Here is a 288,358-nt window from a genome sequence, read left to right as displayed (position 1 = left end):
AAAAATGTAACAGTTCAAAAATAGCCCTATATATAGGCCTTAGACATTTGATTACACTGTAAATGCAGTGGGATATAGGCTTGTCATAACTTAAGCTGTAGGTATACCAGCATTCCATCTGCTGTGTACAGATGGTTGTGACAAACATTGTGGGCTTTTATGGTGCTCTGTTGCCAAATCTGTTTATTAAATTATGGCTCTTTCTCACAATCCAAATTAGACAAGAGAGTCGGCAACATTTGAAAATAAACAACTTTTCCTGCCTCAAAAGAACATTGATCAATGTCAGATTGCGTTACGAATATTGAATAAATATGCTGTTGGAAGAAAAATAGGAATTTTCTCAAGAAACTAACAGTCTCAGACATTAAAAGAATCTGCCTTACAACTTCTTCTAGGATTGCTACAATGTTAGAGATACAAAATATGATGTCCTGAATAAAATTAATAGTTTATAGCACGTTTCAAAGAAAAAAACTGACCCAAAACTCTCACTTACAATTATTGAATAAACAGAATGTTCTATCAGAATAAACAATAAGTTTTTAACATTACAGGCCCAAAAACACAAAACTTAAAGTATTAAATTTACCTTACATTTTATTTCTTTATGTACGCCTTGCCTCAGTGACTGCATGCTCACATTTAAGTGAGCAGATCTTGGCTACAAATCCCAATCCACAGATTTGAACAGTAGGCTAACATCTAGTTCAGTACTGAAAGAGTTACTGTCATAGTCAGTTCTGTTATAATGCAGTAGTTCCATTCTCATGCAATCCCATGTTATAAGAAAATCATGTAATATCAGCACCGTTTAAATGAATGGGGCCAGAATCGTGTTATAACTAATACACAAACTTCATGCTTCAGAAACACTGTCCCCAATTCATCAATCATGTTATAGCGAATTAGTGTTAACGAAACACACTTGTGACAACAGAACGACCTGTATTTAGAGGAGATGGCAAACCAAGGCTCAACCTGCTCTATCCAGTTCTAAATGCTTCCCCTTTATGTATGCCTTAACCAGGTAGGATTCGGAGCTGATGGACAAAAATGATACACCACAGCAGTAAAATTTTAAATATCAGGAGCATACAATTTAGATTAAAAATAAATTTGTTATATTAAAATTGCTTTTAGCTATACACCATATGCCACTGAATAGGATGGCATGTGTTATAATTAAATAACCTTATCGGGATGCTTATATTAAGGAAGCATCATTATGGGGAATTAGTTAGTACCAAATACCAAATCATCCAATAGTGATTCTAATATTAAGTCCATTAATTGTATAGGTCGTTGTAGGCAAAATAACTTTTGGACTTGGCACATAAAATTAATGTACATACGTGTCTGCTGTTTCAATACACCTGTGAACATAATTAGTTATGTTACAAAGCTCAACATTACAACAGTGGTTACAACAGGTCACCTATATGTAGCATTATTTAGATTAAAATATTCAAACACAAGGTGAAGTTTTGACTTTTCAGGCGTATTCTAGGTCAAATTCTGCTGTTACAATAGTGTGCACGTTACAGAATTAGAGATTTTTTTTCAGACACATCTTAGCTCTTTTAAAACTTTCAGCCAATCGGAAATGCGACTGAGAGTTACTGTAATAGATATTTGATTAACTATCAAATTCTTTACCCTGAACGTCTGTCTCTCTCTCTCATTAGAAATAGCAAACATGCTTATTGCATTGTCTACTGAGAAGACCTGTCGAATTAGTTTCCAAATGATTTATTTGACTAATTTGGGGGATTGTATCTTGTATAAGCTTAAGAGTGCATAGTCTCACTACTGGACCAGAAGTGCACATTCACTGCCTTCTTTACTTTGGCTGAGATGATTTTCCAAGCTGCATTCCAGTTTGGCTGCTCATTGGGCTAAATGTCTGGGATCAGACTGTAGTTCAACTACAATACTACAATGATTTTGATTCATGGGTTATTCAGTGATTACAGATAAGGAAATGGAAAATGTTAACCTTGAAAGCACGGACCATGTATGCACTAACAATTTTGTAACAGAAACCATACAAAGATTTATTTATTCCTCATTATACAAATACTGCAAAATGATAAACAATGGCTAAAATGAAAGGTCACTGAGAACAGGCAGAACAGCAAAAGACAAAATGTGACTTAATATTTATCAATTGGCTGAAAGGGGGATGGAAGTGTCATTTATCAAGTAAATATTTGATCTGACTTGCAAGATGAGCATCTGCAAATATATCTTGCAAAAAGATAACATACATTGCAAGTTAAATAATATATTTTGTGCTTCAACAAAGTTTACATTATGAGTTGTGCTTAAACATATTTGCACATGGCACTGCTATAATTGACAGACATATGCGAATTATTAATATTGAGTAATTGCTGGAGCTAAGTGGCTTGACTACAAAATAAAAGTTAATAATGTACAAAGAACAAAGAAAATTTACAACCCAGAAACAGGCCCTTCGGCTCTACAAGCCTGAACCGATCCAAATGTACTGTCTAAACCTGTCGGTCAATTCCTAAGCATTTATATCCCTCTGCTCCCCACCTACTCATGCACCCAGATGCATCTTAAATGAATCTACCGTGCCTGTCTCTACCACCTCTGCTGGCAACACGTTCCAAATGCCTACCATCCTCTGTGTGAAGTACTTGTCGCATGTATCCCCCTTAAACTTTCCACCTCTCACCTTGAAAGCATGACCTCTGGTTGGGAAAAAGCTTGTCTCTATCCACCCTGTCTACAGCCTTCATGATTTTGTAAACCTCAAAATGGTCCCCCCTCCATCTCCTTTTTCCTAGTGAAAATAAACCTAACCTACTCAACCTCTCTTCATAGCTAGCACCTTCCATACCAGGCAACATCCTCGTAAACCTTCTCTGCACACTCTCCAAAGCGTCCACATCCTTTTGGTAATGTGGCGACCAAAACTGTCCACAATATTCTAAATGCGGCTGAACCAATGTCTTGTACAATTTTAACATGACTTGCCAGCTTTTATACTCAACACCCCATCCAATGAAGACAAGCATACTATATGCCTCCTTGACCACTCTATCCACCTGTGCAGCAAACTTCAGGGTACCAATGGACCTGCACTCCCAGATCTCAATGCCCATCAACTTTTCCCAAGGGTCTTTCATTCATTGTATAATTCGCTCTAGAATTAGACTTGCCTAAATACATCATCTCACATTTGTCTGGATTGAAAGCCATCTGCCACTTTTCCGCCCAACTCTCCAGTCTATCTATATCCTCCTGTATTCTCTGATAGTCCCTTATGCTTTCTGCTACTCCACCAATCTTTGTGTCATCTGCAAACTTGATGATCATGCCAACAGTGCCCTCTTCTAGATCATTTATGTATATTACAAACAACAGTGGCCCTAATACTGACCCCTGTGGAACACCACTGGTAACCTTTCTTCATTTTGAGAAACTCTCTTCAACTACTATTCTCTGTCTCCTGTTGCTCAACCAGTTCTTTATCCACCTAGCTAGAACACCCTGCACACCATGTGACTTCACTTTCTCCATTAGTCTACAATGGGGAACCTTATCAAACGCCTTACTAAAGTCCATGTATATGACATCAACATTCCTTCCTTCATCTACCAACTTGGTCACTTCCTCGAAAACTCTATTAAGTTGGTAAGGCATGATCTCCCCTGCACAAAACCATATTGCCTATCACTGATAGGCCCATTCTTTTCTAAATATAAATAGATCCTATCCCTCAGTACCCTCTCCAGCAACTACCCCACCACTGATGTCAGGCTCACTGGTCTGTAGTTACCCGGAATATCCCTACTACCCTTCTTGTACCGGGGGACAACATGAGCAACCTTCCAATCCTCCGGCACCTCACCCGAATTTAAGGTTGCCACAAAGATATCTGTCAGAGCCCCAGTTATTTCCTCTCTCGCCTCCCTCAGCAACCTGAGATAGATCCCATCCGGTCCTGGGGATTTGTCCACCTTAATAACCTCTAGCATACTCAACACATCTTCCCTATTTATGCCAACGTGATCCAGACTAATCAAACTTCTATCTCTAATCTCAAGATTCATCATGTTCCTCTCCTCAGTGATCACTGATGTAAAGTAATCATTCAGAATCTCACCCATTCTCTCAGGTTCGGCACACAGCCTTCCTTCGTTATCTTTTTGTGGACCAATCCTTTCTCTAGTTACCTGCTTGCCTCTTATATAAGAATAAAATGCTTTGGGATTTTCCTTAATTCTGCTTGCTAAAGCTATTTCATGACCCCTTTTAGCCCGCTTGATTCCTTGTTTAAGACTTGTCCTCCTCTTCCGATATTCCTCAAGGGCCCGTTCTGTTCTTAGCTGCCTAGATCTTATGTATGCTTCCCTTTTCCTCTTGGCTAGTCGTACAATTTCTCCTGTCGTCCATGGTTCACGAATCTTGCCTTTCCTACCCTTTGCCTTCAACAGGACATGCCTATCCTGCACTACCGTTAACCTATCTTTGAAAGCCTCCCACATCTCAAATGTGGACTTTCCTTCAAATAGCTGTGTCCAATCCACATTTCCCAGCTTCTGCCTAATTTTGATATAATTAGCTTTGGCCCAGTTTAGTACTTTTCCCTGAGGACCACTCTCTTCTTTATCTACGAGTATTCTAAAACTTACAGAATTGTGGTCACTGTTCCCAAAGAAATTCCCCACCGCAACTTCTACCACTTGTCCTTGCTCGTTCCCCAATACCAGGTCCAATTATGGCCCCTTCTCTCGTCGGGCTATTGACATATGCTCTAGAAAACTTTCCTGGACGCTTCGTACAAATTCTACTCCATCCAGACCTCTGACGCTAAGTGTATCCCAGTCAATGTTGGGAAAATTAAAATCCCCCATCACCACTACCCTATTGCCTCTACATCTATTCATAATCTGTTTACCTATTTGTTCTTCTACCTCACGCTCACTGTTGGGAGGTCTGTAATACAGCCCCAACAATGTAACTGCACCCTTCTTATTTCTCAGCTCCACCCATAATGCCTCACTACCCAATACCACCATAGTGTCCTCCTTTAGCACAGCCGTGATATCATCCCTGACCAGCAATGCAACTCCATCCCCTCTTTTACACCCTCCCTGTCCTATCTGAAGCATCTATATCCTGGAACATTTAGTTGCCAATCATCATGCCCTTTCTTCAACCAAGTCTCTGTGATGGCAATAATGTCATTACTCCCAGGCACCAATGCAAGCCCTAAGTTCATCTGCCTTACACACTATACTCCTTGCATTAAAGTAGATGCATTTCAGGCCACCAGTTCTTTTGCACTTACCTGCTCTCTGCCTATACTTCCCTTTATTAATGCTATCTTCATAATTCTTACAGTCTCCAGTCTCCACCTCGCTCCCTACTTGTTTTCTCTTCTGCCTTCGCAGTCCCCTGCCACATTAGTTTAAAACCTCCCCAACAGGAGTAGCAAAAACTCCCCCAAGGACATTGATCCCGGTCTGGTTCAGATGTAGACTGTCCCTTTTGTAATAGTCCCACCTTCCCCAGAACCGGTCCCAATGTCCAATAAATCTGAACCCCTCCCTCATACACCATCTCTCAATCCACGTGTTCATCCTGCCTATTTTTTCATTTCTATACTGGCTAGCACGTGGCACTGGTAGTAATCCAGAGATCACTACCTTTGAGGTCCTCCCCTTTAACTTCTCTCCTAGCTCCCTAGTACTGTTTAATTACATATCTGTTTGAATCAGTTTAAAATCACAGAGGTCATTTTTTATTTTTGGGTAGGGTTTCCAGATTGGATTAGATTAACAGTCCCATTCAGGGAATTCATATTTCATGAGATCCACCCGGCTGATCTTGTTACAATTACTATATCCCTCTCTCTGAGTCCGAGGACATAGGCCAGTTCTTTTCTTTTGTAGCTCCGACTGGGGCACTCACTGCTAGCTTTTAACTCTCTTAAAAGCTATAGTTCACCCATATCTTCATAACACTTGCCAAATGGCAAACCAGCTTGAAGGGAGGCAGATACGAGAGAGGCAGTTTTGTTGATACCTGAAAGTATGTATCAGAAGCAGCTGAGTCACATTGTGCTCCAACCATCAAAAGTTGTACTAAGAATGTAAGCAGGCAAAGTGGTCCCTTGAAGAGTTGTATCGATGTGAGTGTTCAGTTATAGGGTCAGTCTGTAGATTTATCCTTAAACGTGGTCAAAGAAAAGTTTTAAGCCGTATTGGGAAGAACATAATTGGGGAATATTAAGCTCAACCGGGCTGAAGTAAATCACTTATCAGATTCTGAGACTGATCTATCACAAATTCTAAAGAAACATGTAGGTTTTGTGAGGGGGTTGATATTCTCCAACCATGTTCTTCTCAATAAAGCAGAAAATTTTTCTTTGACTGCGTAAGGATAAATCTCCAGACTGACCCTATAACTGAACATTTACATTGATACATTAGCAATCCATTCTTAAGATAATAGCACTCTGGAACTCTTTCAACCCGTACTTCAGTGTGAGCTAACTATATTAATTTACTTAATCCAGAACCAGCTTCTTGTGCTATAATTAGGGACATCATAGCAAACACTCCACCTGGTTTATCTTCACCCTTTTGGAAAGTTTCAGCTATGTTTTCACTTGCTTTTGGTGTCACATCAACCCTTTTTGATGGATTTTGTTTAACCACTGCCCAGGTTAATAACATGAAATAAAGAAATCAGGAACTTGTTCCTATAATTGTTCCATTTCTTGTACTTTCTCTGGGCATTCTGTAATTATGGATGAAGCTACTACCTTTAGTCCTCGCAAATCATTAGCCAGAAGTAAGTATACTCCCTCAATAGACTTTTTTAACTGCTCCAACAATTACTTCTCCTGAATCAGTATATAATCTCCACCAATGCCATTTATTAATAACTTACCTCCCATCAAACTTGCTGGAGAGAAAAACAAGTCTTTCTCCAGTAAACATCAATGTGTTACCCCTCTCTCTTAATATAGTTGTGGATTCAGCTACCTCACCTGAAGAAAAAGGAGGCACTTTCCCTTTCAACAAAAATTCTGCATACTTCTCATCTACCTCACACATATTTCTTTACTAATGATAGAATTCACTTCCGGCCTTATCAATGTAGTTAGAACAAAACCTAATCTGTGACAACATCTGTTCCCTTCTCTGATTATTTTTACTATCGTAAATAAGTCTCATGGGCCTATCTTACAAATTCCAATATTCCAATATTTATTACAACAGAAACATTTAAGCTTCACCTCTGTCCTCAGGAAATTACTCCTTAATCTGAGAAGGAGTTCTTGGAACATTCACTATGTCCATTCTCTACTCTGATTACTTGTCTTACTTTCACTCTTCCATTTTTTATTCTTCTCAAATTTCTAGGCATGAGGGATCAAAGGTTCATGGATCAGTTCATAATCATCAGCCATTAAAGCTGCTTGTCTTGCTGTTTCTATCTATTGGTCTTCTATAAATTCTGATTACAGAAGGTAGGAAAATTTTTAATTCTTCAAAAAGAATAACTTTTCTGGGAGCATCTTAGCCTATAAGGTTCTTAGCATCTTAAGAATTCTCAGCCTATAAGGCTTTTAACACCTGTTAATATTATTTTGTTTAACTCTCTCAAACGCAGTATAGATATGTCCAGGCTGTTTCCATAAATTCCAAAACCTCTGCTTGTCTGTTTCTGTGACTAAATCACATGCACTTAGAATAGCCCTTTTCACCTCATCATAATCCCTTGAATTTGACAGGAATTCTTAAATCTATTGTACTTCGCCAGTTAATTTAGATGGACAAGGTCCAATCTGATTTTGCTCACCTCATTTGTCTTGCTTTCTTCTCAAAACAATATGAAAAATGCTTTGACCTCCTTTTCAATTTAGGCAAAGCCTGCTTAACATGAAACATGTCCTGACTGAACGATGGTTTATGACTAGAAATTTCCTCTTCCAAGTTTTCCTAGTTTAACGTCTAGTTAAACTTCCAATTTTCTAATTTCCATTTGCCTAAACTGCAGCTCAAGATTGACTTATGCATCTGATATACTACCTGTACTACCTTGCCTCTCTCTTTCCACTGAACTCAACTATTTTGTTATTAAATCTATAATGTCTGACTTCTTAACTTGCTCTGGCAACTTTACTTCTAGTCTGCTGGCTAACTCTGCTGGTTTAGCTATAGTCATACTCTGCAACCATACCAGAGAAACTTCTGACACTTTCAAAAGCTCTTTAACAATTTCCAGTGTCATTTTATGTCTGAATACAAATCTGGTGTCTGGTTGCCTACTCCAAAATCCAATTCTAGACTTATTGTCTGCATTTCCAGATCCCAGACTCAAGCCCCCACTTATTTTACAATGCAGAGACAGGCAGCCATACCAAATCAGCCTTTCCACCTCTGTAATCAAAACACAGTCAAATTAAAACCTTCAAAGATGCTCAAAACTTACCCAAAATGTTCCCAACCAGACTTTTTGAATAACTAATTCTAAACTCTGGGAATAATCAATTTTTAACACTGGGTCTATAGCTTAAACAAAAGACTAAGCAATTTATTAACTATACAATAACTTCAATAGAGCAAAATTAAGTAACAAAGTAATCTAAAAACCTTTGTTTACAGTCCCATTCACACAAAAGACTAACAAACACACACACTTACGTGATACATAAAAGAAAATAATAAAACTGACCAGATTATTTTAGTGATTTTTTTTATGATGCCTTGTTCCACAGGTTTGGATGATGGTTTCTTGGCTGATTTTTTTAAAAAATGTCAATCAGGGTCACCTTTTCAGTTTACTCAGATAAAAACAATAATACTTAGTTGGTATAAAACTTGGTTCTCTCCTCTCAGAGCTTTCAAGAGCTGCCATGGGAGGTAAGGCAGGGAGCCTTCAGATCTTTATGTTGTAGCATCAACAGCCAGATTCCTTTTTCATAGAAAACACAGTCCAAACCTCAATTCAAACATTTACCACTCCCTGAGAGACTGGCAGACTCCTCCACTCAGTCCCAATTACCATTCAGCATTTGCCATCTGCTTGAGCATAGTCTTTTCCAGACTTGCTGGAACCAATACCCATGTCCTGACCTTGTCAATAGCCATTTGCTATCTGTTCAAACATAATGCTGTTCTCTGTCATGAAGTTTCTCCAGAACCCTTTAACGGGAACTATCCTGCAATTAACCTCTAGAGCTGGCCTCACAAATAAGCATAAAGTTACTTGGTATGTTTTTGCCCACAGTCCAAAAGTTATCTTTAGCTCATAGTTCCCAGTTCACAGCTCCAAACGACAATTGATAAAAGAATCAATCAAAAATAATGAAAAATCAGTGAGGACTCTAATAAAGGGCAAGTGTTTTTCTTGTACATGTACATACTAAATGACCTGAAGTTGTCATCATGAAGCCAACATCTTTAGAGATTTTAGAGAAAACTATTGAAAGACTAGGGGAGAACTTTATGAGGGTTTCATGGAAAGAGACCCTTCGGTCCAACTCATCCATGCCGACCAGACACCTTAATTGATTACTCCCATTTGCCAGTATTTGGCCCATATCCCTGTAAACCATTCCTATTCATATACCCATCCAGATGCCTTCTATATGTTGTAATTGTACCAGCCTCCACCACTTCCTCAGGTAGCTCATTACTTACATGCAAAACCCTCTATATGAAAATGTTGCCTCTTAGGTTCCTTTTAAATCTTTCCCTCTCACCTTAAACTGGACTGCCCTATCCTGGGGAAAAGACCTTGACTATTCACCCTACCCTCATGATTTCATAAACCTCTACAAGGTCACCCATCAGCCTCTGATGCTCCAGGGAAAACAGCCCCAGTCTATTTAGCATCCTCCTATAGCTCAAACCTTCCAACCTTGGCAACATCCTCCTCAATCTTATATGAACCCTTTCAGGTTTAACAACCTTCCTATTGTAGGGAGACCAGAATTGAACGTAGTATTCCAAAAGTGGCTAACCAATGTTCTATACAGCCACAACATGACCTCTCAACTTCTGTACTCAATGCACTTACCAATAAAGGCAAGTGTATCAAATGCCTTCTTCACTACCCTGTCTACCTGTGACTCCAAATTCAAGGAACTATGAATCTGAAATCCAAGGTCTCTTTGTTTGGCAACACTCCCAGGACGTTACCTTAAAGTGTATAAGTCCTGCTTATTAGTTTTGCTCTACCAAAATGTAGCACCTCACATTTATTTAAATTAAACTCCACTGCCACACCTCGGCCAATTGGCCCATCTAATTAAGGTCCCATGTATTCTGAGGCAATCTTCTTTGTGTCCACTACACCACCAATTTTGGTGTCATCTGCAAATTTATTAATCATACCGCCTATATTCACATCCAAATAATTTATTAAATGACAAAAAGCAGTGGACCTAGCACCAATCCCTGTGGCACATCACTGGTGACAGGCCTCCAGTCCAAAAAAGCAACCTTCCACCAATGCCCTCTGTCTTCTACTTTCTAGCTAATTTTGATTCCAGATGGCTAGTTCTCCCTTATTCCATGTGATCTAACCTTATTAATCAGTCAACCTTATTGAACACTTTACTGAAGTCCATATAGAAAATATATACTGCTCTTACTTCATCAATCCTCTTTATCACTTCTTCAAAAAATTCAATCAAGTTAGTGAGACATAATTTCCCATGTACAAAGCCATGTTGACTATCTCTAATCAGTCCTTGCTTTTCCAAATACATGTAAATCCTGTTCCTCAGAATGCCCTCACTGGTCGATAGTTCCCTACCACCTTTCTTCAATAATGGCATCACATTAGCCAACCTCCAGTCTTCTGCCACCTCACCTGTGGTTATTGAGGTTACAAATACATCAACAAGGGGCCCAGAAATCACTTCCCTAGCTTCCCATAAAGTTCTAGGGTACATCTGATCTGGTAGAAAGTGAGAACTGCAGATGATGGAGATCAGAGTCGAGAGTGTGGTGCTGAAAAAGCATAGCAGGTCAGGCAGCATCCAAGGAACAGGAGAATCGACGTTTAAGGCATAAGTCCTGATGAAGGGCTTCTACATCTTATCTGGTCCTGGGAATTTGTTCACCTTTATGCATTTTAAGACATCCAGCACCTCTTCCTCTGTAATATAGGCACTTTTTAAGATATCACTATTTATTTCCCCAAGTCCTCTAGCTTCCATATCCTTCTTCACAGTAAACATGATGCAAACTCATTTTGTATCTCCCTGATCTCCCGTCATTCCACACATAGGCGGCCTTGTTGATCATTAAGGGGTCCTAATCTCTCCCTAGTTAGTCTTTTGTCCTTAACGTATTTATAGAAAATGTTTGGATTCTCCTTCATCCCAATTTGCCAAAGCTATCTCATGTCCCCTTTTTTCCTTCCTGATTCACCTCTTAACCCTACTCCTATGACTCGGCAAAGTGGCGGTGATTCCGTAGAACTGCTGTGGACCACTCTGCCTAACAGCCAAGGCATACTGGTGTCTTTTGCCATCCCTGGTCAACTTATGTGGTGGAATTATTAGTTTAAAACCTTACAGAACACATATTTGTTAATATTTGGGAGTGGGAAGGATGCCAAAGGGAAAAGGAGTGAGCAAACAGCAGCAGGGAGGACACTCCCCTGCAGCAACTACCACACCAGAGACTGCAGCAGCAGCAGCCTCTCCTGAACCCCCTGGGGACCTGACAGACTCACAGGAATTGGGTGCAGCGATGGAGACTTACCTTGAAAGTTGGGGCAGCGATTGAGGAGATCCGTGGGGAGATTCGTGTCCAGGTCCAACCTATTGCATCCATGCTGCAAAAGCATGAGCAGGAGATCCAGGGCCTCAGGGAGAGGCTGGAGGAGGTGGAGGGTCGAACTTAGGCCTCGGAAGCTGCAATGGAGTCCTCATCCAGTCGGATCCAGGTGCTGGAGTGAGAAGTGCGGACCTTGCGAAACCATATCAACGACCTCGAAAATCGAGGTCGGAGGGTAAATCTCCGAATTGTCGGGCTCCCTGAAGGTGATCAACCAGTCAACTTCTGTGAAAACTGGCTACCGAAGTTTTTGGGCCTTCAAATTGAGTCGATCAGGTTGCAGATTGAAAGGGCTTATCGGGTTACAGCGGAGGTCAGGCCCATTGCAGCGCCCCACTCGGTCCTAGTGCACTTCCACTCATATAAGGACAAGCAAAAAGTCATAGAAGCTTCCTGGGAAAAGATCCGCAGGCACTGCTGTACAGGGGGTCAAAAATCATGTTTTTCCAGGATTTCTCTGCAGCTGTAATTCGAAAGAGGAAGTCCTTCGATGAAGTTAAAAAGAGGCTGAGGAACCTGGACATCCAGTACTCCATGAGATACCCCACAGTGCTCCATTTCAGCCACGACGACTCAGTTTATGCATTGACTCAGTGAATAAAGCTAAGAACTTTGTAGACACTTTAAAATAGACGGATTGGCCTGAAGAATATGGTTAATGTTTGTTCTCTTTTCTATCTTTCCCCATGTTTTCCCTTCCTTTTTATTTATTCCTTTCTTTCTCCCTAATAATTTTCTTTTTGGACAGGGGGAAAAGACCTTGGAATAAGTTGTTCCTATTTTTTGAATAACTGGATTTTCTGATGGGACATTTTGTGGATGTTCTTTGTTGTCTTTCCCCCTTTTTCTGTTTGTTCTGTTTCTCTTTTAGTCACAAGTAGGGGTGACATGAAGCCAGGGATGGGTGGAGTGCTTATCCTGACTTTGTCTTTTTTCTGTTGACTTAAGGATCATCTCCTTGTTTTATTTTCTGGCCTAAGGCTGGGACACAGTCCAGGTTTGAAGGAGCTGTGAAGGAGGGGATGGGTAGGGTGAGTGCCCCCTATGGGCAGGGGGAAGAGTCTTCCAATCAAGGTTTAATGATTGGTTTTCTTTGTAGTTTTTTGGTAGTAATAGTTGTTTATAGTTATGATAGAGTAGTTTTTGTATATATAGCTCTTCGACTCTGAGTTTTTATTTACTTATGCTCAGCGCTTTGTAAGCAGGGTTCTCCCTCTGAGGGGTTCAAGGGCCTCTGAAAGGGAATATGGCTAAGTGTCTTATTAAATGGTGCACCTGGAACATTAAGGGAAGTCATTTGCCTGTTAAAAGGAAAAACGTGCTTTCCAGCCTTAAGAGGGAAAGGGTTGATATCGCTTTATTGCAGGAAACCCATCTTGATGATGGGGAACACGTTAAATTACAACAAGGGTGTTATGACCAGGTATTCTTTTCATCCTTTACTACTAAAAGTAGGGGAGTGGTGGTACATTTCCAGAAAAATCTTCCGTTCACATTATTCGAGCAGGTGAAAGATGATCAGGGACAGTTTGTAATACTTGGGAGGAATATGGCATTTTAAATGTCTACTGTCCTCCAGGGCATCCCCTCAAATTTTTGATTAGTGCTTTCTTAAGTTGAGTGCTTTTGGAACACAGCATATTATTATTGGGGGGGATTTTAATTGTCTTTTGGATCTGACAGTGGATAGGATGCCTTGTGGGCCCCCAACTATTTCTTCGTAGGCCAAGCAGGTGGTTGACTTATGTGAGGAGTTGGGGTTGGTGGATATTTGGAAATGTCTTCACCCTACTGGCAGGACTTCACCATTTTTTCAAACCTACATAAATGTCACACGAGAATTGACCTCTTTCTGGATCCCTTGGCCCTTCTGGATTAGATTATGGGATGTAAAATTGGGAATATAGCTATCTCTGATCATGCAGCAGTATATTTGGAGGTTAAGGCCAAGAGTGAAGGGCTAGGTTTGCGGCACTGGCGTTTGGACCCCTTTCTCCTTAAGGATTCCAAATTTGTGGAATACCTTTTGAAGGAGTTTCAGAAATTGTTGACTATCAACTCTGTCACGGCTAATAATCCATCTATGCTATGGGAGACTGCAATGGCCTTTGCTAGGGGATTAGCTATTTCCTATTCAGTGAGCCGGAAATGACAGAAGGAGGAACAGCAGCGTCTACTTGAGATGCAGTTGAAAGCTGCCGTGGCAGCACATTTTGTGCGACCTTTGGTGACTAAGCCACAGCGGATCATGGACCTCTGGGCTGCCTTGACTTCAACACTGACACAAAATGCAAAAAAAGAACTTGCTTTTGCTAGACAAAGGCTGTTCGAATATGGGGATAGGCCAGGGAAGTATTTAGTGTACCTGACTAGGAAAAAGCGTGTTCCCCAATCCATTACTGCAATCAGGGACATGCTAAAAAGATTAATGAGGCTTTTCAGCTTTTACACTGAATTGTATCGGTCTGAAAGTTGCGAGGACAGGAGGGCTAAAGTGGAGACCTTTTTTTAAGAACTTGGACCTCCCAGGGGTAACCTTGGAACAGGCCTCTCTCCTTAATGCACCCTTGACAGTTCAGGAAATACAGGAGGCAGTTAGGCAACTTCAGAATGGGAAAGCACCTGGCCCTGATGGTCTTCCGGGTGAGTTTTATAAGGAGTTTATAGGGATTCTGTCAGGGCCAATGTTGGAGATGTACAATCACTCCTATATGTATGAATGCATACCACCGTCTTTGAGAGAAGCTAATATTTCCCTAATTCTTAAGAAGGGGAAGGTTCCTGAGGATTATGCCTCATACAGGCCCATCTCTCTATTAAATTCAGATTTCAAGATTCTGTCCAAGATCCTGGCGCTGAGATTGGAAAGGATGTTGCCCCATATTATTAAAGAGGACCAGATAGGCTTAATAAGGGGCCGTAGGTCCTCTAATAATATTAGAAGGTTGCTGAATGTGGTCCAAGTTTGTCAGCAATGGTCGATTCAGGGGTTGGCGATTTCTTTGGATGCAGAGAAAGCATTTGAGAGGATGGAATGGCCATATCTCTTTTATGTCTGAGAACAGTTTGGGTTGGGTGCAGTCTTTGCTAGGTGGGCAGAGGTTTTATATTGCCAGCCTTCTGGCCGCGGTCATCACCAACATGGTGAAGTCTGGGAATTTTAGCGCTGCCCCTCTCACTGTTTTTGTTTACGTTGATGATAGAGCCGCTGGCAGAGGCCATTCGTCAGAACGTCCACATAACTGCTCCGGAAGTGGGATTGAGGGCACACAAGATTACATTGTATGCGGATGATGTCCTTCTGTTTTTATTGGACCCAATGACCTCTGTACCCCAGTTGATACAATGTATCAATTCATTTGGGGCTATTTCTGGATATAAAATTAACTTTGCAAAATCGGAGGCTATGCTTTTGGGGAACCTTAAGGATATGCCAGAAGTTGAAGGTGGCCCTAAGTTCCCTTTTAAGTGGTCACGGACAGGGTTCCAAGACCTAGGCATTTTTATTACCCCCAAGTTTGATCTGTTATTTCGGATTAACTTTGCTCACTTTCTCGACAATATTAGGCAAGATCTCCAGAGATGAGAGGCTCTTCCAATTTCATGGCTGGGCCAAATACCTGCCATTAAGATGAATGTTCTTCCTCGTTTGCTTTATCCCATGTGTATGCTCCCTATAATGTTTCCCAGGTCAATACTGCGGAAGCTTATGCAGTGGTTTGGTTTCTTTGTCTGGCATCGTGAGTGGCCCCTCATCAAACTTACTAAATTGCAGTTGCCTCAAGGAAGGGGAGGAGTTGATTTCCCAGATACCAGGAGGTATCAATTGAGTTCCCTGCTGTCCTTTGTGATTGGATTGGTAACGATCCAAACTCCATCTGGTTGGATATTGAGGCCTCCCAGGCAAAGTGCCCTCTTATTAACCTGTTCATGGATAAGACAGTTATGGACCATTGCCAGAACCCCATTGTCATTAGTACAGTCAAGGCATGGAGGGTGATGCGTCAGAGTGAGGGTTGTTCATACAAGAGTTCGCCACTTACGCCTATAGTTGGCATGCCAGGGTTCCGACCAGGGATGATGGACTCAGGGTTCAAACTATGGGCAGCAAGAGGGGTTTCTAGTTTGGGAGACTTGTTTGAGGGGGAGGTTATGATGTCTTTTGAGCAACTGAGCTGCAAATACGGGTTGCCCAGCAGAGATATTTTCCGTTTTTTTCAGGTTAGGGATTTCATCCAGAAGAAGACTACACTTCTCACTAAGCCCTATAAGCCCAATACAGAGAGGTTGTTGCTACATTCCACAAGCACCCTTTCGGTTAGTGCCCTCGATCGCTTTCTGGGTGGCAGGGCCTGGCTGGATCTTAACGGTTATGTGAGGTCTGGGAGCAAGAGTTAGGAGTGGAGATCTCTTCTGAAACATTGGAGAACATATGGGAGATCTCAATCTGTAATAGGACATGCACTACGCAGTTAAAAGTTCTGCAAAGGGCTCATCTGGCACCAAACCGTCTGGCAAAGTTTATAAAAGGGGCATTTTCAGTGTGCCCCAAATGTAAAATAAGTGTTGGTACTCTTACCCATTGCTTCTGAGTATGCCACAGGCTCCGTGTTTATTGGAGCGCTGTGGCGGGAGAGATAGGGAGGATATTGAGGACTGAAGTCAAAGTAGACCCGATATCTCTCCTCTTAGGTCTACCAAATTTACCATCTTTAGATGGGCATGGGAAGAAATTATTTAATATTCTTGCATACTGTGCACAGAAGAATATTCTGATTAATTGGGTGTCTGAGAACCCACCGGGCTTGCTGGGATGGCAGAAATTAATTATAGGACATAGAACATAGAACATAGAACATTACAGTGCAGTACAGGCCCTTCAGCCCTCGATGTTGCGCTGACCTGTCATACCAATCTGAAGCCCATCTAACCTACACTATTCCATGTACGTCCATATGCCTGTCCAATGACGACTTAAATGTACTTAAAGTTGGTGAATCTACTACCGTTGCAGGCAAAGCATTCCATACCCTTACTACTCTCTGAGTAAAGCAACTACCTCTCACATCTGTCCTATATCTATCACCCCTCAATTTAAAGCTATGCCCCCTCGTGCTCGCCGTCACCATACTTGGAAAAAGGCTCTCCCTGTCCACCCTATCTAACCCTCTGATTATCTTATATGTCTCTATTAAGTCACCTTTCAATCTTCTTCTCCCTAATGAAAACAGCCCCGAGTCCCTCAGCCTTTCCTCATAAGACCTTCCCTCCATACCAGGCAACATCCTCATAAATCTCCTCTGCACCCTTTCCAAAGCTTCCACATCCTTCTTATAATGCGGTGACCAGAACTGTACACAATACTCCAAGTGCAGCTGCAGCAGAGTTTTGTACAGCTGTAGCATAACCTCATGGTTCCGGAACTCGATCCCTCTGTTAATAAAAGCTAAAACACTGTATGCCTTCTTAACAACCCTGCAAACCTGGGTGGCAACTTTCAAGGATCTGTGTACCTGGACACCGAGATCTTTCTGCTCATCTACATTACCAAGAATCTTACCATTAGTCCAAAGTGAATCACCTCACACTTCTCCTCATTAAACTCCATTTGCCACCTCTCAGCACAGCTCTGCAGCTTATCTATGTCTCTCTGTAACTTACAACATCCTTCGTCACTATCCACAACTCCACCAACCTTAGTGTCATTCGCCAATTTACTAACCCACCCTTCTACGCCCTCATCCAGGTCGTTTATAAAAATGACGAACAGCAGTGGACCCAACACCGACCTTTGTGGTACACCACTAGTAACTGGACTCCAGGATGAACATTTCCCATCAACCACCACCCTCTGTCTTGTTTCAGCAAGCCAATTACTGATCCAAACTGCTATATCTCCCACAATCCCATCCTTCCGCATTTTGTACAATAGCCTACTGTGGGGAACCTTATCGAACACCTTGCTGAAATCCATATACACCACATCAACCGGTATACTCTCATCTACCTGTTTGGTCACCTTCTCAAAGAACTCAGTAAGGTTTGGGAGGCACGACCTACCCTTCACAAAACTGTGCTGACTATCCCTAATTAAGTTATTCTTTTCTATATGATTATAAATCCTATCTCTTATAACCTTTCCCAACACTTTACCAACAACTGAATTAAGGCTCACTGGTCTATAATTACCAGGATTGTCTCTACTCCCCTTCTTGAACAGGGGAACCACATTTGCTATCCTCCAGTCTTCTGGCACTATTCCTGTAGACAATGATGATTTAAAGATCAATGCCGAAGGCTCGGCAATCTCCTCCTTGGCTTCCCAGAGGATCCTAGGATAATCCCATCTGGCCCAGGGGACTTATCTATTTTCACACATTCTTGGATAATTGGGGCTCTTTCTGGGGTAGGTTAGACCTCTACAAGCACGATTGTCTTCATCTGAACCAGAGGGGTACCAATATCCTGGGGGGGGGGAATTCGCTAAGGCTATTGGGGTGGGTTTAAACTAATCCAGCAGGGGGATGGGAAACAAAATTGTAGTTCGAGTATAGAAAAGGTTGAGAGTAGGGAGGTCCGAAATCAAGTTTCAGGGACGCAAGATGGCACCGGCAAGCAAGAAGTTGGTTTGAAGAGTGTCTACGTCAACGCCAGGAGCATTTGGAATAAGGTGGGTGAACTTGCAGCATGGGTTGGTACCTGGGACTTCGATATTGTGGCCATTTCGGAGACATGGATAGAGCAGGGACAGGAATAGTTGTTGCAGGTTCCAGGATTTAGATGTTTCAGTAAGAACAGAGAAGATGGTAAAAGAGGGGAAGGTGTGGCATTGTTGGTCAAGGTCAGTATTACAGTTGCAGAAAGAATGTTTGGGGACTCGTCAACTGAGGTAGTATGGGCTGAGGTTAGAAACAGGAAAGGAAAGGTCACCCTGTTGGGAGTTTTCTATATTGTTGGGAGCCTTCGAATAGTTCTGAAGATGTAGAGGGAAGGATAGCAAAGATGATTCTCGATAGGAGTGTGAGAGACAGGGTAGTTGTCATGGGGGACTTCAACTTTCCAAATATTGACTGGGAACACTATAGTATGAGTACTATAGATGGGTCAGTTTTTGTCCAGTGTGTGCAGGAGGGCTTCCTGACACAGTATGTAGACAGGCCAACAAGGGGTAAAGCCACATTAGATTTGGTACTGGTGTTAGACTTGGAAGTAGGTGAGCACTTTGGTGATAGCGATCACAATTCTATTATGTTTACTTTAGTGATAGAAAGGGATAGATGTATACCACTGGGCAAGAGTTACAGCTGGGGGAAAGGCAATTGCGATGCGATTAGGCAAGATTTAGGAAGCATAGGATGGGGAAGGAAACTGCAGGGGATGGGCGCATTAGAAATGTGGAGCTTATTCAAGGAAAAGCTCCTGAGTGTCCTAGATAAGTATGCACCTGTCAGGCAGCAAGGAAGCTGTAGAGTGCGGGAGCCATGGTTTATGAAGGAAGTGGAATCTCTGGTCAAGAGGAAGAAGAAGGCTTATGTTAGGATGAGATGTGAAGGCTCAGTTAGGGCGCTTGACGGTTACAAGGTAGCCAGGAAAGCCCTAAAGAGAGAGCTCAGAAGAGCCAGGAGGAGACATGAGAGGTTGTTGGCGGATAGGATCAGGGTAAACCCTAAGGCTTTCTATAGGTATTTAAGGAATAAAAGAATGACGAGGGTAAGATTAAGGCCAATCAAGGATAGTAGTGGGAAATTGTGTGTGGAGTCAGACGAGATAGGGGAAGCACTAAATGAATATTTTTCGACAGTATTCACTCTAGAAAACGACAATGTTGACGAGGAGATTACAGAGATACAGGCTACTAGACTAGGTGGGATTGAGGTTCACAAGGAGGAGGTGTTAGAAATCCTGCTGAGTGTGAAAATAGATAAGTCCCCTGGGCCGGATGGGATTTATGCTAGGATCCTCTGGGAAGCCTTGAAAGTTGCCACCCAGGCTGACAGGGTTGTTAAGAAGGCATACAGTGTTTTAGCTTTTATTAACAGAGGGATCGAGTTCCGGAACCATGAGGTTATGCTACAGCTGTACAAAACTCTGCTGCGGCCGCACTTGGAGTATTGTGTACAGTTCTGGTCACCGCATTATAAGAAGGATATGGAAGCTTTGGAAAGGGTGCAGACGAGATTTACGAGGATGTTGCCTGGTATGGAGGGAAGGTCTTATGAGGACTCGGGGCTGTTTTCGTTAGAGAGAAGAAGATTGAGAGGTGACTTAATAGAGACATATAAGATAATCAGAGGGTTAGATAAGGTGGACAGGGAGAGCCTTTTTCTAAGTATGGTGACAGTGAGCACGAGGGGGCATAGCTTTAAATTGAGGGGTGATAGATATAGGACAGATGTCAGAGGTAGTTTCTTTACTCAGAGAGTAGTAAGGGTATGGAATGCTTTGCCTGCAACGGTAGTAGATTCACCAACTTTAAGTACATTTAAGTCGTCATTGGACAGGCATATGGACATACATGGAATAGTGTAGGTTAGATGGGCTTCAGATTGGTATGACAGGTCAGCGCAACATCGAGGGGCGAAGGGCCTGTACTGCACTGTAATGTTCTATGCTCTATGTTCTATAATCCAAAACCCTCCCTCCTGCACCATCCCTGTAGCCATGTGTTCAACTCCTCTCTCTCCCTATTCCTCACTTCACTAGCACGTGGCATGGGCAACAAACCAGAGACAACAACTCTTTTCGTCCTAGCTCTAAGCTTCCATCCTAGCTCCCTGAATTTCTGCCTTAAATCCCCATCTCTCTTCCTACCTATGTCATTGGTGCCTATGTGGACCACGACTTGGGGCCGCTCCCCCTCCCCCTCCCCCTTAAGGATCCCAAAAACATGATCAGAGACATCACAAGCCTTGGCACATTGGAGGCAACACACCAATCGTGAGTCTCTCTCGTCCCCACAGAACTTCCTTGTCTCCCCAACTATGGAGTCCCCAATGACTACTGCTCTGGTCTTATTCCCCCTTCCCTTCTGAGCAGCAGAGACAGACTCTGTGCCAGAGCCCTGTGCTTTCCCCTGGTAAGTCATCCACCCCAACAGTATCCAAAACGGTATACTTATTGTTGAGGGAAATGGCCACAGGGGATCCCTGCATTGCCTGCCGGTTCCCTTTCCATCCCCTGACTAACCCATCTGCCTTTTATTGTACCTGAGGAGTGACTACCTCATGGAACTCCTCTCAATAACCCCCTCTGCCTCCCAAATGATCCAAAGTTCATCCAGCTCTAGCTCCAGTTCCCTAATGCAGTTTTCGAGGAGCTGGAGTCGGGTGCACTTCCCACAGATGTAGTCAGCAGAGACACTAGTGGTGACCCTTACCTCCCACAATCTGCAGGAAGAACATTCAACTGCCCTAACCTCCATTCCCACTATTCTAAATTCCCAAAGAGACTGTTGAAAAATAAGGAATAAAAAATAAACTCGTTACCTTACCAATCTGGCGCACAGAACCTTTTGTTTTGTTAGAGGAGGAGGATGGGTGGGAGATACTAACCGAGTAGTGTTTCGGGTAACGCAACCACACAAATATATGACTTCCCAGAAGTCCTTCGCTCCTCCCTCGGACCTCTCAGCAAATGGAGGCCTGACTCCTGAGGTAAGTCCCTTTTAATGTGGGAAAACTCACCCTTCCCGGCAGCCCTCGCTTCACCACTCCTCCTCTCCTCGCCACTCTGGCAAAATTATGGAGCACATTCCTATGGACTTTTTAACAAACATGGTGCACCAGACAACAGATAATTTTTATAAGACATGGCAGCCCTACTTGAGTTATTTGGATATAGATTTGTCAGTTATCTTAACTGCGGCATTTGTTTAACCAGGATGGTTAGATTTGTCAAGCCCTGGGCCCTGGAGGAGGTCTCCCGAGTTAATATGAGTATATATACAATGCTCCCGTTCCTTTGTTTGAGAGCTTTGTGCAGAGCATCGCTGTTCTGTATTTTGTGGGTTTTTTTTGTTTTTTTGCTTTTCTTCCTTTTTTGGTGTTGCTTTGCACAGTGTTAGGGTTTGTTTTGTATTATAGGGTAGGTTAGTAGTTAGTAGACAGTAGTTTTATTGTAACTTGAGTTTTTTTTTATTATACTGATATTTGTTATTGATTGTATTTTTCAATAATTTTATATGTTTGTAAAGTTAAAAAAATTGCTAATAAATATATTTACAAAAAAAAATACTCCTACTGTCTTGGTACACCTTTAAGGATTCTCTTGATCCCTGCTATCTGTACCTGACATATGCTTCCTTCTTTTTCTTGACCGTAATTTTTTTAGTCATTCAGCATTCCCCACATCTACCAGCCTTGCTCTTCACACTAACAGGGACCTACTGTCCCTGAACTCTTGTTATCTCATTTTTGAAGGTTTCCTCCTTTCCAGCCATCCCTTTATCTGCAAATTGTTTGTGATAATGTTCATAAAGAATTTATGAACTATCTAGAGCAGAATGGAATTTAATATATCTGATCAACTCCTTTCCACCCAGTCAAAATGGTTTGGCAGAAAGGTTTGTTCAGACAATGAAACATTCCTTACAGGCAATTCAAGAACAAAAGTCAATATCCAAAAATCTAGGCCAATTCTTATTGCCGTACTGGAACACAACTGACTTGACAACTGAAATTGCTTTGACATTGCTCATGGTAAAATGTCGGTTGTGCACACTCCAATGAGAGAACAAGGCCAAGCACCACATTTTCCAAACAGGCCAAGATGAGTTGGTAAGGAGTTACAATGCTTATGACAAGTGGGTACCACCTCAGACTGGACTACGATCCTATAATGCGCAGACAAGTAACAATATAGAAGACAACTCTTGACAACCAAATGAATGTGTCAAGGACAACGTTAATTGAAGACCCACAAATTACTGTGCCAACTAGTAACCTGAATATAGCTGAGCACACAACAGCAACTGTAGCATCTGAGGGAGACAATGCCTTAGTGGAGAATACCACAACATTGTGCAAGCTTCCGAACATTCAGTTGTTTCAAGAAAAGACAATGAAGTAACATTTCTTGCACAGCTAAAGCAGCAAAGCACATCAACTGTTCTTCTACCATGAGACTTTCTTTTTCATATGTTATAAATTAATATTTTCCTTTTTGCTATTTCTAGTGTAATTACTTACTATTAGTACTTAGCTTTAGTATTTACTTGTTTGTGAACTAAACTCTGTTATATGCCTTTTCTGAACTCTAATTTATCTTTGTTAGAATTGTCCCTTACTGAGCCATCACACCCAATTAAAAACCTAGTCACAGTGGATTAGCACATCTGTTATTCCCAACCCACCAAAAATTATTTGTACGCTCATGGACTTTATCAGCTCCTCCTTTGCATTTATTACCTGAGTTTAGTGTTATTAGATCTCACTCTAAGTATTATTTGCCACGTTATATAATAGTATAAATGGCAAGGAATTCAGAGTGACATTTTGTAAAACTTCATATCTAACCTTCATGCCCTTTTTGCTGATAAAACTTGAAAACTCAATCAACATTCTTCAAATTGCGATTGACCAGAAACTTATTTTGACAAGCCCAATAATTACTGCTAATATAAGAGCAGATCAGAAGTTGCAATGAATAATGCATCCCTGTCTACAAGGCAGAAGTCTGATGGAATTCTGTACACTTGCTTGGTTGAATGTAGTCCAAAAAATATTGAAGACATTCAACAACATAAATGACAAAGTACTTGAATAGCATGTTGTCTGCGCCTTATACCTTTATTTCCTCCACTACTTGTGCACCGTTGCTGCAATGTGTACCATCAGCAAAATGCACTGCATAAGCTACCAATTGTTCTTTGACAGCACCTTCCAAACATGCAACCTGTATCAGCTAGAAGGACAAAGGCAGTAGAATACGTCACCCGCATGTTCCCCTTCAACTCAAAAAAAACCCTGAATTGCAAATATACTATTGTTCCTTCACTGCCACTGAGTTGAAACCTTTTAACACCTTTCCTAACAGTACTGAGAGTGGGCTTAGCCTCAAGGACTGCAACAGTTCAAGAAGACAGCTCATCATCTCCTCCAGCAGTGCAATTAGAGTTAGAGAGTAAATGTTGGCCTTCATCAGTACCCACATCCTACAAACTAACTTAACAAAGTGGAAAGAATAAAATGTCTGTACTCTCTCAACTTAGTAAGTTGCGGCAGTCTGAACTAATTTTAATTATTCTAAAAGTCCAGTATATAGTGTCATAGAGTCATAGAATCATACAGCACAGAAACAGATCCAACTCACCCATGCCGACCAGACGTCCAAATCTGGCCTAGTCCCACTAAACCCTTCTTATTCATATAGCCATGCAGATGCCTTTTCAATTTTGTAATTGTACCCACCTCCACCACTTCCTCTGGCAGCTCATTCCAAACACGCACCACCCTTTGCATGAAAAAGCTATCCCACAGGTCCTTTCCAAATCTTTCCCTTCTCACTTTAAACCTGCGCCCTCTAGTTTTAGACCCACCCATCCTAGGAAAAAGACCTTAGCTATTCACTCTGTCCATGCCCCTCATAATTTATAAACTTCTATCAGGTTATCCCTCAGCCTCCAACGCTCCATGGAAAAAAGCCCCAGCCTATTCAGCCTCTCCCTATAACTCAACCCCTCCAGTCCTGGTAACAGTCTTGTAAATCTTTTCTACACTCTCTCTAGTTTAACAACATTCTTCCAATAGAAGGATGACCAGAATTGTACTCAGTATTCTAAAAGTGGCCTCACTAATGTTTTGTACAGCTGCAATGTAACTTTCTAACTCTGTACTCAATGGTTTGACTAGTGAAGGCATGTCAAATGCCTTCTTCACCACTCTGTCTACTGTGACTCCATTTTCAAGGAACTATGCACCTCTATCTATAATGCTCTCCAGGTCCCTACCATTAATTATATAAGTCCTGCCCTGGTTTGCCTTACCAAAATGCAACACTTTATATTTATCTAAATTAAACACAATCTGCCACTGCTCAGCCCGATAGCCCATCTGATCAAGGTCCCATCGTGTTCTAAGAAACTTTTCTTCACTGTGCTCTACACCACCAATTTTGGTGTCATCTGTAAACTTACTAATCATGCCTCCTAAATTCTCATCCACGTCATTCATTTGAATGATGAAAAGCAGTGGTACCTGTACCAATCCTTATGGCACACTGCTGGTCGCAGACATCCAGTTCTAAAAGCAACCCTCTACCACCACCCTCTTTTTGTTCATTAGGGTCATAGAGATGTACAGCATGGAAACAGGTCCTGTCTCCTACTGTTAAAGTGGAGATTTGAGACGGCCCAGGGAATCCCTTATGGACTCAGACCTGTAAGCCTCTCTCTTGGTTTGTCCCAGAGATCGTAATCTTTGGAAATCTGGAATAAAAACCTCTTACAGACAGAATAGTTTAATTTTAGTCATCCCCTTCATTCACTAATAGCATCACTGTTACAATGTAACACTGATACCTATAAGCTAAACTAACTAGATTCTAATAACCTAAGACAATAGGGTACCAGCTCTTCAAGTGTCCCAGCAGGCTACTCCGGTGTACTGATACAAAGTGACTTCCTTTATACAAAAGTTTACAAAAACATTGCATGTTCTTAATTAGACAGACAACAGTGAAAGACCATAATTGGTAAGGAAGAAAAGTTAATTGACAGGTCTGTGTATGCTAGACTAATCACTCCTACATGCCCTAAGCCATTCATCAGGTGAGAAAAACATACCCAGCCGAGTTAGGTGCCTCTAGCGAGATAAACTTCTATCATAAAGAGGCATCAGTCTGAGCAAATTGAAGAGTTCATAAGGTAATCTTGCACAACTCACATGTCTGGTACAATTATATTACTAAATAGCTTTTTTTTGGTAAATATATTTATTAGCAATTTTTTTAAACTTTACAAACATATAAAATTATTGAAAAATACAATCAATAACAAATATCAGTATAATAAAAAGAAAAAAAACACAAATTACAATAAAACTACTGTCTACTAACTACTAACCTACCCTATAATACAAAACAAACCCTAACACTGTGCAAGGCAATACCAAAAAAAAAGAAAAGCAAAGAAAAACACAAAATTCAGAACAGCTATGCTCTGCACAAAGCTCCCAAACAAAGGAACGGAAACATTGTATATATACCCGTATTAACTCTGGAGACCCCCTCCAGGGCCCAGGGCTTGACAAATCTAACCATCCTGGTTAAACAAACGCCCTAGTTAAGATAACTGACAAATCTATATCCAAATAACTCAAGTAGGGCTGCCATGTCTTATAAAAATTGTCTGTTGTGTGCTGCACCATGTTTGTAAAAAAAGTCCAAGGGAATGTGCTCCATAATTAATTTCTGCCATCCCAGCAAGCCCAGCAGGTTCTCAGACACCCAATTCGTCAAAATAGTCTTCCGTGCACAATGTGCAAGAATATTAAATAGTTTCTTCCCATGCCTGTCTAAAGATGGTAAATTCGGTAGACCTAAGAGGAGAGATATCGGGTCTACTTTGACTTCAGTCCTCAATACCCTCCCTATCTCTTCCGCCACACAGCGCTCCAATAAACACGGAGCCTGTGGCATGTCCAGAAGCAATGGGTAAGAGTACCTAGTCTTATTTTACATTTGGGGCACACTGAAGATGCCCCTTTTTTAAAATTTCGCCAGACAGTCTGGTGCCAGATGAGCCCTTTGCAGAACTTTTAACTGCTTAGCACATGTCCTATTACAGATTGAGATCTTTCACGTATTCTCCCATATATTCTCCCATGCTTCAGAAGAAATCTCCACTCCCAGCTCTTGCTCCCAGACCTCACATAACCGGTTAATATCCTGCCAGCCCTGCTACCCAGCAGGCGCTGGAGGGCACTAACCGAGAAGGTGCTTGTGGAACATAGCAACAACCTCTCTGTATTGGGCTTATAGGGTTTAGTGAGAAGCGTAGTCTTCTTCTGGATAAAATCCCTAACCTGAAAAAAACCGAAAAGATCTCAGCTGAGCAACCCGTATTTGCAGCTCAGTTGCTCAAAAGACATCATAACCTCCCCCTCAAACAAGTCTCCCAAACTAGAAACTCCTCTTGCTGCCCATAGTTTAAATCCTGAGTCCATCATCCCTGGTCGGAACCCTGGCATGTCAATTATAAGTGTAAGTGGCGAAGCCTTGTATGAACAACCCTCACTCTGACGCATCGCCCTCCATGCCTTGACTGTACTAATGAGGAAAAAGTGAGGTCTGCAGATGCTGGAGATCAAAGTTGAAACTTTATTGCTGGAACAGCACAGCAGGTCAGGCAGCATCCAGGGAACAGGAGATTCGACGTTTCGGGCACAGGCCCTTCTTCAGGAACTAATGACAATGGGGTTCCGGCAATGGTCCATAACTGTCCTCACCTTATCCATGAACAACAGGTTAATAAGAGGGCACTTTGCCTGGGAGGCCTCAATATCCAGCAATATTGAGTTTGGATAATTACCTACCCAATCACAGACAAAGGACAGTAGGGAACTCAATTGATACCTCCTGATGTCTGGGAAATCAACTTCTCCCTTTCCTTGAGGCAACTGCAATTTAGTAAGCTTGATGAGGGGCCACTCACAATGCCAGACAAAGGAACCAAACCACCCCAGAAGCTTCCGCAGTCTTGACCTGGGAAACATTATAGGGAGCATACGCATGGGATAAAATAAACAAGGAAGAACATTCATCTTAATGAGAGATATTCGGTCCAGCCATGAAATTGGAAGAGCCTCCCATCTCTGGATATCTCGCCTAATATTGTCGAGGAAGTGAGCAAAGTTAGTCCGAAATAACAGATCAAATTTGGGGGTAATAAAAATGCCTAAGTCTCGGAACCCTGTTCCGTGACCACTTAAAAGGGAACTTAGGGCCACCTTCAACTTCTGGCATATCCTTAAGGTTCCCCAAAAGCATAGCCTCCGATTTTGCAAAGTTAATCTTATATCCTGAAATAGCCCCAAATGAATTGATACATTGTATCAACTGGGGTATGGAGGTCATTGGGTTCGATAAAAACAGAAGGACATCATCCGCATACAGTGTAATCTTGTGTGCCCTCAATCCCACTTCCGGAGCAGTTATGTGGACGTTCTGACGAATGGCTTCTGCCAGAGGCTCTATCACCAACGTAAACAACAACAGTGAGAGGGGGCAGCCTTACCGACTACCCCTACCAATCCTCAAATTCCCAGACTTCACCCCATTGGTGGTAACCATGGCCAAAGGGTGGCGATTTAAAACCTCTACCCACCTAGCAAAGACTCTACCCAACCCAAACTGTTCTAAGACATAAAAAAGATATGGCCATTCCACCCTGTCAAATGCTTTCTCTGCATCTAAGGAAATCGCCAACCCCTGAATTGATCGTTGCTGACAAACGTGGACCACATTCAGCAACCTTCTAATATTATTAGAGGACCTACTGCCCCATATAAAGCCTGTCTGGTCCTTTTTAATAATATGGGGCAACACCCTTTCTAATCTCAGCGCCAGGATCTTGGACAGAATCTTGAAATCTGAATTTAATAGTGAGATGAGTCTGTCTGAGGCACAATCCTCAGGAACCTTCCCCTTCTTAAGAATTAGGGAAATATTAGCTTCTCTCAAAGATGGTGGTAAGCATTCACGCATAGGGAGTGATTGTACGTCTCCAACATTGGCTCTGACAGAATCCCTATAAACTCCTTATAAAACTCGCCCGGAAGACCATCAGGGCCAGGCGCTTTCCCATTCTGAAGTTGCCTAGCTGTCTCCTGTATTTCCTGAACTGTCAAGGGGGCATTAAGGAGAGAGTCCTGTTCCAAGATTACCCCTGGGAGGTCCAGGTTCTTAAAAAAGGTCTCCATTTTAGCCCTCCTGTCCTCACAGCCTTCAGACCAATACAATTCAGAGTAAAAGCTCTGAAAAGCTTCATTAATCTTTTTAGCATCGTGTGTAAGGATCCCGGCGCTGTCTCTGATTGCAGTAATGGATTGGGGAGCACGCTTTTTCCTAGTCAGGTACGCTAAATACTTCCCTGGCCTACCCCCATATTCGAACAGCCTTTGTCTAGCAAAAGCAAGTTCTTTTTTTGCGTTTTGTGTCAGTGTTGAAGTCAACCTGGAGGGCCGTGATCCGCTGTGGCTTAGTCACCAAAGGCCGCGCAAAATGTGTCGCCTCGTGCGGCTTTCAACCGCATCTCAAGTAGACGCTGCTGTTCCTCCTTCTGTCGTTTCCAGCTAGCTGAATAGGAAATAGCTAATCCCCTAGCAAAGGCCTTCGCAGTCTCCCATACCATAGATGGACTATTAGCCGTGACAGAGTTGATAGTCAACAATTCCTGAAACTCCTTCAAAAGGTATTCCACAAATTTGGAATCCTTAAGGAGAAAGGGGTCCAAACGCCAGTGCCGCAAACCTAGCTCTTCACTCTTGGCCTTAACCTCCAAACACACTGCTGCATGATCAGAGATATCTACATTCCCAATATTCCATCCCATAATCTAATCCAGAAGGGCTGATGGATCCAGAAAGAGGTCAATCCTCGTGTGACATTTATGTTGGTTTGAAGAAAAGGTGAAGTCCCTGCCGGTAGGGTGAATACATTTCCAAATATCCACCAACCCCAACTCCTCACATAAGTCAACCACCTGCTTGGCCTACGAAGAAATAGTTGGGGGTCCACAAGGCATCCTGTCCACTGTCGGATCCAAAAGAAAATTAAAATCCCACCCTATAATAACGTGCCATGACAAAATGGCTTTTTAACAAGGAGGGCAAACTTTTGACCATAAAATGGCTTCCTGACACGTTGTGGGAGAATCTCTTCAATGTTAGGCTTAGAATAATTTTTAAGCTAGGAGCAGACTCCTGCTTTTTAAGCACTGTACCTAAGATGTTACCATAAGGTTGCATTTAAACTGACTCATTTGTCTTTGAATTAATATGCTTTCTTTTCAGGATTGTGCTTCAAATTCAAATAAGACATAAGATCTGATTAGTTAGAATTTACGGTGGGGCAGTCTGTAAGCTGTGTAGAATGGTCAGCAAGAACAGCAAGTAAGTTAAGGCTTCATCAATATTACCTTTTACACAGTTTGTATTTAATAACCAGTAATGACTACTCAATATCATCATCAAGTCCCAAAATGCAATTAAATTCAATCCATAGCAGATAAGCACTAAGAGCTAATTTTCTGCTGGCTCCGACAGCCTTAGCAGTAAAATGGTCTCTCTCACTAGTGTCCTTTTGAACACTCAGGTCAGCAAAGATTTTTTTTCTCTCTGTGTCTGCCCCACTTGCAAGGGTTAAAAAGAATCCATTATAATTGGCAGCATCTGACCGTTAATTACAAAGCTTTTGATAGTACCGAGTTTCGTTTCAGGGTCAGAATTAAACACTGTCATTAATTTCAGAAGGGAACGGCTGTGAATGTTATCACTTGGTGTCCTGTTCACACAGATTCACCGATGCTCAGGCAAATGTTCTTAATTGCCTTACAGCATCCTGTTATCACTTGGTGAGCCCAGATGTCCCTATCTTCTGCATTCCTCGAATTCCCCCCTTTTTCTGAGCCTTCCTGCCTGTCTGTTTTCCAGTGCAGTAAAAGTGTTCTATAATTCAGCATTACATTTTAGTCTAAATGTTTAAAAACAAGTTTTAAGGCTATAGATTTTCTTAATACCTTCAAGCCAATTTTGTATCCAATTGACTCGCTACCCCGGATTACATGTATTCTAATCTTACTAACCGTTGTACCATACAGAACCGTTGCTGAAGTCCAGATAAACAACATCTACCACTCTGCCTTCATCAATCTTCTTTGTCAACTCTTCAAAACACTCAATCAAGTTAGTGAGAAATGATTTTCAAGCATGATTCAAACTGAAATTGATTCAAACTGAAATTGAGCACTTTACACAAGTCAGATTATAAATAAGTCTAATGGTCAGATCAGAATTGATTCCATTTTGTGATATTTTTTCCATCTTAATTTCAATAAAATCATTAACTATTGGTAGGAAAACGTACAGAAAGGACAAAAAGCAAAACATTGCACAGGATTTAAAAACATCATCTTTGACTTATCACTGGATTCTTCACTCAAGGTGTTTGGAGATGTCAACCAATCAGTGAACACTGTGTTCAAAAGGATCTTAATGTCACATTGGCACAAAGATGACTGTCAAAACATTTACAAGGCCCACAATCCAGTAGGTATATTTCAGACCACTCGTAGACCAATTACAGATTTGATTCCCATGTTGCATAATTTCTTGATGCAGAGGTGCCGGTGTTGGATTGGGGTGGGCAAAGTTAAAAATCACACAACACCAAGTTATACACCTGATGAAGGAGCAGCACTCCGAATACTTGTACTTCCAAATAAACCTGTTGGACTATAACCTGGTGTTGCATCATTTTTTAATTAAACACTTATTGGACCTCACTTTGTTAACATATTTATGTAATTATTGAGGCTTAAGTTACAAATTGTACAGTACATAACCTTAGTAGTAAAAAGTATCAAAAAATGTGGCGCTGGAAAAGCACAGCCCGGTCAGGCAGCATCCGAAGAGCAGGAGAGTCAAAGTTTCAAACATAAACTATTCATCAGGAATGGATAATTCACATTCCTGATGAAGAGCTTTTGTTCGAAATGTCCTTGGATGCTGCCTGACTGGCTGTGCTTTTCCAGCGCCACATTTTTCAATTCTGATCTCCAGCAGTCCTCACTTTCTCCTTAGTGATGAAAAATGAATTTCTTTATTTATGGGATATCATTTAAAAAAATTTTATGTTGGCATTTCTTTAAATGTCAAATACTGAGAAATGTATCTTTAAGCAATAATGCATAGTTTTAGCTCAGGCACTTTTGCACTTCCATGAGTCTATTTTCTACAGTAAACAGAATCTGTGTCTACAATATTGATTAACTGGTATGACAACTTGAGGGTTGATATACCAAGGCCTCTGGTTCAAAGGGTAGAAGTTAAAGATAGGGCATTGTAAGGAAACCAGGTGCATTCTTCTCATTGGTCAATTGTTTATAAATATTTGGGTAGAAGTTTTGATTGTATTGACACAGATGTGGACAGCTAGGGGGGATTTGCAAAAACTTCCTGAAAAGTCTATAAAAATAGACATTAATGGGACCTTTGAGCTTGCCCAGAATAACATTCAACACAGAACACACTGATGTATTTTTCGAAGAAAGTATCAGGAGTGGACAATTGCTAGGGAGAAAGAATTACAAGGGACATTTCTAGATTATAGGTACTTGTCACAAGGTGAGTGCTTGCCACAAGAACCCAGTAGTGACTTAAGTAATTGTCACAAATTGAGAATTGCCATAAAAATCCAGAATAGGGATCAGTGGACCTGTTGTAAACTTAATTATCAGGGTTAAAGTAGATATCTTAAGTGACAGGGATTTGGTTTGCTTTCCTTTATTGGTCAGAGCATTGACTATAGGAATTGGGAGGTCATGTTGCGGCTGTACAGGACATTGGTTAAGCCACTTTTGGAGTATTGCATGCAATTCTGGTCTCCCAACTATCGGAAGGATGTTGTGAAACTTGAAAGTGTTCAGAAAAGATTTACAAGAATGTTGCCAGGGTTGGAGGGTTTAAGCTATAGGGAAAGGTTGAATAGGCTGGGCTATTTTCCCCAGAATGTCGGAAGCTGAGGGGTGACCTTTGTAGAAAGGTCCCTTGTAATTCTTTCTCTCTAGCAACTGTCTATTCCTGATACTTTCTTCTAAAAATGCACCAATATGTGTTCTGTGTTGAATGTTATCCTGGGCAAACTCAAATACCCCGTTAATGTCTATTTTTAATAGACTTTTCAGGAAGTTTTTGCAAATCCAGCCGATCTGTCCACATCTGTGTCAATGCAACCAACAACTTGTAGAGGTTTATAAAATCATGAGGGGCATGAATAAGGTAAACAGACAAGGTCTTATCCCTAGGGTGTGGGAGTCCAAACTAGATGGCATAGGTTTAAAGTGAGAAGGGAAAGATTTAGAAGGGTCTTAAGGGGCAACTTTTTCACACAGAGGGTGGTGCGTGTATGGAATGGGCTGCCAGAGGAAATTGTGGAGGCTGGTACAATTACAATATTTAAAAGGCAACTGAATTGGTGTATGAATAGGAAGGATTTAGAGGAATATGGACCAACTGCTGGAAAATTGGACTAGATTAATTTCGGATATCTGGTCAACATGGACAGGTTGGACCAATGGGTTTGTTTCTGTGCTGTACATCTCTCACTCTATGAGAGTGAAGAAGTGAGGGAATATTCAGCAGGGCATAAGTGTATAGCTATCATAGTTAAGGTACATTGAGAAGTTGTGAGTTGAAAAAGAATTCATTAGACTTAAATCTTAGCTGCAAAGAAATTTATTTCTACATCAGAACCAAGTTGTCAAAACTAAATTCTCAAAAGATGTTGTGAGTTAAGAAACCATGTTTAAGTAACTATGTAGAAAAGACTCTAGGATTCCTAGCACCCATGGGAAAGATAACTGATATGTATTTAACATGTAGAATGCAATGTATTAATGCATGAAAAGCATCAATCTTTATTAACCTTTAAAGTTTGTTAGCTTGTGTTCTAAATTATTTATTGTCATTTGTCTGAATGAAGTTATTCCTCAACAAGGAATAATTTGTACTTTATATTAAACCCAGAGTAAGGTTTAATATAGAGTACAAATTATAGTTATTCTCTGCTTTTCATAATATTAGAATTTTTATCAACCTTGCAATAGCAATAGAAAATAAAGGAAACATTGTCATTGTGATACCCCACTGTTTTATCTCTATGCACTGTACAAACAAACTCCTCTAACACCTGTAGAGAATCCCATATATCTGACAGATCAAAGAAAGATTCCATTTTGTCAGCATGCAGGTGGTATATGATGACAAGAATATTATTACAGAAGTATCTGTCAGTTTCTCTTGCAATATCCACAGCTCTTTAATACTTGCTGGTTTGAAACTTGGCAGGAGATTGAAAGAAGGAAAATTAAATGGTGCATAGCCGATAGGCAAAGATCAACCTACAGTTCTCATACTGTTCCTTTTTTATTAGATTTCCTGCATCAGTTGTTGTTCTATCACTTTGGAGCTGAAATTTTCATACAATTGGTTTAACTGCAATAGCAAGCTGTCAATATAATATGGGCTTGTACCACTTTCAGACGAACCAGTACCTATGTTAAGTTTCCAGTTCAATACTCAGAAAACAGGGTCTAATTGTGCACACATCTTGAGTTATCTCCAAAATATCGCTTGCATTTGGCATAATATGAAGGAACAAAATCAGTTTAATCCAGATAAGGCATAAATCCAATCCAGGGAAGATTTAAATCAGCAATTTTGTTGAATGTATATGCAACTGGGTGAAGTGAGGCTGTCCGTGTAAGTTCTCAATTTGTCAAAACCTTAGGTGCCAGGGATGCTACACTTCTTTTTTAAAACATACTTCACAAGCCTTTTTTCCACTGGTGCTATAGAAGTAAAACAAAATCAGCAGCAATGTTTATATTTAAAGTTGTGCATTTGATGATGGATGTTTCCATCATTTTGTTGTTCAAGGTTCATGTCATTTTATATGTGATTTTAAATCATTTTGATTTGTAGATTCAGCTGCACATATTACATATAAAGTCACAGTTGGAGGGATGGGTGAAGGCATCACCTTACTAGTGTGCTCACTTATCACATAGTAACCTAATTGTTGAGATTTCTTGATGGCAGAGATTATATCATTCAGATCTATCCAGGGTTGATTTCTCCCAAGTAGAAGGAGCCAATTTATAAACTGTGAGATTGGCCTTCAGAATGCCTTTGGCTAAACCTTAAGTTTTTTTGGTTAAGTGTCAAATTTATCCAGTTTCATAGTGGGTATCTCTTAATGAGGCCCAGCACGATTTCTCATTATATCTTACCAAACTTGCCTCACTAACTATCCACGAGGAGAAAGTAAGGAATCATTCCTGAAGAAGGGCTTATGCCCGAAACGTCGATTCTCCTGTTCCTTGGATGCTGCCTGACATGCTGTGCTTTTCCAGCATCACTAACTATCCACATACATTTGACATCCATGTCACCTGATTGTAATTCCATTGTACAATTCAGCATACCCAGAACAACTCACCATTGCCAGGATGTCTTGGGATAAACCCACATGCCTAGTGCTGTTGGCATCTTTAAATAGTGCTTGTTCTCAGACCAGCACTGTTAGTTTCAGACTGCCCTGCATGTGTTTTTTTTTGCCCTGGATAGAGAAGGGAAAATTTATGCCCCGTTTTGTGCATGAAACCTGGAGGTCTTGTTGGATGGGTGGGGTTGAGGTGGGAAATCCATCACCCCCAGGAAGGCAGTGGAGCCAGTCTGGTCTGAGGTTGCCACCCAGCTAAGTGCAATCTCAGACATCTGGAGGAATGCACAGCAATCGAGGAAGAAGGCCAGTGACATTCTCCACTGTGCTAATGTAAATACTACTTCTCCAATACGTTACACTTGTTCTATCTCTGGTACTGTCACCATGTCCCACCAAAGCTCATGCTTTACCACTTTCACAATTGCATTCAACCTTTCCCTCATTCAGTGTCATTTGCCCCCAAATCAACCCCCACATCCAAAACACTAACTCTGCATGCCTCTAAGTCTACTCACTCACCAAAGAAACCTCACCTCCTTTTGACTTCCTGCACCCCCAGCACTAACATGTATGCCACACACTTTCATCTAACTTAGTCCTTCTGTTTCTCTCATTCCAGTTGTAGACAGCTCACAATAGGGCTGAAAAGGGTCGGATAAATGGGGAGGGGGTGTGGGGAGGTAGGTTCCCAACATCATAGTCTTCATCTACTATGAGAAGAGAATCCTTTCTCTCATAGAAGAAAGTCAGGGCCGCTCCTGTGGGGATACCTAAATATCCATGTTGTTCCATTCTATATTTCACTGCAGATCTTACATTAATCCATTAACCCCAGTGTCATTCATCACACATCACTTCCAATTACTGGCTGTGACACCTTCTCTCACTTGTGTCTTGAAGGTGCCAGCAAGCCACAACCCCTGTGGAGAAATGGGCTACCCCACCAGAAATCACCTCCTTGACCTCTGAGGTAGAGAATACTGAGGCCTCAGAGGAAATGAGAGCAAGACTCTCTCCTGCCTTCCCCCCCAACTAGCACAGACATCAACATTTTGATGGAAACATCATATTTAGAATGTTTGGGAGCACAAGCTGGTAAGCCCCTCACTGTGATAGCTCAACAGCTGGCCAAGGCAGTAACACCCAAGGCCACTAGCTTTAAAAAATGTTATAGTGCATCTGCAAAGTATTTTCCCATTCATTAAACTTGTTTAAATTGCCTTGAAGCCTCTTTATATCCTCTCACCACTCACAATTCAACTAGTTTTGTGTCATCAGCAGATTCGGTAATATTACTTTATAATACTTTTTATGTCCTCGTTGTCTACAGGAGTAGTGCCAGAAGATTGGAGGCTAGCAAATGTGGTTCCCTTGTTCAAGAAGGGGAGTAGGGATAACCCTAGTAACTATAGGCCGGTGAGTCTCACTTCTGTTGTGGGCAAAGTCTTAGAGAGAATTTTTGAGGAGAAAGTGAGGTCTGCAGATGCTGGAGATCAGAGCTGAAAATGTGTTGCTGGAGAAGCGCAGCAGGTCAGGCAGCATCCAGGGAACAGGAGAATCGACGTTTCGGGCATAAGCCCTTCTTCAGGTTTCCTGAAGATGGGCTTATGCCCGAAACGTCAATTCTCCTGTTCCCTGGATGCTGCCTGACCTGCTGCGCTTCTCCAGCAACACATTTTCAGCTCTTAGAGAGAATTGTAAGGGATAGGATTTATGAACATCTGGATAGGAATAATGTGATCAAGGATAGTCAGCATAGTTTTGTGAAGGGCAGGTCATGCCTCACAAACCTTATTGAATTCTTTGAGAAGGTGACTAAGCAGGTGGACGAGGGGAAAGCGGTAGATGTGGTGTATATGGATTTTAGTAAGGCGTTTGATAAGGTTCCCCATGGTAGACTACTGCAAAACATATGGAGGTATGGCATTGAGGGTGAGTTGGAGGTTTGGATTAGGAGTTGTCTGGCTGGAAGAAGACAGAAGATAGTAGTTGATGGCAAAGGTTCATCTTGGAGTGCCGTCACTAGCGGTGTTCCGCAAGGATCTGTTTTGGGACCATTGCTGTTTGTCATTTTTATAAATGACCTGGAGGAGGGGCTAGAAGGTTGGGTGAGCAAGTTTGTGGATGATATGAAAGTCGGTGGAGTTGTTGACAGTGAGGAAGGATGTGTCAGGTTACAGCGGGATATAGATAAGTTGCAGAGCTGGGCAGAAAGGTGGCAAATGGAGTTCAATGTAGGTAAGTGTGAGGTGATTCACTTTGGTAAGAGTAACAAAAAGACAGGGTACTGGGCTAATGGTCGGATACTTGGTAGTGTGGATGAGCAGAGGGATCTTGGTGTCCATGTACACAGATCTTTGAAAGTTGCCACCCAGGTAAATAGTGCGGTGAAGAAGGCATATGGCGTACTGGCTTTTATTGTTAGAGGAATTGAGTTCCGGAGTCCTGAGGTCATGTTGCAGTTGTATAAGACTCTGGTGCGGCCACATCTGGAGTATTGTGTGCAGTTTTGGTCGCCATACTATAGGAAGGATGTGGAGGCACTGGAACGGGTGCAGAGGAGGTTTACGAGGATGTTGCCTGGTATAGTAGGAAGATCGTATGAGGAAAGGCTGAGGCACTAGGGGTTGTTTTCATTGGAGAAAAGAAGGTTTAGGGGTGACTTGATAGAGGTGTACAAGATGATTAGGGGTTTAGATAGGGTTGACAGTGAGAATCTTTTTCCACGTATGGAGTCAGCTATTACAAGGGGGCATAGCTTTAAATTAAGGGGGGGTAGGCATAGGACAGATGTTAGGGGTAGGTTCTTTACTCAGCGAGTCGTGAGTTCATGGAATGCCCTGCCAGTAGCAGTGGTGGACTCTCCCTCATTATGGGCATTTAAGCGGGCATTGGATAGGCATGTGGAGGATAATGGGCTAGTGTAGGTTAGGTGGGCTTGGATCGGCGCAACATCGAGGACCGAAGGGCCTGTACTGCGCTGTATTCTTCTATGTTCTATATTCTATGTTCTATAATACTATCACTTATCCAAGCTGAGGCCCAAGCACTAATCCCTATGAAATCACACTTGTCACCAATTCCACTCTGAAAAAGATCCATTTATTCCCGCTCTATGTTTCCTGTCTGCTAAACAATTCTCATTCAATGCCAGTTACTTCCATAATACCCCCAATCCCATGCGCTTTAATTTTGCACAATAACCTCTCACGAAGACTTTCTGAATATCCAATAAACAGTCATTTGTTGCCCCTTATCTATTCTACTAGTTACATCCTCAAAAATTGTAGTAGGGTTGTCAAACCTGACTACCCTTTTGAAAATCCATGTTGGCTTTGTCTAATTCCATTGATACTTTCCAAATGCCTTGTTATGGTATTCCTTATAATAGACTTAAGCATTTTCCCAAATAGTCATGTTAGGCTTAGTAGTCTGTTATTGCCTGCTTTTGTTTTCCCTCTTTTTTGTTAAGTAGTGGGGTTACATTTGCTATCCTCCAATTTGCTGATACTGTTCCAGAATCCATACATTTTGGAAGGTGATAACCATTACTGAGCCAACTACTTTGGTACCTTGGGATGCAAATTATCGGCTTCCAATCCAATTCAACTCTCTACCTTTCTTTTAACTAATTCTAATTTCCTTCAATTCTTTCTTCCCAAGCATTTCTGGGAAGTTATTTGTATCTACTTCTGTGAAGGTAGGATCCAAACAGTTGCTTAATTGCTGTGCCATTGTTCTTTGTCATTAATTCTCTTGCTTTTGATTGCATGAGACACACATGTGTCTTCAGTGATCTTTGTCTTTTTACATTCTTTTAAAAAAATTTTGCAAACTGCTTTTATGGTTCTGGTAAGTTTATCTCATAATCTATTTTTCCCTTAAAAAATCTCTTTGTCCTCATTTGCTGAATTTTAAACTGCTTCCAATCCTCAGCTTGCTCATTTTTCTACTACCTTTATATGACCCCTCTTTTGATCCGATACAATCCTTAATTTCTTGTGTTAGCCATAGTTATGGCGCTTTTCCTTTTGCATTCTTTCACCTGAAAGGAATGTTTAACTGTTGTAATGCATTTATTTGTTCCTTAAATCAGTGTTTCCAATCTTCTTGGTATGAAGGCATACTTCAATGAGATAAACAATTCTACAACGCACCTATATTTTTCAGCTAAATTGATTACATATAAATGTCAGATTTACTTGTACTTACAATGGTTATGATCATACGAGAAAGATTTGCAGCATAGTGATACAAAAAGCATATAACAACATATTTGTTTCTTCTTAGATTTTTCTCTAAGACTTGGATCAATGATGTAAGTAAAAAAAATTTCTCGAACTATTCACTTTAAAGTCTATACAAATAGGGAATGTGTCCAGACAGGTAGGCCAATTCAACAGTTGTTCAACAATTGTGCACCTCTTTACTACACGTGCACAGTTTCTTCTATCCTGGAATATAACAGTCGATCGTTGTACATGCTGAAACCGAAAGGTTGGGCCTGTGCATGCACAAGCAGGTTGCATAATGAATGAATTCCTAATCTTCAGCACAGGTACTTTGCTCAATCTCCACGCATGCATGGTATCAGAAGTCTACGCGAAGGGGTGCTGCTTCCTGAGAATTTTGCGGCATCAGCACAGCAGTTGCAAACCTCTGCCTTAAATATCCGGCAATATCCACCTTCACGCCTTTGAAGTAAGTTACCCAATTTCTCATAGCTAACTGACCTTTATAGCTTCATAGTTTTCTTTGTTTCAAATGGGAACCCAAATTTGGGTTAGACTTCTTCACTTTCTATTCCAATGAAGAATTCTAACATGCTATAATCACGCTTCCCTTCACAACAAGATTATTAACCCCTTTTCATTGCATAATATCAAATCCTCAATGTACTGATCTAAAATAAAAAAATTGTACACACACTCCAGAAATTCATCCACCACAGTATCACTGCTAAGGTGAATTCTCAGTATATATGCAGTGTTATGATCGCAGCTGATATTATTGTTGGGCAAGTAAGATTCCAGACTAAAACCTGGCTTGGTAGATCATAATTTTTCATTTCTTTGATTTTAATGAGGTGATTTTTCACTGAAACACAACTGAGCAATGCTGCAGATTCAGTTTTAACAATCGAACATAAGTTGTTGCGCAAAATAAATGAAGATAAAATAGGATAAGCCAAATTACTTATATATTGTATACAAATATAAATTTTTTAAAAATGTGATAAAAAAATAATCCCACTAATCGCAACAGCATTTCATTACTGTACTCAAGGACCAGAGAGAATTCCCTTCTCTATTCCATAAATTGTTTGACTTAGCTGTGGCTTCAGTTCCTGGACACAAGAGTCTACCGGCCTCTTCCATGATTCATCATTTAAACTGAGTTTAGATTTTCTCAGCTTCACATTCCTCCTTTAAAGTTTTACTACTTGGGTCTGGGAACTTATAAACTAAACTCTTTACATTGAGGTAACCACCATCTTAACAGTCCAAAGTGACCTCCTTATCTCAGGAGCAACTGTTTTACATATCTAGCTTTAGCCAAAGCTACTATAAATTATCCAACTGAAATCTAAAAACTGTTTACCAAATCACAGAATCCCTACAGTGTCTAAGTAGGCCATTCAGTCCATTACAATCCTCCAAAGAGTATCCCACCCAGACCCCTCCCACCTCCCACCCTATCCCTGTATCACTGCATATCCCATGGCTAATCCACCTAACCTGCACATCCCTGGACACCAGGGGCAATTTAGCATGGCCAACCTGCACATATTTGGACTATGAGAGGAATCTGGAGCACTTGGAGGAAACCCACGCAGATACAGGGAGAATGTACAAACTCCACACAGACAGTTGCCCGAGAGTGGAACTGAACCTGGGTCCCTGGTGCTGTGAGGCAGCAGTGCTAACCACTGAGTCACGATGCTGCCCCTCTGCACCAAGCTGTATGCAATTTCCCTATGTCCAAATAAATAATTCCAAAATCTTATGCCTGAGAGCCTAGTGTACAACATTATTTACTTTATTCACTCATAAATCCTCCCAATGTAAACAAAACCCCATTATTCTCCAGAATGTCCCTCTCTAATTTATATTTTTAAAGAAGTCACCATGATGATAAATATGTACAGGTTAATTATTAAATCCATTCAGACAGGCAGAAAACCTAAGTACTACTGATTCAAAATTCAAAGATACAGAATAAATGCTATTAATAGATTATAGCGAGATCTTGATCAGATGGGACAATGGGCTGAGGAGTGGCAGATGGAGTTAAATTTAGATAAATGTCAGGTGCTGCATTTTGGGAAAGCAAATCTTAGCAGGACTTATACACTTAATGGTAAGGTCTTAGGGAGTGTTGCTGAACAAAGAGACCTTGGAATGCAGGTTCATAGCTCCTTGAATTGGTCAGAGTATTGAATACAGGAACTAGGAGGCCGTGTTGCGGCTATACAGGATGTTGGTTCAGCCACTTTTGGAATGTTGCGTGCAATTCTGGTCTCCTTCCTATCGGAAGGATATTGTGAAACTTGAAAGGGTTCAGAGAAGATTTATAAGGATGTTTCTAGGGTTGGAGGATTTGAGCTATAGGTAGCGGCGAAGGTCCTTTAGTCAAACTGGGGAAATGTGTATGGTATCAGTTCATATTATTGTGGAGCACAGAGGAGCACTCCTGTTTTTCATGCATGGACCCACAGATTAATAAGGAATGGTGCCTTTATACTCTTGTTTGATTGGACTGTCAGTTGAAACTGGGCAGTGCGAAAATTAGAAACAGGACTAGATCATTCAACTGCTTGAGTCTTTGAAAACAGAACATGTTATGGATCAGAATCAATTTTCATTTCTTTTAAAAAGCTGATTTTTCCTTGATTTTAATAATTGGTGTCATTTTTCAGTGCAGTTTCTGTGTTATATGTGAATTTGTTTTCTCTGGCCTGTGACCAGTCTTGATTTTACAAGATGATAAGTGTGCAATGATGCTGCAGAATTCCCTTTACATTAAGTAATTATAGCTGATGGAATTAAAGAGGTCCCTTACGGCCATATGATCTTGTCACTGAATACTCCCTCAGTTATCCATCTGCATTGTCCATCTGTCAGCATTGCCATCAGATAAGTCTGCAGTAACATCATGAAATATTGTCATTAGGTGTAGAATAAGCAAATAACTGTTGTACTATGGTGTACCATGATCATGTCTAATCATTTCAGTGTTGTTTTCAAAATCCCCAATAGTAGCAACTTGTTCTTCTCTTATACTTGGTTTTTGAAAACCAAATAACACTTTCATGTATAAGTTTATTACAAGTAAAAGAAATATTTCAAATATTTCACAGCATAGATTTCTGGCAAGGTTTATTCTCAAAAGAATTACCACTCACCTGACAGATGGGTATTCCAGAATCACTGTGTGGCTTTTGAACTGGACAATGAATAGTCTGAATGATTTTTGCGAAGTAAACTGGAACTTCTGTATCAACACAAATACAAATTATTGCAGACACTGAAAGGAAGTGCTGGAGAAAGTCCACAGGTCTGGCAGCAAATGTCGAGAGAATTTCATTGTCAATTTGAAAGTAAAATGTTGGTACTAAGATTAGTGATTTAAATTTAAATAAAGTTAACTATAACAATATGAAGGTAGATTGGCTAAAGTGAACTGAGGTAGGACAGCAAAGATGATTAGTGGAAGATTTTAGTGCACCAGGAATAAAGTGTTCAGAAAAATATTAGACCTGAAGGCTATCAAGAATCTAGAATCTTAAAAGAAATGGCTGCAGAGATGGAAGTGGCATTGGTCGTAATCTTCCAAAATTCCTTACATTCAAGAAGGGTTCCAGCATATTGGAAAATAGCTGATTAACATAGGAAAGAGACAGCAAACAGGAAGTCAGCGGCCATTGAGGTTCATATTTTGTACTTCCATCTGTCATATGGAAATTGCTAGAATCCATTATTGAGGTTGTTATAGCAGGTTGCAAAATCCAAATGTGACAGTTTTGTGATAGGAAAATCATGTATAGCTAATTAAATTCATGTTTTTAGAGGAAGTAACAGGAAAGGTGGATAAAGGGGAACCTGTTATTGTGATGTACTTGGATTTTCAAAAGATATTTGATAAGGTGCCTCAACAAATAGTCCTAAGCAAAATGTGTGCTCGTGGTGCAAGGGGGAACATATTGGTATGAATAAAAGACTGATAACAGGGTAAATGGCTCTTTTTTCAAGTTGGCAAGGACTAGGTGAATCTCACAGGGATCAGTGATATGGCTTGAGCAATTTGCAATCTATATCAATGAATTAAATGTTGGGATCAAATATGTGATGGCAACATTTGCAGTTGACACCAAGAAAGCAAGGTCAGAAAGTAAGTTGATCAAAGGTAGGTAGAATGTTTGAAAAGGCATGTAGATAGATTAAATGGGCGGGGAAAATTTGGCAGATGTGGGAAAATCTGAACTTGTCCATCTTGGTTGGAAGAATATGAAAACAATTTACTATTTAAATGGAGACAGATTGCAGAATTTGCAGAATGATGAGGAAGGCAAATAGAATGTTGGTATTTATTGAAAGGGGAATGGAATTTAAAAGTAGGATATGTTTGTTCTAGCTGTACAGATCACATCTGAAGCCCTGTGAATACAACTTCAGAATAAAGGTAGGAGAGAATTTTAGCAAGAATTTCCAAAGTTATTTAGGTTTAGATAAACTGAATCTGGAATATCTTGTTACTCTGCGAGAAGATGAGAAACAAACCTACTTATTCACTCCCAGGAAAATCTTTTGAAGAATAAAGCAAAGTATCACTTAGATAGCATGAATGAAAGCTGTTTCATATTACCAATATACCTGAAATTATATATGAAAGAATACATGAAATTATAAATGAAAGAACTGAAACCAACATGGTCATTCTAAAAGATGAGAGACTTAACAAACAATCCAATATATAATATATAATTTCAATTACATCACACTGTAAACTTTTGCTATAAATTCTGTGTCTTACAATCTTATTCTCCACAACCATCTGATGAAGGAGCAGTGCTCCAAAAGCTATTGCTTCCAAATAAACCTGTTGGACTATAACCTGGTGTTGTGTGATTTTTAACTAAAGTGGACGTGTTTCCTTTGTTCGGGGCCACTTTTGACTCAACTTCGCAAGCCTGCGAAGAACGTCAAAGGGGGTCACCTAGCTTGTACAGGCTTTACTAATCTTTAACTGTTTGCAAATGTTGGTGTGTGCGAATTGCAACTTGTATATGAAACCTTGGGAAAAGAACCTAACACTTGCACTAAATGAGAAATGCCTGTCCTCTAGAATGACAGTTACATTCTGAGGATACATTGTCCAAAGAACAATGAATCGCAATGGATCCAAGAAAGAAAAGAGACATTAGCAAATTTCCAGCATGAAATTAAATTGTTGTTGCATGATCCTGTACATTGACATGTCCAGCCCATATCTGATAAATTAACTGTTCAGTGCTTGTCATCCTCACAAGCTGCCTGCCTGTCCCTCTGCATGAAAAGCAATGGGAGCTATTGGAACAATGCTGAAGTCTGTGTGTATGCAGTAAGTAATATGAAGTATGCTGAGGCTAGCACCCTCAATAAAGTGAGTGCTAAGAAAGCAAGCTTCTAGCCATGAATGCATGCTGTGCAGATGCATGAGATGTTTGTGTGTCTATGTCAGTAAAGTGACCTTGCAGAAGCATGCAAGTTAATAAGTCAATTTGAGTTTGAAGAGTTGAAGGTCAAAAGTGACTGAGAGTTGGTCTGAGAGCAGATGTCACGATAGAGTGAGGTTGGCAGTTTGCTGATGCCAAAGTACATAGATGAAGGATCAAAGAGGATGATGGCCATTGAACAAGCAAGGGCATTATTGTGAAGAAGCAGTTGAATGATAGCCAAGGTGAGCATTGAGCAAGCTAAAGCTGCCAGGTAACCACTCTGACTCACGTGTCAAAAATTTTCTCTGTCTAGAAAACCAGAATTGGAAGTGTCATGTCTAAAAGGCAAGTTGGGATTTCAATGAGATACAAATAGAGTCATAGAGTTCTAGAGATGTACACAACAGAAACGCATCCATGCTGACCGGATATCCTAAATTAATCTAGTCCTGTTTGCCAGCATGGCCCATATCCCTCCAAACCCTTCCTATTAGAGGATATACCCATCCAGATGCCTTTTAAGTGTTGTAATTGTACCCTCCACCACTTCCTCTGGCAGTTCATTTCATACACGCACCACCCTCTGCATGAAAAAGTTGTCCATTAGATTCCTTTTTACATTTTTCCCCTCTCACCCTAAACCTATGCCCTCCAGTTCTGGACTCCGCCACTGCAGGGAAAAGACCTTATCTATTTACACTATCCATGCCCCTCATGATTTTATAAACCTCTGTAAGGTTACCCCTCAGCCTCTGATGCTCCTGGAAAAATAGCCTCAGCCTGTTCAACTTCTAACTCCTGTTGAAACCCTCCAAGCCTGGCAACACCCTTGTAAATCTTTTCTGAATCCTTTCAAGTTTCACAACATCCTTCTGATAGGAGGGAGACCAGAATTGCACACAATATTCCAAAAGTGGTAAAAGCAATGTCCTGTACGCCACAACATGACTTCCCAAAACCTATACTCAATGCTCTGACCAATAAATGAAAGCATACCAAATGCCTTGCTCACTTTCCTAGGCAAAAGTGAGGACTGCAGATGCTGGAAACCAGAGTTTAGATCAGAGTGGTGCTGGGAAAGCACAGTAGGTCAGGCAGCATCCGAGGAGCAGGAAAATCAATGTTTCAGGCAAAACCCCTACATCAGGAATAGAGGCAGCGATCGTCCAGGATGGAGAGATAAATGGGGGTGGGGTGGGGGGAGCTGGGGAGAAGATAGCAAAGAGTACGATAAGTGAATGGGGGTGGGGATGGAGGTGATAGGTCAGAGGGGAGGGTGGAGCAGATAGATGGGAAGGGAGATTGGCAGGTAGGACAGGTCATGAGGACAGTGCTGAGCTGGAAGGTTGGAACTGAGGTAAGGTGAGGGGAGGGGAAATGAGGAAACTGGTGAAGTCCACATTGATGCCCTGGGGTTGAAGTGTTCCGAGGCGGAAGATGAGGCATTCTTCCTCCAGGCGTCGGGTGGTGAGGGACCGGCGGTGGAGGAGGCCCAGGACCTGCATGTCCTCGGCAGAGTGGGAGGGGAAGTTGAAATGTTAGGCCACGGAGCAGTGGGGTTGATTGGTGCGGGTGTCCTGGAGATGTTCCCTGAAGCGCTCTGCAAGAAGGCGTCCAGTCTCTCCAATATAGAGGAGACTGCATCGGGAGCAACAGATACTCCCAGTGCCAAACCAAACAATTCATACATCAAAGCAGTGTTCTTTAGCTGTGTTTTTATAAATCCATTTGAAGACTCCTGATCACTGATCTCCTAACCAATCTTTGAAAACTCTTCACAATTTTAAAAACCTCAATCAAAGTAGAGGAGACCGCATCGGGAGCAACGGATACAATAAATTACATAGGTGGATGAGCAGGTGAAACTTTGATGGATGTGGAAGGCTCCTTTGGGGTCTTGTATGGTGGTGAGGAAGGAGGTGTGGGTGCAGGCTTTGCAATTCCTACAGTGGCAGGAGAGGATGCCAGGTTGGGAAGGTGGTTTGTTGGGGGGCGTGGACCTGACCAGGTAGTCACGGAGGGAACTGTCGTTGCGGAAAGCGGAAAGGGGTGGGGAGGGAAATATATCCCAGGTGGTGAGGTCCGTTTGGAGGTGGCGGAAATGTCGTCGGATGATATGGTTAATGTGAAGGTTGGTAGGGTGGAAAGTGAGGACCAGGGGGGTTCTGTCCTTGTTACGTTTGGAGGCGTGGGGTTTGAGGGCGGTGGTGCGGGATGTGGATGAGATGCGTTGGAGGGCATCCTCAACTACGTGAGAATGGAAATTGCGATCTCTAAAGAAGGAGGCCGTCTGGTCTGTTTTGTGGTGGAACTGGTCTTCCTGGGAGCAGATACGGCGGAGGCAGAGGAATTGGGAATATGGGGTGGCATTTTTGCAGGAGGTAGGGTGGGAAGAGGTGTAATTCAGGTAGCTGTGGGAGTCAGTGTAAAAAAATGTCAGTGTCAAGTCGGTCGTCATTAATGGAGATGGAGAGGTCCAGGAAGGGGAGGGAGGTGTCAGAGATGGTCCAGCTGAATTTAAGGTCGAGGTGGAATGTGTTGGTGAAGTTGATGAACTGCTCAACCTCCTCGCGGGAGCAAGAGTTGGCACCAATGCAGTCATCAATGTAGCGGAGGAAGAGGTGGGGAGTGGTGCCAGTGTAACTATGGAAGGTGGACTGTTCTACGTAGCTGACAAAGAGACAGGCATAGCTGGGGCCCATACAGGTGTCCACGGCTACCCCTTTGGTCTGGAGGAAATGGGAGGATTCGAAGGAGAAATTTTTAAGGGTGAAGACCAGTTCAGCCAAACGAATGAGACTGTCTGTGGAAGGGTACTGTTGGGGACGTCAGGAGAGGAAGAAATGGAGGGCTTGGAGGCCCTGGTCATGGCGGATGGAGGTGTAGAAGGATTGGATGTCCATGGTGAAGTTGAGGAATTGGGGGCCGGGGAAACACAAGTCTTGGAGGAGGTGGAGGGCGTGGGTGGTGTCTCGAACATATGTGGGGAGTTCCTGGACTGGGGGGATAGACAGTATCGAGGTAGGTGGAGATGACTTCGGTGGGGCAGGAGCAGGCTGAGACAATGGGTCGGCCGGGGTGGTCAGGCTAGAATCGGGTGGTGCGGGGTTCCCAGACTATGAGGTTGAAAGCTCACTTTCCTACCTATCTGCGACTTGACTTTCAAGGAACTATGAACCTGCACTCCAAGGTCTCTTTGTTCAGCAACACTTCCCAGGACCTTATCATTAAGAGTATTAGTCCTACCCTAATTTGCCTTTCCAAAATGCAGCACCTCACATTTATCTGAACTAAACTTCATCTTCCACTCCTCAATCCATTGACACATCTGATCAATATCCCTTGTTCTCTGAGGTAACCTTCTTCGCTGTCCACTATACCTCCAATTTTGGTGTCATTTGCAAACTTACTAACTATGCCTCCTATGTTCACATCCAAATGACTTATATAAATGAAGAAAGGCAGTGGACTCAGCACTGATCCTTATGGCACACCACTGGTCACAGGCCTCCAGTCTGAAAGGCAACCCTCCACCACCACCCTCTGTCTTCTACCTTCGAACCAGCTCTATATCCAAATGGCTAGTACCTGTATTCCATGAGATCTGACCTTGATAACTAGTCTATCATGAGGAACTTTGTTGAACACCTTCATGAAGTCCATAACAAATCTCTTTGTTACTTTTTCAAAAAGCTCAGTCAAGTTCGTGAGAATGCACAAAGCCATGTTCACTATCCCTAATCAGTTCTTGCCTTTCTAAATACATGTAACTCCTGTGCCTCAGGATTCCCTCCAACAACCTGCCCAGAAATAAAGTAGTTGCCACCATTGTTCCCTCTAAGCCATGCAGCTATGCACACATGCTGCTTCTCCAAGGTTCTGTGCACAGTGATCAGTGTTGGCACACTGATTGTGACATTGATTTCCAATTCTGCAAGTTGCTGCTCCACATGAGCCTCAGAGATCTGTCCAGCCAGAAAGGAAGTTGGAGGAATACTGTTCGCCACTTAGTGGTGAGATTCTGATTTCAACTGAGATGATTATTCTGGGAGGTAGACCAGCTGACTTCAACAACTATAACAGACACGGCAGAATGCTTGAAAGAATACTTCAGGTCATATCATTCCAGATATTGTGGTGAGTGACAATAATCAGCAGTTATAAGTGAAGAATTCAACTGCTTTACAAAGGATTGAAAAACTCAATACCATAATCACATCCACAGTGATTTTAGCCCAATTAAAAGACTGAGTCAACCATAAAAACTTGGAAAGGAATCGTCAACATCTTGAATAAAATGAGAATAGACTAATATAAAGCAATCCTCAAGTGGAGGACACATCTACTAAGGAGATAGAAGGTAGTCTAGTGCAAAGACTAATGTCAAATTGCGCCCAAACTATTGACATCGTAGAAATCAAAATTGTATGCTAAAGTTGAGTATCGAAGACCCAAGCATTCTCAAAAAGAGTCAGCCTAAATGGCAACTTGAGACCAAAACAGAGCAATTGTCATCTCAATCATACATGGTGGAAGTGAATGACCAAACATACTGTCACAGCGGCATCATAAATGCACAAATGAAGCAGCTGTTCTTACTCTGCAGGTGTATGATCAGAAGGATATGAACTCACTATTCGCAGTCAACAGATCAACTATTAGTCCCAGAGATCCACAGCACCCGAACAACAGAAATGAAACAACAAGTACTGCAAAACAAGTGACCTGGGATTAACAGTCCCCAAAGAATTTACATCACCCAGATAAGCTGCCAAATACAATAGAAGCAAAATATTGTGGATGCCAAAAATATAAAACAATCATATAGAATGCTGCAGAAACTCAGCAAGTTGAGTAGTATCTGGGGAAAGAGAAACAGAATTATCATTTCGAGTCCAGTATGAGTCTCTTTTAATGTGCACGCTTATCTTTAAGATACCAGCACAATTTAAAGACTATAGGAGGACTCTTACAGCGCTCTTAATGATGTGGAAGATGTGAGAAATGTGGCAGAATCATGCAAGAATTCTAGTGAGACCAATCTCAACATTGGGAACAACTCACTGCAACTTCTAACTACATCAAACCTTGTTAATGATCTTATTAACTGCACCCCTCAACTCATTAATATGCAGCTTCCCACTCTACCATCTGCCACAAGAAAACTGGATGCTGAAAATTCTCAACCTGGTAGAAAGACTGGGTACCTAGCAACTTCAGCTTGCTGACTGCTTCAAACGGCCTCCAATTTGGACATTGGGCACCAAGATTGTAGGGCAAGCTCCATGGTCACTGGCCACATGCCCTTCATGACCACAGACATTGGCATCCAACATGTGCCAGCCCCTATGAATCCTCATAATACATCTCTAATTCACTTACAGGATGCTGCTGTACTTCAATGCTGCAGCAAGGACTCTGTGTACTCAGAGATATGCACCCAAATCAAGAACAAGACCTGAATGTTCAGTTTTTCCCATAATGCTCACTAACTCTGAGCAATCTGGATGCTTGTAACATCTCTGCCTTGCCTTGTCTTACCTCAGCTTTCCTATTTGCACCTTGCCTCTCAGCCAGAGATACCAAACTCATGGTACTGCTGTACTCCCATGCTGTCTAGTACGGAAATAGAGCCAAAAGGCTTGTCATTGTTATCAGCAGTCCTCAGTCAAGTCAAGGGAGATAGCCTTTAATTAGCAACGAAAACATAAATTGCTGGAGAATCTCAGCAAGTCTGGCAGCATCTGTAGAGAGAAAGCAAAGTTAATGTTTTGAATCCAGTGTTCCTTCTTCGAATGGACCCTTCTTCTGAAGAAGGGTCACTGGACTCAAAATATTAACTCTGCTTTCTCTCTATAGATGATACCAGACATGCTGAGCTTCTCCAGCAATTTCTGTTTTCTTGTTCCAGATGCCCAATATCCACAGTTCTTTATTTTATTTTAACCTTTACATAGGACATCCTGGCATAGTGAGTCAAGGACAGCCTTCAATATTAGTCCAGGAGTTTGGAGATGGTAAGTCAGCTGTTCGGGACAATCAGGGTCAGGATCAAATGGGTGAGGAGTCAAATTTCAGGCAGCCCACTACCCACCTTGACTCTGCTCAATTGAAGGCTGTTTTCCTCCATGAATGATGAAAGAGCAGGTATTAAGGGAGATGAAGGTGGGTGGCCACTATTTATATATAGACAGTATATGTATGTAGAAATTAAACAATCAAGGTTTTTTATAACAAACAGAATAAATACTATGGGTGGAATCTTATAGGGCAATGGCAAGAAATCTGAGAGAATCATATGAGAAGTTTGAGAAAGACTTGTCGTGTTTGGAATGAGGTGAGGCAGCTAGAATAGAATATAAATTCCCTGATTGGGACTGTTAATCTGATCCAATCAGGAATGCCTGGCTGACAAGTAAAAAGAGGAGCGTCAGGGAGAGGTGGGCGCCGCAGGGAGTGGAGTGCATTATTTCCCCCTCCAACTCTATTTTGATTTAGTCCCTACCCTCCCCTTCACTGTTTTGATCACACAGCACTGCCCTTTGATGTGAAGGGCAGTGCTTGTCACTGGCCACCCGGCTGTTTTCCTATCTTCCTGGTGGTGGAAATTGAATAAAGATTGGTGCACTTTGTGTCTTTCACTGTGTCTCACACCTGCACACACACACCATGGGTGCTGGGGATAAAATAAGCACTACCGCACTTAGGTGGTAGTGTGGGGGTAAAGAAAAGAAAAAAAATAAACACAGTCGCCCTTTGATGGGAAGGGCACTGCTTGTCACGGGCCACTTGGGTGTTTTCCTATCTTCCTGGTGGTGGAAATTGAAGAAAGATTCGTGCACTTTGTGTCTTCCACTGTGTCTCACACCTGCACACACACACCATGGGTGCTGGGGATAAAATAAGCACTACCGCACTTAGGTGGTAGTAGAAAAAAAAAAGAAAAAAGACAATAAAAATAAAAAGAGGAGCGTCAGGGAGAGGTGGGCGCCGCAGGGAGTGGAGTGCATTATTTCCCCCTCCAACTCTATTTTGATTTAGTCCCTACCCTCCCCTTCACTGTTTTGATCACACAGCACTGCCCTTTGATGTGAAGGGCAGTGTTTGTCACTGGCCACCCGGGTGTTTTCCTATCTTCCTGGTGGTGGAAATTGAATAAAGATTTGTGCACTGTGTCTCTCACTGTGTCTCACATCTGCACACACACACACCATGGGTGCTGGGGAAAAAAATAAGCACTACCACACTTAGGGAAAAAAAGAGAGAAAAAAAAATAAACAGGAGTAAAAAAAAAGGAAAAAAAAAGAGGAGCGTCAGGGAGAGGTGGGCGCCGCAGGGAGTGGAGTGCATTATTTCCCCCTCCAACTCTATTTTGATTTAGTCCCTACCCTCCCCTTCACTGTTTTGATCACACAGCATTGTCCTTTGATGTGAAGGGCAGTGTTTGTCACTGGCCACTCGGATGTTTTCCTATCTTCCTGGTGGTGGAAATTGAATAAAGATTTGTGCACTTTGTGTCTTTCACTGTGTCTCACACCTGCACACACACACCTTGGGTGCTGGGGAAAAAATAAGCACTACCGCACTTAGGTGGTAGTGTGGGGGTTAATTTTAAAAAAATTAAAAAAACAAAAAAAAGAAAATAATATACATATAATCAGGAGAGGAGCACTACCGCAGTTAGGTGGTAGTGTGGGTGTTAAATTTATGGGGAAAAAAAGAAAAAATAAATAAACAGGAGTGTCCGCGGTTACATTAGAGCCCGGGTGTCCAAACAAAATCAGCAATGTGAAGGGCACTGCTTGTCACTGGCAACTCGGGTGTTTTCCTATCTTCCTGGTGGTGGAAATTGAATAAAGATTTGTGCACTTTGTGTCTTTCACTGTGTCTCACACCTGCACACACACACCATGGGTGCTGGGGATAAAATAAGCAATACCGCACTTAGGTGGTAGTGTGGGGGTTAAATTTAAAAAATAATAATAATAAACAAGAGTGTCCCCTCCAACTCTATTTTTAAAAAAAGAGGAGTGTCAGGGAGAGGTGGGCGCCGCAGGGAGTGGAGTGCATTATTTCCCCCTCCAACTCTATTTTGATTTAGTCCCTACCCTCCCCTTCACTGTTTGATCACACAGCACTGCCCTTTGATGTGAAGGGCAGTGCTTGTCACTGGCCACCCGGGTGTTTTCCTATCTTCCTGGTGGTGGAAATTGAATAAAGATTCGTGCACCTTGTGTCTCTCACTGTGTCTCACACCTAAAGAAAAAAAAATAAAGAGCACTGTATTGCCCCTTGATGTGAAGGGCACTGCTTGTCACTGGCCACTCGGGTGTTTTCCTATCTTCCTGGTGGTGGAAATTGAATAAAGATTTGTGCACTGAAAAAAAAGAGGAGCGTCTGAGACTCTGACACTTCCCTTAGATACCTGATACTAAAACTTTTCAAGAGTTGACAGATTTAGTTAAGGAATATTACAACTAATCTAGATAGAAAATGTTTTATTCAATTGAATTTATAAGCATTGTATCCTTGCCATTCTGTGTATATTTTGGTTTGTAACATTGTAAAATGAATTACTCTACCTTACAAAATAATTAGTTGTGAAATTTTAGTTTGTGATCAGACTGGAGTCCCTTTTATTCCTCTTTTCTCTCCTCCCAAGTGAATGAGTAAGTGGCATAGAAAGTATACAGCATTAATGCTGTTTGGGGTTGGAGTGGGCGACAGTAAGTAAGGTTTTGCAGAAAATAGTGAGAGTGATTGACCATGAGCCTTGGTGGGAGGACTATGCTGTGGAAAAGCCAGAGTGTGTGAGATACCGCAGAGAAAATAGTGGTTCTTATGCTGGCAGAGTGAAGGTGGTCAACCTCCAGATGGTTGAGACTGCTTTAACTCAGGCAGTAACCTCAGACCAAACTGGTATAGTCTGGTATCAAGAACCCCTTTGCTAATCCTGAGAGAAAATGACATTCTGCCCCTGCATCAGTCTATCCAGCGGGACCTACAGATCCCTGCCAACAAAACAGGGTGTCAATTTTCCCTTGTCTGTCGTGTCTCGGGCAAATAGCAGGAACCCTGCATGGCAGCTCCAGACTAACAGCGTTTGTCTGGGTGCAGAAAGCCTTTAAGATGGTACCACTTGGCAGCAGACTTGTCAATCAATTCCAGGATATTACAGAAGTGGTGAGTTGTTCTGGGAATGGCAAGTTGTAAGATGGGGCAATAGGGGATTCTTTGGGATGGGATAGATATTCAATGATTCTGGATCAGTGGTGCTGGAAGAGCACAGCAATTCAGGCAGCATCCGATTTTGCTGCTCGTCGGATGCTGCCTGAATTGCTGTGCTCTTCCGGCACCACTGATCCAAAATCTGGTTTCCAGCATCTGCAGTCATTGTTTTTACCTCGTAGATATTCAATGAGTCAAGTTTGGTATGGTATGGTGAGAAAATCACTAAATTCATGGTGAGAAATACCCAGAAAATCTCAGCAAAACATAGCCAAAAAAAAGAGGGTCAGCCATACATGTGCCATGTGTGTGCAGAGACTATTGAAAATAATAAACTGCAAAAGCTAGAGGATAATGTGTACAGAATGGATAAATTGGGGAATTCACAATGTAGATGATAATGCATGCATTTTTTTGCAAGAACACAGGAATATTTGGGATAAAAGTGCAATACTGTACCAATGTAGCTCCTGATTTGTCATAGTCATGTGCCCTTTACCATGCTGCACTCACTTCAGGCATTCATTTTACGGCCAGCTCAATAAATGCACAATGAAAACCAGACAATGAAAAAGTCCAGTGAGCTTCTAACATACCAGATTACATTAAGGACATTATATAACTGCAAATTGTAGCTGTTCAGGGAGAGGTGGGAACCGTGTAGAGTGGAGTGTTTTATTTTGCCCTCCAATTCCTGCCCTCCTCTTCACTTTTTTGATCACACAGCATTGCCCTTTGTTGAGAAGGGCACCGCTTGTCACTGGCTGCTCTGGTGTTTCCTTTCTTTCCTGGTGGTGGAATAGAAATAAAGATTTACGCACTTGTTGTTCTTCACTGTGTCCTACACCTGCACACACATGACATGGGTGCTGGGGGAAAATAAGCACTACCGCAGTTAGGCAGTAGTGTGGAGGGAGAAAAAGAGGGAGAAAAAAACAGGAGTGTCAAAAATATATATATAAATGCAAATTGTTATTTGGAATCAGATGTGACATTCTAGAAAATTCCAGTGCAATGTTTTATTCAATAGTCATGATATTTTTGCATATGGTCTCTTGTCAAATATAGTTTGATGGTCACTTAGATATTCGGTTAACTTTTCCAGATGTGATTTAGGGAGAATCATTTTGCCAAGAATTTGCTTATTTAAGTATTTTATCAAAGATTATTAATTCCATGCAGTTTTACACCTTTGGGGTTGCTTAATCCATGGTGCATTATTAAACAGTTTGTTAGCTGCTTTGTTTTGTTTATCATTAATGTTTAATGCTCTTGTAATAGATGATTTGGAATACACAAATTTACAATCTTTAATTTAAATAAGTGATCCGTAATCACAATGGCATGACAAAATGATGACAGAATGCAAATAAATTATGTGAGAGACATCATTCTCTATCCTGAAAAGTGGTCAAAATAAACTCTATGATTTCACTGTACATGAATACAAAGAGAAGAAAGGGTATCTCAGATGAATGTACTATAATTAATTTATAAACCCAAACTACAGCATTAGAGATATGTTTTGTTTGTTGATAATTTTATGCTGAAAATGTGTTGCTGGAAAAGCGCAGCAGGTCAGGCAGCATTCAAGGAGCAGGAGAATCGATGTTTCGGGCATGAGCCCTTCTTCAGGAATCTTCAGGCTCATGCCCGAAACGTCGATTCTCCTGCTCCTTGGATGCTGCCTGACCTGCTGCGTTTTTCCAGCAACACATTTTCAGCTCTGATCTCCAGCATCTGCAGTCCTCACTTTCTCCTGATAATTTTATGACCCCATTAACCCTTTATGGGAATAATGTCTCATCCATATTTTTTGATGTAGTTTAACACAGTGGGAGATTAAGGTTCTGAGCATAAAAATGTCAATTAGAGTATTTTGAATGGCATTAACTGTACTCTTCCATGTTCCAGCATTTGAAATTTGTTATGTGCTAGTGTTAAATTCTAATCAGGGTTAGTAATGACTACAGTTTTAAGAGTTATACATTCTATCAGAATTCTGACTTTTGCTGTATAAAATAATCTAAGTTTCAAATTTTGAAGTTGAGATGCAAATTAAGTTGGTGCTATGCAACAGTTCATAGGTTTACCGGTCAATCATATTTGCTGCAGAAATGCAGCAAAAATATTTTCAGTTGTGTATTTATAGAGAAGGTTTGCACTAACCAAAGTAATTTTGAGATGAATATATTAATAAATTGCAGAATAAAAAACAGCATCATGTGATATAGCATTCCAGGAACTGAAACAGCCTTAACAAGCAATGTGAACAGACAACACTAAGCAGATCCTTTTGTTACAAATTAAATGGTAGTGAACATTCAGAATGGAGGAGAGAAGAGAGCGATAAAAGAGACTTCAGTCTGATCACAAACTAAAATTTCACAACTAATTATTTTGTAAGGTAGAATGAGTTTCCTGATTGGGACTGTTAATCTGATCCAATCAGGAATGCCTGGCTGACAGGTAAAAAGAGGAGTGTCTGAGACTGTGACACTTTCCCTTAGATACCAGATACTAAAACTTTTCAAGAGTTGACAGATTTAGTTAAGGAATATTACAACTACAAGACTTGTTTAATTCTGAGGTGCTATAATTTTTACTTGGTAATTTGAGACCAATGAAAGTCCATGTCAGGAATTTTGACTAGGTTAAGACAACTGGCAGAGGCATATGACTTTGGTTTATCTCTTAATGAGATGCGTAGAGACTCTGACCCTCTGGGTACTGACTCCAACAAGGCTGTGCCAAAGTGAAGGCCTTTCCACAATTAAATAAAGAGTGACTTGGTGACAGGATATCGATCTTTGTTGAGTTATTTCAATGGCAATGAGACCAAAGCATGTTCCTGAATAAACTTGCTTGCAACAGTCATCTTTGAGTTGGGGTAAGCATTTCTTGCATCATGCCATTATTTGGAAAGTGTGACTGGTTCAACCTTGCCATCGTAGACTGGGCCCAGTATGCAGAAATAATGTGTTATGTTTTCCAGGAAAACAATAATGGGGCATATGAAAGGCAATGAGTAAATTTCCTGACAGCTTGTGGACCTGCAATGTCTTTGGTTATTAGGAATCTAACTTTCCCTAAGGCACCAGATACTAAAATGTTTCAAGAGTTGATGGATTTAATTAAGGAATATTATGACTCTGGGACTCCTTTAATTCTGAGATGCTATCATTTTTACTTGATAATTCAAGAATGAAGGAAGTCCATGTCAGGAGTTTTGACTAGGTTAAGAGAACTGGCAAAGACATGTGACTTTGGTATATCGCTTAATGAGATGCTTAGAGACCATTTGGTATATGATATAACCATGCAAAAGTGCCTACTAGCTGAAGCTCAACTGGACTTCAAACAGGAAGTACATTGTCTTAAACTTTGGAAAATGTCGCAAAAGAAGCAGGACATTCTGATAGAAAAGGACACCCTTTCCAGTCCAACTGAGATTGGGGAATACCACTTGAGTGCAAGCAGCTGCATAGCTTCACTCATGGCATATCCTGATGAGAGATACTCTAGGTGGCCCAGAGCAAAACTCCAAAACGAAGCCAGGCCTCAGTCAGATGGTTAAAATTTTCTTCTGGATCAAGGCCAGCAAGCCATTATAGTTACTGTCAATATGCAGTTTTCAAGACAGCAAAAGAGTCTTATGTTATGGCCAGGCCAGATCCCCTCAAAACATTTCAAGAAAGTAGACCAGACCCTAACTTTGATAGTTGTTTTAAGCAGGTGTAAAGTGGATATTCATGGATATTGATGCAGCTAGCCCAACCACTTAGTTTAAACAAACACAGAATTTATTTGCAAGATTACCGAATACAGAATAACTTAAACTATCTGAAAACCCAACCCTTACAAAAAGACGACGTGAAAATAGAAAGACCCATCAGTATTTCTCCAGGAAATTGAACCTTCATCAGCAGAAATATTTGACTGTTGAGGAAACTTTGAGCTTGGTGTTGGCGTTACAACATTTCAATGTTTATGTTACCAGTAATGTATCTGAGACAATCATACACTAATCATAGCCCACTGAAGTTTGTGGACACATTTAAGAACAAAAATTCCAGACTGTTTAGATGGAATTTGTTGTTACAGCCATTTAAATTTGAAAACTGTGCATGTGGCAGGATGAGAAAACGTGATTGCCAATGCATTGTCAAGACGTGAATGAGATTATCCCAACTTAATTATGCTGTTCCAAATACTTGCAACAATCCCCATAAACACCCCTTTGCAAAAAAAGGAGAAATCCAACACAAGTTCTTACAGGAGAGATGTCAGAGAGAGGGAGAATCATCATGGACCTGCTCCTTGGGTCCTGCAGCTTCACAATATGCTGCTTGCTAAAACCAAACCAAATTCTGGATTAGAGTGGTGCTGGAAAAGCACAGCAGTTCAGACAGCATCCAAGGAGCAGGAAAATCAAAGTTTCGGGCAAAAGCCATTCATCAGGATTCAGGCAGAGTGCCTAAAGGGTGGAGAGATAAATGAGAGGAAGGTGGGGGTGGGGAGAAAATACATCCCCAACAGTACCCTTCCACGGACACTCTCATTCGTTTGGCCGAACTGGTCCTCACCCTTAACAATTTCTCCTTCGAATTCTCCCACTTCCTCCAGACCAAAGGGATAGCCATGGATACCCGTATGGGCCCTAGCTATGCCTGTCTCTTTGTTGGCTACATAGAACAGTCCATCTTCTGTAATTACACTGGCACCAGTCCCCACCTCTTCCTCCGCTACATTGATGACTGCATTGGCACCACCTCATGCTCCCGCGAGGAGGTTGAGCAATTCATCAACTTCACCAACACATTTCACCCTGACCTTAAATTTACCTGAACCACCTCTGACACCTCCCTCCCCTTCCTGGACCTCTCCATCTCCATTAATGACGACCGACTTGACACTGACATTTTTTACAAACCCACCGACTCCCACAGCTACCTGGATTACACCTCTTCCCACCCTACTCTTGCAAAAATGCCATCCCGTATTCCCAATTCCTCCGCCTCTGCCGTTTCTGCTCCCAGGAGGACCAGTTCCACCACAGAACACACCAGATGGCCTCCTTCTTTAGAGACCGCAATTTCCCTTCCCAAGTGGTTAAAGATGCCCTCCAACGCATAGAACATAGAACATAGAACAATACAGCACAGAACAGGCCCTTCGGCCCACGATGTTGTGCCGAACTTCTAACCTAGATTAAGTACCCATCCATGTACCTATCCAAATGCCGCTTAAAGGTCGCCAATGATTCCGACTCTACCACTCCCATGGGCAACGCATTCCATGCCCCCACCACTCTCTGGGTAAAGAACCCACCCCTGACATCTCCCCTATACCTTCCACCCTTCACCTTAAATTTATGTCCCCTTGTAACACTCTGTTGTACCCGGGGAAAAAGTTTCTGACTGTCTACTCTATCTATTCCTCTGATCATCTTATAAACCTCTATCAAGTCACCCCTCATCCTTCGCCGTTCCAACGAGAAAAGGCCGAGAACTCTCAACCTATCCTCGTACGACTTCCTCTCCATTCCAGGCAACATCCTGGTAAATCTTCTCTGCACCCTCTCCAAAGCTTCCACATCTTTCCTAAAGTGAGGTGACCAGAACTGCACACAGTACTCCAACTGTGGCCTAACCAAAGTCCTGTACAGCTGCAACATCACTTCACGACTCTTGAATTCAATCCCTCTGCTAATGAACGATAATACTCCATAGGCCCTCTTACAAACTCTATCCACCTGAGTGGCAACCTTCAAAGATCTATGTACATAGACCCCAAGATCCCTCTGTTCCTCCACCTGACTAAGAACCCTACCATTAACCCTGTATTCCGCATTCTTATTTGTTCTTCCAAAATGGACAACCTCACACTTGGCAGGGTTGAACTCCATCTGCCACTCCTCAGCCCAGCTCTGCATCATATCTAAGTCCCTCTGCAGCCGACAACAGCCCTCCTCACTGTCCACAACTCCACCTATCTTCATATCATCTGCAAATTTACTGACCCACCCTTCGACTCCCTCATCTAAGTCATTAATAAAAATTACAAACAGCAGAGGACCCAGAACTGATCCCTGCGGAACTCCACTTGTAACTGGGCTCCAGGCTGAATATTTACCATCTACCACCACTCTCTGCCTTCGACCGGTTAGCCAGTTTTCTATCCAATTGGCCAAATTTCCCTCTATCCCATGCCTCCTGACTTTCCGCATAAGCCTACCATGGGGAACCTTATCAAATGCCTTACTAAAATCCATGTACACTACATCCACTGCTCTACCCTCATCCACATGCTTGGTCACCTCCTCAAAGAATTCAATAAGACTTGTAAGGCAAGACCTACCCTTCACAAATCCGTGCTGGCTGTCCCTAATCAAGCAGTGTCTTTCCAGATACTCATAAATCCTATCCCTCAGTACCCTTTCCATTACTTTGCCTACCACAGAAGTAAGACTAACAGGCCTGTAATTCCCGGGGTTATCCCTATTCCCTTTTTTGAACAGGGGCACAACATTCGCATCTCGTCTACATGCCGCACCTCCACCCTCAGACCCCACCCCACCAACCGTAACAAGGACAGAACACCCCTGGTGCTCACCTTCCACCCTACTAACCTTCGCATAAACAAAATCATCCGCCGACATTTCCGCCACCTCCATAAAGACCCCACCACCAGGGATATATTTCCCTCCCCACCCCTTTCCGCCTTCCACAAAGACTGTTCCCTCCGTGACTACCTGGTCAGGTCCACACCCCCCAACAACCCATCCTCCCATCCTGGCACCTTCCCCTGCCGCTGCAGGAATTGCAAAACCTGCACCCACACCTCCTCCCTCACCTCCATCCAAGGCCCTAAAGGAGCCTTCCACATCCATCAAAGTTTTACCTGCACATCCACCAATATCATTTATTGTATCCGTTGCTCCCAATGTGGTCTCCTCTACATTGGGGAGACTGGACACCTCCTAGCAGAGTGCTTCAGGGAACATCTCTGGGACACCTGCACCAATCAACCACACCACCCTGTGGCTCAACATTTCAACTCCCCCTCCCACTCAGCTGAGGACATGGAGGTCCAGGGCCTCCTTCACTGCCGCTCCCTCACCACCCGATGCCTGGAGGAAGAACGCCTCATCTTCTGCCTCGGAACACTTCAACCCCAGGGCATCAATGTGGATTTCACCAGTTTCCTCATTTCCCCTCCCCCCACCTCACCCCAGCTCCAAACTTCCAGCTCAGCACTGTCCCCATGACTTGTCCTACCTGCCTATCTTCCTTTCCAAGGACTCGTAGTACTGCTCTTTTACTCGATGGTATGTGAAACTCTCCAAATACCTTTTTAATTCCGTGGGGCCATTTGTTCATGTCTCATAACATGGCCCAGGAAGGTCACTTGGGATTTGGCAAATTCACTTTTAGCCAGGTTTATCACCAAGTCTGCCCTCCCAAAGTGGATCAAACAATTCTGATAAATGTTAAAAATGTGTCTTCCATGTGTGACAAAAAATCACCAGGTCATCAATATAAGCTACACAATTGGATAATCTGGAAACAACTTTATTGGTTAGTCTCTGAAATGTGGCTGGCGCACTTTTCATACCAAACAGCATTACGTTAAACTGATACAGTCCATTCAGCATTACGAAAGCCGAAATGGTCTTCGTTCTTTCCATCAAAGTTACCGGCCAGTATCCTCTGAGCAGGTCCAACTTAGAAATATAAGTTGTCCCACCTTTTCAACAGAGTCTTCCAAATGTGGAATCAGATATGCATCAGCATTTGTAACAGCATTAACTTTGTGATAGTCCACACACAACCGTTGGGTGCTTTCTGCCTTTGCTACAGGTGAGCTCCAGGCACTGTAACTCACTTTAATCATGTCATTTTGGAGCTTGCGTGTAATATCCTTTTGAATCTGTGCCAACTTTAGAGGGCTATGCCTATAAGGATGTTGCTTAATCGGAACAGCATCTCCTTAATCTACATTATGCATAATTAGGTAAGTATTGCCCAGCTTATTTCTACATATCTCCCCATGTGATAGTAACAATCTTTCAGGTCATTTCAATATTCCCCTGGAAGGTGACTCAATGATTTATCCCATTTTTGACAACTTCTTCGTTGTCCAATTTAATTTGAGGAATATCCAATTCTGAATCCTCTGAACTTGGTTCTTTACTCTGTGTTGTAACCAATAACACAGTCCCCTTTGGTTTTCCTTCCAATAACACAGTCCCCTTTGGTTTTCCTTCCCTGTCAAAAGGTTCCTCAAATGCAAGAATAGGTATTAAAGGTGCAGGTTTTATTACTGCCTGTGCTTTTCCAATTAACTGACATGTATGACATGTCTGGCAAAATTCAACTGCATCCTTGTGCAGTCCAGGCCAGTAAAAATGGTTTTGTATTGTAGCTTGGGTTTTTCTTACCCCTAAATGACCCCGTACTGGTAGTTCATGTGCCACTCGTAACTGGAAATATGACTTGATGAACTTCTGCCCATTTGTCATCTGCCTTAATGTGTGACGGTTTTCATTTCGTCATTAACACATCATTTTTAAGATAGTAGCATTCAGGGATACATTTGGATTCTTTTTCCATGTATGTCTTTTGATCCAATCGCTTTAAATTTTCATCTTTCTGCTGTAACTCAGCTAATTTATCTGAGCTAAAGATGTCTGCTATGTCATCTATCTGCTCCTGTTTTGTATCAACCATCTGATCAAACAGGGTCTCTGCTAATTCCACTTCAACTTTCTTATCTATGCTCTTTGATCTCTCCTGTTTTAACTGGTGACTTTGTAATCGCATTACCACACAGTCAGGGAAAATCCCACAATGTGTCTTGCAATAGTTCAGTTGCCTGAGTTTCCATTGGCTTTTCAACCACAGTAGGCAGCACTCCTACCTGTGAACCAGCTATATTGTTAGCAAGGACAAATTGCATTCCTGGAGCTGAGAGTTGCCCAATACTCCTACCACGATTTCTCCACTCTTCACTGGACACTCTAACCTCATCTACATAGTTCAACTTTTCTTATCTCACTGTGAAATTCCATTACCAGTACCTTTTCTGGCAATTATCCTGCAGAGGTACACATCTCCTCACCTTTCAACATGAAAGATTGAGAGGATCCTGTATCTCTCAATATTGTAATCTTTTTACCTGCTGCTCCTGACCTATGCAAGTAAACTTTACCTTCGCAGGTATATAGTTTAAGATGATGTGGCACTTCCTCCTTAACCAACCTCCAACCAGCTTGTACATTCTGGTGTAGCTTTCTAGCTTCCACTGGGCTTTCTGTTACCACTCTAACAAAATTCACTGGCTTATCCTCTTTTCCTACATCTGGGTTCCCACTGCTTTTCCTAACCCACCAACACTGTGATTTAATGTGGCCTACTTTATTGCAGTGAACACACTGGAACTTTTTAACTTCTTTTTCCCCGTCAAGGGTTTTCCTTATATCCTGTGGTAAGTTATCCTTATAATCTTCACCGAGATCGACCTTTCCCTTTCCACGCAAGGATTTCTCTTTCCCCAATTTCTATCCCTCATGGATTGAAATTGATTTTGGAAGCCAAACTTTGATTTATGAACCAACCCATAATCATCAGCCATTTCTGCTGCTAGTCTTGCTGTTTAACTCTTTGCTCTTCCATATGAGTTCTCACTACTTCAGGAAGTGAATTTTTGAACCCCTCCAAAATAATTGTCTCTCTAAGAGTGTGATAAGTTTGCTCTATGTATAATGCTCTTGTCCACCTATCAAAATTACTTTGATGCTTTCAAAGTCAATGTAGGTTTGACCAGGGTCCCTCCTTAGATTCTTGAAACATTGTCTCTAGGCTTCCGACATAAGCTCATATGCACTTAAGATAGCTTTCTTCACCTCCTCATACATACCTCCTCTGATAGTAATGCAAATACCTCACTAGCTCTATCTATAAGTTTTGGCTGGATCAAAAAAACCCACATCCACATGCTTCTCATCACATTTAGGCAATGCTTGAATGTATTTAAACATTTTCTCACCAGGCCTTTGTCTACCATGGCTTTGCTCAGCCTCACTCTCTTCCTCACTAAACTCACCTTCAGCCTTCATCTTCATCCTTTTAAGCTGACTTTCCTGCCAATTTCTGAAGTTCAAACTCACTCTCTTTCTTCCTTTCTTCTCTCCTTTCCTCTTTCTCCTTTTCTCTCTTCTCTCTTTCTCTATATTTCTTATTGTTCTGCTAAAGCAATTTGCTCTTTTTCCTCTGTTTTTAATCGTAATTCAAACTGTTTCATTCCTGTTGCCCTTTCCTTGTCTTTTGCCTCTACCTCAAGCTACTTCATTTTCAATTGAATTTTAGCCATCCCTAAAAATTCTGATGGTCTTTCCAGCAAATGTAAATGCTGAGCTATCGCTGTAATTATCTCTCCTTTCCTCACAGAAGGCAGCTCCAACTCCAGCTTGTGTACTAATTCCAGCAGCTTGGCCTTAATCACCTTTTGCAAAATCCCCACAGTCACTTTTTCCACCCCCACGAAAACTCATTGGGACCGAAAGAGCCATTGCTATCCCAAGCACGGTTTAAACCAACCAAAAACAACACCCGGAACAAAAGACATCAATACCTACCACTCCGCTGCCTTTCAGTCCAACAACCCTAATTCCAATTTGGAACGAAAGAACAAATCCCACAAACAGCCCCCATCTGTTATGGATCAGGCCAGACCCCCTCAAAACATTTCAAGAAAGTAGATTGGATCCAACTTTGCTAGTTGTTTTAGGCAGTATATAGTGGATATTCCAGAAATGATGCAGTTGGCCCAACTACTTAGTTTTAAACAAAACAGAATTTATTTGCAAGATTACAGAATGAAACACAAACAAAAGAGAACAGAGTACTGAATGACTTAACCTCTCCGAAAACCCAACAGGCCATCCCAACTTCATGATGCTGTTCCAAATACTTGCAACAATCCCTATAAATGCCCCTTTGCAATAAAAGGAAAATTCCTACATAGGTTCTTACAGGAGAGATGTCAGATAGAGAGAGGATCAGCATGGACCTGCTTGCTTGCAATTGCATTTAGATGAGGATTCACAAACGTGTACTACAATTAATAACCACAAGGGATTGTACCAATATACGAGACTGACATTTGGAATATTGTCAGCCTGTTCAATTTTTCAGTGGACAATGGAGAACATTTTGCAAAGTCTACCTCAGGTCGCAATTTATTTAGATGACGTTCTAATTTCAAAGAAGACTAATAAGGAACACTTAGAGAATTTTAAAAATCACACAACACCATATTATAGTCCAACAGGTTTATTGAGAAGCACTAGCTTTTGGAGCACTGCTCCTTCATCAGTGACAACCACCTGATGAAGGAGCAGTGCACTGAAAGCTCGTGCTTCCAAATAAACCTGTAGGGCTTTAGCCTGGTGTTGTGTGATTTCTAACTTGTACACCCCAGTCCAACACCGGCACCTCCAAATTAGAGAATTTTGACAAAGTCCTTAGACATTTTTCCAAGGCGTGCATCTGCCTAAGAAGAGAAACATGTATTCCAGGCCCCCCAAGTGACTTACTCGGGCTATAGAATTGACAAGACCGGGTTATACTTGCTGGAATATAAAGTGAGGGCAATCAAAGGTGCTCCAGCTCCCATGTCTGTCTGGGAGCTTAGGTCATCTCTTGGGCTGGTGAACTATTACTAAAAGTTCATACATAACCAGGCTTCCTAAAAAAGCCAGAACATTTAGTGGTGAAGGAACAGCTATCAGACTCTAAGGTGTTGGCACACTATGATCCCAAGCAAGATCTGGTATTATTTGGTGATGCCTCCTCATAAGGCATCGGGGGGGTATTAGTTCATAGGTGGCCCAATGGAGAGAAACACCCGATAGTGTATGCATCGAAGAGTTTGGCTAATACAGAGGATAAATAAACCTGTTGGGCCATAACCTGGTGTTGTGTGATTTTTAACTTTGTCCACCCCAGTCCAACACCAGCTCCTCCACATCATAAAGAGGACAAAGCAGGCCACCCATAGCTTGAGGCCAAATTCAGTGATGGGGCTATAATATTAAGTACCTATAATTACAAGTTGAAACACTGTCCGGGTGACCAAGTAGTGAACGCGGATGTATTGAGCCACCTTCCATTGGCAGATATACCATCAGTGGTACCACAAATGGAAGAGTCTGTAATAGTTTTAAATTTTTTGGACACACTTCCAGTCAACAATATCATACTTTGGAAGCAGAAGGATCCAGTCCTGGCAAAACTGAAACAACTAGCAGTGGGGGTGGGGAGAGCCAAAGGACTGTCACAACAGAATTGAAAACATTTTTAGACCGGAAGAGACCAGCTTACAGCAAGGGATGGCATATCGTTCAGGGGAGCAAATGTGATTGTTTCTAGCAAATGTCACCACCAGATACTTCACCTGGGTCATCTAGGAGTTTCCAAAATGAAAATGCTGGCAAGAGGTTATGTCTGGAGGCCAGCCTTGGATGCAGCCATAGCCATATTGGTGGGACAGTGCCCAGAGTGCCAAGGATAAAATTACCGCCAGCAGCTCCCTTACATCCATGGGAAAAGCCAGATAAACCAATTACACATTGGTTATGGAGGTCGTTTCATGGGGTCAATGTTCTTCGTCATTGTAGACGCCCGCTCAAAATGGTTAGACATGAATAGAGTCCATTCATCAAACATGGAGACAACAACAGTAAAACTGTGCATCCTTTTCAATATATGGACTCCCAGAAGTGTTGGTCACAGATAATGAGCCATCGTTTACCAGCAAGTATTTGGGTATTTCCTAAAGTCAAATGGGATTTGACATATAAGGACAGCTCCATACCATCCATCATCCAATGGTCTGGCAGAAAGAGCAGTCCAAACTTTGAAGGCAGGCTCGAAGAAACAGCCTAAAACCTCATTTGATACCAAGCTGACATGATGTATATTTGATTATAGGACCACCCCACATGCAACTATAGGGATAGCACTGGCAGGACTGTGAGTGGAGAACGCCACACCAGGATAAATCTGATTTTCCTGGCCCTGGGAAGGAGGACGAAACAGCATTAGGAACACCAATGCCAGACCCAAGACCTGCCAAGTGAGACAGTTAGTTTACTACAGGGGATGAAGTTTGGTGTAAGAAACAGGGAAATGGCTCTGCATGGATAAGAGGCATGGTCGACACGAGGTCCAGACCAGTGATGTACAAAGTTCAGTTTGGTGCAATGGTTCTGAACAAGTGTATGGACTATATGAAAGCTGTGAACTCACAAATGATACTGGAGCAAAACGTGCTCTGCTCTTGGAACAGTCAGAAAGTCTGCCAGGATCCATGGATTCACCCTTTCCATCAAGCGTTGATGGGACTTCTGAATCCGAGGTAGACATGATGGATTTAGCCACATTGAAGCCATTGCCAGCAGAAGAAGAGAGTGAATTTCTACTGGGGCATTCCTGGTGCAAAAGATAAGCTACCATACATTACGCGTCACCATTTTAGATACTGAACAACACCTCGGTGTGGACCAGGGCACGAGCCACATGCACCCACTTCAACAAATGCTGACATATCACAACTGCCAGCTTTTCAGCACCCTGTTTTCATTGCACCATTCTAATCCAGTTATAAGACACTTCTCCAGTTTAAAGCTGCACTTTGGTGTGCTTAGGCAACTAGCATTGAAATGCTGCTGGAATGACACTTTGTACGTGGGGACAAGCTTCTAACTCACAGACTGGAGCAGACTGCATCCCTGCTGAATATACAGTCTTGGCTGAAAGAAACAGTTTTGAAGTAGACTTTAGACTGTTTCTATCTCCACAGAGGTGCCAGACCTGTTGAGTTTCTCCAGAATTCTTTGTGTTTATCCCTTAATTTTGTAGTACTTTCTACTCCTATCTTACCTGATTTTGGTTGGGATTAGGAAGAGAATTAAATTTATGCTTTCTGTATATAAACTCCAGAGTAATTTTTACAACTATTTCTGGCTTCTTTTTTGATTATATGTTTTGTTGAGATCTGTCTCTTGATTAAACTTCAAAAATATGAAATATCGGTACTAAGTTAGCCTGGAGCAGTGTTTTTAGAGCAATAAGACTGTACTATTTTCTGGGGCTGTAGATTGTTAAGATACAAAGATTGTCTTTAGTAGAGTAATGTGCTCTTCCTGTCAGATGTGGGAGATTAGAGAGTGTTTCCATGTTACTGATGCTTATATCTGCAGGAAGTGTGCTTGGTTCTGATTTCTATTGTATCGCATGGATCAGTTGGAATGGCAGTAGAGGCAATGAGGAATTTATAGGAGCTAGGGGGTGTGATAGATGGCAGTTGCAGGAATGGAGATAAACCAAAGGTAGAGTCAGGTAGATGGGTTACCTCCAGGAAAGTGTGAAAGGGAAACAGGTCATGCAGTAGTCTCCTGTGGCTATCCCCATCGCAAACAATTATGCTGTTTTGGAAAATGGACTTTCAGGGGAATGTAGCACTGTCAGCCAGGTTTCCGGTTCCGAGACAGGGTCTAATATAACAAAGGGTATTCCAGGTTCCAAGCGATCCATTGTGATAGGGGATTCTCTAGTCAGAGGCACAGACGGATGTTTCTGCAGCCGACAGCGAGACATCAGAATGGTGTGTTGTCTCGCTGGTGCTAGGATCAAGGATCCCTTAGAGAGGGTGCAGAATATTCTCAATGGGGAAAGGGAGCAGCAGAAGGTCATTGTACACATTGGAACTCACAACATAGGAGGAGATTCTGAAGAGAGAATATAGGTAGCTAGGCAGGAATTTAACAAGGAGGTCCTAAAGGTAATATCTAGATCACTCCAGGTGGCTCAAGCTAGTAAGGATAGGAATAAGTGGACAGAGCAGATGTATGCGTAGCTGAGGAGCTGGTGCACAGGAGAAGGTTCACATTTTTGGATCATTGGAATCTCTTCTGGAGTAGAAGTGACCTGTATAAGAAGAATTGATTACACCTGAATTGATTAATATACTGCTCAAAATGTGCTGCTGGAAAAGCGCAGCAGGTCAGGCAGCATCCAGGGAACAGGAGAATCGACGTTTCGGGCATAAGCCCTTCTTCAGGAATGATATACTGGCAGGGAGATTTGCTAGAGCTACTTGGGAGGATTTAAACTAGTAAGGTGGGGAGGGGGATGGGTGGGACAGACATAATGAGGAAAGAAGTCTGTCTGATAGTGGTACAATTGGGAAAAGCAACAAGTCAGTCAGGAAGGCAGGAACAAAGCAGAGAAGAAGATAGGATTGATAAATTAAACTCCATTTATTTCAATGCAAGACACCTAACAGGTAAGGCAGATGAACTCAGGGCATGGTTGGGAAAATGGGACTAGGATATTAGAGGAATGACAGAGACATGGCTCAGGGATGGACAGAACAAGTAGCTTAATATTCCAGGCGTATAGATACTATAGGAACGATAGAAAGGAGGGGAAGTGATGTTTTTTGTTAGGGATAGAATTACAGCTGTACTTCAGGAGATATTCCTGGGAGTACATCCAGGGACATTATTTGGGTGGAATTGAGAAATAAGAAAGGGATGATCATCTTACTGGAATTGTATTATAGATTCTCCCAATAGTCAGCAGCAAATTGAGAAACAAATTTGTAAGGAGATTTTAGTTATCTATAAGAATAATACTGTGCTCATGGTAGGGGATTTTAACTTTCCAGTCGTAGACAGGGATTGCCATAGTATTAAGGGCTTGGATGGAAAGGATTTGTTAAGTGCATATAAGACAATTTTCTGCTTCAGTATGTGGATGTACCTACGAGAGACCATGCAAAACCTGACCTATTCTTAGGAAATAAAGCAAGGCAGGTGACTGAGGTGTCAGTGCGGAGGCACTTTGGGGCCAGGGACCATAATTCTATTAGTTTCAAAATAGTGATGGAAAAGGATAGACCAGATGTAAAAGTTAAATTCTAAATTGGAAGAAGGTCAATCTTGACGGTATTAGGCAAGAACTTTCAAAAGTTGATTGGGGATGGATGATCGCAAGTAAAGGGATGGCTGGAAAATGGGAAGCCTTCAAAAATGAGATGATGAGAGCCCAGAGACAGCATGTTCCTGTTAATGTGAAGGGCAAGTCTGGTAGTTGTAGGGGTTGCTGGATGATTACAGAAATTGAGGTTTTTGTCAAGAAAAAGAGGCAAGCATATTTCATGTATAGACAGCAGAGATTGAATGAATCTCTAGAAGAGTATAAAGGGGTTTACTTAAGAGGGAAATCAGGAAGGCAAAAAGGGGACATGAGGAAGCTTTGGCAAATATGGTTAAGGAGAATCCAAAACAATTCTACAAATACATTAAGGACAAGAGGATAACTAGGGGAAGAATAAGGCCCCTTTAAGATCAGCAAGGCTTCCTATGTGTGGAACCACAGGAGATGGGGGAAATACTAAACAATTCTTTACTGTGGAGAAGGATATGGAAAATAGGGAACATGGGGAAATAAATAATGACATCTTGCAAAATATCCATATTACAGAGGAGGAGGTGCTGCATGTCTTAATATGCATAAAGATGTATAAATCCCCAGAACCTGATCAGATGTACCCTAGAATTTTGTGGGAAGCTAGGGAAGTGATTGCAGGGCCCATTGCTGACATATTTGTATCATCGACAGCCACAGGTGAGGTACTGGAATACTGGAGATTGGTTAACGTGGTGCCACTATTTAAGAAAGGTGCTAAGGAGTTGTAGACCAGCAAGCCTGACATCAATAGTGGGCAAGCTGTTGGGGGGAATCCTGAGGGACAGAGTTTACTTGTATTTGGAACGGCAACGTTAGGGATAGTCAACATAGCTTTGTGCATGGGGAATCATGTCTCACTAACGTAATTGAGTGTTTTGAAGAAGTAACAAAGAAGATTGATGATGGCAGAGCGGTGGACATGATCTATATGACTTCGGTAAGGCATTCAACAAGTTCCTTTTGGTAGACTGGTTAGCAGGTTAGACCACATGGCATACAGGGGGATATAGAACTGGATATAGAACTGACTCGAAGGTAGAAGACAGAGAATGGTGGTGGAGGATTGCTTTTCAGATTGGAGGCCTGTGACTAGCAGTGTGCAATAAGGATCGGTGATGGGTCCACTGCTTTATATCATTTATATAAATGATTTGGATGTGAACATAGGAGGTATCATTAGTAAGTTAGCAGATGACACCAAAATTGAAGGTGTAGTCAACAGCAAAGAAAGTTACAACAGAGTACAATGGGACCTTGATCAGATGGGCCAATGGGCCAAGGAGTTGCAGATGCAGTTTAATTTAGATAAATATTAGATAAATATTTTGGAAAGGCAAATCAGGGCAGGACTTATACACTTAATGGCAAGGTCCTGAGGAGTATTGCTGAATAAAGAGACCTTGGAGTCCAGGTTCTAGTTCCTCGAAAGTGGAGTTCCAGGCAGATAGAATAGTGAAGAAGGCGTTTGGCTTGCTTACCTTTATTGGTTAGTGCATTGAGTATAGGAGATGGAATGTCTTTTGCGGCTGTACAGGACATTGGTTAGGCCACTTTTGGAATACTGCATGCAATTCTGGTCTCCCCACTACAGAAAGGATGTTGTGAAATTTGAAAGGGTTTAGAAAAGATTTACAAGGCTGTTGCCAAGGTTGAAGGGTTTGGGCTATAGGGACAGTCTGAATAGGCTGGGCTGTTATCCCTGGAGCGGAGAGGCTGAGGGGTGACCTTATAGAGGTTTATAAAATCATAAAGGGCATGGATAGGGTAAATAGACAAGGTCTTTTCCCTGAGGTGGGGGCATCCAAAACTAGAGGGCATAGGTTTAAGGTGAGAGGGGCAAGATTTAAAAGGAACATAAGTGGCAGCTTTTTCACACAGAGAGTGTGCATGTATGGAATGAGCTGCCAGAGGACGTGGTGGAGGCTGGTACAATTACAACATTTAGAAGGCATCTGGACGGGTATATGAATAGAAAGGATTTAAAGGGATATGGGTGAAGTACTGGCAAATGGGATAGATTTATTTATGATATCTGGTCAGCATGGACGTGTTGGACCAAAGGGTTTGTTTCTTTGCTATACAGCTCTATGACTTTAGGTTGTATTTACACTGAAGAAATTAAGGCAAACTTGCATAGTGAAGCTTCCCGCTGCCTTATCACAAAACCTACCTTTCTTCCACCCTATCCTGACAGCACCATTGCATGCTGCTCGACATAGATTTGTTTTATAAATAGACTAATTTTGTCAGACTGGTCTGACATTATGTTTTTCAATCGTTTTGTCTCAAATTGACAATTAAAAATGATGGATGAATTTGATTGGAATGAAATGAGAAATTGTATGATGTCAGTAATTCCAATAATTTGAATTATTTCTTCACATTTAAAATATTTTAATTGTTTTAATTCCATCAGTACATCAAATCCTGAGGACTTACACACATCACCTGGCTTAATAATGCAAATGCTATTCTAAAAGCTGAAATACAAAGTAACTGCATAAGCCAGTACAGAATACTCAGTGTATCAATGGTTTCCAACTGATTATTGAACATGAAAGAATTAAAACAATACAGTGTAAAAAAATCAATTCAATTGGCATGATTAACAATATTGAAAATGGATTTTTGAAGATTTTGTATGATTACCCTGACAAGTTTTAGAATACACTTTATAAATCACATGGGGTTATCTATTTTAATCTCTATGGAAGAGTTTTACTTTACAAAATTTCTCTCTAAGCTGCAACAGTCAAACATTTACATTTATGAAGATATATATTTCGTGAGATCATACTAGGAAACTTTCAACTTTTGAAACAATAATACATACTATCCTCAATTAAATTTAATAATTTATCTCAAAGTTTGAAGCTTGTTAGTTTGTTTCAATTAGGTGAATGTACATCTTGAGTTAATAAATTGACAACACAGTTACATTTTACAAATTAATTCTATTAATGAAGAGTTTTGGCTACATATCAGATATGTTTTGATATATGCTGTCAATAATTTCTGATATGTGTTGTTAGCAGCACAGCTTCTATGATACAATAAGGCACTGAATACCATGTATATATATCTCCTTCTTTATCAGGAGATGAAAGCCAGGCATTGTTTTGCCTTACCTCATTTCAATGATACCTTGAGTAACATTGTTCCAATACACAAAGTACTTGATTTTTATTGTTTTGCTTTACGAAACATGCAGAAACTTTAGATGAGTTCATTAATAAGACTATGTCATTGGTAAAACAGATAAGAGAACATTTTTCATTCAGATGGATTCTTCTTAAGACCTCTATATTGCAATTTCATTTCTTCAAGCTTCCCTGAATCCTATCCTTTAGTGCGCAGGCTGTAATTCCCTCCCAGTATTTCCCTCCCATAGATAGGCAAAGAGTACCAGCAGTTGGCAGTCTGAATCTAGATAATAAAGGATTGATCATCTGAGAATTCTATGCCAACATTTTCTGTCCCTGTTCTTTTCTTTCTCAATTTTGTCTTTCTGCTTTCTTTTTTCTATTCAGTTATTGAAGCAAAGCAAATAGGTGGATTTTCTTACACAGTACGTTTAGCAAGTTACCTTTACCTTGAATTATTTGCAATCAGAATATACTCTATGACAGAATAATGTATTCTGAGTTGATTTGAAATGTGCTGTCAATAACATTTTCTCCCCACTTTGTCTTTCTGCATATAGCTGAAATGCAACAATAAATATGATAAATCTGTATTTCAAATCCAATAACTGTCTATTTTGCCTCCCCTCCTCTGGCCTTTTTCCATATGCATCTATAACTTGTCCATGCCCTCATCACATTCACTGATTCAATTACTTTCCCAAGCAAACTCCTCTTCAGTGTGAACACTAATTTCTCCACAGTTTCATCCCCTCCCTGGGTGGTCTGAAAGGTCCCTGATTCTTCTATGAACAGGGTCTCAACTGGACTCTCCATTCACTAGCAGCATCCTCTGCACAGCAAGGCAAGGCATGGCAGATACTGTGAGTATCCAGGCAGGCTCAAAATGAGTGAGGACTAAGAGTACAAGCGAACAACCCAGAGATGCAGCCTGGTCCAGTCCAGGAGCTGTGTGTTCCATTGTTGCATCTTGCACCCTGAGATGCAATATTGAAGTGCTAAAACATCCTGTAAGTGGATTGAAGATGTATCATGAAGATTCTTAGAGGTTGGCACATGTCTGTAGATAACCAAATGCCTATGAAGAATGTCTTGGAATGTTTGTGCCTGGTGTCCAACATGGATATCCTTTAGAGCAAGAAAGAAACAGAGGTTGCCAGGTACCTGCTCTGATTTACATGTCAAGAATTTTTTGGCATCTAGCTTGATTGCAGTGGGTGGTTGGATGGGACATTGCATATTAATGAAGTGAGATGTGCAGTTAATTTTAGCTAATATGGCAAGAATAAATCTGACTTGCCCACTGGTAAGAAAAGGCATGAAGAATGCAATGAAAATGTTCCTCCAAAATTCTCGTTGCTGTTATTAGAAGTAATACATTTTCTGTGATTCCTGACACACTGGAATAATTGAAGTAAATTAAAATTAATACATTAATGGTACAAATACAGGCAGTCAACTTGTTACTGCCCAAACTCAAAATTACCCTGGCAGAGGTTCTGCTTTAGTCAGGCTGCCATGGGAACACTGAGCAAAAAGGTTTTTCAGTGGAAGGTGAGAATCAATGGATGTGTCAGCCTTGTGTTTCTTTTTATTTTACACTATAGCATAGGCAGAGGTTAGCAAGTCTGGTCAGACAAACAGCAGATGGCAGCTGCTCGAACTGAAGTGAGAAAGAAAAGTAAGTAAAATAACATACCTCCCATGATGTGTGGTTCACAGGCAATCTAGATTCCAAGATGCTGTTATGATGTTTAGTGGTTAACTAGACCTGTTCCAGCTAAACCACCAAACTCTTGTAAGAGCTGAATTGATCAAATTCATTTTAAGCTTTTCAAGCCAATCAGCTATCAGTACAGTTCAGGTTCCAGAAATAATGACAGACTTGTTTTCTCAAAGTTGTTTTGTATCTGTAACAAAGTCTGACATCTGGAGAGTGGTCACTTTATACTTGGAAACTAGATTTTATGTTCATCTATCAGTATAAAATTCTGCATCATTGTTCCGAATAAAATGTCTTCCAGTATTTCATTGTTATTCACAGAATTGTCATCACTGTTGATAAAAGTGAATGGTAATTGCTACAATGCAATTCATCTACTCATTGATTGTATGAGATAGAGCAGCAACAGTTAAAACTCTGTGCAGCAAACCACCTGCTCAGGATATCATGATAGTATAATAGAGAATTAAAAAAAAATTCAGAATTGCTGATGATGTGCACAGCACCCTACATAACAGTGGAGATGTTTTATTTGCTTTGCACATCAGGCAGCAAGCACTGAGTTCAAAATGCAAAACCATTACATTATTAGAACTAATGATTTTACTTAGGTGCAAAAAGAAGGGATTTTTCTGTGATTTTAAAGTTGATTCCCAGTATTATAATTCCAGAAATGTACTTACTGGATAAGTCAGATCAGAGACTGAAATATGGCTTAATAGATCATATTACAAAACAAGATAATATAACAATACTATAAAAAATACTACATTACTTCTTATTTGGCAATACTTGTGTTTCAGTGAAGGACGACACAAAATGCAACAGAGTTGGATTTTACAATAAATCGAAAGCTTGTTATGCAAAATAAATGAAGATACAACAAAATAAACCAAAATATTTGCATAAACCACAATTTAATAGTTCTCAAAACACATGGTAATGTACAACTCCATTTATCCCAACTCTATCCCCTTATAATACTGAAATACCAGAGAAAGTTCCCTTCTGTTTTACTTAAATAGGTTTGACTTAATTTTTTTTTAAATTACCAGTCTTGAGAGTTTGGTAGCCTTTTTGTGATTAGTCACATAACTGAGCTTTAACTTTCTTAGCTTCAACCTTGAGGGTTCTCCCTAACACTCCTGATCTGAAAATTTCAAACTCAACCATTTTGCTGAGGTAATCTATTTCCTTACTGATCAGAACTGACACCTTTTTTCAGTAGAAATTGTTTCTTACATCTAATTACCAACAGGACTTCTGCAAACTGAACTTGTGTGTTGTCGGTGCTGTCACTGTGCATTGATGGTGCTGGGAATCAAGGTTACAGATGTAAAATCAGTGGCAAATAAGTAGATTGCTTTGTCTTGATTGTTGTTAAGCTTTTTAAGTGTTGTTGAAGCTGCACTCATCCAAAAAGGTAGGGAGTATTTCATTAAACCACTGACTTCTGCATTTTAGATGAGGAACAGGCTTTGAGGAATCAGGAGTTGAGTTACTTACCACAGAATTCCAGCTCTTTTGAGCCACAATATTTATATGGCTCATCCAATTCAGACACTGGTCAACGTTAACCACCAGGATGTTGATAGTGGGGGATTTAGTGATGGTAATATCATTGAATGCCAAGAGGCAATCATTGGACACTACCTAGTTGGAGATGGTCATTGCCTGCCACTGTGTATTATTATTTGTCATTTATTAGTCCAAGCCTGAATGTTCTTTAGGTCTTGTTGCATTTGGGCATAAGTTGTTTCAGTATCTGAGGCATCACAAAATATGCTGAATATTATCAACAGTTATCAACAGACATCACACCTTTAACATTGTAATGGAAGCAACTGAACATGTTTGGACCCAGGACACTCTCCTGAATAATTCCTGTAGTGATGTTCTGTGACTGAGATTACTGACTTCAAAAAATCATCTTCCATTGAGCCAGGTCTAACTCCAACCAGCAGAGAATTTCTCCTTGATTCCCATTGGCTTCAGTTTTGCTGGAACTCCTTGATGCCACACTCAATCAATTAAGACCTTGAATGTCAACGGCAGTCACCCTTACTTCCCCTCAAGTTCAGCTATTTAGTTCACGTTTAGACAAAGGCTGTAATGAGGTCAAGAATTAAGGTGGCTTAACAGAACCCAAACTAAGAGCTGGTTATAAGGTTATTACTGAGTAAGAGTTGCTTTACAGCACTGTCAATTATATCTTCAATCATTTTACAATGATGAAGATGAGATTGATGATTGGCTGAGTTGAATTTGTCCTGCTATTGAGAACACAACATACCTGGATACATTCAACATTGTTGGGTAGATGCCAGTGTTATAACTATAACTTGGACAGGGGCACAGCTAATTCTGAAACAAGAGTCATCAGTACTGCTGGAAAGTTGTCAAGCCCCTTTGTCAAGTGGCTTTGCAGTATCTAATGCCTTCAGTTGATTTTTTTGATATTATGTGCAATAAATTGCATTTATTGAATGAAAATGGCATCTGTGATGCTGGGGACTTCAGGAGAAAGCCAAGAATGATCATCCACTCTACTTCTGGCTGAAGATGTTTGCAAACGCATTTGCATTGATGCAGTGGGCTCCCCGTCATTGAAGATGAGAAACTTTGTGGATCCTTATTTGTCTTTAATGATCACCATTATTTGCAACTGGATATGACAGGACTGAAGTGGTGGTAATCAGCAGATTTCCTTGCCAATGTTTGACCTGATACATCATGGGATCTGAAGTTGATATTGAGGATCCAGACAAATCCCACGCTGCTGTATGCTACTGTGCCACCACCTCTGGTGGGCCAGAACTTACAGTTGAACAGAACAAATGCAAGGATGGTGATGGTGGTTTCTAGAATATTGTCTGTAAGGTATACTTTTATAACAATGATTATGTCAATTGTGCCTGACTGTTCTGTGCATCAGTTCTCCCAATTTTAGTACAGGGTTCCCAGATGTTAGTACGGAGAACTTTGCAGGTTTGACAGGACAGTGCATGCCTTGTCATTTCTGGTGCCTTGGTCAATGCAAGTTAGTTTGTCCAGTTTTATTCTTTTATCCAAGTTTGTAGTAGGTTGGTATAACTAAGTAGCTTACTAGATATTTCAGAGAACCAATTCAAGGGTAAATATCATTATTATGGATCTGGATCCATAAGTATAGCAGCCCACTTGAGGTTGGCAGAATTTCCTTCGGTGAAGGGCATTAACAAACCAGATAGGTGTTTACACAACATTTAATGGTTTCATGGCCTCCATTAGACGATATTTTAATTTTAAATTCAACTACATCAAAATCAGTTGGATTAATGGAAAATAGCAACAAATGGATCTCATGAGACTTCCCTAAAAAGATTAAGTCTAATTTCCCTTCCAAAGGATGAAGTTGAACTGAGGTCTACAGATCAATGGTGCTAGAGTCCCATATACTGTGGACAGTAATGGGAGTAGAAGAGTTAGATTTAGATTAAACTCAATATAACATTTTAATAACTAGTCTGCATTGGAGAGGTTTTAATATCTGGCTGTATCTAGATTTTCCTTGTTCTAATGGTCTAGCCACAGTTAATGTTCTTCTTAGGCAGTCCCTATGATTCAAGGAGGAACTACTTCCACTCATGTCTGACACTTTCTGGGATGATTGCAAAGTCCCATTTGCAGACTCTTTCATGCATTTCAATGGTGCTCCTTGGAGTATTAGTTAGGTGAATTTACTGGACAGTTCTGAATTCTTCTCACCACCTTGACATCATTATTTCATAGAACATAGAACATAGAACATAGAAGAATACAGCGCAGTACAGGCCCTTTGGCCCTCGATGTTGCGCCGATCCAAGCCCACCTAACCTATACTAACCCACTATCCTCCATATACCTATCCAATGCCCGCTTAAATGCCCATAAAGAGGGAGAGTCCACCACTGCTACTGGCAGGGCATTCCATGAACTTACGACTCGCTGAGTGAAGAACCTACCCCTAACTTCAGTCCTATATCTACCCCCCCTTAATTTAAAGCTATGCCCCCTTGTAATGCCCGACTCCATACGCGGGAAAAGGTTCACACTGTCAACCCTATCTAACCCCCTAATCATCTTGTACACCTCAATCAAGTCACCCCTAAACCTTCTTTTCTCTAATGAAAACAGCCCCAAGTGTCTCAGTCTTTCCTCATACGATCTTCCTTCCATACCAGGCAACATCCTGGTAAACCTCCTCTGCACCCGTTCCAGTGCCTCCACCTCCTTCCTATAGTATGGCGACCAAAACTGCATACAATATTCCAGATGCGGCCACACCAGAGTCTTATACAACTGCATCATGACCTCAGGACTCCGGAACTCAATTCCTCTACCAATAAAAGCCAGTACGCCATATGCCTTCCTCACCGCACTATTTACCTGGGTGGCAACTTTCAGAGATCTGTGTACATGGACACCAACATCCCTCTGCTCATCCACACTACCAAGTATCCGACCATTAGCCCAGTACCCCATCTTTTTGTTATTCTTCCCAAAGTGAATCACCTCACACTTAGCTACATTGAATTCCATTTGCCACCTTTCTGCCCAGCTCTGCAGCTTCTCTATATCCTGCTGTAACCTGCCACATCCTTCCTCACTGTCAACAACTCCTCCGACTTTCGTATCATCCGCAAACTTGCTCACCCAACCTTCTAACCCCTCTTCCAGGTCATTTATAAAAATGACAAACAGCAATGGTCCCAAAACAGATCCTTGCGGAACACCGCTAGTGACGACACTCCATGAAGAAACTTTGCCATCAACTACTACCCTCTGTCTTCTTCCATCCAGCCAATTCCTAATCCAAACCTCCAACTCACCCTCAATGCCATATCTCCGTATTTTCTGCAGTAGCCTACCATGGGGAACCTTATCAAACGCCTTACTAAAATCCATATATACCACATCTACCGCTTTCCCCTCATCAACCTCCTTCGTCACCTTTTCAAAGAATTCAATAAGGTTTGTGAGGCACGACCTGCCCTTCACAAAACCATGCTGACTATCCTTGATCACATTATTCCTATCCAGATGTGCATAAATCCTATCCCTTACAATTCTCTCTAAGACTTTGCCCACAACAGAAGTGAGACTCACCGGCCTATAGTTACTAGGGTTATCCCTACTCCCCTTTTTGAACAAGGGAACCACATTTGCTATCCTCCAGTCTTCTGGTACTACTCCTGTAGACAAAGAGGACATAAAAATCAAGGCCAATGGCTCTGCAATCTCCTCCCTTGCTTCCCAGAGAATCCTAGGATAAATGCCATCAGGCCCAGGGGACTTATCTATTTTCACCTTTTCCAGGATTTCCAACACCTCTTCTCTACATACCTCAAAGCCATCCATTCTACTTATTTGTGACTCAGTATTCACATCGACGACAATGCCCTGTTCCTGAGTAAATACTGAAGAAAAGTATTCATTCAGTGTCTCCCCAATCTCTTCCGCCTCCACACGCAACTTCCCACTACTATCCTTGACTGGACCTATTCCTACCCTAGTCATTCTTTTATTCCTAACATACCTATAGAAAGCCTTAGGGTTTTCCCTAATCCTACCGACTAAGGACCTTTCATGTCCCCTCCTTGCTGCTCTTAGCTCTCTCTTCAGGTCCTTCCTGGCTACCCTATAACTCTCAATCGCCCCAATTGAACCTTCACGTCTCATCTTGAGATAGGCCGCCCTCTTCCATTTAACAAGGGATTCCAATTCCTTATTAAACCACGGCTCCCTCGCACGACCCTTTCCTCCCTGCCTGACAGGTACATAATTATCAAGGACACTCAATAGTTGCTCCTTGAACAAGCTCCACATATCATTTACACTCTTGCCTTGGAGTCTACTTTTCCAAGCCACACATCCTAAGTCATGCCTCACCGCATCATAATTTCCCTGACCCCAGTTATAACTCTTGCCCTGTAGTACACACTTATCCCTCTCCATCACGAGAGTAAAAATCACCGAATTATGGTCACTATCCCCAAAGTGCTCACCTACCTCTAATTCTAACACCTGGCCTGGTTCGTTACCCAGAACCAAATCCAGTATGGCCTCACCTCTTGTTGGCCTGTCTACATATTGTGTCAGGAAACTCTCCTGCACACATTGAACAAACACTAACGAACTTGAGCTATAGCTCATGGTCCCAACAAAATCTTTTTGTGTTCAATGCCTTCCTGAATAAACCTTCTCCCAATTTAGTCAATCACTGAGAGGTAATGGACATGTTTGTCTTCTTCAAAGATGTTTTGACAACATCCCTAAAGCATTTCAGCAGAGCTGCCTTTGAGTGGTTAGTGCCTTGAAGCTCTCTTACTGGTTTTAAATTGGTATCTCTGTCTCACCTGTTGCAGTGCTAAAGCAGGATCAGATATACAGTAGCGCCTCGACTTGCGAACTTAATCCGTTCCGGGACCCAATTCACGAACCGAAAAGTTCGAGAACGGAGTCAATTTTCCCATTGTTCGGATACTTCCAGAGTCTTTTCTCTTGTTTGTCTGTTGGAGGTTGGTGATGCCACAAGAAAACGATCCAGAGAAACTTGTTTTTTTTCTTTGTTGCAGAATTTTCCGAAAATGAGACATCACATTGTTACAGTTTTGTCTCAACAAAAGCCTGCACTTCACTCCATTTGCTACAAATGTCTTTGATTTGAACACTTGATACATCTTCCCTCTCTTCTTCCTCCTCTCCAGAATGCTCCTGCTGCATAACCTTCACCTGCTCCTGTTGCAATTCAACAAGATCTTCTGTGCTGAGTTCTTGTCTGTGGTCCTCCACCAGCTCCGCCACATCATCCTCATCGACCTCCAAGCCCATATTTTGGCCCAGGGTCACAATCTCATTCACTACATTTACTGACGTCTCCTCCTCAAAACCCTCGAAGTCTCTCTCAGGTTCACAATCTGGCCAAAGTTTCCTCCAGGCCGACTGCAACGTATGGAAAGAGACCTCGTTCCATGCCTTATCAATAAGGCTTATGCAGTGGAGGATATTGAAGTGGTCCTTCCAGTACTGACCAAGGGTCAAATCTGTGTTGTTGGTGACCTGGAAACACCTGGCGAACAGAGCCTTCGTATATAATTTTTTGAAATTTGAAATGGGTTGGATGAGAGGAGTGGTATTGGGAGGAAGGAACTTTACTTTTATGAAGTCGTATTCAATGTCCAAGTCTTGGAGGACATTGAATACGAGGATGGGCAGGAGCATTGTCCATTACTAGAAGACACTTAAGTGGCAAATTATTTGTTTCAAGATATTCCTTGACAGCTGATGCAAAAACTTCCGTCATCCATTCCATAAAGATCATTTGCGTGACCCAAGCCTTGCTATTCGCCTTCCACATTACCGGGAGTTTAGCCTTCAACACATTATTGCGTTTAAAAACGTGAGGATTTTCAGAGTGGTAGACTAATAGGGGCTTAATCTTGCAATCCCCACTTGCACTCGCGCACAATAAAAGTGTTAACCTGTCCTTCATTGGTTTGTGGCCGGGTAGTGCCTTCTCCTCTTGGGTTATGTAGGTCCTTTTGGACATTTTTTTCCAGAAAAGTCCAGTTTCATCACAGTTAAAAACTTGATGTGAGACATAACCTTCATCTTCGACAAACTTATTGAATTCCTTCACAAAGTCCTCTGCTGCCTTTTTGTCCGAACTAGCTGCTTCTCCATGCCTTATTACACTATGGATTCCAGTTCGTCGATGAAATTTATCAAACCAGCCTCTGCTGGTTTTAAATCCTTCAACGCTAGCAGTATTTGTACTCAGCGGTGTCGCCAACAAATCATGGTGTATGTGTAGAGCCTTCTCGCAGATTATAGTCTCGTTAACACTTTTTCCAGCAAGCTCTTTTTGATTTATCCAAACTAATAATAATTTTTCAACCTCGTCTAACAATTTAGGCCTTTGTTTCGTTAAAATAGTCACTCCTTTAGCCTCGTCAGCTGGCTTTAGTGCCTCTTTGTTCCTTAAGATAGTATAGATAGTCAATTTCGCCATGTCGTACTGCATAGCGAGATCAGATACGCGAGCACCTTTTTCGTGTTTAGCTATTATTTCCTTCTTCGTTTCTACAGTAATACGTTTAGGCTTCTTAATACTATTAACACTACCACATTTCACTTTCTTGGGAGCCATAATGAGGGCTAATTTAATGCAAAAAACAAAAAAAAAGCGTAAGAATGCTTGGACATTGATTAGATTACATTACAGTGTGGAACCAGGCCCTTCGGCCCAACAAGTCCACACCGACCCGCCGAAGCGAAACCCACCCATACCCCTACATTTACCCCTTACCTAACACTACGGGCAATTTAGCATGGCCAATTCACCTAACCTGCACATCTTTGGACTGTGGGAGGAAACCGGAGCACCCGGAGGAAACCCATGCAGACACGGGGAGAACGTGCAAACTCCACACAGTCAGTCGCCTGAGGCGGGAAGTGAACCCGGGTCTCCGGCGCTGTGAGGCAGCAGTGCTAACCACTGTGCCACCGTGCCGCCCACAGCGCGCGTGCGCCAAAGACGAACTGAATGAGATCACATGGCGCCCGAGAGCTTTTGCGTTTAAAGCGCGCGTAGAAAAGCAGAACAATGACAATGAAACCACAGGCTTCGTTCGTACCTTGAATTTTGTACGTACTTTGAAGCAAAATTTCACTTACAATCCTGTTCGTAAACCGATTTGTTCATGAACGGAGTCATTCATATGTCGAGGCACTATTGTATAGCTCTAAATTAACCAAAATGTCAGGATCCTGAAGAATAAATGCTACATCCTCATATTTTCACCCAAACATGCCCTGAGACGTGAAAATAATTTCAACTGTGCACAGCAACAAATGCCTCCTTCTCACAAGCTTTAAAATGGTCTCTCTGCCTCACCCAATGTAAAGCTGAACAGCAAATACACTTGAGTTCCAACATCAGGTTAAAGAGTCAAAACATGGCAGAAATGAACATCCCAATCTTTAATTTCTTCCTCACAAAAACAACCTGTTGGTTTAAAATTCTTCTTTGAGAAATGGGCCAATGGTCCAAGAAGCAGCAGATGGAGTTTAATTTAGATGAACATGAGGTGTTGCATTTTGGTAAGGCAAACCAGGACAGGACGTATACAGTTACTGGTAGGACCCTGGGGAGTGTTGCAGACAAGAAACCTGGGGTGTAGGTACACAGTTCCTTGAAAATTGAGTCTCAGGTAGACAGGGTGGTGAAGAAGATTTTTGCACACTTGCTTTCATTGGTAAGAACATTGAGCAGAGGAATTGGGATGTCATATTGCTGTGCAGGACATTGGTGAGGCACTTTTAGAATACTGTGTACAACTGTAATTGCCCTTCTATAGAAAAGATGTAATATACCTGAGAGGGTGCAAAAAGATTTACAAGGATGTTGCTAGCCCTGGAGGGTTTGAGTTATAGAGAGAGGCCGAATAGGCTGGGGCTATTTTACCTAAAGCATCGGAAGCTGAGTGACCGCAGAGGTTTATAAAATCATGGATAGGGTGAATAACCAATGTCTTTTTCCTATGGTGGGGGAGTCCAAAATTAGATGGAATAGATTTATGGTGAGAGGGGAAAGATTTAAAAAGGACCCAAGGGGTAGCTTTTTCACGCAGAGGGTTGTGCGTATATGGAACAAGCTGCCAGAGGAAGTGGGGAAGGTGGGCACAATTACAAAATTTGAAAGGCATTTGGATAGGTATATGAATAAGAAAGGTTTAGAGAGATATGGGGTAGGTGTTGGCAAATGGAACTAGGTCAGACTGGGACGTCTGGTCAGTGTGGAAGAGTTGGACTGAAAGGTCTATTTCCATGCTGTATGACACTATGACTCTATAAATGTCCCTATGTATTTTTATAAAAATCACCATGCCCTCAAGTGTGAATGAACACTTCCAGTTACACTAACTTCAGAATGTCACTGATTTGGTTGCTCACTAAACAGAATTGCAACCAAATGATGCACAATGAGACATAACATTAGAAAAGGCACACAATGATGGCATAAAATGACATGCAATAATAAAACACCACAAAATGGAAAATTGGAAAATTACATGCAAAGACAACAGAAAATAATGTGCATTGACAACCAAATTGACAACATACATTGGGAATACTTTAAACTTTGAAGCTTTTAAGTGAAACAAATTGAACTGAGCAACTTAAAATTGAGACTTCCAATATCTATCTATTGGAGCAAAGCATAAAGCATTGATGCCCAATGGGACGCCATAGTTACTTAAACCAAAAGAGAAAATGCTGGAAAATCTCAGCAGGTCTGGCAGCATTTGTAAGGAGAGAAAAGAGCTGATGTTTTGAGTCTAACTGACCCCTTGTCAAAGCCATAGTTACTTATACTGTTTATATTATGCTTTTGTTTCTATTTATGCCAATTACCTATTTCCAGCCAGTTGTATGTCCCTAAATTGAATCACATTAAACTTCCCAACATAAACAGAGCTGTCATATAAACAGATATGACAGATATAAAAACAGGAAGCAAATTGTCAGCAGTGTTGTAATCCAAACTAATTTGCAGCTGCTGACTAGTTATAAGCCAATTTTGAGCACAATATCTACTCATTGCAGGACAAATAATTGACACTCATGAAGGAATATTTTACTGCAATGATTTTTGTGAACTTACTGCAACACAAATATGGCAAAAGTGAGGACTGCAGATGCTGGAAACCAGAGTGGAGATTAGAGTGGTGCTGGAAAAGCACACCATGTCAGGCAGCATCCGAGAAGCAGGAAAATCGACGTTTCAGGCAAAAGCCCTTCATCACGATTCCTGAAGGCAATGTCAGTCTCTGTATGGTCAGGCATGGTTCCAATTGTTGCAAGAACATTTCATGGTTCTGCATTCAAGGGGATAATATCATAACCATCCTAGAATGGACCACATGGAATACTGGATATCAAACTCCTGCCCTTTTTGCTACAGTTTACTCTCTTTATTTAGAAAAAGTTTAGACAGTGCCTGAGGTCACAGAGTAGAATATGTACATCTTACAGGGTCAGCGAGGAGAGATGCAGGTGAATGGTCTGCAGCATGCTTCCAACATAAATTATACTAAATGCTGATTATTTTACTTATCTTTAATAAGGACATTGTTTGTTGAATAGGGTATGATAACAGTTATGATGCTACAAATGTGCTTTCTACTAGACACTAACAAAGCAATAACAAAGAATTTGAAGGGGTAAGGCAAAATAGTTTTGACGCATGGATTTAGGCATTAGGGGTGATAACAATGTATTTTACTTAGGCAATGGTGTAATTAATCTGTAGTTACATCTGCGAAAAACATGTAAAGCAACACTTTAGCTATTACTTGATTAAAAAGTCTTTAGAATGTAGTTGGGACATTTTCAAATGCAATTGGCAACCTTTGACATTGCTATAACCCATTTGTGTGGAGGGCATTTTTTAAGGGGATTAGCGTCTTAAATGGTAGAGTTATATCTTGATGTTTCCTAGTTGATCACCTATAGCTAGAATGGATAGGAATGTGGAAATCAAAAAACAAACACATGTTCCTATTGAATGGTGGAAGAGGCTCAATGGGCCAATTCTTTGACTCCTAATCCATACATTTCTACCTTGTTAGGCCAACATCATTATCTGCTGTGCAAATGCATTTGGAATTGCATACAGGATACGGTCCATTTGTTGATGAAAAAGATCTTGATTATGGAAAGCCCAAATCCTAATCATTGCAAACACCAACCCCCAATTGAAGTGAAGGATATCAATAATTCCTTCATGGACTCTTCCAGATGTACCAGCCAGTATCCACTCTGACAGTCAACTTGAGTGCAAACTTAGCACTTATAATTGAGATTTAATTCCCAGAATTTGGGAATTTGATGTGGGCACTGTTTCTGGAGTCTGTGCTTCCTTGGATATAAAAATCGCATTTAGGGACAGCTTTTTCAGTACGGCAAGTGATGGAGTTACATCAATTAATGTGTTTCAAGACTTCATGGATAATGTCATTTCTTTCCATCTTGTCCAGTTCTATTTTCATCTTACTCAAGACATGGAGACTATACCTAACTCAAAGGATCATGGAAGGTTTCACGTCTAAATTTTCTTTATTTGACTGTTCGGCGATATTATTACACACCTCAGGAGCAGGTGGAGCTTGAATCAGGATCTCCCGCTCCAGGAGTCAGGACAACCATCACTACAACACAAGAGGGCCCTAAGGAATAGTTTTGCATATAGATGTAGACACTATCATAGAATCTCTATAGTGTCACCTTTGAAACTTCCAATGTTGTTAATCCTATCCAGATATATATAATGTAATGTCAGCTAGAGAACTGAGAATATTGTCTTTGTAGTTTATTTTCTTTACCATTCATACCATCTACAAAGGCAATGACAATGAAGATCAGGTCTTTACACATTGATAGACTAGCAAGCACTGGACCAGTAATGTCTACAACATAGAAAATCTGGGATGACCACACGGAGTTGATTTAGCAAACATTAAGATTGATGCACCCCCAGGATGGAATCTTCGAGCTATGGTTGGCTGCAACTTGTCAATAACTAGGGGTCGTCATTTTCCACTTGTGTGTGTGTACATGCTGTACAGTAGTGTGAAGTAGAAGAATTTTTGTACTGGCACCATCTCAATTTTGCTCATGGTAGGCTTCTTTGGGCGCAAGATACAAACAGTGACAAAGTTTTAGATTGGTACATACAATAGTGTTAACACATGCTATGATTAACACACAGTAAGCAGGTTTTCTATAGTGTATAATGTTCTACTCATTATCCTTATCAAGTCTTGCAGTCTGGCTTATGATGTTACAAATTTACTGTTTGTATTCATGGGTATGCTCAGTGAGGAAGGCAGAGATGAGACAAGTGCAAGAGACCCTGGGAGAAGTACCTGTCAGGAACAGGTTGAATCTCTTGGAAACCGTAGAGACAGACGTCACTGCCAGTCCGAGAGGCGGTCAGATCTGCCAATCAGAAATTGGCGTGGAGGCAGAGCCGAGGAGTCAGACATCATAGAGAGCCGTGGTAATAGGGGACTCCATAGTGAGAGAGAATGAAAGGGGTTTCTGCAGCAACAGGCGGGATTTGAGGATGGTGTGTTGCATTCCTGGTGCCAGGATTAAGGACATCGCAGACAGAGTGCAGGAAATCCTCAAGGGCGAAGGTGAAGAGGCAGATGTGGTGGTGCATGTCGGCACAAATGACGTCGGGAAGAAGAGAAGGGACATTCTACAGCGGGACTTCGGAGAACTTGGAAGGAGGTTGAAAAGCAGGACATCCAGAGTGGTATTCTACCGTTTTGCTCCAGCGCCTCATGCTGGAGAGGACAGGAACAGGAAGATAATGAACTTGAACGTGTGGCTGGGGAACTGGTGCAGGAAGCAAGGATTTAAATTCTTGGATCACTAGGGTATGTTTAGCGGTAAGGATAAATTATACAAGAGGGACGGGTTGCACTTTAATAGGTGGGGGGCCAGCATTCTGGCAGGTACGTTTGCCACTGCAACACAGCTGCGTTTAAACTAAATAGCGGGGGGGGGGAGGGGACAAACTGGAAGTTTAAGAAGGAAGTTAAAGGGAAAGTTAGAACAAGAGAAGTCAAGAAAGACAACGGAATCAATGGAGCAGAAAACTCAAAAAAGGATCATGCCGTAAGGTCAAGTGAATTGATAGGAAGGGTGAGGGGAGTAATAAATTAAAAATATTATATATAAATGCACAAAGCATTAGAAATAAGGTGGATGAGCTTGAGGCCCATTTGGAAATTGGCAGTTACGATGTTGTGGGGATACCTGAGACGTGGCTTCAAGTGGACAGGGCCTGGGAAATGAATATTCAAGGCTATACGTGCTATCGTAAGGACAGACTGACTGGCAGAGGGGGTGGGGTGGCCCTGTGGTAAGGAATGATATTCAGTCCCTTGTGCGGGGAGACCTTAGAATCAGGGGATGTAGAGTCAATATGGATAGAGCTGAGAAATTCTAAGGATAGAAAGACCCTAATGGGAGTTATCTACAGGCCCCTAAACAGTAGCCTGGATGTAGTGTGTAAGTTGAATAAGGAGCTGAAATTGGCCTGTCGCAAAGATATTACTACAGTTGTTATGGGGGATTTCAACATGCAGGTAGACTGGGAGAATCAGGATGGTACTGGACCCCAAGAAAGGGAGTTTGTGGAGTGCCTCCAAGGTGGATTCTTAGAACAGCTGGTGCTGGAGCCTACCAGGGAGAAGGCAATTCTGGATCTGGTGTTGTGCAACGAACCGGATTTGATCAGGGACCTCGAAGTAAAGGAGCCATTAGGAGGGAGTGACCACAATACAATAAGCTTTAATCTGCAGTTTGAGAGGGAGGGGGTAGAATCGGAAGTGAAAATATTTCAGTTCAATAAGGGGAACTATGGAGCTATGAGGGAGGAGCTGGCCAAAGTTCAATGGTGCAATACCCTAGCAGGGATGACAGTGGAACAACAAAGGCAGGTATTTCTGGTTATAATGCAGAAGATGCAGGATCAGTTCATTCCAAAAAGGAAGAAAGATCCTAAGGGGAGGCAGGGGTGGCCGTGGCTGACGAGGGAAGTTAAGGACCATATAAAGACAAAAGGGAAAAAGTATAACGTAGCAAAGATGAGTGGGAAATCAGAGGACTAGGAAGTTTTTAAAGAACAACAGAGGATAACTAAAAAGGAAACACGCAAAGAAAAAATATGGTACAAAGGTAAACTGGCCAAAAATATAAAGGAGGATAGTAAAGGCCTTTTTAGGTATGTGAAAAGAAAAAAAATAGTTAAGACTAAAATTGGGCCCTTGAAGACAGAAATGGGTGAATTTATGGCGGGGAACAAAGAAATGGCAGAAGAGTTGAATTAGTACTTTAGATCTGTCTTCACTGGGGAAGACACGAGCAATCTCCCAGACATAAATATGGCTGAAGGACCTGAACTGAAGGGAATTTATATTAGGCAGGAAATGGTGTTGGAGAGACTGTTAGGTCTGAAGGCTGATAAGTCCCCAGGTCTACATCCCAGGGTACTGAAGGAGGTGGCTCGAGAAATCGTGGATGCATTGGTGATCATTTTCCAATGTTCTATAGATTCAGGATCAGTTCCTGTGGATTGGAGGGTGGCTAACATTGTCCCACTTTTTAAGAAAGGAGGGAGAGAGAAAACAGAGAATTATAGACCAATTAGTCTGACCTCAGTGGTGGGAAAAATGCTGGAGTCAATTATAGAGGACGAAATTGCGACATCTGGATAGCAGTAACAGGATAGGTCAGAGTCGGCATGGATTTATCAAGGGGAAATTATGCTCAACCAATCTTCAGAAATTTTTTGAGGATGTAACTCTGAAGATGGAGAAGGGAGATTCAGTGGATGTAATATACCTGGACTTTATCAAAGGCTTTCTGAAAGTCCCACTTAAGAGGTTAGTGAGCAAAATTAGGGCACATGGTATTAGGGGCAAAATACTGACATGGATTGAAAATTAGTTGGCTGACAGGAAACAAAGGGTAGTGATAAACGGCTCCATTTCAGAATGGCAGGTGGTGACCAGTGGTGTGCCGCGGGGATCAGTGCTGGGACCACAGCTTTTTACAATGTACATAAATGATATAGATGAAGGTATTAAAAGTAATATTAGCAAATGTGCTGATGACACAAAGCTGGGTGGCAAGGTGAAATGCGAGGATATTAGGAGAATACAGGGTGACCTGGACAGGCTAGGTGAGTGGACAGCTGCATGGTGGATAAATGTGTGGTTATCCACTTTGGTGCCAAGAACAGGAAGGCAGATTACTACCTAAATGGAGTCAAGTTAGGTAAAGGGGCAATACGACGAGATCTAGGTGTTCTTGTAAATCAGTCAATGAAAGCAAGCATGCAGGTACAGCAGGCAGTGAAGAAAGCTAATAGCATGCTGGCCTTCATAACAAGAGGAATTGAGAATAGAAGCAAAGAGGTCCTTCTGCAGCTGTACAGGGCCCTGGCGAGACCGCACCTGGAATATTGTGTGCAGTTTTGGTCTCCAAATTTGAGAAAAGACATTCTGGCTCTTGAGGGAGTGCAGCGTAGGTTCACGAGGTCAATTCCTGGAACGGCAAGACTATCTTATGCTGAAAGATTGGAGCGACTGGGCTTGTATATGCTTGAGTTTAGGAGGCTGAGAGGGGATCTGATTGAGACGTATAAGAATATTAAAGGATTGGACACTCTGGAGGCAGGAAGCGTGTTTCTGCTGATGGCGAGTCCTGAACCAGAGGCCACTTAGAACAGACTTGAGGAGAAACATCTTCACCCAGACTGGTGGGTGTATGGAATGCTCTGCCCTAGAGGGCAAAGGAGCCCAGTCTCTGGATACTTTCAAGAAAGAGTTGGATAGAGCTCTTAAGGATAGTGGAATCAAGGATTATGGGGATAAGGCAGGAACAAAATACTAGGTAAAAACAATGACTGCAGATGCTCGAAACCAGATTCTGGATTAGTGGTGCTGGAAGAGCACAGCAGTTCAGACAGCATCCGAGGAGCAGTAAAAATCGACGTTTCAGGCAAAAGCCCTTCATCAGGAATAAAGGCAGAGAGCCTGAAGCGTGGAGAGATAAACTAGAGGAGGGTGAGGAGAAAGTAGCATAGAGTACAACAGGTGAGTGGGGAGGGGATGAAGGTGCTAGGTCGGGGGCTGGGGGAGGGTGGAGTGGATAGGTGGAAAAGAAGATAGGCAGGTAGGACAAGTCATGGGGACAGTGCTGAGCTGGAAGTTTGGAACTAGGGTGAGGTGGGGGAAGGGGAAATGAGGAAACTGTTGAAGTCCACATTGATGCCCTGGGGTTGAAGTGTTCCGAGGCGGAAAATGAGGCGTTCTTCCTCCAGGAGAGGTGGGCGCAGGTTTTGTAGTTCCTGCGGTGGCAGGGGAAGGCACCAGGATGGGAGGGTGGGTTGTAGGGGGGGGCGTGGACCTGACCAGGTAGTCACGGAGGGAACGGTCTTTGCAGAAGAAGGAGGTCATCTGGTGTGTTCTGCCTCCTTCTTTAGAGACCACAATTTCCCTTCCCACGTGGTTAAAGATGCCCTCCAACACATCTCGTCCACATCCCGCACCTCTGCCCTCAGACCCCACTCCTCCAACCGTAACAAGGACAGAACACCCCTGGTGCTCACCTTCCACCCTACCAGCCTTCACATAAACCAAACCATCTGCCGAAATTTCTGCCACCTCCAAAAAGACCCCACCACCAGGGATATATTTCCCTCCCCACCCCTTTCCGCCTTCCGCAAAGACTGTTCCCTCCGTGACTACCTGGTCAGGTCCACGCCCCCCCTACAACCCACCCTCCCATCCTGGCACCTTCCCCTACCACCACAGGAACTGCAAAACCTGCGCCCACACCTCCTCCCTAGGCCCTAAAGGAGCCTTCCACATCCATCAAAGTTTTACCTGCACATCCACTAATATCATTTATTGTATCCGTTGCTCCCGATGCGGTCTCCTCTACATTGGGGAGACTGGACGCCTTCTAGCAGAGCGCTTTAGGGAACATCTCCGGGACACCCGCACCAATCAACCACACCACCCTGTGGCCCTACATTTCAACTCCCCCTCCCACTCTGCCGAGGACATGGAGGCTTCCTTTACCGCCACTTCCTCACCACCAGACGCCTGGAGGAAGAACGCCTCATCTTCCGCCTTGGAACACTTCAACCCCAGGGCATCAATGTGGACTTCAATAGTTTCCTCATTTCCCCTTCCCCCACCTCACCCCAGTTCCAAACTTCCAGTTCAGCACTGTCCCCATGACTTATCCTACCTGCCTATCTTCTTTTCCACCTATCCACTCCACCCTCCCCCTGCCCCCGACCTATCACCTTCATCCACTCCCCCACTCACCTATTGTATTCTATGCTACTTTCTCCTCACCCTCCTCTAGCTTATCTCTCCACGCTTCAGGCTCTCTGCCTTTATTCCTGAAGGGCTTTTGCCCGAAACGTCAATTTTACTGCTCTCGTATGCTGCCTGAACTGCTGTGCTCTTCCAGCACCACTAATCCAGGAACAGGACACTGATTGAGAATGATCAGCCATGACCATAATGAATGGTGGTGCAGGCTCGAAGGACAGAATGGTTTACTCCTGCACCTATTGTCTACTGTTTGTTAGAATACTGTATCTATCGTGTATCATACTGAGCTCATCACAGCACTGAGCCACTGTTCTGATTGTGGCTTCCGGCATTGGTGCTGATAATGCCCTCTGCTACCACATACTTTGTAAATGTCATGAAAAGTTGCACAATTTCTGGATGCATGTATTCAACCACATAACGAATTCAAATAATCCTGATATTTACATAGGCAATCATTACAATTCTGAACATAGTGAACAGAGAAATAGAATTCTACAGCTCTTTGGTCCAAAGTATTGCACTGGTTAAAAACAACCACTGAACAATGTAGTTGACAAAGCTCATCTGTAATAGTAAGAAAACCTTGCAAGTGGCACAAGTGAAAGTAAGAACAATTTCATTATTGCTTTTGACACACAAAACTAAGACGGTGTGGTGCCAGTACAAAAAACAAAATCACAAAATATTCAATTTGGAATTTTTTGTTAGCTTAGTGTAAGTTTTAACTTGATACAGTGGTTGTCTGATGGTGTCTTAGATCAACACATTGTAAACATTGCAGTTATATTTGATGTTTTTGGGGTTGTGATGTTTCTTTTTATGTTGCAGTATCAGTAGGCGCATTTTCTTCTGGATAAATAGAATATGAGAGTTCACAGCCTGTAGTTAGTCCTTAGTTTCATCTTTGCTCTCTCCCCAAGCCTCTTCTTAAAATACAAGTTTTTTTATATAATACCATGTCTGAGTCAATTGTTCCAAGCTTGTAAACGTAGTTGATGTTTTCATCTTCAATATACAGAGTGTCTCAGAGTTGCAGATAGATTCTGAAGGACTCGTCACACATTCCAGGTACCTGTTTGAGTTTAAAACTTAAAATTTTCACCCTATTTTTAAATCCTTAAGTGACTTCATCTCTGTAAACCACAAAAAAAAACTGTTGTCAGTTTTGGGTATTTTCTTTAGTGCATTTAACATCATGAAGGCTCCAAAAGGTAGTCAGATACATCATAGAAGTGCTATCAAGTTTTATTGGTTACGGAAGCACGTAAGGACATAGTAGCTAGCCCAAGAACAAGAAGCTTGATCAGAGGACTACTTTATGGAGCATCTTCAAGGGGAAAGGGAAAGTTATTTGAAGAAATTGCAGAGTTTGAATTCACATCAATGATGCAATCGATAAAACCGGAGATACAGGAGGCCAGAAGGTTTTAGAAAGACTTGGCTATGCATTCCCCAGGACCTGTTCTCCTAGTTCTGATCGAAGTATGGCCCTGAGGCAACATTATTTAAAATAGTGTTGGAAGAGTCAAATCTATACTTAACAAAAGAATGATGAATTAGGGTAAGGCGGAGTGGAGTTGGATATTGTTAGGAGGGTTATAACTAGGTATAGCTGGAAGACCAGAAGCTCATTGCACGTTGAATATAACATTAAGATTCAAGCTCAGGCAGATGCCAGGGTGAGAGATGAAGTGACAGGCAAGGGACCAGAGTTCATGTTGGGCCTAAAAACAATGGCATTTTGTTCTCTATCAAACAGCCAGTACTGGTAGAACAATGCAATACTTGAGAGACAGTGAGGGGGCAATGAGGTACAACATAGTATCAGCATACATGTAAAAACTGAAGCTATACTTTCACATGGACTGCTGAGGAGCAGCACATCGACAAGAAATAGGAGGGTAAATCTCAGGGGAAGAAGAGCATTAAGTGAGAAAGGAGGAGAAGAAAAGGAATTACTGGTGATTTAACATAAGTGGGTAGGGTTTGGAATGCCCTACATAGAAGCATGATGCAAACAAGGCCAACTGAGACTTTCAAGAGGGCATTGCTTCCATTTAAGTGATCATCTATTTGCAGGGTTATAAGGATAAGGCAAGGTTATGGTACAAAGCCTAAAATGCTCAGAAGCTATGCAGACATAAGTTACATGCTTTTTTTTGCATTGTAACAACTCTATGGGCCTGTAAAAACTACCGAAAAGGACTGCTTCACAATTGTGTCCACATTTTAGCAATAGTCATAGCTGTAACCTTCAGTATGGTCCAAAAAGATTCTTTCAATATATGCAGAGGGAATATTCAATTCTTGCAGCTGAGACCATATCTGGAGTACTGGGTACAGTGTCATTTTCCTTATTTATAAAAAAAACAAATAACTGCATCAGAAGCAGTTCAGAAAACATTCACTTGATTCATTTCTGGGATGAAGGGCTTATCCAAGGAAGGCAGAAGCAATCAAAAGCTCAATGATTTTATTAGTAATGCTTCCAAAAGATCCTAATCACACACCTTGCACCAGCAGCCTCCTATCAACTGATCTGCCATCTCTTTGGATTGCTATCTGAAAGGCATAAATTTGGAACAGTGTACACAGTAATGAAACTTAACTCTTCATTGGTTTTCCAATGGTTACACAATGTATAATTTGCTTTGGGCTTTGACGCCATGTTCTGGCTGTGCTGCTATATTCAGTATGGAGATCATTGTCTCAGAGTCATAGAGATGTACAGCACTGAAACAGACCCTTCGGTCCAACTGGTCTATGCTGACCAGGTATCCCAACCCAATCTAGGTCCACCAGTCAGCACCTAGCCCTTATCCCTCCACACCCTTCCTATTCATATACCCATCTAGATACCTTTTAAATGTTGCAATTGTACTCGCCTCCACCACTTCCTCTAGGCAAAAGTGACGACTGCAGATGCTGGAAACCAGACTCTAATCTAGAGTGGCGCTGGAAAAGCACAGCAGGTCAGGCAGCATCCGAGGAGCAGGAAAATGAACATTTCGGGCAAAAGCCCTTCATCAGGAATCCACCATTTCCCCTGGCAGCTCATTTCATACATGTACCCTCCTCTGAGTGAAAACGTTGCCCCGTAGGCCTCTTTCATATCTTTCTCCTCTCACTCTAAACCTATGCCCTCTAGTTCTGGACACTGCCACCCCAGGGAAAAAACTTTGCCTATTTATTCTATCCATGCCCCTCAATTTTGTAAACCTCTGTAAGGTCACCCCTCAGCCTCCAACGCTCCAGGAAAAACAGCCCTCGCCTATTCAAGCTCTCCCTATAGCTCAAATCCTCAGACCCTGGCAACATCCTGGTAAATCTTTTCTGAATCCTTTCAAGATTGGTAATTTTGGTAACTTATAGTAACCTATGGTAACTTTGACTTTGATGACTTGTTGGTCTGTTTCAGAGTTAACAGGGTCCAGAAAATACAGTTCCATTTGTTGCCTGAACAGCTTGAACTAAAAGGAGATCTACTGCCTTCCAGTTCAGAGATGGACATTTTGTGATCATTGAAATTCCTGTGACTACTGACAATGATTCAGGCTTGCTCAGCTCTTCGGAGTTTAAATTGTACTTAAGTTCCATTGCTTGTAGATCATCGGATTGCTACGTCCTATTTACAGTTAGGAACGGTCACTTTGTTGTTGCTGGCTCATGCTCATTTAGACCTGCCCACAAAACTGTTTTGGATAAAGCACCACAAACCTAAAGGTAGCATTTGATGCCAATAAAGATCTTTTCAACTTTCACACTGCTAAAGTCCAATTACTGGATCAGATATTATGAGCCACCATTTTGTTGTTTTTGACCTTATACAACCACTGGTAACTGAAATAAGTGGGAGAAAGTGAGGACTGCAGATGCTGGAGATCAGAGGTGAGAGTTTGTTGCTGGCAAAGCACAGCAGGTCAGGCAGCATCTGAGAAGCAGGAGAATTGATAGTGAGTTTTGAGAAGATTTGTAGCTCAGGTTGAGGTTCTTGATGTAGGTTTGCTTGCTGAGCTGGAAGGTTCAATTCCATAGAGATGAACCTTTCAGCTCAGCGAGCAAACCTACATCCAAGTGAATCGATGTTTCAGGTATAAGCCCTTCATCAGGGCTGAGGCTTGTGGGCTGAGGGTGAGAGATAAATGGAAGGGGGGTGGGGAAGAAGGTAGCTGAGAAAGCGACAGGTGGATGAAGGTGAGGGAGAAGGTGATAGGTTGGGGGAGGGAGGTAGACAGGTCCAGAGGGCAGTGCAGATTTGGAGGCTTGGGACAGGGATAATGTGGTTGGGGGTGGGAATGAGGAAGCTCATAAATCCATATTTATCCCGTGAGGTTACAGGGTCCGAAGGGGGAATATGAGGAATTCTTCATCCAGGCGTCAGGTGGTAATGGTTTGGCGATGAAGGCAGCCCAGGACCTAGATGTCCTTGACGGAGTGAGAGGGGGAGTTGAAGTGTTCAGCCTTGGGGTGGTAGGGTTGGTGGATATAGGTGTCCCAGAGATGTTCTCTGAAATGATCCGCAAGAAGGTGACCTGTCTCCCCGATGTAGAGGGGACCACACCAGGTGCAATGGAAGTATTAGATGACATTGGTAGAGGTACAGGTAAATTTCTGATGAATGTGGGAGGATCCATTGGAGCCTTGGACAGAGGTGAGGAAAGTGGTATGGGTGCAGGTTTTGCACCTCCTGCAGTGGCAGGGAAAGTGCCAGGAGTGGGATCTGTCCTGGGTTTTGTGGGGGGGGGTGGTGGGGAGGAGGGGAGAGAGGAGGTTGTGAACCTGACAAGGGAGTTTCAGAGGGAATGATCTTTCCGGATAGCTGATAGGGGTAGGGAGGGACATATATGGTGGGGCCCATTTTAAGGTGGCGGAAATGGCGAAGGATGATATGAAGTATGTGGAGGTTGGTGGGGTGGAATGTGAGGAGCGGGGGGGGGGGGGGGGGGGGGGGTCCTTGTTGCTTTGGGAGGGGTGTGGTTCAAGGGCAGTGGTGCAGGAAGTAGAGGAGATGCACTGAAAGGCATTGTCAACCACGTGGGAAGAGAAGTTGAACCATGGAAGGAGGAAGTCATCTGGGACTTTGAGGTGGAATTGGTCATCCTGGGAACAGATGTGGCCAAGGCAGAGGAATTGGGAATAAGGAATGGCACTTTTACAAGAGGTAGGATGGAAGGACGTGTAGCTGTGGTAGTCAGTGGGATTGTAGTAGATGTCTGTGGTTAGTCAGTCAAAGGAGATGGAGATGGAGATGCAGAGGTCCAGGAAGGGGAGGGAGGTGTCAGAGATGGTCCAGGTGAATGGCGAGGTCAGGGTAGAAGGGGTTGGGGGCCAGGGAAGTGAAAATTTGGGAGGTGAAGGGAGTGGGGTGGGGGTGTCACGAACATAGATGGGGAGCTCCTGGACTAAGGGGACAGTACAGTGTCAAGGTAGGAAGAGATGAGTTCAGTGGGACAGGCACAGGCTGAGGCAGACAATGGGTCACCAGGGCAGTTAGGTTTGTCAATCTTCAATAGGAAGTAGAATCAGGCTGTGTGGGGTTCACAGACAATGAAGTTAGAGGCTGTGGATGGGAGATCCCCAGAGGTGATGAGGTTGTGGATGGTCTAGGAGATGATGGTTTGGTGATGGAAGGCAAGATCTGCGAGTTGGCGCCTGGCTTCAGTGGTATAGAGGTTGGTGTGCCACACTTAATATGCCCACACCCCCCTCCCCCCACCAGTTTGATGAGGTTGGAAATGGAGTGCTACCCATTGAGAGGTAGGGGGGGGGGGGGTGGACAGGTTGAGGCGGTCAATATCACAGCAGCAGTTTGAAATGAAGTCGAGGGCAGGAAACAGGCCGTCATGGGGTGTCCAGGTGGATGGGGTGTGTCAGAGGCAGGAGAAGGGGGTCCTCGGTGGGTGGGCAGGTGTCTTGGTTGAAATAAGTGGGTTATTTTGTTTATATCAAGCATACCTCAAACCTAAAGATAGCAATGATGCCAATAAAAGGTCTTTTTGGCTTTCTTCAAGCTGCTAAAGGCAGTCACTTGATGAATACTTCGACTGTCACAAATGTTTGGTTGTTGTCTGGTACTCCTAAACTCCTAACCTGTTGAGAAGCAGTTGCTGTAGTTAATGGAGTCTTCCCAGCAACACACCTCAGTCAGTTGGTTAACAGGTGTTCCCATCAGCTGAAAGTACTGTACTCTAATTTCTGGTTGTTTTTCAAAAACCAGACATGCTACTGCAGGAAAAGTCCTGACCATGCAAATCTAGGTATACTCAACACCTTGCAGACTGATCTGCGGAGACATCCACACTGCAGAGAGTGCTACATAGGTAAGATAAAGAGATGTGAGCATTTAATTGAGAAACTATCCTGTAAAAATTTGACGACCTCCAAGCAAATTAATGTAGATGTCCACGTTTTGGGAACTCCATAGCCCACAGATCCCCTGATGGCAATGGCAGCCCACAGAAATGGCATTGCCTGTGCGCCAGAGCCTCAGCAGTTCAAGCCAGCCTGCCCAGCTCTGTTCCACAACTCCCCACAGTTCTGCCTGAGCATTGGGACATCCTCTCCCTGCAGTTGTAACCTTAGCAAATGGGCCCTTGCTCATGCTGCTGCTGAGGTTACCAAGTTGCCAATCTTCAGATTAGATTGCTTGCTTTAAACTGATGCTTCCTTTGATTCGACAACTCATAGGGAGGGTAATATGCTTCATCATCTACTCGTGTATTCCTTGAAAACAAATTATTAAAATGTTAATGGATTGCACCTCATTCTTCTAAACACCAGAGATGACAGGTCCATCCTCCTCACATTTCCACCAATCCATGAAGAACCCTTGATGGCAAGTATATTCTGCCTTGAAACAGAAATGCACACATTATTCCAAGTGCAGTCTATATAAAAGTGAAACAAGAAATCTTTGGTCCTCTACTCAAATCCTCTTGGAATAAAGATTGTTTGTTGCACCTGCATGCTGGCTTTCAGTGAATTATTAAAAAGATACCAACACTTTCCAACTTCTGGCCATTCAAGAAATACTCTGGACATCCTATCAAAGTACACTTATCCATAATGTGTTCTATCTGACGAGTCCTTATCCACTCAACCAACCAATCTACATCTCTTTAAAGCCTCTTTTCACCCTTCTCAACTCACGTTCGCACCAACTTTTGAATCATTTTCAAATGGCCCAAACAACTACTGGTATAGATTATGAAAAACTAGGGGCCAAAGCACTGATGACAGTGCCTCGCTGACAGCCTACCTGCTGAAGAATGATCCATTACTTCCTACTTTGTTGCCTTCTGGCAATTCTCAAATGATGCAAGTACATTATAAGTTATTTAAAGAAAATTTAAGACTTAGTCAGGACTTTACAAAAAGCTTTCAAATTTATTTGTTCCAAGGTGAATTTTAAAATTCTCCCAATCCTCAGACTTGCAACTTTTCTGCATGGTGTGTTTTTGATGCTACCTTTTTAATATCCTGTAATTTAACCGCAGGTGATTTGAGGAGGTTTGTTGCTGTCCACTTTCATTTGCAGTATTTCTACTTCCTAAAACCTCTTTGCTTCTGATCTAAATTCTCTCTTCCCAACCCCCTGACAAAGTAGTTTAATCATACCCCAACACCACCAGCAAATCAATTTCAGTCTAGGTCTTGCTAAGGTGAAACCTCCTTCATATACAAGTCCAACCTGCCCCAGAACCATTCTCAATGCCCTAGAAGTCTAAAGCTCTCCCGCCTGCACCATTTTTAATGTGGCGTGCATTATCTCAATCTTCCCATTTCTACACACAGTAGATTCTGGAAATAGTCCTAAAATTGTAGCCTAAGGGATCTTGCTTTTCAATCTATTTGAGCTTCCTAAATTCTACTTTGTGACTTATCCCTCTTTATACCTAGTTTCAAAGTGGGCTTGAACCTGACCTCTGGCTTTTCTTCATCCCCCCAAAAGAATGCGCTACAGTCTCTTGTGATATCTTTGGTCCTGGCTCCCACTGTGTTTGAAGCAAGTTTGGTCAAATTGGCTTTTCATTGACTGAAAGGATTATTTTGAAGTAGTTTCCAACCAAAGAGAATCCAGGTAGTGATAACTGATATAGTTGGATCATAAATATGAGCAGAACAATTTTTGATTTACTTTTAATATTTTTGAATAAGCAGTTTTATTACAAGACCCTGGAGCTTGTCCCAGTATCTAGATGCAGCAGTTAAAACAATTAAGTGCATAAATGGACTGTGTTGAATAAAGAAACTTTTATCAGTTGCTTTAAAATATCTGCAATGCCCAAATGCATATGTTAGTGCAAATTGAGATTAAATCTCACGATTGCCAGATTGCCATTGTTAGAAGTCCAGCATAAAAATAAGGAATGTTAGGCTAGATCTTCAGAGCCTTGCTGCTTAAAAGTATAAACAGCTTTAATTTAGTAACATGGCACAGAAACATGCACAATGCAATTTCCAAACTTAAATACAAAAAGCTCAGTATTTTGACAAAGGTTTTGGGTTTTTTTAAAATCTGACTTGGCCTGGAAACTAGATGTAGCTGCATCAAGTTACCTTCCTGGCAGAAGCACCATTCCAGAGGCAAACATAATGACTCAGAATCTCCCTTCAGTGTTTAAGACACCCAACATTGTTAAAGGAATGACCCACTGAGCGCCAATTCGGTCTTCACCTCCAAACCACTTCTCTCAACCAAAACAGAATCCTGCTAATGGGATCTTGCTGTGCACAAATTAATTATTTGCTGTTACAGAAATAGTAAGTACACTAAAAAGTTAAATTACTTTTCCAAGGGTTAGTCATGTTAAGGCTATAAGAAGATATAAATGCAAGTCCATTTTTTTTGGGGGGGGGGGGAATTTGATCTTTATCCAGAAGACTACGCATGGGAATTGGTTTGGTCAGCAATGACACAATGTACCAATAGCTGACAAAAAGAGCTTCTGAAATGCCCACCTGCATTGCAAATTCCACATCTGAAGATCAGACAATAGGCCTTTATAAAATAGCAGTGGGTGCATACTGTCAGCTGTAATTGGAAATTTCCAAGACAGAGAGGGGAAGATGCGGAGCTATTGCTGATACCATAGTTAAGTGTAGTGCGGTTAACAAGTGGGCACACAGAAGACAAACCAGATGAAAAGGATGCATGGGTGGGACAGTAGAAAAAAAATGCGCAAGGAACCAAAAGAAAGATTAAGTTATGAAGAAATGCATGATAAAATCTTTTCTTACCTGCAGGGAGTAATTAGAAATTTAGTATTTTGTGAAAACAGGCCTACAAGTTTGGACTAGCAGCGCCATCTCCTGTCAAGAAATCCAAACTGTACTTTAAAGTAGTGCACCAAACAAGGGTCAAGCTTTTTCACTTGGTAGCAAGAGTTGCAATGGTTCCACCACTATTAATATAAAATTCAACTATCAGCATTTGCCATTAATAATACTCAGGATCCACATAGATCTAACAGCAGAAAGTTAAAGGCTGTTTGAATTTACACTTTTCCAGAGGGTTTGCAATCAATTAGAAATTAAACAGGTAAGAGCTTCTTTGTCTCAAAAACTCGAGAAAATCAAGTTTTGCTAATCAAGGTATATAACTGAATTACCACCTGTACACAAGTTTGATAATTACAACTAAAATTTCTCAAGTCTTGAAAAAGTAATTTTATTTGTTGAATGTCAAAAATTCTCCATAATTGTAAAGTTTATTATCTTAGCTCTACTTAATTCCATGTCCCAATGATATATTTCCCTACTTATTAAATTCAAAGTGAGAGGATTAGTCATTGTTCACTTCATTTGCTGTCAGATAGAATACTTAAAACATGGTTGATTGCTGACATTGCTCAAGGACATCATTGCTGCTCAACATCTAAACCAAGGACCAATTCGAAGAGATCGCTAAACTGACAGGGAGAGAACCTCCTCACTACAGGTCACCCGATCATTACAGCAACTTTCTGTGGGGTCAACAAGAAAGCATCATTGCTTTGCTGCAGATCACAAAACCCAGTCCATTAAAATGATAAAGGTCAGTGCACAAACTCACTGCACATCAGGTAAGTAAGAACTGTCATGGGAGATTTTAGTGCAAGATTGATTTCAGTTGACCCAATATGTAATATGGAAAAACTATTTTGACAATTTATGCTTCCTCTTTGCTATATTAAGTCTAGGTGTTTTGCAAGCTTCCATTTAACCTATACCAGACAACAAAGAAATGCAGGAGAAAATGAGGTCTGCAGATGCTGGAGATCAGAGCTGAAAATGTGTTGCTGGAAAAGCGCAGCAGGTCAGGCAGCATCCAGGGAACAGGAGAATCCTGAAGAAGGGCTTATGCCCGAAACGTCGATTCTCCTGTTCCCTGGATGCTGCCTGACCAGCTGCGCTTTTCCAGCAACACATTTTCAACAAAGAAACGCAGACATGAATATACAGTACCTGGCATAGAAACAGAAAATTCTGGAAATACAGTGAGATAGAAGCCAAAGGGAAACAAGTTACCAATCCAAAAGTGGTCACTCTCCTGATAGAGTTCACGACTGATGCATGAATGATTTTAGAACGCAGCAACGTAAACTTCAACTACTGACCGTGGAGGAGGAGGAGTCGGGGGGGGGGGGGGGAAGAGAGAGAGAGCATCGGCTCTACCAAAATCTAACAACTGTGCAGCAGTTTATTTCTTTATAGGTGGAGTAATAATGTGCTAATTCCTCTAGTCAAGCTGTAGAGTAAACAAATGTTAATCAATATGATGATACACTCAAGTATACAACCTCAGTAAATATCTATGTGAAAAGTACCCTTAATGAATCAATTGCTTCATAACATAACTGCGTACATTAAGAAGGTTTGTAGAATAACCAGGAGCACGATTTTAGGCTAAGTGGTTTAAGCAGAGAAAACCACTAGCACCAGCTTGATGAGTTGAATAGCCTGATTCTGTTTCACAATATTTCATGATTGATTGCATTGGGAGAAAATTTAGAGAATTTGTAGTTGTAAAGGGGGGGGGGGGGAAATCATCATGAGAGAAACAAAGTTACGTGGGATATAATTAAGGGTAAAAACAAGGACTGCAGATGCTGGAAACCAGAGTCTAGATTAGAGTGGTGCTGGAAAAGCACAGCAGGTCAGGCAGCATCAGAGGAACAGGAAAGTAAGACGTTTCTGGCAAAAACCCTTCACACTATTCCTGATAAAGGGCTTTTGCCCGAAACGTCAATTTTCCCTCTCCTCCTTTTCTAGCACCACTCTAATCTAGACTCTGGGATATAATTAAGACATCACATCTCATGTTAACATCACACTGCTTCGTTAGTTTCTGGAATTCAACTTTCCTCTCAATACAAAAAAAATGAAAGCCAAGTGCGCTTTATTTGCTTTTTCTCCTAATTTTAAGACATTTGTCATAGCTCCGCATGAATTGCTCTATGATGGAATGCATTGCTGTTTTCAAATTGTATAATATCTCTTGTTTTAAAGGAACACCTCTTCCATATAAGCTATATTACAGTAGGTTCACTACTGTTTATTAAATATTGGCCTACATCTGTCATGACAATAGTAAAACTATGAGCATTCACATTATCATTCCACTGAAATAGACAGCTACAAAGAGACTGCATACACATGGAACAGAATCCAAAAGTTGTCAGGCGATTTCACACTTCTCCAAACAATTGTTGAGCTTTCCAGAGTAAAATCCCAAAATTTGTGAAAACACTGACACAACATGCCAAAGGCTAACTGACTCCACAACAAACAGATCAGATTGAGTGCTGTCACATCCAGTCACGAATGGAGATTACGCCACAAAGATCCTCATGTTTAATAATGGGAGAACCAGTAAAGCTGTGCAGAAAATAAAGTATTTGCAGAAATCCCCAATCTAAAATTCTCTGGATGTCCCCAGCATCAGAGATGCCAGTCTTCAGGCAATTAGTCTCTCTCCACATGATATCAAGAAATGCCTGAAGGCACTGGGTACTGCAAAGGTTATGGGCCCTGACAACATTCTGGCAATAGTACTGCAGATATGATCGAAAACTTGTCATGCCCCTAGCCAAACTGTTCCAATACAGATATAACATAGCATCTACCTGGCATTGTGGAAAATTGCATAGGTATGCCCAATACACAAACATGGATAATTAAAACCCAGTCAAATACCATCCCATCAGTCGACACTCAGTCCCTGGCACTCTCAAAGTGCACTTGCTTTGTGACTCAGTGTGAATGAGCAATTGGAATTCCACCAGGACTACTCAGCTCCTGACCTTATTACAATCTTGGTTCCAAGATTAACAAAAGAACTGAACTACACAGAGGGGAGAACAGAATGAAAGCTGTTGATAAAGTGGCTATATTTGACAAAGTATGGCATCAAGGAGCTCAAATAAAACTGGTCAATGGGAATCAGAAAATAAATCTCCACTAGTTTATGCCATATGCAGCACATAGGAAGGTAGTTATGAATGTTGGAAGGCCAGTCATCAGCTCCAGGACATCTCTGAAGTTCTTCAGGTTTATGACCTAGACAATGACCAGCTCCAACAAGTGTGTCTAATCATCACCCTTCGATATTCAATGGTGTTACCATCACTGAATTGTCCATTGTCAACATTCTGGAGATCATCACATCATCAGAAACAGAACTGGACTAGCCATATAAATATATTGACAGTAAGGGCAGTTCAGACAAATCCAGTAGCAAGTAATACACTTCCTGACCCACCAAAACCTGTCCACTATCTGCAAGGTATACGCCACGCGACCAGATCAGCATAGCTCCAACAATTCAGGAATCTTGACACCATCCAAGACAAAGCAGTCCTCTTGAATTTTTTATGGATTTGGTGCCATTCACTCCCTCCACCACCTCTACAGTAGCAGCAATTCATTCTCACCACAGGTTACACTGTAGAAATTCACCAAAGCTGCTTGAAAAGCACCTTCTGAACAGGCTGGGGCTGTTTTCCCTGGAGCGTCGGAGGCTGAGGGGTGACCTTATAGAGGTTTACAAAATGATGGAGGGGTATGAATAGGGTAAATAGGCAAAGTCTTTTCCCTGGGGTTGGTAAGTCCAGAACTAGGGGGCATAGGTTTAGGGTGAGGGGAAAGATATAAAAGAGACCGAAGGGGCAACTTTTTCCACACAGAGGGTGGTACGTGTATGGAATGAGCTGCCAGAGGAAGTGGTAGAGGCTGGTACAATTGCAACATTTTAAGAGGCATTTGGATGGGTATATGAATAGGAAGGGTTTGGAGGGATATGGGCCGGGTGCTGGCAGGTGGGACTAGATTGGGTTGGGATATCTGGTCAGCATGGACGAGTTGGACCGAAGGGTCTGTTTTCATGCTGTACATCTCTATGACTCTAATATCACCTGGAAGGATAAAGGCAGGAGATTCATGTAGTGATGTTGCCAGTCAAGTTCCTCTCCAAGCTATTCACCATCTGGATTTGAAAATAAATTGTTGGGTCAGAATCCTGGAACTCCCTCCTTTAAGGCATTACATATACCTACGCTAAATGGATAGTATTGTTTAAATGCAGCTCACTATCACCTTCTCAGGGCAAGTAGAGGTGGACACTAAATACATCCCACGGATGAACTTCATCAGAAAAAAAACACATCCCACGGATGAACTTTTCAAAAACTCAATTCCCTACGCACCAAGACTCTCCTCCTTCTAATCTCTTCCAACCTCTCAGCCTGCCAAGCGTACTCCTCGGATTCTGACCCCTCCAGTAACTCATTAATTTTCCCATTCTTTGTGGCTTATCCTCAGCTGAGCAGGCCGCAATTTATTGAATCCCCTTTATCCCATCTTTTCTGAGACACTCCTTAAAACTTGAAATTTTCTCACCTGTTGCTCAACATCACGTTTTGGGCCTCTGCCAATGCTTTGGGCCATTGTCAAAACTAACCCATAAAAATCTGTATTGATGTAGGATAACAAAGCATTAGTTAGACCACATTTAGAATATTGCATGCAATTCTGATCACTACGCTACCAGAAGGAAGTGGATGCTTTGTAGAGGGCGCAGAGAAGATTTACTAGGAGTAGCCTAGACTGGAGGGTTTGAGTTACAAGGAAAGGACGGATGAATAAACTGTTTTGACTGGAAAGATAGAGGCCAAGGACGCGACTGGATAGAAGTCTACAAAATTGAGAGGCATAGAAAGGGTGGGTAGACAGATGAGTTTTCCCCCACAGTGGAAACATCATCTACATAGTGCACACGTTCAAGTTGAGAGGGGTGAGGTTTAGGGGAGAAGTGTAGGGAAAACCTTTCAGTGTGGTGGGTACCTGCCAGTGGGGGTTATGGAAGCAGGCACGTTAGCAACATTTAAGGCATATCTTGATAAACGCATGAACGGGAGGCAAGCAGAGGGATAGAAACCCTCTTTTGGGCAATAAGACACAAGCATAATGAATCAGCACTGGTTTGGTGGGCCAAAGGGCCTGTCCCTGTGCTAAATGATATTGAATTGAATACTCATGTCTGTCTAAAAAAGATAAATTTGCTCTATTACATTTGAACAATTAAGGGTGCTTAAAAAAAAAAGCACTGCATGATTTTCTTTACGACAATCAACTTTACAAAAATATTCGTAAAAAGTTTAACTTCATTCCTACATTTCTACAATTGACTCCAGCAATTACAGCATCTCTACTGCGATTAAAGTTATGAATGACAAAAAAGTTAGTAATACACAATGATCATCAGACATGGATATATAGAAAATATATTTGGTACTGTTTATGCAAAAATTAACCTAGGTTAATTGCATTCTACAAAATTGTTTTACCTCATTAAAAACTGATCGGTGTTAATTAAAATAATTGAACTTGAAGTAGTATCATCAGTTTCCAAGCAAATTCTCCAAAAGCTACCATCCTAAAAATGACTACTTGAGTTCTTCGACTTTCAAATGTTAAGACTCCATGTGAATCTCTATACTTTTGACACTTTGTTGTGCATACAAAGGAATTCAAGCATTGGTAAAAGTGTTTATTTGTAATCTATCCACATAATTTTGCTCCAATCTTTACATGTTCACAACAGACATGTTGGAGGAATCCTCTTTTTTTATTTCATTTCTGAGTATCAAGACAAAAAAACAAGCTTGTGACCTCTCCCATTCACCTGTATGGGTGTTTTTCTATCCCCTGTTGCCAATGTCTATCTTACTGGCACTGATAAACAGCCCGAAATTTGAGGAAAGTTGAACACTGACAAGACCACAAGTGTTTCATTTTCATTGCAACATGCATTTGTCTACCTCTGAGGCTTCCAAATATGGCTAAAGTAATTAACTTAATTTTACACTTACGTTGAACACATTGACCCAGATTTAAACAGTCAGAAGGACTTCAGAGCCATTTAAAATGACGGGTGGCTCCCAATTCCAGGTCTCCTAAATTTTCACTGGTGAGGGTTAAGGGAACAAGTCTGAACCCTGCACATTTAACCTAGCCAACTCCTTTTTGAGGGTAGGAGTATTGCCTAGTCTCCCCAGTAATTCTCAGAGTCAGGTCAGCTTCTACATGACTCAATCCATGGCCCTTCAGAAGAATTTAGATTTGAGAATCATTTTGAAAGGTTAAGCTCAAAGCAGTGACTCACCTTTCAGTCAATTATTTTCTTCATTGACACTCCCTCCGGTGCTCTCAAAAGCATTGCAAGCCATTTCTAATAGCTGACAGTATACAAGTTTACAAGAACATAAATAGTGGTATACCTTTTTGCTCCTTGAGTCTACTCCACCATTTAATAAATTTGCAACTGCGACCTTAATTCCTCTTCCCCATTACACATATCAACATTGTTAGCCCAGAAATTAAACAAATTGGGAGCTGGGGAAGGACAAGGCCATGACATGGTTCGTGGTCTGACGACGACGACGACAATAACGATAATAATTTGCCTTATTTAAATTCATGAGTCAAATCATGATCAGGATTTATACTTGTGCCCCTTTTGATATCTGTATTTCAAGTTGACTTTTTTGTCCAAATGTGCAATTTCAGGTTGGAATGCAGTGTTTGCAAAAGGTTCACAAGAGGCTTAAGAGAACCAGAGGGAGGCGACAGCCTAGTGATATTATTGCTGGACTGTTAACCAAGAGACCCAGATAATATTCTAGAGACCCAGGTTCAGATCCCACCACGGCAGATGGTGGAATTTGAATTCAATAAATATCTGGAATTAAGAATTGAATGATGGCCATGAATCCATTGTTGATAGTCAGAAAAACCCTTTAAAGGGAAAGAAACTGATGTCCATATCTGGTCTAGCGTACATGTGACTCCAGGCCCACAGCAAAGTGGTTGACTCTTAACTGCTCTCTGGGTGTTTCAGGATGGGCAATAAATGCTGCCTGGTCAGCGATGCCCTTGTGAATAAAAAAAACAAATTCCAAGCAATCACCCGGTGGCTTTCAGACAGAATTTAATTCCATACCATAAAAGCCTAAGGCAAATGAACAGATCAAAAAGATTAAACCATGTCGATGGTCACAAAGGAGAACAAGGAATAATGCATTCGTGACCCATTTAGCTAGGGAAATAAGCAGTTTATTTCCACATCTGATTCAACACCAATATGTACCAAACATTGGGTCAAAAGCAATCCAGCCAACACACAATGACATTTACCACCCCAATTTCTCTTCATGGTCATCAATACTCCTTTTAATAATCTCTCCCTATGGAGAAGGGCTCGGTCTCTGGCATTTCTTGTGTGCCGTCACTAATGAAAGTGTTCAACATCGCAAGAGAAAAATTTACTTACATCCCACTTTAAGGAACTCCAAATTTAGAGCAATAACTGAAAGCCCCTACAACAATTAACTTTAATTGCTTCCATTTCCCTTCACATACCTAAAGTACAGTTCTTCTATTCCTTTAAGGACTTCATCTTGACATTTTAAGAGCGTCTGATAAATTACCTTTGTAAATTCAGGTACACAATATTCACACTCACGCAATGACTGTTGCATACCAAAATAAATAAAAATTAGACACCGCTTTCCGTTTGTGAACCTTTTGCAAACACTGTATTCCAACCTGAAATTGCATATTTGGGCAAAAAAGTCAACTTGAAGTACAGATATTAAAAGGGACAAGTATAAATCCTGATCATGATTGACTCATGAATTTAAATAAAGCAACAATTTCAAATTTTCTTGGCTCGTGATAAATTGCAGTATACTTCAGTCACTTACCTGCCTAAACCACTTCTATGTTTTCACGTGGACACATTCTCGCAAATAATTTCCCTTTTCATGGGATTTTGTTGTCATTGATCTCACTTCAAATTCAGACAGACAACCATCTATGATTCCATATGCAGGGTATAGTCAATGCATTTAAATTTCTATTCTCAACTGCACTTTCCCATGCCTTAAATAGGCATCATTTTTCAAAATAACAATACCATTCCACATTCAAATGTCAAATTTTGGGTTAGAATGGGCTATAACTGGGCAACTTCCAAATTAGATGTGATATGAAGCAAAGTGTGCATTGATACTGGTGTAATGGAAACCAAAGATTTATTCACGATCCAGTTGTATAACAGGATGGGATCATGAAGTTATTTTTAAAATAGATTAAAACACGAACAACATGCTTCCCTCCATTTATTTTCGATAAAACTGCAATGCAACTTTGTGAATAATCTTCTGTTTGAGTTTCTGGAACCAAAATTTACACAACTACCCACAACCAACCCCAGACCATGGAAGGTGCTGGTCATTAATTTCTTCATAGATGAATGAGTTACCTTGAACTATTTTGTTTAAAAAGAGAATTGACACGAGTTCAACTTTCAAACACTTGGTGAATTATTAACATCCAATACTTGAGCAAGATGAAGTGAAGTTTGTTTGCTCTGAGAATGTGGAACAAACTAAGCATCAATGGCAGAGATATCTTGCTCGTGGAGTACAGTCACAGACCAAATTAAATGGTATAAATTCAATATTGGGAAGTATTGGAACACAAGATGCATAAATTTACAGAAGCAGCAAATGGAATGGAACTTGACCAACATCCATAACAGTAAGGAGGATGAGAATTCCATTCAGCTTCGTAAAAATCAAAGATAGACCTGCCCATTTCAAACCCTTCAAATGGATCCTTTCTGTATAGGAGATCCAAAACAGATCAAGAAACATTTGTCAGAGGAAAGCAGAATCTTGTCTCCAAGACAGATTTTTGCTATTTGAGGATCAAAAAGTATTTGCCCATTTCATGGCAATGTTTTCTTTCAAGGGCTTTTTGTTTTTAAAAAGTTCACTTATTTTTCTAATTTTGTCTCCAATATTTTGCCAACTGAGTTTTTTTTAAAATCATGTTGGGTTTCTTATTTAATGAGTATGTTACCATAGAGTTTCCAAAGAATTGTAGTCTATTCAGAGAGCATTTGAATTTACACTGACTGTAAAGCTCATTCATTATTCAAGCCAGCTGGAAAATGGCAGTAAGCCAATACTGGATTAACAATTTTTCATTTTAAAAAGTTCATCAGAAAACAGAACTAACGACGTTCATTGTTGCTTTGAAATACCAAGCACTGTTCAGTCACGCAGTACTCCAAAAAATGTGCAGCTGGTGCAAAATGTTTCATTCACTTGTATGGCATCGTATCCCAGTTATGTACCCTCCTTGCCCCAGACTCCTCCAACTTTTCACTGCTGTGCAGATTAACATTTGGGACACTTTGCTCATAAATCCCAGTCTACCAAGTCAAAGAAATCCACAGCGGCAACATCTGTTGAGATACCGTGATAGTATATCACAGTACGGGGAGGGGGGCACGGTGGCTCAGTGGTTAGCACTGCTGTGTCACAGCGCCAGGGACCCAGGTCTAATTCCAGCCTCGGATGTGGAGTTTGCACATTCTCTCAGCGTCTGCGTGGGTTTCCTCCGGGTGCTCCAGTTTCCTCCCATAGTCCAAAGATGTGCAGGTCAGGTGAATTGACCATGCTAAATTGCCCATTGTGTTAGATGCATTAGTCAGAGAGAAATGGGTCTGGGTGGGTTTATCTTCGGAGGGCCAGTGTGGACTTGTTGGGCTGAAGGGCCTGTTTCCATACTGTAGGGAATCTAATCTCAGTATATTTATTTCCCAATCCTATTGCTGAAACCCAGAGTTGATAAAGTTCCTCACTGCACTAAAAAACAAACTGATCATGTCATAGAAAATTAAGATGCAAAGGAGATTTTATTTTTCCCTCATTTTTACACAGGCCTTATTTACAGTTTATAACTTTATTAAAATGGCAGCTCCTTGATTTCAATTTTATCTTAAAGAAAACAGTAAAATATCAAAGCAGCATTAATTTGAACTGTTTAACCTTCTTTCTTCCCATCTATAAACCATTTTTTTAAAAACTAGCAGCTTGGGTATGCAGCCACAAATGCCTCCAATGCACCACAGGTCGACTGTATGATAAGCCCACTTAACAGAAAGAGTTTGCACTGTTAAATTAGCAGTAACTGAACATTCACCATTTATTGCTGATTATTCAACAGCATTTGACCCCCATAAAAGGGACATGTATAGAAATCAACTGGCAGACTGCTATCTACATTAACATTTCATCTGACCACACTGCAGTTGAACTTTTGGCTGAGAAACAAGCATCCCTTTATTTAGGTTCACTATTACAACATTCTTCAGATTTTCTATGTTAGCAACATGAGGAGTGTGTAATGCTGAAAGTTAGCAGCTAACCCTGAAATCTTAATTTAACCCCAAAAGCAAATTTGCTGCTAGATTTATTTTTAGCTCCTGGTTTTGCCCAAATTATATTTGCCAGTAGCCAACATAGGCATTTAGCAAAAAAATGTAAAGAATTTATTTGCATTTAGGAATGTAAAGACTAGATACAACATTTTAGAAAACTAAAAACTCTCAAGCTGCCTACAATATTTTTGAATCAGTAGTTTAATCCAACATTTAAAAAAAAACACAAAAGTAAAGCTCTATTCAGTGTCTCAATTAAGAAGGGCAAGAAACATAAATAAGGCTTTAATTTGGCAAATCAAGGTGCAAACCATAGCACCATCTTCAAACAGAGTCTCCTTCCTTCAGCACCCCAGTCACCTAAAAAAAAAATGAAAATACAATCTTAGCAGTCCCTGCTGCATGGAAGTTAGAGAAGAAATCTGGGATTTTCACATGACATCAGAGCAGAAAATTCAACCCATGACTTCATTGAGGTGAAATGTCAAAACATTTATCTCCAATATTTTGGGATAGAGGTGCAGAAGTCCATCACCATAATTAAAATTTTTAATCAAGTCACAAAGAAACCCAGACAGGTTTACCCAAAATGGAATGTGCATACTTCTGTCATATTGGGACTTGCTCATATCCAGGCTCAGAGTTTGACATGTGTAAACCATGTATGACCAGTTTTTGGTGACAGGTGCAATTGGAGGTAGGGTTGAAAGACTTGCGCCAACAAGACCACAGTCTACCAGTACAGAAGATTGGTCAACAGAGGAATTTTACCAGTGAATTCACTTGCAAGATTAGAGATCAAAGAATCCTATCTCCACTGAGCTTTTTTTTTTTAAAAAAAGTTCTCGATCCCATAGGTGAGCCAAGTTCCTGGTCAATTAGCAAAATATCCAAGGTTTTTGCACTTCAGATAAGAGATCACAGAGCCTGCCTCAGAGGGTCCATTTTTTCCCAAACATCCAGTATCATGCAGATCATCTGGGAATTCTAAAGAGACTACTCTCCCTCTCCCAAAACATACTGACACGTATTGGGACATTCGGGTGCAAATGCATGTGTTTGAGCTCTCATTAGGCATACACAAGCATCAGGAGCTCTCAGCCAGCACAATTCACTATCTGACACAAACATCCAAAATCTGTCCCAATGTGTGGTCCATTACCACTTATGTTTCCCTAACATTGACGTCAGGTTGGTCTATAAATTGACCCGCAAGATACTTGCTACTTTCAAGTCCACAGGGACCATTAGGATCTTGGGAATTACTAGAGATAAAACCAGTGTATCCACTATCTGTCACCATCTCAAAATCTTTAGAAGCATGGCATCAAGTTCAGGGATATGGTTGGCTTTCAGTTCAATTACTTTCTCCAATAGTTTTTTTTATATATACACAATTAATTTCCTCACTCACTGGGTCCTTAGTTCTGTACTATTTCTGGTACAGTTTTCATCTCTTCTACTGGGAAGACAGTCTTTGTTTAACATCACTGTCACTTCCTTGTCTCATTTACTGTCAACTGTCTGAACCCACCACCCGCACAAATTTCTTAGCCATCTTTTGTGTGAGCTTTTAGAAATCAACAATCTCCAGTTTTAGTCATTAGAATGCTGCCTAAAAAGTATCTTCCTATAATTTAAAACTATTCTCAGCTATTCTAGTCAGCCACTGATGGAACAGTTTTCCCATGAAATTTTCAGTCCAAGGAAAACATGCCCGAGAATTCTTCCTTTAAAAATGCACCATAGATTAAAATATGCACTGACAGATAAGAGCATTCCCATCAACTTTAGTTAGCTGGCCCTTCATTCCTACTAAGCTGATTTTGTTTAAAGCAGAAGATCTTTGACTTGGACTAGCATCACATTCTAGTACAATGAAATATAATGGCACTTGCCTAGAGAACCATTTTTCGTAGCTATTTACTTTTTCAGAACAGTATTGGATCTAAAATAGCTTTGCCCTGGTCAGTTTTTCAACATACTGATTTACAGACTGCCCCAAATACATTCAAATGAAACAGCCTGTCAAACTAGGTATGCCATTCGGTTGCCCTTTCCATGCAATTATTGGTCTCTCTGCACAAAACTGTGCACTCTGATCAGTCAACTATAAAATATGGACTGACAGTGAAATTAAACATATTGAATGCTTTCAAGCAATATTGGAAGACAATCTTAAGGTCACAATCTTAATATTTCTTCTCAAGTATGGAAAACCCTCTTTCTTTTGCTCCCCTCATGTCTTCCAGTTCAAACATCCCAAAAATAAATCAGCACTTGAGACAGCACAACATACAAGGCCTTGGGGAAAGTGCTGGAAAAAACAGGAATAAAATAGATAGGTATTTGATAACTAAGTGGACATAAAAGCCTGAAGGGCCTCTTTCCATGTTGTAAAACTGACAACCTACCTCCCTCCATACAATGTTAAAAATCTAGTGACAATTGTACAGAAATGTAGACATCAAGTCAGGACACGGAGACCAAATCCACTTGAAGGAAGAATTTAATATTCATTTTTGTACCTTTTGATCAAGCTGTAAAGTAACATGTTGAGAATTTTCCCGTCCTTTTGAGAGCTGAAGAATCAGAGATTTTAGTAGTTGCTGAAGTTGAATTATATTCTGATCAAGATCCAAAGAGGTTTCCTTGACATCTAACTGTTCCACAGAAAAAGTAATAATTAGGAAAAGTTAAAGTATAATTCGCTATAATTTCAAATCAAACATCCCTGGTTAACTAGGGCGGCACGGTGGCACAGCAGTTAGCACTGCTGCCTCACAGTACCAAAGTCCTGAGTTCAATTCCCATCTCAGGCGACTGACTGTGTGGAGTTTGCACATTCTCCCAGTGTCTGCGTGGGTTTCCTCCGGGTGCTCCGGTTTCCTCCCACAGTCCAAAAATGTGCAGGTTAGGTGAATTGGCCATACTAAATTGCCCATAGTGTTAGGTGAAGGGGGAAATGTCAGGGAATGGGTCTGGGTGGATTGCTCTTCGGAGGGTCGGTGTGGACTTGTTGGGCCGAAGGACCTGTTTCCACACTAAGTAATCTAATCTAATCTAAAACTAAGATATTCTCATTCTGTAAGAGTAAAAATACCTTTATTCCAGCAAAGTAAAATGGACACGATACAAATGCTAAGAGTGACACCCAGTACCTAAGCTTCAGGTTAGCAATTATTAATGTCCCACTAAATTTAAAATATCTGCTACTTATAATCAGAAATGTTGTGTGTTCTTTTATCACCAAGTACCCTGCATCATAACACCAATAGTTTTGAATAGTATTCCAAACATTTTCATACCAATTTCTCTGTCCAAACTCAAGTTCATATAAAAAGGCACACAGAAGATTTCTTCAAAGATTTTATGCAGCAAACCAGTTGATCTAACCAATCTCCAGCAAAAGTGGTAGACAAGCAGCTAGCTTACACAGGCATGTTTTTGCTGTGTGCCTCATGGACATTGATTTAGTTAAACCATTCCCAACCAAATGGCAACTCTTTGTAACTTTAGTGATCGCTTTAAGATTGGAATAATAGGGAGATGCCTGGATAGAGTGGACATGGATAGAGTGGGCATTTCCACTAGTCGAAGAATCAAGGACCCAAAGGCAAAAGGATGGGCTCAAAGTGAAGGGGGACCCTTTAGGACTGAGAGGAGGAGAAATTACTTCAGCCAGAGGGTGATTAATTTGAGGAACTCATTACCACAGAAGACTCTTTAGGTTACATCAATGAGTGTACTTAAGACAGAGATAGATAGGTTCAGGATTTGAATTGAAATCAAGAGTCACGAGTAGAAGGTAGGAGAACACGGTTGAGAAACATATCAGCCAGTGACTGAATGGTGGAGCAGACTTAATGGGCCCAGTGGCCTAGTTTTGCTCCTACACCTTATGGTCAAAAATGTTTTCTTCTAAAGAAAAATAAGACTTAAAAAGAACTAGTTATGTGATCTTGAAATTTCAAGTCGTACATCATTCTAAGTATTCGTATTCCAAATAATATGCACAGAAGGACTGCTCACCAAAAATACTTGATGTTAACCAGGAAAATGTTTAAAATGCATTTGGATGGGTATATGAATGGGAAGGGTTTGGAGGGATATGGGCCAGGTGCTGGCAGGTGGGACTAGATTGGGTTAGGATATCTGGTCTGCATGGACGGGTTGGACCGAACGGTCTGTTTCCGTGCTGTACATCTCTGACTAAATATCCATTTAAGTTATTACACAAATATATACATTTTACATTGCATTTTCTGTGCATCTTTACCTTGCTTATATTGTTAACACCATTATGCCTGCTTACACTTATCTAAAGATCAAATCCAAATAACAATTCACTAAGGACAATGATAGCAAATGAATAATCAAAACTTTTATACAGGTTCACTGTTAAAGACATTTTCTGCACAGGTCACTGGACAAGATTGTTAAATCATCAGGTTTATTGGATGATTGTAAAATTAAACTTGAATATGATTGCTTTCAAAGAATAAAACAGCACTGATGTCAATGTAGAATCAAGGCCAAAGAATTCCTGACAAAAAATACAGGTAATGTCCATAAAAGATAACAGTGGAATGCCTGTTCAAAGCAAAAATTAGACAGACAAAATATGGTATGATGTGAGAAGTAGTCAACAAAACTTTCACAAGATTACAGGAGCAAGTTACCACAGATGCTGGAATCTGTACTGAAAACAAATGCTGGAGATCACAGGTTAGACAGCATTCACGAAGAGAGCAAGCTAACATTTAGAGTCTAGATGACTCTTCAGAGCTGAAGTGAAGTGTGGAAAGGATAGTGTTTATGCTATAGTTTTTTTTGGGGGGGTGGAAAAAGAGAGATGAAGGGTGTTCGCAGAGGAAACATGTTGATAGTTCAGATTAAGTAGCAATGATGTGTCTCCTGCCAGACTTGGAAAGAGACACTCGGATGATTTGGGATGGGAGAGAGGACATGATAAAAGGAAGGGAAGAAATGGTTCACAATTTTAAGGTATTGAACTCAATATTAAGTCCAGAAGGTATAAAATGTCACCAGTTTGCACTGTGATTCACTGGAACACGGCAGTATGTAGAGGACAGACATTGGCACGCGAGCAGGTTGCTGTATTAAAATGACCAGCCACTAAGGTTGGGGTCATGCTTGCACACAGACGAGAGGTGTTCCGCAAATGTAGAGTAGGCCACATTGGATGCAGTGAATACACAAGATTGACGGAGGTACAGGTGAAACGCTACTTCACCTGGAAAGACTATTCAGGTCCATGGATGATGAGCAGGGAGGTGGTGAAGGGGCAGGTGTTGCACCTTCTGTAGTTATATGGGAAGGAGCCACAGAGAGAGCGGGGTAGTGTTTGTGGTTGCGGAATAGACTAGGGTGTCCTGGAGCGAATGATCCCTGCAAAATGCAGATGGGGGAAGTGGGAGAAAGGGGTGCTTGGTGGTGGCATTCTGCTAGAGTTGTCTGAAAAGGTGCAGAAAATCCTTTGAACGTGGAAGCTGGTGGGATGAAAAGTGAAGACAAGGGTAACCCAATCACACTGTTGAAAATGTTGGGAAAGGGGCAAGGGCAGAAACACATCACACCTCCATGACCTGCAAGCAATCCAACTCATTCTCCCAGTTTCTTTGCCTCCATCTCATCTGTTTGGATGCTGTCACCTTCTAAAGCAGCACTGCTGACATAGCTTGCTTCTTCCATGACCGTGGTTTCCCACCCACCTAATTGACAGCACCCTCAACCATATCCAAACAATCACCCACACCTCCTCCAATCTTGTATACTATATTCACTACAACCAATGTGGCCTACTCTACATTGGAGAAACCGGAGTGGGAACCCCGACCTTCCCGGTGGCCAGTCATTTTAAGCGTCCTGCTTGCATGCTCATCTGTCTGTCCTCAGCATGCTGCAGTGCTCCAGTGAACCACAGCACAAACTGGAAGAACAACATCTCTCCTTCAGACTCGGCAATGGACTTAATATTGAGTTCAATGCCTTCAAATTGTGAACCATTTCTTCTCTTGCTTTCAGCTTATGTCCTCTCTCCCCTCCCCAGCCATCCTACAGTCTGTGCTTTCAAGTCCAGTAAGAGACACAACTATCGTTTTGCTGTTCTCACATTCTGGTCACATAATCTGACCTTTCAACATCTTTTCTCTACAAGCAGCCTACACCCACCATCCCCACACTACAGCATAAAATACTGGCCTCTCCACACTTCAGCTCTAAGGAGTCATCTAGACTTGAAATGTTAAGCTTGCTCTCTCTCTCTGACGAGCTGTGATCACCAGCATTGGTCATTTTCACAAGATTAATGTTTCATTTTTTTAAAATTTTAAGTAGGGCCAACTTCACTATTTAGTTATTAGCTTTAGCAACAGTACTGACTTGAAAACAAAACTCTGATCATTTTGACGCCATTTATCCAGGATATTAACCAAGTGTCATTCAATGTTTTTTCTAAAAACAAAACAAAAACACACCTTCACTTCTGAAATGTCACTATTAGCTAAGGCATTGTCATCGCTCTCTGTTCTTGCAATTTCTGCCTGAATACCATTCAAACATTCTTGAGCCTGTGAAACAAAAACAATAAATAATATTAAAAAACGTAGTCAATATTTTTCCATTTTTGAAAATAATTTAAAAAGGACAAGAGGCAGTAACAATGTGAACATTCAACAGTTAAGATTACACGTTAACTTTCATGATCTATTACAGGTCTGCGAATGTAGTAATAGAGGATTTCAACTTATTCGTCAGTCAGTCAGGTCAGTCAGGTCAGTCAGGTCAGTCAGGTCAGTCAGGTCAGTCAGGTCAGTCAGGTCAGTCAGGTCAATTTTTAAAATGCATCCAGAAGAGCATTTTAAGCCAGTATGCAGAAGGTCCTACAAGAGAGGGAGGGCAGTGCTGGAGCTAATTTTAGGGAAACAAAGCCAGGCAATTGACAGGTATGGTTTACGATTTCAGTGACAGTAACCAGATGATTTAAGGCAATAATGAAGAACGTCAAAGATGGACTGGAAATAAAAAGGTCCTGATTTGATGGGGAAAACTAACGATCAGCACAGGATCTGGCTAAAGTGGCTTGGGAACAGCGACTTGTAGGAAAATCCACAGAGCAATTAAAATTATTTAGAAGGATTAATAGTGAGTGCAAGGTCATGTCCCTGTAAAGGTGAAGATTGCAACAAGTCCACAGAACCCCAAATGTTGAAGAAAAAAAACATGGTAATACAGAGTGCCAAAACAGTGGATAACCTGGATGACTATAGAAAGGCGACATGGAAACAAGTGCTGGCAGGTAATTTAAAGGAAATTGAAAGGTGTTTTATATGTATATTTGGCACAAGAGAACAACCAGAGAAAGAATAGGGCCCATTGAGGACCACAGTGGCAATCTGTGTGTTGAGTCAGGACGTACAGTTGAAGTTTTAAATGAGTACTTTGTACCCATAAGACATATGAGCAGATATTAGGCCAGTCGGCACTTCAAGTCTGCTCCGCCATTCAATCACGGCCAGTAGGTTGTTCAACCCCATTTTCTGGCTTTCTCCCATAATCTTTGAACCCCTTAGCAATCAAGAACTTATCTATCTCGGTTTTAAATGTACAGAATGATCTGACCTGCACAGCCCTCTCTGGCAATGAATTCCACTCTCTGGCTAAAGAAGTTTCTCCTTATCTCCCTTCTAAAAGATCTGCCCTTTACTCCAAGGCTGTGCCCTCGGGTCCACGTCTCTCCTGCAAATGGAAAAATCTTCCCACAATCCACTCTAACCAGGCCGTTCAGTACTCTGAAAGTTTTAATCAGATTCTCCCCTCGTCTTCCAAACTCCATCACGTATAGACCCAGAGTCTTCAAACAATCCTCATATGTCAAGCCTTTTATTCCTGGGATCATTCTTGTGAACCTCCCCTGGACATGCTCCAGGACCAATACATTTTTCCCCAAGGTTTGGGGCCCAAAATTGCTCACAATACTCTGAATGTGGTCTGATCAGAGCCTTAAAGCCTCAGGAGTACATTCCTGCTTTTATATTCTAGTTCTCTCAAAATAGATGCCAACATTATATTTGCCTTCCTAACTACTGAGTCAACCTGTAAGAGAAACTTGAACTAGGACTCCCAAGTCCCGTTGCACTTACAATTTCTGAATTTTCTCCCCATTTAGAAAATAATCCATGCCTCTATTGCTCCTACCAAAATACATGACCTCACACTTTCCCACGCTGTATTTCAACGGTCACTTTTTTACCCACTCTCCCAACCTAGTTTGCAGACGCTGGAATCAAAAGTAGACAAGCAGGAGGCTGGAAGAACACAGTAAGCCAGGCAGCATCAGGAGGTGGAGAAGTTCATGTTTTGTCCTGAAAGAGTTATACCTGAAATGTTGAGTTCTCCACTTCCTGATGCTGCCTAGCTTGCTACGTTCTTCCAGCCTCCTACTTTTCTACTCTCCTTACCTGTCTAAATCTTCTTGCATTTCTGATGAAGGGCTTTTGCCCAAAATGCCAATTTTTCTGCTCAGATGCTGCCTGACCATGCTGTGCTTTACCAGCACCACTCTAATCTTGGCTTGAAATCTTCGTGCAGCCTTCCAAATACTACCTGCCTTGCCACTACCTTGGTATCTTCTGCCAACTTAGCCAGATCATTAAATGTATAAAGTGAAAAGTTGCAGTCCCAACACCGACTCTTGTGGAACACCACTAGTCAAAGGCTTCCATCCTGAGAAGGACCCTGTAGTCACAATAGAGAAGTATGATGTAGGTATAGAAACCAGGGAAAGAGACAGTGATATACTAATTTGTTCAGAATCAAAAGGGATGAGTATTAGCAGTTCATGTTCCATGTCGAGTGACCCTTCTTCAGTTGAGAAAGGATCACTGTTCCTGACATTAACTGATTTCTCTCCAAAGATACTGCCAGAACTGCTGAGATTTTCCAGCAATTTCTGATTTTCAGCATCTGCAATTCTTTGGGTTGTTTTGTGATAATGGTTGAAGGATGTTTTTGTGACTAGAAGCCTGTGTACCACAGATTTCTGTGCTGGGTCCCTTGCTGTTTGTTGTGTACATCAATGATTTAGATTTGAACTTAGATGTGATAAATAAGTACGCAGATGACATGAAAATTTGTGGTATGGCTACTAACAAGGAGGAAAGCCTTAAACTACAAGATGACATAGACAGGCTAGTCAGATGGACTGAATAGTGGCAAATGGAATGAAATCTTGGAAACAAGATGACGCATTTTGGGAAGACTAATAGGTCAAGGGAACACACGTTGAATGGTACAAACCTAGAAAGCGCATGTCCATAGATCCTCGAAAGCAGCAGGAAAGGTTGTTGAGGTAGTTGAGAAAGCATATGGGACACTTGCCTTCATTTTTGCAACATCGCCAGAATCTCTGATTTCTGTAATACGGAGACCAGAATTCAAGTCTGGTCGAACCAAGGTTCTAACAAGTTGAGAATGATTTCCCCATTTGTCAAATCATACCTTTTAAAAGGCTGAACTGTTTGGTATTTTCTCTTATTTAAATGGCACAGCTTGCTTTCAAGATATGTTGAGGCACATATGATTACATGTTAAGACGCAGTGGTCATAGAGCAAACATTTGGGTAGGGTCAACAAAATTACTTGGAATTTGATCAACATAGGGAGGTTGGTCTTTACTATATATACCTTGCAAAGTCCTTGATGCAACAAAGCACTTACCTTATAAAGACTGGAAACCACATTCTGTGTCTCATTCTGCTCAATCTTCAGTTTTGTTAATGTTTCACTTAACTGAGTTTTAAGCTGTAAATAAAAAGAAAATAATTTAATTTGGTTACATTTTCTGCTAAGTTTTCTCCTCAACCCTCCTGAAGACATTAATTCATTGCTAAAGAAAAGTTTGTGGCTATCCAGCAACGTTCAGTACTTCCAAGTAGTATGGTCCGACTTGGGTGACCGTTAACAATTAATGTTTATTATTCAGGGAAACCATGAAATAAACCCAGTCTTGTCATGATATTCCACTTAGGTACCTCAAACAGGAACTATTAAAAACCAATGGTGGAAACAATGTCTATGTTCACCACAGTAACCAAGATAAAAAAAAACAACTGTTATCCTCCTGTACTGGCCTAATACAGATCAAAACCCAAGTGGACTTGCAAGATAATTACAAGATCAAAACCCAAGTGGACTTGCAAGACCTGGAACAGACTAAGCCACCAATAAGGGCAAGTTTAAGAAGACATCCAACAGAAGCAATTATACAATCGCGAGTTTTGAGAAGATTTATAGCTCAAGTTGAGGTTCTGGATGTAGGTTTGCTTGCTGAGCTGGAAGATTCATTTCCAGAAGTTTCATCACCTATTAAATAACATCTTCAGTGTGCCTCCAGGTGAAGCACTGTTATTAATTCCTGCTTTCTATTTATATTTTTGGGTTTCTTTGGGTTGGTGGTGGTGTCATTTCCTGGGGTGGCTTCATTTCCTGTTCTTTTTCTCAAGGCCTAGTAGATGGGGTCTAACTCTATGCGTTTGTTGATAGAGTTCCAGTTGGAACATCGAGTTAGATCCATCTACCACCCCATGAGAAAGAGAACAGGAAATGATGCCACCCCAGGAAATGACACCACTAACCCAAAGAAACCCAAACAGAGAAATAGAAAGCAGGAATTATCAACAGTGCTTCGCCCGGAGGCCCACTGAAGATATTACCTAGTAGGGTGACGAAAGGTCAGGAAATGAACCTTTCAGTTCAGTAAGCAAACCTGCATCCAGCAATTATGTAATACATAAATAAATGCTACCAGCCTATTGAATTTATTAATGCCACATTCGACAAAAAAAAGTTTTAAGTCATCAGCAAATGCAACTTGTGCAATTCAAATTCTGGGTAACCTAAAAATCTTTGCTTTCAAACCAGACCATTCTTTAAGTAAAAGCCAAGTACTGTGGATAGTAGTGATGCGAAAATATAAAAAGTAGTGAAAAAGCTCTCATTCTGAAAATGTCATATTGGACTTTAAACATTAACTGTGCACTCTCCACAGACACTGCCAGACTTGCTGAGTTTCTCCAGCACTTAGTTTTCACCAACATGCCTCAAATTGATTGCCAAATTCCAGTTCACTGTAAAAATTCTGAATTCTCATCTTTTACATCAAAACAAAAACTTGAATTTTGCTCAAACATTGCATTGCACCTTGTTTATGTGCATTACTTGTAGAGAATGCTGCAAGTAGCTCAACAAAGCAGGCAATGGCAAACAGGAAAGCATCATTTAGCAGCAGATATTTTTATCATAATTGTGGAAAGTTACAAATAAAACAGGAAACTGAATTTTTATTGTCCTTAGAATTTGTTTGTCCCAGAAACTTAGTTTGCGAGGGGAAGGTCATGCCTCACAAACGTTATTGAACTCTTTGAGGATGTGACAAAACACATTGAAAAGTATGCAGTGGACGTGGCACACATGGATTTTAGCAAGGCATTTGATAAAGGTCCCCATGGGAGGCTCGTCCAGAAAATGAGGCGGCATGGGAATCAGGGAAACCTGTCTGTCTGAATACAGAATTGGCTGGCCCATAGAAGACAGAGGGTGGTGGTAGATAGAAAGTATTCAGCCTGGAGCTCGGTGACTGGTGGTGTTCCACACGGATAGATTATGGGATCTCTGCTCTTTGCGATTTTTATAAATGACTTATGAGGAAGTCAAAGGGTGTGTTAGCAAGTTTGCCGATGACACGAAGATTGGTGGAGTGGTGGATAGCGTGGAAGACTGTTGTAGGTTGCAATAGGACATTTACAAGATGCAGAACTGGGCTAATAAATGGCAGATTAGAGTTCAACTTAGAAAAGTGTGAAGTCATTCACTTTGGAAGGTCAAATTTGAATGCAGATTACAGGCAGGTTAAAGGCAGGATTTTTGGCAGTGTGGGGGAACGGAGGGATCTTGGACTCCATGCCCATAGGTCCCTCATAGTCGCCACCCAAGTTGATAGGGTTATTAAGAAGGCGAATAGTGTGTTGGCTTTCATTAGCAGGTGAATTGAGTTTAAGAGATGCAAAGTTGTGCTGCAGCTCTAAACAGACCCGATTAGACCACTCTTGGAATATTGTGTTCCGTCCTCGTCACCTCATTAGAGGAAGCTTTAGAAAGGGTGCAGAGGAGATTTACCAGGATGCTGCCTGGACTGGAGGGCATGTCTTCTGAAGAAAGATTGAGGGAGCTAGTTCTTTTCTTACTGAGCAGAGGATAAGAGGTGACTTAATAGAGGTGTACAAGATGTTGAGGCGCATAGATAGTGGATAGCCAGAGACTTTTACCCATGGCAGAAATGTCTATCACATAAGGGCCTAATTTTAATTTTAGGAAGGTTATGGGAGATGTCAGAGGTAGGTTCTTGACACAGAGTGGTGGGTGCAAGGAATGCACTACCAGCAGTGGTAGTAAAGTCAGATACATTCGAAACCTTTAAGCAATTCTTGAATAGGCACATGGAAGTCAGGTCAGTCTGATCTTAGAGTAGGATAAAAGGCCGGCATAACAGAGGGTCAAAGGGCCTGTGCTGTGCTGTACAGTTCTATTGTAATCTATTGTATTATATCCAGAAGATTAACTCCTCAAACATTAGAGATGTGGAGTTTGCTTCTATTTAAGATTTAACAGATGTCGCGGTTTAATGGGATAAAGCTGATCAAGAATTGTGAACCGAGTTTGCTTCAGTACTTAGAAATAGTTTAAAGGCATTGGTCACTGATTTATGAGGGAGATGGGTACAGGACACCACGTACGATGAGCTGGCATAAAATTTAATACGCATCTTTTGGAACAGTATAAAAACCAACTTCAAGGAATTTCTTACCAAACTTAGTTCTTCATTCTGCTTTATTGCTTCAGCACAAGAATCATCAAGCTTTTTCTGTAATTCAGTCAACAGAACTTTGAGCTGAAATTAAATTTAAAAATCCAGTTTAAACTGTTCTTGGGTCTGTTACATAAAGATTTAAAATTAGACTGACAAAATTATTAAAAAGTTAATTGCTGTGTTTGATACAACTTTTAAAGAACTTGTTTAAAAATCCTAATCCAGCAGGTCACATGCGCTTTGCACTTCGCAATCTGTTATGCTCCACAACTTTGTAAAAATCATAACATTTAGGATTGTTAAGAAAAAAGACATACTTCTCTGACTTCAGTTACACAAGTTGCTCTCTCTGATTCCACCTTTTCCAACTCAGATGCAAGGTGATTATTTTGTTTTCTAAGCTGTAAAAGGATAGTAGTTCAGATGAACATGCATTAATAACGTAGACAGATTTTAGAGCTGTATACTTGATTTAATAATAGGGTCTGATCGATACCAAATAATTTGTAGCAACTAAAAATAGAAAATGCTGTTGAAACTCAGACCCGGCAGCATCTGTGCAAAGCAAAAAAGAGTAAATGTTTTGAATTTGATAAAAGACTCTACAGATCTAAAGAATCAGACTCAAAACATTTTGTTTCTCTTTCCACAAAATGCTACCAGGGCCGAGTTTCTCCAACATTCTGCTTTTAAAACAGATTTCCAGCAGAGTACTTTGCTTTTATGACTCTTGCAACAATCCACTGCAGAATAGTTATTTTAATTACTGAAAATGGCTTCTCTTTTAACAAGAAAATTAATAACAAAAGAATTAAATGTTGAGATCAAACTGCTCAGACCTTATTTGGCCCAATAGGTGGTCAAATTATCAATGAAATCAGGATTATTCTGATAATGACACTACTTAAAAAGTGATTCATGGCACAGACTGAGGCCATTTCATCCATAATACCTTTCTGCCACCCCATTAACCCCCCAATATCCTGGTCTATCCCGCGGCTCAAAGACACAAAAGATACAGAAACTGGAAAAGTAAATTCAGCCCAAGTCTTTTAGATTGATCACAATCACAGATGTGTTACAATGCAGAAGGCAGCGATTTGGCTCATCATGCCTGCAAACACCATTTACCTCAAAGTCTAAAAGTTTGGCCTAGGGAAAAGCACAGCAGGTCAGGCAGCATCTGAGGAGCAGGGGAGTCGACATTTCAGGCATAAACCCTTCGTCAGGAATTTGGGGGGGGTTGGAGAGGTCTCCCAGCACTCTTTTCCCTCCCCCCCACCCCCAAACATGCCTGAAGGGCTTATGACCAAAACATTGACTCCCCTGCTCTTCAGATGCTGCCTAATCTGCTGTGCTTTTCCAGCACCACACTTGAACTCTGACTCTCCAGCATCTGCAGTCCTCACTTTATCATATACCTCAATCCAAACTCAAATACATTTAACTCTGTTTCATAAGAACAATCTCCTAACAGGGACTCCTTATTCTGCACTGGATTGTTGCAAGAGTCGTAAAAGCAAAATACTCTGCTGGAAATCGGAAGTAAAAACAGAATGCTCAAGTCAGTTTTAAAAAGGGACTATGCTCAAGTCAATCAAATTTTTTACAAAATTCTTTTATTAGACAAAGGCAACATTGGCAAGACCAGCATTTGTTGATGTCTTCAAATAGAGTGGCCTGCAAGGAGTTTCAGAGGACATTTAAGACTCAACTACATTGTTGACAGTCTGGACTCATATGTAGGGAGTCCAGACAAGGATGGTAGATTTCTCGAAATGATATATTTGTGAACCATATAGATTTTTTTTTTTAAAAAACAACAATAGCTTCATCAACACAGTACTAAGACTATGTTTCAATATGAGATTTGTAAAATTAATAGAATTTAAACAAGCTGCTACAATGACATCTGAACCAGTGCCGACAGAACATTAGCCTGGGGCTTTGGATGGTTAAATTGGTGGGGTAATCATCATGCTGTCATCTCCTATCAAACCAAACTGCCATGTACTCGTCAGCCATTACGTTAAGCCCTCTTTTGATAAAGTCACAACGAAATTATGTTCTCCCATCACACAAACAGCTCATCAGTGCTGCTACCTTAAAGTAGTAAAGGCTTTAACCAACTTTGTTGAACTTCCAAATTAATATACACGTAAGACTAGACTTGTACAAAGTAATCACACCAAACTTGGGCCATCACCAAACATCTTAGTCTCCTTTATTACTGTGTTCCCTTTTCTTGCAACACCTAATTTATTTCCACACTCTTCAAAATCTTCATTCTCTCCCATTAACATCCACACCACCTATTAAATTTCTCTAACATACTTTCTGCCTCAACAATAGGCAACTTCTAATTCAGTGATTTCAATTTCCAAGTTGTTTTTGTCTTCTCCTCTGCACAGTTTGCTGCTTCCTATCAGTCTCCAAATGCAAGGCTCCTAGCCAAATTCTAGCAACCACTTTGCTACCCGATACATGTCTCTCCGTGCCCAATTAGTCTCAAAAAAGGTCATTTCTGACATCTCTATATCCCTTATTTCTTCAATAAGTTTCCCTAAAATGTTTTTGTAACAACAACTGCAAATGCTGTTGGATTTCTATAGTTAACTTTTAATTAACCTGACCTGACATGCAATGGCGGACCCAGGGCAGGTGGGACATGAACCTGAGCCTTCTCGTCCATGATCCCTGGAATAGATATTTTTAAATCAGCCTGTTCAGGGAAGTCATTATAGATCTCTGGGAGTAGGTGAGATTTCAATCCAGCCTCCTGCTGAGTGGGATATTACCACTGTACTGCACAAGCTCTCGTTTCCCCTGGTCACCTGAATGTGCCATTAAGTGCGATACTTTAGAGGATTTTCTCAACTGCTCATTCACTGCCAACTTTGATGATCCTGTCTCAAGTAAACCCCTGACCATCTTCCACCCTCAATATTTTATACAATACAAGAGCACTGATAAAAATACCTCCATATACCAAATAACATGAAAACCAATTTTATTTCTTGTATCAAAATGATTCACCTACTCTTTCAGCCTCTGTTTTCTCATGCTTCACCATTTCCAACTCTTGTTCCAATGTGCAAACTGTTGACTGCATCTGGAATATAAAAATGAGCATGATAGATTGTATACACACTGTCTTTTATAGCAGTGTCTAAACAATCTCTTCAGAGTTCCTTCAATTACATAATTGAAAAGTAAACTTCACATACAGATATACAAAAGCATTGTAAGTCATTGTTTTGTTTTTCAAATACTCAATGTGTTTCTAAAATCAACTCTATTTTCCTGTAATTCTAACGAAAATTGCACAAATAATCATTTGATAGTAAACAATGAAACATTGTTAAAATGAGACTTGCAGCCAAAGCATTTCATCTTGTACTTAGCAGGTCTGAAACACAAGAAAACCAAATTCCAAAACAGATTTTGAATTTTAGAACGTACAGCACTGATGCTTCCTCTTGGATGAGACTGTGCGTAACTAATTATGAACAATCTGGCCAAGTTTTCTCATCGGCAACAAATAAACAAAGCACACCATTGCAAAAGCCCAATACCTGTATCAATGCCTTCTGCGATTCTTCCAATTTCAATTTCCATTTACCTTCCTCCTCTTCAACACTGCTTTGCAACCTCTGTAAAATTCCTTCCTATGGATAATATCATTAAGAACTTGATTTTGTTTTCCACAAAAAAAGTAAGAATAAACTCTGCTCGGAAAATCAATTATAAAAAACGTACCGTTTCAGCAAGTACTGTCTTGTACTTTTCACACTCTAACTGCAACATTGCATGCATCTCCTCGCCTTCCTTTTCTTTGTGTTCTATGACCTAGATTTTGAACATAACCGGAAGTTATGTTCAATAACTTCAATAACTTACACACAGCTGTCATACACAAACACTTTTCAGTGCTTCCTACACATGCGAGCACAAACATACACTGAGCCAAAGGTAGACAAATTAAATGTGGGTTGGGGGGGGGAGGGAGTAAAGGCTTGATCAAAACTGTGTTTTAAGTGTTGTAACAGTGAAAAGATACAGATGGCTCAGGAGAAATTTCTCCAAGACTGTGACGAAGACACGTCAACACGTACTTTCAATCAATTAAAAACATGAAAAGAGATCATGAACATTCTGGTAGAGAATGTCATTTAAAAGTCAGTGCAGAGAATACAGGTATGTTAAAATATAATGACTTCAGCCTTCTCAAACATTTAGCTAATGAAACAAAAGATCATTCAAATGTGAATGCTGAACAAACAGACCCAGTCAGAAAGGCTGAGACAGCACCCATTATGCACAGGTGATAGCAAGGAGCAACAGGGAAACGAGATTGCGAACCTCCAGTGTTACAGCTTTATTTCCTAAAGGAGACAGTGGCAAGTGAGAAAGAAGCTATCGCTAGCTTCATCTTCTGGCTGCAATTCAATAGTTAACACTGCAACTAAGCACGGTTTTGTTTAAAAAAAAGCCGTTAACTAATGAAGGGAAACGATTACTGATGGAATATGGGATTACGCTGTCTAAGGTTAATTAAGGTCAAATATAAGCAATAAACCATGAAAACAAAGCAAAACTAATTTGACAATAATTGGCATTCAACTTCCCAATCCCACATCAACTATTAGATTTCCCACCAGGGCAAATGGTTTACTTGTCCTGGGGAAGTTTATTTTGAAATGCAACCAATTTCTCTCCAGGTTTTGATGCCCCAAAACAACAAACCTGAGTACAATAACAAAGTCATAGGCATTATCAAAAGCAAAGCATCTAAGCTTTTCAAGAGGTTCATATTTCACAAAGAAGTGATTAACTGGAAAATAATGTCAATATTCAAAGTTTGTGAGAAGTTTTGTAGCTCGGGTGCTCGTTGCTGTGGTTCTGTTCGCCGAGCTGGAAATTTTTGTTGCAAACGTTTCGTCCCCTGGCTAGGTGACATCCTCAGTGCTTGGGAGCCTCCTGTGAAGCGCTTCTGTGGTGTTTCCTCCGGCATTTATAGTGGCCTGTCCCTGCCGCTTCCAGTTGTCAGTTTCAGCTGTCTGCTGCAGTGGCCGGTATATTGGGTCCAGGTCTATGTGTTTGTTGATGGAGTTTGTGGATGAGTGCCATGCTTCTAGGAATTCCCTGGCTGTTCTTTGTTTGGCTTGCCCTATAATGGTAGTGTTGTCCCAGTCAAATTCATGCTGCTTGTGTGTGGCTACTAGGGATAGCTGGTCGTGTCGTTTCGGGCTAGTTGATGTTCGTGGATGCGGATCGTTAGCTGTCTTCCCGTTTGTCCTATATAGTGTTTTGTGCAGTCCTTGCATGGGATTTTGTACACTACATTGGTTTGGCTCATGCTGGGTATCGGGTCCTTCGTTTTGGTGAGTTGTTGTCTGAGAGTGGCTGTTGGTTTGTGTCCTGTTATAAGTCCTAGTGGTCGCAGTAGTCTGGCTGTCATTTCAGAGATGTTCTTGATGTATGGCAGTGTGGCTAGTCCATTGGGTTGCAGCATGTCCTCGTTCTGTTGTCTTTCCCTTAGGCATCTGTTGATGAAATTGCGAGGATATCAGTTTTTTGCGAATACCTTGTATAGGTGTTCCTCTTCCTCTTTTTGCAGTTCTGGTGTGCTGCAGTGTGTTGTGGCCCTTTGGAATAGTGGCTTGATGCAACTTCGTTTATGTTTATTGGGGTGGTTGCTTTCATAGTTCAGGACTTGGTCTGTGTGTGTGGCTTTCCTGTGTACCTTAGTGGTGAATTCTCCGTTTGGTGTTCTCTGTACCCTCACGTCCTTTTCTTCCTCTCTCGTGAATCGGATTCCTGCGAGTGTGGAGTTGATGATCCAGTGTGTATTCTCTATTTCCGTGTTTTTAATGATTACAAAGGTGTCATCAACGTATCTGACCCAGAGTTTGGGTTGAATTTGTGATAAGACTGTTTGTTCTAACCTTTGCATTACTGCTTCTGCTATGAGTCCCGAGATCGGTGAGCCCATGGGTGTTCCGTTGATTTGTTCGTATATCTGGTTGTTGAATGTGAAGTGTGTTGTGAGGCACAAGTCCAGTAGTTTAAGTATGCCGCCTTTGTTGATGGGTTCAACGTCCTTTAGATTAGATTAGATTAGATTACTTACAGCGTGGGAACAGGCCCTTCGGCCCAACAAGTCCACACCGACGCGCAAACCCACCCAGACCCATTCCCCTACATTTTACCCCTGCCCCTTACACCACGGGCAATTTAGCATGGTCAATTCACCTAATCTGCACATCTTCATGGTAGTGTTGTCCCAGTCAAATTCATGTTGCTTGTCGTCTGCGTGTGTGGCTACTAGGGATAGCTGGTCGTGTCGTTTCATGGCTAGTTGATGTTCGTGGATGCGGATCGTTAGCTGTCTTCCTGTTTGTCCTATATAGTGTTTTGTGCAGTCCTTGCATGGGATTTTGTGCACAACATGAATTTGACTGGGACAACACTACCATTATAGGGCAAGCCAAACAAAGAACAGCCAGGGAATTCCTAGAAGCATGGCACTCATCCACAAACTCCATCAACAAACACATAGACCTGGAACCAATATACCGGCCACTACAGCGGACAGCTGAAACTGACAACTGGAAGCGGCAGGGACAGGCCACTATAAATGCCGGAGGAAACACCACAGAAGCACTTCACAGGAGGCTCCCAAGCACTGAGGGTGTCACCTAGACAGGGGAAGAAACGTTTGCAACAAAAACTTCCAGCTCGGTGAACAGAACCACAACAATGTCAATATTCTCTGCTAAGTGGCTACACAAGAACCAAGTTGTTTTGTAAATTTTTTTTTCTAAAGCAGATACTATTTCCCCTTTCTTAGTCTCCCAGATGGTTACACACCTTCAGTAATGACAAGTAATTATTGCATTCACACCACTGACTTAACTATCTATAAGAGGAGAAATAGTTCTTGCTCCCTCTAAAATGCATGGCTGCACAGCACCGCTACTCCAATATTCCACACGTGGCAATCAATCAGTGTTGGCACACCAATAACAGCACTGACCTCCCTCATGGGAGTCTTTGCTGTGGATGGGCCCTGGAGACCTGTGCAGCCAGCCAAAAAAAAAAAAAAGAGGGAACACTGCATGTGGTGTAACTGATTTGACTCAATGATCTGGATAGACAAAATTGAAATACCTAGTGGTTTTACATGTTCGGCTGAGAAAGCTGCAAGGGAATCAACTAATTACTAATCACACCAATGTTTAATTATTTTATGCAGTAATCCACACAAAGTCTCATTTTGGCTTCAAGATAAACTTCAAATCCAATTAATTTATCTATTTCCATTCATATTTCTTCTCATGCAATGTGAATGAAATATCCACAAAATTTCAATCCCTCTACCACTGAAACCCAATAAAAGCTGCGTGCGCAATCTACAAAACGCACTGCAGAAATTCACCAAAGCTCCTTAGAGACTTCAAATCCACAGCCATTACCGTCTAGAAGAACAGGGCAGCAGATATATGGGAACATTACCTCCATCCCATTTGCCTTCCTGATTTGGAAATACATCACCATTCCTTCACTGTCAGTGAGTCCAAGTCCTAGAATTCCCTTCTTAACAGCAATACGGGTTTATCCATACTAATGGAATGCAGTAATTCAAGGAGCCAGTTCGTCGCTACCTTAAAATGTAACTATGTAAGGTCAATAAATGCTAGCAACACCTACATCCCATTAAATAAAAATACATACACACTCATGGACATTCACAAAGGAGACCAGCATTTAGTGGTTTTGTCAAGCTAGTACTTGTTAAAGAAAATAAAAGCATGGACTATTTTCTATAAGCTTCTATTACCCCACATCGGAGAAGAAAGTACTCAAAAGATTTCTTTCTGTGCCAGATCTTCAACACATTTGATCGCTGTACTGCTGACTCAAAATCTGAGATAGTGCTCCACAGAAGCAGTCAGGAAGAGTGTTTGAGAAATGCTTAGAAATTCATGCTGTTCAAAATAATGATTGAATTGCATCAGTACCCATGTTGCCTTGCAATATGCATCCAGTAAACATAATATATCCATCATGTACGTTGATTTCTTCTATATAAATTTTGCTATTACCACTGACATTTTCCAACAACTTCAATTTCTATCTCAACTATTACCTGGAAAACTTGCTCAAAGACACAAGCAACATGAAAAAAGCCAAAATGAATCAAAAAAGTATATGTTACTATAATGCAATAATCTTTTCTAAAAGATGGTTTCTTTAAAAACTAACCTTTGTTTGCTCTGCTAGCAATGAAGATAAACTTTTTTGTGCCGCTATCTCAAACTCCTGCAGCCATTCCGAATATTCCTGTAAGCATCAAAACAGCCGTTTTTCACATTAGGAAGTTATACTGCTGCCTTACAAAGCACAAGTCAGAAATCATGCCAAAGTTAAATTGTTTTTCCAGTAACCTTATAAAAACTTTGTGGAGGTGGCTACTTTTGAGTGAAGCCTTAAAATTTGCCTCAATAGAAAACAAAGAATAAAAAAAGCTATAAATTACTAATGGAATTCAACAGCTGTATTTTAAAAGAAATATTATTTCAAGACAAAGATTTTTTTTTTAAAAACAATTCCTGTGAGAAATGGGGAGGTTGGAAAGTTGATGTTGAAAGGGACTTGCTTCACAAGGCACTGAAAGATAGCATGCAGGTACAGGAAGTAATTTGAAAGGCTCTCAAGATTTAAATTCAGAATATAGATTAGCAGATTTTTGAAGGACATAAGGATTTGGGGTTAAGCACATTGAGATAGTAATCAGCAGTGATCTAGTATTGGAGAGCAGGCTAGAGAGGCCGAAGGATGTATTCCTGCTCTTATGTTCCTACATATGCTAGGATCAAAAATGTCCTATAGAAATTAAGTATAAAACCACAATTTGATTTGCAATCGTATTTGACAAAAACGCAACTTGTGTGTGTTAAATAAGCAATAATTACCAAGGTAGAAGGCACCAACACCCTGGGAAACAAACTTTTCAAAACATCTTTAGTCAGCGACTGTACAGCAGCAACTTGTTGATCTTTCTCCTGCTCAAAAAGAAATACATATTACATAATAATTTACAGAATTATACACAAAGTGGCAAGCAAGCAAGCAGTGACACAGCACACTGGTATATCAATACACCATGCCACATATGACAAGGGGTATGAGAATTTCACCGTTGACCTTTTGATATTCTCAACCGTAAACTGGGGAGATGGTTTGGGAAGTCATTTGTCAATGAGAAGAAATAGAACAAAAAGCACATGAGTTTCCTCATCAGCTCCAAATATCCAGTTACTTCACAATATTGGCACAGGCCTTGAAGCATGTTCACAAGCTGACTGTCTTAGGACAGTGGGTTGGCAATGGGGGAAATGGGGGGGAAAATATAAAGAAAGAGAGAGTGGGCCCAAGGAGGGCAACAAACAAAAACTGGCAAGCAAAACAGCCTAAGATCCTGCACGCTAAATTTAAAATAAAATCAACAAAACAGACATGCATTCATGAAATGAAAGATCCAGGAAAAGGAGCAGAACAAGCACAGTGCGCAATAGTTAAGTACGTATCTTTAAATTTAAAGTCATTTTAATTTTCAGATTGCAGCAGAAATCATCTACTGTAAATATTTCCACATTTATTACAACCTTGGCTGTCTTGTTCACTTTGTCCTGCAACATTTTTTCAGTTGATGTCAATGCTTCCATTGCTTTCCAGTTTTTCTCCCGAAGTTCCTAATTATTTTTAGAAAGAACCATTTCAGTTCAGCCAAGAAATTCTATGATTAGACTTTTTAAAAATCTGGGGACTAGCAATTGTGATATAAAATGAAATATCACTAAATGCATACTTTGCTCCATTTACAAGAAAAACAAAGTTTGAAAGAAACCTTAACATCTACTTTGAAAGGTTTGCCGACAGAAAGGAGGGATACATTTTCACAATTTCATTCATGTTAAATGTTAGCTCAATCCAAGGCAACAGAACTGCAGTACAGAATAGATAATCAACATAATTGCAAATGTAGTAGATTTACACATCTGAAAAAGACAAGGTAATATTTCATCCATCTTTCTCTCTCAGAAGTCAACTAACCCAAGTACTTCCTGCATTAGTTTTACTTTAAGAAAACAAGAGGTACAGCAAGCAAATTAAGAAATATCAAAAGTTTACACAGTAGACCTATGCAAGTACATTTTACATTGGTTGGTCTAATGGTTCCACAACAGTCAGGTAAAAGGCATCAGGGAGGTGAAAAGTATGACAATAACTTCTGTGTGATCAAAAAGATCAAAGTATTGATAGAAACTTCAGAAGTGACAAAAACACAAACATTTATTACAGCAACAGTTCAAGGAACAAACTAGTTCAATTTTCTTTCCCTGACTCTCCCAAAGAATCAGGGCCTTTGTGGCAGACAGACAACATTCATTTTAGCATCTTGACAAAATGGTCTGTAATTTTATGAAAATTACAATGGGAGTGCAGTCAACAACAAAAACAGAAGAAATTGCTGGAAAAGCTCAACAGGTCTGGTAGCATCTGTGGAGAGAAATCAGAGTTAACATTTCAGGTTCAGTGACCTTTTCGAGGTTTCTCTCCACAGATGCTGCCAGACCTGTTGAGCTTTTCCAGCAATTTGTGTTTTTGTTTCTGATTTACAGCATCCGCTCTGTTTTTAATGAGTGCAATCAAGCTTGGTGGGTCAGATGCTGTAGCAGGACTATACTGAAAAATGTTCAGAAAGTAAAACCCTGAGCAAATTTTGCCTTCCAAATCCAGGATGCTTGTGGCAACTGTCCTGGGTAAAATCAAAAATATCCAAAGAACGAACCAGCAGCACTCAGTCTGTACAACTTGATTAAATACAACTTCACAAGATGGAATTATAACATCTGGCCAAACCAGCCCATATCAGTACTTACCGTTCAGTGATCACACAACTGGTCTGACTTCATATTGCATTATCCATTTTCATTTGTTCAATTTAAACTTACATGCCAAGAGATCTTGCCTTGGCAAATAATCCAGAAAATGAATTCCAAATCCTCCATGGTGAGCAAAGAACTTCGGCCTACTCTTTGCTCCAAATCTCTTGCAGTTAATCTCACATTCTTGATAATTAATTTATTGGAAACTGTTTGCTTTACTCTTACAGATGCATCTTTTCAATTTTAAATGCAGTCATTTTAAACGTTCGGTTTTACAGATTGAATTTTCAAAAACCATCACTCAAACTTAGAACGCTGTTGGAGAGGATATACAAAGTGAATATTCTGTGCTCTCTGTAAAAGCAATATTCTTCCTTTGGGAGGTGAATATTGTACATAATACTCTAGAATATCTTAGGCCTTAATTAGAGATTAATTTCCTCCCGTTTTCTCAATTCCACAGCTAGTGCTGGAATCTAGAACTCGCTTCATTTTCTCCATTACAATTTTAACAGTTCAACAAGTTCCATCTACTCTTTTCTAACACATTCCCTCATCAACATATCTTTTGATCTTCAAAATGATTAGCTCCATCTCATGTTTTGATATCACTTTAAGCCTATTGGATATTGGATCTTTTGTCCCGGGTGAGTTGTTGTCAGAGTGTGGCAGTTGGGTTATGGGCTGTCAGGAATCTGAGTGCTAGGAGAAGTCTGGCTGTCAGTTGAGACGTTTTAATGGAATCGATAAAACAAAATGCACTACACAAAAAAAAGGACTAATAGCTACGATAAACCTATAAAAGATTAAACTAGAAGGCAATAACACCAGAGATTTTACAAGTTATCCAATCCAGACATAACACTTCGGATCTGTTGTGACATTTCACCAAATAAATTCCAGAAGACAGTACAGCAGAGCTTCACAGGAGGCTTCAAAGCACCAGATGTCACCCAGACAGGGGACAAAGTGTCTGCAAGTTAACTTCCCAGCTTGGCAAACATACCCACAACCACAGCATGTGGCACCTGAGTTACAAATCTTTATGCAAAACGTTAAGTCCTCTTTATATTTTGGAAAATTCCTTTCTGCATTTGCTCCCTCGCCATCTCAATATAATTTAGAATGCCCAGAAAACTGGGTATCAATCCTTTCATTTCATTGACTGTAAATTCCCTTCCTACAACTTGGAAGTCAGTTATACATTAGTGCAAATGTACCAAGGCCGTTTTCATCTTTATGCTCTGTGCACATTGATTATCCGCAACTCTTGCAAATTTACCTCAAAATGATCTCTACCCTCTGTATTCCCACTTATCAATGCTGCGGCATACTTCAATAGAAAATAATTTCTTTTTCCAGTCTTGATTACTGTATAGTAAGGTTTTGGACCCACAATTCTGAAGTGTCACTAAATAGGAATCGTTAACTCTTTTCTTTCCACAGATGGAACCACAGAGGTTCTCCAGAAATGAGTTTTATTTCAGATTTCCAGCAACTGCAGTTCTCTTTTACATTTGCAATAAGTTTCTTCCTATTCTATAGATCATTCCAAATATTTTATTTGAAGTTTGTCCAACTGGCTCTGTAAACCAAACACTATGTTGGTTGTATTTTAATGCCTGTTTTGATTATTTTGAAGACCAGATTGCTCCCAATTTGACCCTCTTTCATCGAAGCTATCCACTGTTACTATATTAGTAATCTCCCTTCTCTACATATCTGTTTTTTGAGTTACATTACCTTCCTGTGTGGTCCTTCTGATCCAGCTTATCCTGACTGATTCCAATTTTTCCCAGCACTTCCTTCCTCATTTAAAAGATAAGCACCAATCAAAAAAACCTAAAGACTTGGCATCCAAAAGCCTTTACGATTCACAACAAAGTAGAGGATTGTCAGCACAAATATAAATTAATTATGGCTTGACAGATGCAGCAGCAGGATGACCTGAATATTCAAAAAGGCCTTGGCATTTCAAAAAGACCAGAAGTTAACACAAATGTGGTGGAACAGTTCTGTTATTAACACATTAGTACAATAATCACATATATGAGCTTTATTCTAAAGATAAAGCTGTAGCATCAGTTTTGATAATGAAATAGCATAGGTAAGAATTCATTTATGGGATGGGTTGATATGCACCCTAACAGTAATCAAATTGTAAAATGGAGTGTACAGCACCAATGAACAGGTGTTAAGAAAAATTCCACAATAATCATGGGCAATTTTACGTTTGTACATTGGATCAGTTTGACAAAAACACAATTTCTTAAAACAACACAACCCAGAATGATTTGGAGAACAGCATATCCCAGAGATGCAACAAGAGAGGATTATTTAATGTCCTCGATAAAAGGTGCCGTTAAGTAGCAGTGATAAAAAGGAGGTTCAGTTTGCAGATAAGGTACTTGGGTCCAAGACCAGTGCTAAACCGAAGGCATTTACAACAGTATGAACACAGAACTGACCAAAATGAACTGGAGAATTGGGTTAAAGGATAGGAATATAGAGATATACAGGTATAGTAACTTAAGATTATATTTTCAGTTTTGAAATATTATCTTGATTAGAGGAAAAGTACATGCCATAACCAAGTTAACATCAGTATCAAATTAAAAGGAAAAAACATTATCATGGCAAGGTTTGCGGCAAGTTGGGAAATTGGACAAAATTTAAAAACCAAACAGACTTTTTAAAAAAATTGGAATATTAAAGTCTGAAGAGGGGAGGATGAGAGGGTGGGCAGACAAATGGACAGGGGAGGAGGGCAGGTAGACAGATGAAGGAGGATAGGCGGGCAGGTGGGTGAGTGAGCAGACGGACAAGGGGGGAGGGAGGACGAAAGGGCGGACGAAGCAGGAGGGAGGGCGGATGAAGGTATAGGGAGGGGAGGGCAGGTGGACGGACGGAAGGGAGGGGAGGATGAAGGAGGCAGGCAAGGAGATGAAGTGATTAAATTATTTAGATAAGCAGTATTCCTCAAAGCCTGACAGTTGCATATCAAACTGCTGCTTTCGTTTGTTATGAGAAACATAAATGGAGAAAGACACTACCTTTGCAATACTTCCAAATATGACTCAAATTTTCAAGCCATTGGCTAAAACCTACATCACTCAGGGTTGGATTTTCTTGCCCTATTCTAGTCTAATTGGGCTAGTAAAATGACTTATGGGTTGACCAAGCTTTCAGCATAATTGTGAACTAAGGAGTTCAGAATCAGAAGACCTAATCAGTTACTTGGACTGAGAAGTGAATTCTTTTCAGTGTCATGCATTACCTTTTTGTTTCTTGCTTCTGCAAGGCTTCAAAAGAAGTTAGCTTGATCAGAATGTGCACATACCTTTCAACAACTATTATCAACCCATCCCTTTCATTTATTCTCTAGTCAGTTCTTTCCTGGTAAACTATATATCGTATGTTATAGATCCTATAGAAAACGTCCATTGTTTCATGACAGGCATTTAATATTGTGTTTGGCAATGAACACAATCACCAATTCATGATCCATGTTTTTAAATGCTTTCAACAGAAGTTGGCAAAAAAAAAACGAATGCTCACATGAACATTTGTTGTTCAATGATTCTTGCAATCAGGTGCTCTTTCCTTCAAATGTCACTGCTCTCAAGAAACTAACCCTTGATGCCACAGGTATTAAAAATGCCATTCAATGCATCACGTAATAAAGAAAATTAGTGGGTTTTTTTCTTTAACTTCATGCTTGATTCCCTCCGAGATTAGGTTTCCACTCCTGCACAGTACCAAAATACTTCATACCAAGTCACAAATGACATGCAGATATATCTGCATGTTTGTAACTGAGGTAATTCATTCCTCCTCTTCATTCTTGAAGAGTCTCTGGCTTTGTATACAGTTGACCACACTATCCTCTTCCAATGCTATGAAGACAGGCTGAGTAGGTTAGGATTGTTTTCATTAGAAAAAAAAGGAGATTGAGGGGGGAACCTGATGGAGATCTACAAAATCATGAAGAATATAGCCAGGCAGATAGAGATAAGCTTTTTCCCCAGGGTGAAGGATTCAATAACGAGAGGTCACACTTTCAAGGCAAGAGGTGAAAAGTTTAAAGGGGGATACACGCGGCAAGTACTCTACACAGAGGGTGGTAGGTGTCTGGAACACGCTGCCAGCAGAGGTAGTGGAGGCAGGCACGGTAGACTCATTTGAGATGCATGAGTAGGTGGGGAGCAGAGGGATACAGATGCTTAGGAATTGGGCAACAGGTTTAGACAGTGGATTTAGATCAGCTCAGGCTTGGAGGGCCAAAGGGCCTGTTGCTGGGCTGTAAATTTTCTTTGTTCTTCTTGGCCTCTCCATTGTCATCCATCCACATGGAATGGCTCTCACCTGGCTTGATTCTTAAATTTATCTGATCAGAGTATCACTTGTAATGGTTTCACATCTCATTCCTACACTGTTTCCTCTGGCACCCCCAATAGTTGCTTTGGTTCCACCTCCTATTTCTCATCTATAGCTACTGCTTGCCAGCATCGATCTGCAATCTCTACACATTTATTCCTCAACTTCCTGCTGACTATTTGGGGGCCTATAGTACAATTCATGAAACTAACTGCCATTTCCTATTGAAACCAAGAGAACTGAAGAAGATACTATAATATCAGAAACAAAAACAGAAATTGCCAGAAAAGCTCAGCAGGTCTGGCAGCATCTATGAAGAGAAATCAGAGCTCAATATTTCAGGTCCGGTACCCCGGCACATTGAGCTCCTAGTCCAGTCTCTCCCTCAGCCATGTTTCCAATAGCTATAATCTCCCAGTCCCATCCGTACCGAGTGCAAGAAGCCTGACAGACCTCTTACATAGACATAAATACATTTTAATTCTTAGTTTTCCGTCATTTCCTGCTGTTCTCTTGCTTGCCTTGTCTACTTAATTTGGGGGTCTTTAACTTCAGTACCAGCCTTAACCTTCATTTGTCTTACTGCTGCTTAGGGCACCATGCCACCCCTCCCCCTCAACTAGGCTAGTTTACATCCCTCCCAAGAAGCCCTAGAAAGTCTCCCACTAGGATATTGGTCCTTGGTATATGACCTGGAAAGAGAAGAGCTTCCAGTTAGAAAAGAAAGTATGCCAGTTTTCTTCATTCCTGTTAAAAAGTACATCACTTAGGCAATTCATGCTAAAAGGTACATGGTGATGACTAGGACAGATGCCTTGATTCACAGGAAAAAAAAAAGGTTCGATAGCAAAAATATTTGGGTTTGAAAACAACTCGAGTCCCACACTGGTACTACAGCCTCTGCCCTATTTGTTACAGAGGAAGACAATGGGCTAAAATGATGCACAACTTGCTGACCTCAGTTTTCTCTGTCCAGCTGAGTTTTGCCCTTATTGATCTTCTTCCAATGCCCTTCCAAACAGGCAGCTTCCCAAGTTCATGGATACCAGTATCAATAGCCATCATTATTTTTCCACTTGCAGCAAAGATGTAGTAGCATCTTCCAAGTTTGTGTTGATTTCAACATCCAGTGAGAGATTCCTCAAGTTTCGAGCTGAGATACATTAAACTATCAAATCGCTCCAGTGTTATTTTGTCCATGTTAATAAAGAAAGATATAGAAACATGATGGACCATGACACCTGTCTTACTGATGCTGATCAAGCCATTCCATTTACTGGCATGACGGCCCATTCATTTATTACTAGAGATGTTCATTGTATGAAATGCCAGTTGGCATCATAAGTATTTCTGTTAAGGACTTGGCTCATCTTCATGTTGGATCAAAGACGTACAAGACTAAATAGTAATCCTTTTTTTGCCACCCTTTTCAAATGGCCTGTAGGCTCACATTTTGATATGTATACTCAAAAATATCACAAACACATTGTAACTAAAATTTATGATACTGTTGAAATTACAATGAGTTTATCTCAGAAGCAGCAACCGCTTGTAAATTTGTGTTTGAAATGAGGAGTAAAATTTTTTAAAAATCAACAGCGAAGGGTGACCAATCATTTCAGCTTTTAGCAACAATTGATGAATTTAGGATTTATTTACTGAAAGTGCAGAATAGACCTCCAGGCTATAAAGACACACAGGCACAAAATAGCCAATGCTCCAGTATTCCAAGGCTAATGGCAGCAATGCTGACGAATTGGGAGATTTCAAGCTATTCCAAAACTCCCTATAATTTATGATTATCCTTGAATATGGTTATTCCCGTATTATGAAAGGTTTGGCTCTTTTCTTGAATAGGACAAATGTGCACTCATCTGTTTCATCATTATTCACATTCTACTGCAGTCCTGAAATTAACCAATGTGTCTCAGTACAAAAACAGAATTTCAGCAGGACCTTAGGTGTAACTCATCTGCTTTCTATATTTAAAAATATTGGAAACCTAGGCTTGGCATCCCCCAGTTTCTTCACAGCATCACTTTCAATTGCTTTAGTCTTGCTGATGCTATGAACCCAACCTAAGGTTCTTAGAAAGAAATTATCGGTTTTATTCATCTTCCATGTGCAGTTACATTCTCATTCCACTCTAAGTACGTTTTATTGCCATCTAATAAGAAAACAAAAGCTCCTCTTTGGATATATTTAAGACCTGTAGTTAAAACATCCAGTACAAATTACTTTGAGTTACACTCACATTATTTTTCTTCCTTTGTTGATTAACAGCTGTCTTTAGGGAATCTGTTTCTCGGAGCAAAGAATCAATCTCTTTATCTTTTTCTGAAAGTCTAAAAAATAATTACAGTTTGAATGTTGGCATAGCATTCTGTTTCTTTTGCAGAAAATAGTTCACATTCTCTAAAGCAGGCACTCATTTTTACATTTGACACCAGCGTGTCACACAGCAGCTCTCTGGAGTAACCAGTTAAGCACTGAAACAAGTGAAGAATACATTTGTTTGTGAAAGGTACCTTTCAACTTACAAGTAATAACTTGCTACATTATTGTAATTAAATAATTTATTACTTAGTTGGAACAATTATCTTGGTATGTGCATGGAATAAATTAAACCAGTATCTGATGAAAAGGAGATTACTGATAATAGATCCTGTGTAATATTGTCATAAAGATGACATTGCCCAAAGAGGGAAAATATAAAATTGCATCTTACAGCTCACTTACACATTCAGCAGTACTTCACTCTTCAGTAGTGCAGAGTCCTGTTGCAAGGAAATAAAAAAAAATTATGACCAAAACCTAAGCTTGACATTCAAGACATACCCATCTCCACATTGACAAAGTCTGTTTCATTACAGAAAATTTGATACAAGCCATATGGACTGCAAATAAATTCTCATGCTTGTGCACACATTTAGTCATTTACATTCAAAGAGAAACATTCTGTACTCATTAAAAAGTTCAACCACATTGAACTTACAAAAGAAAAGCATATGAACATAGGAATAAGAGTAGGGCAGTCTACCAACCCTGCCCCTCCATGCAATCATAGCTAATTGAACACTTGAAAACATTTTTCTTTTCCCATCCCCAACAGGTGGGCACACATTGAAATGTTCGGGTTTTCAGCTATATACAAGTTCGAACAAAACAACATTTGTGGCATTTACGGGTGATGCAGATCACTTGGGGAAAGAAAAAACATTTTTTATTAGGTGAGTGAAACAAATGTCAAAAGACCTTATCCTTTCTTTCCAAATTCACTTGTGCATGTAGGCATCGCTGGCTGGCCAACATGCATTGCCTATCCTTAGTTAACCTTGAGAAGGTGGTGCAGAGCTGCTTTCTTGAACCCTTGCAGTCCATGTCGGTACTTAGACCTATGATACCATTAAAGAGGGAATTTCAGTATTAAGACCCAGAGACAGTGAAGAAAGATGACTATATTGCCAAGTCAGGAAGGTAATTGAAAATGGTGTACCCATTTATTTGCTACTCTCTCCCTTCTAGATGGAAGTCGTCATGGTTTGGAAGATGCTGTCTCAGGATCTTGTACATAATGTACACTGTGAAGTACTAAGCATCAGTGGTGGAGGGAGTGGATGTTTGTACATGTGGTGTCCATCAAGTGGGCTGCTTGACCCTGGATGGAGTCAAGCTTCTTGAGTGCTGTTGTAGCTGCACCCATTCAGGCAAGTGGGGAGCATTCCTTCAGATTCCTGACTTGTATTGTGGAGATAATAGACAGGTTTTGCAAAGTCAGGTGATGAGTTACTCACTACAAAATTCTTAGCATCTGACCACACTTTATATAGCAAGTCCAGTAGAGCTTCTGGTCAGCAGTTTATGAAATTTTGTATATCAATTTGATAGCCATTAGAGTTTTTAAAAAATAAACCATTGTACTACAGCTCAGTATTGAATACAAATAAATTCTGCAAACAAAGTTACTAAATAATACCAAGACAAATACAATTGCCGACCATTCATCTAAAAATCTTACTTGTTCATTGGTTTTCTCATGCAATTGCTGAATTTGAATTTTCAATCCTGCATTCTGATGCTGAAAATCCTTTATTTAAAACAAAAAAAAAGGGAAATTTATTTTGGGAAATACCAACCACTTGCAGCTCAAACTTAATGCAGGAAGAGTCCAATAATCAGATTACCTGCAGCTTTGTCACATAGCTAGCAATTTCTTCTCTACTATCTGACAGGAGAGCCTTCAAGTTATTAATTTCTTGTTCTTTTGCTTCAATCCTGCAAACAAAAGTAAAGTCAGATAATCTACATATTACATTTGGAATATAAACTTACTTGAAGGATACTTACATAGCTTGTGATTCTTTAATCAGATTTGCTTTAGTGGAGACCTAAGAAGATGCAGAAATTCACAAAATACATGTTGAAATCCATTGTATAACGTGAAAGCTTTTCCTAGCTTCAAAAAGCATGATAACCTGCAGACCGTTTTACAAAGTAAGAGAACATTTTTGGAGGGGGGGAGAAGAAAAAGGACTGTGCGACGCAGGTGGGGGGTCAGACAAACCAAGAAATAATTGATAAGCTGAGAAATACAATCTAGCGGTATGGGATAACATAACAAACATGAAAGAAGGCGGTCAATCTCCAAAATTGTTAAAATCAAATGTTGAATGCTGAAGGCTGCAAAGTACTTTAGGTGAAGATGACATTGTTCTTACAGCTTGCGTTGAGCTTCACCTCAGCACTGCATCAATTCAAAAGTCAGATGTGTTGGCATGGGAGCAGTGTGGTCTGTTGGAGCGGCAAACAACCGAAAGCTCAGGGTCAATTACAGACAGAGCGTATGGGTGATTGTGTTTGGCAAACACAATCTACATTTTAGTCTTCCCAGTGTACACAAGACCATATTGCAAGCATCAAATACAGCAGACGAGATTGAATGATGTGCAGACGAATTGCTGCTTCACCTGGAGCCTTGGACTGTGAGGTAAGAGGACATGAAGAGGTTGCACCTTTTGTGACTGCAGATATACAGACTAGGTGGGTTAGCTATCAGCAAAGTGGTGTAACACTAGTGTCTGGCACAAGGTCCAAAAGTTGATAAAGAACCAGAACACTGCAATTTTGTTTTTTTAAAAACTACACTTATTCCAAACCGAGTTTTTTAGTTAATTAAAATGTTTATGAAAAATAGGCCAGGAACAGTATAGCTAAAAAATACAGGTCAGCCAGATATGTGTATTTCTGCATACTATTAAGAGAATAAATAAATGTAACATGCTCCATGGCAGATTTTTCAAAAATAATTTAAACTGATGTTTCTTTTCATTGGATACTGACCCAATAACAGCACTCAATTTTTACACAAATTCTAAAACAACAAAATATTCCCAAAGCCCTTGACAAGACAATGGAACAAACACGAAGTCACAGAACATGACTGCTAATAAAGTGACTGATGGTCAAAGATGAGCTGAGCTTCAAGGCAATTTTGGAGAAAGAGTAGCATAGCTATCTAAGCTGGTCCAGAGAAACAATTACAAAATTTAGGGATGAGGTGGCAAGTTTCACCAATTGGGTTTCCTGTCTCAGATTCAGAGAAACAAGAACAAGGATGGAAGTTGAGTGACAGTGCACATTGGGTTAGGTCTTCAAATCCTTCTCTGAATTTAACAAAACGTTTTCAGTCTGCATTCAAAGAAAGCAAATTTAAAATTCACTAAAGACAAATTACCTGCTCTGCTGTTAGAAGTTGGACATTTTCCACTTGCTTCTTGAGCAAATCATGATCATCTTGCAACTCCTTTATGCAACGACAAAATTATAGCATTATGCAATGGAAAAAAAAAATGGATCACAATGAAACAAGTCCAGTTAAATAGCACATGATAACTTCATGGCAATACAGCACTGCAGATTTAACAGAAATAAAGCCATATTTCTTTGCAAATTAAAGAAAAATTCAACTACCTTAAATCTTTGCTCATTGTGTTCTAACTTGAGCAGCTCCTTTTCCAACTGGTCTTCAACTTTTTTGATCTTTGTATCCTTTACAACAAGGCTGCAGAAGAAATTATGCTTAGCAACCTACGTTTTTAAAAAGGTTTATTTGAATTATTTTGATATAACACTTACGTTTCCTTCAGTTCTGCCACCATAGATACAGAATCGGCCTAAACAAAAAAAAAAGAAAAAAAATGACAAAAAAAAAATCAATGATCTCAAAACTGCACAAGATATTTAGTCAACATACCAGATGGTTGAGACACACTGATCAATTCAGCAGCTAATGAAAATATTTAGTCACATACAAAAATGGAAAAATATTCATCTTGAGGTTTAGGGACAGGATTTTCTTCCAACTAGTGTAATAATTCATGCTCAAAATTATACATGATTGGGGCAAAATCAAGCAAACAAAAGTGAATGCAGCAGTCCTGCCAGAGGAACAGAATGAGTAACTGCTAACATACTTTGCTGAGGCACTCAGATCAAAAATAATAATTTGGGTAAAACATTTGTACTTTATTTAAGGGAGGAGGAGGAGGAGGAAGGGGCACAAGAAAAGTACAAGAACAAAAAATTTAAATCAATGTTTTTGACTAAGTAAGTGTTACTCTAAAATCGTGAAACACAGAACCCGTGAAAATACTTTTTATCATCATAGGGAAATGTTGATTGTCAAGTTAGTCCAGCCAATTCTTTCAAAGTACTGTACATACAAAAAAAAGCTTGTAAAATTCTTGGAGCCATGCAGTATCAGAAATGTGGTCTTATTCGCATTGTCAGAAGAAAGATATGCACAGAAACAGTTATAGCTATCTTTGGTACTTGAGTTCAGACTCACTGGAGGTGAAATCCTATTATTTGCTCTTGCTTGTGCCTAACAGGGCAAGGCATCGGGAAGCTTTTCATCATTAAAAGTGGAGTTTACTTTCCTGAGAATAGAGGTGTTGAAAAGTTCCCACAAGTGTCATTTTCTGAAGATTTTGTCTTTTATAATATCAGCAGAGATCAAAATTGAAATGTTCAACCTCAGGATTCAGCATTTCCTTTTGTGATATTTTTGCAAGTCAGGTCTTAAATTGTCATCAGGGTGTTAACTTTTTAAAACCCAGTTTTTGGATCACCCTGCTTACATTTTATGTTTGATCTCTATATTCTTTAACATTCAAACATGACCAAGAATGTCTCACCTATCCAAACACCTCAGTTGTCTTTTTCTGGTTTATAAATGCAGGATTACAGTTCACCTTCACATTTAAAAATTTCATTGAAGCGGTCAATCTCCTGATAGAAAGTTCCTGGTTTCTTTTTTGAAAAACTATGCAAGAGCTGATTTTATATTCTGTTTAGCCATCTTCAGTCAGAAGTGCTAAGTGGATGATCCATCTTCTACCTCCTCCAGCACCCCAGCAGCATAGATACCAGTCTTCAGCCAATTGGTTTCACTTCATAGGATCTTCAAGGAGAAAGTGAGGTCTGCAGATGCTGGAGATCAAAGTTGAAACTTTATTGCTGGAACAGCACAGCAGGTCAGGCAGCATCCAGGGAACAGGAGATTCGACGTTTCGGGCACAGGCCATTCCTGAAGAAGGGCCTGTGCCCGAAACGTCGAATCTCCTGTTCCCTGGATGCTGCCTGACCTGCTGTGCTGTTCCAGCAATAAAGTTTCAACTTCACTTCATAGGATATCAATAAACAGTTGGAGACATTGGATACTACAAGAGGTTATGTGCCCTGACAAGATTCTGGCAACAGTACTGAAGACTTGGGGTCCAGAACCTGTCCTTCCCTTAGGAAAGTTATTCCACATGTGCGACAGCACTGGCTTCTACCAGACAATGTGGAAAATTGCCCAGGTATTTTCTGTTCACAAAAAGGACAAATCCATCCTGCCTGAAGTGATGAAAGATGTCATCAGTAGAGCTATCAAGTTGTAGCTGCTCAGCAATAAACTGCTCACTAATGCCCACTTTGATTTCTGCTCGGGCCACTCAGCCTCTGCCCACACTATAGCTTTGTTTAAAACATAGACAAAACAGCTAAATTCCAGAGGTGTGGCTACAGTGATAACACAATAGCAAGGCCACATTTTACTGGGCAATATCTTGCAGCCATAGCAAAGCTGGAATGAATGGGAATCACATCTTTGGCTTCTTCATCAACAACCTTCCCTCCAATGCAAGGTCACAAGTGGGGATGTTTCCTGTTGATTGCACAATGTTCAGCACCATTTGTGACTCATCAGATACTAAAACAGTCCATGTTCAAATGCAACAAGACCTGAATAATATCCAGTTTCAGCTGACAAGTGGCATATAATATTGGTGCCTCTCAAAAAGTCAAGTAATAACCTTTTGCAAAAACTCTAACCAGCCCACCTGGACACATCACTGAATGACCATTATCAAATCCCTCACTATCAACATCCTGGGGGCATATCATTGTGCAAAAAATCAATTGACTCACCATAAACATACTGACTTCAAGATCAGATCAGAGGCTCGAAATGCTGGGGTTAGCAACTCACCTCCTGACTCCCCAAAACCTATCCACCATCTACAAGGCACTAATCAGGAAGAATGTGATGGAATACTCCCGAGGTGGGTACAGCTCCAACACAAAAAACTTGACATGATCCAGGACAAAGGTTACCCACTTGATTGGAACCACGTCCAATCCCTCCACCAAAGCTCAACCACAACAGTGCATGCTATCTACAAGATGCACTGTAGAAATTTAAAAGATTCTGAGATAGCACCATCTGTGATGTGGAGAAGCCAGTGTTGGATTATGATGGACCAAGTTAAAAATCACAACACCAGGTTATAGTCTAACATATTTATTTGGAAGCACTGGCTTTCAAGAGCAGCGCTCTGAGAGCTTGTGCTTCCAAATAAACCTAGTGGACTTAAACCTGGCGTTGAGATTTTTTTTTAAAAACTTAGCCCATCTAGAAGGAGAAGGGCAGATGTACCAGAACACTACCACTTGCAGGTCCCCCTCCAAACCTCTCACCGTTCTGACTTGAAGATATATTACATTTCCTTCACTGTAGCTGGGTGAAAATCCCATAATTGCCTCCTGTAAGGCATGGTGAGTCTACCTACAGTGGTAGAAGAAGGCAGTTTGCCACCAGCTTCTCAAAGATAGCTAGGAATGGACAATAAATGCTGGCCATCAGCCTCTGTACCATAAGTAAATAAAAAGTTTAGGCTTCCCTTCTGTTAAGAAGTTGAAGGCACGTCGTGTACCTTTAAGAGAGAGTGAATGCTGTTCTGCATTGAGCGCTGACAGAAACAGTCTCAGCATATACTGGAAAATTGAAAATATGTATCATTTGATTGTGAAAGAGAGACCAGAGTTGGTTGCTGTTTTGACAACAATTCAAATTTAACCAATTTAAATTATGCACCAGGATACTAAAACCCAATTGAGTTTGAATTTATTGTTGTGCCAACATCAAACCAATAAGTTCTCTCCCCAAACACTCTCACTCATTTTAACAGTTTACGAGGCAAGATGAGCTTTCTTGGGTGTTTGCTTCAATACACAGAAAGGTTCATCACCATGATGTAACACTCCAACACTAGCTTTGTCCAATTCCTTCTGAACAAGAGTCTCAGCTTTTTCATTTTGAAGTTTGATTTTCTAATTTAGAACTCAACCTCTCCTGTTTGTTTGCTGTGGAAGAAACTGTTTGTCACAGCCAAATCTTATGTTTTAAAGCACTGTCTCTCCATTTATCCATTAGTCTGTAATCTTGCTGCTACACTGTTTCAATACCTATGACTTTGGATCTATTTTAATAAAAACTTTATCACAGACCCCATCAGGCAAACAAAAGTGATGACTGCAGATGCTGGAGATCAGGGTCTGGATTAGAGTGGTGCTGGAAAAGCACAGCAAGTCAAGCAGCATCCGAGCAGCAGGAAAATCAACGTTTCAGGCAAGAGCCCTTCATCAGGAACGAGGCAGGGGTGGAGAAATAAATGGTGATGGTGATGGTGGTGGTGGTGGTGGGAAGAGAGCTGGGGAGAAGGTAGCCAAGAGTACAATAGGTCAGAGAGGAGGGTGGAGTGGATGGGTGGGAAGGAAGATTGGCAGGTAGGACAGCTCATGAGGATGGTGCTGAGTTGGAAGGTTGGAACTGGGGTGGGGAGGGTGGGGGAGAAAATGAGGAAACTGGTCAAGTCCACATTGATGCCCTGGGGTTGAAGTGTTACAAGGTGGATGATGCGGTGTTCTTCCTCCAGGGGTTGGGTGGTGAGGGAGTGGCAGTGGTGGAGGCCCAGGACCTCCATGTCCTCGGCAGAGTGGGAGGGGGAGTTGAAGTGTTCGGCCATGGGGTGGTGGGGTTGTTGGTGCAGGTGTCCCGGAGATGTTCCCTAAAGCGCTCTGCGAGAGGGCGTGTAGTCTCCCCAATGTAAAGGAGCACCGGCTACAATAAATGACTAATCACAGACCCTATCAGTTTGGTTTTAACTCTGTCTGAGGCTTCAGTATCTTTCCAACTTCAGACATTTCTGAAGTGAAACCAATGTCTTTTACAATGGAGGCAGAAGGAACGGCTAAGGTGGTAAATAAATCAGCTTTACGAAGGGAGTTACGCTATCCAGGCAATTGTAAAAGGAACAGCCAGTTTAATCACAGAAGGATTTAAAGCTGATAAGCAAGAGAAGCTGGTAAGGCTGTTTGGACAGGATCTAGTTCAGTAGAATTCCCAGGGATTACTGTATCAAATGTCTAATGATATGTTCGCTTTCATTTTATTGTCTATTTGTTTTACTGAAAATAAATCTCAGGAATGTGTTACTTTGTTCTTGAAATAAATGTTCAAATGTGAAGCTCTGAAGATTCACCAGACTTTAAATGCTCACTCTACTTGCTCCCTAAAAAGGTGTTGCCTTTCCAGCCCTGCCTTTGTCACGACTCCCCTTCCATCCCCTCTTACTGACCCTTCATTCCAGCTACCAATCTGATTCATTCCTCCCTTCAAACAACCAGGTCATACACACCATTTGTATTCACCTATCACAACCTAACCAATTCCACCCCTCTCCCCACCCATAAGCCTGCAGCTCCCCCTACCCCCACTCCATTCATGAAAAAAAGGTTATACTGAAAACGGCAACTTCTCCACCTCCTGATGCTGCCTGGCTTGCTGTGCTCTTCCAGCCTCCTGCTGGTCTACTTTAGATTCCAGCATCTGCAGTTATTTTGTGTCTCGAGAAAAAATAAGCCAGAATAGTAAAATGGATAACAATACTGCAAGTGAACCCATAACTGCAGAACATGACAGTGAAAGGCATAAGCTGATCAAAAAGAAAGTTGGTTCAAAATTTGGAAGTGGGGGTTTAAAAAAAAAGCCAATATTTCCACATGAAGTTGAGCGAAAACTATATGCAATGCTTGGGATATAACCAAGTTCTAGATTCCTAGAAGAAATTGATCAGGTACTTACTTGCTTACTAATGTCTAAATGTAACTGGTGAATCTGCAATTTCAATTCATCATTTTCTTGCAGAATGCCCTGTTAAAACCAAAAACAACACTGAAGTTCCTGTCAGAATACATTAAAAACTAGCAAAGGACACTACTTTGAAATCAAGTCCTTGATTTTCATTCTAATTTACACGATAAATAAATAATATCCAAGTTAGATGCATCTAGATTATTCGGACAGAAGAATTCTAAAGTGACAACTTGTTTCCAGGTACACAGAAATGATTGACAATTTCAAAGTGCTTTTCATGTCCACAAATCAAAGTGCTAAATGAGAAATTTGATGCCTGAACTATGAATGGCGTACATATACAAAATCACAATAAACTGACCAAAAAACTTTCTTAATTATATTAATACTTGCTAAATTGAAATTTCTATGAAGTGTTCATGCAAGAGCACCAAGTGTACAGCATGTCACATACTGTCAAAATGAAGTCTCATTAAGAATGAGAATGTTAAGTTTGACTAAAAAGTTAAAAGCACAGAATCTTGGATTTTAAAAGTTAAGAATGCATAATTTATCATTTATCTACTACCCAAAATCCAAAAAAAGGCAGCTACTGATTTTTTAAAAACAGCCTTTCTGAACAGAAAGAAGCAATATAAAGATTAAAGTCCATGTCATAGAGTCAGATGTACAATGCAATTAAGTGTCAATATGGAGTGTCACAGATTCAAGTTCTCAATTTCAGAATGATGGTCAGAAAGGGACATGACATGCATCATCCCATTCAAGTTGAAAAAGCCACTGTTCATGTCAGACATTAGATTACCAATTTGTTTAAAATGAGAACTGACAATTTATATCCACTTTCTCATTTCTTTTAAATAGAAAATTAGATTGTTAGTGGCTTTGCTTATTTGGTTACCTGAATTTCACGCATCTTGCTAGCAGCTGCTTCACTACTGTCTGTTAATGCAGCTTTCAAAGAGGTAATTTCTTGTTCTTGCATACTAATTCTTCAATAAAAAGAAGACAGGAGTCAGTGGAAGCACATATCTTATTAACATTTCAACATATTGGAAAAAATACTTACACTTTCTCAAGATCATCCAGTTTTGGTGCAGTAGAAACCTATGAATTTAGAATGCAGTTGCATTAAAATTCAATGCTTCAATCTAGTACTATGGAGACTTGGTTTTCTGTCATGCAACTTTACATTCATACAATAATCATTGCAGACAGACAATCTTGCCCAAGTAAAAAAAGATAAAAAGTGTGCTGGCAGATGAGGATCAAATATGGAACAGTAATGAATTAAGACTCCTTCAGCATCCAATACATTAGAAATCTCCATTAGTTAGAACTAAAACATTGAGACAATTCATTACCTGTTGAGCATTTTTTGCTTGCTCGCTGAGTAGTTCCTTTTCCTTTTGTAAATCCTTTGAAGATAATAACAGTTTAGATATATTTTGTGCTGTATAAACATGAAACTTGACAAAACCAAGTTACAATCAAATAATTTCATGAACATGAAAACCACAGGAATCACAGAATCCAGGGTGTGAAAGCAGACCATTCAAGTACACACTGATCCACTGAAGAACATCCCACCCAGACCCACACCCTGTCCTATCCCTGTAACCCTGCAGAATGCAGTCTGCTTATGGTTAGTCATGGCAAAAAAATTGAAGTATAGAAATCAAAATTCACCAAGATTAACTTTGTACTTTTTTCAAATACTGCAACCAATGATCAATGTGTGAAACAAGAGATATTACTGAAACTTGAAGAAATTAATTTTGCAAACAGTTCAGATTTCAGCCTTGAAATACAATGCCAACTGGCCAATAAGCATAACAAAATACTAATGAGATGCTGGTGGCCAGTGGGGTGTGTGGAGCAATGACAATGGACAAAAGGAACTAGAACACTGAGCAAGTGTTCAAAATATTGACAAGAAGTAGTGAGGAACTGGAGCATACTGTACTTATTGTGTTTCATGGTGGAAAAATTGCTATAAAAAAAGGTAACCAGCCATAAAACATAAGCCAAAAGTAAGATCAAAGCCTTGTGGTTTTACGGCCCAAACTAATCTAAACTCAGACTAACAGATTAGAAAATGCTTTGCCACTCAAGCAGAGTAATGTTTTGAAATGGTTTAATTTTGTAACAAAGTATTAGGCAAACATACTTCTCAGTTCTATTGGCATTTTGAGTATTAATGTATTGTAGCCATCAGTTATTGCATGTTACATATGGTTCTTATAGTTAAAAGGATATTGACAGATGCAAGTAGTCTAGAAGATGTCAAGCCAAAAAGTGTTGGGGTATTTAGGACAATATTAAATCACCTCAGGGTGACATGGTAATTTGCCTGTGTGACAATTAACCATTTTGCACATTACCTTGGTACCAATCAATGAAGTTAATAAGGACAAAGTATGAAGAAAAACCAATGTGATTAACATTTCAAGGAACAAATCAGGAAATGGTAGGAAGTGATATCAGTAAGCTAACCCACATTTTTTCCAATAGCAGCAATTGAACACAGACTACTGAGCCTGAAACTAACCATGTGCTGGAAAATCAATTAAATTTAGGATGCCATGCACAACTAGTGGCTAGAAAAAAATATACATGTAATCGCAAGGGGTTGGTGCACAGAGAAGACAGACAGACAACTTCAGTCACCACAGGAGAACAACAGAGATGTGCCCAGTCAATGAGAAACAAATCAGTGTCTGAAGTGGACAGATAGAAGATCACTGACTTTGTTGATTATGACTCTGAGAAGTACAAAATAAAATAAGTTTATGAAACTTGCGAAAACATACATCCAAAAGAGGAGTGTTGAACTAAGATTAAAATTTAAATTCTAAGACTCAAGTTGAGTGACCACAATTTCTTGGGAAGCAGGGAAGATAATTAATTTTTTAAAAAGTCAAAAAAAGCAACTGAGGAGGCTGAAATAATACAGCAATTTATTGCAGAGAGAAAATAGTGAGGTAAGTAATGCAGATGGGACTGGCAGGAAAAGGAAAACCTGAGACAACACAGAAAAGCCACAGCTGCAAGAGAGACTTAAAACAAATTCAAAGTGTAATAGTAGATGGTGGAAGGAATGATTCAGCATTGTGGCAACTGCAAGCACCCTGTGCATGTCACTTTACAAATAAGGAATTGAAGACAGTACCTGTATTGTTTTCTCATTGCTTTCTATTGCACACAACTTTGACTCCAATAGACTTTGAATGAAGTTAATTTTTTCATTCTTCTCATTGATTCTACAGTTGAAGAAGTCAGTTTTAATACATGTAAAAATTAGACCCAGAAATATATTACGATCACTCAATTATTTAATACTTACATTTTCTGTAGTTTTGATACCATGGATGCAGAAGCAACCTAAAAAAGGTTAAAGGACAGAAAATAATGCTGCATTATTTAACAGTAAAATACTAGATGTTGGGCAAGTATGATCTGTCAATCAAATAAAGCCACTAACTTTAAAAAAAAGTCAAAAAGTTACTTAAGTATTTGACTTTTCTTAACAAGGCAAACAGAAAACATGGTTGTTACAACAGCACGACAACCATGGGTCAGCTGGTAACTCACTCCTCTGAATTCAAATCTCAATTCAGGGCTTGAGTGAAGAAAAACAAAAAAGGTCACACTGAGGAAAGTACAACATTTCAGATGAAACATTAAATGGAGACCAAACCAGCCTGCTCAGAGAGATGTAAAAAAATTGTAAAAAGAAAAGCAGGGAGCTACCTTTGGTGTCTCAGCCAATATTGAACTCTGTCAAAAACAACAAAAAAAACCTGGTCATAACAACACTGTTGCTTGGAAGTAATTTGTCAAGAATAAGTTAGCTGCTGCCTTTCCTAAATTACAAAAGTGATCTTGCTTCACAAGTACTTAATTGGTAGTGAAATACTTTGTGATGTTTTGGCGATTGAGAGAAACCAATTTCTTTTAAAAAATGGAGATTGAGAGAAATCAAATTTTTTTCAAAACTATAAAATGCCATAACAAAATCCAACTTAAACGTGACAATAGTTAGGGCTCAAAATGAACAAGTTGGGCCAGTTCAATGAGATCTACCTGATGTCTTTCACTTTCCATCATTTCAACTCAAGGTTTTTATAAATTTTCAAATTTCTCATTTGTACCAACAGACAAAATAGAAATCTAGAAATTAATAATGCAAATGAATAGTGAGGGTGGATTATTAAAGGGAAACTATTGCTTGACCAAGCTCATTAAATTCGTTCAATGTAACAGGGAGAGTGTAATTCAGTAAAAGCCTTCAAAAACATCTTCAATTGTGTGTCCCACCTTTAAATAATGAATAAAATCCAAGAACAGACAGTTAAGGAGTACACTGTAAAATGGAATGCCAGATGGTTTTAGGACAGTGATTAGAGTGTGAAAATCTAGTGCGGTTACTCAGAAGATTAGAAAATAAGCAACCGTACCCCACAAGGATCAGTGCTGTTCTCTCAATTTTAAGTCATATTTTGCAGCTTTTTGAATCAACCTATTTCTAAATTTGCAGATGACACCAAACCCAGTGAAAGAGAGAATGTCAAGACTGAGCAGCGATATGGAGGAGCTAGTGTTAGACGAGTGTGGACAACGTTTTTTAAAAAAAAACACACCACCAGGTTATAGTCCAACAGTTTTATTTGGAAGCACTAGTTTTCGGAGCGCTGCTCCTTCATTAGGTAGCTGTGGAGCAGGATCATAAGATAATTTATAGCCAAAGGTCATAGTGTCAAACAACTGATGTGATATACTGAACAAACCTAAATTGCTGTTAAGTCTTTCATCTTTCAAAATGGGTACAGATTTCAGTTCATCAATATGTAAATCCCAGAACTTCTTTCCAGTCAAATTCTTGAGATAACTTAAGGTTTTATATTAAAAAAAAAAGTGACATCTCAGTTCAGACAATGCATTAAAAGGTGAGAGGTTTTAGATTTGATTAGATTCCCTTCAGAATAGAAACAGGCCCCTTGGCCCAACAAGTCCACACCGACCCTCTGAAGAGTAACCGACCCAGATCCATTTCTCTACCCTATATTTACCCCTGACTAACGCACCTAACACTATGGGCAATTTAGCGAACCTGCACACCTTTGGATTGTGGGAGGGAACTGGAGCACCCAGAGGAAACCCACGCAGGTTAGAGAACACGGAGCAGGACATCTACTTACCAAATGAATAAGTGACAGATAAGTTCAGCACAAATAGATGTGAGGCAGCTTATTTTAGGAGGAAGAATTGAGAGGTTACTTATTATTTAGATGGCGAAATTTCAAGTAGGATGGAAGAACAAAGTCATCTACAAATGCAATAATCACTGAAAAATTGTGGTAGACACTAGCAAAATAGTGTTTGCTCTTTAAAAGAAATCAAAGTGCTAGTTTTTTTCCCTGAAAATGGAATAAAAATGAAAAATAAAACAGGCAAATTACTTTTTTAAAAAATGAAAATTGGGCATCACTGGCTGTGCCAGAATTTACTGGCTGAGAAAACGGTCCCAAATTACCTTGTTGAGAAACCAAGCCTCTGTGCAGTATACACATTCTTTTCAGTTTACATATTATTTACAATAATACGTAAATCCCAGAACTTCTGTTAAGTCACATTTGAGATAACGCAAAGTTTTATAAAAAAAGGTGACATGTCAGCTCAGACAATTAAAGATGTGAGGTTAGAGCCTGTTTGTATCCCAATCTTGAGTCAGACTGGTGCTATTTCCAAAGGAGGGATTTATAAAATGTTACATGCATTGACTGCCTGTAGACTGTATGCTTTTTGAACAAAATAGAATGTATCTGCAATTACAATTCATCACGCACGCACACCGGGAAAAAAAAAAGGATGAGGTGAAAACCGCTGCAATTGCCAGGCAAACTACACTGTCAAAGTTCTTGCAAGTGAATGTTTACCATTCCCAGATCCTAATGGAATTCAGTCTAGCATCTAAAAAGTAGCTGACAAATTAGTAGATGCATTGGGATTTTCAAAATTCTCAAGTTTACAAAACTACTTCCAAATTTAATGGGAGCTATGTAGATAAAAATGAATAGACAAAAAAAAATTGACATAGTTTAAAATGGAAAAGATGTTAAACCATCCACTTTGTCAGGAAGAACAGGAAAGCAGCATATTCAAGTTTAAAAAGATTGGACAACTCAGATACATAAGAATCTGCTTGCCCTGATGCATAAATCACAAAAGCAAGCAAGCACATTCAGCAAGCAATTCGCAAGTCAACTGGAATTTTAGCTTTTTTCTGCAAGGGGAATTACAAAGCAGCAAATGCTTGCTCAGAGTTACATGAAGCATTGCAAGAATCACATATGGAGTAGTGTACAGTTTTGGCCTTGCTTAACAACAATTATGAGTGCAGACAAGCTTCACTCAGCTGATTCCTTGGATAACAGGTGAATCCTGCTACCAGCACCATTTGAAACAATGAAAAAGTGATTTTATTGCAACATACAGGATCATAGGAGTTGAACCCTTTCAAAAGAGACCACGGTTTCTTTAATAATCAAAAAGGGGTCCTCCATCCAATCACAAGCCTAGGAGATTTCCTTTCTCAAAGGGTCAGTCGTCTGAGAGATCTTTTCCAAAGAAGAGTGAATACATCACACTGATCTTTACAAACTATTGTTTTACCAACACAAAATAAACCATTTACTCACTCAAAACGTTTTTTTTTAAATTAGCACAATTTGAAATATTTTTATTCATTCACAGGATGAGGGTGTCACTGGCATCAGCATTTATTGCCCAACTTTAATTGCCGACAGGACAGTTAAGAGTCAATCACATTACTGTGGATCTAGAATCATCTGTTGGCCAGACCAGATAAGGATAGCAGTTTTCTTCCCTGAACGAAATTTGTGAACTACGTAATTTTTTTCTGACAATGAACAATGGATTGATGGCCACATTAGACTCCCAATTCCAGATTTTAAAAAAAAAATTTGAATTCAAATTCCACCATCTGCCACAGCAGGGTTCGAACAGTGGTTCCCAGAACATTACCTGGGTGTCTGGATTAACAGTCCAGCAATAATACCACTAGGCCATCATCTCCTCATTTGCTTGGATATCCAGATTTCAGGCAAGGAAGCATGACTCAGGTACTGGATCGCCAGAAATTCCCACTATAGTTTGAGTGACTGTCCATGCACATATATAACTACAAGGTTTCACCCTTCATGCTACAGTACACAAAATTCACAAAGGGACTTAACCTTTTAGTAACCAATAATCAGTTTTTGTTGCATAAATTTTCTGGCCAAATCTGTGGTAATTGAATGGGGAAGACAAACTATATAAAGAGAAGGTTTAAAAAGCTAACTGGATTGTCTAACATGAATCTGGATAATGCTCTTATTCAACAGTTGCTTGATATTAGCTGAAAATATGTCAAACACCAAACCTGCTTTTAAAACAAAAAACTTTCATTCTAACAGTAACCGTTTTTAAATCAGTTAAGCATTCATGAAGAGACAGGAAAAGCATCCAGTAGCACTTCAGTTTTTAAAACTGATATGATTGCTCCAGCCAGCATAGAAACACTTTATGCCAAAGCAAATATCCAGGACCTAAAGCAGAGCTTTTTCAAACATTTGCCTTTAATCAGTGGGTCACTCATTACTACCACTCATGTGAAATATTAAAACTATAATACTTCACTAATATGGAGAAGGCTAGATATGTAAATGAGTATAGTTTTTAAACCAAATAACTACAAGTCAGTTCACAAGTAACTATGCACATTAAGTCAGCATCAGTATTTATTTTTGTTCTTTTCTGCAGAATGAATGCTAAAAAAATAATTTGGCCATTAAATAAATAGTTATTACAAACTCAATTATATAATAACAGTGCTCTGATAAATTTGACATTTTTTAAATCAACCTGTTCAGACATGATACACTTTGTGAAGTGGAGACCATGTCCAATAGATTTTTTTTTAGATAACTAGGTGTGTAAACAAGGACTGCACGAAGGCTTTTGATAAAAGGTCTCACATGGCACATTTAGACGAGCAATAGAAATGTCACAGCATACAAGATTATGGGACAAGTGCTGGAAAGTTAAGAACAGGAGGATGATTTATGTCATGCACAAACAATGGGCCAAAGGGTCTCTTTCTATGTTATAAAATTTGACTCTAAAACATAATGATCTCTGAATCAGTTGGGTCTTGAACCAGTGCCTTCTTGCTTGGTGGGAGATACACTACCCTTAACAGCTACGCTCATATCTGTAATTACTCTTCTCTAGTGAAGAAAACTAATTGGTGAAACTAGAATGTCTTAATTTCTTTGTTTTGAGGCAGGTGCTGGTTCTCATGAAAACTAGTTTGTTCATAACTGGCAGCTTTTATTTCTGTCTGTCTATTAATTTATGATTGGCAACATATCTTACAGTTACATAAAAGGTGAAGCAGTTTAGCTAAGTGCTTGTTTACGCTAGACTGACAGACATTTGGTCTGTTTTATGTGGTTTGAAAAGTAAACCTTATTTAAACTTGTCTAGTAAACAAATCAACTATATCTTATCTTACCTGTTCATCATTTTTCATTTGAAGCTCTTGAATTTCTTGGTTTAAGTTTCTATTTTCCTCCCGCAAATTCTTGAAAGTGGAGTATAAGATACAAAACATAAGATTTAGTCAGTTTATATACCCAATATAGCATTGTAATGGCCAGAACTTTCTGGGTTCAATCAATATGGATCTGACATATTAAAATCACTTTTATAACTGAAGGATATTCTTAAGATGGGTGCAAAGTGAGCCCACTTCATTATGCATGGCCTTATATTGTCAGTAAAATCGGATGTAATGGTGTTACAGTTAAACAGAGGTAATTATGAGGGCATGAGAGAGGAACTGATGAAAATCGACTGGAAGCAGAGCCGAGCAGGGAAGACAGTAGAGCAAAAATGGCAGGAGTTTGTGGGTATAATTGAGGACACAGTACAGAGGTTCATCCCCAAGAAAAGAAAGATTATCCGGGGAGGGATTAGACAGCCATGGCTGACAAAGGAAGTCATGAAATGTATCAAAGAAAAAAAGAGATCCTATAAAGTGGGCAAGAGCACTGGGAAATCAGAAGATTGGGAAGGCTACAAAAACAGAGGATAACAAAGAGAAATAAGGAAGGAGACGATTAAATATGAAGGTAGGCTAGCCAGTAATATTAGAAATGATAGTAAAAGTTTCTTTCAATACATAAGAAACAAATGACAGGCAAAAGTAGACACTGGGCCACTTCAAACTGATGCTGGAAGGCTAGTGATGGGAGATAAGGAAATAGCTGGAGAACTTAAGTACTTTGCGTCAGCCTTCACAGTGGAAGACATGAGTAATAGCCCAACAATTAAAGGCAGTCAGGGGGCTGAGTTGAGTATGGTTGCCGTTACAAAAGAGACAGTGCTAGAAAAGCTAAAAGGTCTTAAAATTGACAAATCTCCTGGCCCTGATGAGCTACATCCTAGAGTTCTGAGGGAGGTGGCTGAGGAAATAGCGGAGGCATTGGTTGAGATCTTCCAAAAGTCACCGGAGTCAGGGAAAGTCCCGGATGATTGGAAGACCGCTGTTGTAACCCCACTGTTCAAGAAAGGATCAAGACAAAAGATGGAAAATTATAGGCCAATTAGCCTAACCTCGGTTGTTGGTAAAATTCTAGAATCCATCGTTAAGGATGAGGTTTCTAAATTCTTGGAAGAGCAGGGTCGGATTAAAACAAGTCAACATGGATTTAGTAAGGGGAGGTCATGCCTGACAAACCTGTTAGAATTCTTGGAAGAGGTGACAAGTAGGTTAGACCAGGGAAACCCAGTGGATGTGGTCTATCTAGACTTCCATAAGGCCTTTGATAAGGTGCCACACGGGAGGCTGCCGAGTAAGGTGAGGGCCCATGATGTTCGAGATGAGCTACTGGCATGGATTGAGGATTGGCTGTCTGACAGAAGGCAGAGAGTTGGGATAAGAGGTTCTTTTTCAGAATGGCAGCCAGTGACAAGCGGCATCCCACAGGGTTCAGTGTTATGGATGATCTGGATGAAGGGACTGGGAGCATTCTAGCAAAGTTTGCCGATGATACGAAGATAGGGTGACAGGCAGGTAGTACTGAGGAAGTGGGGAGGCCGCAGAAGGATCTAGACAGTTTGGGAGAGTTGTCCAGGAAATGGCTGATGGAATTCAACGTGAGCAAATGCGAGGTCGTGCACTTTGGAAAAAAGAATACAAGCATGGACTACTTTCCAAACAGTGAGAAAATTCATAAAGCCAAAGTACAAAGGGATCTGGGAGTGCTAGTCGAGGATTGTCTAAAGGTAAACATGCAGGTTGAATCCGTGCTTAAGAAAACGAATGCAATGTTGTGATTTATCTCAAGAGGGTTGGAATATAAAAGCAGCAATGTGCTATTGAGACTTTATAAAGCTCTGGTTAGGCCCCATTTGGAGTACAGTGTCCAGTTTTGGGCCCCACACCTCGGGAGGGACATATTGGCACTGGAGCATGTCCAGTGGAGATTCACACGGATGATCCCTGGAATGGTAGATCTAACATACGAGGAACGGCGGAGGCTCCTGGGATTGTATTCATTGGAGTTTAGAAGGTTAAGGGGAGATCTAATAGAAACTTACAAGATAATACATGGCTTGGAAAGGGTGGACGCTAAGAAATTGTTGCCGTTAGGCGAGGAGACTAGGACCCGTGGGCACAGCCTTAAAATTAGAGGGGGTCAATTCAGAACAGAAATGCGGAGACATTTCTGCAGCCAGAGAGTGGTGGGCCTGTGGAATTCCTTGCCACAGAGTGCAGTGGAAGCCGGAACGCTAAATGTCTTCAAGGCAGAGATTGATAAATTCTTGATGTCACAAGGAATTAAGGGCTACGGGGAGAATGCGGGTAAGTGGACTTGAAATGCCCATCAGCCATGATTAAATGGCGGAGTGGACTCGATGGGCCGAATGGCCTTACTTCCACTCCTATGTCTTATGGTCTTAAAGTCAAGTTATACAACAAGACAGGTATATGGGATCCTTGAGCCACTTAATTTCGCAATAGTAAGACTTTGAAAAATGAAGTCTTGATATTTTTGAATATCATTATCTGAAACAAACAAGTTTCTGGAATAAGATAGATCCTATGCTTAATTAATTCATCTCCCAATAGGAGTGAAGGCAGAGGCATTATAGTCTATGGTGAACAAAGAACTCTTTAAAAATTACAAGTCTTCCACGAAACAATGTTTGCAGTGACCCTGCTAAGAGCGCAGGACAAGAGTAAGAAATATTTGCCTCAAAAGAGAGTCAGGAAGTAGTGTGGGCCAATTAGATCCTTCAGTTTGTTCCCAATTAAATAAGGTAACTGCTAATCCGCAACCTAATTCTCCCTCAAACTCACATGCTTGAATATATCTTTGGCCAATACAATTTGCCTTGTCCATATTGGATTCAGATCACAGGAACTTCCATATCCACTTCAGTGGTTGGCAGGATCTGTGTAATGCCTCACCTGAAAGCTGACAACTTGGAAGATGCAAATGTTCCCAAAAGGACAAATGACCATAAACCCATAAGACAAAAGAGCAGAATTAGGCCATTTGACCCATTGTGTCTGTTCCACCATCCGATCATGATTGATAAGTTTATCGACTTCATTCTCCTGTCTTCTCCCTGTAATTGTTGATCCCCTACTAATCAAAACCTCTCTCATTTGGTCTTACATACGATGACTTAGCCTCCTCAGCCTTCTGGGACAATGAGTTCAACAGATTCACTATCCTCTAGCTGAAGAAATTCCTTCTTGTTTCAGTTCTGAAGGGTTGCCCCTTCATTCAGGAGCTGTGCACGCAGGCCCTCATCTCTCCTACTAAGAGTAAATGTGGAAAAGATCTCCTCTATCTGGACCTCTCTGTATTCTCTAAATCGCAATGAGATCCTCCCCTCACCCTTCTAGAGTACAGACCTAGAATCCCTAAACACCCATCACATGACAAGTCTTTTGCCAAGGATCATTCTTGTAAACCTCACCCCTCCCCCAAGTCCCTCCTCCCTACCTTTTATCTTAGCCTGCTTGGCACACCCTCCATTCCTGAAGAAGGGCTTATGCCCGAAACGTCGATTCTCCTGCTCCTTGGATGCTGCCTGACCTGCTGCGCTTTTCCAGCCACACATTTTTCAGCTCTGGACTCCCTCCAACCCTAGCACATCCTTCCTTCGATACAAAGGCCAAAACTGCTCACAATATTTCAACTACAGCCTGCCCACAGTCCTCTACAGCCTCAGTTGTACATCACTGCTCTTGTATTTTAGCCCTCTTGAAAGGAATACGAACATTGTATTTGCCTTCATAACTACCAAAGGAGTCTGCATTGTCAATGAGGACTCAAGTCCCTTTGTACTTCAGATTTCTGAAGCCCTTCCCTGGTTATGTCCATGTCTTGACCTTTCTTATCAAATAGCATAATCTCACATTTTCCCCATATTGTATTCCATATGCCACTTCTCTGCCCACTCTCCTAGCCTGTCCAAGTCCTTAAACAGCCTCCCCATTTCCTCAACACTACTTATCCCTTCACTTCTGTGCCTTCTGCAAATTTAGCAAAAATGCCCTTGGTTCCTACCTCCAAAATAGTTCATGTATAACATTAATAGTTGCGATCCTAACACTGGCCTCTGTGGAACTCCACTCGTCATAGAATACAGTGCAGAAAGAAGCCATTCAGCCCATGTAGTCTACAATGACACGCCAAAAAGAGCATCCCATCCAGACTCACTCGTAACCTCACATGAAGTGATTAGTAACCATGATCAGTCCATCTAACATTCACATCTCTGGATTTAGGGAGGAAGCTGGAGTACCCAGAGGAAACCTATACAGGCAAATGGAGAATATGTAAACGCCACAGTCACCAAAGGCTGGAATGAAACCCAGGTACCCGGTACGGAGAGACAGCAGTGCTAACCACTGTGCTACCCTTCAGGATAAGCTCATGCAGGTATTGAGCAAGCCTGCACTGAAGCATTTAGTGAAGTGATCACTGGCTGCCATCCTAAAAACCCTTTATCCCTACTCTCTGCCTTCTAGCAGTCAGCCAAGGCCCTATCCATGCCAATAACTTGCCCCTAACAGTGTGCCCTTATTTAGCAGCTTCCTGTGTGGCAACTTTGAACTGGAAATGGCTCACACAGCAGATACAGATGTACTAACTGCTTACTGAATAACAAAGTACATTTTCCACTGCAAGGGAATTGCAAATGCAAGTTAGAAACAACTTCACTTGCCCTGGTTATTGTTGGTTTCAAGAGCATCACAGTCGGATGGCTGGGAATTGTCTTCCCAATGTCTTGGCATAGTGAGTGCCTTCTTTCTTCTTGGTTGTTTTCCCTTTAATCGCTACCATCCCTACCTCACACCTATTTATAAACCTCGTCCAACCCACAAGAGATGTCTATTTAATGACTGAAAACATGTCTACCATCCAAGCAAGCAAAGCTAACTAGGTTATTTTACCATGAACAGGCACTTAAAACGCAATTAAGTTTCTAAAAAGCGCCACATGAAAGTTGGAGCAAAGGATCTGGTTTAAAACACACGAACTCTCATTTCAGGTAATGAATCCTTATTTATTGAGTACCATTTAAGCTAATCACTCATGAACTTTGTACTTTTGTGATAATCAAGAAACCAGATTTCTTAATATAGCTAAATCTGTTGCTCTCCATAATGGATAATTTGAAATGCTTTACGTACCTCAATTTCTGCCCCTTTGTTTGCCACTTCAATGAGTCCAGTTTCTAACAACTCTTCAACTGTTTTTATTTTTTCATTCCGCTCTTGAAGACTGGATAAAAAGACATGACAAACTCATACAAGGGAAACAAAACGATGGTGGCTTAAACTGAACAGCCAAGGTGACTCACCCTTTTTGCATCTGTTCCAACATACATAAAGCTGAAGCCTGCATACAGAAAAGTGCAAGATGAATTTGTATTAAGAATCTCCAAGGTCGAAACATTCAAGAATGCGTCATTACACTGATCAGTATTATGTGATGCATAATTCATGAAAACTTTCCAAAATTCTGGTCTCTTCCATGCTGCATCATGGATAATTTGAATCATTTTACAGAAAAAAGTCTATAAACCTCATTTTGTCTATTCTGCAATAAAATTGTTTCAGCAATTTTGAGCATAGAGAAACAAAGTACATTTGGAGCTAACAAGAAGAAAAATGGAAGAAAAAAATCCAGTAAAAATAACAAAGTTAGCTAAAATGATGTACTGTGAAGAGAGATTGATTTGTAACTGATGCTTAGGTTTGGTCAACTCCTTTACTATCTTTGGAACACTGGTCCTCAAAGTTGTGCCAACCTTTTATCCTACTCCAAGATCAAACTAACCGACACAGCCTTCATTTTACTATCATTCATGTGCCTATCCAAGAGTGACTTAAATGTCCCGAATGTATCCAACTCTACTACCGCCACTGGCAATGCATTCCATGCACCCACCACTCTGTGGGAAGATACTACCTCTGACGTCTCCACTAAATCTTCCTCCAATCACTTTAAAATTATACCACCTTGTGATTGCCATTTTTGCCCTGGGAAAAAAAAAGTCTTTGACAATTCTCTCTATGCCTATCAACTTGTACACCTTTATAAAGTCCCCTCTCACCCTTCTTCACTAATGAGAAAGCCTAAGCTACCTCAAAGCTTTTTCACAAGGCATGCCTTCCAGTCCAGGCAGGATCCTGGTAAATCTCCTCTGCACCCTCTCTAAACCTTCTACATCCTTCCTACAGTGAGGCAACCAGAGCTGAACACCATATACCAAGTGTGGTCGAGCCAGGGCTTTTTAGAGCTGCAGTAAAACCTCACAGCTCTTAAACTCAATTCCCCTGCTAATGAAAGCCAACACACCATACACCTTCTTGATAATTCTAACAAGATGGGTGGCAACTTAGAGGGATGTATGGATGCGGACCCAAGATCCCTCTGTTCCTTCACACTGCCAAGAACTCTGCTCTTAACCCGGTTCATGGGTTCAAATTCGACTTCCAACATGAATCACGTCACATTTTTCTATGTTGAATTCCATCTGCCATTTCTCAGCCCTGTCAGTATTCTGTTGCAACGTACAAAAGCCCTCCACACTATCCACCACTCCACGAACCTTCGTGTCATCGTCAAACTTACTAATCCACGCTTCTACTCCCTCATCCAAATCATTTATAAAAATCACAAAGTCCCAAAACAGATCCTTGCAGAACACCACTGGTCAGAGCTCCAGGCTGAATACATTCCAGCTACAGCCATCCTCTACCTTCCTATGGGCAGCCAGCTTTATACCCAGACAGCCCAATTTCCTTGTATCCCATACCTCTTTTTTCCATTGGGAATTTAATTAAACACTTTACTAAAATACATGACCACCACATCTACTGCTCTACCTTCAATTTATTTTGTCATATCCTCAAAGATGTCAATAAAAAGGTTTGTGAAGCATGACCTGCCCCTCTCAAAGACTATCTCTAATCAAATTATGGTTTTCCAAGTAATCATAACTCTTGTCTCTCAGGATCCTTAACAATAATTTGCCCACCACAGACCCAAGACTTACTGGGCTGTAACTCTTCAGATTATCCCTATTCCTTTTCTTGAACAAAGGAAAAACAACATTTGCCACTCTCCAATCATGTGGCACTACTCCAGTGGACAGCGAGGATGCAAATATCAGTGCCATAGGCTTCAATCTCTTCCCTCGCTTCTTGTACTAACTTTGGGTATATGTTTAGATCAGTGGTGCTGGAAAAGCACAGCAGGTCAAGCAGCATCCGAGGAGCAGGAAAATTGACGTTTCGAGCAAAAACCCTTCTTCATCAGGAAGGGCCCTTTGGGTATATGTTGTCTGGCCCAGGGGACTTAGCTATCATTGGGTCATCAGGATAATCCAGCAAATTTTAGATATTTATTGGATTTTCTGGTTTAAAACTCCAACTGTGGGTGCTAGTATATTAATGTAGCCATTATATTACTATACTATTTCAAATTAAAAATTACTAAAGTCAAAAAGATCAACAGAACTAATTTAAAGAAAAACTAAGCCAAAAGTACATCTCACCTGTTCAGATGTCTGAACCTGTAGCTTCTGCACTTCAGCTGTTAAGGTATTTTTCTCTTTTTGCAAACTCTAAGTATTAAAGAAAAAGTGTATTCTTGGTTTATAAGCATATATCTTTTCATCAAGTGAGGGGAAAAATAAAATGTAAAAGGATGAACTTCATTTTTCGAGAGACTACCCAATGTTGAGAAAGGCAGATTATTTGAATGACAATACTCAATATTACACGTGCAAACAAACTCCACTTGCTCAACCTTAATGTACCCTATTCTCAGAAGGCTGCCAACTCCACTAAAATAATTTCAAAAGAATCAAGTTAACAGTGTCAAACTATTTCTTCTTTGATCCTTTTCAGAATGCTGCTCCTTAAACAAGGTTAGGTTGTCCTTTGTTACCCCCCACCCCACTTCACACCTACTTAAGACAACTAGCGAAGTTAGGATTAGGGCTACTTTTTGAAATGTTTTGAGGGAGTCTGGCCTGGTTCACAACACAAATTATAGTAAAGCAAACTTCAGAGTCAGATACACAAGATAGTTGTCATGGTAATGAACTCTACATTCAAAACTGAAAATTTAGGTATCAAAAGAAACGTTGTTTTCCACTTCATCTCACCAACACTGAAGCGCGCGCGTGCACACACACTTCACTACTCAAGCTACAAGTATTTTCATGCAGTCCATTTCATTCAATCCCTTCATTGCTGCATAGCTGTTCAAACCTTTATTCAACTGAAGCAATCAACCTACTCAATCACTGGCTATGAAAGAGCAGGTAAGTTAAAAAAAAATCAAGTGCCACCTTTGTATTGGGGGGGGGGGGGGGCAAAAATAAAACTACTTGAAATTCAGTTGTTTTAAAAAAGAGTGTATAAAGTCACCCTACCCTATCAAACCATAGGGCTGCTCTCCTTTCACAGATGACTGGTGGTGCTCGAAGCCAAGTGTTACCATACTTCAGCTAAGGGCAGAGATGGAAAAGATGGGGTCTTCGCAATAATGTCAGGTAAGGTCGTGTCTTACTAAGTTGATTGAATTTTAAGGTGGTAACAAAAGGTGATTGATGAGGGTAAAGCAGTGGATCTTGTCCATGTGGATTTTAGAAAGGCTTTTGACAAGGTCCCTCATGGCAGGCTCATCCAGACGGTTAAGATGCATGGGATTCACAGCGAGTTGGCCACATGGATTCAGAATGGACTTCCCCATAGAAGGCAGAGTGGTGGTAGAAGGTTGTTTTTCAGGCTGCTGCTATGTGACTAGTGGTATCTCCAAGGATCCATACTGGGACCTCTGCGGTTTGAGATTCAAATGACTTGGATGAAAATGTAGATGGGTGGCTTGGTAAGTTTGCAGATGATACAAAGATTGGTGGAGTTGTGAATAGTATGGAAGGTTGTCAAGGACACAATCGGATATAGATCAGCTGCAGATATGGACAGAGAAATGTCAGATGGAGTTTAATCCGGCTAAGTGTGAGGTGCGCACTTTGGGAGGAAATGTTAAGGAAAATTATACAGTTGACGCAGGAGCCTGAACAGCACTGATGTGCAGAGGGCTCTTGGGGTTCAAGTGTATAGCTCTCTGCAAGTAAATAGGATGGTAAAGAAGGTGCATAGCATTGTTCCCTGACAAATAAAAGGTAAGAGAGTACAAAAGTCAGGATGTCATGTTGCAGCTTTGAAAGACCTTTATTAGGCCACACTTTCAGTATTGCATTCAATTCTGGTCGTCACATTACAGGAAGGATGTGGAGACTTGAGAAGGTGCAGAAGAGGTTTACCAAGATGCTGCCTGGATTAGAGGGTATGAGCTATAAGGAGGGGCCAGAAAAACTCAGGTTTTCTTCTCTGGAGCAATGGAGGCAGAGGTTTATAGACTTGATAGAAGTCTATAAAATTATGAAATGCATAGATAGGGTTGATGGTCAGGATCATTCTTCCCCCAGAGTTGAAATGTCTAAAACTAGGGGGCATGCATTTAAGGTGAGAGGGGGCAAGTCCAAAAGGAGATGCAGGGCAGGTTTTTATTTTATAAACCACAGAATGGCAGCAGTGTGGAATGCACTGCCAGGGGTGGTGGTGGAGCCAAATACAATAGGAACGTTTAAGAGACTTTTTGATAAGCACATTAATATGCAAGGAATGGAGGGATACAGACCAAGGGCAAACAAAAAGAGATTAGCTTTATTTGGCATCATGTTCAGCATGACATCGTAGGCTGAAGGGCCCATTCCTGAGCTGTACAGTTCTGTATAGGCTCAGCCAGTAGAGGTTTTGAAGCAATTGGTGTAACACAATGACAAACCAGTTGTCCAGCCAACTGATCAAACAGACTCCAGAAACTTCTTTTTTAAAATAAATAGGCTGGACAGGTTGTTGACAGTGCGGAGTGATGCCAATAATAGTGTGGGTTCAATACCTGCACTGACAGAGGTTACCATAAAAGGACTCTCTCGGCCCTCCCCTGCATGAGGGTGCAGGACGCAAAGTTCGACAACATTTATTAATGTTGCATGATTTTAAAGCAAAGATCATTCTTATTTAAGGGACAAATCCAAACAGTCAACAAATCAACATACAGCCAAAAATCCACAGGCTACACTTAGGAAAGAGTTCTAGGTTCTTTGACATACCTGTATGTCCTCCTCTTTGCTTTTTACACAAAGTTGCGTATCTTCCAATGATTCCTCCATCAACTTTATTTGCTTGTCTTGCTCCACAATCCTTTAAATTGAAAGGAATTACAGTAATGCATCATTCGAAGTGATACATTATCTCACAAATGGCCAAGAAATGTGAACTTGAATTACTTTTCTGGCTGTGCATTTAGTAAACCAAAAAAAAAGGCCCACAACAATTGAACTGTTAAAACAAGCACAACTAGGTTAACATTTCCTTCTTTCCCCAAAGCACTGACATATGACAAGAGGACCAATACATTAATAGCCTCCACCCCACCATCAGCCTTCTCCAAACTAAAAAAACTGAAGGAGACCTGTCTGGACAGCTTATGACACATCTGAAAAGGACTTGAACCCAGGCATTCTGGCAAAGGAGTAGGAACACTATCATAACACAAGACCCCCTAAATAGTTTTCAAAAATGACTATTCCAGCAGGATCACAATCAAATCCCACCCTAGTCATCACTTTGCACTTTAACAGATGCTTCTTTGATCTGTATGCTGAGGTTAGATATCAAAACATACTAATTTACAAACTCAGGCTAGTTTACACTGAACTTTTAATGCCCTATCATGACTCTAGGCAAAAGCCAGATTTTGAATCTGGTTCTAGCTTTCAAATAGAGCCAGTACAACCAAGCAACAAGAATCAACAATCAAAAAGTAATGATTGGAAATACATATTAAAAAGCATTAGAAAAATTTGAGCAAATGATGAGCACAACAGGTTTGCACTTCATACTCTTCACACATACACATCCAAGATTCAGGATGAATGATTTAAATTACTATCTGTGCAAACACACACTCATGACAGATTATCTTTTAATCCTTGGGGGTCAATTAACCCCAGAATAGGAAAGCAGCCAGGTACATTAATGGTCATGTTTATTGACCTGGAATCATGAAGGGTAACTAGTTCATTAGTTGTGCTGGAGAAAGAGGAAAGATCAAAAACCTCCATACCATTTGATATATTTCTTCAGTTCCCTCAAATGCCAAACATCTGTTTAATTTGAAATGTCATATATTTGTTTTCTTTTTTTAAAAACCCCACTCTCCACAGAAGGGGATGTATCCTTCCACAGAAAGTACGAAGTTGTGCCATCCCACTCACCTTGCTGTCCTCATTGTCAGTTTTATTAAACTTGGGCAAAATCCTACATGACTGAAAAGGTCAGTTGTGTATTTTTTTAAAAATACAAACACAAGGCTAACAATGTAACAGCGATTTAGATTGGACTTACTTTTTCTGCAACTCATCCACTACACATGCCGCAGAAGCCTAAATGTAAAAACAAAATAAAGCAAGATGCATATATTGACAAATTGTATCTTTGGTTACAATCTGAAAAACTAAGCACATTAGAAACAGGAAATTCCATTTTGGATATTGATCAGGTTTTCTGTGGAGTACATCAAAAGATACAAGATGCACTGATATGCATATAAAATTGCTAAGTAAATGGCTTAAGATAAAACAAAAAACAGTTACACTACTCAAAAGTACTTCACAGAAATCTAACAATTAAGAAGCAATTTAAGCACCCTTAATTGAAGCACGCATAAATACAAACACAAAAGCAATGTCGGAACACCATATGGAAAACAAATTTATGGTCTCCCCAGTTGAAGTGAAAAGTTCACAGATTAAAGCCGTTGATCCCAGAATTTACAACAGTTCTTTCATTCTTCACTCATACCAAGTTGTTGAACAGCATTTTTACTTGCAAAGTGAACACATCTTTAAGTGGTGTCACTAATTAAGAAACAGATCCATAACCATGCATCATCTGCCTCTGAACTGCGATTAAACACATTATTTCATAGATTTAATTTCAGTGTCAAAGTAAATGTCTACGAACATACATACTGCAGAATTTTATTGAAAGAAATTTCAGTGACAGAATATACAACTGTGGAGGCAAATCTTCCAACAGCCATATTTACATACTCAAGCATAATTGCATTATGCACCAAAAAAGATCAAATGAACTTATGTATTTTAAGATTTCTTGGTTATGACCAAAATATCAGTTCTGGCTGGTTTTATTTTCTTAGCTCAACTAAGTAGCAGAACATGAAAGGGTCATAAAAGTCCTAACTGAAATTGGGTTAAGTCAACAAACAGTGCAAATAGGTCTAAATACAGACCAACATTTTCTAAAGATTAGCAACATATTACAGATGCTAGAAATCTGAAACAAACAGAAAAATGAAGTAACTCAACAGCTTTGGTAGCATTTGTGGAGGGAGAAACAGTTAACGTTGAGTCTGGTATAACTTCTTCAGAAGTAAAATGTCTTAGGAATGGATTTTTTGCTTAATACTTTTGACAGAGACGGAGGAAGAGCAAGGGGTCCTCCCATTCTCTCCGTCACTTTAATTTACATCCATTTTACATCTCTTTTGCTATTGCACCATAATTAACATTGAACTCGCCTTTTGCACTGGACCTCCACAGCATCAGCCCCATTGCTGCCAGGCTGCCTGTCAAAAGTATTTGAAAAAAAAAATCATTTTCCAAAACTTTTCATTTATGAAGAGAAATCATACTGGACTCAACTTTAATTCTCTAATTTAGCCTCAGTTATTTAAATAATTCTTCCAAAGAAACGTTTTTAAGAGTGCACATCTTTAGATCTCAATAAATTGAAACGGATACCTTCAAAAAGGTTACCGTACCTGTGATGTCACTTGGGCATGAAGATTTTGCATCTGAGCATTCATAGCTTGTTTCTGTTCCAAAAGATCCTTTTTATTTCAAGAAGTGAGCAACAAAGAATAGGTGAAAAATGTCATGATAAAAGGCAGGACCTAAATGTTTGAAAATAACGTATCTAAAACAGTTTTAATTATTTCCTTAAACATTACATTTACATTGATCCTTCCAGTAATTAATACATTTGCTAAATTACTATTCTGTTTTCAGTACAATTGATAGGGCTCCCCATGCACTTTTCTAACCTACTTGAACACCCAAAAATTCTTAATCTAACCAAGAATCATCATGGCTTTTAACTAAGTATTTTTGCTCAGGATGGGTATCAGGAAAAACAGAGGCTTTTGCATCTGTTTGCAAAAAGGTAAAATTCTCTCTAGTAACTGGAGAACGAAAACATGGAAGCGTGTTGGGAAAAAAAAATTGTGCATGCACAGTTTGGGGAGGTGCGGTGGGTGATGAAGAGGAAAGGCAAAAAAGGTTGCAATCCATACTGGACTATTCCTGGCCAAAAGGCACTATATAACCTTTAAGCTCTGGCAATACGGTGTACCAGCCTTGATAATTAGCACATTTCAATTATTGTCTACAACCAACGATGATTGAAATAGCAAACGTTATACCAAAAGAACAATTCTGAATGCTCCACTGTTATAAAATCTGTCAATGTGCAAAAGTCATAGAAAAAAACTGATTTCTGAACCCCAAGACAGGATGCACTAATAATCGCTGCCTTAGCAGGGTCAATTAGAAAACAGTATTTTTTTAAAAAATAAATCAATCAATCTGCATGCTGAATTCTGTCCTTGGGCAGTGGGGAAGACGGGGTACAAGGTAAGAGCAAAGACACAATGAGAAAGCATCAGTCATCTCCAGAAGGAAACTACAATCTGAACATCAACTTCTACGTAGTTTTGACACTTAGATCCATGACTACCAATACCTGCACTTGTTTCTTCAGGGCCTCATCTGCAGTAGCTCGCTTTTGTTCTGCAGTTACCAGCTGCATAATCTTTTGTTCTAGTTGTTGTTTGGACACCATGGTATCAGTGAGTTTACTGTGCAAGCTCTGGATCTCTTTGGTTTTACTGCCAAGTTCATTTTCAGCAACCAGAAGTTTACTTTGTAAATCTAAAGAAAATGTTACAATAAAGCCACAATTAACAAGACAAGGCACTTTTGTTCATGTCAGTAAAAAGTACTACTTTCTCTCATTATCTCCAGTGATGCTAAACTGTTAAATTAGCTGTCCAGTTTAATTGTCAATGCATTTTTAAAACCGGAAATAGATATTATCCACATCTGTTTAGCTCACTAACTTAGTCATAAATGCACTTTTCACACTTTATCTTTTAGAATTCCAAATGTGACAATAGTCAATCACTGTTGCCCAAAGCCAACTGCAAAAGCATAATCAGGTACACAAAAACAATGCCCCAGACTTTATGGCAAGAACTGTGAGGCAATCAACATCTTCAATATGAAGTTACACCTTCTACATGTGCTTGTCTATAGGGAGAGAATCAAGATATCGCTGCCTCATTGGCCCTGCTCCTCCAAAACTATTACTTTAAAAATGATGAAATTTAAATTTCAATACCCCATATACTACGTACTGAAAACATTAGTGTCAGTTCATTCAACTTCAAGTAGCTTTTGTTGTCCTTGACTCAGAGTACAGAAGAGGCCCTGTGGCCCATCAAGTCTGTACCACCATAAATACACTAATACCTACACTACTACTTTCCCATGAGACCCACAGCCTCAAATTTTTATGACATCGAGGTGCTCATTCAAGTACTTTTTAAAAGGTTGTGAGATTTCCCGCTTCAACTCGTCTCCCAGGCAGTGCATTCCAGACACCTCTCCCCAACAACCACCTTTATGGGTGGACAAATTTTGCTTCCAATCTCTGCTTTTCACCTTAAGATTATACCCCTTCGTTCCTAACCCCTCAACTAAGGGGAACTGCTGTCCTCTATTCACCAGGTCTGGCAGTATCTGAGAAGAGAAATCAGAGTTCATGTTTTGGCCCAGTGACTCTTCCTCAGAACTAACCACCCTAACAGAATCTAGCGATGAGTTATTGAGCTGACTATCCTGCATTTATTGCTTAACAGTTGGAGTTGGGTACAGTATTATGCAGTGATGACCAGAGTTATAATAACGAATGGACAAACGGAAAGGCTTGTTAAAGGAGATTCGCTCCTAACTTTCAGAAGAAAACTGGTTCATCTTTAGAACTGCATGCCTGCAAGTGTTAAATCAGGCAGACTCAGAGTCAGCATTAAAAAAGGGTGATAGGAGGATTCAAGATGTTGGCGATCTGAATAGATCAGCCTTGCTGAGTTCTGCACCCCAATATTTTTTCACCCCCCACTTTAGTTTTTTGGGGGAAAAAATGGTTAAACAGTAAAACAACCATTTAAATCCTTTTGGAGTGTGCGAGAATATCTAAGGGGGGAGCTAACAGCCAAGACTTAACACTCAGGACACTCAAAAACAGTGGGGTAGGGGGGTGGAGCAGAGACTGTAATTGGGGAAGGGGAAGCAGCTGCAGCTTCCTCTGCAGCGTTAAAGAAACGCGTGCACAGCAGTACATTGTGGATGAACTCAGTGATCCAAAAGCTGATCCAGAAGATGAAGAAAGAGACTCTTAATCAACTAGAGCCCATTTCAACCATGCTGCAAAAGCATGATGAGGAGTTGGAAGGGCTCAGGAAGCTAGTTGAAGAGGTTGAGCAGCAGACCACGGCATCGGAGACAGTCTTCGGCAGGACGGATCCACACCCTTGAGAAACATGTTCGGGTCCTGGCTGAGCAAGTCGATGACCTGGAAAATAGAAGTAGGAGAAAAAATATACGGGTCGTTGGCCTACTAGAAGGAGTAGAAGGTGGGCAGCCAGCAAGTGTTTTTGAAGACTTTCTTGGCTGGGATGCCGAGGTGGACCGGGTTAAGGCTGACAGAGCTCACTGGGTTGCAGTGCGCAGATCCAGTCAGGATCAGTGCCCCTGCCCAATTCTGATAAGATTTCAATGCTACAGGGACAAGCAGAGTGTCATGGAAACTTCTAGAAGCTTGGGGAGAGATCCGCAGACCCTGACCTATCAGGGAACTAAGATAATGTTTTTCCAGGACCTGTGGCAGTGATCATTTGAGGTTAAGAGAAGGTTAAAAGGACCTCGGTATTCAATATTTGATGAGATACCCAGCGGTGCTTCATATTACTTAGGAGGAGACTTTGCAGTCATTTCATTCTTTGGAGCAAGCCAAAAACTTCTTGGACACTTTAAAATAATGTAGATGTACTTTTGGATATGGAAAATAGTGTCTGGGTTTTTTTTGTCTTGCTTTCATTTCTTGTACTTGCACTCTTGTCCCAAAGAAGCTGTTGGTGGTTTTTTTCTCCAAGCTGGAGTGGTATTGATATATTGTGGGGTGTGGGCAAAGTGCTTTTGTTATGCCCTTGTGTTTACAAATGTCCTTTGTGTGGTTTCTTCCATTGCGTGGGTTTGGGGTGCAGCTCAAGCTGGAAAGTTGTGGGGGGGGGGGGGGGGGGGGAATGGAGGTGTGTGTGGGAAATGTAAGCACCCACCGTGGGCAGGGGTGCCTTTTGTGTTTCGTGATTAGTTTTAGTTTGTTTTTTTTGTAAATAGACTCAGACTCTCCTTTTGAGTATACCCAGTGTGTTCAAAGAGGAATTCTGCCTCTCAGCAGGTCTAAGAGGATTGTAAAGGATCATGGTTGGCAGCATTCTTAAATGATGCAGCTGGAATAGCAGAGGGATTCATTCACCAGTTCAAAGAGAAAAGGTGCTGTTGAGCCTAAGAAAGGAGAGGGTGGATGTTACCCTGTTACAGGAGACTCATCCTAATGACAAGGAATATTTTAAGTTACAGCAAGGTGGGTTTGATCAGATGGTTTTCTTGTCTTTCAGTACGAGGAGCAGAGGAATGGCAATACTCGTCCGGGAAGGTCTCCCACTTAATTTAATAGATTGGTGTTAAAGAAGAGTATGGTTGGTTTGTTATTATTATTAAGGTTCTTCTACATGGTGAGGAAATTGGCATTTTGAATGTCTACTGTCCTCCTGCCCACCTCTTAGATTTCTGACGGATGCACTAAGCTGATGGCCTTGGCGTCGTGGCATTTCATCATTTGGCGGGGGGGGGGGGTTTGGTAGACATTTAGACACATTAACACACCATGGGTGGAGATGTTACTTCTTTTTCCCCCAAGTCTCATAAATGCCACACAAGGATTGATAATTTCCTAACTCCCATGGCTTTTTTATATTTGGTGGGATCCTGTTCAATTGGGAATATTGCCATTTCTGATCATGCAGTAGTGTATTTAATGGTTAAGATTAAAGGATGATGTTCTATGTTCTATGTTCTATGTTCTATGATGATGCAATGGGCTCACAGTACTGGCAAATAGATCCCTTCATTCTCAAGGAGAGCAAATTTGTAGAATACTTCTTCAGGGAATTTGAAGCTTTTTTGGCCACTAACTCAGGTACAGTTAGTAATCCATCCACTCTTTGGGAAACTGCTAAAGCCTATGCAAGAGGGATTGTTATCTCATACTCTGCCAATCAGAAGGGAGAGCAGCAGCATCTGCTTGAGGCACGATGGAAAACAGCTGAGACGGCATATTACAGTAGACTGTCAGTGACTAAGCTGCAGTGGATCACAGCTCTCCAATCCATCTTAAACCCCATGCTAACGCATACAGCAAAGATGGAAGGAACTTTCATTTGCAAAGCAGAGGTTGGTTGAACATGCTGATAGGTTGGGTAGATACTTGGCATATTTGGTCAGGAAGAACAATGCCTCCTAATATATTGCTTCTATTAGGGAAGGGAATAGCACTCTTACGTACAATGCTAAAAAGATTAATGAGGTGTTTCGGAGGTTTTACTCTGAATGCTGTGCCAACAGTTAGGATAAGATGGAGTCTTGTTTTTAGGAATTTGGATCTTCCTGGTGTCTGCTGAACAGGCGTCTCTCCTTAGTGTTCCATTAACAGCCCAAGAGACATAGAAGGCAGTGAGGCAACTTCCAAGTAAAAAGACACCTGGCCTAATGGCTTGCCCAGTGGGTTTTGAGGAATTTGTAAACATACTGTCAGGGCTGATGCTAAACATGTATAACTATTCACAGTCGGGATTGCCTCCCGTCATTCTTGAGGGGGGCCAATATCTCATTCTCAAGGGAAGACCCCAGAAGACTATACTTCTTACAGACTCATCTCACTTTTAAACTCTGATTTTAAAATTTTATCGAAGACTCTGGCATTGAGGTTGGAAAGGGTATTGCCCTCTATTGTTCAGGAGGATCAGACAGGCTTTACAAAGGGTCGCAGACCGTTGATCTGGTTGGACATTGAGGCTTCCCAGGCAAAATGTCCTCTTATTAACCTGTCGTTTCTGGACAAAATAAGGATATTGCCGCAATCCAATAGTTAATAATACTATCAAAGTGCTGAGGGCAATGTCTAAAACATCTTTCCATACTCCCATAGTTGGTATGACAGGTTTCCAGCCAGGGACAACGCATCCTGGGTTTAAGTCCTGGGGAAATATGGGAGTCTCTTGTTTGAGTGATCTGTTTGAAGATGAAATGTTAATGTCATTTGATCAAATAACAACTATGGATTATCGAGCAGGAACAGCTTCCATTTTTTTCAGATCAGAGATTTTATCTAAAAAGAAAAGACTACACTTCTGACTGAGTGTTATAGATCTGATATGGAAAAGAGGGTACTGCAGGCTAAGAGCACTCAGTAGTTTGGGAGGGGGGAGGTCCTCAGGGGATATTGAACAATTATGGGAGGTCTGAGAGAGTGTGTTAGGGTTAGAGATCACTCCAGAAACTTGAGGGGACAAATATGAGAGCACGTGGAAGATTTCAAAATGTAATAGGACCCATGTTATGCAGTTAAAAGATCCTTCATTGGGCTCATCTGGCCCCAGATCATCTTGCAAAATTTAAGCATGGAGCATCTTCAATGTGCCCCAAATGTAAAATAAATACAAGTATCCTCACTCATTGTACAGAACATGTGGCAGGACTGCAAACATACTGGAACAGGAGTAACAGAGAGGATCTTGGGGACCAAAGTCAAGTTTCTCTTCTCTTGGGTTTGCTGAATACATCTGCCTTAGATTTACATGGGAGAAAGCTTTTTAGCATCCTCACTTTTTGTGCGAAGAAGAACATTCTGATGTGCTGGGTGTCTGAGAACCCCCCAGATCTGTCAGGGTGGCATGAGTTAATTATGGAACACATTTGTACTTTCTTATAAATATGGTGCACCAGAAAACAGAATTTTTATAAGACATGGCAACCATTTTTGAATTATTTGAAAGCCGATCTGTCCGCCATTTTAAATTAGGGCTTTTGTCTAGCCATGGTGGTTTGGCTTAACAAGCCTAATGCCCTGAGAGGAAGGATTTCGAGCAAACAAGTTTAATAATTGATGCTCTCGAAGGTTGAGCACTGAGGTCTTGTTACACCGAGTGCCATTATTTACTTATTTATTGATGTGTAATAAGTGTAGATGTGAGCTCTTTTGTAGAGTAGTATAGTGGTTGATTTAATGTGGTTTTGTTTTTGTTATGTTATATTTTCATATTACAAAAATAAAAATTTTTTCAATACAATTTTTTTTTTAGAAAAGGTGATAAAGTCTCCATGTTTTGTAACTCTGACAGCTCAGAAGTATTTCAGTGGCCAACAAGCATTTGCTAGACTTTAGCAAAGATCATATGCAAAGAGAATAGAGTCTTGTATGTAGTGAGCAAAGAAACAAAAAATTGACATTGCAAGAATTTCCTTAATTATGCAATTAAACTCTTCCAGTAATTGCTGCTCCTAGACTGAACTGAAGAAAACATTATTTGAGGAGGCAGTTTTTCAAGTCTGTATTTCTGATTAGTTAGGTAACTCTGTTCTATTTTGGTAAATAGTAAACCAAATCAAGATGCTTAAATGGAAAAGATTTTGAATACTGAAAACAATTAAAATAAAGACTAACTGAAGATCAGTCTGAGTCACGCTGGTTTAGCATGGAATAGGAAAGACTATTGACATTTACAAAAAAAAAAATCAGCAATCTTTAGAATGCAAATCCATAGGCAGCAACTCTTTCACTTGTTTTGGACAGTGCAGCTTACTTAGCTTGGTGAAAGGGTCAAAAAGATTTTTTTAAATTATGCCATAAATAGAAATCCAATGAAAATAAATATACAAAGTAAAACAGCAAATGCATCTGGTATAAGGATAGGGGAAGAACATTACTCAACACAGATAGCAAAATATGGGAAGCCACTCAAACATGCCAAAGGACTCAGGTACAAATCATAAAATTTTCACTTACTCCATGTACCATGGTAAATAACTCCATAGCCAAAGTCCATCAAGAAAACCAAAGTGTCAAGTAGAAGTTACAGCAAACATATTTCCAGTTAAAATAGTGGAACACAATACATAATGCAAAATAATCACCATAAGGTTAAAAAGGAGCTCAGTCACCGAAAGAAATACTATGATTACATTGAAAGGTGCCAAGGGCGACAGAAGCTTGCTATCGAACTTCTAACTTCTGAATCATGTTTTTCTCTCTATGGCATTCTTCTGAAGCTTTTGTAAGACACTGTATTTCACCAGGATGCTGCCCGTGACAGAACATTTCAACCACAAAGTGAGGCTGGATAAGCTTGGGTTGTTTCCTTTGGAACAGAGAAGATTGAGGAGAGACCCGATGGAAGCACAGAACATTGAGTGGCATGGACAGGGCGAATAGTAAGCTGCTGCTTTCACATAAATAGAAAGCAAGGTCAATAATAAAAGGGGTCATAATATTAAAAAGGTGAAGGCAAGAGGTTTAGATAGGAGAGGAGAAACCTCTTCACCCCATAGGATTGTGGGTTTGTAGAATGCACTGCCTGGGAGGTTAGTTGAGATGAGAAATGTTAAGTACTTCAATAACCTTTTGAAATGCCATACTATTCAAGGCAATGGGCCCCATGCAAAAAAGTGGAATTAGTGTAGGCAGGATATTTTGGCAGTCCAGATGCTTGATGGGCTGAAGGACCTCTTCCACATTGCATCACAGAATCCTTCATTAGAAACGGTAAAGCATACACAATAACATTTCTTAGGCAGTTCTGTCTATGACCAACTCAACACTGCAAACATTCCAAGTTCAATAGTCTGAACAGACTATACCCATTGCCATGCAAGAGGAAACAGGTAGGGTACCGAAATAAAAAGACTCCTTTATTTGACACAGTTGAAAGGCTAACTCCACAATGCAATGTAACCAAACCAACTACAATGGTGAATTTCCTCATGCACATCCTAGATAAATGGAAGTGTGCAATCAGATGATCATTCAGCTTTACTAACCAACTTCAAGATAATTATCAAATATGTAGGTCTATTCCTTGATCAACAATATCATACTAGACAAGGATTAACCAGAGAACTGCATCTTGCAAATTTGCTTCAAGGGAAGCAACAAAAAAATAAAGGAGGGACAGGTGGGGATGAAAACAACTTCTTAAAATTAATGTTGTGAAAGATGATCAAGTATCTGTTTCGATTACCTTGTTTTGTACCCTGAACCTCTGTCAGCCGTTTCTCATGCTCTGCAGTTACGTTCCTGAGAAATTTCTGCATATCCTCTTGTCTCCTTTCAACTTCCTCCTGCAACTGAGTCTGTGAACAAAAGCAGAAAGTGTCAATTTTTTTTTTTTTTAAAAAAAAAGCTTACCTTCTGAAACTTACAAAATTTTAACATAGGCAAAGCAAGTATTGTATGACACAGGAATATATATGAGTCAGAGATGAATGATAAATATCTATACAACTATGAGGCAAAGTGAAATGTCCATGGTGAAACTCTACTCATTTGTCCTACTTCTCAGCAGGTTATTCGACTTATTCCACAAAAGTTTAGGATAAACTCACATAAGCCTGTTTCTTAAGCCACAAGTGATTGATGTATAACATCTTCCAAAAATTCAAAAAGAGTAGAGACATGGCAAGGCAAGAGAAAAATCAACAAAGAAAAATGACAGGAAAGGATACTGTACAAAAGATAAGCATCAAAATCAACAGGTAAAGTCGAGGTTAGAGAAAAAAGTAAAACAACAAAACTAAAGACATTGTATCTGACTGCAGATAGCAGTCAACACAGAACAGATGACCTGAAAGTGTAAATAGTAGTACATAAAGTGTAGCTATTACAGACACATGGCTGCAGGATGATAGATTGGGGCTGGAAACACAAAGGATCCATGACATTTAGGAAGAAGAGGAAGTGAGGAATTAATGGTGGTACTAGCACAATGTAGTGATGAGGGCAGAGCAGTGACATGATCTATATGGACTTCAGTAAGGTGTTTGACAAGGTTCCCTGTGGTAAACTGGTTGGCAAGGCTGGATCACAAGTGCTGCAGCAGTTCTGGCCCTTTTAACGGAAGACATGTGTGCCAGAGAGTGAGTGCAATGGAGGGTCACTGGACAGATTCATTTAATGTTAGCACTGTCTTGTGCAAAGAAAAAAAAGAAGCATTTGCCTATAATTCTCTGCAATAGTAAAGAATAAGAGGTATTCTCATACAAATTTAACAAAGTTCCAGATACAGAGTATAAACATAAAGGATGTTTTGCTGGTTATGGGATCTAGAACCAGGACAGACAGTTTCAGAATTAAAGGCAAGTGTTTTTAGGACAGAATTGAGGAATCTCTTCATTCAGAAGGGTGGCTAAATCTTGGAAATTTTCTACCAGAGCGCCTTGGAAGCTCAGTCATTAAGTGCAAAGCAGATTAATAAATTTATGGTTAAACGACACAAGGTGATACAGGGATAGAACAGGAACACGGCATTGAAGTTAATGTTCAACCATTATTTAACATATTGAGACTACAGGGGCTGAATAGTCTGTTCCTAGATTAATGAGAGATAGGAAGAAATAAAACAAATCAGATCAGCCATGATCTTATTGAATGCTAGAGTAGGATCAAGGAATCAAGAGGTCTGCACCTGCTTTTAATTTATAGGTTCCTAATCCTTCATAAAATCAACTCAAAAACATTTGGAACATTACCTAGCTAAATGAAAGGACAGATTAGGAAAAACAAATTAGTTTCAAGAGGTACAAATTGTGTCCATTTTCATTAGCCTAAAGAGTCAAGAGGAAAACGAATGCCAGTCAACATTTCATTTTTTAAAAAAAAGTTGTAAGGTAAAGCCATGCAAACTATACCTGCAACTCAGTAAGGAAAGGACATGAATTCAAAGATTAAAAAACTTTAAAAAAGGGTCAAGACATACTTTGGTCAGTGATATTCTATGACATGGAATTTCTCAGTTGTAACAACAGACACAGAAAATCATATTAAAAGAAATGAATCAATGTTTGAAAACAACCCGCACACGGAATTGATAGGACAGGGAAATGGAGCTAAATGAACGGCTCTTTCAAAGTCAGTGGAGACACAACAGGTTGAATGAAACTTGTAAAAAAAAAGCCTGTAACTGCAGGCTTGATAACTCCAAGTTTACATAATCTCCCAAGGAGCTGCACAGGAGCACTGTAACAAAATAGGTCACTATGGGTACGAGACCACTGACCTGGAGCTCAGACAAAGAGGCAACTTTGAAAGAGTGAGTGATTTGAAAGAAAAGCCAAGCAGAGGTGTTAATACCAAGTCAACAGAAACTGCAATCACCACTAGTGAAGTAGTTTAAGAATCTGGGATGTTCACTGGTCAGAAACTGATGATGCAAAAGAACAGAGACAGATAGGGAGTGGCAAGGTCACAAAAAAAAGGTGATTCATAAACTGGAGAATGTGTTTTTAAATTGAAGGCACTACTCAAACAGGAGACAAATCAAGCCAGTGATGAAAAGTACTTGGGGGAAAAATGGGACTTACAGCAAATTCAGATGACCAGTTTTATATGACCTCACATCTGTTTGTGCAAAACCTAGGAAATCAGCAGTGAGCTGGAAGAGAGAAGTCTTGGGGTAAATGAAGGTACGACGAAGGGTTTCAGAAGCAAGCACAGGCGCAATATTATACAGCTGGGAATAGGTGGCCTTGGTGATGGCACAAATACATGAGCAGAAGCTTCTCTCAGGTTGACACAAAAGGCTACAAAAAATCTACTTTAGTTTCACACTGTCAGAAAGAGTTAGCCACTCAAACAGAGTTTGGAGCAGGAATGGAAAACAACTTTAGTCTTCACAAAGTTTTGTATGAAGAGGTTTCTGTCCATCCAGTACTGGATGTCAGATAGGTAGTCTGATAATTGAGCAATGGTGAAACGTTGAGGGGGGCCGTAGAACTAGACAACATCAGCATACATTTGAAAACTACTGCTGTGCTTTTAGATAACATTATGATCAGTCAGCACTCAAATGAGAAATATGTGGGGGCCAAGACCAGATTCTTGGGCTACACCAGAGGTAACAGTGCTTAAGCAGAATGAGAGGCCATCACAAAGTATAGCATGAGAGAAGAATGGAGTCAGATGATAGATGAACAATAAAGAGGTATTACTGGAAGGTATGGTGGGCACTGAATTAGAGGCAGACAGGTTGAGGCAGTCACAAAAGTAAAATATATCACAGTCCAATGATATCATTTGTGATACTGATAGGAACTATTTTGACTGTGACAGGAGTGGAACCCTGAATCAGGGTTTCCAGCATTGAGTTCAGGTAGAGATGGGGTGCAACATGAAGTAGTAAGAATATTTTAGAAAGGAGATGGTTGTTTGAAGGTATGTTGCAATCGAGTATGTCCCTTTGAAGCAAAGATATTGACAGATTTAATAAGAGGAAGCAACACCCGAAGACAGACTATGAATATCAGCTGCCACGGAAACCAGAAGGGCAAATTGGGCATTCAGCATTTTGTTGACATGGGCTGGTGGGTGCAGGAGGTATGTCTGATTGACTAAATGAGCAAGACAGGGTCCAAGGAGGCATAGCACAGGAGGCAAAATAAAAAAATATGGAGAGAGCTATTAAAAACTTATAGTAGTTGAAGTAATTATAATGACATGGAATCAGTTTTTCCTTATTTGGCATTTAACTACTAAGATGCACACAGCAAAACTGGTTTATCAAACTTTTCACCCAGATTTCAATAAACAGCATATTCAGGAAGTAAATAAAATATTCTTATCTCCCCCCACAGTTGTTGCTCACCTGGAGTATTTATTAATTTTTGTACGACTAAGCAATTAGGAGGAAAAAGACAAAAATGATTTCATTTGTTTCAAAACTAGCACCCAAAATAACCAATTCATACAGTACCTTTCTGGATTTTTGAATGTTGAATATTAAATAAAGTACCTGCGTAAATAATTTCTTATAGCTGTTGTGGGCAGAAAGGTAACAAGTTCATTCCATCAATTTTTAATTTTAACTGAAAGTCCCTCCAACAATCCACACGTCCACTGACCTAACCTAAAATACTCATCTGGCAAATCTTGTTCAGGTGAAGTCAAGTCTGCTTTTATACCTTGAGCTGTTGAACAGTCTGCTCATAAGAAACCTCCAAATTCTTTTTCTGTGCCTCTTCCTGTTGAAGACGGTTAGTTTTCTCCGTAAATTCATTCATTAATCTGGCATAATCCTGACGTAATTTATTCAGTTCTGTTGACTGCCTATATTGAAATTAAATCAATTAATAGGTCAGTTGCTTTAAAGAATAGGCAACTTTTTAAAAACAGTACTTTTTCTCCCTTTAGCACTTTAATCCAAGAGAACAGACATACATGCGAAAATAATGAGACATTACATAAGCAGTTTGAATTGCATTGTGAAATGCAAAGTGTGAATTTTCATACTTTTGTTCAATTCACAGACAAACTTCAACATAAATCAAAAGATACAACATACAGAAGGCCAAAGAACATACTCCATCAGTGTCAGCAATCTAGGATTAGTGATAGCTTCACCAACCTTGTCTAAAAGGAATTTGAAAAGGGAAACTAATTCTCTCAAACTGTCGAAGCTTCCTTCACACCATCTCCATCTGGTTAACAAGAAACAGCAATGGGGCGTTGTCAAGGTGGGTTTGGGAAGCATACAGGAATGCAACTTGCTCTGGGAACAAATCTGAACAAACATCTGAAGAATAGCTCCACACAGTCGCAGACCAAGAGCAGGTGGTATGATACATGATGGGTAGTCATAGTGCAGGTCATTGTGGAAGCTGCACTTCAGGAGTGCTTGCATGTGGTGTGCTTTTGCTTTGCCAAAAAATAAATTATTCTGGTGAAAAAAAAGCATCCAGAGAGAGCAACTGAGTGATCATTGGATGAGTGATCAGGTTGATAGCCAATACTAAAAATGCTTATTTATAAACTAAAGCCTGTAGAATGTTGGTAAAGGATGGCAAAATTTGGGGCAACACAGTGGCTCAGTGGTTAGCACTGCTGCCTCAAAACATCAGGATCCCAGGTTCAATTCGGGTGACTTTCTCAGTGTCTGCGCGGGTTTCCTCCGGGTGCTCCGGTTTCTTCCCACAGTCCAAAGATGTGCAGGTCAGGTAAATTGGCCATGCTAAATTGCCCATAGCGTTAGGTGCATTAGTCAGAGGGAAATGGGTCAGGGTGGGTAACTCTTCGGAGGGTCGGTGTGGACTGGTTAGGCTGAAAGGCCTGTTTCCACACCGTAGGAAATCTAATCTAAAATCAAAGCCAAACACAATGGTCTGCTCAAAATTTTCAACATCATGGAGCATTTTGACTTAATGCAGCAAGTATTCTGTTAGACAAAAGACACCCTTGAGTGGAATAAGTATTTAATTTCAAAAGGTAAATATGAACAGACAGTAAAATGTTTTTAAAAAGCATGGTTTGTGCAATAAAAGTTTTTTGGAAGAAAATTTTAAAACCTTACTGTATCAATCTACAGAAAGTTTTGTTTTTGATTTAAGATCTTCAAAATTAATTAATAATTGCAAACCTACTCAAAATTGTAGCTTTGTAATATGCTTAGTACTAAAATATAGTTAATGGATAGCGTTTTAATCATGCTATCGAGAAAGTCTTTACATACGTAAAGTAAGGCAGGTCTTCCACTTGTGTAAATTTTCCGTCAATTCAGTTTACATGTATTGCCTTAGTTGCTATCACAGCAGAAAACATCTCACTAAATGCGGTGCAAGGTACTAACTCAGTCATGATCTTTTCAACTAATTGTGAATACTCTTGGTATGTCGCCAAAGCTGGAAAGTATTTGTTGTTGAATCTTTATTTCAATATGATACATCTTTAAAGCAACACGCAGTCAAACTTTGAAAGATTTTAAAATCACAATGGCTTTTGAGAGTCACCAGGTAACCTATTAAACGAATGATTTGCAAACTACTAATCTCAGGGGGAAAAAAAAGGAAAATCTCTGTTCCAACAGGTACTTTTGATTTCTGCCGAGATAGATATTTGTACAAGTTAAGGCAGCTTTTAAGAGAATTCTCTCAAGGGGAATTTACAGGTCGGGTCAGTAGTTAGGATGGCAAATGCAATTATAGCAGTTATTTTGAGAGGACATAAAAATAAAAGCAGGTTTCAGAGGCTCTATAAAGTTCTGGTCAGGCCACATTTGGAGTATTGTGCTCAGTTTTGAGCCCCATAACTCAGGATGTACTGGCCCTGGAGCATGTTCAGAAGAGTTTCATAAGAATGGTCCCAGGAATGAAAAGCTTAACATGAGAAATGTTTGAGGACTCTGGCTTTATTCTTGGAGTTTAGAAGGATGAAGGGGGAACCGAATGGAAACCGACAGAATACTTAACGGCCTGAACAGATTGGATGTTGAGAAGATGTTTCAATTGGTTGGAGAGAGGCACAGCCTTAGAGTAAAGGGAAGACCTTTTAGAACAGAGATAAAGAGCAACTCCTTCAGCCAGAGAGTGGTGAACCTATGAAATTCACTGCCAAAGGCAGCTGTGGAGGCCAGGTCATTGCATATATTTAAGAGCAAGATTATAGGTTCTTGATTATCAAGGGAATCCAGGGTTACAGTGAGAAGGCAGATGGGGTTGAGAAACTTATCAGTGTTAGGTTCTTTTCCTGAGGTTTCACACACTAGATGCAATTCACAAACACCAACTTCCACAAACGGTTAAAAAGTTTATTAAAGCTTGTACAAGCTAAGTCACCCCTTTGACCCTCTTGGCAGTCATGCGAAGTAGACTCAGTGAGGCCCTGAACAAAGAAAACACATCCCCTTTACACAGATCAGTCGGTCATGCTCAAGTATTCTGGCCACTGCCGCAAGTCACATGCCACGCCAAGACAACCCCCAGGTACAATAGTAGAATGAGATCATCCTCTAAGATAATGTAAAATGTAAATGTCATAATCCTGGGGAATTGTTATGCAGATAATTTCCTGAATCAGTAATTCCCCAAGACAATGTAGGTGTGATATATCTAGCTTCAGGGGATGGCTAGAAAGCATTTCTGAATGGAAGAGATTGAATGATAGTTTAATTTGATATTAGGAGAAGTCGTCGCAAATGACTGCCTAAATGGAGTGGTAGTCACTCGCATTCTTGCGTGAATATGGTTTCCACTCACTTCCAGAATGTGGAGTCAGTGCAATTTAACTCTAAAATTACATGAATGTCCAGAGAGATATTCCAATGTAATCTTTTAACATTTCAATCAGCCATGATTGAATGGCAGAGCAGACTCAATGGGCTGAATAGCCCAATTTGTGCTCCTACATCTTGTGGCCTCATGGTCTTAATTCCACCTTACAACCAAGGACATCAGAACACAGTTCAACAGCTGAGCAACTAACTGCAAAATTTTGAGGGGAAAACAAACTACCTATCTCCTCTAACCTGCTTCACTAAGATTTGAGGTGAAATTATCTCCAGGAAGGTAAACAGGAGCCTTTGCAGCTACTGCGAAATTTCTTTTGTCAAGGCATTCATTCCAATGAAACATCAAGTAAGAGACCTTAAGCTTACACCAAATCAAAGACAATTAAATCTATAGATACAGCTTTGTTCATCACGGAGGTCCATAAAAATCAAACTCTATATAAGTCACAGCTGCAGTTCTTTGCTAGTTTCCCTCTGCTCAGAAAAGTGCAGATGGTTTTACCTGAAATTCTTGAACTGTTGTATGAGGTTTCATCTTCATGCTTTATGGATATTTAACAACTTGATGTAAACAAAAACTGCAAAGTTCTGACCAACAAAATGATCAGTAGCAGCTAGGTTTCCTGCAGAGTGAGGTCCCCAGAGCACAGCAACAAGTTAAACCCATACCAGCTGCCAAGCTAGTCCAAAGGCCCTAGTCAGCCAAAAGTGTTCTCAAAGAAAGCAACTGTTTTATCAACGGTGTAGTTTTTTTTTCTGTCATGGCCATGAGGTGTTAGCAAAGTGTGCTATATTTGAAGTGGCCACATGCACCCACTACCAAGACATAATGATTCTCTTCCAATAATCTCACATTGCACAGACAGTTCATAAATATCTGAAATACTCCCTAGTAAATATGGTGACAGTTTAATGAGGATACAATCATGCAAGTGCTGGGCAGTTTCTGCCAGCCTTGGTTAAACCACTTAGTAATATACTGTGACTGCATTTACTTCATGGATTTCTTGGAAACTCTCTGTAGAACCTGGTCTAAAAATTGAGAATTTTGTCTTCAGCTAATGTAAAGAGTATTTACCAGTTAGTACTTCAATCTTCAAAGTGTAGAAAAATTACTACATCAGTAGCATTTCAAATCAATGTTTCCCATAAGAAGATTGCTATTTTAGTCAACCAAGAGGAGAGGAGTAATTATTTTTTAAAACTCTTGCTAAGTTTCTGTGATCTCATCCCAACACAATTATGTTGTACAGTCTATCTTAACCTCGGAATGGGCCATACAGAAAGAGAGATGCAAATAAACAGATTGACTTAGACTAGAATCTGACCAAATCCCACAGACTAGAATCCCACAGCTACCTGGACTACACCTCCTCCCATCCTGCCTCCTGTAAAAACGCCATCCCATTCTCCCAATTCCTTCGACTCCGCCGCATCTTCTCCCAGGAGGACCAGTTCCAAAAACGCACATCCCAGATGGCCTCCTTCTTCAAGGACCGCAATTTCCCCCCCGACGTGGTCGACGATGCCCTCCACCGCATCTCTTCCACTTCCCGATCCTCCGCCCTTGAACCCCGCCCCTCCAACCGCCACCAGGACAGAACCCCACTGGTCCTCACCTACCACCCCACTAACCTCCATGTACAGCGCATCATCCGCCGTCATTTCCGCCACCTCCAAACGGACCCCACCACCAAGGATATATTTCCCTCCCCTCCCCTATCAGCATTCCGTAAAGACCACTCCCTCAGTGACTCCCTCGTCAGATCCACACCCCCCCACCAACCCAAACTCCACTCCCGGCACCTTCCCCTGCAACCGCAGGAGGTGCAAGACTTGCGCCCACACCTCCCTCCAAGGACTCAAAGGAAACTTCCATATCCGCCACAGATTCACCTGTACCTCCACACATATCATCTATTGCATCCTTTGCACCCGATGCGGCCTCCTCTATATTGGGGAGACAGGCCCCCTACTTGCGGAGCGTTTCAGAGAACACCTCTGGGACACCCGGACCAACCAACCCAACCACTCTGTAGCTCAACATTTCAATTCCCCCTCCCACTCCACCAAGGATATGCAGGTCTTTGGACTCCTTCATCGTCAGACCACAGCGAAACGACGGTTGGAGGAAGAACGCCTCATCTTCCGGCTAGGAACCCTCCAACCACAAGGGATGAACTCGGATTTCACCAGTTTCCTCATTTCCCCTCCCCCCAGCCTGTCTCAGTCAAATCCATCAAATTCAGCACCGCCTTCCTAACCTGCAATCTTCTTCCCGACCTCTCCGCCCCCACCCCAGTCTGACCTATCACCCTCACCTTGACCTCTTTCCACCTATCACATTTCCGACGCCCCTCCCCCAAGTCCCTCCTCCCTATCTTTTATCTTAGCCTGCTGGACCAACTTTCCTCATTCCTGAAGAAGGGCTAATGCCCGAAACGTCGATTCTCCTGTTCCCTGGATGCTGCCTGACCTGCTGCGCTTTTCCAGCAACACATTTCCATCTTAGATTAGAAGTGCCCAATCATTTCCTTTAATTGCCTTTGCACAAGGCAATGACCTAGCTGTACACATCCAAATAAAAAAAAACTGCTCCTTGAATTATCTCGGAACCAAAAAGTCGACTTAAGTCTGCTCTTACTTTCCCTACACAGGGGTCTGTTTTTCTCAGTGCAAGCACAAGGATATTCTAGTTAAATGGACTATCCTTGTGAAACAAAACAGTTTAAGCAAGGAGCCAACTGCTGACTCCAGATCAGTTGCTAATCATTGATTTTATTATTAATGATTCATTCGCAATCAAAATTACTAATTTGCACTTAATATTTTAGCTCTTGGGTTCAGGACAACTCACTTGCTCTCCATTTGGGTGGGGGCCTTGCTCACAGCATCTCTCAGGATCCTGTTCTCTTGTTTCAATGCTTCAGTTTGATCTTGCAGCTGGCGAAACTGAAGGAAATATTTTTCATTAACTGAATTATAGTTTATGCTTAGTTCATCTTTTCAGTCATTAACAGTAGAAATTTACAGTTAGTTCTGTTAAATTAGTAATTATATAATTTATTAGATTTCTGAACCAACCTGTTACCTAGTAACAAATTTAGCTTTGGTTCAAGCAGAATCCTTCTTAATTAAAGTTTTGGATCAAAACAGGAACCAAAACAAACTTTGGCTGAACTCCAGGGATGAGACATCAAGACAGCATCAAGTGTAGCATCAAGATGCCCAAAGGCAATTGGGGAAAACTCCGTACTCATTAAAGTCAACACCAAGCACGAAGGAAGACTGCTATGATTATTGGAGGAGAGTTATTGCTGACCCAGAGCATCAATATAAGAATTCCCCAGGGCAGTATACAAGGACTAACATCTTCAACAGCTTCAATGACCTGCCCTCCTTCATGAGGCAAGAGTAAAAGGGATGGTCATTGTGAAGGATTCATTTCATTCATAACTCTGCAGATACTGAAACATAGCTTGTTTCCATATGTAGCAAGTCAGAGACAACAATTCAGACCCAGACGAAGAAATAGTCATAGTCAGACCATACAAGTCATTGCCAACAAGAGAATCTAACCATCTTCTTTTGAATACAAGTTTATTATTATTACTGAATCCCCCGCCAATATCCCAACAGGTTACCACTGACCAGAAACCCAAGTGGATCAGCTAGAAGGCAGGTCAAATTTTGGAAATATTTTAAAACACTAAGTCACTCCAAATTCTCAAAACGTGCTCAACATCCACAAAGGAACATGGCAGGAGTGTGATGGAATACATTATTCCAATGGCTTGGATGGTTGGAGTTCCAAAACCATTTAGGACAAAGCAGCCAGCTTGATTGGCACCTCATTCACCAACTTAAAGATTGATTTCACCCACCACCCCAGAATGTGTGCCACCTAGAAACCTTATTTGAAGAACTTCTCAAAGCACCTTTGACAGCCCCTTCCAAGCCAATAACCTTCACCACCTAGAAAACAAAAACTACCAGACACATGGAACACTACCACCCTGCAGGTTCTCCATTATCACATTAGATGGACTTGCATCTGTAATAGCTTTTCCTTCACCGTTGCTAAGTCAAAGTTCTAAAGCATTCTTCCCATAGCACTGCTGCACCTGCATCACATGGACTGCTGTACTTCAAAGTTTCAAAAAAACACAACACCAGGTTATAGTCTAACAGGTTTATTTGGAAGTACTAGCTTTCACAGCACTGCTCTTTCATCAGGCGTATAACCTGCTATTGTGTGATTTTTAACTTTGTCCACTCCAGTCCAACACTGGCACCTCCACATCATGGCTGCACTTCAAGGTAACAAGTCGTCATCATCACCTTGGATAAGAATGAGACTGGCAATAATGCTTACCTTGCCAGTGATACACACATCCAATGACATTTTTAAAAGTGCACTCTCAAATTAAGAGAATTGATCTGCAGAAAAACACCGCAACTATTAAAACGTTTTTTCCATATTAAAAGATGACAGATGATAGAAATATTATTCCTGTTAGTCTCAAAAACATGCATCTGAAGATATTCATTGCACCAAGACATTAAAGCTTTTATTAATAAAAAGCCAGCCTTAGTGTCAAAAGATGCTAAGCATTTAGTGTTGAAAAGTAATTTTACTCTCCATTAATTGGTATTATGTCTATTAACAGAAGTATTCAAATAATTTCAGACCACTGGCTAAATTATGGTAAAATGGCAACCTTCACAAGGCAGAAGAAACTAAACATTTACTATGTCAGGTGAAAAAAATATCTTAAGGGGCTGCACAGTGCAAAGGGTTAGCACTCTTCCTTCACCGTTAAGAAAACGAATCTTAAACCAAACCACAAATGAAAAAAAAATCTTACATATACATTTCAAGCAGCAAAAGGTTGCTACAGATGTGTAGAAGTAAAGCCAGCAAGGAAAAAAGCATCAATTCCCAAAGTTTACTGCCAACACCAAAATCAATACTTTTAATTTAACACAAAATTAAAGACAAACTCATTTGTTAGCAACTGCCTGTAGTGATTAAATATATCAGTCACTGCGAAGTAGCTTTTTTTTTTAAAAAATCAAATTTTCCAAGTTACCCCTCATGACACAGGAACTGAATTTCTAGGAATATAAATAACCATTTTATTGCATAATAACAGTCTGAAGGTTACAAAGTTAAACAGTTTAAATTAGTTAGCAAAGGAATTCTACTTCTACAAACTACGCATTAAAATATACACAAACTCATTGCCAGACCATGAGAGTTTGGATTCCCTTTGGCATCACATGGTAATCGTCTAGCAGAGCACAATGCTCAGCTGAAGAGAACTAATTGTCACATTCAATATATTTCCCATGACTAAAACTGAGCAACTGCTTGTGCAATCTTGCAAATTAAGATGATATTCACACTTCCAAACTAAAAACGGAAGTGAAATTTCAAAAATATAAAAATAAATCTTACAAAAAATCAAACTTTAGATACACAGGCATAAATAAAGGATTGGTATCTTCATGTTTCCCCAACAATGTTCTTTGCAAATAAACTAAAAAAATCCAAAATAACGATGGTAAATTGTGTACTTTTTACCCAGGAAACCACTATCTTCATAAAATGTCAACATAAATGTGGAAGTAACAAAAGTTTATCAATTTTAATAATGAATTATACTGTAACTTGGTTTGAGATTGCTTGCTTTTGCTGCCCCCAAAAAAAAGATCCAGGGGAAGGCAGCATGGTGGCTCAGCGGTTAGCACTACTGCCTTACAGCGCTAGGGATCCAGGTTCGATTCCAGCCTCGGGCGACATTCTGTGTGGAGTTTGCACATTCTCCAAGAGTCTGCATGGGTTTCCTCCGGGCACTCTGGTTTCCTCTTTCAGTCCAAAGATGTGCAGACCAGGTGAATTGACCAAAGCTAAATTGCCCATAATGTAAGGTGCATTAGTCAGAGGGAAATGGGTCTGGGTGGGTCATCTCCGGAGGGTTGGTGTGGTGTGGATTTATTGGGCCAATAGGCCACATCTAATTTCTAAATAGCCCTATAGTGATAGCAAAGTAACTCAAATCATTTTGTTTTTCAAAAACAAAAGTATAATGGAAACAGAATTCATTTTGCAAGGTTAATCTGTTACAGGTGAGAAAGAAGATTCTTTGGACTTACCTGCATCTGGGTTTCATTCATATGATCCTGGTAGCTGACTTGCAGCTTGTTTTGCAATGCTGCGAGTTCTTTTTCAAGGGCAGTGCGTTGTTCTCTTAGTTTGGTCTCAACTACATTGGCTTTCTGCTTTTCAGTCACTAATTCCTAACAAAATTTAGGAAATTATGACAGACATTAAAAAGTGTATTTAAATCAAGTCAAAACTGCAGTCAAACCATTTTCTCAGACAGGTGATCAAAACAAAAATGAAGCAATGCTTGAAGACAGCCTTTAAGTACAAATTTTATCTGCCACTTGCAAAAGGCCCTCCTAGAACTATTCCACAGGTCTAAGTGCATAAAGCACACAATCTTTTGAAGTGCTGCCAAAATAAATATTCAAAACACAGATAGCCTTTAAACTATGCTAAAAAAAAAAAAGAGGAAAAGCTAGACATCCACAGTTACAGAGAGAAGCTGGATCAATGGAATATACTGATCTGCTATCACTGGTCTGCTGGAGTTGCTCAATTCTCAGACAATGCAGAGCATTGTTGAGAGATTCTTCTTAAAACCCCAAATTGGCCCAAGGTTGTATGTCTCCCAGAAACATTGCAATTGTGTAAAAGGAGGCAGCCATGACAGTTCCCTCTTCCATTCAGCTCAAACCATCTGCATGGTCTCCTCAGCCAAGTCCCTGGTGTGTAATTAATGGTAACTTTGATATTGGAAAGAGCTGGCAAATGTATTCATCATTTTACGCCTGTTGTAACAGTTTGATAACTGTTCCATCCAGGAGTTCTTTACTGTATAATTTAGAATATGACAGTGTATAGATGAGGAGCACTAACTAGGCATTCACTTGAACTCTGAACAGATTCAGACTGTGGTTGTTCAGTTCAGATGTGTGCTTGAATATGCATTTAAAGTTGTACATTGCAAGTATTTAGAAACTGGTGTTAGTTAGTTCTATCCTTCAACCGGCTTTCTAAAATATGGTTAATATTCACTAAGCATTTTGTGTTTATGGTTTAATTATTTATAAGAATTGCAAGTCCTGGGGTGAGTAGGAGTTGAAATGGTCAGCCACACAGCAGTGGGGTTGTTTGGTGAGTGCACCAGCGATGTTCTCTGAAAACACTCTGCGAGTTGGCATCCTATCTCCCCAAACGAGAGCAACAGACACAGTACATGAGGTGGGTGGACATGCAAGAAAATCTCTGCCAATGTGAAAAGATCCTTTGGGGCATGAGGTAAAGGGGAGAGAGGTGATGTGGGTGCAGGTTTTACATGTCCTGTGGCAGCAAGGGAAGCTACTGGGGGTGGAGGATGGCAGACTCCCTAAAAAGAGAGTGTCATGGAGGAAATGGCATCTATGGAACGCAGATCAATAGGGGTGGAAGGGAAATAAGTCTTTGGTGGTAGGGTCTGATTGTATGTGGCAGAAATAAGGAAGGATAAATATGCTGCACCCAGGGGTTAGTGGGGTGGAAGAAGAGGACCACACTTTATTTTTGGGGAGGGGGATCTACCCTTGTTGTGGTTAGAGAGGTAGGGTTCAAGGGCAGAGGTACTGGAAGTGAAGGGGATGCTCTGGTGGGCATCGACCACAGGGGAGGGCAAATTGTAGTCCTTGAAATAAGAGGCCATCTGGAATGCTCAGGAGTGGAAATGCTCCTTCTGGGAGCAGATACAGCAGAGACAGAGGAATTGGGAATCAAAAGATGACTTTTTTTTGCGGGGGAAGAGACATTGTGTAGTCACTGACCTTTTAGCCCCCACCTGCATCTACCTATCACCTTCCTCCCATCCCTTTATGGATCTCTCAGCCCCCTTGTCCCTTCACCTTTCTAAAAAAGGGCTTATGCCAGAAATGTTGACTCTCCTGCTCTTCTGATGCAGCCTGATCTGCTGTGCTTTTCCAGCACCACACTGACTCTCTCATAGTTAGATTTGATTAAGTATGTTACCTGATTCAACTGTTTGCATTTATCATTTGAAAGATTAACTTCATCTTGCAAAGCTTGAAGCAACTTCTCTTGCTCCTGCAACTGCTGTTGTAATCCATGAACTGGATCACATTTTACTCCAGGCTGGAAGAGATCAAAAAAAAATTTCAGTCCTCTTAGAGGAATGCAACATCTCCCATACCATAATGCACAAAATAGATAGCGATTTGGTAGTGAAACTAGGCTGGGTAAATCAAATGAGCTAATCAAAACAGATCAAAAATGGATTTCATAGCTCTAAACATAATATCAGAAATACTGGACAAACTCAGCAGGTCTGGTATCCCTGGAAATAAAAGCAGAGTCCAGTATGATTTATTTGGAGCAGTAAATGCTGAGATCAGGTAGTATCAGGGGAGCTAGGTTAATGCTTCACCGAGCTGGTCTGGCCTTGCATCAGACCAAAATTTATCACCAAAGCTTTTGGCTTTGTTTCTCATTCCAGAGATGCTGAGCACTTAGAGTCAGAGATATACAGCAGAGAAAAGGACCCTTCAGTCCAACTCACCCATACCGTCCAGACATCCTAAGTAAATCTAGTCCTATTTGCCAACATTTGGCACATATCCCCATCCAGATGCCTTCTAAATATTGTAGTTCTACCAGCCTCCACCACTTCGTCTGGCAGCTCATTCCATAACCATATCATCCTGAGAGTGAAAAAGTTGCCACTTGGTCCCTTTTAAATCTTTTCCCTTTCACCCTAAACTTATGTCCTCTAGTTTTGGGCTTGCCTAAAACAGGTAAAAGGCCTTGTCTACTCACTCTATTCATGCCCTCTCAATTTTATGAAAGCTTTTTTAAAAAAAGGTCAACCTCTGACACTGCAGCTCAAACCATCCAACCCTGGTAACACCCTTTTGAATATCTTTTCTGAACTCTTTCAAGTTTCACAACATCCTTTCTATAGCAGGGACTGAATGCAGTATTCCAAAAGTGGCCTAAACAATGGCGTATTAAGCTGCATCATGACCAGCCAACTCCTGTATTCAATAATCTGACCAATAAAGGCAAGCATACCAAATGCCTTCTTCACTATTCTATCTACCCGAATCTCGACTTTCAAGGAATTATGAACCTGCACCCCAAGGTCTCTTTATTCAGCAACACTCCCTAGGACTTAACCATCAAGTCCTGCCAAGATTTGCCTTTCCAAAATGCAGCACTTCACATTTATCCAAATTCAACTGCATGTGCCACTCTTCAGCCCATTGGCCCATCTGATCAAGACCCTATTGTTTGGAGGTAACCTTCTTCGCTGTCCACTCGACCTCCAGTTTTTGGTGTCATCTGCAAACTTACTAACCATACCCACTATGTTCACATCTAAAATCATTTATATAAATGACAAAAGAAAGTGGACCCAAAAATTGATCCTTGTGGCACATTGCTAGTCACAGGACTCCAGTCTTTTCCACCCTGTATTCTACCTTCGATCCAGTTCTGTACCCAAAATAAATGGTTTTGATTTTGAGTAATTTGATTTGATTTCAAATTGACCATCCATAGAACATTGCTTTCATAACATTTTTATGAAATACCACTAAACCAAAGAATGAATCCAAGAATGTCAAAAAAAATTATAAACCTGAGAATTGGGAGTAAATTACAAGCCAAAAGGTGAACCAAGAAATTGATTAGGGAAAGAAAAATGTGAATGCAATCAAGAAAGCAAAGCAAAGCAAAGCAAAGCAAAGCAAAGCAGTCTGTAAAAGCTTCTTTGTGAGATAAGTAAATAGGACAAACTAGAGCAAATGTGTAGACATTACAGGTGCAGATCAGAGAATTCATAGTGGAAAACTGGTGGCGAACTCAAACTATTACTTTGTGCTAGTGTTCAGGAGGGAAAATACAGAAAATTTCTCAGAAATGCCAGACAATCAATCAATCAAAAAGGGACCTAGGGATGGAAAAAGCACAACAGGTCAAGCAGCAGAGGATCCTCTGATGCTGACTGACCTGCTGTGCTTTTTTCAGCTCCATTCTGGACTCTTCAGCAGCGACAGTTCTGTATCTCCAACCAAGGGACTTGGGAAACAAAAGAAATTAGCATCAGCAAAACAAAATATATACTTGAAAAGTTAAATTTGTTTGAACACGGATTTGGACCAAATGAGCTAAATCCCAATATGGCAAAGGAGGGCAGCTATAAAGATAGTGGATGCCTTGATGGTTCTCTTAAAATTCAATATGCCTGGAAAGATCTCTCCAGACTCTAAAGTATCAAATGTAACCCCACTTTTACAGAGATAGAGGGAGAATGGAAAACTACAGACCTTTTGAGGTTAGTAGCAGTGACCATGTTAGAACTGGTTATTTTCGAAATATCCAGTTATCACATGGTTAGACAGAGTCAACATGGATTTATGAAAGGGAAGTCATGTTTGTCAAACATGTCACTATATTTTTCAGGATGTTACTTGCAGCACATGTAAAAGGAGACAGGGTGGATGTAGGCAAGATATTTCCCTTGGCTGGTGTGGATATCTCAGGATTAATGATGAGCCATTTAAAACGGAGTTGAGAGGAATTTCTTCACTAGTGAATTGCTGGAATTCACTAACAATTTCTGTCTTGAAATTGTTAAGTGTCTAGAGACGAATAGCCTGATGACATGCAGATGGGACAGGAAAGTGGCACAGTAGCAGATAAGCCATGACATAGCAGGCTCAACAGGCTGAATGGCAGATTCCTTTTTCCATGCCATCTTACTTACTGTATTTGGCTTGTCCAAACTTTTCATGTCTAATGTGCAAGTACAAGTCTAGGCTTTTCTAATGTGTAAAAGTGCTTCCGCTTCAAGTATTAGTTTCAACAAGAATTGAAACCAGACTAAAATGGTTAAAATACTTCCTCTACGAACAATCTAAAGCAAGAATTGCAGAATTGAAATTTTAACTTTAGTTTTATGATAACTTCCTTTGAAAGCAATCAACCCCATAAGATTTCATTTACAGCCAAAATATTAAAGTGTTTTAAGTGTACTTAACTTCTAGAAGGTCAAACTCAATACCAATGTTCAACATTGATCACGACCTTAAGAAATACTTGGCAGAAAGAACAGTGCAAAGTGACGAGACTAAATCTAAATGGACTCTTCAGAAGAGAAATTTGTATAGGATACATTAGAGATTAGGAACCAAGAAAATAGATTAGTTTTAAAACTTTACATGCATCTATTAAGAATACTGAAACAGTAGATACACAAATTAAATTTTCAGGCATATTATTGGGACTACGCGAAAGATACATCAAGAACGAGTGTTACAGAACTTGAAAGGCTCAATTTAAACAAGTTCAACAGCCATGTCACACATGCAACTTTTTAATGCTTTTGTAATAGCAGACAAACAAGTTAAACCAGATTCTGGATTAGTGGTGCTGGAAGAGCACAGCAGTTCAGGCAGCATCCAAGGAGCAGCGAAATCGAAGTTTCGGGCAAAAGCCCTTCATCAGGAATAAAGGCAGAGAGCCTGAAGTGTGGAGAGATAAGCTAGAGGAGGGTGGGGGTGGGGAGAAAGTAGCATAGAGTACAATAGGTGAGTGGGGGAGGGGATGAAGGCGATAGGTCAGGGAGGAGAGGGTGGAGTGGAAGCCAACTCAGTAACTGCACCTTCTGTGAAGGGAGAGTGTACAAGCCATTGTTACACAGATGTATAATCAAAGTGCTATCAAAATACTAAATTAATACAGAAAATAAAAAACAGAAAAGTCAGACACTTAAAATTTTAGAAATAACTGCCAACACTTTGATCATAAAGTAGACTTTTCTAAGAGAGGGGCTCACTTCAAATAAGGAACAAAATTAAAGGAAGTAATCCAGACTCATTCAAAATAGACTGGATGACATTGATGGACAGATGGCACAAAGACACAGGAAACAGAAGCTAGGAGTAGTTCATTTAGTCAGAGTTATACAGCATGGAAACAGACGTTTAGAACCAACTTGTTCATGCCAATCAAGTTTCCAAACGAAACCAGTCCCACTTGCCTGCATTTGGCCCACATCCCACTGAGCCATTACAATTCATTTACCTATCCAATTGACTTTTAAATGTTGTGTACCTGCATCTACCACTTCCCCTGAAAGTTAATTACACATATTAAATGACCCTCTGGAAATGTTTCAGGTTACCCTTCGTCAGGCAAAAATCTGCTGACATCAGTCTTGACTATATTGATCAACTGAACAGTCTTGCCTAGGGTCGGAAATTCAAAATTCCTTTCAGAGACTTCTCATATACCATATCCCAGAATTTAAATTAAGCATCTAGTGTTAAATCCCTTACAATAAAAAAGGGAGTAATATAACCCTATACTGCATTTCCCAGGACAGCAGGGAGGAATCAGGATTCCACCTAAGGCAGAACAAATATGATGGGCTAAAAGTGGGCACAGACACTGATATCACAATAGTCTAGAAAACTGTACGTTCCACAATGACCTGAATTAAAGTAAATCTGTAGCATTAAAAATGTTATGTTACTACATCCACAACAAACCGTATGATATACTAATGACAAGGTTAGCCAATTACTCAAAACAATGCAGATATCTTCAGGGCTCAGAAAACATGGGAAAAACCTACCTCACACTATGTGAACACATCAGCAGATACACACCATATAAAAGGGGATTTTAAAATTTCTTTACAATGTTCAGGTGTTGGATGAATGACTCAAGATTGGCAAAAGAGCCTCCCTAGTCTCCATTCATTTTAAAAATCAATTAAACAAACGAATATGCCACTTACTTTCTGCCAAATTTCTTGAAGCACACTAGCTTTCTCTTTCAGAATGTCAGCCACATAGATAGCCTCTTCCTCTGTGAATGTCATGGTTTTCAAAGAAGAAAGAAAATCCTTAAACTTGATATCGGTGTTTTCTGTAAAAGAAATATAAATTGGCATCACAGTAAGTAGGTAATTTAATAGATGGTGTGCCTCCTTAAACACTAGTTTAATACTTGAGGCAACATTACAGTTTCCAGAGAAGTCCAAAGGCATTAGGGAAGAACATCTTTCCCTTTCTAGCCTTTCATTATAAAAATACATTTTATCCATTGTCACAAGCATTAAAAAAGTTATTCAAAACAGATTTCAAGCACCAAATGAACCAAGTGAATTAAGATAGTGAAACATGCACTTTTAGTACAGCATGTAAAGCTTATAATGTAATGTTTATCTTAACTTTTCATTCAATAACTCCAGAGCTGTAAATTACAATATTGTGATGCCTCCCAGTAGGTTTTCAGAGGAATATTAAATGTCATGTGTTCCATATTTTAGGACTCTGCCTCAAACAGTTCCAGTCAACCCTCACTTTTCTCTGGTGGAGCAGGTGGCGTTATCAATGCCTGCATAAAATTCAAACACGGTTGAAGTCCAAGCCAAGGACCTCAGATGTTGCATCAGTTATTTCCTTAAAAGTGCTATATGTGACAGATGACGCCGAAAGTGAATGAACAGGGAACACTACTTAAAATGTACCTTCCAGAAGATAGCAACTCTTGACATACACACTCAAATTTCTCAACCAAGTAGGATATACTAGCAGTTCTCAAACCAGAGAAAAACACATGATATTTATGAATGGACTCATTGAAAACAAAGATAGCTCTTCAGCCCATGAAGTGTGAAAGCAACATTCACTCAGGTTGAGGCATAAACTTTGACAACACATCTACACATGATTTTTTTTTTTTTAAAACCTCAGAGGGTGTCAGGCTCACACAAAAAGATTCAGAGCACATAACACCATTGCTTTCAAAAGTGGTCTTAAATCAAATCACATTTACTGGAGAAGGTGAACACATTTTAGGAAACTCAAAAGAATGCACAAACTCATGAAAAGCAAAGACCTGAAGTGGTGTGCAACTTTTATTTAATCCACCGCTCTTCTCCTTGGTCCTTCACACAGTTTGTTTCCTGACAACTTGGCCTTTCAAACTTAGCAGGTCAAAAACAAACCTGTTGGGATACTAGAATTTACACAATGATAATGTTGCCACCACACAATAATGGCTCAACTCGGCTCAAGTGACAGTTGAAGCACTAGAAACACAGAGCAAGTCATAGCAAACCAAAAATACTCAGCTTATCATCAGTTTCTACGTAAAGTAAAATGATAGAGAAAGCTTGGGGACAACAGCCGCAACACATCTGACAAAGGTGCAGCAGCAGTCTATAATCAGATTCTAGCAGTCTGCTATTTAAAACAAAGGAAGTAGGGCAGGTCATGCCCTGAACTTGCTTCATCCTCTCAAACTTTCAATCTTAATATTCTATCACATATTTAAAAATAAAGGAATCACACTGCCCTTCCCAAAAATATTTCAAACCTTGAATCTCAGTCTTCATCAATTGGAAACCCACGCTAATTTGTCAACATTTACTTGCCCTACCTGGGACTGATGCCATAGCAATAATGCCCACATTTCCAGACTAGAAGTTCCAAAGTTCAAGTACTACCTGCCATAGAAATGTCATAACATGTTATGACAAGGTTGGTTAAATACATTTGACTTGCACATTACAGCCTCTTTTAGGCATTTGACAATAATAAATTTGTCAAATGATGCAATCACATAATCCCCATAATGAGAACATCAGCTTGCAGTTCAAATAAAAGCCACGGGATGTCAGCGGAGAATCATTAGTTCAAGCCACCAACATTACTGCGAGTTAATTCATCTTGGGAGCCTTGGCACAAAGAATATCAGGATTCTCCCTGCAAAATACTGCCCCTATGATAATACATTATAACATGAAACTTTCAGAAGGAAATAATCGGCAATGATATTACAACAATTAAGATATGTCCTAATGTACTACTTCAATTGAATAACAATTTATGATTACTAACTGTGAAGCCCCTTTCAATAATAAAGTAGAATATTGCTGTTTCATGTTTAATTCCTTTTGTTTCTGTGCATGAATCCCACATGTAAATACAATTTCATCTAGCAATACATAAATGTTTAAAATCTACAACTCAAGCATACAGAAAGACTATTTATCCATCAACCCTGAAGTGCATAAAAACAAGAACATGATACATCAATCCTTAAATATGCGAGTTAGTTATCTCCAAACAAAACTAATTCACTTTTTTTTAAAACAAACATTTTCCTCTTGAATGTTTTCTAAAAGGTGACTATCAATTTTAAAAATAAAAGTTTGTGGATTCTGGAAATCAGAAATAAAAACAAAATTACTGGAAAAGCTCAGCAGGTCTAGCAGGATGTGCAGATTTCGTTTCAGGTCCAGTGATCCCCCCCCCCCCCTCAAAAATGCATGGTAGTGAGGAAAAATGTTGCATTTTATGCAAAAGGGGGACCCAAAATTTGAATCTTCCCACATCAGATGGTGACATTTGAACTTAGATAAAAAAATAATAAATGGAATTGAGGTGGTACTGAAGGAGATGAAATAAATGGGGGAAACCCCATCTGGCTCACTAACATTCTTCAGGGAAGGTAATCTGTCATCATCTGGTCTGGCCTACATGTGACTCCAGAGTCACGGCAATGTGGTCGACTCTCAACTGTGATCAGAAATGGCCTAGCAAACCACTCTGTTGCATCAGTCATGACAAATTCTCAACCAAGTCGTGAAACTGGACAGACCATCCAGCACTGACTTAGGCACAGGAAAACAAACCAGCAGAAACAGCCTGGTTGACTCTACAAAGTCTTTGAGGAGAAAGTGAGGTCTGCAGATGCTGGAGATCAGAGCTGGAAATGTGTTGCTGGAAAAGCGCAGCAGGTCAGGCAGCATCCAGGGAACAGGAGAATCGACGTTTCGGGCATAAGCCCTTCTTCAGGAATTCTGAAGAAGGGCTTATGCCCGAAACGTCGATTCTCCTGTTCCCTGGATGCTGCCTGACCTGCTGCGCTTTTCCAGCGACACATTTCCAGCTCTACAAAGTCTTCCACAGCAATATTTTTCAAAACAAAAAAGCATATCCCTTTATTGTCATGTGTACTCAAGCACAGAAGTACAAGTTTACAACGGCACCTCTTATGGTGCTCTCAGGTACAAAGTACCTAGGTACAAATCTTAGATACAGAAAAAAGGGAATAAAAAGGAAAGTGGGATTACCTTACAGTGATTCATGTAGCGTAAGACATAGTTAAAAACTATAAACATTACATTGCAGTAGCTCAGCACAGGGGTTTATACACACAGTCTGACTGGCCTTGCCACCCACTAACTGCCCACCCCAGACCAACAACTGCCTACACCATTGCCACCACCCTCACACCCTGGAGGTGTGTGCCAAAATTAGGAAAGCTGTCTCAAACTAGTCAAGCAGCAACCTGATATAGACATTCATCGAAATCATACCTCAAAAGCAATGCCCCCGACACCACTATCACCATCCTTGAATATGTCCTGTCCCATTGTCCCAGAACAGACTCGGCACCCTGGCGAGTTCTTAACATTTAATGGGATCTGCAGTCAGTCTCATGGCTACACGTTAAACTTTCTGTTGACTACCACATATCATTCTCCTTGGTTGATCAAATCAGTACTCCATGTTGAACAACACTTGGAGGAAGCACGGGAGGGTGGCAAGGATGCAAAACCTACTCTGGGTGGGGGTTTTCAACATCCAACAATAGAGTGGCTGGGCAACAGCCCTACTGATTGAGTTGGTCTGCAACAGGTGACGAGGGAACCAATAAGAGGGCAAAACATATTTGACCTCATCCTCATCAATCTGTCAGTTGCAAATGCGTCTGCCTGTGACAGTATTGTTATGATTGACCACCACATAGTCCGTGTCGAGACAAAGTCCAGCCTTCACATTGAGAACAGCATTCATGTAGTGGGGCACTACAATTGCGCTAATCGGGACAGGCTTTGAACAGATCCAGCAACTGAAGACTGCATATCTGAGGCAATGTGGGCCATCAACAAACAGCAGAATTATACTTTCACACAATCTGCAACCTCATAGCTCCCATATGACCACTACCATCAAGCCAGGGGACCAACTATGGTTCAATGGAGAACGCAGGAGGGTATGCCAGGAGACATATCTGAAAACAAGGTGTCAACTTGAAGCTACCAAACAGGACTACTTGCATGCCAAGCAGCAAGTGTTAGACGGAGCTAAACCCCACAATCAATTGATCAGATCAGAACTCTGCAGTCTTGCCACATCTATTCGTGAAATGTAGTGGATAAAAGAACTCGCTGAACTCAATCCACAAGGAACACTATCCTCCATAATGGAAGAGCCGAACACATCAATTCGAAGATAAGGCTGAAGCTTTTAAAGCAATCTTCAGCCAGAAGTGCCAAATAGATGATCCATCATGACCTCTTCTAGTAGCCCCCAGCCTTCAGCCATTCGATTCACTCCACATAATAAATCAAGAAATTGGTGGAGACAAATGGATAGTGTCAAAAAGTTATCACAAGATTCCAGTAAAAGGTACTAAAGACCTATGCTCCAGAACTTGGCACTTCCACAGCCAAGCTGTTCCCATACAGTTACAACACTGGTATCTACTAAATGAGGTCAAAAATTGTACATAAAAACAGGACAAATCCAACCTGGCCAATTACCAGCCCAGTCTACTTTCCATCATTAGCAAAGTGAAGAAAGGTGTAGCCAACAGTAGTACCAAGGCACATCTGCTCAGCAACACCCAGTTTGGGTTCTGCTAAGGCCACTCAGCTCATTACAACCTTGGTTCAAAAAGTGGACAAAAGAACTTAATTCCTGAGTGAGGATAGAGTGATATCAAGGCACATTTCAACCAAGTGTGGCATTAAGGATCCCTGACAAAATTAGAACCAAATGAGTATCAGGCAGCAAACTGCATGCTGGTTAGCATCATGAACAGCACAGAAGACAGTTGCAGTTGTTTGAGGTCAGTCAGTCAAAGATCTAGGAATTCCCCAGGGTCATGTCCTAGGCCCAAACATCTTCAGTTGCTTTCACAACGACCTTCCACCATAAAGGCCAGAAGTCAGGACATTTGTCGATGGCTGCCCAACGTTCAGCACCATTCACGATGACTCAGATTTTGAAGCAGTCAATGCTCAAATGCAACAAGATCTGGATGATGTCCAAGTTTGGCCTGACAAGTGCAAAATAGCATTCACGTCAAACAAATGAGAAACAAAAACCACTGTCCCTGGATTTAAATGGTGTTACCATCACTGAAACCCCAGTATCAACATCCTTGACCCGATACTCAACTGGATCACCACATAAACACAGTGCTCCAAAAACAAGAGGCTAGGAATACTGCAGCAAATAACTCACTTCCTGACTCCCTGAAGCCCACCTACAAGACAAATCAGGAGTGTCATGGAATACTGTCCACTTACCTGGATGGGTGCAGCTCCAACAATACACAAGCTTGACATTACTCAAGACAAAGCAGCCCACTTGATTGACACTACATCTACAAGCATCCATTCCCTCCACCATTCTAAAGCAGTGTGTACTGCAGAAATTTGCCAAAAATCCTTAAGACAGCACCATGCAAGCCCATGATCACTTTTACATAGAAAGAAAGGGCAGCTGATAAATGGGAACACCATCACCTGCAAGTCCCCTTCCAAACCATTCACAATCCTAATTTAGAAATATATCATTATTTCTTCACTGTTGCTGGACAAAAACCTCAAATTCCCTCTCTAAGGGCGTTGTGGATCAACCTGCAGCAGTTCGAGGCGGCAGCATTATACCTTCTCAAAGGTACCTAGGGAATAAAATGCTGACCAGCCAATGTCCCCATCCCACAAGTAATTTTTTTTTTTTAATTTGCACGAAGTAAGATAGAGAATTTCAAAATAAAGCCAGAGTCATGTCAGATGATTACTATAAAAGTGAGCAAGAATAGGGTTATCTAGCATGTCATTTCTCATTTAAAAATATTAAATCAAACAAATATAGTAATGCAACGGAGGTTTAAACAAACTAATTAAATCTTTTGTTACGTTCATATGATTGTAAATATGTACGCTGCTGATCTGCAATTTGTGCACGGAGAAAAGTAGTGCTCCCTTAAGGCCAACATGGTCTAACATTTAAATAGTCTAAAATGTAATTATTGCAAACATGCTGTGCCACTTTTTAAATGTAAAAAAGGTATGAATGGTTGTAACCAAAAATATTCCACATTCTGTACTGAAGGATTGAAATCATTAGTTGGTCAACAGGTAAGCATCAACAGATTACCTGTATCATATTCGTTCCTCTGTTTTTTGGCAATGGGTTTCGGCACACCACTACTGATTACTTGGTTCTTGTCATCAACCACAGTATCCCTCTTTTCAGCATGAGCACCACCCTCAGCATTATCCAAAGCTGTGTAGACTGTGCACTTCAATGGGAGATTCTCCACGGAAGCTGAAACTACAAAAACAGAATTCTTTAATTGATGGATGCTTTTTAAAAGAAAGTATCTTGTTTTTTTTTTCATGAAGAGATACTCAATACAGGAACACTGACCTGGTTCTACCCTTGGCTTTTTTGGTGCAGTTTTTCTTTTTGAGAGTCCACTTTCATGTAGTTTAGTTTCCATTGATGCAAGCACTGATTCTTGCTTTTTGGTAACCGTTTGAACTGATTCAGCGTGTTCTTTGACAAGAGCACTGTGAACATCTTGAGCCGGTTCATCTGCAAAATTCCCATTGAAAAGCAATGTTTGAAATGTGAGGTAGGACAAGGATGACACAAAGAACTGTTCACTATCAGAAAGTTAATTATATACAAAACCTGAAGTCAGAGACATCAGATTCTTACTTGAAACCAATTTCATGCATTTGGTTTCATAACTTGTTGTTAGGAATGAGAGGAATGGGAAAGGTAAAATGTATGCAGAGGAAACCTGATATCATTAGAATTAAATGATCACAAACAAGTTTAATACACTGCTCAACTGGAAAACACTTGTAGATTGTAACATTAGTTTGATGACATCACATTCAAACCATATCTGAAACAGGTGCACAATACTGCTAGGTTACTCCATAGGTCACAACATAAAATCACTTGTTTTTCAAGTCTTAATACTTCCATTGTAATAGGCTCAACAAAAAGTCCAAATCAAGTTTCTTTTATAAAGACAATTTAAAAAAAACTAAACACACTAGTGCGCAGAACTTCATAAAAGACAGCTTGTAAATTTAGCAACATAAAATGTTTAGGAGATAGGGAGCACTGCAGATGCTGGAGAGCGAGTATGGATAGAATGTGGTGCTGGAAAAAGCAAAGCAGGTCAGACAGCATAAAGACTTATTGATGAAGTCACCCAAAACACACAGCAGGTAAAAGGGAAAAAAAAAATTCCTCTATGCAAAGTTGCACTTTACGGCTCTAAACAATAAAAGGATTTGTCGTCAATAAGTCTCAACTTTTGAAGGTAATCAAGAGTAAGGTTCAGAATGCTCAGATGGCCAATCTGACATTCTGGGATTTGTGGAGTGTCATCAGTTATCTCTAGGATCTTGACCAGCAAACAATGTCAAAAGTTAGCCTGGAACAGCAACTGGAATACAACCTGGTTCCACACCACCAGCCCTTGACTGGTGTTTGAATACAACCTTTCAAGAGAGGCATAGTAATCACAAATGAAAGCTGAGGACGAACATGTGGAACTGTATTTTCTAACCCAATGGCTTTTTTGCGAGCATTCATAAATAGGAAATCACCTCTCAAACAAGATGCCAACAAGAGGACAGCTCTACAAGTTCTCAAAAGGCTACAGTAACAAACAAGTCAACCAAGTGGTTTGTCACCTTATTACAGATCTCAACCTATCAAAATGAATTCAGACAAATTTTAAAGGAAATAATAGGTGATTAAAACTTAATGTAATTAAGTGTAAAACACTGCACGTAGGATAGAGAAAAAAACAAGCTACTAAAATAACATTTACATGACATGGAAAAAGCCACAAATTAAAATCTGTCAAGGTTTTTGGTAAATTGAAATGTTCTACATTGCTGTATTGACACATCCAAAGGGAACATGCAATCATAAAAACAAAATAAAAGTTGTTGGAGACCAATGTTCAAAACTGTTAGTGCTCATGTCTAATTATTGTGGCAGAGATATGCAAGAAATTCCAGTGTTTAAGTGGTGCAAAGAAGAGCTCTTGGTTGCACCAGAGTATTGAGTCTAAATTTAAGACTGGAGAGCCTTGGCTTTTCAGTTAACATTGGTGGGGTCAGAAAAGTATTCAAATGTACGAAGAATTCACAGCAATAAGAAACACTGATACAGAATATAAATGTTGTTGTGTTTCTGTTCGCCGAGCTGGAAATTTTTGTTGCAAACGTTTCGTCCCCTGTCTAGGTGACATCCTCAGTGCTTGGGAGCTTCCTGTGAAGTGCTTCTGTGGTGTTTCCTCCGGCATTTATAGTGGCCTGTCCCTGCCGCTTCCGGTTGTCAGTTTCAGCTGTCCGCTGTAGTGGCCGGAATATTGGGTCCAGGTCGATGTGTTTGTTGATGGAGTTTGTGGATGAGTGCCATGCTTCTAGGAATTCCCTGGCTGTTCTTTGTTTGGCTTGCCCTATAATGGTAGTGTTGTCCCAGTCAAATTCATGTTGTGCACAAAATCCCATGCAAGGACTGCACAAAACACTATATAGGACAAACAGGAAGACAGCTAACGATCCGCATCCATGAACATCAACTAGCCACGAAACGCCACGACCAGCTATCCTTAGTAGCCACACATGCAGACGACAAGCAACAGGAATTCGACTGGGACAACACTACCATTATAGGGCAAGCCAAACAAAGAACAGCCAGGGAATTCCTAGAAGCATGGCACTCATCCACAAACTCCATCAACAAACACATAGACCTGGACCCAATATACCATCCACTACAGCGGACAGCTGAAACTGACAACCGGAAGCGGCAGGGACAGGCCACTATAAATGCCGGAGGAAACACCACAGAAGCGCTTCACAGGAGGCTCCCAAGCACTGAGGATGTCACCTAGCCAGGGGACGAAACGTTTGCAACAAAGATTTCCAGCTCGGCGAACAGAACCACAACAACGAGCACCCGAGCTATAAATCTTCACCCAAACTTATAATATAAATGTTGAATGGGACAAGGGGACACATTTAACTAGTAGAGGTTGAATTGAACACTTAAGAAAAAAATAATTCTTCATGTGAAAAAAGTACAATGAGCATTTTAGGAGAATTCCAGACACAAAAAACAAGGAATTATTTAAGAGAAGTTATGGGTTGCCATACAGGGGTTTACTTTTGAAGAGTGGGGGGAGGGGGGTACACAAGTGCCAAGTGCCAAAATCCTTTTTGTATAGAGAAAAAGCAGAGAGACCTTCCATCGTTAACTTCTGCATAAAAAGATCACCTTGTAACAAAAATTATTACTTGCAAGTGGGGCGGCACAGTGGCTCAGTGAATAGCACTGCTGCCTCACAGCACCAGGGTCCCAGGTTAGATTCCAACCTCAGACTACTCTGTATGGAGTTTGCACATTCTCCTGGTGTCTCCGTGGGTTTCCTCCGGGTGCTCTGGTTTCCTCCCACAATCCAAAGATTTAAAATGAAAATAAGTATCTGCAGGTCAGGTGAATTGGCCATGTTAAATTGCACATAGTGTTAGGTGCACTAGTCAGAGGGAATGGGTCTGAGTGGGTTACTCTGAGGGTCGGTGTGGTCTTGTTGGCCGAAGGGCCTATTTCCACACTGTAGGGAATCTAATCTAAAGTGCAGAGGAGAAGATATGGCCAAGTCAACTTTGAATTCACCCAACTAATACCATCTATAGATATAAATAGTTCCAAGTCAAAGTCTTCCAGATAAAGTTTCAAATATAGGCTTGATTTAATATCTTATTTTTGTCACGATTACCAAGCTGCATTCTTTGAAGATGAATTCAATAGTGAGTTATATTTAATCATATCATTTTCAAAATGTAGTCGTCTGTGGACCGGATGGCTATCATCATCATCAATGGGAGAGATAATCCCAGTAAGTCAAGATTCCTCAGTAACGACAACTTTTCTCCCCACCCTCTTGGATTAAGGGGCAAAATTATAGGTTTTGGTTATTTTCTATCCAAGGCTCAAAAGAAAGGCCCACTGTGGTTTTGAGGATTCTTTAAAGGGGGAAATAGTAGTACAGAAGCCTTAATGAATTATTCTTCAATACTTTTTTTAAAATATTGAAGTCAGATAAAGTCAATTTCAATAATAAAATAGATATACTCAAAGCAAGAATCAGACTCATTTTGAAGAACAGACCTCCAGCAACAGATACTTATTTTCATTTTTAAAAAAATGATTTTAACTGGCTCAACTGGCAAATGAATATTGTGTTGCATACGACTAAAATGGAAATAGCATATATTTTTCATTAATAAATTAGGGTTAAAATTGATACTGCAAATGTCACATGCCTATGGATATATATGATGAAATCTTAAAGCAGCCCAGTTCTAAAAAAAAACTTACTGTCCTGTCTCCGCAAAGAAGATCCCTGTCCTTTCGACTCTGCAAAATGTGCAGCAATTTCCGATCTGTCTGGATAAATCTGGGAGCTATCAAACTGCTCAGACACAGTAGCAGCTAAAAATAAAGCAAAAATCTTTTGTTTTTCAAAAGTCAACTCGCTAAGCTAGCAACTCTGTTAACTAAACATAAATAAATAAATAAATACATACATACATACATGACGCAGTTGAAATGTTAGACTACCTACTGTTCAATCTGGATAGTGATCCTCTGCTTGTAAAGCACATCAAATGTATGATTTTATTTGAAGTTAGGACACATTAGCAGGCAGAGTCAACACAAGCCAAGAACACACCTCATCCAACAATGTACTTGCACCACTTTTGCAGGGCCAAGATAGTATAATTTCTAATGAAGGGTGGTAAGTGTAACAAGCAACATATCAGGAAAAAGCTGCCAGGATAGGTGTTTCATCTGAAAAAACAAAATGCTGAAAAAGTTTCTGCAACAAGCTTGATGGAAATCAACATATCCGGAACAGAAAGCGTTAGCACAACAACTAACATTTCATGCAACAGTATCCCATGTTTCTCATGTGCCCAATGTCTGGAGCAAAGAGTTTCAGGATTAGCTCCATTGCCAGGATAATATGATTGATTATTGAAACTGTGATTAACCGAGGAAGGTTATGTTTCATGGAAATAGTTTTAAGCATAATATTACTTTCATCACTGAGCATAGAAGGGCATAGAAACGCTTTGGTCTCTCTCAACTGCAAGTGCTTGGGTCATTTACTGGAAATCTGTAGAGATAAGTTGCTTCCTGACATCACTTGTTTGATAAATTATAATGGACCTGTAATGAAAAGCACCCCAACTTCATTACAAAGTTTGCCTCCTCATTCCCTGTGAACACAGGAAGCATTTTTAAAATTGCCTTTTACTCTATCATGGGATATGGGGACTATTGAGGCAAGCATTTGTTGCCCATCTTTAATTATTCAAAAACAAAAAAAAGTGGTCATGAGCCACCTTCTTGAACTGCAGCAGTTGAGATGGTACAGATACATCCATGGTTTGGTTAACCAACTGTCCAGGATCTTGACAGAAAGAAAATGAAGAAACAGTGATTTTGCTCAAAACTCCAAATGCTTTTGCTACCAATTTCCAATAGCAAATGTCACATGCCTATGGATATATACGATGAAATCTTAAAGCAGCCCAGTTCTAAAAAAAAACTTACTGTCCTGTCTCCACAAAGAAGATCCCTGCCCTTTCGACTCTGCAAAATGTGCAGCAATTTCCGATCTGTCTGGATAAATTTGGGAACTATCAAACTGCTCAGACAATAAAAAAAGTTAAAACATCAGTAATCATTAATACAGATGCCTGGAAAATCCCATTTTTACTAGAAAATCCTGGGTACTGGCAAATTGCAACTTCTTTTTCCCCCCCCAATTGCAGATTGTTGTAAATACTTTTTTGCATCAGAACCATTACTTTGGGTAGTCCACCAAATCAAAAATGTCAGCCAAAGATGACAGGGCACAATAATAGGAATGCGTGTCGTATGACAGAAAATGTTACATCCTTTCCTTTAAGCTGTTCCTTTCATTTCTGAGAAAATGGATTCACACATACGGAGAAAACACTTTCATGCATTACAAAGCAACAATAGAAAACCAAGTTATTCCTGTTTCTATGGATTGTGATCAATAATCTTGAACTGCTTTTCAGATAGATTAGTAGACAAAGAAATGGTGAAATGACAATTCCATGCTGTAATGGAGGGTATTGTATGCTGTTTTGGATTAGAATCAAGACAGATGTGAAATAACCTTTCTCAGACATGTTTGTGCTATTCATTTCCTGAATTCTCCCTTTTATAATCACCATTAAAACCACCCTGACTGATAAATCAGCCAGAAAATTGCGAATGAATATATATCTTGGAGGAGATAAACAATGCATTTCTAAAACACCACAGTAGATGCTGGAAATACACAGCAGGTATGGGCCATTAAAGTATATTAAAGGCTGAGACAGATTTTTAATCACGAGTTATGGAAAAAAGGCAGGAAATTATAATCAAGGATTAAAATCAGTCATGGTTTCATTTAAAGGGCAGACTCAAATGGTCTGAATATCCTAATTCTGTTCCACATCTTATGGTGCTATAGCCTAAGAAGCTGAGAAATGAAATTCATCATTGCACTCTGGCATAAAAGTGTCATTTATGTTTGTAGACAGGTACAAGAATCATACTGGCGACTGGTACCACTGACCATGCTAAAAGGCCAAAGTTTTTTTTAAAAACTTTCAGTAAACAGTCAAGTGGACTGCGTCAGCAAAGGCATCAGCATAATGAGCTCAACTTAATTTATGGTCCACAGAGCAAAACATTTTAATCAGATCACAGCTGATCAAACCTGTACTTCAACTTCAAAATTTCTTCTTACCTAAAGAAGCCCATCTAACTTAGTCAATAAGCTCAGTTTCTTGGGCAACAAAACAGACTTCCACAAACTGGTGGGGAAAAACAAAATAATTCCGGATTTCACACAAATAGCCGAGCTTTTAAATTTTAAAGTGTATCGTTACTGAGGAAGGAATTTCTCCAAAACCTAAAATAATTTTTGAAGGTCTCAATCATACCTTGTATTTCAAATGCAAGGGGAAAACAAATTAAGTTTATGTAAACGATCCTTTATGTAACACATTAAGCAAGTCCTGCTATCAGTCTGGTGAAACAATGCTATGCTCTTTCCAATATCAATGTTCTGCAGTTCAGAATCCAAAACTGATTCCAGTACCACATATGGAGTTTGAACAAGACTCTGTACAAATGAAGCATTAATTCCTCAGTTCTTCAGCTCAGCAACCTTAAAGTAAAGCTTGACAACCCATTTGTCACTCATTTAGCCTATAAATTACTGGGTACAAATCCATATCTACACACCTAATGAATAATTTGTTGATCAGCCTGTTCAATTATTTCCCTGTGCGTAGTGTGACGATGCTGTTCCATTGACAAGGTTATTGTGTGTCCTTTTTTAAAAATGAGGGGCTGTAAACACAGAAGTTCCAGTGTGTCGAGTTAGATAGGTTTTAGGGCCAATTTGATTCGAGCAAACAAATTCAGGCAAAAGGCTTTCAAGTTTTTAAAAACCCTATTGCAATGAAAAGGAGAGTGGCCAGTGCTCCTAGCTCAGCTTTCCCGATTTGGTTTGGTTTTAGCAAACACACAGTCAGTGTTTTTTGAGGCTGCTGATCAAAGAAACAATTCCATGCTGATCCTCCCTCTCTCTCTGCTATCGGTTTAAGAACCAGTGTTTGATTTTGCCTTTTTTGCCAAGGGAGCATTAATGGGGATGTTACGCGTACTTTGAACAGCATCATAAAGTTGTGATAGAGTCGATTGGGTTTTGAAATAGTTGTGTTATTCTAAATTCAGGGTTTTCTTTTGTTCATGTGTAAATAGTTTTGTTTAAAATAGAATAGTTGGGCCAGCTGCAACACTCCTGGAATACCTACTTCATACGGATTTAAAATAACTAGAAAAAAAAAAGTTAGGGTGTGGGCTACCTTCTTGAAATGTTTTGAGGGGTCTGGCCTGGTCCATAACAATAGATTTAAAAAAATCCCCGATAGGAGGTGCCAGTATGAAGCAAATACGAAGATACAGGAACCAGACAGGACAGACAGTGGTCGATTCTTATTACCAGTTTTCTTCAGCATCAGCAAGTACCTTCCTTTTGTTGCTGATCACAAAACTTGATTTATTATTCAAAGTTTTACAACTTCTGGCCCAATACCCCAGAAGAAATAAGAAATAAAAACTAAAATGTGTATGTTCAGACAGGTATACATCAAAGTCAATGCACGGCTCTATTTAGTCACTCCAAATCATTACTTAAGGATAAGGGTTATTTTAATGCATAAAGTGAACATGAGTAGGTAAAATAATGTTGCAACTTTTACTCTCAGTGACTTGAACAGTTTGCAAACTCAGAATATAATTTACACTTTGCCAGGTCATGTTAAATAAGCATCAATTCAAAGCTGCAGATTTAACTTGTGAAAATATAAAGAACAATAACACACAGGAACTAGATCTTACCTGCGCCATTCTTGTGCTTCTTGTGCCCAGTCTTTCTTTTAGAACTTGACATTTCTGGAGGAGTAGGTTGTTTAGTAACTGGGAAGGGGTCATTTTTCTTTGCTGCAGGTTTTAATCCATCAGAGTCTCTGCCCAAAGGTTCTTCCAGTACAAGTCGCGGTGTTTTTTTGTCTTTTTTCCTCCTCTCTTTTAATCCAGCTGAAACTTCAACTACAGGTGACACAACATGAACAGGTGGTTCATTATCTTGTGTCAATGCATCCATCAATTCTATGTCTCGCATTGCGCTTTCTGAATCAGATTCATGCAAATTCCCATTTGGATTCTCTTTCTTCTTCTTTTTCTTTTCATTTTTCTTTTTATCAACTTTTGCCGGAACAAGTTTTATATCTCTTTTTTGTTTAGCAAGTATTTCATCATATGATGTTTCCTTCATAAATAGCCAGAAGAACAAAAATATTATAGCAATTACTACTGCTGGGATGATGATGATGAGATACTGAGAATCATAAAATTCCATGGTTTCTGGCTAAGACTACTGCAGTATCTAAGAGAGGGGAAAAGGAAAAAAGAAAATTAAAAAATCAAAATCACAACTGACATCAGGATTTACAGTTTGCTCTTAGGGACACAGGATGGAGACTATTACTTTTAGATTTATCAAGAACAAATAATCTTACATAAGTACAGTTGCAGGATTTTAAAAACAGCATGTGAAAGTCAAGTAAATAGGTTTATTAGTCACATACGTTACTCAACAGTTCAAAAATTTGAGATCTTAATTTTTCTGCTTACCCAAAAGATAAAGTTTATTTGTGCTTTGATACAAAGTGTGAAGATTTTCATGATCCCACCAAGCACATGCCACTAACCAGTCAAATTGCAGCAAAATCACCCAGAATTCCCCAGAGTTTTGGAAGTTCCTCGACACATTGTAACAAAATCGAGCTCCAGTTTGTTCTTCTGATTCTTCAACTTAAATGGACTTGCTTGTGAGGCAAGCATTTATTGTTCATTTCAAACTGCCTTTAAAGGCTGCTTGCTCCCCTCCTTACAAACGTACAAGCCAAGACCAGCAGTAGCCCATTAGGCCCCTTGAGCCTGCTCCACCATTTATGATGATCATGGAGAAGACTGGTACTTGAAATTCCTACTCCCATCTATCCCCAAAATTCTTTCAACTCTTCAGTTATGTAGTAGCGATCCATCTTTGCCTTAAATTCAAAGCCACTGGGAAATATTGTATTGTAGGTCTTTTCCCTAACCTACTCACAAGCACTTTATATGTACCCATTCATAACTCTTTTACTAACCCAAATACAAAGTGCCCTACATTTAATATTGCATTCCCATTTCTTATTCATAACTTGTATTGTCATTCAACCATAAAATCCCAGTTCCATCGTATATTTTGCTATTAGAAGACAGACCAAATTAAAAACACCCCCTTCAACCCATTACTGCTTTTTCACACTTTTCAATCCTTATCAGCCCTTGCTACAAGCAGTGAATAAGCCTATTGACATCAAAAGGTAAAGAATCACACACCAGGTTAAAGTCCAAAAGGTCATATTTACATCAAAAGCTACCTCTGTACAAGTACATGTAGTCATTTATTCACAACAAAACCATCTCCGCCATCAGGTCTCCAAAGATTATAATATTAAATCAGCCCTTACAACCCACCTTACAAGATCTGAATAGACACACCGTTTCCCTAACCAACAGCCACTACCCCCTTGAAAAAGAAAACTGACAATCAAGGCAGCACATCTGTGAAATTGTATAAATGAATGAAACGCAGAACAAATAGTAAACAATCTCAGAACCCAGCTGAGGTAATCAGTTTAATATTCTTCGTTGTTTTAAGTACAGATGTAATTGCTAACTTACTTACAGCATATATACGCCTAGTATTTTGACGAACACTTACGAACTTAAAGACAAAAGGACTAACACTTCTTAGTTATACAAGTTATAGAGGTTTACAAAATTATGAGGGGCATGGATAGGATAAATAGACAAAGTCTTTTCCCTGGAATCGGGGTCCAGAACTAGGAGGGCATAGGTTTAGCGTGAGAGGGGCAAGATATAAAAGAGACCCAAGGGGCAACTTTTTCACGCAGAGGGTGGTATGTGTATGGAATAAGCTGCCAGAGAAAGTGGTGGAGGCTGGTACAATTGCAACTTTTAAGAGGCATTTGGATGGGTATATGAATAGGAAGGGTTGGGAGGGATATGACCCGGGTGCTGGTAGGTGGGACTAGATTGGGTTGGGATATGATCTGGACGGCATGGAGAGATTGGACTGAAGGGTCTGTTTCCATGCTGTACATCTCTATGACTCTAAGTAGGCTAGAGAGACACTTAATCCTGTCAGGGAGTAGCAGCCAGCACTTAGCAAATGCTTAAAGCATCTTCCATTTTCCCAGGGCAGAAGTCACCCAAACCTTTGTTTTTGTGCACAGCAGATATGTAACAGGATAGTGAAAGCATTTTAATATGCAAGAAATGTTCACAGACGTTACTGTAAAAACTGTACAGAAGCTATTGTTGCCACTCACTGATTTCAGTCATTATTTGAACACAATCCCACACAGTTTTTCCAGGAAGAGTATTCCCAGAACATGACAAAAATAATTCTCCTAACGTGGCTTAAGTGGGCACTCCCATTTTTAAACTGTGCCTTCCAGTTTAAGATTTGCCGCCAGTACGAAGTCTCTTTACCACATCGACCCTGTTAATACCCCCTTCCCCCCCCAACTCAGAATTTAACTCAACCAAATTTCCTTATTCTTCTAAACACCAGATACAAGGCTAGTCTATCCAACCTTGGCTCCCAAGAAATCACACTCCATCCAAAGTAATAGTCCAGTAAACCTTCTCTGAACTACTCCCATTAAATTTATATTCGTCATTAGCGATCAATTCTTGATACATAAACATTGAGACCAAGTCTGGAGTACTGTAACTAATGCATAATGTCTGTACTTCAGTACAGAATTCCCCTAATAAACAGTATTCATTGTTCCAAAGCAGAATCATGGGACTCAACACATCAACTCTTCAAAGATGCTACAAGTACTAGCTTTTTATTTTACATCTCCAGCATCTGCAGTATTTTGGTTTTATTTAAAAATAGTATTCAATTTAGTTTTAACTATTTCCTGCAGCAATATATATTTCAAGCATGAGGATACACAAATACCTCTGCACTTCAGATCTCTACCACCTTTTGTCTTTTAGATACGTTTAGTCTTCCTGTGAAAGCAGACAAGTAGTTTTATACATGACACCCCATTTCGATATGTTTGCCCACTCACTGACAAACCCATATTCTTTTGCAGTCTCCTTTTGTCCTCTACATAGAACCCTTCCAGTGTACAAGCAGACCAATCCATCTTCAAGTTCACACCATTCACAACTTACTTCTCTACCTTTGTCTCAGCAACCATACCTTCATACAAGTCATTTATATGAACTATAACAAATTGAGGCACCCAGCCTGTATCCCTGTGGCACACCACTTGTGCTAACTAGAAAACAGCTCACTTATAAGTAGCTTCCTTTTAGATAGGAAGTCAATATATGCAAACATTTTACTTTCCACAGGGGTGGCACGGTGGCTCAGTGATTTGCACTGCTGCCTCACAGCACCAGGGACCTGGGTTCAATTCCAGCCTCTAACGACTGTCTGTGTGGAGTTGGCACATTCTCCCTATCGTCCCGTTCCCCCCCACCTGCCCTCCCCACCCCCAAAAAGTCAAAGCAACACACTCAAAGACAGTACACTTTTACATTTATCATCTTTATTCCGGGCCCGCGAGAGAGAGGCGTGAGTGCATGAACGATCACCCATGTGCACAGGGACATGAGTTCTCAGTCTTCTCTCTTGAACATCAGTTTATTATTGAATTATATAGTCATTTTACAGGGAGGAGTATCCAGATAAGGGAACATACATATTTATTGGGTGACCATTACAATCAGCAATTGTCAATAGTAGAGATTAAGCCATCTGCTGTTACACAATTAATGTTTTAACCTTAACTGGCTTCACATAACGAATACTTTTCACCTTGTTAAACTGACCTTACATACCAAATGCTTACAACATTGTTAAATTGCACTGTATAAATGAATGCTTTTCCACCTTGTTAACCCATGACCCTTGCCTCCAGCACCCATTGTTAACTGCTAGTTCTTACCTGATCCAAGTCATGCTCAGCTGAAACTCTTGTTTCACAAAACTCAAAAGTTTTCTACATGCTTATACCCTAAACATATTTTCATCCCCATGTCTGCATGGCTTTCCTCAGAGTGCTCCAGTTTCCTCCCACTTCCAAAGATATGCACGTTAGGTGGATTGGCAATGCTAACTGCCCATTGGTGTTCAGGAAGTGTAGGTGAGGCACATTAGTCAGGCATGAATGTAGAGTAATAGGGTAGGAGAATGGGTCTGGGTGGATTGCCCTTCCGAGAGTGTGGGGACTTGTTAGGCCAAGGGCCAGTTTCCACATTGTAGGAATTCTGTGGTATTCTATACAACTTTAATAACCTTTGATGCAGCACTTCAACAAAATGTCTTCTGATGTCTAAATACGCCACACCCATAGTTTGTTATTTGAAACGAACTCCAAACAATTAGCTGAGCAGGATTTTCCTTCACAAAACCTGTCAACTCAGCCCAATTATATTGATTAAGTGCTCCAGAACACCTTCAATAACAATCCCTTGAAAGACTGTGCTGTTTGCAGAAGGAGATCGAAGATTTTATCCTGGTGACAACGAACAGTGATAACAGTTACAAATAGACAATAGACAATAGGTGCAGGAGTAGGCCATTCAGCCCTTCGAGCCTGCACCGCCATTCAATATAATCATGGCTGATCATTCCTAATCAGTATCCTGTTCCTGCCTTATCTCCATAACCCTTGATTCCACTATCTTTGAGAGCTCTATCCAACTCCTTCTTAAATGAATACAGAGTTTGGGCCTCCACTGCCCTCTGGGGCAGAGCATTCCACACAGCCACCACTCTCTGGGTGAAGAAGTTTCTCCTCATCTCTGTCCTAAATGGTCTAGCCCGTATTTTTAAGCTGTGTCCTCTGGTTCGGCACTCACCCATCAGTGGAAATATGTTTCCTACTGCCAGAGTGTCCAATCCTTTGATAATCTTATACGTCTCAATCAGATCCCCTCTCAATCTTTGAAACTCAAGGGTATACAAGCCCAGTCGCTTCAGTCTTTCAGTGTAAGGTAATCCTGCCATTCCAGGAATTGACCTCGTGAACCTACGCTGCACTCCCTCAATAGCCAGAATGTCTTTTCTCAAATTTGGAGACCAGAACTGCACGCAGTACTCCAGGTGTGGTCTCACCAGGGCCCTGTACAGCTGCAGAAGCACCTCTTTGCTTGTATACTCAATTCCTCTTGTTATGAAGGCCAGCATGCTATTAGCCTTCTTCACCACCTGCTGTACCTGCATGCTTGCCTTCATTGACTGGTGTACAAGAACACCCAGATCTCTCTGTACTGCCCCTTTACCTAAATTGATTTCATTGAGGTAGTAGTCTGCCTTCCTGTTCTTGCTACCAAAGTGGATAACCATACATTTATCCACATTAAACTGCATCTGCCATGCATCTGCCCACTCACCTAACTTGTCCAGGTCACCCTGTAATCTCCTAACATTCTCATCACTTTTCACCCTGCCACCCAGCTTTGTATCATCAGCAAATTTGCTAATGTTATTGCTGATACCATCTTCTATATCATTAACAAATATTGTAAAAAGCTGTGGTCCCAGCACGGATCCCTGCGGTACCCCACTGGTCACTGCCTGCCATTCCAAAATGGAGCCGTTTATCACTACCCTTTGTTTCCTATTAGCCAACCAATTTTCAATCCAATCTAGTACTTTGCCCCCAATACCATGCACCCTAATTTTACTCACTAACCTCCTCTGTGGGACTTTATCAAAAGCTTTCTGAAAGTCCAGGTACACTACATCTACTGGATTTCCCTCGTCCAACTTCATAGTTACATCCGCAAAAAATTCAAGAAGATTAGTCAAGCATGATTTCCCCTTCATAAATCCATGCTGGCTCTGTCCTATCCTGTTACTACTATCCAGATGTGCAGTAATTTCATCCTTTATAATAGACTCCAGCAAGTTTCCCACCACTGAGTTCAGACTAACTGGTCTATAATTACCTGCTTTCTCTCGCCCACCTTGCTTAAAAAGTGGTATAACATTAGCCACCCTCCAATCCTCAGGAACTGACCCCGAATCTATTGAACTCTGGAAAATAATCACCAACGCATCCACGATTTCCTGAGCCACCTCCTTCAGTACCCTGGGATGCAGACCATCAGGCCCCGGAGACTTATCAACCTTCAGACCTAACAGCTTCTCCAACACCAAATCCTGGCAAATATAAATTCCCTTAAGTTCAGGTTCTTCAGCCACTGTTACCTCAGGGAGATTGCTGGTGTCTTCCCAAGTGAACACAGATCTGAAGTACCCATTTAATTCCTCTGCCATTTCTTTGTTCCTCGTAATATATTCCCCTGTTTCTGTCTTCAAGGGCCCAATTTTTGTCCTAACCATTTTTTTGCCTTGCACATACCTAAAAGAGCTTTTACTATCCTCCTTAATATTCTTGGCCAGTTTACCTTCGTACCTCATTTTTCCTCTGCATATTTCCTTCTCAGTAATCCTCTGTTGCTCTTTAAAAGCTTCCCAGTCCTCAGTTTTCCCACTTATCTTAGCTATGTTATACTTTTTCTCTTTTAACTTTATATGTTTCTTTACTTCCCTCGTCAGCCACGGCCGCCCATGCCTCCTCCTGGGATCTTTCTTCCTTTTAAGAATGAACTGATCCTGCAACTTCTGCATTATACACAGAAATATCCGCCATTGTTCCTCCACGGTCATCCCTGCTAAGGTATTGCACCATTGAACTTTGGCCAGCTCCTCCCTCATAGCTCCATAATTCCCTTTATGCAACAGAAGTACTGTCGCTTCCGACTGTACCCTCTCCCTCTCAAATAAAGATGGCGTGTGGCTTGGAGGGGAACCCATGAGAAATGGTTTTGCCAAATATCTGCTGCTCTGATCCTTCTCAATGGCAGAGGTCAAGAATTGAAAAGGTACTGTCAAAATAAGCCCTGCCGAGTTGCTGCATTAGATCTTGTAGATGATATATTCTGTTACACTGGAAGTAGTGATGCAGGGAGTTAAATGTTGAAGGGTGTAAGGTGGAGTGCCAATCAAGCTGGCCCTAGTTGTGACAAGCTTCTTAAGTGTTGTTTTTTTACATTATTTTTAATATAGCTTCATATAAAATACACAATGAATCTTAAAATCAATATCTTTAACATCTTTACAGGGCCATGACTTTATTATTATTAGAATCACAACAACAGTACTGAGGAAGCGAACAAATATGCACACTTTGAACATCTACCCTAGCAAGCCCTTTAAAAATAAATTATGTTTCATTAAGATAACGTTCTTCTTAAAAACTCAGCATATTTATCCTCATTCTATGTAATGTCTCCAGACAATCCCTCCATGGCAGGAATTATGATAGGTCTCTATCTAGTCTATTTACTATGATTTTCTAACCTGGAGAAAGCTAATTTCAGCTATCATGCATTTCAAAATTTCTAAAACTTATGTTACATTAAGCACAATGAAAAGTCAATAAAGGATTGTGATGACTGCCCATCAGGTGCTATGCTGCTTTAAGTGTGTAGGTTGTGGTCAGTGCTCACGCAGTTGCGTGTAAGCACAAAAAAAAATTGTCACACGTTTGCGGCTGAATTTTGAACATGAGTTAACGCAAATTTTAAACCAACAATGCACTGTAAAAGTTGTTGGCTTAATTCAAGACTTTGTCAATATGTAGCTATGAACCACAAGTACTGTACAGAAATCTAACGCCAAACGATGCCATATACGCACCACCCTCTGCATGAAAGTTGCCCCTTAGGTCTCTTTTATACCTTTCCCCTCTCACCCTAAACCAGTGCCCTCGAGTTCTGGATTCCCCCATCCCAGGGAAAAGACTTTGTCTATTTATCCTATCCATGCCCCTCATCATTTTGTAAACCTCTACAAGGTCACACCACAGCCTCAGACGCTCAAGGGAAAAAAGCCCCAGCCTGTTCAGTCTCTCCCTGTAGCTCAGATCCTCCAACCCTGGCAACATCCTTGTAAATCTTTTCTGAACCCTTTCAAGTTTCACAACATCTTTCCAATACGAAGGAAACCAGAATTGCACGCAAAATTCCAACAGTGGCGTAAACAATGTCCTGTATAGCCGCAACATGACCTCCCAACTCCTGTACTCCATACTCTGACCAATAAAGAAAAGCATACCAAACGCCGCCTTCACTATCCTATCTACCTGCGACTCCACTTTCATGGAGCTATGAACCTGCACTCCAAGGTCTCTTTGTTCAGCAACACTCCCTAGGACCTTACCATTAAGGTGTATAAGTCCTGCTAAGATTTGCTTTCCCAAAATGCAGCACCTCGCATTTATCGGAATTAAACTCCATCTGCCACTTCTCAGCCCATTGGCCCATCTGGTCCAGATCCTGTTGAAATCGGAGGTAACCCACATCGCTGTCCACTACACCTCCAATTTTGGTGTCATCTGCAAACTTACTAACTGTACCTCTTATGCTCGCATCCAAATCATTTATGTAAATGACAAAAAGTAGAGGGCCCAGCACCAATTCTTGTGGCACTCCACTGGTCACAGGCCTCCAGTCTGAACAACAACCCTCCACCACCATCCTCTGTCTTCTACCTTTGAGCCAGTCTGTATCCAAATGGCTAGTTCTCCCTGTATTCCATGAGATCTAACCTTGCTAATCAGTCTCCCATGAGGAACCTTGTCGAATGCCTTGCTGAAGACCATATAGATCACATCTACTGCTCTGCCCTCATCAATCTTCTTTGATACTTCATCAAAAAACTCAATCAAGTTTGTGAGACATGATTCCCCATGCACAAAGCCATGTTGACTATCCCGAATCAGTCCTTGTCTTTTCAAATACATTTACATCCTGTCCTTCAGGATTCCCTCCAACAACTTGCCCACCACCGAGGTCAGGCTCACTGATCTATAGTTTCCTGGCTTGTCTTTACCGCCCTTCTTAAACAGTGGCACCATGTTTGCCAACCTCCAGTCTTCCAGCACCTCACCTGTGACTATCGATGATACAAATGTCTCAGCAAGAGGCTCAGCAATCACTTCTCCAGCTTCCCACAGAGTTCTCGGGTACACCTGATAAGGTCCTGGGGATTTATCCACCTTTAACCGTTTCAAGACATCCAGCAGTTCCTCCTCTGTAATGTGGACATTTTGCAAGAGGTCACCATCTATTTCCCTATAATCTATATCTTCCACACCATTTTCCACATTAAATACTGACGCAAAATATTCATTTAGTAACTCCCCCATTTCCTGTGGCTCCACGCAAAGACTGCCTTGCTGATCTTTGAGGGGCCCTATTCTCTCCCTAGTTACCCTTTTGTCCTTAATATATTTGTAAAACCCCTTTGGATTCTCCTGAATTCTATTTGCCAAAGTTATCTCATGTCCCTGTTTTGCCCTCCTGATTTCCCTCCTAAGTATACTGCTACTGCCTTTATACTCTAAGGATTCACTCGATTTATCCTGTCTATACCTGACATATGCTTCCTTCCTTTTCTTAACCAAACCCTCAATTTCTTTAGTCATCCAGCATTCCATATACCTACCAGCCTTCCCTTTCACCCTGACAGGAATATACTTTCTCTGGATTCTTGTTATCTCATTTCTGAAGGCTTCCCATTTTCCAGCCGTCCATTTACCTGCGAACATCTGCCTCCAATCAGCTTTCAAAAGTTCTTGCCTAATACCGTCAAAATTGGCCTTTCTCCAATTTAGAACTTCAACTTTTAGATCTGGTCTATCCTTTTCCACCACTATTTTAAAACGAATAGAATTACAGTCGTTGGCCCCAAAGTGCTCACCCACTGACACCTCAGTCACCTGCCCTGCCTTATTAATTCCCAAGAGTAGGTCTCGTTTTGCACCTTCTCTAGTGGGTACATCCACACACTGAATCAGAAAATTGTCTTGTACACACTTAAATTCCTCTCCATCTAAACCTTTAACACTATGGCAGTCCCAGTCTATGTTTGGAAAGTTAAAATCCCCTACCATAACCACCCTATTATTCTTACAGATAGCTGAGATCTCCTTACAAGTTTGTTTCTCAATTTCTCTCTGACTATTGGGGGGGTCTATAATACAATCCCAATAAGGTAATCATCCCTTTCTTATTTCTCAGTTCCACCCAAATAACTTCCCCAGATGTATTTCTGAGAATATCCTCCCTCAACACAACTGTAATGCTATCCCTTACCAAAAATGCCACTCCCCCTCCTCTCTTGCCTCCCTTTCTATCCTTCCTGTAGCACTTGCATCCAGGAACATTCAGCTGCCAGTCCCACCCATCCCTGAGCCATGTTTCCGTAATTGCTATGATATCCCAGTCCCATGTTCCTAACCATGCCCTGAGTTCATCTGCCTTCCCTGTTAGGCCCCTTGCATTGAAATAAATGCAGTTTAATTTATTAGTCCTACTTTGTCCCTGTCTGCCCTGACTGTTGGAGAAAAAGGAAGGAAGGGAGAGAAAAAAAAGGAAGGAAGGAAGGAAGGAAGGAAGGAAGGAAGGAAGGAAGGAAGGAAGGAAGGAAGGAAGGAAGGAAGGAAGGAAGGAGAGAAAAAACGGAAGGAAGGAAGGAGAGAAAAAAAGGAAGGAAGGAAGGAAGGAAGGAAGGAGAGAAAAAAGGAAGGAAAGAAAAAAAAGGAAGGAAGGAAGGAGAGAAAAAAAAGGAAGGAAGGAGAGAAAAAAAAGGAAGGAAGGAAGGAAGGAAGGAAGGAAGGAAGGAAGGAAGGAAGGAAGGAAGGAAGGAAGGAAGGAGAGAAAAAAAGGAAGGAAGGAAGGAAGGAAGGAAGGAAGGAAGGAAGGAAGGAGAGGAAAAAAAAAGGAAGGAAGGAAGGAAGGAAGGAAGGAAGGAAGGAGAGGAAAAAAAGGAAGGAAGGAAGGAAGGAGAGGAAAAAAAAAGGAAGGAAGGAAGGAAGGAGAGGAAAAAAAAAGGAAGGAAGGAGAGGAAAAAAAAAGGAAGGAAGGAAGGAGAGGAAAAAAAGGAAGGAAGGAAGGAAGGAAGGAAGGAAGGAAGGAAAGGAAAAGGAAGGAAGGAAGGAAGGAAGGAAGGAAGGAAGGAAGGAAGGAAGGAAGGAAGGAAGGAAGGAAGGAAGGAAGGAAGGAAGGAAGGAAGGAAGGAAGGAAGGAAGGAAGGAAGGAGAGAAAAAAAGGAAGGAAGGAAGGAAGGAAGGAAGGAAGGAAGGAGAGAAAAAAAGGAAGGAAGGAAGGAAGGAAGGAAGGAAGGAAGGAGAGGAAAAAAAAAGGAAGGAAGGAAGGAAGGAAGGAAGGAAGGAAGGAGAGGAAAAAAAGGAAGGAAGGAAGGAAGGAGAGGAAAAAAAAAGGAAGGAAGGAAGGAAGGAAGGAGAGGAAAAAAAAAGGAAGGAAGGAGAGGAAAAAAAAAGGAAGGAAGGAAGGAGAGGAAAAAAAGGAAGGAAGGAAGGAAGGAAGGAAGGAAAGGAAAAGGAAGGAAGGAAGGAAGGAAGGAAGGAAGGAAGGAAGGAAGGAAGGAAGGAAGGAAGGAAGGAAGGAAGGAAGGAAGGAAGGAAGGAAGGAAGGAAGGAAGGAAGGAAGGAAGGAAGGAAGGAAGGAAGGAAGGAAGGAAGGAAGGAAGGAAGGAAGGAAGGAAGGAAGGAAGGAAGGAAGGAAGGAAGGAAGGAAGGAAGGAAGGAAGGAAGGAAGGAAAGAAAAAAGGAAGGAGAGAAAAAAGGAAAGAAGGAGAGAAAAAAAGGAAGGAAGGAGAGAAAAAAAGGAAGGAAGGAGAGAAAAAAAAGGAAGGAAGGAAGGAGAGAAAAAAAGGAAGGAAGGAAGGAGAGAAAAAAAGGAAGGAAGGAAGGAGAGAAAAAAAGGAAGGAAGGAGAGAAAAAAAAGGAAGGAAGGAGAGAAAAAAAGGAAGGAAGGAGAGAAAAAGGAAGGAAGGAGAGAAAAACTGTTGTTTGAATTCATGTATTACTGGACACTGGAGTGCATCTGGGAAAATTAACAAACAAACAGTGAAATTCACAACTGATCTTGGAGGAACTATTGGGCGAAGTTCACAGCACAGAATCAGATAAGTTCATTGTTGTTTTAAGTCTGTCCAAGAGAAAGGCTGCAGTAGTGAGTATAGTGGATTCTTTCTTGATTATCTGTTTTTGGAGAGGAGTCTCTTGATTAAACTTAAAATATATGCCATAGCTATTAATTTAACCTGGGGCAGTGTTTGTAGAGGAATAAGACGGTGTTATTTTCTGGGTCTGTAGATTGTGAAGGAGCAAAAAAAAAAAAGGCCTTTGCAGTGATATGTACTTCTTGCCAGATGTGGGAGTTTAAAGAAAGTTTAAGGGTTTCTGCGGATTATATCTGCCATAAATGCTGTTGGATGCGAATCTTATCAGATCGAGTGGATCAGTTGGAGAGACAGATAAAAGCGATGAGGAATTTGCAACAGCAACAGTATGTGATGGATGGCAGTTATAGGAAGGGGGGAAAGTCTCAGATACAGTCACATAGATGGGCTAACTCCAGGAAGGGTAAGAGAAGTAGGCAGCTAGTGCAGGTGTCTTTTGTGGATATACCCATTTCAAAGAGGTATGCTGTTCTGGAACATGTAGGAGGTGATGGATTCTCAGGAAAACGTAGCACGAACAGCCAAGTTTCTGGTATTGAGACTGGCTCTAATGCAATGAGGGGTACGTCGGCTTCCAAGAGATCAATTGTGTTCGCGGATTCTGTAGTCAGAGGTCCAGACAGACCTTTCTGTAGCCAACAGAGAAAAAGCAGAATGGTGTATTGTTTCCCTGCTTCTATCTTATTGTGTGTTTTGCTAGTTTGTAGAGTAGGTTAGCTGTTAGTTTTCTTAATTTTATATTGGTGCTGTTATTATACTATAAAGTGGATACACCAGTCTATTAATTTTGTAAAAAACTCAAATCTTTCTTTTCAATAAAAATAATTACAAGAAAGAAATAGAAGCACTCTGATAAAAGATCAAGGAGAAACTTTCAGATTAGCAGGAACTAACAGATCATTTGAACAAAGATGACAGAACTGTTTTTTCTCAGTTTTCCCTCCGCTCACGTTTTTTTTAAACTGCTTATGTTTGAGAGTTGAAGAGACAGCTTAAAAGCAGTTTAAGAGTATTAATTTGTAGAATTTACTTAGAGACAGAAAGTCGAAGGGCCAAACTCAAAATTTAATCATACAATCCCTACTGTGTAGAAGCAAGCCATTTGGCCCAGAGTCCACACTGACCCTGTGAAGAGCATCCAACCCACACCGACCTCTTCAACCTTCTAACTCCACATTCCTGATAGCTAATCCATCTCACCTACATATCCCTCGACACTTTAGCATGGCCATGCCACCTAACCTGCACATCTTTGAACTACGAGAGGAAACCAGAGCACTTGGAGGAAAACCACACAGACATGTAATGAATGTGCAAACTCCACACAGACAGTTGCCGAGGCTAGAATTGAACCCAAGTCCCTGGCACTATGAGGCAGCAGTGCTAACTACTGCACCACCCCTACACTTCTGAGCCAACTCAGGCTGATTGGCAAACTCAGCATCTTACTCGCTTTCACCCATACCCTTTGACTGTAACAAACTATATCTAACTCCTCCTTGGAATCGTCCCATTTCCCTATACCCTTATCAGGCAAAGCAAACACTCAGCCACAGTATGGCTCTCCCTCCATCTTTATTCCAAGCCCTGGAGGGAGGGGGAAAATAAATTGCTCATGTGCACAGAGACATGAATTCTGTCTTCTCTCAAAGAGCACATTCTTAAAGGAAATATATAATTACTTACAGGGAGCAGCATCCAAATGAGGTAAGATCTTTGTTGACTGGGTGACTGCTACAGTTAGTGAGCATTAACAGTAAAGATCCAGCCACCTGGCATCACAATGAATGCTTTTTCATCTGGTTAACCCACTACCCTTGCCTCCAGCACCTCATTGTTTACTGAAAGTTCTTATCTGATCCAAATCATGCTAGCTGAACTTTTGTCTCACACAACCCAAAACTAAACTTTTTCCCTACCTGCTCATACCGTATGTACTTCCTCATTGGAAGCTGTGTTTTAGACTCAACCATTTTTTTGCAGCAGAGAATTCCACAGATTCATTTCAATCCTAACTGGCCTACCTCATATGCCAAGACTGTCATCCCTGGTTAGCACGAATATCCTTCCTGAAAATACTTAATCTCTTGTTAGAATTTTATGGAGTTCGGAGATCCATCTTCATTCTTCTAAAATACAATGAATATAGCCCTAACCAATCCAGTTTATTTTCATAGATCAGTCTTGCCATCCCAGGATTAAGCCTGATAAACTTTCTTTGCACTCCCTCAACAGCTAAAACATCCTTCCTCAGATAAGGAGGCCAAAATGCACATAAAATTCTATGCATGGTCTCACCAAGACCCTATAAAATTGACACACATCTGCTCGTATACAAATCTTCTCACTAAGTCCACCAACATATCATTTGCTTTCTTCATTGGCTACTGCCCCTGCATGCTTCCTTTCAGAAATTTATGTACAAGAGCAGCCAATCATCATTGATGCAATCTGTTGCTGGATAATAGTCTGCCTTCCTGTTTTTCATTCAAAGTTGATAACCTCACATTTATCCACATCATATTTGCTTTGCTACGCATTTGTCCACTCACTGAACTTGTCCAAATTACACTGAAGCATTTCTGTATCATCCTCTCAGTTCACATTCTCACCATTTTTGTGCACACAAGCTTGGAGATATGTTAGGTATTTAATTTAGTTCTTGACCTGTAATTAAGTGCAATTTATTAAGTACTAAGGCTTGTCTAAAAAAAAAATCTGTTAATGGATTTTGCATCTTTTAAAAAAAAAAACTTTTGCCATGACAGCAGGAACATTGGAACTCAATTTCCAGCCTACTATCCAGTAAGTCATGACTGTATGACATACATAAAATTAATTGTGACACAAAATAATTTTCAAAGCCTTTGATTTAAAAAAAAGTGTACCTTATCCAAACTAACAGTTCTGGTACCTTACATAACCTTAAACTGCAAACAATTCCAAGTACAAGTATCACATATATACAGGAATAGGAGGCGGCAATGACGACCAAGAGTTTTATAATAATATATTTGCAGAAGATTAAGGAAGACTGATTTTTGATCATAACCTTCAAATGTTAAGTCACCAAGTGTTGTGCAGGAAGGAGAATGGGAGTACAGGGTTAAGCCGAAATTGATGCATATAGAGCGGTTTGGCCAAGGATGAAGGCTGAAATGTAGCAACTGGAAGGATTTTAATGCCAAAAGTATAAAGCTGAGGAGCCAAAGTCAATGAAAGGTTTTACTGAACATTATATTAGATGCTTGCAAGTAGATAAGAGCATGCAAGAAATCCAAAAAAAAAGGTAGTCTCATCAAATTAATATGGTTTAATTAATGAAGTCACCATCAAGCAACTGTAATGAGACATGGGTTTTCAGAAGAACAGAGATAAATTGTGATGAGATTCAGAACAGGAATAGTGTAAATCAACATCAGGTCTAGCAGTGGAAATAATAAAAGAAATAGTTTAAGATGTTTTAATTTTGAGGCGAACCATTGGTTTCTTTTGGATGACAAGATGGACCAGCTCTACTCATCAATGTCTATGTTCACATACTGTTTAAAACCAACTTCCAAAAAAAGCGAATTTGACTTTTGAGCTTGAAGGTGGCGAGTAAGATTTCAGTTTCATACAGAAAACCCAACAGAGCCCAATAAATGATTATAAAGACTAAAAGGCACTAAAATGCTTAATGAAGTCCTATATTTTTTGTGCTGCAAGTGACCATGCCTCGTTATTCTAATGCTTCAAGAAAGCAAACTCCATACAACCCAAGGCTGGAATCAAACCCAATTCCTCGAGCCGAGACAGTGCTCACCGAGCCACTGTGCAGCCCACGCAGACAACCACATATTAACTCTCAAACTGAAAAAAATAATAAAAATTGCCAGATTCATTGCTATCAACTGGATGATTTTATTTCAAAATATTAAATACCATCTGCTACCCTAGAGAAATTTGAGAGTGAGTTATAACCTCAACATTTCAAGGACTGCACTAATGCAAGATAAAGTACATTTCTCTCAATGAAAACAGAACAAGCGCAAAAGGAAAGCAACTGAAAAAAAAAATCTGCTGAATCAGTTTTGATGGTTTCTTGCAACATTTTGCTTTCAAACGAATTTAACGGAGACACGCTTAAAATGCAAAATAAAACGGAGTAACTAAGTTGGAATAATTTAACAGCTAGATGTTGCCACCTTGACATTGCGGTAGGATAGAAAACTGTGGGTGCTTTCTGGATCAGCTTTGCAAGTCATATCTATCTCTGCTAGGGAAACAAACTGTTCAATGAGTGTTATATTTCAACATTGCTTGAATTATCTGACAGCACATACAAAAACTTTGCTAGCTTACCTTTTCAAAATACAACTTCTCATGATAAAGTAAATTTGAGGTTGGAAAGATTAGCCAATTGAAAGAGGGATCGTCAAAGTCCAGAGTTGCTAGCTGAAGTAATTGGCTTGCAATTCCTTTCAACATGCCCTTTTAGATTCAACAAAAGGTTGGCAAGTTGTAAGATAATGTGAAATCAAGTAATACACTCCAGGAGGCTTTCTTGCAAAAGGTAAGCTGCTTCAGTATCTCAGTTCTGTTCACCAAGAACTTAAGTATCAAGGTCAAGTACAAGTAGAACCAGCTTTAAGTATTCTCAGTGAGGTTAAGTATAAACCGATTTGAGATTTAAAAATTCTTGGATATGCTATGTGCTTGTTTAAAACGGCATCACCATTAGTTATTGCATATGGATGCATACTGATTTGACAAAGATGGTACAGAATATTAAAAATCAATTCTTGCTTATATGGGGGGGTCCTGAACTAGTCAGTGAGCATGAACACTTGGACTTTCCCAAACAAAATAGTTTCTTTTCTCTTAAAAAATATTCCAAAAATATAATAAAACAAAAAACTTTTCTAGTTTAACAAAAGATGGATGAAAATCTGAAGCTGACAGCAAATATAGGTTTACAGCTTACTTTATTTTCCCCTAGATCTGACCAGGTCTTGACACATACAACAAGACGTCTACAGGAGAAACAGAAAAATCAACACTATTACTGCATTTTCCACCTGGTTAATGATATAATCTCCAAACTTTATGTTGCTACCTCTCCACAAATATGGTGAAACCCAAGACTTTATGGATGTCCAGACACTATACTATTTTTGATGAATATGTCCTGCTTATTTACTGTGAACCCCAGAAATTGACCAATTCTTCCAAAAGAAAATCAAATACCAATTCCTTTGCTTTTTAGCCTGTTAACTCAGGAGTTCAAATATCAAGTTGCTTTATTAACATTATCTTGTTCTCAATATTCTGGGAAGGTTCAAATCAAGCAGACAGATCTCACACTCTACATTTAAACAGAGGCAAATTGTCACTGATATAGAAATAAGAAAATCAGGGGAGTAGGGCACTCATCTCTGTTGCCTGCTCTGGCATTCATTAATATTATGGTTGATCTGCCCTATGTCAATTCCTCAATGGTTTCCAAATCCATTTGCCTCTTATTTAAATATATTTGGTCACCTAGCTTCCATAGGTCTCTGGGTTACAGAATTCCAGATATACACTACCTTTGGAGAAAGAAATTCCTTTGCATCTCCGTTCAAAATGTGTCCCTTACAGTGTAACTGCCTCTCCTAGTTTGAGATTAGCCCACTAGTGAAAACATCTTCTCAACATCTACCCTGTCAAGCCTCCTTACTTATAAATACTAGTATGAGTCAAGGTCCAACCTGTTCTTAACAAGTTAACCCCTTCATCCTAGGATTCAGCCAAGGTGAATCACTTTCAAACTGCCTCCAATGCCAGTCCATCCCTTCACTATGTCTGAATAGGTCCGAACCACATGTAACACTGAGTGCAGACTCACAAACACCCAGTACAGTTAAACTCTAACATCCCAGATTAAAAAGTCCAAAATTCTATTGGTCCTCTTACTTCCTTGTTCATTCTGCCAGCTAATTTATGCTTCATGCACAAGAACACCCAGATCCCCGTGCTTTGACTTCTATCCACTTAAACAACATTCTTGCCTTTTGAACCTTCTGACCAAAGTGCAAGACATCAAATGTAATACTCACCATTTTGGTGTTTCAGTAAACTTGGATACATTACTTACCCCCTCATCCAGTTAATTCGATTGTAAATTATTGATCCTAGAACCGCAAAGACACTCCACTAGTTAGATAGAATCACAGTGGTACAGCACGCAAACATACCCTTCAGTTCAACTCTTCCATGCCAACTAGATATCCTAAATTAATCTACTCCCATATCCCTCTCAACGTGTCCTATTCATATATCAATCCAGTTGCCTTTTAAATACTGTAATTGTACCATCCTCCCTCACTACCTCTGGCAGCTCACTCCATACACACGCCACCCTGTGTGTGAAAAAATTGCCCTTTAATGTTCCCCTTTAAATCTTTGCCCTTGCACCCTAAACCTATGCTCAGGGAAACCCAGGGAAAAGACCTTGTATAATTTATCCTATCCATGCCCCTCACGATTTTATAAACCTCCACAAGGTCACCCCTCAGCCTCTGATGCTATAGGGTAAACTTTTCAGCACCACCTCCCCCCTCTATTGCTCAAACCCTCCAATCCAGGGAACATTCTTGTAAATCTTTTCTGAACCCTTTCAAGTTTCACAACATCCTTCTGAAAGGAGGGAGATTAAATGTACGCAATACTCCAAACATGGCCTAACCAGTATCCTCTACAGCTGCAACATGACCAAGCAGAGTCCAACCTGAACAAATACACAATCCCAATTGTCTTTTGTGTTAACCAATTCTTGATCCAGGGTAACAACTAACCCCTAATACCATGATCACCAATCCTGTGCGACAACCTTTTATGTGGCACCGTATCAACACATGAAACTCTGAACATCCAAAAAAGATTCAGACATTCCAATATTGCAACTAAAAGGCACCAAACCTAAATCATAAGCAAGTTAAATGAAAGCAAAAAACCTGAAATCAGAGAAAACTAAATCGTAATCCTTTGTATCTAAGGATATAATTGTGACTTGGTTATTTTCGTTATGCCCTTTTTCAAAGGGATTTAGATTGCATTTATGTCACCTTTTAACAAAAAAAAAGGAATTCAGCAAAAGACTTGGTCAATGAGCAAAGAGAATCTTTTCAAATAAAAAAAGGGGTGGTACGAGGTCTAAAAAAAATAAATTCCTGACTGTGAGGCCTAGGCAGCTGAAGGTCCACAAATGCAGAGGTGAAAGGGGAGTGCACAAGAGCTCAAAGCTAGTGAAGCAGAAAGTAAACATTAAAGTTGGACAGTTAAAAGAAAATTACTTAAGGAGGTAAGACAATGGAGAATTTAAGACATTGGTAAGAAATGAATCATTAAGGGAAGTGGTAATTGCCAAAAGTGAATTAGTGTAGTATCTATATTCTCATGGATATAGATTGATAGTAGTCACTCACTATTGATAGCAAAATACCCTTTTCTTCAGTCGTAATGTCCTCAATCCCATCTGCAGTCTTCCAACTCACCACTGTCAACTAATTAAAGTGTACTGAGCTTGGATTACACCTAACTGCTGCAAGCTTTAATGCTGTTTATCTGAAGAGGCTTGTTGTTCAATCTAACAGGTTAGATATATTTCCGAAACACTAAGTCTCATCACCTTGGGTCAGTCTTTTTTTAAAGCAATGTTTACCTCATTTCCTCTGATATTGAATGAATTATATTAACTGTACAGGTCTGTTATATTAGAACTATAATCAGCAAATTTTCTTCAAAAAAAAAGTAGTGTTCAGCAGTAAAAAAGTCGTGAACATGAATTTATTTTTATGCACATTTAATGGATGAACCTAGTGTGAAGGCACAGTAATTCTAAACAAGTCTAGTTTGCATTTATAAAAATTGAAAAGAATGTCCTCACTTTAAAAACTAATCTAGATTCACCTGTCCTACTCAAATTGTCTGTCAATTTGGAACAGAGCTGCTGAAGTTAAGTAAAGCACTTTTCAAATGACCATCTCTTAATAAACAAACAATTTTTGATTTATGTAAATAAAGGCAAGTCAGAACAGCCACCCAAAACATTATAATGGGGCCTTCAAATCACATTTCCACTTTCATTTGACATCTAACTTCAAACAAACAACTTGAATAATGACACCTCACACCTTAATTGATCCTTACAATACAGTTTACACAAACTTGTGGACAAAGGAAGCCTAGTTTACAAACCCCAGTCAACTCTTTCTTGAATTTCATATCAATTAAAATTCCACCCACAGTCCAGTTTCTCAGATGCAACCAAAGTTTGCATGAAGTTATCATGCTGCAGCAACCCGATGTTTATACTTAGCAAAATAAATTAAATTCTGACAACCCTGACATATGGCAGGTAACAAGCACCCACATGCAAATATTGGATTATTGACTAGAGTAAACCTCAAACAGGTACAAAGTGCAAAATAAATTTACACATCCACAAAGACAATGGGCTGCCCAGTCATTAGGTACTTGAATACACTAGGGATTTGCATTCATCAAATAAATGACCAACAGCCAAGTAAAAAGCCATGCTTTACTGAGTTCAGAGAAGTATTCCAACATTTAGTTTGTAGAGAGGACACTCTTTACTAATATGCAGCATTATTTGTCTCTCCCCACAAGTATAGGGTTTTTGTGGCACAGTGGTAGTATCCTATCTCCAGGCCAGAAGGCCAGAACTCAAAACGCACCTGCAAGTCATAATGCATCTGAATAGGTTGATTAAAAATATGTAAAAAGGAGTTTGTACTGAGACCAAAGCAGTTGACTGCCATGAAATTATGTTTGCTTGGCTCTAGCAATTGCACGGTCAGGTCTTGGGCTACTTTTGGAGCACAGTTTAAAAATATCAACCAACTATTTTTGTACCAAATTGCTTCAGATAAGAGTTTTCATTTAACCAAAAAATACTGCTTGCTATCTGGTTCCCTGTATTAATAGCCAGAATTCCATGACTTGAATAAATAGCTCCAGTTGAACATGTTTTACATATCTAAAAGACAACCAGTGTCTCAAAAATGAATCATGATGAAAACAAAACAAATTAACAGGCAATTCTCAGAAATATCTGATTAAAAAAAAAAGGCTGTCAATTGAATCCCTAGAATGCAGAAACAGGACATTTGGCCCAACAAGTCCACACCAGGCCCCTGAAGAGCAACCCTCCTAAACGAATTTCCCCAATCTAAAAAGTTACATTTGCCCCTGACTAATGCACCTCACCTACACATCCCTGAACACTATGGGCAATTTAGCATGACCAATTTGCCTAATCTGCATAGCTTTGAATTGTGGGAGCAAACTAGTGCAGACCAGAGGAAGCCCACGCAGACACTGGGAGGTGGAGTCTACACAGTCACCCGAAGCTGGAATCGAATCCATGTCCCTGGCGCTGTGAGGTAGCAGTGCTGGCCACTGATATAAATCCAATTATCCGTAAAGCTTGGGGGGTGAGGACAGAGATGCTATTAGTACGTTGAATATTGTTTCTAGTTATCTTAAGTATCTGCCCAAAAACAGGTCCTGGACAATTATTCAATCACAGGGAGGTGCCAACAATTTTTCTATCAGTCGAGCCAGAAAGCCATTCTAAATTTCATCTCAGGAAATGAAACTGTGGATAAAGTACCATTGGGTGACCATAGCAGCTCAATTTTGTATCATTATGCAAATGAACAAGGATAAAACAGGCACAAAACATACATTTAGGAGAACTGACAAACTTTACAAAGCTGAGAGATGATCTGCTAAAAGTGGCCTGGAGCCAACTACTTGAAACAAGGTTAGTGGATGTTCAGTGGGAGGCATTTAAAAGCAAAATTCTACAGGCAACATAGACATCGCCACAATGGAAAAATAAAAGGGTGGTACTACTAAACCCAGAGCTTCCTGTTATACAGAAGCATACTTGGTGAGCTAAATATAGTCCATGACAACCTCATTACTTAAAACAAGATTAATTCTTAAGAGTAATTTTGGAAGCTGGCAAGAGTATAGAATATACAGTGTTGAAGTCGATGATGATATTAGGAAAGTAAAGCAAGGAGACAAAAAAGAAGATTTGGCTGGTAGAATTAAGGAAAAATTGAAATGTTTTATCAGTAGTATGTTCCTGTTAGGGTGAAGGTCAAGGCTGGTAGTGTAGGAAATGCTGGATGACTAGAGAAATTGAGGTTTTGGTGAAGAAAAAAAAAGGGAGGAAGCAAGTGTCAGGTAGAGACAGGATAGATCAAATGAATCCTTAGAAGAGTAAAGGCAGGAGGAGTATACTTAAGAGGAAAATCAGCAGGGCACAAAGGGGACATGAGATAGCTTTGGCGAAGAGTTAAGAACAACCCAAAGGGTTTTTACAAATAAATGAAGGACAAAAGGGTAACTAGGGAGAGAATAGGGCCCCACAAAGATCAGCTAGGCAGCCTTTGTGTGGAGCTACAAGAGATAGGGGAGATACTAAACTTCAGTGCTTACTGTGGAGAAGCACATGGAAGATATCGAATATGGGGAAATAGATGGAGCCATCTTGAAGTATCATATTTCGGAGGTGGTACTGAATTCAAAGTTTGTGAGAAGAATGTTTTAAGTGGTGCTGAATGTTTTAAAATGCATAAAAAGATGACCAAGTCCCCAGGATCTGATCAAGTGTAGCCTAGAACTCTGTGGGAAGCTAAGGAAGTGATTGCTGGGCCCTTTGCAGAAATATTTGGACCATCAATAGTCACAGGTGAGGTGCTGGAAGACTGGAGGTTGGCTAACGTGGTGCCATTATCTAAGAAAGGCGCTAAGGAAAAGCCAAGGAACTGGAGACCAGCGAGTCGGACATGGGTGGTGAGCAAGTTGTTAGAGGGACAGGATTTACATATATTTGGATAGACAAGGACTGATTAGGGATAGTCAACATGGCTTTGTGTGTGGAAAATAGTGTCTCACTAACTTGATTGAAATTTTTGAAGTAACAAAGAGGATTGATAAGGGCAGTGTGGTGGACATGAACCATATGGACTTCAGTAAAGCATTCAACAAGGTTCCCCATGGGAGACTGGTTAGCAAGGTTAGATCACATGGAATACAGGGAGAACTAGCCATTTAAATACAGAACTGGTGACTGGAGGCCTGTGCTCAGTGGTGTGCCACAAGGATCCATGCTGAACCCACTGCTTTTTGTCATTGATATCAATGATTTGGATGTGAACATAGGAGGTATAGTCAGTAAGTTTGCAGATGACACCAAAATTGTAGGTGTTGTGGACAGTGAAGAAGGTTACCTCAGATTACAACAAGATCTTGATCACATGAGCCAATTGGCTGAGATGTGGCAGATAGAGTTTAATTCAGATAAATGTGAGGTGCTGCACTTTGGAAAAAGCAAATCTTAGCAGGACTTATTCACTTAATGGTAAGGTCCTAGGGAGTGTTGCTGAACAAAGACCATAGACTGCAGGGTCATAGCTCCTTGAAAGTAGAGTCACAGGTAGATAGGATAGTGAAGGCGGCATTTAGTACGCCGGCCTTTATTGGTCAGAGCATTGACTATATATGAGTTGAGGCAATATTGCAGCTGTATAGGATATTGGTTAGGCCACCTTTAGAATAGTGCACGCAATTCTGGCCTCCCTCCATATGAAGAATGTTGTGAAACTTGAAAGGGTTCAGAAGAAATTTACAAGGCTGTTCAGAGGGTTGGAGGGTTTCAGCAATAGGGAGAGGCTGAATAGGGTGTTTTTCCTGGAGCATCAGAGGCGGAGGGTGATCTTATAGGAGGTTTATAAAATCATGAGGGACATGGATAGGGTAAAAAGACAAAGGTCTTTTCCCTGGAGTAGGGAGGTCATGAACTAGAGGGCATAGATTTAAGGTGAGAGGAGCAAGGTTTACAAGGGGCAACTTTTTCCACGCAAAGGGTGGTACATGTATGGAATGAGCTGCCAGAGGAAGTGGAGGAGGCTGGCACAATTATAACATATAAAAGTCATCTGAATAGGAAGGGTTGAGAGGGATATGGGCCAACTGCTGGCAAATGGGACTAGTTTAAGTTAGGATATCTGGTTGGCATGGCCAGGTTGGGCCAAAGGGTCTGTTTCCATGCTGGATTTGGCCCATCGAGTTGATATTGGCACTCCAAAGAGCATCCTACTATATTTGCTCCCCTGTCCTATCTCCATAACTTTTTTTTTTTAAGATTAGATTACTTAAAGTGTGGAAACAGGCCCTTCGGCCCAACAAGTCCACACCAACCCTCCAAAGAGCAACCCACCCAGACCCATTCCCCTACATCTTACACTACGGGCAATTTAGCATGACCAATTCACCTAACCTGCACAGTTTTGGACTGTGGGAGGAAACCAGAGCACCCGGAGGAAACCCACACTGACACGGAGAATGTGCAAACTCCACACAAATAGCTGCCTGAGACAGGAATTAAACCTGGGTCTCTGGCGCTGAGGCAGCAGTGCTAACCACTGTGCCACCATGCCACCCACTTTGTATGGCTAATCCATCTAGCTTGCACAACCCTGGATACTACGCACAATTTGATCTGGCCAATCCACCTAACTTAGATATTCTTCGACTTGGGCAGGAACACTGAGCACCCAGAGGAAACCCATGCAGACAGAGTTCAAACTCTACACAGCCAGAATCGCCCAAAGGTGGAATCAAACCCACATCCCTGGCACTGAGGCAGCAGTGCTCTGCATCAACCCTGAAGACTGAATTCAGAGAAGGATAATGCAAACAATCTAGTTTAAAGAATGTTAATTTTCTGTAAAATTGTACAATGAGAGAGAGAATAATGGAGGAGAACTGATTGATAGCAGTTAAATCACCAAGGCCAGAATGAATTGCATTCTATGCTATTCAAAGGAAACCAGGGAAGAAATAACAGATTCTGGGAAGATAATTTTCTAATCCTCACTAGGGACCAGGGAAGTATCAGAAAATTGATTGAATGCAATTGTACAATTATGCAAAAAGAGAGAAACATAGATCAGTGACTCTGACCTCAGTAGGATTAATATTGAAAATGGATCTAATGCTATTTAGAAAGACAAATGAGGGACAGTTCATATAGTTTTGTTACGCAGTGTTGTGTCTTGCTGTTATGACAGTGTAGGTGTGTACTGTACCTTTAATAGAGTTGAAAAGCTAGCAAGGACTGAAAAAAGGACTGACAAAAGGACGGAGAGTCCTGTTCCAAGTAAAAATGTAACATTTTGTCGAAACAATATAGCTGCAGCTGAGCTGCATGAAACAAACATATTCTAATTCGGCAGTTGGAATAATGCCCCAAGATACCAAAATCCAATCAACTTTGAATTTCGTACTCTGATAATATTAAAACCAATGAAATGAACTGATGTTTTGGGGTATAACACCAGACATTTTGAACAGTTCGAAAAAAACTGTCAAAATATAGACTACTAGCAGAAGAGCTCCCTGAAAGGTACCTGCCTATAAGAAGTTCGCACAGCAGAACATCGAAACCAGCCTCGAGAAAAATCAACAGGAGGAAAATCTACAATGGAGAATTGACAAAGCTGACTTGGTTTTGACAAGTGATTCCTTTTTTTGTAAATCTTAAATCAGGATTTTTCTTTTAAAATCAGACCAGTATCAGGAGGTAAAAGATAGGTTTAAGAGAAAAAGGAGTTGTAAATATTTGTTGGGTTTAATATTCTCTATTAGACAAAAAAAATAAAATGTTGTTAATTTTTATTTTAAATAGAGACCTCTGGGATAGTCTTTTGTCTCTCAAATTTTAACAGATTATGGTGCGAGGTGAGCTTGTGTATCGGGTTTAAATTAGCAGAGGGGTTTACCCAGTGATGTAATACCTACTAACTCAACTGATTTTATGAGGAGTACTCAGGAGGGTGGATGCTGTCTATACGGATTTTAATAAGGCATTTGATAAGGTGCCATATAGCAGACCGGTCCGAAAAATTCAAGTCCACGAAATGAAATGTGGCATATTGGATTAAAATTTTTAAAATTCAATCACAAGATACAAAAGTAACAGTTTTCAGAGGTGTTTCAATGACTATTTGTAACATATCAATGATTTAGACTTAGTTGTGATTGGAAAATTAACAGATGACAAAAATACACTGGGTAGTGAATAGTGAAAGGATAGCTGTCGACTGCGGCATTGTATCAAAGGTTTGCTGAATCGGGCAGAAACTTGGTGAACTTAATTCAATCCAGAGAAGTGCAAGGTTACAAATTTGGAAAGGACAAACACAATCAACAGAACACAAAGCATATGAAAATATAGAGGGGGTTGGGTAGAGAAATTAAGAAACTTGAGCTCATATCGACAGGTCAATAAAACATACAGGAGGCCATCCTTCATTAGACAAGTCACAACACAAAAACAGGGATGTAAAACTGAGACGAGAAAAAAAACACCGATTAGGCCACAATTGAATTGGTGTACAGTTTTAGCCACCACATTGCTGGAAGGACATAATTGTAGCAATAGCATAGAAGAGATTTACAACAATGTTACCAGGACTTGAAAATTGCAACCATGACAAAAGATTGGATAGGCTAGAATGGTTTTCCTTGGAATGCAGGAGGTTGTGGGGTAGGTTAAATCAAGCTATACAAAATAATGAAGGGCTTGAACGGATTGGACAGGGAAGAAGTGTTTATCATTATGGAGAAGTCAGTTACTACAGATTTAATTATTTTTGAAAATCAACCTGTTCAGATACATTATGAATAACCCCTGAGCAAAAGAAACTTAAAGCTGGGCCAGAAACACAAGAATGAACCACAAGAGCCCTTCAGGGGCACAGATGTGCAGGCAATTGATGAAGAAGTAAAGGGGATTAAAGAGAACTCTTTTTCACCCAGAGATTGATGGGCTCTGGTATTTCAAGTAGAGATGGAAATCCTCAATTTATTGAAAGAAACAACAGCACGGTGGGTCAGTGGTGCACACTGCTGCTTCACAGTGCCAGGGACTTAGGTTCAATTCCACCCTTGGGTGACTGTCTATGTGGAGTTTGCACATTCTCCCCTTGTCTGCATGGGTTTCCTCCGGGTGCTCCGGTTTCCTCCCACAGTCATGATGTGCACATTAGGTGAATTGGCTGGAGTAAATTGCCCATAGTGTTCATGAATGTGTAGGTTAAATGCATTATTCAGGGGTAAATATGGGGTATGGGGAAATGGTTCTGGTTGGGTTACTCTTCGGAGGGTCAGTGTGGACTTGTGGGGCCGAAGGGCCTGTTTCCACACTGTAGGGATTCTATGAAACTGGATCTACATTCAATTACAATAGCACAAATGTATGATTTATACTGAAGACCAGTATTGAGAGAGAAAAGAAGTTTGAATTGGAGTGCTACTTTTGGGAGGTCATTGTATCAAGGATTCAAAGAAAACCAGGTTCTCTATTGAATTAGAGGCAGGTATAAAATCAAAGATGTATCTCTGAAAACATCATGTGGCACTGACATTCAATGCCTATCCCTAATCAGCTTGGGATCAGATCACTCAGCTACTTTCTTGGGCTAAAGCATTTGTGACTGAAGTCAACCAGGAATTCTACTCATAATAGACTACCAAACGGCTTACAACAGATCATAGAATCCCTCCAGTATGGAAACAGGCCATTCAGCCCAACAAGTCCATACCAATCTTCTGAAAAGTAACCCACCCACAGGCATTGCAAATTACTCTAAATTTCCCCTGACTAATGCACCTAATCTACATACCCCTGAACGCTATGGCAATTTAGCATGGCCAATTCACTTAACCTGCACATCTTCGGATTGTGGGAGGAAACTGGAGTACCCGGAGGAAACGCAGGCACAGGAGAATGTGCAAACTCCTCACAGTCGCCCAACTCTGGAATTAAATCCATGTCCCTGGCACAGAGACAACAGGGCTAACCACTGAGCCACCGTGCCTTCCTTAAAAGGAAATTTCGGAACAAGTTTCTTTCTGAAAAATTGAAGAACTTTGGAGTAAATTCAAACTCTAGAACTGGCAAGGTGGGATTTGAACACATTCTTTGGATTGCTTTGCAGTCACATGCAGCTGTCTGCTACACTACGACTCACCGCATGCTGAACTTTACACCTATTCCTTATCCCAGTAATATAAAGCCAGAAACTTGTGTACTTGTCCATTCCTCCTTCTTCCCTTGTGAACCTTTATTAGGTTTCAAACTTCAACTCGGGCAAAAAAAAAGCAAAAAAAAAAATCAAAAGAGGATTGAAATCGTACATTTGCCTTTGCATCAGTCCATCTTTATTACAAAAGAAATTAGAATAGTCTAAACTTTAAATGATTAATACAGGATTTTGCATCAAGTAATACATATTAACGCTTCAAAACAAAACTATTTTTTGAAAATAGAGACACTTCTTCCACAATTTAATTCATTTGCCAATGTTTATAAACAAATTATTACAGGATAAACTGAAAGTTATTTCATTCCTTCTTACCCATAAAGCATAGTGTTCAAATCCCATTGTGTCAAGTTCTGAAAAGGAATGCAATAAATGTGGTCATTTTACTTGGACACCTGACCACAAAAGTTGCCAGACTGTAGTAAAAGCTAAACCAGTTTATAAATATGCTGCAGGAAAGAAGCTATGCGCTCATCCTAGGAGAAAATGAGGGCTCCTGATGAAGACCTGAAGTTCAAAATGTCAATTGGCCTGTTCCTTGGATGCTGCCTGACCAGCTGTGCTTTTCCAGAACCTCACTCGCGACTTTTATGTTCTCATCCTATCAAGCCAATCCCAAGATAGATGCTATGCATCAAAATAATTAAGAATGTGCAAGCAATGCTAACTTTCTTGGTGTCGGCTACAATAAAGAACAATAACTTTTTTTTTTAAGAATCCTTTAATTCTTCTCCCACACAACCAAACCCAAAATCCCAAAGTTTCCCTGTCCTTGGTCACCTTCTGTTCCTCAGCGATATCAGGCCCAGATTTAATTTGAACACAAAATGTGGCAACATCTAACTACACAATGACTTCTTTACACCAAAGCCATCTAATTATGGAGGTAACAATTTCCTCCAAGTTAATAGCAGAAGATGTACACCATTATTTACATCCTGACTATACAACGTGCTGGTGAGACCACAGAGTACTGTGACAGTCTGATGCTCTAATTTAAGAAAAGATATTATTTCATTGGAGGCAAATTCAGAGCAGGTCCACTGTAATGACCCCCAGTATGAAGGTACTGTCTTATGATCAAAACGCTAAGCTGTGTCATCGAGCTGAGAAGAATGTGAGGTGATCTCATTTACACAAATAGGTTTCTTAAGGGCTTGACAAGGTAAATGCTGACAGGATGGTTGCCCTCATGGCAGAGTCCAGGACTATAGAGCATCACCTCAAATTTAAGGGGCAATAATTTAAGACTAAGATGAGGAGAAACTTCCTTTCTCAGAAAGTTCAATGTCTTATCACAAAGTTATGGGAGCAGAGTCCTTGTATTTATTTAATACAGGGAGAGATTCTTTATCAGTAAGGGAATCAAGAGTTATAGGGAAAAAGGGCAGTAAAGTGGACATGAGAAGTGTTGGATCAGCCATGACACTACTGAATAACAAGGTAGGCCCAAGGAGAGGAGCAGCCTACCCTTATTCCTATTTCTTAGGAAGTTATACAGACATTCCAAATGTAATCACAATGAACCTTTGATCTCACTACTCTCCCAATTATCCTGCCTTCAGTATGTTTCTTAAAACATTTGAGTTCAGATGTTACTTCCATAGTACCAAACAGCAACTGATTGTAACCAACCAGCATTCAAGATCTTCCAATCTAGTTTCTTCCCCATCCACAGAACCAAACTAAAAGTCTGACGGATACTATGTAAAACGGACTACAGTCTCTTAATATGGAGGAGAGTGTGTTGGACTGGGGTGGACAAAACGTTTTTTTTTTTTAAATTATACCACACCAGGTTATAGTCCAACAGGTTTATTTGTAAACACTAGCTTTCAGAGTGACAGCTACCTGATGAAGAAGCAGCACACAGACACCTAATGCTTCCAGATAAACCTGTTGGACTATAACTTGATGTGGTGTGATTTTTAACTACAATCTCTTGAACATTTTCAACATCTTACTACACTCCACACTGCACCCCTCTGCATTACCACTTCATTTTTTTTTTTAATTCATTCATGGGACATCAATGTCACTGGTTGGCCAGCAATTACTGCCCATCACTATTGGCCCTTGAAAATGTGGGGTGAACTGCCTTCTAGAATCACTGCAGTTCATGTACTGCAAGTTGATCCACAAAGTCTTTATGAAAGAAATCCCAGAATTCTGACCCAGAGACAGTGAAGGAACAGCAATATATTTCCAAGTCAGGATGGGGAGTGGCTTGAAGGGGAACTTGCAATGATGGTCTCCCATGTTATCTGTTGCTGTTGTCCTTCTTGATGAAAATGGTCATGAGTTTGGAAAGTGCTGTCTAAGCATCTTTGCTGAATTTGTACAATGCATCTTGTAGATTCTACTGAGGGTCAATTGTGGAAGAAGTGAATGCTTGTAAACATAGTGCCAATCAAGCAGTTTGCTTTATCCTACATGGTGTCAAGCTTCTTCATTGTTACTAGAGCTACACATTTCCAGTCAAGTGGGGTGTATTTCAACACAATCCTAACTGTGCCTTGTAGTTGGTAGACAGGCTGAGGGAGGCAGGAGGTGAATTACTCACTGTAGTATTACTAGTCCCTAACTTCCTCTTATAGCCACTGTATTTGTATGGAGTGTCCAACTGCATTTCTGGTCACTGATAACCTTAAGGACATAGATTGTGGAGATTCAGTAATGGTATCATTATGGAGTATCAACAGGTAGTGGTTAGACTGTCACTTATTGGAGATGGTCATTGCCTAGTTTTGATGGGCACCAATGATAATTGTTGCAATCAAACCCAAAATCGCTGCATTAAAAATGTGAAGAAAATGGCTAGTTTTACTTATAAAATCAAACAGTATGGAAACAGACCCTTTGGTCCAACTTGCCCATGTCAACCAGATATCCCAACTCAATCTAGTCCCATTTGCTAGCACTCAGCCCATGTCCCTCCAAATTTCCTATTAATATATCCATCCAAATGCCTCTTAAATGCAGCAATTGTACCAGCCTCCACCACTTCCTCTGGCAGCTCATTCCATACACGTACCACCCTCTGCATGAAAAAGTTGCCCCTTGGGTCTCTTTTAGATCTTTCCCCTCTCACCCTAAACCTAAGCCCTATAGTTCTGGACTCCCCCTCCTCAGGGAAAAGTCCTTATCTATTTACCCTATCCATGCTCCACATGATTTTGTAAACCTCTATAAAGGTCACCCCTCAGCCTCCGCGCTTCAGGGAAAACAGCCCCAGCCTGTCCAGCTCTCCCTATAGCTCAAATCCTCCAATCCTGGCAACATCCTTGTAAATCTTTTCTGAACCCTTTCAAGTTTCACAACATCTTTGCGACAGGAAGGAGACCAGAACTGCACACAATATTCCAACAGTGGCCTAACCAATGTCCTGTACAGCCGCAACATGACCTCCCAACTCCTGTACTTAACACTCTGACCAATTAAGGAAAGCATAGGAAACACTTTCTTCACTATCCTTTCTAGCTGTGACTCCACTTTAATCCACAGGACCTGATCAGGCGTACCCGAGAACTCTGTGGGAAGCGGGGCGGCATGGTAGCTCAGTGGTTAGCACTGTTGCCTCACAGCACTAGGGTCCTAGGTTCAATACCAGCCTTGGGCGACTGTGTGTAGAGTTTGCACATTCTCCCCATGTCTGTGTGGGTTTCCTCCCACAGTCCAAAGACCTACAGGTCAGGTGAATTGGTTATGCTAAATTGCCCATAGTGCTAGGTGCATTAGTCAGAGGGAAATGGGTCTGGGTGGGTTCCTCTTAGGAGGGTCGGTGTGGACTGATTGGGCCGAAGGGCCTGTTTCCGCACTGTAGGGAATTTTTTAAAAAAAGCTAGGGAAGTGATCGCTGGGCCTCTTGCTGAGATATTTGTATCATAAATTGTCACAGGTGAGGTGCTGGAAGATTAGAGGTTGGCTAACATGGTGCCCCTGTTTAAGAAGGGCAGTAAGGACAAGCCAGGGAACAATAGAACAGTGAGCCTGACATTGGTGGTGGGCAAGTTGTTGGAGGGAATCCTGAGGGACAGGATGTACATGTATTTGGAAAGGCAAGGACTGATTAGGGATAGTCAACATGGCTGTGTGTGGGAAATCATGTCTCACAAACTTGATTGAGTTTTTTGAAGTAGTAACAAAGAGGATTGATGAGGGCAGAGCAGTAGATGTGATCTATATGGACTTCAGTAAGGCATTTGACAAGGTTCCCCACAGGAAACTGGTTAGCAAGGTTACAGCTCATGGAATACAGGGAGAACTAGCCATTTGGATACAGAACTGTCTCAAAGGTAGAAAACTGAGTGGTGGCGGAGGGTTGTTTTTCAAACTGGAGGCCTGTGAACAGTGGAGTGCCACAAGGATCGGTGCTGTGTCCACTACTTTTCATCATTTATATAAACGATTTGGATGCGAGCAGAAGAGGCAAGTTTGCAGATGACACCAAAATTGGAGGTGGTGTAGCAGACAGCGAAGAAAGTTACTTCAGATTACAACAGGATCTTGATCAGAGGGGCCAATGGGCTGAAAAGTGACAGATGGAGTTTAATTTAGATAAATGAGAGGTACTGCATTTTAGGAAAGCAAATCTTAGCAAGACTTTTACACTTAATGGTGAGGTCCCAGGAAGCATTGCTGAACAAAGACCTTGGAGTGCAGGTTCATATCCCTTTAGGCCTTTCCTGTTCACACACCTGTCCAAATGTCTTATAAACGTTGTAACTGTACCTGCACTTATCACTTTGTGGCAGTTCATTGCATATATAAACCATGTACTAGGTGAAAAAGTTGTCCCTCAGGTCCCGTTTAATTCTCTCCTTTCATTTTAAAAATATGCCCCCTACTTTCAAATCCCCATCCAACAAAAAAAACTTTAACTATTCACTTTATCTACATCTCTCATAAATTGCATAAACCACTGTAATGCCACCCTTCAACCTCCTATCTGCCTATCATTGGGTTGTCAACATATGTACTTCAAAGTCAAGACTGAATTTGTTTACAATGCAACATTTAAGCAAGCAGTTTCCAAAACTAAGATCACAAAAACAACTTCCACTTGAGTTGGGTGTTTTAGATTTGAGATGTGAATGTCACCAGCTGAGCCAGCATTTACTATCCTCCCAAGAAAGTGGGAGGCACTGCCTTCGTGAAAATTTGCAATCTATTTGGTGCAAAATGACCCACAATGCCATTAAAGAGAGAGTGTGTTCCAGGATTTTGACCCAGAGACTGAAAGAACAGCAATTTATTTCCAAGTCAGGGTGCTGAGTTGCTTGGAAAGAACTTAGAGATGTTATCATTCCTATGTAGCTTCTTTTAAAAAGGACATTCAATGGACAACGTTGCCTTAAGTGATTTTTAGTTAAACAGAATGCTGCAACGAACATGCAGAAAATTAAACAGTTCTAGCCATTTCGATTTAATGTAATAATTTATTACATACTGTAACAGCATATAACAGGATTTCCAAAGAAAGGAACTGCGTAGCTCTCTTGATCTGTCAAAATGTATTGAGAGATTGTATGTAGTGAAACGTAGGACGGAGAACATAGGCAAACACGCAACAAAGCCAAGCAATATTACAGGGTGGTGGACGAAAGGGAAAGGAACTCGATCTCACATGAACCAGAAGAAAAATGCAGTCACTTTTTGGGGAGGTGGGGAAACTCCTCGGACGCCCCAAAAACATCAGCCACCATCCAGGAGGAACAACCCTCACCTCTGCCTCTGCCCGCAAATACCATAGTCAATCCTCACACAACCAAAATCCTCCAGGCCCGTAAAGTCAATCCAAACTCATTCCCATTGAAGCACCGAGCTGTAGCCTGGTCAGTGCCCAGTTCTGGCCGCATTTTTCAGTCACAACCACTCCCTCCGCGGCCCGGTCGGAGGGTCAGAACCAGGCCTAACCTCTAACCAAGCAGAGATTACTATCCCAATCAGGGGGCCGGCCAGTCTGTCTGTCTGTCTAACTAACTAACTAACTCATCAGCTTCCCCACTCACCAAGCAGACGGTGAAACCGGCTCCTAGCTACTGTCACTCCCTCCTCCTCCAGGCGGCGAAAGTCAGACCCTCAGCACACACTAACCCCGTTGACGTCCACTTTATCACAGAGGCGCTCCGTCGAGCACCTTCCACACCCCCCAGCCAATGGCAACGTAGCGCTGGGCTCTTGGCCAATCGCAAAGTAGTTTCTATACACGTAGCCAATCATCGCTCACCTACTAGCCCCGCAGCCAATGGCAACGTCGTGTCCGACTCTTGACCAATAGCAGCCCAGAATCCACATCAGTCACCGATTGAGGCGTGGCCCCCGCCATTTGTCTAATCACGGCTTAGCTTCTTCCAACATGGTCAATCACAGCGCAGCGTTTACCCATACATCATAGCCCAGTGTCTATCCCTTGACCAATTATATCCCAACGTTAACCATTGCATCTCATCGCAAAGCAGGTTCCACGCCTTGGCCAATCGCAGTTCCTTCGGTGAGATAGTGGAAGCCAGTGTCATTGAACGCTTTTACTGCTTAAAAAAATGAATTAAATACTATTTTTAAGTAAGGTATGTTCTTCCTATTAATTCCAAATGTGTTCGTGACGAATAGAAAAATGAAAATATGCTGTTATGAAACGAGCTGCTAGTCCCTTTCTAAACCGAATGTTTATAGTTGAAAGAGCATAGTACATAAAATGATGTAGATACAGGCTGTAAGAATATAAATATTAATATTAAAATGTTTTCTGAAATTAAGTATCAAAAATACATAAACATTTGGAGAACTGTAATGTTTCCAAATCAAAAACATGATTGTGAATCAAGTAGACTACATGATTAAAACTGGTTTCTAAGGCCGAGAATAGTAATTTTATTAGTAAAATTTTCCCACGTTTCATACTTTTTCTTATTTGTTCACAGTGAAATTAACCTACAAAAAGAAGCAAGACTCTGGCCATTTAGTCCCTCAACTTTGCTCAGTCATTTACTAAATTACTGAATTTGTAACCTCAAATCCCATATTTCTGCTTACCCCGATTAAAATTTCACCCCTATTGCTTGCCAAGAACCTATTCACCTGTCATAAAAATATTGAAAGGCTGTGCTTCCACCATCGTTTCAGGAAGAGTGTCCCCAAGAATCATGGCACTGAGAAAGGAAATCACTTCATAGAACCTACACTGCAGAAAGACGCCATTCAGCTCATTGAGCCTGTGGCAGTGCTCCAAAGAACATCCCACCCAGACCTTTACCCTGTACCCATAACTCTGAATTTGCTATGGCTAATCCACCTAGCCTGCACATCCTTAGACTGTGGGAGGAAATCAGAGCACCCAGTGAAAGCCCATGTAGACACACAGAGAAGAGTGCAGTGAGCCAAGAGTGTGGTGCTGGAAAAACACAGCCGGTCAGGCAGCATCCAAGGAGCAGGAAAATTGACATTTCGGGCAAAAGCCCTTCATCAGGATGCAAAACATCGATTTTCTTGCTCCTCGGATGTTGCCTGACCAGCTGTGCTTTTCCAGCACCACACTCTTAGCTCTAATCTCCAGCATCTGCAGTACTCACTTTTGCCTACACAGAGAATATACAAAATCCACACAGACAGTTACCCAATATTGGAATTAATTCCTGTTTTACATGGGTGACCTCTCATTCAAAATTTTTCTATATAAGGAAACTCCATCCAACATCCAACTTGTCCTGATCCTTCAGGAGTTCATATGTTTCAATCAATTTTTCTCTTACTCTGGTAAACTCATGGATATAGACCTTGTCTGACAAATCTATTAGTCTGGTCAGCCTTCTCTGAACTGCTTCTAATATATTTATAGACATGTTCAGATATGTTATGATATACCTTTGGAGAGATTGAGACTTAAATCCAAGCTTTCTGACTCAGTATATTGCCATTGTGCCAAAACAGCCCTTCCCAATACATTTCGATCCTTGCTCAAATAATGTGGCCTTATCAGTGTCCTGAATAACTGAATCATAAACTCTCTATTTTTGCATTAATTCCCCTCCCAATAAATAACAATCTTCTTTTCACCTTATAAGACCATAAGACATAGGAGCAGAAATTAAGCCATTCAGCCCATCGAGTCTGCTCTGCCATTCAATCATGGCTGATAGATTTTTCAACCCCATTTTCTTGCTTTCTCCCCGTTTCCTTTGATCCCTTTGGCAATCAAGAACTTATATATCTCTGTTTTAAATAAACACAATGACCTCTCCTCCACAGCCTTCTGTGGCAATGAATTCCACAGATTCACTACTGTCTGGCTAAAGAGGTTTTTCCTTGTCTCCTTTCTAAAAGATCTTCCCTTTACTTTAAGGCTGTACCCTCGGGTCCTCATCTCTCCTGCTCATGGAAACATCTTCCCAATGTCAACTCTGTCCAAGCCATTCAGTATTCTGTAAGTTTCAATCAAATCCTCCCTCATCCTTCTAAACTCCGAATATAGTCTCAGGATCCTCAAATGCTCCTCATATGTTCAGGCTTTCATTCGTGGGATCATTCTCGTGAACCTCTTCTGGACCCGCTCCACCGCCAATCTCTCCTGAGGTACGGGGCCTAAAATTGCTCACAATACTCTAAATGTGGTCTGACCAGAGCCTTATAAAGCCTCAAAAGAACATCCCTGCTTTTATATTGTTGTCCTCTCGAGATGAATGGCAACATTGTATTTGCCTTTCTCACCACCTCAACATTACCTGCCATTCCACCTATCTTTGTATCATCTGCAAACTTAGCCAGGATGCCCTCAGTTCCTTCATCCAGATCATTAACATATCATGTGAAAAGTTGTGGTCCCAACACCGACCCTTCCTGATTTCCTGCTCTAAAATGCAACCATCTTTTGTGATTCATACACCCAGATCCTTCTGTATCTTAATGGCTACAAGAGTAGGTTAGGAATACTGAGGCAAGTTACTCACCTCCTGACTCCTGAAGTACAAGACACAAGTCAGGACCATGGAGGAATACTGTCTGCCTACCTGAATGGATGCAGCTCAACAACACTCAAGAAGCTTGACACCATCCAGGGCAAAGCAGTATGCTTGATTGACACCTGATCCACAAGCACCCACACCCTCCACCACCAGCAGTCACTAGCAGCAGTGTGTACCATCTATAGGATGCACTGCAGAAATTCACAAAAAGTCCTTACACAGCATCTTACAAACTCACAACCATTTTCATCTCAAACGACAAGGGCAGCATTTACATGGGAATACCACCACCACCTGCAGGTTCCCCTCCAAGCCACTGACCATCCCAACTTCAAAATATATTGCCATTTCTTCACTGATCCACTGAGAATTATCTCTCTGGGTCAACTGCAGCACATGGACATCAGGAGTACAAGAAGCCAGCTCACCACCATCTTTCCAAGGCTAACTAGGGACAGATAATAAATATTGGTCAGCCAGCAGTATGTATGTCCCACGAGTGAATGAAGAAAAGCTTTGAAATCTCTCATATGTAACTAATATGTTCTTTTTTCATGCCAAAATGTTCACACATTGCACTCCATTTGCCAATCTTTGTCCACTTACTGAACCTATCAACATCTTTTTGTAGGAGAAAGTGAGGACTGCAGATACGGGATATCAGAGTAGAAGAGTGTGGTGCTGGAAAGCAAACCTAGTCAGGCAGCATCTGAGGAGCAGGAGAATCGGCATTTCGACCATAAGTGCTTCATCAGGAATTCCTGATGAAAGGCTTATGCTCGAAACGTCGATTCTCCTGCTCCTTGGATGCTGCCTCACTGGCTGTGCTTTTCCAACACCACACTCTTCAACATCTTTTTGCAGCCTACTTATGTTCCACATTATAACTACTACTTGGGTGAATAAATTTCTCCTAAATTCCAAATTGGATTTATTAGTGATTTTCTGATAATTAAAATCTATATTTGAAGGCTCAGAAGAAGTGAAATTATATTCTCTACGTGTATCCTATAAACTCTTTCATACTCTTGAAGAGCACTATCAGGTCTCTTCAACCTTTCATTTTCTTGAGAAGAAAATCCCAGACTGTTCAATCTTTTTTGCTTAGTATATACTGTCAGTTCTAATATCCCTTGAATAAATCATTTTGTACCTTCTATATTACCTCCACAATGTTTTTATGATGTAGAGACTAGATAAATAATTTTGAATAATGCAAAAAATTGTTTCACAGCATGTGATACATTATAATGTATATTGTGCACAGTGCCAGTATCAAGTTCTTCTCATTAAAGCACAGAAACTGGAAGCGAACAAGCATTTCAGCTGAGGTTGGTGTCTGGGTGAGTCCACCCACTGCATTCTTAGCTGGACTATAGTTATTTCTCATGAAATAGTCTTCTGCTATTCTAAACTAATGTAAAATAGTATTATACAAATGGAAATAAAATAGTACTAACTGAGGTTAACTAACAGGCCTACTTTAAAAGTAGTGAAAAACTCCTTAAATGTAGCATTCTTACTGTCTCTGTAAAATAGTTTTGGATGTCATCTTTAGTTACATCATGTTGCGACAAGAATGTTGTTCAGTTTTTTTTGTCTGGGTGTGTTGTGCAGCATTTCATTTAACATGTTGTGCAGAGAAGTATGTGCAGCATTTCGTTTAACATGTACCTGCATGTGTTGGTATGTAAACTGTGGTCACATGGTCATTAAAATGAATCAGGCAAATCAAAATTGATTAAAGGATTACATTTTCAAGGATTAAGAAGGATTGCCTCAACTCAGCAAAATATAATTCCTGAAGCAAGCCCCCTTCGCAGTTCAGGTAAAAGAAAACAAAGTTCTTCCACCAACAAAACATCTCTTTTTTTGTAAACCAAACAGAAACAATTTGTAATACTGTAATCAGATATTTAACTTAGTCACAATTCCTGTGTTTACTTGGCTTAAAAGCTACAGGAAATATTTTGAAGTCTGACAAAACAATGATTTCAGTTGTTTTGGGGCTAAAGCTGATTCTGATTTAGTTCATTGCGATTCTGGCACATCTCTTTTACCTTGGTCCTTGGCAATACTGTTTCTTTTTGCCAGAAATATTTTGTCATGTCAAAGCTCTGAGTGCAAATGTTTTATGTCTGAGATGTAACAGCTCGAATCCAACTCCAAATGTTAAGACAGACTCCAGGAAATGATTTCTTCTTACACTAGAGATTTCAGCAGAGCTGAAGAAGCAACAGTGTTGTACACATTGCATAATTTTCAAATTTTGAGCAAATCTAATGAGTAGGTACGAGTAGCACGGTGACTCAGTAGTTAGCACTGTTGTCTCACTGCGCCAGGGACCAGGGTTCAATTCCCGCCTCAGGCAATGGTGTGGAGTTTGCATATTCAACCCATGTCTGCTTGGGTTTGGTGGATTAAGTGCAGGTTGGGTGGATTCGCCAGGCTAGATTGCCCAGAGTGTTCAGTGCTGGCTAGGTAGATTAGCCATGGAAAATGCGACGATAGGTTGAGATGCTCTTTGGAGGGGTGGTGTGGATTCAATTGTCCAATTGGCCTGCTTCTAAACTGTAGGGACTCTATGATGTTTTTCAAACTGTCCCATTGGACTGGCATCTTCAATCACAGGCACTGACTGGCAGCATTCAGTGTTAACATTTGAAACCACTTCGATAATGATCCTATGATTTTGACACATTCTAAATAATATCATATTCTGTGAAACAACATGATCAGCAGATGCAAGTACAAAATGAAATGGTTGTCAATGATACTCTGAAGGCAGGCCTTAAAGAAACAATGGCACAGATAATATACAAGAATGTAAAGATCATCTTGCATTCATCACAATACTTTTTATACTGCCAATAAATAATTTTCATTCTTCATATTATTTTGTGCCATCACACATTACCATTGTCATTTATTTGAGAAGTTTACAATTTCACTCCAAGCGGTTTGAAAAATATCTATTATTATCCTTCTTTTGCACTATTTTGGTTAATACACAACAAAGTTGTAAAAAGTTCAAAGATTCATACGATATATTAGTCGCAGTTTCTTGAATCAGCTTTGCTAAGATCACAGATAAAATGGACTTCCAGTATTCAACTTTAATCATTTGACTGTAATCCCCAAAATCTTCATAAACCAAAATATTTAGTTCAAAAAACTATCATAAAATGGCTACTGTGATCATCTGCTCATGAACCTCTCAGTAAACAAGGGTCAGTCTGAGCCAAAATTAACATCATTGTAAAAGAGCACGGAAGCTTAAATCTGTATTATTGTACTGATTCACACCTTTCTGGATATTAAATATTGAGATGAAAGGTTGCCTGTGGAGTATTTAGCTTGGGAAAACAATAAGCAGACTCAGGATATGCAAACAATTTTTTTTATCAACTGCTACTTCTGAGCAGTCGAGGAGAGAGAATGAAAAATAAATAAGTGAACAAGAAATGAAAGACTCTCTTCAAAGTCTCAACAAATCAGTGCCAGGGAGGACAAACATGGAAAAATAACCAATGAGTTTCTCAAAACTTTGCCAGTCCTGAGGACACGGGATAACAACAATGCAGTTGTGAAGTTTCACTCTCACAACACAAAGATTCTGAAAAGAAATCTGTAAATTGCAACTACCTTTATCTTCCTGAATACACCTAGATACTAAATGTCCCTCCTCCCATTTTTGTCAACTTAACTGCATTTTTGTCAAATTTCACCATAATCCAGGAATAAAACTCCACTCTCTTTCAGTCAATAAAACCTTGGAATAGGCTGTCCTTCGTTTCTAATTTGATTAACTAAAATTATTTGAAGTGTGACAGATATGGACTAAAAAAATGTTGCATCTGACCAAGCGAGCTTGAAAACAAAAAGTGGCAAGCCATGACCTCTCCCTACGTGGTCAAAATGCCACTATCGAAAAATACTTCATTCCAACTTTCAAAATCCATTGTTTCACAAGAATGGTTGTAGTAAAATATACATGTGATTTGTTTTGTACTTCAGTGAAATTAAATTGATTTGATTTTGATTTTATTGTCACATGTATTCAAGTACAGCAAAAAGTATACACTGTCGCCACACAGGACACCATCTTAGATATAAGTACCTAGGTACAGAATCCTAAGAACAAGGAAAGAAAGAACAAAGTTAAAAGTTAGACATTGCAGTAATTAAAACTCTGTGTTAATGTTTATGTTTTTCCCCTAAACTTGTTTTGGAATATAATACAAATATTTTCAAGATATTGTACTCTTAAGATATGAGAAATCAAACATGTATAGATTTAATACTGGATCAATATAATCCATCACTTTACCCATCTAAGTCATTTTGTCATCTAATTGAGTCAAAATTTATATCTTGTCACACAATAATGTATGTTTTAAAACGTTGCAAAATTATAGTAGCTGACTTAACTGCCTTTGATTGAAAATAGTTCCATCATAGTGCTACAGAAAGGTCAAAATAATCAAAAGGAGAAAGTGAGGTCTGCAGACGCTGGAGATCAAAGCTGAAACTTTATTGCTGGAACAGCACAGCAGGTCAGGCAGCATCCAGGGAACAGAAGATTCGACGTTTCGGGCACATGCCCGAAACGTCGAATCTTCTGTTCCCTGGATGCTGCCTGACCTGCTGTGCTGTTCCAGCAATAAAGTTTCAGCAAAATAATCAAAACCCTGTTTTTTATTGCTTAGTCTAATAAACATGCTGTGGACATAGCTTTGAAGCTCAAGCATTCAGCATTGAACTACTCCAAACTTGAATTAAGTCAGAGACTTTACATTATTCTGCAATGTACATTGGCTATATATGTGGGCTTTGTCACTGATTGGTAGCATGCTGCAACATGCAAGTGCAACAACAAGATTTCATTAATTGAATGTATGCATTGCTGGAAATGCCATCATTTATTATCCACCCTGTGTTCAAGGGTAGCTTGCTGGTTCCATCAAGAGAACAATTAAAAGTCAACTACAGGTATATTGCTATGGGTCTAGTTTCACATGGACAGACCAAGTAAGACTTGGAATACAAATTGTTTAAAAATGCAAATTTATTTAATTAGCTAAATTTAAACTTCCCAGCTGCAAAGATGGGAAATGAAATTACATCTTCTGTGTCTCTGGTTACCAGTCAATCACATAATTGCTATCATAATCAATGGGTTGATTATGCTCACATGGCAATTGCTATCATACCTCAATATGTAAAATGGCAAAGAAAACCGAAGATGCTGGAAATGAAACAAAATCGGAAATTGCTGGGAAAACTCAGCATGTCTCGCAGCATCTGTGGAGAAAAAGCAGAATGAACATTTTGGATCCAGTGACCCATCTTCAGAACAGAATGTAACTTGGAAAATATTGTTATATATGCTGAAGATGGGATGTGGGAAGGGGGTAGGAGTAAATAATAGGTGGAGATGGAGACCAGAGAGACAGAAAAAAAGTTGGGCTGACAAAGGAATTGGTAAAGCTCAGCCGGAGAGAATGAAGAGCTGTTAATGGGGACCATTAGTGGCTGACAATGGGTTGGTTAGTGTCACAGGGCAGAAGAAACAAGCGACACAGTCCTCTTACAAGGACTGTCACCAAACTCTCATCAACAGCATTCTTCAAGTTTAAAGCTCATTGTATGCATAAGCATACTAATTAAAATAGTTGACCATTCAGCTTCTTGGGCCTGCTTAGTCATTCAATAAGATTATGGATAATCTACTTGTGTTTCAAATTCTACATTCCCATTGAATATTTAATGATCCTGCCTCCATTGCCTTATGAGCTGCAGTGATTGGAGATGTAAGATGAATATCAAATACATTCTGTGGGAGCAGGGGTAACAATGTATGTACATGGCATCAGCTCACTCTGACACCTAAGGCAGCTGTCTCTTCACCATCACCTACTGTTCAGCTGGCTGTGTTTGCAGCAGTGTACCTCTGATAGTAATAGGGAGGAGCTACCAAGACAGTCAATACGGCAAGATGGCCAGGGGAGGCACACTGCATGTCTCTATTGCCAAGGTATCATGTGTAAGAGGACAATCTTGTTCCCCTTTGAAGGCCCAGTGAACAATGGCCTTCGCAAGGGATTCAGGGATACCAAGAGGCAATACCAAACCAAGCTTGAGATTCAAACTAACCACATGTACAACCGTTGTTTGTGGCAAGACTTATATGACATAACAGGCTACAAAGCAAAGTCGATCAGAATCAGAGAGAACGGTACATCCCTATCCGATGAGCTCAATGCATTCTACACTCACTTTGAACAAAAGGGAAGTGAAATGATATCACCTGTCCCATCACCCAGGGATGCACTTGTTACCTTGGTCACCGTCATGGATGTTAGATTAGCCTTCTTAAGCGTGAACCCATGGAAAGTGACCGGCCTGGATTGAGTCCCCAGCCATGCACTCACATCCTATGCGAACCAGCTGTTGGGAGTATTCACAGACATTTTCACCCTCTTCTTATTCCAATCAGAAGTCCCCACCAGCATCCAAGAAGACTACCATCATCCCAGTGCCAAAGACAAATCATGCAGTGAGCCTCAATGACTACTGCCAAGGTAATCTCTATCTATTGGATAAATACCATCCTTAATTAGCAGCACTACCTCTCCACCTTTATTGAACTTTCTGTCTGCCTAGAAAAAGTACTTGAAACTGCATCTGCATTGGACATAGCTCTGAAGCTCAAGCATTCCGCATTGAACTACTCCAAAATTGAATTAAATCAGAGACTTTACATTATTCTGCAATGTACATTGGCTATATATGTGGGCTTTGTCACTGATTGGTAGCATGCTGCAACATGCAAGTGCAAGATGTGAGAGATTTACACCTAACCAATGTAATAAATCTCCCACTGCTGTGTTTATGGTTCCTGACAATGCCATAATCAAACACTGACCCAGAATTGACTAATCTGCCTTCCCTTTGTGCTGCAAATGATTATCCTGTTATTTTCACAACTCTTAAATGACTGCATTTATAGCTGCTATTAGTGGGAACAGTCCTTACCCAAATTTCTGAAATGTTTACTGATTCATCATGTTGTAAGCAATGATTTTCTTCAGAGTAGCAGGCCAGAATGGGATTATTACAAAGCAGAGTAAATTAGAAGACTCAATCCGGCTTTTTTTCAGTGAAGGACACTCATCTCCGATTCAAGCTTAAATGCAATGTTTCCCCTCAAGGAATGTTCTGAAACAGGGATTCACGCCCACAGAATGGGTGCAGCTGTGCATGCACAAATAGATCTGGGCAGCCATTTTTGCATTAGGAACAAACACTCTACTGTGCGCGTTGTTTCCAGTATAAATAATAAGAACATAACAAATACAAAACAGGAGGAAGCCATACAGTTTCTCAAATATTTTCTGCCATTCAATATGATCATGGCTGATCTTGGGCTTTAACTGCAATTTCCTGTTTGCTCATCAATACCCTCATAAACAAAAAAAAATCAATGATGCCAGTTTCACAGAATAGAGAGTTCCAAAGATTCATAAAACTCCATGTGAAAACATAGCAGTAATGTCACTGGACTAGTAATCCTAGATGCCCAGGTTAATAATCTGGGAATATGGTTCTAGTCACATCAGCGCAGATGGTGAAATTTGAGTTTAATAAAGTCTGCAATTGAAAGCTAGTCTAATGGTGACCATAGGGTGAACCTAATGTTTATTAGAGTCTAGATTAGAGTTGTGCTGGAAAAGCACAGCAGGTCAGGCAGCATCCGAGGAGCAGGAAAATCAACCTTTCGGGCAAAAGTCCTTCATCAGGAATAGAGGCGGGGTGCCTGCAGAGTGGAGACATAAATGAGAGGGGGGGGTTGGGGGTGGGGAGAAAGTAGCATAGAGTACAATAGGTGAATGGGGGTGGGGATGGAGGTGATAGGTTTTTACCTTATGTTTCTTAGTGTGAGTTGCATTAAGATTTTTTTAGAGGGATTTTCACCGCAATGCCCAGCATGATTTTATCACTGTCTGCATCATGATGTATAAATATGGATCATTAATCACCTAACCCACGCATATGGTTTCCCTCACATTTGATTTTAGCCCCATCTTACCACATGCTGTTCCAAGAACATTTGCCAAGCAACTGAAAGAGCAGCATACCCTGTGCACCATCACGTTTAAAAGCCAATTGACCATCTGGACAAGCAGTGTTAATCCAGAAAAGCCCTGTACAGTTCCTGATATTTGTCCCAGACATGGCACACAGAGGGAAATTGACACCTCACAAAGCGGACAATGACCTGGAGGTCCTGCTGGACAGGGTGGTGTTGATACAGAATTTCCAAATGTGCCAAGACCAACAGTGGAGGTCACATCAGACAATGCCAACCTGGGTTCACTGCAGTCTCACCCATCTGGAGGAGTGCCCAGCAGTGTAGGAAAAATGTAATGAATGTCTCCACTCCATCACTGTACATGCCATCATCTTCTCTCCAATACTTCATACTCACTCACTGCTACTGTACCAATGTCTCATCACTCTCACTATTGCCTGCATCTCCATCCCTACCTTAGCCCCTGACACCACTAATTCTGCATGTCTTCTATGCTGTCTACTCACTCAGTTGAAGATGCAAGGCAAAAAGGCAAGGCCAAGGTTGCTGTGAGCATCCAATTAGGCCCAGACTGAATAACTGCTGTGAAAGCAAGTGATGAGCCTGCAGGTAAGGCCTGATTTGGTGCATCCCCTGAGCACTCAGTGTCCTTGCAGCAGCTTTACAATGATTGTTACCAGTGAAGTCAAGATGTAACACTAAAGTTCAAAGTTGGACTGTAATTGGATCAAAAGGTGCCATGTGTCTTGCTAAAGACTGGCAAATGTCTGAGGCCAATGTCCGTGAACTTGGGGTGGGTTTGGCTTGTGCATTGAGATGTTGGTGCCTGGTAGTCATGGTGGCCTCCAGTCTGAACAGGATACTGATCACGGGTTAAATACTGGAATAAAACAACTGCTTGTATAACTAATGAGTGATGCCAGCTTTATATTTAGGCTTCCATGCTCCTTGTGCTGTCTAGAAGCTGCATTTAGAGTCATAGAGATGTACAGCACAGAAACAGACCCTTCAGTCCAACTCATCCATGCTGACCAGCTATATGAATCTAATCTAGTCCCATTTGGCAGCATTTAGCCCATATCCCTCTAAACTCTTCCTATTTAGAAATCCATCCAGATGCCTTTTAAATGTTGCATCACTTCCTCTGGCAGTTCATTCCATACATGCACCACCTTCTGTGTGAAAAAAGGGGCCCCTGAGGTCCCTTTTAAATCTTTTCCCTTTCACCTAAACCTATGCATTCTAGTTCTGGACTTCCCCACACCAGGGAAAAGACCTTGTCTATTTATCCTAGCCATGTGCCTCATGATTTTATAAACCTCTATAAGGTCATCACTCACCCTCCAGGGAAAATAGCCCCAGCCTATTCAACCTCTCCCTGTAACTCAAATCCTCCAACTCTAACAACATCCTTGTAAATCTTTTCTGAACCGTTTCAAGTTTCACAACATCTTTCCAATAGGAAGGAGACCGGAATTGCACACAATATTCCAACAGTGGTCGAACCAATGTCCTGTCCATGACCTCCCAACTCCTATACTCAATGCTCTGACCAATAAAGGAAAGCATACCAAATGCCTTCTTCACTACACTTTCACCCCAAAGACCCACTTTCAAGGAAATATGAACTTGCATTCCAAGGTCTCTTTGTTCAGCATTTATATTAGCCAGAGCTAATTGCCACTTAAGTACTTCCATAGGCACAAGTGTGGACAGGCTGCATGATGTCTCTCTTGCCCACTGTAAAGTGAGAGAAAAGTCGCCAGCAAGAGAGAAAATTGTGTAAAGACTGTGCATTGCATTTTATGAGACTCCATCTTCAAACATACTGTTAGGGATTCATAAAATGCAGCCAAATGAATCACATAATTCTACAAGATGGTCAGGGGCTATGCAGTCTGTCAAGTCCATTGTGGTAGAAGTACAGAGAATTTATATTCAGGCCTTTTCACTAAGTCATTTTGTTATCGGTCCAGCTGGAAATACTCCATTGTTAGATTTAAGTTTAGGCAATTACAGAGGACAAGTAAACAGACTGAAGATACAACATACTATTGGGTTGGTAAACATAAAGTAGTTAGATTCACAGTTAAAATGAAGTAGATACAGACTTGAAAAAGGTACTGATTAATGGATTGGGAACTTAACTTCATGTTCATAAAATTGTACAATTTAGGTCTTTCTGCCACTTTTACCCATACCAAGCATTGAACCAGCTGAAAATGTGTTGCTGGAAAAGCGCAGCAGATGAGGCAGCATCCAAGGAGCAGGAGAATTGACATTTCGGGCATGAGCCCTTCTTCAGGAATGAGGAAAGTGTGCCAAGCAGGCTAAGATAAAAGGTAGGGAGGAGGGACTTGGGGGGAGGGGGCGTTGGAAATGCAATAGGTGGAAGGAGGTTAAGGTGAGGGTGATAGGCCGGAGTGGGGGTGGGGGCGGAGAGGTCAGGAAGAAGATTGCAGGTTAGGAAGGTGGTGCTGAGTTCAAGGGTTGGGACTGAGACAAGGTGAGGGGAGGGGGGGAAATGAGGAAACTGGAGAAATCTGAGTTCATCCCTTGTGGTTGGAGGGTTCCTAGGCGGAAGCAGCTGGTTCTGTCTCAAAGCACACAAAAAATGTTTGAAATAAATTTAACCATTTGCATGGATATTTAGCGGAGGTGTTGTTGGCCTTATTTACCCTGAAACACATTTTGAACAAAAATGAAGTGACTTTTGTTCAAATGATGTTAAAGAAGTAAATTCCTCTGAATGTAATACAACAGATATACATATAATCAGTAACAGGCTGGGTCTAACAGTTCAGGGCACACCTTACAATGTAAAACATATTAGTCTAACTTAATATTTCTTTTGAGTTATCTGTTTAAGATCCAAAGTTCACATCGTCACCTGGACCTGAAATGAACAGTAATTCTTTAAACTCACAAATTATACTTCTCTGGAAATGTTCAATCCTTAAAAAAGTTTATTCTCTAAAACTCAGTTCCTAAGGACATTTCTGCTGGAATCAAACCAGTTAAGTAACAGGACACTGTTGTAATGAGAATGCTGAGAATATGGATTTAAAACCCACCTTCATAGTTAGTGAAATTTGAATTCAATTAATTATTAATAATCTGGAAAAGGTAGGCTAATGTTGACAATGATACCATGTGGACTATTGTAAAAAACCTATCTAGTTCATTAATATCCTTTAAGGAAGAGTCTAACCTGACCTACATGTGAATCCAGGCTCTCAGTAATGTGATTCACTCTTAAATATTCTCTAAAAACTTAGTTGTATCTAACTATGATACAGTTGAAGAAAAAGAATGAAACCTAATTAACTACCTGGCATTGATCTGAATAGTGTTAACATGGAATTGGTGGTTGCGAACTCTGCACTTTTACCCTGCAAACTCACCCTTACTAGCATCTGGGAGTTTGTGTCCAAATTGGTGGAGCAGTCCAAAAACTAATCAAGGTTTTGCATGATCATTCTCATCTAATACTTCTATCCCCCACTTATACAAATACAGACAGACAAACAGACATGTTAGGGATAAATCAAAAGAACAATAACTGAGATGTAACTGTCAGTTGACTTGAGCATTCTCCATGATCCATCATATCACAGGCACGTGGGATTACATCTTTCTTGGTTTCTGAAGACACCAGTAAATGCAAAGAGCTTCTAGTAGGCTCTGATTAATATTCACTAATATACCGAAAACAGTGATTCTACTCTCTGAACTTCCGATAAGTTGATAATAAGAGAATTACCGGGCAGCAATCAGATGCCATCCTGTAGCTTTGGCAGCCACAATTCTCTTGACTAAAATACAGTTTAAAACCTGTTCAAACTTTGTAAAAACCAAAAGACTACAGATGCTGTAAATTAGAAACAAAAACAGAAGTTGTTGGAAAAACTCAGCAGGTCTGTGAAGAGAAATCAGAGTTAATGTTTCTCAGGAAGAGTCACCGGACTTGAAATGTTAACTTTGATTTCTCTTCATAGATGCTGCCAAAGCTGCTGAACTTTTCCAGCAACTTCTGTTTTTGTTTCTGTTCAAACCTTGGTTTCTCTTTCTGTTTTTCCCACCGCTTTCCTTGGTAGACTGATTGACATCATAGCTCCTTGCAAGGCATAATACATTGAGATGGCTATTAAGTACTTTGAACAAAAATCAACCTACAACTAGTTCCAGGCCTGGCCTCAAACAAATAACAGCTTGTCCTTTTTTTTAAAACAAGTTGATGTTCATAACTCAAAGGTCACCTTCAGGTCTCATCTTCAAACCAAAATGATGAAAATAAAAATAATGAAGGTCTCAACAATGTTCAAATGCAGCAAGACCATTGTCAGACAATGACTATCTCCAACAATACAATTATCTAACTAGTACCCTTTGACAATCAATAGCATTACCATAACTGAATTCCCCACTTTCAACTTCCTGAATCCCACTGATCAGAAACTGAACCACACAAGCATACAGGGTACTGTAGCTACAAGAGCAGTTCAGAAGCTAGGCATGCTAATGTAAGTAAATTCTCTCCTGTCTCTCCAGTGCCTGTTCACCATCTACAAGAAACAAGTCAGAAGTGTAATGGAATAGCTCCCACTTTCCTGGATTGGTGCAGCTCCAACAACACTCAAGAAGCTTGACAGCATCCACTTGACTGGAATTACATCCATCCCTCCACCACTGATGAACAGAAGCAGCAATGTGTACCATCTACAAGATGCACAATTACAAGTCATCAAGCATTTTTGCAACAGCACCTTCCAAATCTGTGACCTCTACCATTTTGAAGGACAAGGGCAGCAGATACATGAGAGCACAATCACCAGCAAGTTCCCTTCTAACCCATGTAGATGGTCTTGGAAATATATCACGTTCCTCACAGTCACTGGGTCAAAATTCTGGAACCCCTTTCCAAGTAGCACTGTGGGTATAGCTACTCCTAACCTGCAGTTAACTGCCATTATCTTAAGGAACTTGGCCATAATTGCTAGCTAGTGACAACCACATTTTATTCATGATTTAATAAACTCTTTAAAACCTACCTTTTCGAACAAGCTTTTCTTATCTGTTCTAATTTATCCTCTGTAGCTGAGTGACACCTGAGGCCATCTTACTGGAATAAAGGTGCTACATAAATACAATATTTTGTTGTACCATTTAAAGTATTTATTTAAAACAATATTGTAATAATGGTACTCATGAACTTTGACAACATTATTTGCCTTGTTCTCTATTGACATTCAAAAAATTCCACTGCCCACATCTACAAAAAAGCAACGCCCTTATGTAAAAGAAAATCAAACTCTCAATCATAAAAACTGGCTTGTTGCCTAACCCCTCCTTAGCTTTTTAAACTGTTTGGTGTTTTGCATTCTTCCCACTCTGGTTTCCATAGATGCACTAGCAAAAGATGTTTTTTTAAAAACTCTGACAAATTTCAGGGAAACCTTGGTAAATTACATCTTGGATTCTGTAAGATAACTAAATAAGCTGCATGAGAATATAATACATTACTGAACAAATTTTACAAACCCAGCCCCCTTGATAAATCACAACGCCTTTGTTCCTTAAGGTCCTGTTTAAGTACCTTTGCAAAAAAACCATTAAATACATTTTCTAGATCCAAACACAACCGCTTCTACAAGACAAAAGATCTCCGAAAAGAGAACTAGGTCCTTTGATATTTTGACATGTATGCCATCCAATTCCACTAATATGTATACACAAATATCTTGTCAAAGTCGGCACATTCATTCAATTAAAATCTATATAATGAAGGTCTCACACTTCTGTAACATATCAAAGTAGCGTATATGGCAAATATTAATATATTAGAAGACTAAAGGACTTTTTGATGGCTCTAAGACATGGTACATAAGAGTTGCTTATCCCAATCTGTGTCCACAGTTGGCTGAAGGCATCTGAGTGAAACTGAAGTACAATTATACTCAATAGATTGCCTGTGTCTTTAGGCTACTAATGGACCGCTATAAATTCAGGAATCATTATTTCAGTAATAGCCACTGAAAAAACAGGCGCACTCCAATCTGTTCTGTTAAAACGCAATTACATTCTCATGCAATCTCGTGTTATAGAGAATCATGCAATTGAAATAATGGGGCCTATGTGAAAAACAGGATTGGGGCTGACTACCAAAAATATCAGTAAAAATTGAAACAAAAATGGTAGTTAACCTATAACAATTGATAGCACAGTTTAAGTAAATGTTAAAATCATTCATTTTAATGAAATAATACAGTACAGGTTGTACCAGTCTGCATTCAGATTCTCTGCTCATACAATCCTCTGAGTAACAGTCTACAGACAACAACAGAATCCATGAAACTCAACTGAATGGGTCAGGATTAATGATAAAGGTTTCATTCTTGCCACTTGGAAACAAATTCCTGCATTTGAGGGGGGAAAGATTTAAAAGGAACCTAATGGGCAACCTTTTCACGCAAAGGGTGATGTGTGTATGGAATGAGCTGCCAGAGAAAGTGGTGGAGGTTAGTACAATTACAACATTTAAAAGGCATCTGATTGGACATATGAAGAGGGAGATGGCACGAGACAGGGTGACACTAGGCACATGGACACACAAGATGGCCACTGAGCCACCAATGGCCAACTTGACACACAAGATGGTTGCCAGATCACAATATGGAGAGAAACAGCTAAGCAGATACAGACACTGTCTAGGACCACCAGAATGCCAGCACAATGCACTCACAAGCCAGTTGATTAGTTTAAGGCGGGTGGGGGAGAGAATACACATGAGTAACAAACACTGCCCGCCAAAGTATCTGGGTCCAGCCAACACCTTTTATAGAAATGCTAACAACTTGATACAGCCTCAATACAAAATGCTAATAGCCAGGGCTACAGTAACCGTCCTTCTCAGGAAGAGCGATTAGCACCCATTACTACAGCAATGGATTTCCATGCAGACACTGAAACTGACAATGACCACACAGAAATTAACAAAAGCTGCACTGGAACTGACAAAAACTGTATCGAAACTATCAACAATTCTGCAATGATTGCCATAAACAAACCATGTTACAAAGACAATATTCCCATCACAGGCCTATTGTATCACAAGATGTATAAATGTTTCTTGACATGTGCTCCAGGTCGAGAGAAGACTCACAGCTGACCACTGTGCTGTTGGTATCTTTCTCTCCCCAGAGCTCCAGTATTTCTTTGTGCAATAAACTCTGTCATTGAACCCCGATTCTGACTCCGAGACTGGTGTTTTTCCCTATAACAATTGGCACTGCAAGCAGGGTTCTTATTACTGGTGCCCTGGTCGATGGCCACAATCGGGGAGTCAGGGTAAAAACCACTTTGTACCTGCAAACGGGAAAAGTCAGACCAGGCTAAGGACAGTTTAAAAGCTATAGCTATTGTAATCTCTAATTTGCTACAGTACTGAGTTAAATGTTTTTAAATGCATGTCTGTGGAGAATAAGTGTGTGACTGTATTAACTGCTGTAAGAACCTGCTGCTTGTGCTGAAACAGCCAGAGGACAAGGTAGTGCCTGTCTCAAAAGCCCTGCCCGAAACCGGTTGTTAAGAGAGGTAGCCCCCCCACACACAAAGGTTGGGATTTGAAGTGGGAATTGAGCTGCCAAGTGCACTCGGAGCTGTGAAGCACCAGAGGCAAAGTCAGGTAACATTGGACTCTGTAGGGGCAGAACTCTAAAGTTGGGTGCTGTCTGTACTTGTAACTTCCAGTGTGGTGAGGATTTGGAGCTGACCACTCTGACCAAAAGGAGAAAGTGAGGACTGCAGATGCTGGAGATCAGAGCTGAAAAATGGGTTGCTGGAAAAGCGCAGCAGGTCAGGCAGCATCCAAGGAATAGGAGAATTGACGTTTCGTGCATAAGCCCTTCTTCAGGAATGAGGAAGGTGTGCCAAGCAGCCTAAGATAAAAGTTAGGGAGGAGGGACTTGGGTGAGGGGCGTTGGGATACGATAGGTGTAAGGAGATTAATGTGAGGGTGATAGGCCGGAGAGGGGGTGGGGGCGGAGAGGTCTGGAAGAAGATTGCAGGTCAAGAAGGCGGTGCTGAGTCCGAGGGTTGAGACTGAGATAAGGTGGGGGGAGGGGAAATGAGGGAGCTGGAGAAATCTGCATTCATCCCTTGTGGTTGGAGCGTTCCTAGGCGGAAGATGAGGCACTCTTCCTCCAGGCGTCGTGTTGCCATGGTCTGGCGATGGAGGAGGCCAAGGACTTGCATGCTGCCTACTTGCGGAACGTTTCAGAGAACACCTCTCGGACACGCGTATCAACCAACCCAACCGCCCCGTGGCTGAACACTTTAACTCCCCCTCCCATTCCGCCAAGGACATGCAGGTCCTTGGCCTCCTCCATCGCCAGACCATGGCAACACGACGCCTGGAGGAAGAGCGCCTCATCTTCTGCCTAGGAACTCTCCAACCACAAGGGATGAATGCAGATTGCTCCAGCTTCCTCATTTCCCCTCCCCCCACCTTACCTCAGTCCCAACCCTCGGACTCAGCACCACTTTCTTGACCTGCAATCTTCTTCCCGACCTCTCCGCCCCCACCCCCTCTCCGGCCTATCACCCTCACCTTAACCTCCTTCCACCTATTGTATTCCCAACACCCCTCCCCCAAGTCCCTCCTCACTATCTTTTATCTTAGCCTGCTTGGCACACCTTCCTCATTCCTGAAGAAGGGCTTATTCCCGAAATGTCGATTCTCCTGCTCCTTGGATGCTGCGCTTTTCCAGCAACACATTTTTCAATTCTGACCAAAAGCCAAACCTCAGTGGAACACATGTAACCAAGGTGGGGAGCGTGGACACTATGAGTAACCATGATACCCTGTCAGCCCATAGTAGAACAACAGAGCTTGAATAGTGGCGGTGGCCGAGACGGTAAAGAGTCCCATTGGTAGAGAGCACACTGGGCTAGAGGTAGATTTCTGGGCCTGTCAGGAGGCATTGGGTCAGTAGAGGTGGCCGGAAGGGTATAGAGTCCCACTGGTAGATAGCACACTCTATTGAACCGGCATTCCAACCGACCGGTAGGTACCGACTAGTAGTGGTGGCCGGGAGGATAGAGAAGTCCCAATGGTGGAGAGCACACCTTGCTAGGAGGCTGCTACAGCCGTACAGCCAGGGGGTAGAGAAATCCCAGAGGATTAGGAACACTTTACTGTTCCTGGTATCCGTGAGTACACAACCTGCTAAATGGCAGATCAAAGCTCTCAGAGGGATACTGCTGGTTCCCTTATTGAGAAGTACAAGACAGATAGACAGGGCTGACAGAGCAAATGAAGAAGAGTGGATGGGATCCATCCCAGACATTAGCACAACAGAGACAGTGGATAGATAAGCAGAAACGGAATAAAACTAAAACGATAGGGGTAATGTTAGTACACCAATTAGCAGGCCGAATTGAATGAGTGCCTACACGAGTAGGTGGAGAAAGGACCAGGAGCAAGTTGGAGAACTGGAGGTCGGAATAAAAAATTTAGAATTCACCTTGGAAAAAATGCGAGTGGAGAGAGAAACTGACTGTCTCCCCTCCTACAAAACTGTCCAGCAGGAGCCAACTGCTCCCTCTGTTGGACAAACCATGCAGGAGTATACCTTAGCACCTGTTACCAGAGGAGGCACAGAGTCGCAACCTAAAGCGAATTATAAACCCTTCACTCCAGGGGAGAGGCAGTAGATTATGGCCTCCCTGGGCAAATTACAGCCCCAGAGCGAAAACACCAGCTTCTGGGAAGAGCTAGATAGTGCATGGGTAGGGCACCAACTACACCTGAGGGACATATAGCAGCTGGTCCAGGCAGCTTTCCCAGCAGACAAGTGGAGACAGGTAGCTGGCAGACCCGATGCCACAGCAGCTCGAGACTTTAGGGGAGGGCGGTGGGCGCATGCCATTGCCCTCACAACAGAGATAGATGCCCAGCTGCCCCCCTTCACCAACTTTAAAGAAGAAATCCAGAGGGTGCTAGAAAATGCTCCCACAAATGGAGCAAGATCACAAACACTAAACAACTAACAGGGGAAGGAGCCTCTGAATATGGGGAATGACTACTTAGGAGGATCTATCAAGAATGCTCAGGTCAAGCAAACCCAGATCAGGGGGACCAGGCATTCATCCAAGCTTTCAAAGGTGGGCTCTCTAGCGGCCACCAAGCCATCTTGAAAATGTGAGTAATAATGTCCCAGGATTATGATGACCTTGTCGAGTGGGCTAGCAAGGTGCAGGATGCAGAAGCTCCTGCAGCAAGGGTAAGACCTGACAAAGCAGCCTCCTGGAATGAAGGCAAGAATAGAATAAAACAATCCTGCCACAACTTTGCTAGAGAGTGTAGGGTCCCATGAGCAGGAGATAGATCAGGGATCAATGTAAAATACTGCAGCCACTGCAAAGGAACAAGACACATAGAAGTAGTGTGCTGGGAAAAGCATGGGGCACCCCCAAACACCACCCAGAATACTGCGGAATTGTGGAGTCCCGAGGTCAGCAGAGCTGACAATCAACTGCCCCCATTCGCAAGGGTAAGGGAGAGGGGAGAATTTACGTGCCTGCAGTAATAGGAGAGAGGGAATGTGAGATGCTAGTGGGCACTAGGAAGCTTTAGGGCTAGTATTGCAGAAATTGGTAACTGCAGGGTTAAAAGTCAGCCCCACAAAGGCACAGATTGGCAAAACACAAGTGTTATATCTGGGACACCTTATATTCCAGGGACTCAAAGAAATGCCCAATGACCGTAAGAAGGCAATCCAACAGATGCCACGACCTGCCGCTGTCAGGGAAGTCAGAAGGTCACAGGGCTATTCAACTACAGTCAGAGCTTTATACCCAAATTCGCAAAATTAGCTGAACTGATCCAGAGACTAATTAAAGGAGGCAAGCCCATCTTGGAACCTGTAACCTGGGGCCAGAACAGGAGGAGCTGAAAATGTGTTGCTGGAGAAGCGCAGCAGGTCAGGCAGCATCCAGGGAACAGGAGAATTGACGTTTCAGGCATAAGCCCTTCTTCAGGAATGAGGAAAGTGTGTCCAGCAGGCTAAGATAAAAGGTAGGGAGGAGGGACTAGGGGGAGGGGCGTCGGAAATGTGATAGGTGGAAAGAGGTCAAGGTGAGGGTGATAGGTCAGACTGGGGTGGGGGTCAGGAAGAAGATTGCAGGTTAGGAAGGCGGTGCTGAATTCGATGGATTTGACTGAGACAAGGTGGGGGGAGGGGAAATGAGGAAACTGGTGAAATCCGAGTTCATCCCTTGTGGTTGGAGGGTTCCTAGGCGGAAGATGAGGCGCTCTTCCTCCAACCGTCGTGTCGTTGTGGTCTGGCGATGGAGGAGTCCAAAGACCTGCATATCCATGGTGGAGTGGGAGGGGGAGTTGAAGTGTTGAGCCACAGGGTGGTTGGGTTGGTTGGTCCGGGTGTCCAAGAGGTGTTCTCTGAAACGCTCCGCAAGTAGCCGGCCTGTCTCCCCAATATAGAGGAGGCCACAACGAGTGCAGAGGATGCAATAGATGATGTGTGTGGAGGTGCAGGTGAATCTGTGGCGGATATGGAAGTTTCCTTTGAGGCCTTGGAGGGAGGTGGGGGGGGGGGGGTGTGGGCGCAAGTCTTGCACCTCCTGCGGTTGCAGGGGTGTGGTGAAAGGGTTAAAATTATGTCCCAATACATGTGTGAATCTTATTATGAATATGTTACCGGAATGGAAGGTGTTGCTTAGTCTTGCCCTGTTGTTCGCATGAATATGTTACCGGAATGGAAGGTGTTGCTTAGTCTTGCCCTGTTGTTCGCATGAATGTTTAGATCTCGAAAGAGTATATAAGCTGGGAAAGTCCCCAGTTCGGTAGAGTCTGCTCCGGGTTACGTTTAACCGCCGAGCGTGGGTTGTTGGCAACCGCTCTACGAGAACTGACGGCTCCCAGTTCCGGTAACATGTAGAGTGAGTATAAACCAGACCCGTTGTAAGTACGAGACCTGGTTGAGGCGACACTGCGGGTAATAAAATACTCATATTCTAGCAAACTCGTCTCTCAGTTCTTTTCTCCTGGTCTGTGTCAGACTACTCTCCTGCGAACCCGATCCTTGAGAATTTATAAAACATTTTGGCGTAGTCGGCAGGATCAATCGCAATTGGGGAGAGATTTTGATACAGAACAATGTTTGGGAAAAGGACTAAGAAACCAGAAGAACAAACTGTGGAGGTCCCAACCGTCCCGGGATGGCAGGGACCGTGGCATGACGTGGCAGTTTGTTTGAGGAATGGTGGGGGGGCGACCGGAAAACTGGGAAGCCGAGGGCGTAGGAACCCCAGTGTCGCTGCTGTCTACCCTTGAGAGGATCCCAGTCCTGCCGAAGAACCCCTTGCCTGGGGTACAGCGGAGGATGTGGGCAAATGGTGGGGGGAGACCGGAAAACTGGGAAGCCGAGGGCGTAGGAACCCCAGTGTCGCTGCTGTCTACCCTTGAGAGGATCCCAGTCCTGCCGAAGAACCCCTTGCCTGGGTTACAGCGGAGGATGTGGGCAAATGGTGGGGGGCGACCGGAAAACTGGGAAGCCGAGGGCGTAGGAACCCCAGTGTCGCTGCTGTCCACCCTTGAGAAGATCTCAGTCCTGCCGAAGAACCCCTTGCCTGGGGTACAGCGGAGGATGTGGGCATGTGCGGCGGCTTGTAGACAACAGTCAGACAAGCGCCAAAAAGCTGAAGCAGAATTAGCCCTCCTGAAACATGAGCAGGGACTCAGTTCGGGAGATGCCTCTATGTTGAGGCAGGAAATTATGAAGTTAAAGGCTGAATTGACAGCATTAACTGAACTAGCAGGACGAACTATTATGTATCTGTCTGCTAAGAAACGGAAAGAGAAAAGGAAGGTCCCTCGAACCCCGGACCCAGTACAAGTACGGGCGTTTGTAGCCCAGTTAAATAACGGGGATCGGTGGGATATCGATCATTGGGATGGAAACATTTGGGGAGATTCAGATGATCAGTATGAAGATGACCCACCCGTACTCCAGGCTAAACCAGTAGTTAGGAGAAAACAAGTCCAGAGACGCCTCCAGGTGCAGCGGGAAGTAATGTTAGATGGGGAAGGGAATCCCATACGGAATGAACAGGGGGAGGCAATTATGCATTAATTACCGCGGGCTCAGCCTCCTGCGGAATTGGGATTTTGGTCCTGGAAATTGCCCCCGGCAGGGGAACGATACACCCCCTTTGAGAAACAATTGTTATCATGTTACTGGAGCTTGGTGGAAACTGAAGCTCTAACTATTGGACATGAAGTGATCATGAGAACAGCTATTCCTATCCTCCCGTGGGTACTCAGTGACCCCACTACCCACAGGATAGGAACCGCCCAAGAGAGCAGCATTATCAAATGGAAATGGTACGTGTCAGAAAGAGTGCGGACTGGACAAAAGGGAGTGTCAGTCCTGCATGAGCAAGTGGCGGAGGCCCCTGAGGAAGGGGAAAAGCGGTTTGAGGTGATTGAGTATAAAGAATCACCCGTCAAGATGGGCAAACGGTATGATGAACTGACCCTGGATGAACAAACCACGGCTTGGTTTGTAGATGGGTCAGCCCAATGGAAGGCAGGACAACGTAGATGGAAAGCTGCCGCTTTTAATCCGAAACAAGGTATAACCCTAGAAGAACTAGGCGAGGGGAAAAGTAGTCAGTGGGCAGAATTAAAAGCAGTACATATGGTGGTCATGCAAGCGGGGGTCATGGGAGTTTATTTGTTTTCTGACTCCTGGTCAGTGGTTAATGGCATGACCCAATGGATGCCAACTTGGCAGGCCAATCAGTGGATGATTCAGAATAGGGAGGTATGGGGTAAACAATTATGGGAAGATATATGGGAGAAGGCTCGACATCTAGATATATATATTACCCATGTAGACGCTCATACATCCCGAAATGATGCGGAAGCTTTACATAACCGATATGTAGACGGCATTGTCCGAGCCATGAGTGTACAAAGGGGCACCTCAGTGGACTTGGCTAGATGGGCACACCTTAAGGCCGGACACTGGGGAGTGCAAGGAACCTTGCAGTGGGCTCGAGATCGGGGAATAGATCTTATGGTAGATGATGTCAAGACTGCAGTAAATCAATGCGAGCAGTGTCAACATCAGCGGCAGGGAGTGCCCCAACATATGATGGGACATATACACCGAGGAGAGGGACCGGGACAGAGATGGCAAATGGACTTTGTGGGTCCATTACCTTCCTCACAAGGATGTAACCATATATGTACAGCTGTGGACACTATGTCTGGGGTTTTGGTAGCCCATCCCTGTCGACATAACAACCAACAGGCTACCTTACGGTGTTTAGATTTGATCGAACAATTTTATGGATTGCCCATACAGGTCCAGAGTGACAATGGCTCCCATTTCACAGGAGGGATGGTGAAGCAGTGGTGTCATGATAACCATGTGGAGTGGATTTATCACGTGCCCTACCATCCGCAAGCTGCGGGACTTATTGAACGAATGAACGAGCTTCTAAAATCCTCCCTGCGAAAGGCAGGAGGATGTAATAATTTAACAGGTTGGAAGAAACAATTGATTCGGGTAGTAAAGCAAATTAATAACCGCCCATTGGGAAACGGGGTGACGCCCTTGAATCGGATGATACGGGTGTGTGATACCCCAAAGGCACAGCCTATTAAAATGTGGAAATTTGCTAAGGAAGCTAATATTCCCGTAAGGGCCACACCGGCTTTGGCTGGACTGGACTTACGAGCGTTAACTACACAGACTTTGGTCCAACAAAAACCTACGGTGATTAAGACCGGATTAGGATTGATTTGTCCCCCTGGAACCTATGGGCATATCCTCCCGCGATCGGTATTGTCACTAAAGGGGATTGATGTAATGGCAGGAGTAATTGACGCGGACTACCAAGGAGAATTGGGAGTAGTCCTGGTCAACATCACATCTGAACCTTATGTGATACAGAAGGGAGACAGAATAGCACAATTAGTTATTAAACCATGTAACCTTACAACGGTGGAAGAGACGGGAGCTCCCGTTAAGGTTACTGAGCGTGGGACGGGGGGATTTGGGTCTACTGACACTAAGGGTGCCAAGGTATGGGTACGCCAGACAACTGGTCCCCCCAAACCGGCAGAGATCATAGCCCAAGGAAAAGACAGTCTGGTCACCATTATGTATCCTGGGGAATCAGTCTGGAGGAGTGTGCCAGCTCAGTCGTTGGTACCCTTATCGAAACAAAATGTAGGTTGGAAAATTAGTAGTGAGGAACGACAGCAAGATGATTTTAAGTGCGCGGCAAATCAATGGTGTACAATTTTAGATCTCACGAGTGATTGTCAAATGTATACTTGTATACGATGTTATAAGGGGAGAAATGTAACTTTGATAACCCCTAACTGTACATTGATGTTGAATGCAACGGTGAATATGTGTCATTGGAATATAACCGCTCGTGAATGTGAAAGCTCAAACGGGACACGATGGAACATCACGACTGGAGATGAGGACATCTGGATCAGCAATGGAACAGTTATTCAAAACCGGACTCGAATGTTATGGCTGATCTTGGTGCGCCCTAACGTCTCTGACGCGCACCGCACACAGTTGGCTCCCATTATGTCAACTTGTCAGCAGATGGCCCAGGCAGTACTGCACACTGATGTTCACTGGCAGGTGCGGCTGCCGGCTATCCCAGAATGCCAACATAAGAGGAGGCGGCGTGCATGGTATGACACTCTACTGGGAGGTGCAGGAACTGTCATGGGTATCTCAAATGCTATTGACTCTGAGGTAACCCGTACTAAATTATCCAACACAGGACAGGCTACTTCACAAGGGCTGCACACCATCGGGAGATGGATGCCTTCTGTGATGATGACTCAAGAAGAAACAGCTAAAATATTGATGCAATCCCTACAATGGGAACTGAATGTTTGGAACGCTACTCAACAACTGTTTGAAAACATTACAGCTCAATTAAATTGGACTGCCTGTCATATTAACATATTGCATGCACAGATGCAGAAAGAACGATTCTTGCGCACGGTAACGTCCCCTAATGTACAAGCTTGGAGGGGAATATGGAATGTATCCGAGAAACTGTGGATGATGACACATCCAGAGAAAACATGGTGTAATACAACTATGTTACCATGAATGTAACTCGAACTGTTACGGTCTGTCAATATTATGTATTACCTGTGAGTACGTCTTCTGGATACTATTTCCTGAAAACAAAGGGGCAGTGGTTTAGCCCAGATACCAATATTACCTATGATCTGTCCGCCTGTGAACAGACTGATCAAGGTAAAGCTTGCCTACTGATGGACAGATATCGGGACCCTTGCTTGACTAAGGGAACGGCCCTGTGCGAATGGACTGTTGAAACTCCAAGGGACATGATGTGGCAGATTGGGCCACACACGCTCTGTGTGGCTACCAATAACCCACATCCTACGCTTCCCACAGTACCGTTCTCGGGATGCCTCTCAAATGTCTATCAGTGGCAATGGCAGAATCAGACCTATCTGTTAACCAATTATAGCAGTGCTCACCACTTTACCAAGGTGCAGTGGAAAGTGCTGATGAATCCTTGGAACATTTCCCTGGATCGGTTTAAGCGAGCATTGGACCGATCCGAGGAGCTTAAGCAGATATTACGAAAGCATCAAACCAATGTCACCAAGGTTACAGTGTCTACCTTTATACATGGACAGGAGGTAGTACACGCTGCCCATGTAGTGGAAGTAGAGTCAGCTCATCATTGGTGGGATATGTTGAGTGGTATGTCCTCCACTGCGGGGAAGTTCCTATTCCCACCCTTATCGATCCTGGTAGGAGTCCTGGTGATCTTAACATGCTGTAATATCCTGACTTGCTTGTATATTTGGCGTGTACGTAGACGCTTGTTGGAAAAAATATATATGGGCATGATGTAACACATGTATTGGGCCAATCAGTGGAATGTGGTGAAAGGGCTAAAATTATGTCCCAATACATGTGTGAATCTTATTATGAATATGTTACCGGAATGGAAGGTGTTGCTTAGTCTTGCCCTGTTGTTCGCATGAATATGTTACCGGAATGGAAGGTGTTGCTTAGTCTTGCCCTGTTGTTCGCATGAATGTTTAGATCTCGAAAGAGTATATAAGCTGGGAAAGTCCCCAGTTCGGTAGAGTCTGCTCCGGGTTACGTTTAACCGCCGAGCGTGGGTTGTTGGCAACCGCTCTACGAGAACTGACGGCTCCCAGTTCCGGTAACATGTAGAGTGAGTATAAACCAGACCCGTTGTAAGTACGAGACCTGGTTGAGGCGACACTGCGGGGAATAAAATACTCATATTCTAGCAAACTCGTCTCTCAGTTCTTTTCTCCTGGTCTGTGTCAGACTACTCTCCTGCGAACCCGATCCTTGAGAATTTATAAAACAAGGGGAAGGTGCCGGGAGTGGAGGTTGGGTTGGTGGGGGGTGTGGATCTGATGAGGGAGTCACAGAGGGAGTGGTCTTTACGGAATGCTGATAGGGGAGGGGAGGGAAATATATCCTTGGTGGTGGGGTCTGTTTGGAGGTGGCGGAAATGACGGCGGATGATGCGCTGTACATGGAGATTGGTGGGATGGTAGGTGAGGACCAGTGGGGTTCTGTCCCGGTGGCGGTTGGAGGGACGGGGCTCAAGGGCGGAGGAGCGGGAAGTGGAAGAGATGCGGGTGGAGGGCAAAGTCGACCATGTCGGGGGGGAAATTGCGGTCCTTGAAGAAGGAGGCCATCTGGGTGTACGTTTTTGGAACTGGTCCTCCTGGGAGCAGATGCGGCGGAGTCGAAGGAATTGGGAGAATGGGATGGCGTTTTTACAGGGGGCAGGGTGAGAGGAGGTGTAGTCCAGGTAGCTGTGGGAGTCGGTCGGTTTGTAGTAGATGTCCGTGTTGATTCGGTCGCCTGAGATAGAAATAGAAAGGTCGAGGAAGGGGAGGGAGGAATCTGAGACTGTCCAGGTGAATTTGAGGTCGGGGTGGAAGGTGTTGGTGAAGTGGATGAACTGTTCAACCTCCTCGTGGGAGCACGAGGCGGCGCCGATACAGTCATCGATGTAGCGGAGGAAAAGGTGGGGGGTGGGGCCAGTGTAGTTGCGGAAGATGGACTGTTCCACATATCCTACGAAGAGGCAGGCATAGCCTCTTCAGCCAATTCTCAAACAGACTTGCTACCACAGCCATATCTCCTTCCTCAGCACCTGCCTACGGAACCGACTTATCCCTCACGGACACCGGACTACGTTCCGACCAACAAGCTCTTCCGCCAGAACAGGAGGAGGCATACAGTCAGCTTAAAACTTGACTCATATCAGCGCCCAGGCTAGGGCTACTAGATCCCAGCAAGGATTTTTACATCCACTGTAATAATGAGGCAGGGTTTTACTCCACAGTGGTCACCCAAGACCACGGTAGCAGGAGAAAGCCCATAAGGTACTATTCAATTATAGAAGGGCCAATAATCACCAGGTTGTCCAGGTGCATAGCAGCCTCAGACTGTGCCGCTTGTGCCGTTAGGGTTAGCGAGCCCATAGTAATGACAGGGAATGTCATCCTCACACTAAACACACCCTATTAGAGATGCTAAACACAGGCAAACTGAGGGCCATCTCCAATGTGAGAAGGGCAAAGTGGGAGGCAGTTCTTTTACCCCCAAGTCGGTCCATGGTAATAGTCAGGGATATGGGAGAAAACACAGCTGAGGGAATTGTAGACCCAGGGGAACCACACAACTGTGGCGATATAGATGGGGATAAGGATAGGGGGTGAGTAAAAGATACCCCCTAAACACAGCCGAGGAGACCCTCTTCGTGGACGGGTCACGAAGATACGTAGCAGGGTCGCCCCGAACAGGATAGGCTATGGTAAATGATAAGTTAGAAACAGTTATGTCCGGGAGAATTGATGGAAGTCAGTCCGCACAGGCAGCAGAACTGGTAGCACTCACCAAAGCACTGGAACTAGCAAAAGGAAACACTGTGAATATATACACACAGTTAATATGTCTTCGGTGTAGTCCATGATACATGGTGACATGGGGTAGAAGAGGGTTCACCACCATGGGGGACGCCCTATCAGACACCAATTAAGAATTCAGGCACTATTGCGTGCTAGTGAACTGCCAAAAGAGGCTGCAGTAATAAAAATAAAGAGCCATCAAAAAGAGCCAGCAAAAGAGAGCCCAAATTGGCTACAATTTAAAGGAAAGCAGGCAGCAGACCGAGCAGCTCAGAAAGCACTCGAACAAGAAGCCATTAATAAGCCTGCAATAGCCACTATTGAATTAGCGAAAGACACTATCCAAATTCAGCAGCTGCAGGAGGACACTCCGCAGGAAGAGAAAGAACAACGGAAACTGCAAGGGGCATTCAAAAGGGAGGATGGTGTCTGGAGGTGAGCAGACAAGGTGATAGCATTAGCATGTATAAAGAACATATTGCTTGAACTATACCACGGGCTCTCCCATACAGGTAGAGAGGCCATGACAACAAGCCGAAGGAGAAAGTGGTGATGGAAGGGGATGGGAAGAGATGTGGCCAAGTCCTGCTGCAGGTGCATGGCTTGTGCACAACATAACCCAGGGAGACCCATAAAAGTTAGGATGGGACACCAGCCCAGACCTAGGGGACCTGGGAACACCTTCAGATAGATTTTACAGGGCCACTACCACCTTCCCATGGGAAACGTACTGCCCGGTCATCATAGACCAATTCACCCGGTGGGTAGAAACATTCCCAACCAAAAGCTGCACTGCAACCACTGTGGCCAGAATATTAGCAGAGGAGGTAATCCCTGGGTGGGGGGTGCCCCTCCAGATCGACTCCGACCATGGTAAACATTTTACAAGAAGAGATATGAGGACTATCTGCCAATTGCTCAGCATTAGACAAAAAGTCCACACCCCCTATCACCCCCAGAGCTCAGGGATGGTAGAGAGAATGAATAGAACGCTCAAAAATGCTTTAGCTGAGACTATGCCAGCCTCAAGCAGAGCATGGGCTGAAGTGCTGCCAGCCATACTGATGAGATTAAGAGCCACCACGAATCAGGCAACCGGGCTAACCCCATCTGAATTAATGACCAGGCGAGCAACGCAGTTGCCAGAGACAATAACCACAGGTGGCACTGATGTGGGTCCACTAAAAGATAAAATTTGGCAGTACGTGATAAAATTAAGCGCCCAAAAAGGACAGGGCAGGGGAACTCAAAGTCTTCCCTGATGTTCCAGCAGCAGGAAGCCATGTCCTGGTGTGAGCATTGCCTGACAAACCAGGCTTTGCCCCAAAATGGAATGGGCCATACGACGTGGTAATAAGTGGGGACACATGTGCCTGTCTAGATATTAAAGGAAAAGGCACATGGAAGCATTGAACCCAACTAAACCTGTTTAAAGACTCCTGTAGCCAAACTAATGTTATTGACCATTCCCCAGGTGCAAGCAGCAAAGACAGACAAGACAATCATTCGGATAGAGTACTGAAAACACAACAGAACAAGGCATGACTGCACCTCCTAACAGAACAAAGACTTTCACTGTTAACTATTTTAACTGCAACATGTACATACTTACTTGTATTTCATTGTATTGTAAGTGTCACAACTGTCGGGAACATGCCAGGTTTTGAAGATAACCTCTTCTATAAAATCCACCTAAGCTTGCATGGGAACCGAACTGTCTGTACCCACTGGCGCGATCAGTGGAATCCGGTGTGGACTCCTCGCGACCTGTATACAGTAGACACCTTGGGAGCACCATGTAAAGGGCAGATAGGGAAATACAAGCAAGGAGGAGAAAGTGAGGTCTGCAGACGCTGGAGATCAAAGCTGAAACTTTATTGCTGGAACAGCACAGCAGGTCAGGCAGCATCTAGGGAACAGAAGGGCATGTGCCCGAAACGTCGAATCTTCTGTTCCCTAGATGCTGCCTGACCTGCTGTGCTGTTCCAGCAATAAAGTTCCAAATACAAGCAAGGACTCCAGGGTAGATGTGTGCAGCTGGACAGGACCACCAGCCGAGGGAAGGGAAGACCCATTTACAACCCGGTAATTACCCACTCTGTTTCACAGGACAGGAATGGGGATGTGTTTATGCCCTGGTTTCCAAAAATGACTCATGCGACCCGACTCAGTGCACTTATTAGCATTGTACAGTCACTAGGGGACAGTTTACCTGCACCTGCAGCGAGCAGGCATGCTTGAATGTCACCACCGACAGACAGTTCATATGTGATCAGTGCAATGGCACCCATGTCAGCTCTGCCACGTGGACATACCTGTTCGATACTTACCAGCAAGGGACTTGGGCAACATGGCTGGACTGACAAACAGAAGGACAGGACAATGTCTGTTACCAAGTGGCGACGGGATTTGTTTTCCTATTTTAGGGGACTTGTGCGACAGATACCCCAAACATCCTAAACCTGTTTGCAGTAGGGCCAATTGTGCCCCTTACTGTACCATGCCCCGCGGGGGACATATTCAGAGAAGGATAGTGACCTACTCCATCAGTCAGGAGTTCTATGCTGACTGGCAGATCCCACCACTTTGGAGCCACTGGGATGTGGATTTCTGGGATCTCTATCTTTGGGGGGGGGGGCGCACAGCAGGAGTCGTCAGCGCTAAAGACCAAAATTATCTTGTATGTGGCCTGACTATCCTAGGCAACAGTACCTCGAAAGCTCTGGAAGCAATTAACACAGAGCTGGCTGAACTCAGATTCTATACACAGCAGATACGTTACACGGTGGCTTATCAATTAGCACAGCAAGGGGGAGTTTGTACAATTATTGGTGACAATTGTATTACCCATGTTATTGATGCCTCTTGTAATATTACAGAAGCCATCAAGAATATCCGAGATCAGCTAGACAGTTTTCGACAGGGGACCACAATTACACACAACTGGCTAAATTGGTTGCTAGGTAAATCTTGGGGACCCTATTTGGCACACAAGATTGCATTTATGCTGGCATGCTTGTGGGCCTCGCGTATTTAAAGCTCTGCTGTAATGCGCTACTGACAAGAACTGTACCAGCAGCGAGTGTCACCACGGAAGAGCACCCAACAAAATTGGCACTCCATGATATCCCTCGGGAGGGGGAGCACCTAGAGATGATCTACCTCGACATTTGAATTGGGTAGTCTGCGGGAGATCTCCTAAGTTGCCTCCTTGACCACAAAGGAGGGGGAGTGAAGAGGGAGATTGCACGGGACAGGGTGACACTAGGCACATGGAGAGACAAGATGGCCACTGAGCTATCAGTTGGCCAACTTGACACACAAGATGGCCACCAGATCACAATATGGAGAGAAACAGCTAAGCAGATAAAGACACTGCCTGGGGCCACCAGAATGCCAGCCCAATGCATTCACAAGCCAGTCGATTAGTTTAAGGCGGGTGGGGGAAAGAATACACATGAGTAACAAATACCGCCCGCCAAAGTATCTGGGTCCAGCCAACACCTGTTATAGAAATGCTAACAGACTCAATACAAAATGCTAATAGCTAGGGCTACAGTAACCGTCCTTTTCAGGAAGAGCGATTAGCGCCCATTACTACAGCAATGGATTCCCATGCAGACACTGAAACTGACAATGACTACACAGAAATTAACAAAGGTTATGCTAGAACTGACAAAGACTGTATCGAAACTATCAATGATTCTGCAATGATTGCCATAAACAAACCATGTTACAAATACAATATTCCCATCACAGACCTATTGTATCACAAGATGTATAAAAGTTTCTTGACATGTGCTCCAGGTCGAGAGAAGACTCACAGCTGACCACTGTGCTGTTGGTGTCTTTCCCTCCCTGGAGCTTCGGTATTTCCTTGTGCAATAAACTCTGTCATTGAACCCCGATTCTGACTCCGAGACTGGTGTTTTCCCCACAACACTATATAAATAGAAGGGTTTGGAAGGATATGGGTCAAGTGCTGGTAAATGGGACTAAATTAATTTAGGATATCTGGTGGGCATGGACGATTGGACCGAAGGGTCTGTTTCTGTTCTGTGCATCTCAATGACTCTATCTCACAAATCTGCCACTTAAAACTAATGAGACAAAAAAATCCAAATAAAGGCTTTATTGAGGTGAGCTCTGGTCAGTCATGTACACCTGGAGGTCATCAGATGTACAGACAGTGACTTGTAGCAGAGCACCACCAGGTCAGTGTCAGGCACACAGACAGAATGAGCAAATAGATTCACATCTGAACTCACATCTCCCAGCCTGAGAATCTGAAGCTGTGCTGAGTCATTCTAGTGAAGACCTTCAGAATCAGCTCAGCAAGATCCCAGGCTTGTGCATTTACAACTGCAAACTATTTTGTTGTTGAATCTATGATTTCCACGACCTCTAACGTCCTGCAGGATCCACATCCCTTTCTAAATTTGCACCATATTCCAGGTTCTGCAGCCCTTCCTACCTCTGTAACATGCGCCAGATTTTATACCTCTTCCTTCGTCTGCAATGTTCCCAAGAAATGCACTGGAGAATGGCAGTGGTTACAGAGATAGGGAGAGATATCAGGACTGGAGGATTTTACAGAGGTTGCACTGGCAAAAAGCCGCTTCAGTAATTGTGAAGGTTGATGATGAAGGAGGTTACAGAGGTCAGGAGGAATTTAGAGACTTGGGAGTTTGGGAACGTCATAGGGACTGGAGGAGGTTGAGAGTCAAAGATAGTGGTTCTGGAAAAGCACAGCCGGTCAGACAGCATCTGAGGAGGAGGAGAATTGATGTTTCGAGCATAAGCTCTTCATTGGGAAGCAGGCTGAGAGATAAATGGAAGGGGGTGTGGGGCTAGGGGGAAGGTAGCTGAGAATGCGACAGGTATATGAATTTGGGGGTGAAGGTGACAGGTCAGAGAGGAGAGTGGAGCAGATAGGTGGGAAGGAAGATGGACAGGTAGGACAGGTCAAGAGGGCAGTGCCAAGTTAGAAGGTTGGATCTGGGATAAGGTGTGGGGAGGGGAAATGAGGAAACTGGTGAAATCTACATTGATCCCCTATAGTTGGAGGATCCCAAGGAGGAAGATGAGGAGTTCTTCCTCCAGGCATCGGGTGGTAAGGGTTTGGTGTGGAGGAGGCCCAAGACCTGCATGTCCTTGGCAGAGTGGGAGGGGGAGTTAAAGTGTTCAGCCAAGGGGCAGTCGGGTTGCTTAGTGCATGTTTCCCAGAGATGTTCTCTGAAGTGTTCCACAAGTAGGTATCCTGTCTCCCCAATGTAAAGGAGACCACATCGGGAGCAATGGTTACATTAGATGACGTGTGTGGAAGTGCAGGTAAATCTCTGATGAATGTGGATGGTTCCTTTGGTGCCTTGGAAGGAGGTGCAGGTTTTGCACTTCTTATGGTTTGGGGGAAGATACCAGGAGAGGAAAGGAGGGTGGGTTGGTGGGGGGCATGGACCTAACAAGGGAGTCGTGGAGGGAATAGTCTTTACAGAACCCAGATACGTGTGGGGAGGGAAATGTATCCCTGGTGGTGGAGTCTGTTTGTAGGTGGCGGAAATGGCAAAGGATAATGCAATGTATCCAGACGTTGGTGGGATAGAAAGTGAGGACCGGGGGGTGCTGTCCTTGTGGCAGTTGGAGGGGTGGGGTTCAAGGGCAGAGGTGCAGGAAGTGGATGAGATGCACTGGAGGGCATCATCGACCCAGTGAGAGGGGAAATTGTGGTCTTTGAAGGAGGCCATTTGGTATTTTTTCTGTGGTGGAATTGGTCCTCCCGGGAGCAGATGCAGCAAAGGCAGAGGAATTGGGAATAAGGGATAGTGTTTTTACAGGAGGCAGGGTGGGAGGAGGTGTAGTCCAGGTAGCTGTGGGAATTGTAGTAATGTCCGTGTTGAGTCAGTCACCATTAATGGAGATGGAGAAGTCCAGGAAGGGGAGGGTGGTCTCTGGAGATGGTCCACGTGAACTTAAGGTCAGGGTGGAATGTGTTAGTGAAGTTGATGAACTGTTCAACGTCCTCAGGTTGCGCTGATACAGTCATCGATATAACAGAGGAAAAGGTGGGGAATGGTGCCCGTGTAGCTGTGGAAGATGGACTGTTCCACGTACCTAATGAAGAGACAGGCATAGCTGGGACCCATGGGTGCCCATGGCTACCCCTTTCATCTGCAGAAAATGGGAGGTTTCAAAAGAGGAATTATTGAGAATGAGGACCAGTTCAACCATACGAATGAATAAGTCAGTGGAAGGGTATTGGTGGAGTTGACGGGAGAGGAAGAAACTGACGGCTTGGAGGCCTTCATCATAGCGGATAGATGTGTATACGGACTTGATGTCCATGGTGACGATGAGGCTTTGGGGGCTGGGGAAACGAAAGTCATGGAGGAAATGGAGGGCATGGGCAGTACCTCGAATGTAGGTGGGGAGTTTGTGGACGGGGGGAATGGGACAGTGTCAAGGTATGTAGAGATGAGCTCAGTGGGGCGGGAGCAGACTGGTCAACCAGGGTAGTCAGGTTTGTGAATTTTGGGGAGGAGGTAGA

The 288,358-nt window shown here is 41.1% G+C and overlaps 1 protein-coding gene, 1 long non-coding RNA gene and 1 pseudogene across 8 annotated transcripts; 2 read left to right on the top strand and 1 right to left on the bottom strand.

The window, feature by feature from the left end:
• Positions 1-112,078: 112,078 nt before the first annotated feature.
• On the bottom strand, positions 112,079-251,897 carry ktn1 (kinectin 1). 6 transcript variants are annotated; one of them, XM_043697723.2, is made up of 46 exons: positions 251,765-251,856; positions 246,069-246,106; positions 217,263-217,809; positions 213,144-213,257; positions 209,154-209,321; positions 208,881-209,057; positions 202,430-202,560; positions 197,638-197,760; positions 195,690-195,833; positions 192,388-192,482; positions 186,433-186,577; positions 182,499-182,610; positions 174,827-175,014; positions 173,847-173,915; positions 172,409-172,446; positions 171,112-171,202; positions 168,481-168,549; positions 166,279-166,316; positions 166,109-166,199; positions 160,904-160,972; positions 155,669-155,706; positions 155,495-155,585; positions 153,687-153,740; positions 153,392-153,429; positions 153,224-153,314; positions 152,311-152,379; positions 146,979-147,016; positions 146,814-146,904; positions 146,578-146,646; positions 145,191-145,231; positions 145,028-145,118; positions 144,862-144,930; positions 143,583-143,620; positions 143,098-143,188; positions 135,183-135,269; positions 134,490-134,579; positions 133,780-133,857; positions 129,271-129,360; positions 129,087-129,179; positions 128,552-128,623; positions 125,829-125,912; positions 125,509-125,592; positions 122,364-122,447; positions 119,123-119,215; positions 115,151-115,285; positions 112,079-112,982 (listed from the first exon to the last, which is right to left on the bottom strand). In XM_043697723.2, exons 3-46 carry the CDS (start codon positions 217,780-217,782, stop codon positions 112,947-112,949), a joined length of 4,317 nt encoding a protein of 1,438 aa, XP_043553658.1. In that variant the 5' UTR covers positions 217,783-217,809; positions 246,069-246,106; positions 251,765-251,856; the 3' UTR covers positions 112,079-112,946. The 6 variants fall into 6 exon arrangements, with proteins under 6 accessions (XP_043553658.1, XP_043553657.1, XP_087846002.1 ...); XM_043697722.2 differs by lacking the exon at positions 246,069-246,106 and having other exon boundaries at positions 251,765-251,897; XM_087989876.1 differs by lacking the exons at positions 246,069-246,106; positions 251,765-251,856 and adding an exon at positions 226,486-226,505.
• A 307-nt stretch (positions 251,898-252,204) lies between these two features.
• LOC122553626 (uncharacterized) lies at positions 252,205-270,054 on the top strand. Of its 2 annotated transcripts, none has more exons than XR_015757910.1 (2): positions 252,205-252,322; positions 267,360-270,054. It is a non-coding gene; the product is annotated as an uncharacterized LOC122553626 (long non-coding RNA). The 2 variants fall into 2 exon arrangements; XR_015757911.1 differs by lacking the exon at positions 252,205-252,322 and adding an exon at positions 256,098-256,541.
• Positions 270,055-278,254: 8,200 nt separating this feature from the next.
• Positions 278,255-280,194, top strand: LOC148149406 (uncharacterized; annotated as a pseudogene).
• The last annotated feature ends 8,164 nt before the right edge of the window (positions 280,195-288,358 follow it).

This window comes from Chiloscyllium plagiosum, unplaced genomic scaffold (assembly GCF_037043375.1).
Source record: "Chiloscyllium plagiosum isolate Xiang-an unplaced genomic scaffold, Cpla_swu_hap1 HiC_scaffold_8, whole genome shotgun sequence".
In the NCBI taxonomy this organism is placed as follows: domain Eukaryota; kingdom Metazoa; phylum Chordata; class Chondrichthyes; order Orectolobiformes; family Hemiscylliidae; genus Chiloscyllium; species Chiloscyllium plagiosum.
Note: the sequence above shows the minus strand (reverse complement) of the source record. Positions and strands in the feature narration are given on the sequence as shown.

Excerpts from the sequence above, each read along its gene's own strand:
- ktn1 (XM_043697722.2), bottom strand. The coding sequence starts at position 217,782 with ATGGAATTTTATGATTCTCAGTATCTCATCATCATCATCCCAGCAGTA. Across the intron at positions 152,380-153,223 it reads GCAAGATGCGTGAAATTCAG|GGCATTCTGCAAGAAAATGA; the intron begins GTAACCAAATAA and ends TGGTTTTAACAG. Across the intron at positions 143,189-143,582 it reads AGTGAAGTACTGCTGAATGT|ACTTTCAGAAAAAGATAAAG; the intron begins GTAAGTGAGCTG and ends ATTATTTTTTAG.